This window comes from Sparus aurata, chromosome 17 (genome assembly GCF_900880675.1).
Source record: "Sparus aurata chromosome 17, fSpaAur1.1, whole genome shotgun sequence".
NCBI classification, from domain to species: Eukaryota; Metazoa; Chordata; class Actinopteri; order Spariformes; family Sparidae; genus Sparus; species Sparus aurata.
In genome coordinates, this window is record NC_044203.1 from 3,930,108 (window position 1) to 4,218,465 (window position 288,358).

General features: G+C 41.5%; 7 protein-coding genes across 12 annotated transcripts in view; 5 read left to right on the plus strand and 2 right to left on the minus strand.

The window, feature by feature from the left end:
* Positions 1 to 51,659: 51,659 nt before the first annotated feature.
* On the minus strand, positions 51,660 to 84,700 carry preb (prolactin regulatory element binding). Its single transcript, XM_030394096.1, has 10 exons — positions 84,516 to 84,700; positions 82,920 to 83,111; positions 80,760 to 80,958; positions 74,443 to 74,693; positions 57,579 to 57,659; positions 56,216 to 56,343; positions 55,906 to 56,079; positions 53,021 to 53,093; positions 52,753 to 52,912; positions 51,660 to 52,650 (listed from the first exon to the last, which is right to left on the minus strand). The coding sequence occupies exons 2-10, from the start codon at positions 83,052 to 83,054 to the stop codon at positions 52,556 to 52,558; spliced, it is 1,296 nt and encodes a 431-aa protein (XP_030249956.1). The 5' UTR covers positions 83,055 to 83,111; positions 84,516 to 84,700; the 3' UTR covers positions 51,660 to 52,555.
* Positions 84,701 to 90,639: 5,939 nt separating this feature from the next.
* On the plus strand, positions 90,640 to 149,157 carry adcy3a (adenylate cyclase 3a). 2 transcript variants are annotated; one of them, XM_030394069.1, is made up of 22 exons: positions 90,640 to 90,965; positions 93,756 to 94,986; positions 109,418 to 109,567; positions 113,122 to 113,252; positions 120,717 to 120,828; positions 124,266 to 124,393; positions 124,728 to 124,886; positions 125,231 to 125,396; positions 125,656 to 125,775; positions 132,425 to 132,567; positions 133,101 to 133,262; positions 133,601 to 133,688; positions 137,390 to 137,506; positions 137,792 to 138,060; positions 138,243 to 138,324; positions 139,751 to 139,909; positions 140,313 to 140,459; positions 140,716 to 140,829; positions 141,102 to 141,228; positions 142,595 to 142,719; positions 144,888 to 145,083; positions 145,114 to 149,157. In XM_030394069.1, the coding sequence occupies exons 2-21, from the start codon at positions 94,312 to 94,314 to the stop codon at positions 145,065 to 145,067; spliced, it is 3,354 nt and encodes a 1,117-aa protein (XP_030249929.1). In that variant the 5' UTR covers positions 90,640 to 90,965; positions 93,756 to 94,311; the 3' UTR covers positions 145,068 to 145,083; positions 145,114 to 149,157. The 2 variants fall into 2 exon arrangements, with proteins under 2 accessions (XP_030249929.1, XP_030249927.1); XM_030394067.1 differs by having other exon boundaries at positions 144,888 to 149,157.
* Positions 149,158 to 152,661: 3,504 nt separating this feature from the next.
* Positions 152,662 to 197,231, plus strand: wdr26a (WD repeat domain 26a). The gene is made up of 14 exons (XM_030394083.1): positions 152,662 to 153,337; positions 153,957 to 154,056; positions 154,208 to 154,264; positions 169,400 to 169,536; positions 171,028 to 171,125; positions 176,923 to 177,079; positions 177,439 to 177,577; positions 177,686 to 177,826; positions 181,296 to 181,415; positions 181,769 to 181,914; positions 187,318 to 187,396; positions 187,507 to 187,636; positions 188,774 to 188,968; positions 194,763 to 197,231. The coding sequence occupies exons 1-14, from the start codon at positions 153,036 to 153,038 to the stop codon at positions 194,783 to 194,785; spliced, it is 1,824 nt and encodes a 607-aa protein (XP_030249943.1). The 5' UTR covers positions 152,662 to 153,035; the 3' UTR covers positions 194,786 to 197,231.
* A 1,913-nt stretch (positions 197,232 to 199,144) lies between these two features.
* Positions 199,145 to 204,631, minus strand: cnih4 (cornichon family member 4). Of its 2 annotated transcripts, XM_030394132.1 has the most exons (6): positions 204,473 to 204,631; positions 203,439 to 203,507; positions 203,116 to 203,228; positions 201,263 to 201,403; positions 201,048 to 201,124; positions 199,145 to 200,480 (listed from the first exon to the last, which is right to left on the minus strand). In XM_030394132.1, exons 1-5 carry the CDS (start codon positions 204,539 to 204,541, stop codon positions 201,097 to 201,099), a joined length of 420 nt encoding a protein of 139 aa, XP_030249992.1. In that variant the 5' UTR covers positions 204,542 to 204,631; the 3' UTR covers positions 199,145 to 200,480; positions 201,048 to 201,096. The 2 variants fall into 2 exon arrangements, with proteins under 2 accessions (XP_030249992.1, XP_030249991.1); XM_030394131.1 differs by having other exon boundaries at positions 199,145 to 201,124.
* Positions 204,632 to 206,976: 2,345 nt separating this feature from the next.
* gprc6a (G protein-coupled receptor, class C, group 6, member A) lies at positions 206,977 to 221,446 on the plus strand. Of its 3 annotated transcripts, XM_030394073.1 has the most exons (6): positions 206,977 to 207,421; positions 210,473 to 210,767; positions 212,538 to 213,341; positions 217,586 to 217,801; positions 218,041 to 218,164; positions 219,164 to 221,446. In XM_030394073.1, exons 1-6 carry the CDS (start codon positions 207,219 to 207,221, stop codon positions 220,279 to 220,281), a joined length of 2,760 nt encoding a protein of 919 aa, XP_030249933.1. In that variant the 5' UTR covers positions 206,977 to 207,218; the 3' UTR covers positions 220,282 to 221,446. The 3 variants fall into 3 exon arrangements, with proteins under 3 accessions (XP_030249933.1, XP_030249935.1, XP_030249934.1); XM_030394075.1 differs by lacking the exon at positions 210,473 to 210,767 and having other exon boundaries at positions 207,331 to 207,421; XM_030394074.1 differs by lacking the exons at positions 206,977 to 207,421; positions 210,473 to 210,767 and adding an exon at positions 211,007 to 211,552.
* A 27,564-nt stretch (positions 221,447 to 249,010) lies between these two features.
* Positions 249,011 to 265,463, plus strand: fbl (fibrillarin). Its single transcript, XM_030394109.1, has 9 exons — positions 249,011 to 249,167; positions 250,448 to 250,552; positions 250,806 to 250,961; positions 251,962 to 252,056; positions 252,797 to 252,967; positions 256,369 to 256,501; positions 260,308 to 260,420; positions 260,639 to 260,784; positions 265,316 to 265,463. Exons 1-9 carry the CDS (start codon positions 249,158 to 249,160, stop codon positions 265,338 to 265,340), a joined length of 954 nt encoding a protein of 317 aa, XP_030249969.1. The 5' UTR covers positions 249,011 to 249,157; the 3' UTR covers positions 265,341 to 265,463.
* A 666-nt stretch (positions 265,464 to 266,129) lies between these two features.
* Positions 266,130 to 288,358, plus strand: part of dyrk1b (dual-specificity tyrosine-(Y)-phosphorylation regulated kinase 1B) — a 74,270-nt gene continuing 52,041 nt past the window's right edge. Inside the window, exons 1-2 of one of the 2 annotated variants that reach the window (XM_030394076.1) lie at positions 267,443 to 267,510; positions 268,783 to 268,901. In XM_030394076.1, the coding sequence (XP_030249936.1) occupies positions 267,458 to 267,510; positions 268,783 to 268,901 (172 nt within the window). In that variant the 5' untranslated portion in view covers positions 267,443 to 267,457. Of the gene's footprint in view, positions 266,858 to 267,442; positions 267,511 to 268,782; positions 268,902 to 288,358 lie in introns of those variants that run through there. The other variant, XM_030394079.1, reaches the window with a different exon arrangement.

Sequence of the window (288,358 nt, forward strand, 5' to 3'; positions counted from 1 at the left end):
AGCTGCTGTGTGTGCTGACGAGTTCGTTTTAATTCACCGTGCTGTTTTTCCCTCCGTGCGCCGCAAATACTTTCCGGTTGCCGGCGCAGGTAAAAATCCAAGAGTTCAGGCCAACACGCCCCTGCGCTCCAGTCAAAGTCCTTCCGATCGCGAGTGTTTTTACTGCCATGAGTCAGGGCATCTCATTGCTAACTGTCCTACTCTCTGGCGCAAAGATGGTCAGAACTCAAAACGACCCAAAACTGTTGGTTTAGTCCAGTCTGCTCCCCCTCCGCCAATCAGTCCGCCAGAACCTGGCGATGACAAAGTTGATGAGTGTTACAAGCCGTTCATCCACAAAGGTTTAGTCTCGCTTACGGGCAAGGATAAAGATCAGGTGCCCATTGTAATCCTGCTTGACACTGGAGCTACTCAGTCGCTCATGCTCCAAGGTGTTCTGTCTTTTTCAGAGCGGTCTTTTCATGGTTCTGACACCCTCGTGTTGGGGGTTGAAATGAGTGTTTTAAGGGCCCCACTGCACACTGTTTTCCTTTGCTCCTCCGTCGTCTCCGGACCTGTGAAAATCGGTGTTCGCGCACGCTTGCCGGTACGGGGCGCTCATCCTTGGCAATGATTTGGCCGGGGAGAAAGTTTTTCCGACACCTGAATTTGTTGATAATCCTGTGCCCGATCCCAGTCCATCTGTGTCTGCTGTGTTTCCTGCCTGTGCCATGACCCGTGCCCAGTCACAAAAATTTGATGAAGTGTTGAATCTGTCTGACTCCTTTCTGTGTCCTGTTGATGAGCCAGTGAAGACAGAAACTTTAATTGATAACTTGTTGTCTGCCGAGGCAGAGCTTGCACTTAAAGTGGATCGTAGTGTGTTCATTCAAGCCCAGAAAATCGACCCATCCCTGGCTGCCTGTGTGACAGCAGCCGTCACTGACTCTGAGACTCCTGTGTACTAAGTTGTTGATGGCCTTCTGATGTGTAATTGGTACCCGCCTGCTGTTGGAAATCTGGGGTGGAACTCAGTGCAGCAGGTGGTGGTTTCCCAAAGGTTCCAAGCCCAAGTTCTCAGTCTTGCTCATGATACATTCGCTGGTCATTTAGGAATTAAGAAAACTTACCATCGAATCCTGCGTTATTTCTTCTGGCCAGGTTTGAAGTCCAATGTGTCCCGGTTCTGCCGCTCCTGTCATGTGTGTCAGGTTGTAGGTAAACCAAACCAAACCATTCCTCCCGCTCCGTTACAGCCCATTCCAGCTCTAGGTGAACCCTTTGAGCACATCATCCTTGACTGTGTAGGCCCACTTCCTAAAGCTAAGTCCGGGCATCAGTATCTGCTTACGTTAATGTGCGCTGCTACTCTGTATCCCGAGGCTTTTCCGCTGCACACGTTAAAAGCCAAAGCTGTTGTTAAGGTACTTGTGAATTTCTTCTCCACTTTCGGTCTGCCAAAGTATGTCCAAACTGACCAAGGCACAAATTTTACATCCAAACTGTTCACTCAAGTCCTTTCATCACTTTCCTTCCGCCACAGAACATCCAGCGCCTATCATCCCCAATCCCAGGACACGCTCGAGCGTTTTCATCAGACGCTAAAATCCATGATGAAAAAGTACTGTTTAGAAACGGGGAAAGATTGGGACGAGGGTCTGCCTTTTCTCCTCTTAGCTGCAAGGGAAACCGTGCAGGAATCCACTGGTTTCAGCCCTGCCGAGTTAGTGTTTGGTCACCCAGTGCATGGTCCCCTCCGTCTGCTCCGTGAAAAGTTCCTGTCTGACACAGCTAGCCCCAGCTCCAACGTGCTTGACTACGTGAGTCAATTCAGGAAGAGGTTGCACATGGCACGTGAAGCTGCACGCCGCTCTCTGGGGGTTTCTCAGGAAAAAATGAAAGGAAAATTTGATAAAAAGTCTGTGAAGTGAGTTTTTCAGGTTGGCGACAAAGTGCTCGTTCTTCTCCCACTCCCCAGTTCTGCTTTTCAAGCAAAGTTTTGAGGCCCTTATGTGATTGTTGTCGCCACTCCTGACCGCAAGCGAAAAACTCGAGTTTGTCATGTGAATATGTTGAAACCATATGTCACCCACGGTGACGTCGGTGACGTACGTAGCGTAGCCACCGTCATCTCTGTCACTCCTCCCCTGTACTCGCCAGAAAGTGATGGTCTCTGTGTAAGTAGTTCCCCGTGTTCAAGACTGCAAAACTCTGAAATGTTGAAAAATCTCTCTGTTCACTTGCAGCATCTAGATGGTCCCACCCAAGCTGACATTGTTAAACTGATTGACAGTCACCTCACTCTGTTTTCTGACACTCCCACCTGCACTACTGTTCTGTCTCATGATATTGATGTCGGTCACCACCTGCTAATTAAACAACATGCCTACCGTGTCAACCCCACCAAGCGTTCCCTCTTTAAAAAGGAGGTTGATTATTTATTGGAGAATGGTTTAGCTGTGCCCAGCTCCAGCGCATGGAGTTCCCCCTGTCCGCTTGTTCCAAAACCTGATCTGACGTCACGGTTTTGTACAGATTTTAGAAAAGTGAACAATGTCACAAAGCCCGACTCCTATCCCCTTCCCCGCATGGAAGACTGTGTTGACAGAGTCGGTTCAGCAAAATTTGTTACAAAACTTGACCTCCTGAAGGGATACTGGCAAGTCCCGTTAACGCCACGTGCTTCCGAGATCTCAGCTTTTGTCACGCCTGACAGTTTCCTGCAGTACATTGTCATGCTGTTTGGTCTCCGAAACGTACCTGCCACATTCCAGCATCTGATGCACCTTGTCTTATCAGATGTGAATAATTGTGAAGTGTATTTGGATGATGTTGTTGCATATTCTGAGTCGTGGTCAGAGCACATAAAAACTCTGGAAGTGATTTTTGATAGGTTGAGAGATGCCAACCTTACCCTTAACCTGACAAAATGTGAGTTTGGTAAAGCCACAGTCACTTACCTTGGCAAACAGGTGGGCCAAGGCCAAGTGCGCCCTGTCCAGGCCAAAGTCCAGGCCATCCTGGATTATACTGTCCCCAAAACCAGGCGTGAGCTCCGCCGCTTTCTGGGTATGGCGGGGTATTACCGGAGTTTCTGCCGAAACTTTGCTGATGTCACCGCCCCTCTCACAAGTCTGACCAGTGTTAAAAAAACATTTGTTTGGACCAATGCTTGTGATGTCGCTTTTCGTTCCTGTAAAGCTCTCCTCTGCAGCACACCTGTCCTGGCAGCCCTAAACTTCACTTGCCAGTTTAAGTTGGAGGTGGATGCCAGCGCCAGTGAGGCCGGGGCTGTGTTGCTGCAGGAGGATGAGAAAGGTATCGTTCATCCCATTTGTTATTTCTCCAAAAAATTCAGTGTTCCCCAACTTAACTACAGCACCATATAGAAGGAGGCTCTCTCCCTACTGCTGGTGTTACAGTATTTTAAGGTATATCTTGGTTCCAGTTCTTTACCTATTTCAGTGTTCACCGACCACAACCTGCTCGTTTTCCTGAACCAGATGCGGAGCGCGAACCAGCATTTGATGAGGTGGTCTCTGTTAGTGCAGGATTTCAACCTAGAAATCCACCACAAAAAGGGGATCGATAATGTTATGGCCAACGCTCTTTCTCGTGTCTCCCAGTCCTGAGCACATCTTTTAGGATAGATGTTCTTTTTAGGAAGGGGGGTGTTATGCCCCCCCCCCCCCCCCCCCCCGAGTGAGCTCTCCTGCTTTCCACTGCACCATTTCTGTCTGATCTACAGGTTCCGTCTCCTGCCTGAGCCATTGGTCCTCCGCAGCTGCAGCCGATGAGCCTGACGAGCTGTCAAGGAGCGGTCCAGTGTGAAATAGATAGATATAGATAGATAGATAGATAGATAGATAGATAGAATTACTTTAATGATCCCAGACTGGGAAATTATTTTGTTACAGCAGCAGTAAGGCAAGGCAAGGCAAGGCAAGTTTATTTGTATAGCACAATTCAGACACAAGGCAACTCAAAGTGCTTTACAGGCACACACAAATTACATTAAAAGACAAACATTTCATTTAAAAGACATTAAAAATTGCATTATAAAAAAAAAAAAAAAAAAAAAAAAAAACTCAGAGTAATAATGCAGTTCAAAGACTTCAGTTAAAAGCAGTGGCAAAAAGAAATGTTTTAAGTCTTGATTTAAAAGAGGTGAGTGTTGGAGCAGACCTGCAATTTTCAGGGAGTTTGTTCCAAATATGTGGCGCATAGTAACTGAAAGCTGCTTCTCCATGTTTACTTCTGACTCTGGGGACTGAAAGCAGACCGGTACCTGACGATCTCAGAGGTCTGGATGGTTCATAACGCGGCAGCAGATCAGAAATGTATTTTGGCCCGAAACCATTCAATGCTTTATAAACCAACAACAGGACTTTGAAATCTATTCTTTGATAGACAGGAAGCCAGTGTAAAGATCTGAGAACTGGAGTGATGTGATCTACTTTTTTGGTTCTTGTTAGGACTCGAGCAGCAGCGTTCTGAATCAGCTGCAACTGTCTGATGGAGTTTTTAGGGAGTCCTGTAAGGACACCATTACAGTAGTCGAGTCTGCTGAAGATAAATGCGTGAACAAGTTTCTCCAAATCCTGCCGAGACATAAGCCCTCTTATCCTGGATATATTCTTAAGGTGATAGTAGGCTGACTTTGTAACTGTCTTAATATGGCTGCTGAAATTCATGTCTGAGTCCACAGTCACACCAAGGTTTCTGACTTGGTCTGTAGTTTTCAACATTACAGACTGAAGCTGAGCAGAGACTTTAAGTCGTTCTTCCTTGGATCCAAAAACAATTATTTCAGTCTTATCTTTGTTTAACTGAAGAAAACTCTGACACATCCAATCATTGATTTGTTCAATGCATCTACTCAGGGTATGTATGGGGTTATAGTCCCCTGGTGATATGGTTATGTAAATTTGTGTGTCATCTGCATAACTATGGTAGCAAATTTCATTGTTTTCCATTATTTGAGCTAGAGGGAGCATGTAAATGTTGAATAGTAGAGGCCCCAAAATGGAGCCCTGGGGTACTCCGCTTGTCATTTTCATCCGTTCAGATGTGTAATCACCAATAGACACAAAGTAATCTCTCTCATTTAGATAAGATTTAAACCACTTTAGTGTTGTACCAGAGAGTCCAACCCAGTTTTCCAGTCGGTCCAGTAGTATATTATGGTCGACTGTGTCAAACGCAGCACTGAGATCCAGTAATACTAAGACTGAGATTTTTCCGCTGTCTGTGTTTGAATGAATGTCGTTGAAGACCTTAACGAGGGCCGTCTCAGTGCTGTGATGTGGTCGAAATCCTGATTGGAAAGCATCAAAACAGCCATTTATTATTAAGTAATTGTTCAGCTGTTGAAAGACAGCTTTTTCAATTATTTTACTTAACATTGGGAGGTTTGAAATGGGCCTATAGTTATTCATTACTGATGTGTCTAGAGTTCTCTTCTTCAGGAGTGGTTTAATGACTGCTGTCTTAATGGCTTGGGGGAAGACACCTGAGAGAAGAGATGTGTTAACAATCTGTAGCAGGTCTGGAATCATGCAGTCTGAAACTTTTTTGAAGAACCCTGCTGGTAAAATATCCAGGCTGCAGGAGGAAGACTTCAAATGCTGTATAATGTCTTGAAGGTTTTTGTCATTAATTGGATCAAATTGTGTCAGGGTATTAGAGTTGGGTTTAGGTGGACAAAACGACAACACACCTCCAGTACCTGGTAGAGTGGCACTGACCGCTTGTCTAATGTTCTGAATTTTGGCAGTGAAGAATGATGCAAATTCATTACAGGCCCTGGTAGACAGATGTTCAGCTGCTACTGGCACAGGAGGGTTTGTTAACCTGTCGACAGTAGCAAACAAGGCACGAGCATTATTTTTGTTCTTGGTGATAATGTCTGAGAAGAAGGACTGCCTTGACTTTTTTAATTCTAAATTAAAAATGTAAAGTCTCTCTTTATAAATGTCAAAATGAACCTGGAGATTTGTTTTTCGCCACCTGCGCTCAGCTTTTCGACATTCCCTTTTTTCCATCTTGACAAGCGTGGCGTTTCTCCAAGGAGATTTTTTCTTACCAGAGACCACCTTCACTTTAGTGGGTGCAATGGCATTCATGACATTTGTAATTTTGGAATTGAAATGAAGTACAAGGTCATTGACAGAGAACCTAGAGAGGGGTGGTGTGGAAGAGAAAGCATCAATGAATATGTCACCAGTGTTTTCAGTGATGTATCGCTTTGAGACAGCCTGAGTTTGAACATTTGTGTGCACTGATATATCACTCTCAAAGAAAACACAGTAATGGTCGGAGAGAGCGACATCAGATACCAGAACCTTAGAAATGTTCAGACCCTTTGAGATAACTAAGTCCAGGATGTGGCCCCTGTTGTGTGTGGGTTGTGTCACATGCTGAGTGAGTCCAAAGTTATCAAGGACACAGCACAGTTCTTTAGTCCATCTGTCCTCAGGCTTGTCGACATGGATGTTAAAGTCACCAACAATTAACACACAATCAAAGTCAGTGCAGATAAGAGACAGTAACTCAACAAGGTCATCAAAGAAATATGTGCAGTATTTAGGTGGCCTGTAGATGTTTAGAAATATAGCTCGAGAAGATGAGTTTACCTGAAGAGCAACATATTCAAAAGAAGTAAAACTTCCATAAAACATCTGCTTGCATTTGAGTAACTCATTAAACAAAATACTAACACCTCCTCCTTTTTTATACATTCTAGTTTCACTTATGAAAGAGAAATTTGGAGGACTTGATTCAATGTGAACAGCTGCACTGTTATCCTGGTCTAACCAAGTTTCAGTTAAAAACATAAAAGTAAGATTGTGTTTGATGATAAAGTCATGTATTAAAAAAGATTTTCCTGCTAGAGATCTGATGTTTAATAGAGCTACAGTTACAGTATCAAAACCAACTGTGCAGTTTTTTGCGACAGTTAGTGGCTGACGAGGAATGGGAGCTAAATTGAATGGATTGGCAGATTTAGTCCCGCATTTCCTGTTTCTCAACAAATTCACAATTTTTCTATTACCTGTAAGCACAGGAATTGAGGAGGCAGCCTGAACTCCAGGGGGCCCTGGCTTTTCTCGGGGGAAAACAGTAGTAATATCAACTTCGTAGCCCGGACCCGGCACATATCAGTAAGCGTTAATTGTACTGTCAGCATGGACAGGATGTACTTCGCTGTTTTCAGACTGTAGAGGCCAAAGATTATTCAGAGGGGGCGGAGGGGCACGATGACGTTTTGGCGATGGTGGTTTCAAGCGTGGCAGATTTGGGCGGGGTGTGAGTCTGAGTCCAACATTGACCAGCTTTTTCATCTCATCCGTGAAATCGAGGAGGGGGGAAGAGGGGGAGAGGCTGAGGCTGAGGCTGGCTGGAGAGGGCGGAGAGTTGGTTAGGGGTTGGTGGAGAGTGGATGTTCCCTCTTGTTGCCACTGGGGGGGACTCCTCCTTGCGGAGCGAAGATGGCAGCAAGGACTCCTCCTCCTGGCACAGCTGACTTGTCTGTTCGAAGCTTATCTCAGGCACAAGTATTTCTCCTTCCAAGGGCTGTCTTATCAGTTGTTTTGGTTTGTCTTGCCTGGTGTCCTTGAAGGGAGGAACTGGTGTGTGGTGCAAAGAGTAGAATATGTTGGAGGTTAACAACCTTACTCCTGACTTGTTAAGGCAGAATCCATCTGCCTTAAAGAGGTGTCTGCGTTCCCAGAAAATGTTAAAATTGTCAATAAAGTTCACCGATTGAGCGGCACATGTAGCTTTGAGCCATCTGTTCAACATCAACAACCTGCTGAATCTCTCATCACCTCTACGGACAGTTGGTAGAGGGCCACTGACAAACACCACAGTATCGAGAGATCTGACTTTGTTCAACAGATCAGTGAAGTCTTGTTTCAATACCTCAGATTGTTGTTTCACAACATCACAGGCCGCTGTGTGTAAGATGAGAGATTTCACTGTTGGATGTTCAGCAACAATGTCCAGAATTTTTTCTGAGACGTCAGAGACCATATCGTTGGTAAAACAGAGTACTTTGGTGTTCTTCTTGCTGCAAAAGCTGTTTACCTCCTTCACAGCAACATCACCCACAATCAGTGTTTGTGGTCCAGTCATTAGCTCTTTCTGTGGTCTTTTACTTTTGAATTTGGTCTCATAACTCTCCTTGTTCATTGACGGAGAGCTTGCACGGTCTTGATAAAGTGGAGCAAATCTGTTCTCCAGTTGTATTTTTGTTATTTGCGTAGGTACGCTCTTACTTTTTGTTTTCACCGTTGTCCACGGTTGTTTCCGCTTTGGTACGGGCGTTGAGGAGGCACTCTTTTCAGAGGAAAGTGCAGGCCAACCAGTTGCATCACAGATCTCAGGACGCTGGGCTCTGCCTGTTACTCGTTCTCCCAAAAATGATTTAACTTTAGGCTTTGCTCCAAGAGTATTCCAGCAGGGATGATTGTTCCGGGGCTTTTTATCCAGTCCCCTGAACTCCTGTTTTGTCGAGTCATTGTCGGGGCTAATTAGCCGTGTGTTAGCAGGCTCTTGTCTGCTGTTTTGATTCCATGGGAGAGTAGTTTCGTTCCCAGATAGTCCATTCACTTCCACATTTACTTCTATCCGGTGGATCTTGGTTTCCAGCTCAGCAATTTTCTGTAGGATGCTCTGAAGGTTCAGGTTAACAAGAGGCATTTTGGTGCTAGTTAGCTTTAGCTGCTAATAGGCTTTAGCTGCTAATAGGCTTGTGCTACTTCGAAGGCCTCGTTCTGAAAGTGCGGAGTTCGGAAGAAAAATTTTTAAAAAAGTGAAATAAGGCAGCAGCAGTCAGTTAATTGTTGTCCCAGTGGTTTGTAAATATCCAGGAGTTGCTGCCTGTAATCTTTCAGTGAAGAAAAATAATAACAGTGGAAAAAATAGCAAGCAGAAGCGAGAGCAAGCAGAAAAGCGTCTGCACCCAAGCAGATACAGGAAGCGACCTCAGTAGTGGGTCCGCAAATAAAACATTTCATACATAACATAAATAGAATCCAATATATACATAGTGTATATATACAGTGCACAGTGTGCTATAAACAGTAAACAATAATAATATATACAACAAAACAAAATATGCAAAATATACTATAACAATAATAATATATACAACAAAACAGTAGAGAGACCAGAGTTCTCTGTCAGGCAGAGGTAAGAGAGTTGTTGTATAAAGTGATGGATTGTGGCAGGAAAGATTTCCTGTATCTATTGCTACGACAGCGAAGCTGAAGCAGCCTTCCGGAGAAGGTGCTCCGCTGTCTGACCAGTGTGAGTTGGAGAGGGTGGAGAGGATTATCCATGATGGATAACAGTTTTTTCAGTGTCCTCCTCTCCATCACAGCCTCCAGAGTGTCCTGTTTGCAGTCAATCACAGAGCCAGCCTTCCTGATCAGGGGCCCGTTTCAGAAAGCGGGTTTTGTGAAAACTCTGAGTTTGTTAACCCTGAGATTAGAGAAACTCTGAGTTTTCAGTTCCAGATAGAGAGGTAACTTAAACTCTGGGTCTGTTACTGCGGTAACTTACTCTGTGAACATAACCTGCTCACTGGCAGGTTTACCTGAAGAAACCCTGAGTCTGACGGAGCTGTCTGACAGCGGCTGTCCTTCCCTTCTCTGTCCAATCATGTTGAAACAGGAATAATTCACATAATTTTACACCAGGATGAGAATTTAGATTCATTTAGATGAGCTCTCACTCCCTGACGAGGACTGAACCGAAGAGCAGACCGCTTCTCATCAGTCCGTCATTTATATTCTCCGGCTGCACAGCGAACATCAGGCTACACGTCATCGCTGACGTGCTCTCAGATTTGAACAATCCTCTTCGTTTTTTTCGTTTTTTTAAATCACTTCGCAGGTTAATCAATCACCTTCCAGCAGCCACAAAAACAGAAATAACTCACATTTAATTTATCTTTCTTTATTTCCCACAGATAACTACAAAAGTAACCATCAGTAGAGCCTATTGTATTTTTTCCAACAACGTAATTTCAAAGTCTGTGTTTCTAGTTTGCTGCCGTATTGAGAGATATAAGATTAAATGACTTCTAGTTCAATCTGTAGACAGTAAGTGTGTGTCTGCCTCTAATGTTGGGTCCTGGGGGTGAGTGACGCCCTCAGCCTCTGGTCACCCAGCGACCTGACTCAGGACCAGCTCCTCTGCCTCTGTCGGACGTGGTGGAGGTGGAGGCAGGTGAGCACCACTTCATGTTCATCTACTCAGCGGGATGTTAGGACACAGATGTGTGTTAAAAATTATCTGTTGGTGGTAAAAGCTACTACAAGTTAAAATATCCACTGAATAAACTTTTCATTTCTTTGATATGTGAAATAAAACTAAAGTGAGGAGCCATCGTGAGACTGTTTCTATATGCCATTTTCAGCTGATTTAAATAAAATAAAACAGCCTAAAATAAAATAAAACAAAACATTTAAAGGAGTCATCACCTGGAAATCGCAATTTCTCTCGTTAAATCATGCATATTGGTGTTGGACCTCTGTTGAAACTTGCCTGAAAAGCTGGAGTTTGAAAGTGGCTTATTTTTTTCTCTTTGGCTCTTTTTCCGAACAGGAATAGCGCACAGTAGTGCGCGTTCCTAAAGCACGAGATTTTGACTCTGCTCCTGTGGTGACGTTACCACAGGAGGCTACTTGCATATGCATCGGCTCACAGCCGTCCTCAGCCAGACTTTCTGAGTGAGCACGCCGAATCTGCTTATTTCTCTGTCATTTTCACGCCATACATCGTCACCGCCAGCATTAAAACTCAGGTCTTACATGTAAAACACGAGTGTGAAAAGTAAGACGGAAAAAAAAGAATTTACCATTCAGAGACATCCTGCTGTAAACGTGTCTCTTCCACCGTCCCTGGCTCTTCACTCTCCCGTTCGGGTTCCGACTCCGGCTCGTACATAAATGCCTGAATTCCGTAAGGTTCATCATGTTCATGATTATGTTTTGGAGTCTGTGTGTGCATGCAGGCTCGCCCCCCATTCCGGCTCTGTCCTTCCTGTGGCCAATCAACGCGCGCCTCATTACATATTAATACAATGCACATCCGGAGCGGTCAAAACCTTGCGCATAATTTCGCGTGAGAAAGTGGCAGTATGAAAAAGTGTCAGAACAAGCTCTATGTTTGATTTTTATTTTTTTTTTAATTCTAATAAGTTTTAAGAATTGATCCAAAGCGATCCAAGAGGGACTGGATATGTAAAAAACCAGGTGATGACTCCTTTAACAACATTCAACCACTTCCTCAAAGGCTTATATAAAAGAAAGTGATGTTAAATCCAAAATGAAAAGACGACCGCATCTAAAACTCTGTCAGTGATTTTTATTACGGCCGCAGCTGTGTTACTTTTTTTTTCCCAGAAAATGTCTGCTTCCTGTGAATCACTGTATCGGAGCTCAATTGATGATGGCTTTTTACTAGCTGTCAGGTACAAGCTCAACTCAGAGTGAACATACTCAGAGTCGACTTACCTAACTCAGATCAGCTGTTCTGGAACTGAAAACTCAGAGTTTCACTTCACAGGGTAAGACAACTCAGAGTTCAGGGTTAGGCTCAGAGTTTGTTAAACTTCCTTCCTGAAACAGGCCCCAGTTTGTTGAGTCTGTTGGTGTCGCTGGCTCCGATGCTGCTTCCCCAACAAACCACAGCAAAGAAAAGTACACTGGCCACCACAGACTGATAAAAGATCTCCAACATCTTGCTGCACACGTTGAAGGATCTCAGCTTCCTCAGGAAGTAAATAGCAGTGCTCTTCAGACAGCATTCGAGGGCTGTCACTGTGCAGTGTGACTTTCCTCCTTGTTTGCGTGAACTGTTGGTCTGAGCTTTGTTAGAGTTGTGTCTAGTTCAATATCTGGTCGTTGTTTTTGTTATCCTGTGTGTGTCAGTTACTGAACTGTGCAAACCCTTTTTGCTGTGCTTCGGCACTAGTCTTAGTCACGCACTTTGTACATAGCACTTTTTTCATTTAAAATGTATTTTGTTAGGAAGTAGTAAGGGTGTAACTGCCATTTATTTTGATCCCCCTTTTTCACCTGTTTTTGTTAGTTTAGAGAGTTAGGTTTAGCCATTGTAATTGTATTTGTTCTTTTGTTTTTCCCTCCCAGGGCAAGTTAGTAGTTGAGAAGACCGTTTCTTTTGTTTCTTATTTTGGCCTTGGTTCACCCCGAAGAAACGCTTCACTTTGTTTTCTGGTTTATTTTGTTTTGACTGTGTCCACCATTTTTGTACAGTGTTCTTTGTTTACTATGAGCTGTGAACAATAAATTACAGCTTTCCTGGTTGCAAAACATCGTTCTCTGCCTCATTTATGTTGTGCCCCTGTTCCCCTAGCCTGGGGTGTAACACCAACTGCGGGAGATAAAAAATGTCCTTTCCGAGCTGAACGCCACCATGAAGGAATTCATAAATAAATGATTGATTTGAATTTGTTTCCATACCTGTATTTTTACAAGTGACGCATCACATCCAAACACTGGCGTACGGCAACAGCGTTTGGCTCAAATGCCTGGGGATAGGGGTCCGGGTCGGGGCCAAGACGATCAGCGTCGGGGGGCAAGGCCACATCTTTTAGCTGTGCCACGTTATGTAGCACAGCAGACGCTCTCACTATAGTGCAGACCTTCTCGGCTTGTAAGATAGCTACCTCCTGTGCTGTCGAGACACCCCCACCTGCCCTACAGGAGCCCGATGGTGCGCTCCACAACAGTGCGTGCCTGGTTGTGGCGCAGGTTATAGGTCCTCTCCTCTGCATTCTGTGGGTTGGGAAAAGGGGTGAGCAGCAAGGTCGGTGAACGGGTTAAACACCAGTAAAAAAAGAAAAAATTGCAAGTCTTAGGATGTCCACGTTAATTAGCCATACCTAGAAGCCACCCATCACGTACAGCGCTGGCCTCCAGTCTGCGCCCAACACTACTGTGTCTCAGTATGAATGAACCATGGGTTGACCCAGGCCACCGAGCCACTACATTTGTAAGCAACATGTCTGCATCACATATAAGTTGGACATTGAGGGAATGAAAATGCTTACGATTAATGAAAGAAAATTCATTCTCACTCGGTGCTCTTATAGTAACATGAGTGCAGTCAATGGGACCGATTACATCTGGGAAACCGGACTTTGCTGCAAATTGCGCTTTTTTATTTGCCTGTTCACCCACCGTATAAGGAAACTTTATGTACTGCTGCAACAAACCAATTATACCTCCTAACACGTCTGGCATGACACGGCTAAAGGTTGGCTGGGATATCCCTGCCCTGTCAGTCAATTCCCTCTGGAATGTGCCAGTTGCCAGAAACCCGAGTGTTGTGAGAACTTAAAGCGGCGCGGCGTGGTTTCTGCGGGTGCTCCTCTCCAACGCTGGTCCCAATACCGCACATAGATCCAAGAGGACAGCTCGTAGGAATCAGAAATGGCTCATCAGCCACTCATCACTGTTGGCCAGTGGATCTTGCTGGTCTCTGAAGTTCCGCTCCCTCCGAATCCTTCTGTTTGCCAGATCCTCCAACAGTGCCAAAGCAACCATTGTACGCCATGACGCATTGTGAATACATGCCTTTATATACCCATCTATTAGGTAATATCTGCTACACGTGTGAGAATTACCCTGATTGGCTAACAGTCCTTTAGACTAACACTATAAGATAATTATAGTCTTTATTTATATGGCAACAAAACACAGTTACAAAGTGTTTTAATGCGTTATGCATTGAAAACGGAGATGAAACGAAATTGGCTATATGATATAGGATATTAATATATTAAACTGCATTCATATCAGTATAAACATAATTTGTCCTACTGTTGTCTTACTATTGTCCGAAATCATATGTTTCCCGTGTGCAGTCAAGGGAGTAGGTTTACTTATTCATTGTAAAAATAGTTGTGTTTTTTATCCATTTCTTGCAAATAAACTGTTCATATATGAGAGGTAATATTACTATTTATTTTACACGATCAGTATCAGTTTCACACAGTTTCTACCGTTTCTTTCTTCTGCCATCAGTGGCGCAGTTTCTCCTTACCCCAGTTATGTGCGTACGCATGGGTCAGAGTTTGCGTGGAGGACCGCACATTTTCCCGTCAAGTTCTCTTTTTATAAATCCCACGGTGTGCGTAGAGAATGGCGTATGCATTCTTTTGTGTGTACGCAACGTTTATAAATGAGGCCCCTGGTCTTAGGGGGCGCTATGGAGTCCCCTGGCCACACCCACACCCACACCCAGTCATGTTGAAACCTAAACAATTTCACCAGATGTGACGTGTGTGCCGAGTTTTGGGAGTTTTGGGGTATGTTTAGTCCTACAAACATGCACTTCTTTTCGGAGAGGAACATTTTGAAATTACAGAAACAATAGGACCCGAGCACTATCAGTGCAAGGACTGTAATCACCTATAACTATGATGGTTTCAGAACAATGACCAAAGAAAAAAAGCTGTTCTGTGGCACATCTTATCCCAAGGTGGGGATCAAATGTGCCCTCTAAGCATAAATTGCCACTGTTAAAGCAAAACTCCTGCCAAAATACAACCTAGGCTTTTTTTGTAAATGTATATGAGTCAAACCTTTGTGTAAAAGCATAATTACGACGAAAGAGCCACTTCTAAGATTTACTGTATTTTCGTTTTTGGGTCAAAATCATTTTCAATAGAGTGCTACGGGCCCTACTATGATCTGATATGAGAATCAAGATCTCTATTTTTAAAACACTAACAAGGCTGGATACAACATGAAACTTTGCTCGTGGTGTCACCAGGGTCTCTACACTTGTACACGAGCATTGAGAACATTGTTTGTGTACACACAGTTTACTAAAAAGAAAGTTTTTGAACAACTCACATTAGCAGATGTTTCCTCCGCTCGCCTCTGTCCTGCCAGTGGAGAAGTGTCGATCTCCAAATGGGATGTGACATGGAGGACAGTTAAGGTTAAGTTAACGCTCCCAAAACTTAGTTCCCTATAAATGCACAGACAGTTTGTTGTTTTGTCATTAGCAAGGAAAAATATTGACCTTAAAGTTGAAAAAGGGGCCTCATATAAGAAACAATACTAAAATCAAAAGCCGGAAAAGTCACGTGAGATATAGCGTGGCGTTGTTGCCGGAAGACAGTTGCGTTCCACCTTAACTGTCCTCCATGTTACATTGCATTCGGAGATCTATATTTCTCGGCTGCCATGATGCCGGCTAGCAGAAGAAGCAACTGCTAACAATGTTCTCAATGCTCGTGTTAATTTGTAGAGACCCTGGTGAAACTAAGAGCAAAGTTTTATGTTGTGTCGAGCCTTCTTAGTGTTTTAAAAATAGTGATTTTGATGCTATTGTCAAAGTGCCCGTAGCACTCCCATTGAAAATGAGTTTGACCCGAAACGAGAATACGGTGACTCTTTCAACGTGATTATGCTTTTACACAAAGGTTTTACTCAAGTACATTCACAAAAAATGCCTAGGTTGCATTTTGGCGAGAGTTTTGCTTTAGATACACACCTGTAGTGAGTATTGCAGTCTTCATGCTTTGCACCTTACGTGACTGATCAGTGAGGGGGTCACCATCACATGATCACACACCAAGATGTGACAGGAATGACACAGTTCACACAGACAAATGTTTGTGCACTGAATTCCAGCAAAAAAACATGAGTGAAAAGTAAAAGAATATGGCTGAGGGGTTTGGTGTTTGATAATACAACAGAATATTAATGAAGCACAGCGCAAATTCATGTAGGACACAGAAGTCATAAGCCCCAGCTGTAGTCAGCTGACAGCCAGCTGATCAGATCAGCATCAGTCTCCGACCAACCACATCCACTCTTCCAAATAAGGCGGTCCAATTTCAACCCAAGCCGTCATTAACTGATCTCTCCTTAAGCAGTGCTTGCACGCACATCACTGCTGTCGGCAAGCCTGCCACTACCACCCCAGCCTTCACCTGCTTAGTCTGAGTCAAATGGCTGATTTATCTAGTTGCTTCGACTCCACTCCTGCAGGGGGTATGCATCGCGCTCCCCAGGTTGACTTAGCATGCTGCCTGTCAAATCCGGGGAGCTTCTGGAGCGGAGCCTTCAGCGCCAAGCCTAACTGTATATCATTTGTCGCAATAAATGATTTAATTAATGATGAGAGTGTTCCTGAATGAATGTATTCTGATAGAAACTGTAGGCTTTTATTACATCTGCTCTATACAAGTAGATCCATGATGAGACTGTGTTGCGTTGATGACAACAGAGGAGAGATGGAGAAAAGAGAGGAGATTCTGCTCTCATTGGCTATAGCTTGTTCTTTTGTCAGCCAGATGTTTGGTCTGCTAGATATCCAGCAGACGTCGGCGACATACTGGTACGCTGTCCCCAACTTCCTGGGTCTCTTTTACAAACAGTTCACACACATACCAGTCATCGTTCATGGGAGTGCGCTCTGATCTGCCTCTGATGTGGGGCTTTTTGTCTGCGATCTCTCAAAACTGTTGCTGCACCGTCCAATAATACCCAAAGAGTGGAAAGACTTGGAAAAAGAGTTAGGAGAATTATTTCGGAACATTATTGGAGATAAAGAAACTTAAAATTAAAAGTCATGTAGATTCAACTAATTGTTTACACTGGAAATATTGTTCAGAAAAAAAAAACTACCGGATAAAGAAAGAAAGAAATTTGTGAAAATGGGCAAAGTGATTTCAAACCGGCTGTGTATGATGAAGTATCATGAGTAATTGAATACCAGCATGGGGCACTTTAGAGAATGATGGGGAGCTGGCACTGCATGAAAAGTGGGATTTTCGGCCCCGTAAACGCCCGAAAATCTCCCTAATTTTCGGGAGTTAACGACAATTTACAGGCTGTGAACGTGGCGTTTGTCTGTGCCGAAAATTGTCGGAAACGAACCATGACGTCAGCGGAGCTCCCGGAGGTGCGAACGCCTCTAAATTGCATATGAATAGCAGCGAAACCACGCCTGGCCAGAGAATGTGTGGGCTGGCTTGAATATCCTCACTCAGTATTGGATGAAACCACTACTCATAAACAAGCAAAATCACTCGTGATTGGTCACCCTGGGTCATTATAAATGTAAACCCCGATGGGAATATATATATATATATATATACATATATATATATATATATATATACATATATATATACATATATATATATTTATATATACATATATATATACATATATATATATTTATATATACATATATATATACATATATATATATTTATATATACATATATATATACATATATATATATTTATATATACATATATATATACATATATATATATATATACATATATATATATATATATATACATATATATATACATATATATATATATATATATATATATATATATATATATACATATATATATATATATATATGTATATATAAATATATATATATGTTGTGTGGGCAAATTATGCTCTGTACATGCTGTGTGTTTGTGTTTGTGCTAATAAAACTCTTTCTTTGAATAAACAACTCCTTCCTGGCAAATGTTCCTTTCCTCAGTACATTCATTCATGTCATTGATGATATCATAAATATAAATGAATGAATAAAATCATATAATATATATATATATATATATATATATATATATGTATATGTGTAATATATATATATGTATATGTGTAGATATATATATAATCTATACATATATACATCTATATATATATATATTATACATATATATATATATCTACTATATATATATATATCTATCATATTAATATATATATATACTATACATAATATATCATATATACATACATCTATATATTAGCATATATCTCTATATATATATATACTATATATATATATATATCTATACATATACATACTATATCTATATATATATATATTATATATATATATCTATCTATAAATATACATACATATATATCTATCTATATATATATACTATATATATACACATATACATATATATATACATACAGATATATAATCTAATAGATATATAATACACATAACATATATATAATTATATATACATATTACATATATATATATATACACATATATATATATATATACACATATATATATACACATATACATATATATATATATACACATATACATATATATATATATACACATATACATATATATATATATACACATATACATATATATATATATACACATATACATATATATATATATATATATATATATATATTTATATGATTTATTCATTCATTTATATTTATGATATCATCAATGACATGAATGAATGTACTGAGGAAAGGAACATTTGCCAGGAAGGAGTTGTTTATTCAAAGAAAGAGTTTTATTAGCACAAACACAAACACACAGCATGTACAGAGCATAATTTGCCCACACAACAAACGGGAAGCTCACAAGAGGCCCAAATCCTACAGCACCGCGAAGTGTCTGTTTTTGCAGACGTCTGTGGTGCGCTGCTACTTCGGAATCGCCCCTCATGTGACAGCAGTGTGGCGCAGAGCTCGGTGAGCTCCCGGCTGCGAAAGGACGGAGGTCGCACAATTCATCCAGACACCCGCCATCTTGTGCCGTCTTCCTCCTCAGACATCAGGTCCATGGCGGCGCACTTCGAAAGGTCCACCTCATCCTCACCTGGCACTCTGGCTCGCTTCCAGCAGCTGTAAAAACAATCAATAAAGACGATCAGTACTGCGCGATGCACTGCGTATGGATACAACACATTTATTATGTAATAGAATAATAGTCACATTGACCAAAGACGGATCTAATCTAATAAATCTTACCCTCCTTGTCCTCGATCGACTCTGAGCTGAACTCCTCACAGCCTCCGCCTGCGATGCAATATCTGGTTGTTGGTTGTCCTGCGTACTGTCTCGTAATGTCTTACAGGCAGCTGGAAAACAATTAAAAAGACTGGTATGAATAAAGAAACGTAAGTCACAGTAAAATTAAACGAGGGAGAAAACAGTAACAGTTACTTACATACAATGGCGTCATTATCGGCATCTAGTAAATCTGGACTTGCAGACGTGGCTCCGAGCTAACAGGAGGTCGCGGCCTTGTTATGAGGCGAGTTTAGTCTGTGAAAACAAAATGCCCGCAGCGATAAACCTCCGTGTCCCTCTGCGGCAGCGAAGCTCCGTCCGTCGGCAACATTCTTCGTGGCGACCCGGCAAAGCTTCTTCCGTCCGCGCAGACGTCCTCTCGACAATGGCCGGGCCGCTAGCCTAGCTCCTACTAGCTAGCTTAGCTCCTGCTAGCTAGCTTAGCCGAACTTGCTTCGTGTCCAATAAAACACAAACACTTCGACTGCGATGGAGAGTCCAACTCACACACTCACAGCACGTCGTCCGACAACAGTTCACAGTCTGTTAGTGATAAAACACGACACTGACGACACACACAGTCCTCTGTCAGCTGCTCGACGCCATTAACTCTCCGCTCCTTCTTCTTCGTCACTCACGCTCCGGTCGACCCGGAAGTGTAAAAACTCTTACCGGTCATGAACTCTCACACGCAATAAGAATTACTTTTCAACTGCTTTTAAAACATTCAGAACCCATGAAATTATAGAAATGCTTTTTTTATATATATATATATATATTTTAATATCTTGGTTATCTCAAAATATTTCATGCAAATTTTAACTTCTTAACAACTGATGTTTTATCTTTAACTTGTTCCCAGGAGAAAGAGAGAGAGAGAAAAGAATAAATAACCTTTTTTACATAACATTGGCCATTGCTAATGACATACACAGTAATTAATCTAGCATACTTTCATTAAATAAATCCATTCAAGCTAAAATATAAGGGTCTATAATTAGGCAATACTGAGCCTCATCTATTTATACCAGAGATTTTCTTAAAATGAAGTTAACACCTCTTAGAAAAAGGTCACCTGGGGTAGAACTCCCCCTGCTACCCTGATTTGCATTTGTATAGCTCACAGCATTTTCATTTACATGTTAAAGCCTCCCCTAGAATCAGGGGGAGGGGGGTCATGGGGGGACAACTGCCAAGCAAGGCCCACGTCAATTTCCGACAATTCACTGCAGTTTTCAGTGTTGCCTGCAAATTGCCGCAAACCTGAAATTCCACGTCAATCTACAGTGCCGCATACTGACGAAAATCCCACTTTTCATGCAGTGTGGAGAGTTTGTGGAATACAATATTATAAATATGATTTGGACAAGCACAGGTACCTACAGCTAAATAACTATAGTAAGAAAGAAATCAAGGGTGATCCCTCCCTGGAAGTGAATGGTGTGATCAAAGTTATAATCAGTTTGTACAAAGAATAGAGGTCTGAATTATATCTGCTCAATATCAAAAGGTCACAGCTCAAGGGTAGAAGATGTTTCTTAGTCTGCTGGTGTTGGATTTAATTGTGCCCTGAAGGCAGTTGGTCAGGACGCTCTTGATGGTACTCCAGTAAAAGCTGACCAACAGTTTCTGTGGGAGCTGGGCCTGTTTCAACTTCCTGAGGAAAAACTGTTTTTGTTGGGCTTTTTTGACAAGCTGTGAGGTGTTAGAGCTCCATGTCAGCTGCCTCGACATGATAGCCCCTTTCAGACAGGAGAAGCCACATTAATGCCGCAGCAGTGGTTCACCAATTCTCCGCTGTTGGTGATTCACACAGAGCGAAGCATCTCCCCATTAAAGACGAACCGCTGTGTTAGTCACAGAGAGTCGGTGCTTCGGCTCCTAATGAGGCGTGATGGTACACGTCGTGATGATGACGTCTGTGTGTTTTCAAGGTGTTTCCCCGGTGTCCTCCTGTCAATCTAAACCCGCGGACAGTTTATAATTATGTGGATGAGGTTATAATGTGTTGTGATTGAGATCCTGACCCACCAAACATCCTGGAAAGTTACAAAGTTAAATTTTTCGCTCTGTGGTTTCTGGGCTTCTCTTCTTTAAGGTGTCAGCGTGTAGTTTGATCATAAAAGGAGTCTGCAGAGTCAAGGCGGGTGGAATGAAGAAGCAATCTTTATTGAAACATAATCTAGCGCCTTGAGTCCTGATCAGAAGCGGCCGTGTTCTGATATTATCAAATCTGTGGACAAAACAATGCCAAAAAATGCTCTGCCCTCTGCTCCCTCAAAACCTCAGCCTTTAGCTCTTAGGAGGTTTTTTCCAAGTGCCACCCCTGTTTCTTTCCCTGCACCGGCCTTTAGAGCCCCTTTCCCAGTAAACACCCACTTCTTCTAATTGGTTATTTTGGCATATTATCCAATAGCCTAAAAGAGGAGTTGACCTGTTTCTCTACTCTTCTCCCCTAACTCATCTGACCTGGCTGCTGTCAACTGTAGGTCTTGTCCCCAAAATGACCCAAATGGGTTCCCCATCCCTCTTTGGGAACATAAACGTTTGGGCATCTCCCACCATTTGGTGGGGGCCAACTTCAGGTTTTAGTACTTTATGATGGCCTGCCGTCTACTAACCTTTAGCCTTCACCAGTTGAAAAACTACTTTAGGACCCCTGGAGCTGTGAGCTTCCCTCTGTCTGCACTCTTTAACTCATATGAGGAGAAACAATTAGTCATCATTTAATCTACACTAAGTAAATTCAAAAATCAGAATGTGTTGCCATCCAGACACCTCATATTCCCCCCTTCGAGACCTGCAGGGTCTCGAAAAAATCGTACAAACACATTCACAATGATTTTTATCTTTATCCAACTTTCTGGCGCCGAGCTTATCTGTTTTCAACAAAGGGTTCTTCATCCAATCTTGTTACTAAGTTCAGAGTCCTATTTTGAACTGAAATTTATGGAAAGCTAGTTAATCAATTTCTTATTAGGTCCTATAGCACCTTATTTTAAGTTACTTTATGACTAGATTACTAATTATTTTTCCTAATTAGGTCGAATTCAGCTACCCTTAGGCTCTTGCAGGACTCCTCTCAGGTACACTCCTTTTCAAAAAATTCTGAAACTTTTTATTCTCGAAATCTTAGCTTATGGCTTCTCAGGTGTAGTTGTAGAGGAATCCCACAAATTAGCTGTTGCATCCTATTCCAAAACTCTACCCCTCCTAAGGAATATTAAAAAGAAATAGGAAACCTTACTAATCAATTATAGAGAATCCATACCTTCAAGCCAATCCAGGCGGGGAAACTCCTTTAATAATTACCAATTACCATTTATCTTCTAATTGAATGACCATGTGCCAATCAGCCATTGAACTCCAAACCTTTCACAGGTCCTATTTTCAACTATTAATAAAAAGTGTACATCGCTGTGCGACGGTATAAAGATTAAAACCTAATTAAAATATTATAATATTACGATTATTGCTCATTCCTTAATTCATTTGCAATTATCACATGGTTACAATAAAACACAACAATTCCCACATCATGACATATGGATATACATATTTATGAAAACATAGAATTTGTCCAATTCTATATAACATAACAATTCAACTGAATTCTTGCTCTTCAGCAGCATTTCTGTCTAGTGCAGCATGTTGTCTGTAACACTCAGAATTGATGAATTCTCTCTCAGTCCTGTCCTGTCCCTGGGCAGGTTAATCTCTCCCTTGTTGTCCTGAGAAGAGAAAACCAACCACTATCTTTGCAAACAAAAATCAGATACTATATATTACGAACACAACATCCATCACTATTGTTGTGTGTCCTAGATCAGGCATGTCCAAAATCCAACTCCTGGATCCGAAATGGCTCTCTATTAATCTCCCCTTTACTTCTATTTTGCTTTGTATGGCATGTTATGTATGTCTGCTCATATACATCTGTCATGTCATACTAATCACCTGATGTGGCCTCGAATAACTACTGTGCAACCCCGATTTGCTTTAATTATCATACATTTTTCAAATTTCAAATTTTCTATCTAATATCTTACTTTCAATCTACAGTTTTGCATTAATATTTTCTATATTTTTTCTTCCATTCCCTTCTTCATCTATTCTGATCCCCATTCAAAGTTTGGACACCTTTGCTCCAGGCAACACTGCTGCCTTCCTCCGTTCTTGTCATCAACACCTCATGTTATTTCGTTTTATCCCCAAACTAATTATCATACATCAAACAGCATTTTTATTCAATTGTATTTTGCTTAAACTCCCTGGAACAGCCTATTCTGCTGCCTCTGAACCATGGTTCAGAGGCAGCAGAATAGGCTGTCACCGAATCTTCTTTCACCGACGTCACCGAATCTTCTTTCTTATTCATTGCCTGTGATGACATTTCCGACATCTTTCCTTGGTGTTCCAGTACATCCAACTTCTTGTCCCTGGAGAGATAGATGTAAGAGCAAGTGCCTTTGGAGCTGCACTGGGTCAGCAAACCTGTATAAACGTTATATACCGATACACAGACAGGTAGACGTTAATGTTATTTGAAATTTGGTGTTGACTGCGACGTCCTTTCCTGTTCCTACAAAGAAAAACCTCAAGTTATTGCCACATTTTTAGCTGCCTAAGCAGACATGTCATTACATATTGCTTACGAGACATATGTAGATCCATCGGTTGGATGTTTAGCAGAATCATCTGAAAAGAAATCGAGTTTGGGTTAATGAGGGGTGGGTGTCAAACAATGCTGAGTTGGTTTGACGCAGTGTCGACCACTTCCAAACATGGATCCGGACCTGGAGGAAGCCAAACTAATGTGTTAAGGACTGTACATCATTTCAGAGTGACATGCAACATTGTTAGTAACACATTTGTTAGTTCCACACTCATGCTTTGATTAAGTGAGTAATTGATCTAAGTCAGTAAATTTGAGTCAGTAGAGGTTATCTCTGCCTCACAAGTCAGTCGACGTCAGTCTTGTCAAATGTTTCCCCATGTGTTATACATGGGTTGGGAGATCTCCACAAAATTATAAATCCATGGACAACAATAGCCTGTTAAATCCAATAAGGCAATTGTTTGTTTTCCTTAACAATTTTCGAACATCCAAGATTGTCTGGATGCAATCGGAACCCAATTCATGACCCTCCGGAGTATAATAGCACCTTAAATTTTTTGTGAAATAAGTTGCAACCTGTCCTTCCAAACTTTAGGACTGTTTTCTGCCAGAAAACAAAGTAGAGACATTGTCTCAGTTTAACTATGCCTTTGTATAGTAATACCTATACACAACCATAGGCTATTTTAATTAGCTCCACCCCCCTTGGATTTATTTTCAGACAAGATGATACATGGCAAGATTAGCGATTCAACAATGGCACCTTGATTTATAATAGACTGAACAACAAAAGCCTTGACCTCAACAGTTTTCTTTACATAGTCTACAAGTCTACAACATTAACACAATTTGCTTATATAAATCTCTTATATTTCCAAACTAAACTTTTGCTTAAGGCCATCAAACTACCAAATGTTGTTAGAAGCAATGCTTTGTCTTTAGCAACCAATCACAGTTTCTGTGTACGTGCGTGTCTCATCAATATTTGTATCTTATAGTATACTTATCTATGTACTGCTCAATGCTCTGACCTTCTTTAAACATTCTATACTTACTTTTACCTTTCAATGGCAACACCCCACTCGTCTGCCCCTATTTCAGCGGTTACTCTAAAAGGTCAGATTTCCTAATTTCCCCTTTTATTCCTCATGTTTCGGTGACTCACTGGGACAGATTTGCCTAAACGTTCAATGGGCTTATCATTCTGATAAACTTCACCTTCACTCTGATCCTCTTATATGCTGGATCTCATCAAACAAACACTTTAAGTAGTCTATTTAGCCAAGTGGGTTGTTTAACACCTTCGTTCTGAGCAACGCCAATTTATAGCCTGCAGGCTGTAAACTAGTCACTGAATGTGACCAGACTCACACTGTTGGTCTTGTAGATTGGCCCAGACCAAGTGCCTTGTTCTCTTTCACTCTCAAGTTGTAAATCCTTATAAGAACACTTATATTCTCCTTGGTCTGTAGACTGTAGTCTCCTTCAATCTTCACCCTCCTGTGGTCATTGAACCATTTTCTTCTCAACACCTTCACGAACCCCTTTTCTCCAGGTCTCCCTCTGTCTCTTTTTTGCCTCTCAAGCCTCTCTAGCACCTCCTCCTGCTTTTGCCTGTCGGAGACATACGTGAATATACTCCCATGTAAAATATTCAACATACACCTTCATTTTGTCCTCCAAAGGGGATAGATTCTCTCGTAATTTGCTTGCGCGATACCCAATTTAGACCTGTGTGTTGGCAGATTTTAACAATGCGTTTTTTCAGGACTATTGATTTTCGCAGATGTCATGGTTTTCAGGAGATGATAAACCGCTCCTACACGTTGTCGAATTCCCGATTTCTGTAGAACCAAATTTAAAATTTTATCCACAAACTCTCTCCCATTTACATTGTAAATATGTGCTCTGGAAGTCCCAATCGACTTATGACCTCCCAAAATAAGAATTTGGCAACCAACTGAGCATCCTTCTGCTTGGTAGAACAAACCTCAGGCCTTTGCAAAAATGTGTCTACACTTACTACCATGCATCTCTCTTACCTCCAATTGGTTTTATCCTATCAACAAAGTCCCTAACTAGCTCACACATATAATCTTTTGGAGTCCGAATATAACCAGGAGGGACCATCACCCCTCTCCTAACATCGCTTTTGAGACAGATTGTACATTTACCTATAACATGATCAATTTGTTTGAGCAAAAATGGTGCCCAAACCCTGGTCCTTTGGATTTTTTCCTCTCTTAACCTCCCCCCTTGCAACATGGGCTTGCCCATTTGCTTCTTGACACCATCATGTGGTACCGCATTTTCTGGGGTTGGCAAATGTTCAACAAAATTCACTGCTGTGTTCCTTGTTAAAATGACACTCTCCTATTCCTATAGCCCATGATATTCTACACATGTATCCTGAACCTCCTTTACCATGTTTCTATTGAATATTTTATTATTTTACCCTTGCATTCTGAATTGGGAACTTCTGTTTGAAACATAAAAGCTCACTCACCCTAATAGTAAACCGGTTTAGCCAGCTGCTTAGTGAGCTACAGTTCACCTTGGAGACCTTGTATCAAAAACCTGCAGCATCTATGTGGTCTAATTTAAATGACAGTTCCTGTCTATCACACCCCGATCTTCAGTTTATCCCTCCTGAGTGCAGCTCAGCTTGCTGCGTTTATTTATTTACCCCTTGCTGTATTTATTCATTTATCCAATTTGTTATATTTTACTCCTTCTGTATATTTTACAACCTTACATTTTTACTGTTTTATTTTGTTATATTTTCCTTTTTACTATGAGTATTTTAGTTCTCTTCAGTATCTTAGTATGATCGGGGCCTGTAAGAACTTTTTCTTTTTAATTAATATTTCTTCTTTTAACTTCCACTCTACTCAATTAGGTATATGATGTGTGAGGTGTCTTTATGTTTTTTGCTGTATGTAAACCTGAACAATTCCTAGGATTCAACACTAAGGGAGCGCTGCAGAAGGTTGCACACAAATCTAACACTGTGAAGTACATAGCTTTTGGAGGAACCTGAGCCACCAAGGCATACGGATCAGGAAAATCTGTTGGAAAGTCAGCCACCACTTTATTCACCGCTCGTGAACTGTGCACAAAGTGATAAGAGTCGTCTGGTTTCTTTACAGGCGGCAGTGTGTTGCCCTGGGAAGTTTGAGTTGTCTTCAGGACATTTGCTTGTAGCAGCCCTTTACTTTGTGATGAAATCCCCTTACATCGCTTCCTCCTTCAGTGAATACTGGTTCTTCCATGGAGGCCAGGCTCCGGTCTTGGTTGATTTCATGAGTCCAATGTCAGTGGTGTGTTGTAACCACAAACATTCTGGAACACGTCGCAACATTTTCTTCTTTCGGGCGACCCAACTCTGACTTGACACTGAACATTGATTTGTGTGTCAGTTGTGCTGTCTGTGATTGTCTCAGTCCTTGGGTGGAGATCATAAGTATTACGAACCCCTGGTCTTTACTTTCCCAAATGGCAGTGTTTTCTTTTTGTTGGAACACAAGTGGCATCTCCCAATTCTGCCGTCATTTCTCCCACATGTTCTTGTTCATAATCCTTGACTATCATCAGAGTCATGTCTGGGATATCCCCTTCTCTTTGCCAAGATACTCATCCTTGTTTGTTTTCATAGGTGCTTCCTTTGGTCCCACAATTATGCAACTGGAGCTGAGCAGAGTTTGTTTTGGTTTGTGACTTACCCCTTCATCTGACCCTGATTGAGCCGCACACCTAAAGTACCCGATTCCTCCGCAAGCTTCTCCTTCTTTTCTTTAGATGTCATTAGCTTTTCTATCCCTAGTTTTCAAACAACTCTACAATACCTAGCTCTATGTACCTCTTCGCTTATGAACAGTAGTATCTCTAGATTGAATGGGACTCCTGTTGACAGGGTTCATAGTTATAGATATCCAGCATCTAAGTAGATGATGAGCCATCTTTTAGATTCCTATTTCTGAACCAACTTAGAACTAAGGAGTAAATGATCAATTATTTATCATAACTGAGCTTGCTTTACTTTGAAATGTAGAAAATAACTTGCTCAAGTCATTTTTCTATTTGTTCTAGATTATACTGATGTCATCTACATTCATGCTGCTCTCCCCCCTTTGAAACCCCTTGAGGCAGGGTATCACCCTTTGTTTATTACAGGCGATGGGTTTAGAACTCATCACTGTGTCCTTCACAACAAAGTTGGATCACCATCTTTATCTGTAAGGAGGGAACAATACTGCATGGTTTTTATCTAGAGGCCCTGCTTCATGTTTTATCTGCCTATCACACCAATTTTATCTCATTTAGAAATTGTAATTTTCATTCTTGTTTACTAGAGTCCTTAATTTTAGACATTCCCACTATACGAATTGTATTGGGGAAGAGTGCTTCTCAAGCCAGTGCTCCTCAGAAGCGGAATGGTTTATAGTCAGCTCTTGAGCTAAACCATCTTATCTCTTTGGATATTTCCAAATTGCCTGTTGTTCAGTGTTCTACAGTCTGAAGGTAATCGTGATTTATGATCATATTGTGGACATATATTCATGCCGTTTGTGGTCAGGGCGTCTCTGGAAAAGAGAGCTTGTTCTCAAGTGACCTTCCCTGAAAAGAATAGAGGATTAATTCATTCATTAAGGGTTTCATTCACTGGCTAGGGTTGATCAATTTATAGCCGCGCTTATGCCATTTCTTTGATATTTCTGCAATCTCTTTAGCGAGGAAGTTGCTTTTCTGTACCGCACCAACAGGGGTAGTTGCTGTTAAAATTCCAGAGTTCATCTTTGGCATTGTATGAGTATTTCTTTCTACTTTCTTTTTCATAAACTTCTAGATACTGTAAAAATATAATTTTCTCCATCCAAAGAACTCACGTTAAGCACATCAAATCAATTAGAAATGTGTTTTCAGAACCCCATGTCACCATAACTACTTCCCAAGAAATAATGGAGTAAATTTGCCAACCTCAGAAAAAAGCCCGTAATGTATCGCCCTAAAAAATTTTACTTTTCTGGACCCGACTGTCTGTGTGGATACAAGAAAAAGTTCAACAGCTCCCTCTGAGAACCGACAAACTATCTCTGACGTCTGCGCCAATCTCCTTACCGTTTATGTCCTTCTGCAATTATAAACCAATTCTGACATTAGGTACTAAATCCTCCAAGATTAAATCAAATCCTTGCTTGGATGCAATGCTTGGATAATAAAATCACTATCAACAACCGATGATCTATTATAGCTGTCAGTTAATTGCCAAGCTGTACTTGTAATTTTTCCCTAATTCGTACTCCCCATATATGTGCAATAACGCTCTGGCATGTACATGTTGTATCCTTAACGTATGTGAGTGTATGCGCGTGTGTGTTTGCGTGGGATTGTGTTTGTCTGTGAATTCCTGTCTTCTTGGGGTTATCTCAAGGGGGTGTATCCGTGTGTGTGTCCTCAAAGGGTTTGTGAATAAAATCGCGCTGGCCTGACAGGTTTAGTGTGGGTCACACAGGCGGATGACACCAACAGATGTAACGGGTGTCCTGTGACTCTTGTCCATCCCCCAACCTTAGATGTTATTCCTTTCTCTCTGGGACTCTCGCGTCCCTGATGTATAGAAAGACGAGGAAGAAAAATGAAGACTATTATTTCTTCCATTCTAAGCACAAGCCAAAAATGTCACTTCTTTCTCATCACCCAAAAAATATAGACATTACACAGGTTTAGCTTGACATCATTATCATGTCCTTAATGCAGCTCCAGTTTATTTCAACTCATTAAAGTTTTTAACAGTTATATTGGTTATCTGTATCTTAAGTGTGGGAGGGGGAGCACCTACACTCTTGCAGCGGTGCTGTCTCTGTGTCCGCACGTTCACACACCAGCTGCTCAGCCCCCCTTCTCTGCTTCTCTCTCTCTGCTCTGCGGACACGTGCACTCTGACCTCCTCACTCACAACTCCTCAACTCATTGTCAATCATGAATCAACTCTTCATCTGCCAACCGTTAAACAGGCATCTCTAGATCAAAGACCACGCCTTAAATAAAAATATTGCTAGACTCATGAAAACTATCATCATTCATTAATTTCAATTTAATCATTTGCTCTCAGGTGGTGTCTATAGAGCAAACTCAATGTGTATGATTTGGTTATACTCCCGGTACGAAAATATCTACTACAGCTCTACTATATATATGTCTAACTGCACAGCTTTTGGATAACCCCAAATTCCCCAATATATTTAAATACTCAATCTTGTCAGCACTGTGGTTTGGTGTTTGTTACACCACCCAATCATGCATTTTTAGCTGTCTCCTGTCTTCAGATCTCTAACGGTTTATGTTTTAAATTTTACGTCAAATTTCTTGTACCGGTACTTTTGGGTTTAAAATATTGCTTGCTCCATTCAATTAACTTAACTTTACTTTACTTCATGACTTCCCCCGACTTCCCACTCTAATATGCGGGGGCTACAGTGCATAAAGGCCAATTTCAAACTTTGCCAGCTACACCGGTCAACCAAATAAACACTTGTCCGTACGTCCACAACTGCTTACTTAGCGTACTCATTGAACTTCTCCACCATGAAACAAATCAAGCATCATCCCCAGGTATTCGCATCTCCCTCGCTTGATAACGACAAGGAACACCTCCTTGAATTCCTCCGATCCACATTCAACAAGGATGCATTTCCTTTAGTCACACAAATCATGTATGTGTGTTTCAATCTTATATTCGACTTGCTATCATTTTCCGCCTACTTTTTTCATCTTTTCGCCGCGTAATATCCCCTTAGCTTTTCCTTATTCCTTCTACTCTTTCTTTTTTATGTGATCAGTAGTGCTATTTATGCATATAAATAATAACTTTACTAATAGGTACCGTTTCATACCACCAAATCTTCATTTCCTTTATTAAACAGCCAATTTATACCAATTAATATTTCCTCTATGTGAAATCCTTTATCTTTCAAAGCTGTTCATCTCTGTTCTCATGTGACAGTGACGAGACTCAAACTGTCGTTTCTCAGTTGCAGGGCAAAAGTGCATCCCTCTTAATCGCATCCCATCACTGAGAAGTTAGATGGCACATCCCTCCTTAGTACATTCCCATAATTTATTTATCCATTATTATATCTGTTATATATCATGTTATCAATTACAATCCTTATGCATCGTATACGATATATTCTAATAATGCGCATTTATATAGATTACTTATAATTAATTCCATGGACAAACAATCAGCTTTCACATCAACTGTTAGCTAAATCTCAACCCCCACACACAGCTTCAGAGGACACAATAAGCACGATCAACACTGAACACTTAACACAACCGGGCCGGCCCCCCTTTTTCCTTCTACTCACAATCACAGACACTTATTCAGCTGAATTTCATCAGAGCTCGTGCGCATGACATCTACTGCAACTTGGTTTGTTGGACTCAGAGTACGGTAAACCGTCTCTAACAGCCCACCAAGTGCCACACCACATTATTATTTTAAAGTCCACGAGCGTCCCGTGGACTTGTCGAATTGTCTATTGTCACAACCCTAAGTTTGGTTTGACATAACATTTCTCTCTCATTCTAACTTTTCTTTGTGGTCTTCATCACTGTTCCTCTCTACCTGGCCAGGCTTTTCACATTATTTTCCACTCTTTTCTACTTTTTGAGACTGAACCACGCAGAACAACGACTAATGCCTCGCAAGTCCGATAGTATAAGCTAAACGCCCTGCCTGTTACATATCTTCAGCGGCTGGTCACCAGTTCTATCACTTCCGCCACAGCAGTTTCTCTTCTTATCTTCTTTTATTCCTTATTTATTTTCTTCGATTCTCTATTTGAGACAACTTTAGCGCATAGAAAATAATGACCAATCTCATGCATGTCTTACGACAATATAAGCTTAGCGTCATACTTCCTACTGCCGGCACCGTATTTCTAATTGAGTCATAAATCTCTACTGCATAAGTTTCTCTTTCCCTTAATTTAGAAAATTTAGACAGACCCGTATCATCAAACTACACACCTGTTGCCCGTTTTCCCTCCAATTGGGTACTTTTCAGCTTGACAGACATTGGAAAACACACACAGTCCCGTTCAGGGCCTGAGTTTGACCCCAAGAGCGAAAATGCTCACCTTGTTTGCCGGCTGGGGTAAAAGTCAGTCTCTGGACCCCTGTCGTGTGTCCAAGTAGTCAAAAGCGATCCTGCCGACAACGCCATCTGTGGTTTCTGGGCTTCTCTTCTTTAAGGTGTCGGCGTGTAGTTTGATCATAAAAGGAGTCTGCGGAGTCAAGGCGGGTGGAATGAAGAAACAATCTTTATTGAAACAAAATCTAGCGCCTTGAGTCCTGATCAGAAGCGGCCGTGTTCTGATATTATCAAATCTGTGGACAAAACAATGCCAAAAAATGCTCTGCCCTCTGCTCCCTCAAAACCTCAGCCTTTTGCTCTTAGGAGGTTTTTTCCAAGTGCCACCCCTGTTTCTTTCCCTGCACCGGCCTTTAGAGCCCCTTTCCCAGTAAACACCCACTTCTTCTAATTGGTTATTTTGGCATATTATCCAATAGCCTAAAAGAGGAGTTGACCTGTTTCTCTACTCTTCTCCTCTAACTCATCTGACCTGGCTGCAGTCAACTGTAGGTCTTGTCCCCAAAATGACCCAAATGGGTTCCCCATCCCTCTTTGGGAACATAAACGTTTGGGCATCTCCCACCATTTGGTGGGGGCCAACTTCAGGTTTTAGTACTTTATGATGGCCTGCCGTCTACTAACCTTTAGCCTTCACCAGTTGAAAAACTACTTTAGGACCCCTGGAGCTGTGAGCTTCCCTCTGTCTGCACACTTTAACTCATATGAGGAGAAACAATTAGTCATCATTTAATCCACACTAAGTAAATTCAAAAATCAGAATGTGTTGCCATCCAGACACCTCAGCTCTAAATAACATAATTACATAATTGCCATTAGTAAACAGGTCACTTGCGGGGACGGAGGCTGTTTCCTGGGGGAAAGTTCACTGAAGTCTCGGTCTGAAGGGCTGACCGTCGCCGAGATTTATTTTTATCACAAACACTTTGTGAGATAATGTTTTTTGCCTGAGACGGGCGCTGTTTTTGGGCAGAATGTGACAGGACAGGCGGGAGGACAGACGGGAGGACAGACAGGAGGACAGATGCTTCTCCACGTATATCTGCAGTATTTTTTTCCTCAAAATAAGTTGCCAAAGACACTTACAGTTACTACGTTACTTTTGTTTGGTCATGTAACGTTGCTTTGTGGGAAATTTCTCTTTATTAAGTTGAGTGAAGGACCTGTGTAGTTAACTGACCGCCCTATCAACACGCCCTCGATACACGCAGTCAGCTTATCCATTCACACTGGTTCAGTTTGCCAATACTGTGCCTTTGATACTACCTTCGGAGGCGCCGGAGCAAAATTTCACCCCTCACCGCCTCCAAGAGATTCACACTGAGACGAAGGCAGAGAATTGGCGCAGGATTCCCGCATCCAAAAGGCAGTGTGGATGGGGCTCGTGACTCCAATGAACTTGAGGTCATCGACACATTTCACCTCACTACCATGTATGTGGAGGGGGAGGGTGCCTCTTCTTTTTAGTACACCTCAAGCCTGTATGCTGTCTCCTCATTGCTCACCACAGTTGTGTTGTCAGCAAATTTTACAATGGAGTTGGAGGTGCAGTCATGTGTGAAAACAAGTGCCCTGTGTGAAATTGATGACAAACAAACATTCAACTAAATGCATAAAAGAAAAACGGGAATCAGATGATGATTGGCAATTCATGGGGAAAACACATCAGACATCCACCAATTCACGAGTAAACAGAGGGAATTCTCTTCCAAACTTTTTATCCGCATATTTATCACACCCAAGGTCAAGAGTAAATATTTAAACATGAATTCTTCATGCTCGAGAGAGTGTGGAGTACAAGATGCAGACCACTCACTTAGATTTTGGAAAAGCTACAAAATATCAATGTTTTGGAAAACTGTATACAAGATCATGAAAAGATGGGTATGACATCCTTTAACCGTACACCAGAGAAGGTTCAAATAAAGATTTGGTGTTTGGTTACAAGACGGTTGATAACTTGTTAGAAAGTAATCCCAAGGAAATGGGGGTGAAGTGGACCCTCCTTTCCAGGAAAAATAGATGGAGACTGTAGCAGACATCTACATTATAGAAATAAGTTTCACCTCTGCTCCAAGAGACTTCTTCAGTTCTAGCTAATTGGAGGTAGTGTAGCAGATTAGAAAGAAAATCATTCACTTTGGTATACAAGCATAACATTTGATACAAATACTCTCTAAAGGACATGTTAATGGAAAAAGATGCTTGTCCCTCAAAAATTCAAGATGGCCACCATTTTTAAAGATGGCCACCATTCCTGGCGAATATTAATTATTTCAATTGTTCAAATGGTGATGCAAGCATAAAATTAGGCAGAAATGCTCTTCAAGGAACACTGTTTTGGAAAAAGGTCCATGCCACTCAAAAATTCAGGATGGCGACCATTTTCAATGATTGCCACCATTTCTGTCAAATAGTCATAATGTCTGCTTTGTCTGCCTCCTCTCCTTTGACCTGGCCAGCTTAGTTAAACTTGCCAGGGATATAAAATCCCCGCCGGCATAGCTCTCAGGTTCATTGGAGTACACAAGCCTCTCCACCACGGCAAGGTGCAGTCCACAGAGAGGAAGGGCCACTGTTAGAAAAAGGAAGTGACCAGTAAAAATTCAGGATAGAAACCATTTTCCAAGACGGCTGCCATTCCTGTCCTATGTTCATTGCCACTGTTTCCAAATAGTGATACAGAAAATATGCCACAAATACTCTGTTAAGGCCACTTTTTGGAAAAATTGGATGGCCAATAAAAAAATTCAAGATGGAGACCTTTTCCAAGATGGCCATCATTTCAGCAGTATGTACACTGACGCACACATGCATGTTAGCAAAAATACTCTAACAACCACACTTTTAGAAAAAGGCAATCACAAAAATTCAGGATTCATTATTCAAGGTGGGTGTTGCTTTAATAGTGTACTCCATTGGGACTGAGTTAAAAGGAAGGATTGAAAAAAAAACAGAAGTTCTATTCACATTTTTACCAGCTCAAAGGCCTTGTGGTTAGAGTGTCCACCTGAAATTGAGAGGCTGTGCCCTGCCGAGTCATAATAAAGACTGTTAAAAATGGTAGCCAATGCCTCCCTGCTTGGCAGTCAGCAAGTGTGGTACTGGGGGCAACATACCTAGGAAGGTGTACATATATATCATGGTCAAGAATCAGGAAATTGGCTCTCGGCCCACCGCAAGGCTACATAATTTTTTATTCACATTTGCAATTGCACAGTTCTGTGCAAGTGAAACCCAATCTAAAACATTTGCATCTTCCATGGCATTTTGATTTGCAGCCACACTTGGCTAGTTGTTCACAACTTTGTGCAAATGGTGCATTTGCTGTCCAGAAGACCCCCCACCCATTGTTCACCAAGCTATTTCCATCCCCAGTCAGCAGGACTCTCTGCTTCCGGCTGACACTGGGTTGCTTGACCCCATATGCAGCCTGCCTGATATACAGCACGTTTAGTGTGTTGAAGCAGAGCTGCTCTTGTTGGAGGAATGACTTCATATGGCCTCTGCTTTCGGGCAAACATGTCAAGTCTAGCCTCATCTACACTAACAGCTGTGCTTGATCGATCATACAGCAGGACCACAAACTTCTCAAGGATCTCCAGGTCACTATGAGTCAGAACAGGAGGGTATTGACTTAGTTTGCTGAAGATGAGAGAGGCCACACAATCAGCCATTTTGGGGGTTTGTTGTCTGAGTAAGGCAGAGGGGTTATCGTTTTACCACCTCAATCATAGACATATTAGACATTCAGGTATGGGATACAACTAGGTTCGGGTCACCTACACCTAGCCCGATCATTCATCCAATGCCATTTAAGTCCCGTGTGATCTGTACACCTTCCAGGTAAGCATACATGAACAAGTCATGTATTGCCCCGCTTACCCTTGGCTCGGCTCTCCCGCGCTGGCACAACCTGTCAATTCAGGTTCGGCTATCTAACTACATCTATTACTAGCTAATTGATGAGGGGCTGTTAGACAGCATTTGGGACACTAAACTTAGCTATACTATTACTACTAGTCAGGAACTACAGTGAAAGTAAAACTAGATCAGCTGACTCTGAACCCCATTGCTGAGTTCCACAGCAGTGAAGTCACCAGTGTGCCCTGGTTGTGTATTGACTTCATCTCTATTAAACAAAACCTTCCTTTACACATTAAACACACCTTTTTCCATGAGAATGTTCCTTGAAGTATATTTGTACCAAATTTGATGATAGCATCACAATTTGAAAAATTGATGTAAGGATTCAAGAGAAATGGCGGCCATCTTGAAAAATGGTTGCCATCTTGAATTTTTGAGTGACAAGCACCGTTTTCCAAAAAAACATTCTTAAGAGATTATTTTCACAAAATATTATGCCTACATCACTGTTGGAACGATTGACATAATGAGCATTTGACAGAAATAGCGGCCATCTTGAAAAAATGGCTGCCATGTTGAATTTTTGGGTGGCCAACGCCCTTTTCTCAAAAAGTGACCCTTAGAGAGTATCTGTACCAAATTTCATGCTTGTATACCAAAGTGAACGATTCTCTTGAAATATGCCATTAATCTGCTCCACTAAGGGGAGTTGCAGGCTTTATAAACCTTGTGTGGTAGTGTCCATGCAGAGTCGTTGCCCAACTGGCCTTCATGTGGGTTGCTGGGTCTAGGTGGGTCTAGGTGTGAGAAGACAGATGGTTTGAAAGAGGAGTAGAAGAATCCATCGATGTCAATCTGGAGCTACACTCACCTACAGTGCAGTACTGAGTTCCCTCCCTATGGCAGCTTAACCGCAGCTGATCATTCCTCTTTCAAACCATCTGTCTCCTCTGGACAAGGGCCCTCATTTATAAATCTTGCGTGAAAACGGGTGCAGATCTGAGCGCAGAGGTCTTACGACAGGACACACGTGTGATTTATGAAACATTCGTATCTGACCAATCCCAGCGTACGAATGATCGGGTCTTGATAAATGCGGTGGCTGAATAAGATCGTCATTAACATGTTAGGCCCTTAAATATTCCTGGTTCAACAGCCTCGCCCACTGAGGTCGAACATGGAGAGAAGAAACACTGGCAAGAAGATAAACTTTACCAAGATGGAGATTGGCATCTTGGCAGTGTTGTGCAAAATTGAACAGGCCAAAATAATATTGCACACTTTCTCTGGTGTATACAGCAGCGTTCCCTGCTGGTCAAGACGGAGCCACCTGCTCATCAGCCACCTGAAGCAGCGCTCCACTGTGACACGTGTGTGCGCACTATTGAATCTGCGCTCCTGCTCTGTAGCAGGGTTTGCCAGCGGGGTTATTAGGTGTTCCGTTAATTAGTTATCATGTTAGGCCATTTAGCCTATCAGATTTTATTTATTTCAAAAACGTGGGTTTTTTTTTTTTTTATTCATTTTTTTAATTTTGTTTTATTCGTTTTAAGAATCCGTTTTGATCTGTTCTAAATATGTGACTGCTTATGCTTAATGACAGCTGAGGTTTGTTTAATAATTATCTTCAGACTCAGTCTCAGCTGTGCTGCACCGCAAATCCACAGACTCAAATTTGCGTACACGAGCTCAGACCTGACGTGAGATCTGATCGTAGCTTCCGCTCACTTCCAAACTGATAAATGCCAACGCTTGCGCGGAAATGGTCGCATGCACCGTATTTTGCCGTACGTTCATTTGATAAATGAGGGCCAGGATGTACTGCTATAATGGACTGCTATAACTGTAACTCTCAAACCAGTGTTTTTCTTTTCTGCATTATTCTGTTTTGGGTTTGTCTGTGTGTTCGTAATTGATATGCTTACAAATGTTGGAATCATCAATCATAACTAAATTGGAAAAAAATAAGGATTTTGAACTGCAGACCCATTACTAATAATGGAGTAGTGCTTTCACGTAGTGGTATTGATGCTTTTTCTTAAGTAAAGGATCTGAGTACCTTTCCACTACCACTGATATTGTCCAGTTAGGTCAGATTGCTGCATTTTGTAATTGTGTGTGTCAGAGAAGGAGTGTTAAGATAGCAGTGTGTTGCACTGTGTCCACAACTGGCTGCTGATTGGTATTCCTGTGATTGGAAAAGCAGCTGCTGGCATCCAACAGAGGAAGGGGGCCTGTTGACTCAGGGCCCTGCAAGGGCTGCCATGTTTTCCTATGCTGTTTTGGGGGCTTGGCTGCTCAAGTTCTCAGGGTGACAGAAACTCATCCATTTCTTGAACCGTGTGGTCCTTTATTTGAGCTGGTTTGGATCATAGTTGCCAGAGAAAACCTCTCTGAAGCAGAGAGCGGAGTCCCAGCACAGGATAAACACTAACCCCTCCAATCACAATATGCCCCTCCCCGGCCCTGCTTATTTTGAAGAGGGATCATATTCAAATTTTGTCCTATTAACATTTCAAAGCATGATCAAATCATCAAGTACCGCAAGCACTTTTTCCCCCTCCTTCTCTTTTCCAAGCAACAAATGGCTTCTATATTTGAACGTGAGCTGGTGGAACCTGAGCACTGGAGGAAATTTAATTTCATGTAGATTATTGTTCCCAATCTCCCCTCTCGTCTATTACAGTGATTCAATTTGAAACTTTTTAGAGGGCCTTTGACATCACAGAGAGACACTGAAAGTTCTATGAAGTTTTACAACCGCCCTGAGTAGACTCCATTTTAGAGAGTGGGCCCCTGTCCAATATATATATTATTCAAACTTTCTTACTGCCACGAGACAGTGGCTCCTCTGTGCTTTGAGAGTCCATAGATGGCCCTCCCCATTTAGTAAGACCATTCCCAAACCAGAAGGCCTGGATGAATGGAGAGGTGAGGGCTCTTTTCGGAGCCTTAAATGTTACAGTCAGGTGACAAGGAAGCATACAACACCACCAGAGCAAGATTGACAGCTGCAGTGACGGACTGGGAACAAAAAACAGCCCTGGCACTTCAACCCACTAGTGAGGGGTGGGGGCACAACTCACAGATAGAAATTTTGAAGCACAGAAAGAACACGCACTTTTGATAGCCCAAGTGATGGTGAACATAAACTCCCATGCTATAAACAACTGCACCAAACATGGACATATCAATGCACAACCTCAATGCATAAAAAAAATAAAAAAATCATCAGAGCCAGCCGCTCCATAATAAAAACATGTCTTACCGTCATGCAATTAACAAGGTACAAATGAGTTTGCTTTTCTCCACAACCCTGTCTATTACGTCATCTGAATCCAAGTTCATTAGGACGTCTTCCTCTGTCGCCTTCAGCATTAGAGCCTCCAAATTGTCCTGTGATAATCGGGTGCTTAGGCAATTCTTGATGAATTTCAGGCTTGGAAAAACTTGCATGCCACTTGAGTACATCACAGTGTCAGAAGGTATTTGTATGCCAACCATATATTGTTGTAGGCACGGGTGAAGAGGTTTAACTGCTGGAGGATGAAATAGCAACACAGTACACAATTCTTGCAGGCAGCACATTTCTTGCTCACCAGGTTTTTTTCTTTATCTTCCTCTTCCTCAATCTGAGGCATCATCATGATAGTTGCATCTAGCAATGGCGAGATGAAGTTGCATGAAGCATTGACGCTTTCCATCCAATTGGTCCACACAGCTTCATGGTGCTTCATTTGCTCTACTGTGCCATCAAGTGGACAATGATGGTAAAACAGGCAGAGTGATTATAATTACACCATGGCTTTGGTGCATGAAGCTTTGAATTGAATTGTGCTTAAATGATAATGCAAATAAACAAATAATATACTCATTATTATAGTGTCTGGTTTTCTGATAGAATGATGACAGAGGAGATAGTTCAAACAAATTGGGGAGAGGGTTGTGATGTGAATGTGTTACTCGGGACAAAATGTAACACATACAATGAGGAAATTTTATTCATTTTTATTTAAAAACAACAACTTCTCCACTGTGCTGGGCTTCGGGCGGTTTCTTTTTTTGAAATGTTTTTTTTTCCAGTCATAGACACCTTTATTTATGACAGCGGATAGATTGGAAAAATGGGAGAGAGAGGGGGTGTGACATGCAGATAATGTACTCGGGATTCCATCCATGGTCCGCTGCGTTTATGACATGCGCTCTAACCACTCAACTACCTGTGCGCACAGACCATTTTTTTTTTGACAGGATTTGGGGTGACGGTGGACTTCCATTGCATTTCGTTGCCCATCATATTTCGAATCACACACCAAAGCCGCAAACCTGAATCAGACACGTGGTACAGCCACGGCGTTACTAACGGCCTCACTTTTTTCAGTAACGGGTAATCTAACTAATTACTATTTCCACCGTTACAACGCCGTTACCGTTACCGTTACCAAATATTAAATGTGGCGCAAGGCTTCGAACATCACTTCATACGTCATCGACACAAGCCTCAATACGCGCTTCAGAAAAATCTTCCTGGACTACTCGACACTCACTTTGAAGCCTCGACACAGAAGACACATCACTAGTTGCATCATCAGCCAATTGATTTGGATGAAACTTGAAAAACAAGTTCAATGTAGTGGAGTTTGGCCGACTGAAATAGTTGATCTGATCCTTCGGAGTCGCTACACTTACTGTACCTGCTGCTACACTACACACCTCCTGCAGCATTGGTCTCCATCTCAGTTGCTTCTGCTAATCCACATTCAGACTCACAGCAGGCTTGCTGTTCTGTGTTGGTTAGCTCCATAGATTACATATCCATGGTTACCTCTTCATCCTCCTCTTGCTCATTGTGTTCTTCCTCTTGCTCATATTCCTCACTGTCCTGTCTTTCTTCCTGCTGTGCTGGCTCAGCTGTGTCACTAACATTAGTGCTAGCAGTATTAGCGCTAGCGCTAGCTGAAGCTGCACTTTATTTTAAAAACAAATCAGTCAGTTAGCAGCATTTTTCACCATCAGCCAACAGGATCTCTTAGATTTCTCTCTCTCTTTCCCCGCTCCCCCCTTGTGTCGATTGATGCCTCGGTTCATTTTTTTTGCTAGCTTAATCTCAGTTAACTTCCAACAACCATGCAGACGCAGGCTACTAGATTCAGTCTTGAAATTCCCAGAACACATTGCTACATTTTAACTTTTGCAAACAAATAATCAAATAAAACAAATGCAGGTAAATGTGTTTTATTTCAAACCATGCACATTTTTGAACAGCTGAATAAGAAATTTCACTACAAAATAATGCAGACTGATGTAAAAGTTTGTGACTGTAGACTGTAGAGGGCACCATTACTGTGATATAGAGACTCGCATGTGGTATAAAAACTGATCAGGTTGCTGTTCTGGTAGGTGTGAAGGAATTGGAGAAATTTGGCTATCACTTAGTTTAAGAACATTATTGATGCTTGAAAGGGGGCCGAGAGAAATGATCTTGGGGCTGCCGTTTACAATTAAGGGCCGCATGGCTGCGACAATCATGTCACTCTCTGATATTGGTCGGCCGGCCCAAATGGCCTACAAGGGCCCGCAGCCCCTCTGGCATCTGTCTAAATTCCAGATTACCAGTCCGTCACTAGACAGCTGGCATCATGAGGTGAAGAGGGGACATCAGCAGAGACTGGAGAGAGACCTCAACACCAAAAGCAGTAAAAATATGTGGCAGGTGATACAAAATGTCACAGGCTACAAAAGCAGGAGCGCCCCCATCATGTGTGAGGTCACACTGCTGGATGAGCTGAACAGTGAAAATATTACATCTCCTCAACAAAGACTCAGCTGTGAAGTCTGCTCCACCTCCAGAGGACCAGCCACTGTCAGTTACCACAGTCAGTGTTGGGCACGTTACTTTAAAAAAGTAATTAGTTATAGTTACTAGTTACTTCTTCCAAAAAGTAGCTGAGTTAGTAACGGAATTACTCCACTATAAAAGTAACTAGTTACCAGGAAAATTAACTATTGCGTTACTTTTAATTATTCCCCCTTTTGAGCTCGGCATTAATTTTAGCATACTCGGCATCCATGTATTTAGAAAATATCTTCCTGCATGGCGGACCGGCTCCTGTTCTCCCCAATATTTTTGCCAGTGAGTGCTCTGAAGGAGTTTGAGTCAGCAGTTGATAACAGGAGCATGTTCTCAACAACATACCTGCCTATCATTGCATTCAGTTCAGTCTGTGTCAAGTTTTTGTGAAGCTGGAGCAGAAACATCCAGCTGTAGCTGCTCGAACAGCTCCGTGTCCTTATTTGTTAGCGGAGCTCACGTTAGCCACACCTGGCCTGCTGTCATCATCAACGGCTACATCCCACCTTTCCGAAACCCTGCTGTTCCGAACATAGACTTCAATTCTATGGAAGCAAATTTGTACCATAATTCAAATTAAAATGCATTAACAGAAATACTTTTTCATTTTCAGAATGTAGCTGCATTTTTTGACTCATAAATAAAATTTGTAATAAATCATCCAAATTGCATTTTCATTTTCTTTTTCAAGACTGCTCATTATGTTACTTAATTCAAATGATAAGGAAAAGGACATTTAAGATTTAATTTTCCAAAAGATGGCCCAGCAAATAGGTACCAAAATTCAATTTGAAATGTCAAATTTGAAAATTAAAATGCATGGTTGAAACTGCCCTCTCCCATTGGCTGAAAGTGCACCTGAACAACGCTTTTTATCCACGCTGAGGAAGCAAGCTGGATTAAGGAGGTGGACAGACACATTTAGACAAACAGACACACTGTTTCAGGGGAAGATACTAGAGTATATCATGTATTGTATACTTTTAAGCTACTTTGTCCCGCCCCTCCCTCCTCCCTCGCCAAGCTAAAAAAAATGATAAAATAAAACAGCTTTGCAGCTCCGGCTGACTCTGGCTGAGATGACAACAGCTTCAATGAACAGCTTCAGTTTGTAACACGCCACATTTAATAGTCGGTAACGGTAACGGCGTTGTAACGGTGGAAATAGTAATTAGTTAGATTACCCGTTACTGAAAAAAGTAACACCGTTAGTAACGCCGTTTATTGTAACGGCGTTATTCCCAACATTGACCACAGTGGATGTGAGAAAACTTGCTAGCTGAACTTATTACTGACATTTTTAACTTTCAGTCACTCTCAAAGGAGACTGTTCCCTCCTTCCTCAGACAGCCATCATCGTCCCCTTACCTAAAAGTCTGCTGTGTCTAGTCTTTATGACTCTGGCCCTGTGGCTCTCTTTTAGAAACTGGTTCTTCAGCACATCAAAGACAACATCCCTGCCAGCCTGGACCCTCACCAGTATGCTTCCATAACCAACAGAGCCACAGAGGATGACATATCTACTGATCTTCACTCAGACTTCACACACCTGGACAATAAGAACAGCTATGTCAGGATGCTCAGTATTCAACAACATCTCACTCATGAAGCTGATCGAAAATCAGCCCCCTCCTGTTCACACTGTACACCCATGACTTCACTTCCAGAGAGTGGTGCACAGAAAACAATCTACTGCTCAACGTCAGCAGAACCAAGGAGTTGATTGTTGAGTTTAAAAAGAAGGAGGCAAAGACACACACCCCTGTCTATATCAGTGGAGCTGAGGAGGAGCAGGTGAAGAGTTACTGGTGTTGGAACCTAACCACATGGTTCTAACAAATAAGTGACCCTCCGTGCACTTACAAAGCCTGGTAAACAAAGGAAAGAGTATAAACCCAAATATCCAGGAGGTGGTATCGGGTTGCTACAGTCCCCCAGGTTGAAACTGCCCTCTCCCATTGGCTGAAAGTGCACCTGAACAATGCTTTTTATCCACGCTGAGGAAGCAAGCTGGATTAAGGAGGTGGACAGACACATTCAGACAGACAGACACACTGTTTCAGGGGAAGATACTAGAGTATATCAGGTATTGTATACTTTTAAGCTACATTGTTTGTGAGTTTGTGGAGTCCTTTTTGCTGCTGGTTTTGATCACAAAATCCCTATCAAGGACCAACCGAAGGGTGATTCAAGCTTGAGTTCATTCAACGGCCACTGAGTGATAGAAAGGTAGGTATTGTTTATCAATGGCTTTTTCTCCCTCCTTGCTGTGCTGTAAGCGTTAGGTCCTTTTCTCTTCCTCTTCCTCTACTAACACACAGGTACCCACACACAGATGTTTGGGTAAATGCACACCAGAGGAGGCTCGTCCATAGAGGCAGAGGAGGTTGGTCCTCCTCTATTTTTGAGAGGCAAGAGGAAGATCAATTTCAATTTTTTTAAGAAAGAGTAACTGGTTGAAATAAATCATTACCAAATCTCAGTATCATTTATAAAATATTATATATATATATATATATATACATATCATAAAAAGTTTCTTCTTTGGAAGAATATCCACCTTAAAACGGTTGAACAGCGACAGCTGCAGACGGAGGAGACAGAGCAGTCTGTGAGAGGAGCAGGGAGCAGGAAGGTGGGGGCTAGAGGAGGACGGAGGGCTTCTGTCCTCCGTGGGAGGGATCTCCTTCCATTCACTCAGATCAGCATGAAAAAATCCTTAATGCACTTTGATTGGCTATGACACGTAAAATGACGCGCTAAGGGAGGACGTCCTCCTTTACCAATCAGCAACCAGAATGCAAGATTGACAGCAGGTTGGTCCAATAACAGTTCCTAAATTTAATTCTCACATTTATACACAAATCCTGGGCGAAATCTATGGGTGCCGCCATCTTGCCTGCCGCCATTACTGCGTGGCTGCGGACTGTGACTTGCCGGTGCCCTCTAATGGATTTTGAATGGAAGCATCCTGCTTGTGAAAACGTCAGGTGACTTTAAACGCCGGATTCAGGTGTATATTTTGATAAATAACCGCCGGTTCCAAATAAATGTCGGGTCTAATTATTATTATTATTTTTTATTAAAGAAGGAGACGTGACCACTGACACTGCACGTTATTTCTTCTTCGCCTTTTTCACGTGTTGTGCTGCTTTCTGTCAGTCAGTATCACACTGATGATCACCATGGCTCCGGTGCAGCAAAAAAAAAAAGTACAACTTCAAATTCAAACTTTCTGTCGTAAAATATGCAGAGGAAAACTCGGGAGAAGCAGCCGCTAGATGTTTCTCTGTCGACCCAGAAGAGAGTGAGAGAAACGGAGCTTGAGCGTCTGTCTGAGGAGGACAGCAACAGGGCCAGGCTGCCTGCTGGAGGAAGGAAGAAGGCTAGCGAGGAGCCTGAGATAAACATGCGGGGATGAGTTATCAGCAAACGCGCACGCCATGAGAGAGTGTCCCACAAAATGATCAGGGCGATGGAGAAACAAATGTCCGCCACCGTGAGTGACAGCAGAGATGAGGAGTTTGCAGCGAGTGCTGGTCGGCTGAATCGTTTCTTCCGCCGCAACAACTTCACTTGCAGAAGACAACTATTGCCCAGCAGGATGCCAGAGAATTCACCGAGAAGCTGGAGAAGTTTGTGATATTTTCATCCCGGATTTCTGAGAGGGAGGAATTAATCGACTGTCCCAAATTGCCACCTGGTCTCACAACATGTTCTTCCCGGCATTATTGAACAGCATACGTTTTAAAAAAAAAAAAGAGAAATAGAAGAACATTTTCGCATAGCTAACGTCTTCAACAACAGCTACGGGACCAACACGCTACTTCCTTAGCTGCTTTACTTCCGTGTTGCGCCGGATTTATGTATACAACCGTAAACAAAAATACTTCTATTTATTTTACAGCTTTCACTGGCAGCCAGGCTCGGACAAGAAATATGGAGTTTTCAGCGATATTGGAATCGGTTTCAAAGGAAATACAAGCACATTTCTGAAAGAAAAAAAACTGTTCGGAGAAATCAGAGAGAAGCAGTCAGAAACATAATTCATAGTTTTCGTTTCTTTCGTTCGTCCTGCTGGAGGACATAACGTTAGCGGCACGACCGGGACAGCAACACAGTTACAGAGCACACAATACAGAGTAGCAACAAAGTCACTGTCGTGAAAGTTGAAGGTTGAGTGCTAATGTAGTACACGGGGTAGCGCAGTTGCTTATCATACAGGCGACTGGGGTTCGAATCCTGGAAAGGATTCAAATTTGATTATTTTTTTGTCTTGTATATTAGCCATTTAATGAAGTCTTGTAAGTCATTGTTTTATTGCTTAATTTTCATTGAATATAAGAAAGTAGGGTTAAGTAGTTGACTTGTATAAAATAACATGACACCGTGGACTGGTTTTCCTCCTGTCCTCCCCAATTTTTTCAGTCACCAGCCGCCACTGATGCACACACATAGTCTCATGAGCTGCTTGTTGAAAATGAATAGTTAATATCAGGCACATGTGTTTCAGGAGCACCTACACCAAAGTCAAAATCTCGGAGTCTAGCCCTGTCCAAACCACTCCGTGATTAAAGGCACATGTTTGGTCGACAGAGGCTGTTCTGCCATGGTCTGTTCAAGCCTCACACGGTCACCTCCACTGACCAGCCCTTGGCATGACATGGCCACGTCCACCATCCTTAACACTCTGTGCCGTCTTCCAAGAGATGGCTGGCTCTCTCTCTCCTTCTTTGTCTCTCTACACACACATACACACGTTGTTGCTTGAGTTTGTCTGAGTGTTTTAGTTTCATAGTTGAGTTGCTGTAGTTGAATGATCATGATTGATTCAGCTGTTCAAATAATTACTATTAGTAATTATTAACTGCTAATAACCACACCTGCCCTACATTTTGGAATTACCACCACTGAGAACCTGTCTTGGTCATCACACATACAGGTTGACATGAGGAGAAAACCTCTGTTCCCAGGTACAGTGTTGTAACAACTCTGAGACCACAAGTTGGCATGTGGTCTCCTCCTGTAAAGAAAATCCTCTTGGTGGAAGAACAGTCTAGTGTGTGGATTGCCAGGACAATAGTTGGTGGTTTCAACAGAAGGATTCTCAGCTCAATTGGCGTGAAATCTTATGACAAAAGCTGCAGTGAAAGGCCACAAGAGGAAAATAGATGTGTTACGGTTGGGAGAAGTGGCAGAAAGAGCCTTCTCCGGCATAAGAGGGAGGACTCGCTGGAATCCACCAGGAGAGGGGCAGTGACCTGGCCACCACTGCTGACCCACCAATTGGAGGTTTGAGGTAAATAACTGAAACATTCTGAGAAGGTTGGGCACCACCTGACAACATTGCCTGGCCAAGCTACACCCATTAGCAATGAGTATATTGAGATATCTCAAGATAAGCCAAACCTGCATATGAAGGTAGAAATGTAAAAAAAAAAGTCTGATATTTTATCGAGACAACCCTATGCCAGTGAGATTCATATTCCTGGAGGGCACAAAAACAACACAAAAAAATCTGTTTTTGTAAATGAACCCCTAATATCCAGACAACTGAGTGTCTCAGCTTCCAACTTTCTTATCATTGTCCTTATTTATGAATGTTAGTCCTGAGGCTCTCCCACATGGAGACCTTGACCCTGCACCTGCTGCTGTAACTTAAAGACAAACGTGTTTCAACTCAACTGGACATATTTATTATTTGACATCTTTGACATTGGACACAATCATTTTCGCTGTATTCAAACTGACAGCTGCTGGATTTTCATGATCATTATTTGTGATGACATAGGCCTGTCATAGATGCTGATGAAAAAATAAATAAATAAATAGTGCTGCTTGTGACTGCTTGTGCTGTAGACTGTCATGTCTGCTGGGTTACTTAGTAACTTCTCGACTACGTTGCCACTCACCAGTAAGTTTGTGCCCTCATGCTTTAAGACCTGTCCCCTCCATGGATATTTGTTCTAGAGCTGACAACTGTGTAGCTAAGCATTGTAACTGTCCAGAGATAATCAAAATTATATTAAATGTGGATTGATAAGTTTTATCTCATACTGTTAACTGAATCATATGTGACATATGACAGTGGAATTTATCCTGTATCATTTACATTGAAGCTTGTGAGGAAGGGCTCTTTCAGGACAGGAGGAATGATTACTTGGAGCAAAAACTATTTCAGTGTTTCGAAGGGGAAATTTAAATTTAAATTGTGAATATTAAAGTTGGGGCATAAATCTCTGCAGATCATCACATGTGTGCTAACAGTTTATCTGTGTGTGTCATACAGTTGTAAAGCTACATCTCTGTCATCAGTGGGAGACTGCTGTGCCTTTCAGCGTCTGTAGGAACTACCAGAGATAACCATTCACACAACCCTCTCTAAATGCTAACAAATGAAGACTTTAAAAGTGCCTCAGACATGTTTGTCAGTGGTACATGTGATGCATGATGATCCTGTTACTTTTTCAAAGCATCATTGTCCCAACTGTCTGCCCTCAGAGGGGCTCAGTCACCACTCTGTGGCTAAGGAGAGTTCAAGTCACCATAGAGAGGGAGTCAACCCCAGACAGACAGACAGAGCAATATGGTGGTTCAATCACCCTGTCATTTTCTTTGTCTCATTCACCCTTTTGTCAGAAACCAAAAGCCTCTGCTTAATAGGACCTTGTTTTCTTTTCCATGTTGGTCTTGAGACATGGTTGTGTTACCCTACAATGGAGGCAGGGTGTGTGCAAAGTAACGTCCCATCATATGTGTAATTTTGTCCCATGGTGCTAAATACACAGAGCCAGCCGCAGTGACACGTAGAGCAGAGAGGAGGCAGAGGGCGTCATCAGTCTTCAGTCACACTGGTTTGCCAAACAGAAACTCAAATTTAACTCAAATTAAAGGGTTTTGGTTGAAACAAACACTCCTTACCTTGCCAACCACCATGGCCACAGAGAGGACATTGGAGGACAGGACATCATAACCAGACACAGAGATGTGGATTAAAAGCCAAAGTTCAGACCAAACAGACCTTCCCAATCATCTCATATGACCCACTTATAGTGTTTGGCACTGTCTGTATATGTAGACACCCTGCCCTCTGTCTGCATTTTCTTATTTTGCTGCTGCTGCTTTGTGCGTCAACCTTTGAGCAGTGGTGTAAAGCCTCCAGCCAATAATAAACAACCAGTTTACCCCGCCGTCTACATCTCTCTCCTCTTCTCTTTCTCTGTAATGGATTTTTAAAGAATTTAAGGTGTTTTTGACTGAGGGTGGAATTGAGCTACTCACACACACACAAAGAGCAGAGAGGCAAACAGTCAAGAGTTGTGCAAGGGTATAATTTTTTAACATAACTGCTGTGAAACAATCAGGAACCAGGAAATAATGTTTTATTTGTCCCATTCACTGCTTTGCTCTCAATAACGCCACTCTTTCTTCATTCACTCTCTAGCTCACTCGACCACCACTGCTTTCTCTCTCTAGCTACCATCCACACAAGTACATTTTCATACAAAAAAAGTTTTTTCAACTTTTGCTACATTTGCACCTAGCATTTACACTACTATGAAGACTTTGGAAATGCTGCAGGCCTGTTCAGAGTCACATTTTAGTAGCAGGCAGAAAAAGAGACTTTAAACTAATGACGCAGACACATCTTCAATTCCTATTCAGGTCTTACCAGTCACAATTTAAAGTAAAAATTCAAGTATCCAGAGGAGTCATTAGCTCTACATGGTGCCTGTTCGGGGTAAAGCCTGCAAGAGCCAGTTCCCTCCTTCTCCCTTCTTCTCTGCTGCAGCTCGTATTCCCTTTCTCGTGGTCTTTTATCTGTTTAAATAAGTTTGTGGTGTTGCCACAGTAGTGAACAGCTTTTCCAACACACATCACAGTTGGCATTGTTTTCATTTACAGTTGTGAAGTTGCTCCAAATGACGCGACTCTTTCGTTCAGCCATCACTGCAAGTCTGATCAAACTAGTGGTCAGGGTGAGCACCGGGGCGCGCTGTGCCTGCACACGACAGGAGAAGGCTTACATGTGTTCACAAAGACAGAACGTTTTTAGACAGCTCTACTTGTTGATTAAATATAAATAAATGAGCACAGTGTAGAACAGTGAAACTGATCCCTTTGTATCCATCCAACTGACACTTGAATCGATCTACAAAAGGAGTTCGTAGTGTAGTGTGTATCGACATTTTTGGATTGATCCGCCCACCTATAATGGACATAGACCATTTTTGTGCCGATGTGTGAAACTCAGCTGTTGAACCGGTGAGGAGGTGCTACCTTTAAACGGTGTGTTTATCAACAGCAGCTATGAATCCTGCCAAGTATGCTTTTAAAGCCAAGTAATGGCGAAAGTTAAAAGTGTAGACTCCAATCTCAGACTCTCAGAATCCATTGAACTGTACATCTAGTCTCAAAGTAACAATGATTTTTCTCTAACCCCTCTCATGTTTTAGTTGCCTTAACTGTGAGGTTTTCTTTTTAGAATAATCGTTTATACGCACTTGTGAGATCAGCTGTACAATCATGTCTACACTAGTGAAACTGTGTTGTTTTATACTGAGAGGTCTTCCTTATATTTGTACATCTATTTTAGTAAAACAATAGTAAAAGTGTATATTGCTCTAAGCATCATTGTCTTCAGAGACCCCATTTAAAATGCACATTTTCCACATTGTGTTTATCGTGTAAAACTTTTATTTATTATACATACAAAGTTCTTCTCTGCTTCTATGACCTTGTGCACCTATGCTGCCTTTTGAACAGCACTCTTAATAAATCATGGCCACTCTTTTCCCCATGTTTGTGTGGTCTCAGTATCTGGCATTTAGTGGTCATCCATTCATAGCAGTGTGACATCTTTCCCACCCACTCAAACCATGAGCCAGCAGGCTCCATGACTGACGTCTGTGTGCAGAGACCCTACAGAGGCTTGTGGTGTATGAGTGTGTGGGATGAGAAACTACAGGGTTTTCTCTGGAGCTCCTGTCTTACTCACAGCCTGGCTCTGTGTTGCTTGATCACTGCTGAGTTAGTGCAGAGGGTAAAGCAGTGAGGCCCACGAACCACCAGGACATCAGAGCGGTCACACACAGAGCTAACTAGACCTTTATGTGTCATACGCTGCCAACCCACCAAACCATGAACCACATAGCCAGGTTATAATTGTATGCCACTTCTGGGGCTGCAGCCTTTAAACAGTGTGTGTTAATACGTCACAGCGGCTGACCTGGGCTGTCCCATTCCAAAGTTCTTTCAAATTTAGCACATAGAGGAATGTTGCTTTCTCAGCCTGAATTTTGATAGCCAATTCACCTAATCAGCCTCATAAAAAGTGAAGTGTTTATTGTTGATTTTTAAGAACCCATCAACACCAATATGACCTTATCAATATAGACTCTGTGTGTGTTTAATATAGCCGAGCCTACAAGTTCTGTGTTCAGTCTCTGTGTGACTGAAATGAGTCATTTTTCGTAGCCTAATGATGAAGCCTGATCCTCCGAGCACTTTCATTTACATTCTTGAATCACGTATGTCCATGCATTCCTTGTTCTGTGGACAAGAGTAATAGAAGAGAAGAAGAGTTTTTAGTCTTTTCATGTCATTATAGGCCACATTATAGAAGGTATAGGTCTGTTGTGTTTCATATGACTGAGTCTACAATTAAAATTATTTATTCCCATCTCATAATATATCAGACTGTGATCCTTTGTCTGCCGGCTCATCACTTTGTCCAAGACCATTTCTTTTTTTCAAAAGATCTAGGCTGTTTGATTGTTCTTTAGAGGTTATTCAAAAGTAACTAAAAAGTAGTGTAATAATATATTACTCTACACAGACAGTAATATTGTAATGTAAAAAGACTTTAAAATGAAGGTAACTAGCAATATGTAATACATTGCATTTTAGAAGTAAGTTGCCAAACACTGCGCTGGGAGAGACAGCATACCTTCTAGCATCCACGAGTATGGATGTGCCAGCTGGACGACCTGTAAGCCTGACTGAACTGCAGATACCGCCTTATTCTACAAGTAGTGACAAGGACACTAGCAGAACACAAAACTAGAGAAGACTCAGTCAGGAAGGATCAGGATTAAGGAGAGACCAACTGTCTGTGGACCCCACATGTAAAACTGTTCCATTTTGGGGGTTGTCTTGCTTTTGCCTCTCCAGTGCACCTGTTGTCACTTTCATTTGCACCAAAGCAGGTGAAAATGATTCACACTCACTTCACATCCCTGGAGTTGAATTGATTCTGTGTTACACTGTGATGATTGTGTGACACTCTGATTATAAAGATAAAAAAGCAAATGTGTTTTTTAGGTATCTTTTTTATTAATATTTTATTTCTTCTGTCATTTTGCCATGTTACAATAATATGTGCAGGGTCTTTTAGAAAATTCATTCACATTTCTTGTACATCTATTGGGGAACATATTTGTAGTCAGAATGTTTAAATAAAATTGAAGGTGACAATGTATTCCATAAAACAAAGGAATATCAATAAAAATAATCAATATGCTTCCACACACTTTCTGCTTCTTGTACACTTAGATAAACTTGTCAAACATGTCTTACATGTGCTGAGACTAATAGATGTTTTAAACATGCTTAGCATTTTATCTTCACTGGCAGCCCTGAGCCAGAGGACAGTCAAGTGTCTGGTCTCTGCTGCCCACAAGTGGATAAAGTAGAAAACACATCGAAAACCCTAAAAGCAGTTATTCAAAGACAATGGCTGATTCAAAGTATCTATGTGTAAACAAGGAACCAAAATTAGGCACATTATGTGCCATTTATAAATTTTTGTATTGTTCCTTAAATATGTCAATAAAAACATCCCACCTTTTGAACATTCATGAACCTGAGCCCTTCAACCTGGATCCAAAAAAAGATTAAGAATAATTGATAGAGATCAAAGCACATAAAATCCCACAGTCTGTCCTGGTTTGATTCTGGGTTTACAGGTCTGAGAAGAACAACCCTGAGTAAGAGCCAGTGGGATGATGTCAGGGTGTCATAAAAGCTGTTCAGGGACAGCGCTGCAGCTGGAAGAGCCTTTGCAGGTTCAGCTGGGAGCTGTGCTGCAGCAGAAGGTTGAGGTTTGGATGTTACACTAACGACTGCTGATTTTGACATTGGCAAAGTAAGTCATGTAAAGATGTGTCCAAGCTCCATCAACCCTGAACCGTGACAAGACTTGCATGATTTAAATAAATCCTGGAAAGAGGTACTGAAGGAGAAGGACGATTCCCACCACCATGAGGCCACAGAAGAACAGCACGAGCCAGATAGGAAAGGATCCTGGAGTAAATGCAAAACAAAGGAACATAAGATCAGGTTAAAAGGTCTGAGCTCATCATATAGAGCCTTACAATGCTTACTGGACGATGATCTAGGACTTACTTCGGTTGGGGACAGCATGTACTTGACAGCGGCTGTCCACAGCTACACTCAACATGGCTGTTTCATTATTCCCTTTGATATTTTTGCCCTTTAGCACATTAGGCAGGAAGGCCAGGTCCGTCACAACAATGCCATGGGACTCCTGTACATAATACAGCTTCTACACACAAAAAGTAGGACCAAGTTGTAATCATACAAAAGGATGTTTGGTTGATTTCTGCATCTGCATCTGCTTCCGTTTGTATCTGTGTGTCAATGCTGTCTTTACCTGTAGGGAGAAAGTGATGTAGATGGCCACGGATCCTGTCACAGTCCCAAGGCCAAGAAATGTTCCAGAGTCACTGTGAAAGACAGGGTTCAGATTGTCATCTCATCTACTCTGCAAGAATTTAATTGGCTTTATCCTAAAAAGTCTGATAATCAGATAGATTGATATCCCTTAAAGGAGAACTTCGGTCGATTTAAACATGCAGCTTCATTGCTCAAGCTACCCTTGACTTGCCAGTACCGAAGACGCGAACACATTTTGTCAGCAAACCGATATGTAGCTCCTTGCACAAACACACTGTTTTAACTACTTTTTTATTAAGTTTGAGTCATACACGCTACAGTGCTGTGTTGTAAGGTGTCTGCTGATGTTGCATAACTTTCGGTGTGAGATGTGGAGCATGTTAAGATGCTTAAAACACAGTGTAAAGTTCTGACCCCATGCTGTTAGCTGTAAACGCTAAATCTGCGTTCACGGAGCTCTGTAATGGTTGGACCAAATGTGTTCGCGTCTTCGGTACTGGCAAGTCAATGGTAGCTTGAGCAATGAAGCTGCATGTTTAAATCGACCAGTTCTCCTTTAAGTTTAGCTGACGATTAAGTGTTCACTTTTTTTTTTTTGAGCAGTGTAGAATTATCCAGTGGTTCCCAACCTAGGGGTCGGGGCCTCCAGAGGTTCACAAGATAAATCTGAGGTGTGCTGAGATCATTTATGGAGTAGAAAATAAGGAAAAAACTCAAATTCTACCCAAATTTGTACAGTTTTTCCAGAACTTTAGTCTAATCTTGCCTTTTTTTGAAGTATTTCCTCCAAGTGTTTAACCTCCAAGAGCCTCAGATATCTATTTAAACAACAACCATATGAGGAGTGGAGAGGGAAACTACTAGTAACAACTCATGGTCACACAATGATTCAATTCAGGCAAACTTTACCTGTTTGGATAAATATGCATATTGAAAACAAGCTATAAAATTGAATACCTAGGAAAAATGGCATTTAAGACTTTTAAATAATTTTTAAGGGCTTTAATTTTCACTAAATTAATTCATCAACTTCTAATACATTTCAAGACCCCGCATACACCCTGAACTCATAGCGCCACCATCACTGACCATTATCTTAAATACTTCAATCAACAATACCCATTTCGCTATAGCACATATTTATTAAACCCGACACAGACAACATAGACTTGGCAAGAGTTAGCAGCTTAATGATTCAACACCACACATTGTCCATATACCCAATATATACCCTAACCCAAAAAAAACATGACAGATACATCAATTCATCCTGTTGCAACATGTGATTATGCTCTAATCTCTGCTCCTATCTCTTCTCCACATCTCAATAGTAACTCCAAACAACCCACCAGCAAAGACCCAGGCATCTTACTGTCCGAATAATACATCCTTTAAATGGCAGGACACAGACTGTGCCTTTGACTTTAGACCAGCTCTTTGTTAGTCTATGGTGCAATACTTGCCCACGATAGCAAAAGACCAATACCAAGCCAATACATTAGATAGAGCATTTATAGCAGGATAATTTCACAAAGCACAAATACCTCCAAATAAAGCACCAAAACGTTTTAGTCATTTCTGGTGAACATCTCATCTCTATTCTTAAAAATGACAAAATAATTGACAGAAAACTGTTAAAACCCACCACACATGAGCACTGCTAATATTACAGCAATGCTAATTCCAAATAAAGACCCAACACTCCTTTCCAGCTACTACCTCTATCTCACATAAAAATTACATAAAAATCCTCAACAAAGCATTATCCACTGGAAACTCAAACAGGGTTAACCAAAGGAAGACACAGATACAATGGCACAAGCTGACTCATCAATATAATTCATCAGACAACCCAGAACAAGGAAGAAAAAATGTCTACACTAGATGCAGAGAAGGCTTTAGATCAAGTCAACTGGATATTCCTATTTACCACAATAAATATATTTGAATTTGGAAAGTCATTTATCAACTGGATCAAAACACTGTACAACTCACCAAAAGCTACAGCCACGATTAATGGCTTAGCATCATCAAGTATTACACAACACAGGTGTCTCTCCCAGATTCTTCAGCTTTCAAACGATTCAATCAACTGGTCAAAATCAACACTTTTACAACTTTCCAAAAAGAGCTGGAATCCAGCAGCCTCATCACCAATGACCGCCTCCTCCACTGACACAGTAAGATACCTAGGTATTTATGTTTCTACCAAGCTGTCAGAGCTTGTGCCTCTCAATTTTAACCTACTTATCAAAACTAGAAACTGGAAGATGACACAAAATGATGGATGAAGTGATCAGTCTCAATAGTAATATTAAGTAAGTAATGTAATAGATCTTTATTATCATTGTACAACGAAATTGAGATGCAACCCATTATTAGTGCAAATTATGAAAGTGCAACAATAAAAACATAAAAACATTAATACTAGGATAAAAATAGATAAATAAAAAACATAAATACCAAGTACACACCTCACATACGTCATTATGTCATTCAATAACCAAAATGACAAAGCTACCCAAAACTAATTATAGTTTTTCACTGGTTCCACGTGGTTTCATTCTCTAGATTCCATTATAACAAGTGTTTTACATCAGTATCAGAAATGTTTTAATTGGCCCACAGAACTAATTTTAAGTTGTAAAATTGTAAATTGTAAGTGTGTGGCATCCTATTTGACAAAAAAGGGAGTAAAGTGAACAAGCTGTTTACACAATAGGCAAGGCAAACTCAGATAAAAAGTACCCCGTCTGAGGCAGGGCTATCAGATGGTCCAGACCAAACCCTCCCTTCCTTGTGTCTAAGGGAAGTCTCTTAGCATCAATGGTTAACATGTAATAATATGACCCTATTAGTTACCTGACAGCTAGACTGGAGATGACCTCAGTTCCACAAGGAGCTGTCAGCATGGGCAAGAAACTCTTGCCATCCCACTTGGTGAGGTAGCAAGGAGGAGGTTTTCTGTCTCGTTTATGGGGAATCTGGACCGTGTAAAGCCTCAGTACGTCTTTTTGGTCTTCCACCTTTCCAAACCTGAAATACATGTAAACACAACCATGTATAATCACTGTCATATCATCTATATGGCGGGGAGAACAGCAGGGATACACATAGGAAGAAGATTACATTTAGAAAGATATTTTGTGTTGGATTTCTTTTCTTTTTTTACCTGCAAGCCATATATCGGTAAGTCTTCTCAGCTATTTGAGGCATGGTTTCAAGCCATTTAAGACCCATAGCCAATTGGCTGCCACTCCATACACTGCAGGCAAAGTCCCGGCCAACAGTCACCAGGTGCTGCAGGAGAGCACAACATATTACTCATTACTGATAAATCAAGAATAATGTTATGATCTAACTATAAAGCAAGGAATCCCTGTATATCTGTCTTTCTTTATGTTTCTCGTGTGTCTTGAGAGCCAAGGGATCAACTCAAGTCGGCAACAGTCGGTGTTAGAAGTGAGTCAGAGTAAAGTCATTTTACACATGCTCTGATAACAGAGTAGCAGAGAAGACAGTGCTTACAGTTGGCCCAGATTGCAGTCAGCATGCCCTCACTTTGGAGAAGCAGCAGGAATACCAGTGCAAGTAACTTTAAAAAGAAGGCAGAGTCATTACATCACTGAATCTCACTTTGGTGCCAGACTGTGGTGACAGCTGTATTGAAATCAATGGAAAATGATGGAAAAACACACTAAAACTCATCATATCTACAACTTCTGATGAAGTAATGCCTACACAAAAATGAAAGAACACACTTCAGAGAGCGTTAACGGCTGATTGTTTTATTTCCCAAATTTGTGTAGGGATGGCCTCTGATTTACGGTAGTACAGTGTCAGACCAATGACTTTCCTGGATTTAAATACAGCTGTATCAACCTTACAGTTTGCTTTAAACTGACCTTAATGAGTCCAACAGGGTAATAAGTGCAATTAGTTGGACCTGCCTCCTTTGATCACAATCTGTCAGTCATTTAAATTTGAGGTCCAGTAATTTTCTGATGACACATCTGACACCGAGGGTCTATTGTTTTAATTAATATCATAACACAGTAGTGTTGTAGAAACAAAAAAATTATGACTAGATTAAATAAAATATTGAAAAATTAATAAGAATAACTTTTAATATTTATTTGGATAAAATAAATTTTCATATGAATTCCGTAATTCAAAAATATTCTTTAGCTTCTAAAGACTATTTGAGTTGATTAAACTCTTGACTAATTTAGACATAATTATAAAGTTTAGAATCATTTATAAATAAGTCAGGTTAACCAAATAATAAATAACAGAATCAATAATTTATTTAAAAAAAATAATCGTTATGAATACTTCTTACCCACATCCATGTTGCTGCTGTGTATGATAACCCTGTACAATCTGTATGGAGTGTGATGTACTTGGATGAGCTGTTCTTGAGAGTTGGCATCAGCAATACTAGATGCCAAGCAATTTAAAAGGCATGCTGTTGTAAAGTAGGCACTGTACTAGTTTACATTAAGAATCCACACCAAGAGGTGTCAAAACTTTACCTTGTTCTCTGGACTCATGTCCAAGTCTTCAATCTCCCCTTCATGTGCTTTGAAGTCATACTTCTTCTTCAGGGATGGAAACTATAGAAGAGTCAAAACATACATCAAAGTCCAGACATCTGTGCCAGAGGTTGTTTTAGACCTTCTTGTTGTCCATCACATCGTAAAAATTCCATCATAATCTATCATTAACATTACCTATTATTCTTTTCAATGGTCAAGACAAAGTTTAATATCATTAAGTTCAAACTTCTTAAATACTGATTTTCGATATCATGTTCTATACAAGGAAACTATAAAAGACACAGTACCATTATAGAACGTCTGACAATCAGAAAACCAGAAAACCACAACTCGAAGCAGATGGATTCATTTTTTCCTTGCAGAGAGCATTAAAACACCACAGCTATTGTGTCTAATCAGGCAAATATGAACAGTGCAATTTTATGGAATTAGACAGTTGTTGGCACACAATGAAAATATGAACTCAATTGACCCACTGTAGCCAAGCCTGAACTCAAACCTTCTGCAAAGACCTAAAGTGGATGCTCCTTGGTTGAGTGTTATTAAAACACATCAAGGGACTGCAGAGGTCAATACAGTACAGTGTTTCCTCTACATTCATTTAGGAGTGGCGGCCTGCCACTCCTAAATCCTAGCCGCCGCTCCTTCAAATGTCTTCTTTTTTTTTTTTATTGTTGCAAATACACCACCGCCGCATCATATAAGAATTCACAGCAGAGTCCTGCACTGGGTCGGGTGTCGCGGGTGCTGAGGTAAACTAATAACTATCTTGCTCAGTATCTACTCTTTGGAGTAGATCCCCCAAACCCCCCCCCCCCCCCCCCCCAAGAACTAACTGGTGCCATCAACGTTAATTACTCGCACCCAGGCACCCAGGCACCAGGTTGGAGAGTCAGAGGAGTGTCATCTTGAAAATAGGGCAATGACTCACTGGAGAAAAGGTAGACTTATTAGCTTAAAAAAACTTATAATAGATTTTATAAGTTCAATAGACCATTTGCAAAATATTGATGGCCAGCTAATAGTCGGCTGCATATATGAAAAAAAACCACCTAACCCTGAAAAAATTCTAACAAAAGGTTTCTCAGTTGTTTTTTGTAGCATTGGGTGTCCTTAATAACATACTTAAAGTTTACTAAAGTTTGACCACTAGAAAGGTGTAATTTTCAAGATGGCGTCCAAGATGGGCAGGAACCCCTAAAATATCCTAACTCCTTCATTATTTGACCTAGCCATGTAATCTTGGTGTCTAACCCCATGTTTTCTGGGTGTATGAATCCATTGGACTTGTCTAAATTGCACTGACATGATTACATACTTGGAATACATGATTTTGTGAGATTACTGTAAGGTTTTATCTTTGTTTGGGGTGAACCAGAGATGTAAATGATTTAGCCTATGTTATGTAACGCCTACTCAGTAGTTTTTGGAAACATACGCGCTTTGCTAAAACACAAACTTGACATTCAATGTGAGAGTTATTGCACCCAAAAGTAACTTAAATTGGAGTTGTATAACTTTGATCATAAACAAGTCTAAATTAACCCGAACAGAGGCCTGTTTGTGAAACCTCTAAAATGGTCACTCATTTCAATTTGAATAAGGTAATACATATGTAATGCATCCTCTATAGATGTTTTTGAGTCTAAAGGTGGCATTATACTAAACCCAACAAAACTAAATTCACAATGTTCAGCAATTCAGAAGATAGTGGAGGAGAATACTGACATGTGATATTGCTTGCCTCATTGAAATTACAGCACAAATGCTTAGTGTCATTTTATGGGGGTGTCAAAAGAACATTAGACAGATTTCTTTTTTTTCGTTATAGATTTTATATACAACAATCAAAGAACCAAAATAATATCCAAACATAACCCACTCACAATAAAAAAAAACTACCACAATAAAACAACAACATAAATTATTACATTCGGATCATACCATTTTTTGCTATGACTTATATTGACCCAGAACACTCATAAAGGCAAATTATATATGAGATTGCCAGATTTTTAAAAAGTCTGAGGATCTGCCTTTACTGCTGTAATATATACTGTCCAGTGTGAGGTAGCTTGAAAGTTCATTCCACCAGTGCACTATTACTGGGGGTTCAGATTCTTTCCATTTTAAAGTTATACATTTCCCGGCTGCGAACATAGCAGAAGGATATACCTACTTTGATGTTTATTCCACTTGTCAAACATACTAGTTATTCCCAAAAGGCATAAACGAGGTGACAATGGAATGGATACATGTAAACATTGAGATATTAACTGGATAACAGAATTCCAAAAAAAAAGGAGAGTGAGTCACATGATCAAAACATGTGAAAAAATGTTTCTTTTTGTTTCTTACAACGCCAGCAGAGAAATGACATCTCACTGTTCACTTCACGTAACTTCTCTGGAGTGTAATAAATCCTGTGTATCATCTTAAATAAAGCTAGTTTATGCCTTAAATTGTAAGAGCATTTATGAACTTGCCTACTAACGTAATACCAATCCTCTTTCTGAATTTCCATTTTGTTCCCACTTTTGTCTTACATTATCATTATTTACTACAGAACAATCTATAAAGACATGATATCAATTAGAAATAACTTTCTGTTTGTCCTGCTTCTTAATGTTTAATATAGAATCAATTTCTGATGGTGTGGTTTCTTGAAGCGAACCATTTTCAATATCTAATGCATGTCTTATTTGAAAAAATCTAAATAAATGGGAAGGAGGGAATCCATATCTCTGTTGCAGCTGAGCAAATGAAAGAAATGTCCCATTATCAAACAGATGACACAATTCTTGGATACCTTCATCACACCATCATTTAAAAGTGTCATCCATACAGGATGTAATACTTGGGTTCTTCCAAATTAGAGAAAAGGGAGAAAGAAAAATCTTATAGCTTAACAGTTTATGAGACAACTTCCAAATGCTGAGGCTGTTTAAAATAACAGGATTCTTGGTAATTTTATCCACTACTTTGAACTCAATATATAGTAAATGTTCCAAACTGTATGGATACATATCAAAGGATTTTATTCTTTTCCATGAACATGAAATATTCTGAAAATTCTGAAATAAATATAAAAACTTAGGAAACACAGACATTTTAACTATGTTAACTCTACCAATCAGAGAAATTGGAAAAGGAAATTAAAGGTGTCTTCCCGTTTTCTCGGAATAAACATACCCAATTACTTGAAGTCCGTGTAAAGCAAATTCAGCCATTTCTTCTAAACACATTAAAAAGGTCATAATTGTATTTTCTTAAAACATGTAAAAAGCCATTCAACCATTTAGAATTTAATTTTGGAGCTAGGCTCACAAACTGTGTTTCAAAATTTCTGTGTTCAGGATTTAATGGGTGGGTCAGAAATCATGGATAAACCCGGCCCTGCTGCGGAAGCAGTATACATTCAGCGCATTTGCTTCGGTGGTTTTTCCGCTTGCTCTCGAGTCTTGGATAGCATCTCTTAGAATAGTTTGCAGCTAGCTAACCAGTCAGCTAAACAGTCATGTCTCCTCCACATCACTTGTGCATCTTTCCTGGATGCCACAGTGTGCAGGGTAACGGCGCTTTTAGCTTATTTAAGTTTCCTAAGGACAACAACGTAAGGAAACGGTGGATCGATTTTGTCAAGAGGAGCTACTGTGGAGAGTTCAAAATCACCACCATCACCCGTCTCTGCAGTGTCCACTTTACCCCCGATAGTTACAGCAACTGTCATCAGGTAAAGTCTGGATACCTGAAGAGTCCATTGATGCTGGTCAGTGGGGCTGAACCGACCCTCTCCGTCCCCGGCTTGGACGGCGCATGCTCTCATCTCCGCCGCCGGCATTACGATTTTGTGCCCACCTGCGACCGTCCATGCCCATGTAATGTTAGCAAATTTTACTGCATTTAATCATGACATGGTTTGGCCTCATTCCCTGAGCGGAGTCCATCTGACAGCACAATGATAATCTACAGGTAATATTTTATGTGCACCAAGCTATGGCACGGAATTATATGTAGACTGGGGTTTTACATTTGTGTGTAATGTAAAACATAGACTGTGAGGAACGAGGCTGAGCACTATCAGTGTCTGACTCAGAGTCAGTTTCTGGCTCTGATGGTTCAAACAGGTCGGGCTGGGTCCGTCCGATGATGCTGCTAGCTTACATTGTTACTGTAGGTTACGTCCTTGTACAGTACACGGAGGCTCCCCTCCCGCGCGTGGGCATGGCTCCAGTGCCTCTAACTGACACGCCCCCAGCGTTTGACAGCAGAGAGAAGTGCTTGTTTTTCCATGATTTTGAGACCAAATTTTATATACTTATCTCTTTCAAATTTGGCTCAGTGGTCAATGACACATGTTTCTGTGGTGTGACAAACTCATAACACAACTTTATTTCGGCTTTACACGGACTTTAATACTTTTAGTAGACCATTTCCAATCAAGATGGTTCCTCAATAAAGTATGGTCGAAATTCAAAATTGGCATTATCTCTGTTTTATCCCAATTAACCTTGTAGCCTGATAACTTCCCAATTTTTTCAAATAGATATAACATAAATGGCATAGAATTTAAGGGGTCATGGAGATGTAACAAAATATCATCAGCATACAGAGATATGAGATGTTCCTCCTTCCCAATCATAATTCCTTTGATATGATCATGAGACCTGATCATTGCAGCTAACAGCTCAAGAGCAATGGCAAACAATGCAGGGGACATCGGACAACCGAGAGAGCAGAAATGTTTTAAGAATAGTTGGTGTTTATCTTTACAATGGCCATAGGAGAACGATAAAGACTTGATGTCCAGTGCCGAAACTTAGGACCAAAATTAAACCTTCTAAGGACAGACGTAAGATATTTCCTTTCAACTCTGTCAAATGCTTTTTCAGCATCGACAGAGAGAATAACATTTTGAGAATTTAATTAATTTGTATGGTAAAGAATGTCAAAATACCTGCGTAAATTGTCAGTAGAGGTTCAACCACGAACAAACCCAGTTTGATCTAGATGAATAATACTAGGTAAAACCCTTTCAAGCCGGAGTGCTAGAACCTTGGCAATGATTTTGTAATCTACATTAATAACTGAAATTGGCCTATAAGAGGCACAATGGAGAGGATGTTTATCTTTGTTTAAGAGAAGGGTTATAGATGCCAAACATAAAGACTGAGGGAGACAGCCTCTCCTAAAACAAGCATTGATCATAGCAAGAAAAAGAAGCAATAAATCATTTGCAAATTGGCTATAAAACTCAATTGGCAGGCCATCTAAACCTGGTTATTTGCCTTTTTGAAGTTTTGCCATAGCAGACAGGAGTTCTTCTGAAGATATATCTTTTTCTAAACTTTGTCTATCAACTTGTGTTAAAACAGGCGGCAAAATGTTATCCCAAAAGGATTTACACTCATCCGGCTCAGATTGTGATGTAGAGTTATACAATTCAGTATAATATGATTTGAAGACACCATTAATTTGAATCTTGTTTTCTAATTTTAACAATTGTTCTATCTTCTGATTCCTTTTGTATCTATCTAGCTAGTAATTTGCCTGCCATTTCCCCTTGTTCTAAATAAGATAACTTTGATTTCTTCAATGCCAATTTGCTAGCGTAGGTATTAATGGAGTTATATTTCAATTTAAGATAATCTGTCAGCATTAGTAAATTAGGGTCCTTGGTTAAATAGTGTTGCCTCTCCAAATTAACTATATCTTGTTCAATGCATTTCAACTCATTTGTTGTTTTCTTTTTTAAAGATGAGGAAAAGGCAATTACACATCCTCTAACATAAGCCTTCAGTGTGTCCCATATTATTAATGGGAATGGGAATGAATCTATTCTCGAAATTGTACTTATTTTTCACATAAATATGCTAGTAACCAATTGCTTTAATATATAATTGTACTTATAATCACTTATCTATCATGCAAATATGCTAATTAGAATATTACATGGCCAAAACATGTATCAGACACCAGTGTTCCTGGTCTAGGAGAATACAAAGGAGTAATGGTCATTTAGGGACCTGACGGCCGCCATTTTGAAAATGGGGCCTTTCTTGGAGTCAAACTTTGGTAAACTTTTAGAATGTTTTTAAGTACATCTGATACTACTGTAAACCACTGAAAAACCTTTTGTTAGAATTTTTTCAGGGTCAAACCATATTTGCAGCTGACTATAAGGTTATGTAACATATCAGTAGCTTAATTAATTGGGCCCGGTGCCAACTCAACTCAGTGTCGCTAACATGAGTAAACTAATTGATAGCATTAAGCCGATATATACACGCCATAATGTAGCTGCTGACTGCATTTTCAGATGAGCTTCTTCAAATATTTCTCAAAGAAGAGAAAGACACCTGATGAAGATGACACTAGTCAGGTATCATTAGCCTTTTACTGACTCAAATGATGATGGTTAGGTAAAAAATTGTGTTCACACTTGTAATCAGATGTGATGTGAGTGTAAATTATCTAACGTTAATGTTTTATGTAATAGTATAAGACAAGTAACATTAGACAGGGAGGAGCAGTGGAACAAAGTGAAGGAGAGCAGAGTGAAGGAGCAGGAGAGCAAAGTGATGGTGCAGGAGAGAGAGATGAGAGTAAACCTAAAGGGAAGCACAGGCTATCAGGCTGGGACCCTAAATTAAATTAAATTAAAATTTCATTTTATTGTTGTATTTTTTGTTATTATTTTTAATTTTTACATTCAGCCTTTAAAAAGCCATTTTCCATGCCAGCCATTCAATAAAAGGGGGATTATGCTGGGCTTAAAAGTAAAATCTGCAGGGACTTCCGGTGGTGACGATGTAGGAGACAGTCGCTTGGAAGAGGTCTCCTGATTGAACTGCTAATATATCCCTGTAAACATCACAATTGAGTCGGGAAAGTAACAGATAACAGTTACAGCTCCAACCGGGTCGTGAAATGAGTGGTTCTAAATTGAGAGCCAGTAACACAGCAAACTTTCCAGTTACTCGCGGAGTGGCGACTACTGTAGTTAGCAAACTTGCTAAAATGGCGGCCGCGAGCTCGGGCGACAGCGGCACACCTGGCTCAGTCAAAGACTCGCTGGACATTTTATCAACGAGCCAGTTGGTTTCCGAACCTAAGAAGCAACGAGCATCCCTTCTGAAAGACATGTCAGCGTTAATTCAGGAGTCTGTTAAGCCACTACAGACCTCTGTGGATGCACTCCACGAGACGGTGAATGACTTCAATGGCCGCCTCACCGCTGCAGAATCTCTGGCTGGGGATAACTTTGAGCGTATAACTATCACCGAAAAAACTGTGAAGACGCTGCAAGCTCAGAACAAGTCTCTTCAAGACCGCCTTGACGATCTTGAAAACAGGTCCCTCCCCAAACCCCCGGAGCTCGAGAGGGCACATCGCTCCCTAGCCCCTAATCCTGGACCGGGAGGTGGACCCAGGCCTTTTGTGATATGCTTTCATCGTTTTCAGGAGAGGGAGAAGGTGCTTCGCTGGGCCAGACAACATGAGCTTAAGCACCGCGAATCAACCCTGCAGGTATACCCAGACGTCGGCTCCATCACTGCAAAGAAGCGAGCCGGCTTCAACAAAATCAAGCAAGCCCTCTACCAGAAAGGAGTGAAGTTCAGGCTTCTCTTCCCTGCTCGCCTCCAAGTTTCGTATGAGGGTGAAACTTACACTTATGAGACGCGCACGCATTTTATAACAAAGGGGTATGGATAAAGAACAGGGCACTGTATAGTGTTCCCCACTGTCACCCACACTTGGATCTCCCTGCCTCGCCTGTTTGGATGAGGCAGTTTGCTCCTGCCACTGTGTGCTGCCTTAAAGACTTACTGTTTTGCAGACATCTTCAGCGGGCGTCATGGTGACCATGGAAACGGGTAGGCACGTGGCCGTGTTTACTCTTATCATGCCCCAGGAGCGATGTGCATAGACCTGTTATATTTTGCTCGTCACAGTGGGGACTTTGTTTACTTCCAGTTGTACAATGTAGGTACCATATATGATTTTATTATTATTACTATTTATTTATTTATTTATTTTTCTTTGTCCTGAGTATGTTGGTAAACTTGTTAAGTTGGTTTCAGTGAGACCTCGGTTCGACTGATGTGCCTCGGATGCACTCATATCTATCTCATATAAGGCGTTGACTATTAGGCACTTTTCTTTTCAACCTCACTACCTTTTGTTGTTTGCTTTTATTTATCTGTACCATGTGCTGTCCCGCAGTTGGGTTTATAAAGTGGGATGTTTCTTTACTTGAGGCACATATTGAGGCAAAACTTACTGATGGCCTGTTTTTCCTAGTTAAATGTTAAGACTAATGTTGCTTTTCTGTAATCATATGTTGTTCCTTAAGAAACATGGTGTATATTTTCCAAATTGTTCACTGGGATGACCTCTTGAACAAGAGAAGTTTATGAAAGCAGAAAGTGTTATTCTGTTGGGATTGAAGATGTGGTTGTATTTGGTTTGTGTAAGGTTATGGGGGGTGGGAGGGCTGTGGAGGGATGCCTTAAGGTCTCTTTTTATGTGCGTTTGTTGTTTTTGCTATATGTTTTGTTTTCTCCCCCTTTTTCTTTGGCTCGGGAGTCACGTCAGGTCTGGGAGAGTTATTGCTCCATGTTTCCTTATGACATGACGAATCAGGGTAAGAATCTTCACTTTATCTCCTGGAACCTTAAGGGCGCCAACCACCCCACTAAACGTGACAAGGTAATGACTCATTTAAAGCAACTCAGGGGTGATATTTTCTTTCTACAGGAAACTCACCTCTGCTCATCAGAGGTTAACCGTATCAAGCGACCCTGGATAGGGGATGCAAGTTCCCAGTAAGGGCAAGGGGTGCGGCTATTCTCATACATAAGAGTGTTCCATTTGAGTTATCGAACTCCATTGAAGACCCTAATGGTCGATTTGTAATTATTTCTGGTAGACTATGTGGCATGCCTGTGGTTATGGCCTGTGTTTATGCACCAACATGGGATGATGATAAATTCATTTCAAGCTTTTTCTCTTCCCTCCCTAAAGTTGATGATCACTACTTAATTATTGGTGGCGACTTTAATTTAGTTCAAGACCCCTCCCTAGACAGGTCTTCCTCTAATCCTCAGGTGTTATCCAAGTCATCCAAAGTCCTTGACACATATAAGACCAGTTTAGGTTTATTTGACCCATGGAGAGCTAAATCCCATTCAGACAAAGCTTTTTCCTTTTTTCACACGCCCATCATTCATTCTCTCGGATTGATTTTTTTTCTCTTGGATAATTATTTTTTATCAGAAGTTCACTCATGTGAGTGCCATAGCATTGTTATTTCAGACCACGCCCCCGTATCTATTGAGATTGGCTTTCCTAGCCGTGTCCCCCCTCCAGACAGTGGAGACTTAACTCCTCCTTGCTGGCCCAGGCTTCCTTTAAAGAATTCCTTCATTCGCAGATCTCCCTGTTCTTTGACACTAATGACTCTCCAGAGATCGCACCCTATGGGAAACTTTTAAGGCGTTTATGCGTGGGCAAATTATATCATATGTCTCAACCTTAAAGAAGGCAGAAAGGGAGGAATCAGAGGCACTCAACAGGGAGATATTTAGAATCGACAGTGTATATGCCTTGGCTCCCACCCCTGCTCTTTATAAAGAATGCCTTCAGTTGCAATCCAAATTTGACTTGTACTCCACTAGTAAAACACAGGAGCAGTTATTTCTTGCTAAACAACGTTTCTTTGAGTCTGGCGATAAAGCGGGGAAGTTATTAGCTCATCAGGCCATGTAGCCAAACTATCCAGATTGATCCCTAAGATCAAATCTGCGGCAGGTGTAGTTACCTCGGATCCTGTTGAGATTAATAAGATATTTAGTTCTTTCTACTCAAACCTCTACTCTTCATAATGTCCTCCAGATGTTTGGAATGGCGATAACCCTCTAGATAAGATTATCTTCCCTAAAATAAATGTGGATTTGTTTAGGGAGCTGGGAGGCCCAATCACTATCAAGGAAGTGCAGGAGGCGGTTATGTCACTTCAGAACGGTAAAAGTCCAGGCCCTGATGGGTTCACTATTGAGTTTTTTAAGCTATTCTCTGACATTATTGCTGCAGCCCTCCAGAGAATGTATAATGAATCCTTTGCTGAGGGCCATCTCCCTCCCACCCTGTCGGAGGCCTCCATTTCTCTCCTGCTTAAGAGTGACAAAGACCCTCTCATGTGCGGTAGCTTTAGGCCCATCTCCCTCTTAAATGTTGACCTAAAGATCCTGTCAAAGATCTTAGCCCAACGCCTACAACAGGTCCTACCAAGTATAGTATCAACTGATCAGACGGGTTTCATGCTTGGAAGACACTCATTTCATAACACAAGGAGGCTCTTAAATATCATTAGCTCTCCTGGTTCGAAAAAGTGATTATCTCACTAGACGCAGAGAAGGCCTTCAACAGGGTGGAGTGGAGCTTCCTTTTCTTTGTTCTGCTGAAATTTGGTTTCAATCCAGAATTTATATCATGGATTAAATTGCTTTATTCCAGCCCAGTCCCCTCAGTCCACACAAACAGACTTCAGTCTGCCTCATTTCCCCTTCATCGTGGAACCAGACAGGGCTGCCCCCTCTCCCCCCTCCTATTTGCTATAGCTATTGAATCTCTAGCTATCTGGCTGCGTCAGGAGAGTGGGTTTGAGGGAATTACCAGAGCTGGGAAGGTTCATAAATTATCGACCTCCTCCTTTTATACATGTCTAATCCAGCTGCGTCTCTCCCCGTGGTTCTAAGGATCTTTGACAAATTCGGATTTTATTCAGGCTATAAACTTAACCTTAACCCTCTGGGGTCGATTGACGCTGGCGCGTCAAAATCACGTGACCAATTTAAGCTGACGTAGCAGCGAAACGGCGCATCTGTGAGACTCCGTTCTGACTTCATGAGTTCGAGCAGCCTTCAAACTATATACCAGTTTTTAAATCGTGTTGATAGGCCAAGTAAAACCGGACATATGATAAATACTGTACGCCACACTTTTTCGTGAATATTGCTGTCACGTTTGATGCGCGTTTGGCGCAGGAAGAAGCGATAAAGACGGGCGATTCACAACGAAAGTGCTTGCAAGAAGGAAATGTTTGAAAAAACAATCATGTGACACCTCTTCCTATTTCCTATTGGTGGAAAAGTGCACCGTCTAAACCAATCAAAACACGGCATTTGGTTGCTAAGGAAGTGGGGAAAGTTGTGGGAGTTGCGGCGGCAAAAGAGAGACAGTAATATTGACGGAGATAGCGATAGTGATAGCGAGATTTGTGATATTTAGCGTGTTTTGAGTGTATGGTTAGCGTGTTTTGAGTGTATAATAGTGTGTAGTGTAGTGTGTTTTGTGTGATCAGTGTGTAGTGTAGTCGTCTTTGAGTTTTGTGCGCCAAAACGATGAGGCGACTCCTGAATGTGGAGCGGGCAGTGCAGCTCTTCTTTGAGCTGGATGGAGCTGAAGAAGACGCTGAGCCCGAGTCTGAGCCAGAGAGTGAGGACTCTGACGGAGAAGTGGATGATCCAGCTTGCGTTTTGGATGAGGAGAGAGAGGAAGAGGAGCCTCCGATGTCCACACAGAGCGCTCCTCGCAGGTCTGCGCAGCGGAACGGACGGCGCGGCGCGCCCACGAGGTCCCGATCTCCGCTGGCTCAGGCAGCAGAGACACGCCCTCGCTCTGAGCCCTGGAAGACAGCGGAGGATGCTGACGCTGCCCCAGCAGTGAGCCGTTTTCAGCCAAGGAGAACACCAGGAGTCCAACTAGAGACACTTTCCTCCTACAGCCCAAAAGACCTGTTCATGTTGTTTTTTGCCACTGACACAGTCAGGACAATCTGCAGCAATACAAACAAAAAGGCTGCAGAAAAAAAAGAATTGGGCTGTAAATATCAGTGGACTGACGTGGAGATGGAAGACTTATATAAGTGTTTTGGTCTCCTTGTATACATGTCGTTGGTGTCTCTGCCAAGTCTCCAAGACTACTGGAGACAAAATCACATTTTGTCGGTGCCCCTGCCAGCCAAGGTGATGTCCAGAGACAGGTTCAGATCCATATTATGGAACATTCACCTCAGTGATCCTGAAGAGGATGTAGAGAACGAGAGGAAGAAGGGGACCCCAGGCTATGACAAACTGTTCCGAGTCAGTATGATGAGATCCTCAGTGCCTGCCAGGCCTATTACCACCTGAGGAGAGAGCTGGCGGTGGACGAAAGGATGGTGGCGACAAAGGCGAAGACTGGCATGACACAATATATGAAGGACAAGCCGACTAAATGGGGGATGAAGCTTTTTGTGTTGGCTGAGTCGTGCAGTGGCTACACCCTCAGATTCAAAATATACACTGGCAAGACAAATACTGCGAGTGAGCATGGCCTGTCTTATGATGTGGTCATGAATCTTATCCAGCCATCCTGTCTCGGTACTGGGTACCATATTTATATGGATAATTTCTATAGCAGTCCGAAACTGTTCATGGACCTGGCCAAGATGAAATTTGGAGCGTGTGGAACCTACAGGGAGAGCCGACGGGGATGCCCAAGAGGGAGGGCAAATGCGCTCACGAAAAAATCTGAACGAGGATCAGTGAGGTGGATCAGAGAGGGCCCACTCGTCTTCGTGAAGTGGATGGACACGCGAGAGGTGTCTGTGTGCTCCACCATCCATCCTGCGTTTTCTGGGGAGACAGCACAGAGAAGGGTGAAGGACAGAGCTGGACGCTGGGCTGCTAGAGAGATTCCCTGTCCCACACCCATCACGGCCTATAATAAGAACATGGGAGGGGTTGACCTGTCAGATCAGCTCATCCAGTATTACTCCACACACCGAAAAACTGCGCGCTGGTACAAAACTGTGATGCTTCATTTCCTGGACATTGCGACCACGAATGCATTCATTTTGCACCGGGAGATGAGCAGTGCCAGGCAGGTGCAGGCCATGACACACAAGGACTTCATGGTGGAGCTGGTGTGTCAGCTGTGTGGCATGGACAAGACAGGCATTCCCCAGAGCAGGACAGCTGATCATGTCCCTGTGCCCATTGACACAGCCCCAGGTCCTGGCCAAAAATCCACAAAGGGCAGGCTGAGGTGCCAACGCTGCCACCAGCTGGAGAACAAGAGGAGGGACACACCCTGGAGATGTCAGGCCTGTGATGTGCCTCTCTGTCTTGTGCTGGACAGGAACTGCTTTCAAGAGTGGCACAAATAATTTGGTGGCATCCTATTGTGGCACCTGATTGTTTTGTAAATAGATTTTTGTACATTTGTAAAAAACGCCTGAGGAATTGCCTGCATTTTAGTGTAAATAGTTGTATATAACTTAGTTTTTTGCAAATCTTGTACATAAGTTTTGAAGATTACAATTCATATTTGCATTTCAAGTGATGAAAAGGGTTCGTTAAACATGTTTGTGGTTTTCACATTAAAAAATGTAACTTTTTCCTACTCGGATTTTATGATTTTTGGGTGAATTTAGGTCCAGTGTGTTAATATAGTATATCAAAATGAAAAAATAACTGCAAATTCATAAATGTGAGGTTGTGCTGAAAGAAATGACACCACACAAGGCAAGATAAACAGTTTTTAAGGTGAAATATAAAGGTAAAATCAAAAGTAGTCAAAAACGGCCAATTATACCCCAGACCCCAGAGGGTTAACAAGAGTGAACTTCTTCCCATCAATTCTCTGGCCAAAAATATACCCCCATCGTTTTTCCCTTTTAAATATGCTACAGATGGATTTAAATATCTGGGAGTGTATGTCACATCCAATTAATCGACTTTTCCCCAAAAATTGTTCTCCCCTCCTTGAGAGGTGTAAATTAGACTTCGACAGATGGTCTTGTCTTCCGCCGTCCCTAGTAGGTTGTGTTAATTTAGTTAAAATGGTTGTTTTACCCAAATTTCTATACCTTTTTTCACATATCCCCGTCCTTATCAAAAAGTCCTTTTTTAGATCGCTCGATCAATTAATAAGTTCCTTCATCTGGGGCAATAAAAATCCACACATCAGAAAATCAGTGCTACAGCTCCCAAGAGTTCTAGGTGGCTTAGCATTGCCCAATTTCTTACACTATTACTGGTCCTGTAATATTCATAAACTTCTATACTGGATTAACAACTCAGCAGATGAAGAGCGACCTGCATGGGTGGATATGGAATTGGGATCCTCTAAAATCTCTCTTCACTCCCTGGTTTGCTCCCAACTCCCTTTGTCTGCCTCCAAATTTACCTCGAACCCAGTGGTAGCTCACTCTGTTAAAATTTGGATTCAAATTAGGAAAAGCCTAGGCCTCTATAGAACCTCAGACCTCTCCCCCATTGTAAACAATCACCTATTTCTGCCTTCTTGCACGGATTTGACTTTTCGGATTTGGTTTGACAAAGGGATATCTAAATTTAAGGACCTTTATAACAAAGGGACTTTATGTCCTTTTCTGAGCTCTCAAATACATTTGACTTGCCTAAATCCCACCTGTTTCGTTTTTTTCAGATAAGGCATTTTGTTCGGAATCAGAACCCCAAATTTCCGAGTCGACCCCCGGAAACTCTGGTCGACTCATTATTGTCCCTTGTCCCGGAACAAAAGCGGCTAATTTCTAGCATTTACAGCCTTATCAATTCAACTATTGACATCCCAGCGTCCGGTCCCAAGGACTCTTGGGAGCGAGAACTTGGAACCACTCTTCCTGATGATTATTGGAAACAAGTCTTACGGTTAGTTCATTCCTCTTCAATCTGTGCGAGACAAAGCCTCTTACAGTGTAAAGTGGTACACAAAGTTCATTACACTAATCTGAGGCTGTCTCGGATTTACCCCAATGTAACCGACTCCTGTAATAGGTGCAAACAATCCCCAGCCGACCATTCCCATATGTTCTGGTTCTGTCCCAGGCTTGCCACATTCTGGTCGGAATTATTTATTTATTTATTTATTTATTTATTTTTCAACACTTTTACTTCATTTACGTGTTTATTTCAGTGTTTTCCTTATTTATGTACCTGTTTTGTTTTATGCACATCATACTCTTCATTTGTCAATACTGGATTACTTTGAGAACTGCTCTCTTTAGGGTATGGTGGGATTGTGGGAGGGATAAAAAGAATGGAAGCCCTCTCTGTTACATTGTACTGTCATGCTATTGTCTGTGAAATGGCTCTCAATAAAGAAAGTCAATCAAAAAAAAAAAAAGGTAAAATCTGCAGTCAAGTGTAATTTGTTTACGCAGCCACGGCTCCCCGGAGAGCCTGCCCCCACTGCTGAAAAAAATCCTAGAGGAAACACTGCAGTAGCAACATTTTTAAAGCACAGTCCAACCAACTTAACTGATCCCACTTTACCTCAATTAACTCAATCACTCTAACCTGCTGAATCAGTTTGGTGTGTTCACTTCAATATTGAACCAGGTGGTTAGTCAGTCTGTAAAAGCTTATGAAGGACGAAGATTAGTTTATGGTCTTATGTGGTCACAGCTACGCACTTCACTTCACCTCTGCCATCTTGTGCAATTATCCTGTGCAATAACACTTTTTTTTTTCTTACATATTCATATTCTTCACTGAGTCTGTTTATTCAACGAGTTTGTTTATTTCAAACACTGTATTTATTTATTTATGCATTCAGCCTTCAACAAGGCAATAAACTACAGTTTATTTAAATGTATATAATGCACATTTACCTCTGTATACAATGCACACTTACCTCCTGTATATAATGCACATTGCCTCCTGTATATAATGCACATAGCATATAGTCCTTTCTCTATTGTATCTTTCTCTTCTATCGAAACCTTTTTTAGTATTTTTCAAGTCTTGTACTTACTGTATGTCTGTCCAACTCCTACTGTAACAAGTGACATTCCCCGTTGTGGGATGAATAAAAGTCTAAAGTCTAAGTCTTCATTGTAAAACTGTGTGACTGTATTCCACTCACTTGACTCACTCAGCCACTCAGTTGTTTTAATATACAACCATACAATGTATTGTGGTGGTGGCATATTGCGTTTTGAGAAGTTACATGCTCTTCTTTTACATTAAGTGGAATTCTGGCTATGTCAGATCAGGGGCATCTGGCATGACATGCTGCCTCTGCAAGCCCCTGAAGAACTATAACTAACCATTGTTGAGTTAAAATTAAGACAGATCCTGCAACTGCATGGCAGTCGCCATGTCGATCCAGTGTTTGCATGGTTGTTGGACGGTGTCAGACGTGAATAGCTGGAAAGCGTTGCATGCCCTCGTGTCAAACTATGCCTGTAAAACTACCTGCTGTGTGCAACTCTGTTTTTTGTTCTGTCCTCCACACGACTTCATATCCCACTGGCCGTGTGTCAGAAGCCGAGGCTCATGCCTGCCTGATGTTTCTGACTTGCCCAGATTGAGTTTATTTCTCCTTGATTGTTGTGCTTTTACTGTAGTAGGCTACGCAGTTAAGGGTTTTGTATTTTCTGAGTGCGTTTACTGTTAATATTTCCAACTTTGTTGTGCTGTAGATCCCAAGTCTGCACAGGGTGTTTAGCTTTGAAAATTGACCGGATGGACTATGCTGTTACGCTGTCTGGCTTGATCTGCTCTGTGTTATCAGACAAGACTGCGGTCTGCTTCTGTCAATAATATTCAGGGCGTATTCCCCACAAAGCGGACAGTCACTTCTTGAACACTGCTGAATAGTACCGTAGAGCAGCTGGTGGAAACACAAACATTTTCTAGAATGTTCCTGTGACTATATCTTGGCCACAACATTATGCAAACGGTAGCCATGAATGTACTAACGTAGTACATGCAGGCTGGTCTAGGTAAACTCTTAAAGTGAAATGAACGACGGCACATTGTTTTACCTCCCAGATTCGGATGTGTCCATCTGTGCCTCCTGTCAGCAGAAGGGTAAGGTCAGGACTGAACCTGACCACCTTCTGGAGTGGGTCTTGAGGGTTCAGGTCTGATTGCACTTCAGCCAAAACAGCCACAGAAATGTGAGCTGTCTCATCCTTCAAATTGGGCATTTCTCCAGACGCTGCAGCTCCATCTTGTCCACCTTTGTCTCCTTTCCCAGCTCGCCTCCTGGTATCTCCCTGCTGTGCACTGTTCCCTACCGCACAGATGACACACAGTTTTACTTACTAACAAATATCTCAATGGGAAACATAAGAGCTGTTTTAACTAAGACACATATTAAGAAACACAGTATATGAAGAGAAGTGGTGTGGACATTTTTCAATTATAAGATACTTCGCAATGGCAATGTGGAAGATTCTGCATCGATGCAGAGACAGAGCATAATCAAGAGTCTGCAGCTTATGTTGACTGTTGATTATCCAGCCTCTGCTGGACAATAAAGCTGCATTGCGACATTGCTCTAATGCTTTGAAATATGTGCAATATTTATTTCTTTTAGATGCTTTATCTTAAAGCATTCCCCTCCCCCGACTGATGAGAAAACAATATTACTGTAGATCACAACAAGGTGTAAGGCACTGCTGATGGATACATGTTTTGTTTTGTAAAAACAGCTTGCAGCTTTTATTTTTTAGACTGCTGTAGTCAGAGAAAGGGAATTTAAATGATGAAAAAGTAGCACAATTCCATATTTTTTGGGACTGCCAGGCAATAAGACCTTACTGGGAAGAGATCCACAAACATATCAAAGATGTATTTAATGTAAACATTCCATTTAAATGTGAAACTATGTATTTGGGCAATATAATCTTGATCCCTCCAAACATCTCAGCTTGGAGGGATCAAGATGGCGGATGGACGTGGGCGGCGAGGACAAGACAAAGACGAAGATAAGGAAACAAACGTGTTGCTGAAGGAGATGATATTGTTAAGTACGAAGATGGATAATATTGAAAAACAGTTCAGTAGCAAGGTTGACAGCGTGTATGGTTCCCTTGGAAAAAATTATGAAAGCTGAACTGAAGAAGTCCGTTAAGGAGATACAAGAAAATATTGACCTGGAAATAGGTATCCTAAAGTCGCGACTGGATTCACTTGAAGAAAAAATACAGACAACTAGCTCCAAGCCCTCTGATAAATTTGACCCTGATGTGTCGATTGTGATACTGGGTCTGGCCTACGATGAAGGGGAGGATTTGAATGGAAAAGTAAGAGAGCTACTGGAGAGTGGTTTGGAGTGTGAACCTGTGCCAGAAATTGCTGCGGTGCTGAGAATGCGAGCGAGAGGACCCGGTCCAGGTGTGGTGAAAGTTGCCTTCGCTAATGTGGAGGACAAGGTGGCGGTGCTCAGGTGTAAACAGAGGCTGAAGAGCAATACCCAGTTCAAAAGAGTTTATTTGAGATCCGCTAAGTCTCACACGGATCGGATTCTCGAGTTCAACTTTACAACGCTTCTCCAGGAGATATGCTGGAAAAGGTTTTTACATCACGGGGAACGACCGCCTGATGAAACGGACCTATGCCGAGGCTGCAGCGGCTGCTGCCGTCCGAGCAGGTTCCCCGGCAGCAGGTGGGAGAGGCTGAAGAGGAGCTGCCCAGTCTGTAAACACAGGTGACCCCCCTTGTTTGTCCCTGGTTCACTGGAATATTAATGGCTGGACTAATTTGAACTGTGCACTCAGGATTTCATTACTACAGTCTCTAAACCCTGATATTATTTCATTAAATGAATCACATTCACGATGGGATGACAAGATTGACTTTGAAGGTTACTCCTGGTTTGGTCACAACAGGATGCTGCATAAAACAGCTAAAAAAGCATCAGGAGGAGTTGGCATTTTAGTTAAGAACTATTTGCTGGATTATTTTAGAATACAAGTAGTGGACAAGTCTATGGACGATATAATTGGAGTACGTTTGGAGCATCGGGAGCTGCAGTATAGTCTAGTTATCTTTTCCTACTATCTACCACCAGAGGGATCTACAAGAGGACGGGACTCAGTTACTTTTTTGACTCATCTGCTGGCCCAGGTTTACTCCTTGGAAGCTGATGTCATTTATCTATGTGGAGACTTTAACAGTCGTATTTCAAATAGTTAAAGATGACTGTATTGGGGATATTGATAATGTCCCACCTCGAGTGGCCATAGACCTAAGCATGAACAGTCACGGGGAATCACTCCTTGAATTTCTCAGGGATTGTAAATGCTGTGTCCTAAATGGCAGAATAAATCCTGATACTGACAATTTTACATCTATATCATCAAGAGGTAGAGCAGTGGTGGACTATATAATAACCCCTCACGATTGTTTGGAGACTTGTATTGATTTGAAAGTGATAACTTCATCTGAGATTTTGAGCATCAGCCCTGTTTGTATTGACCTTATCGGAGAAAAAAGTAGGCTACCGGACCATTCTCTGTTAATGTTAAGTTTAAAATTAATGCTGCTATTGAGTTTTGTTCTTCTGAAAATGATTCTGGGATTAATTTATTTCAAAGACGACCTAGAATATTTCCAGACAACTTTCTTTCATCTAATATGTGTCGTATGGCTCTGCTGGAACTTATGGCTAACCTAGAAGGTCGGGTGATAACGCAAAGTAATATTGATAACTGGTATGGATTATTTTGTGATATAATGGATAGGGAAATGAATACGAATTTATCAAGAAAATCTTTATCTGGCCAGGGAGGAATACATTTCAAAGTGGATAGGAATAAACCATATTGGAATGCAGAACTCAAAAAACTTCTGAATGACAAGAGACAGGCTGAGAGGGAATTTTTGAAATGTAAAGATCCAGCTGTTAGAAAGCAACTTAAAGATCACTACAAACAGACTCAGTCTAACTTTGATAAGAGAGTTAGATTTTATAAAAGACAGTTTAGAAGAGGACAAGCATTACATCTAGACCGATTGCAAAGTAACAATCCACAACAATTTTGGAAAGAAATTAATGAATTAGGTCCTAAGAAACTAAAGAAAATCCCAATGGAGATCTTATTAGATGATGGTGACACTGAAAATAAAAAAGAGCTTGTGCTTGAGAAATGGAAAACAGATTTTGCAAATACATTTTCTGGACATCTTATTCCACCTGGTTTTGATGACCTGTTCTTAAGTAATGTTTGTGATTCAAATTGTATGATGGAGTTGGCTATGGATATGCCAGGCTATAGTGTAAATACATTTTTGAATCGGGATATTACTATAGAAGAAGTTAAAAAAGCTTTGGACAAAGTAAAATTGAAGAAAACACCTGGCATAGAAGGCATCCCAAATGAAGCCCTGAAATCTCCATATCTTCTTGAAGTCCTCTTTTGCCTGTTTCAGACATGTTTTGACTATGGTATAATTCCATCACCATGGTATAAATCTATCATTAAAACCTATTCCAAAGTCAGTAAAGAATGATCCCAGAATACCTCTTAATTACAGAGGCATTAGTCTCCTAAGTACAGTTTATAAGGTATATTCTAATATACTGAATTATAGGCTTACTCGATATTTGGAAATGAAACAGTGTCTTGTTGATGAGCAGAATGGGTTTAGAAAGTATCGTGCTTGTATTGACCATATTCATTCAGTGTCAACTATCACTAGAGCTAGAATCGCCACAGGTAAACCCACTTTCTCATGTTTTGTTGATTTCCAAAAGGCATTTGATTGGATTAATAGAGATTTACTTGCCTTTAAACTGATGGAAACAGGGGTGGATGGTAGGTTCTACAAAGCTATTCAGAGTCTGTATGGTAGCCCAGTTGCTTGTGTTGAGATCAATGATATGTATACTGATTGGTTTGAAACCCCTTTTGGCGTGAAACAAGGTGATATTCTTTCTCCAACACTTTTTGCATTGTTTGTGAATGATTTAGCTCTACAGATTAAGAAAAATAATCTGGGTGTATGTTTGGATGACACTTATTTAGGTATTCTATTATACACGGATGATATTATTTTACTGGCAGAATCTGAGTCTGATTTACAAAATATGTTAAATTTGGTTAGCTCCTGGTGTCATAAATGGAGATTAATGATAAATAAGAGCAAAACACAGATTATGCATTTTAGAAACACAGGCATGGAAAGAAGTAAACAAACATTTTATTTTGATTCAGTTCCCTTGGAATATGTTAGCTCATATAAATATTTAGGTTTCCTTCTGGATGATTTTATGACGTTTGAAACTGGTTTTAGGTGCCTTGCTGATTCAGCTGGGAGAGCTTTGGGATCAGTTATTAATAAAATTAAAGTTTGTAATGATTTGGGTTACTTTACAAATACTCAACTGTATAATGCATGCGTCTCTCCCATACTGAATTATGCTGCAGGAGTATGGGGATTTAAAGAGCCCAAAGTTATAGATACTATACAGAATAGAGCTGTAAGATATTTTTTGGGTGTCCATAAATTTGCCCCAATTCCAGCAATAGAAGGAGATATGGGCTGGATTCCAGGATGTGTACAGCGAAAATGTGAAATGATTCGATTGTGGAATCGACTAAACAAAATGACAGAGGATAGAATAAATAAAAAAGTATTTATATGGAGTAAATTACATAGCTCCCCCTGGTCAAAAGAAATGTACTCTATTTTTGAGGAGGTGGATATGGTGTGTATTTATAGGAATAACTTGTGCTGTAGTGTTAACTTAATTAAGGATAAGCTTCTATTGAAATTTGAAGAGAAATGGTTTGAAAATGTTCTATTAAAACCAAAATTAAGGACATATATGCAGATTAAATCTAATTTTGGACCTGAATTATATGTTACATCACGTTCACAGAGAAGTCAAAGATCTTTAGTTGCACAGTTGAGATCTGGTATTCTTCCTCTGGCCATTGAGGTTGGTCAATTTAAAAATACTCCCGAGGAGAACAGAATATGTGAAATGTGTGAGCTAGATGAAGTAGAGAGTGAGTCTCATTTCCTTTTATACTGTACAAAGTATGATGATTTAAGAGAGGTATTATTTCATGAAATCTATGGACAAAACCCTGAAATATTTTGGTGCTCTGATGAGCAGAAGCTGGAGTGGTTGTTTAATTTCAATGTGTTTAAAACTGCTAGCTTTATTTCTCAAGCCTGGAAAAGACGACAAGTACATTTGTTTAATTAATTTTTGATGTGCTGATGTTATTGTGCTGATCCAGTTGTGCTCTGGATCTGGTTTGGTTCTTTCTTTTCTTTTTTGGTGTCCTATAAGCCCATGCGGGCTGGGCATACACTGTATGCATGACACAATAATAAAAGTAATTCATTCATTCATTCATTCATTCATTTATATAATGTGTGAAACATGGAACATCAAAGACAAAAAACTGCTGGCTATACTATTGGCGGCCAGTGAAAAATCTGTAACGAGGAAATGGTTAAAAGCAGAACCTCCCACCACTGATGAATGGATCGAAGTTGTCTAAGAGATTTATGTTATGGAGAAAATATCTTTTTCCCTCAAAGTTGAAAAAGAAAAAATTATAAGATCTGGACCAAATGGACTGAGTATGTAAAACCAATTAGATCTGATTTCATTTGAATGCACTTGTGCTTTGGGTGAACCTGACCCTTTTTTTTATGTGATGTTTTGAGTGTCAGAAGTGGTGCGCTCCCCGGTTCTGTTTTGTTTTGTTTGTTTATTGTTCGCAACTGGGAAATTAGTGGTCCGTAAAAGAAAACCCCATAAGGGCAATATGGATAAATCACTTAAATTTCTACATCCATCCTTTCCTTTGTCCTTGAATAACTACGGCTGTAATTGATATATGTGATGGAAGTTTGCCTTTCTAAATAAGGAGAGAATTAAAAAAAAAAAAAAAGAAAGAAAAAGTAGCAATGTACAGTAATTCAGATCACTGAGATGCATCGAGAAATAATTAAGAAATTGTCATGTTATTGAGAATTTCTCTACTTTTTTAGAAAGGCGTTGGTGTCATCACCATCACACTTTTTCTTTTTTCTGGCCGTTAAATATTCACCATATTTTTGTCTCCTATGGATTATGTCATCACCCACAGCCTCCTCGCTCTGATGTCCCGATGTCAAATAAAAAACAAACGGATAGTAGACAGCAAAGGGACAGTGTGGATCACACAGCGGTGGTGGTTAAGATGTTGTTGTCATAGAAACAAGAGGCACATGCAGCGCTTTTTCTATCAGTGCACAAACGCCTTATCACGGCTACGTAAAGATTAACACATGTACTTGTAATCATTTAATCATATTTTTGTTGTCCTGTAAGTAAGCAGGTAAATCTCACCATCTTTAGCAGCAGCTTTGCTTCCTTCTTCCTGTGTGCAGTGTTTAAAGCTCATCACAGAGCAGGTCCCGTCCTGTCCTGCAGCAATCACACCATTACCTACAGCCATGTTCATGGTGGCGCGTGTGTCCGTATCATGAGAGTGAAGGAGAGTGGCACTGTACTGGTGCTCTCCAACCAGCTGTAGATCCAGGAATTGCTGAAACACACAGACATGAATCTGCTACTGCTGCTGATTAACACACTCTCATCATGCCTATCATCCAGGGAAGTGGACTACAAAGCCAGATTAATGCATTAGAAAAGTAAATTGAGTCTAAAACCAGGATTTTCAATGTCATGAAGTTAAGGTTGTTCCGAAATCAATACCAGTTTCAGAAATGCACCAAATTCTGCTTAAACCTTTTGGGTCCTGATTTGCTGCCAGGTCTGTTTTACATTGCTGGTTTTGCATCTAATATAACACTGGTTAGAACATGTTTAGTCTATAGGTATTTATCACAGATAATAATCAATTAATAAATTTTGTTTAACTATGAAGCCAAAAATTCAAGTGATTTCCACATATCCTTAAATATGTGACATTGTCAGATCTAAAGGCAATTCTTGAGTAAGATGTTTAAATATACTGTATCAGGTTTCAATGTGCAGTTTTCATGTTAGAAATAAACAGGAGGCACTGAGAGGTAAAATAATTCTATTAATTTACAGGTTTACATGATCAGCATTCCTCCCTTGTCTTACTGCAGCAAAAGTGTTGCTCTATGCTGTAAAACCTTTTTCTATATTTTTCATTGCTCCTCATTACAACAACCTGTGCCTATGGAATAAGAAACCCTGAGTTAACAAAGCCAGTTGATAACCACTGTCTTGACACTGATCACGACTCAGGTTTTAGGTTTTGTAGACCTTATGCAAATAAAGCCTGGCTCTCTCAAACTCGGTTGCTAGCATAAACTTTAGATTGCCATTCATACACTAAACATGTTCTAGTGTTGGTGGTGCAAGTCGAGTACCATTAAATATTACTTTGCAGTCTATACGTAGAGTCCAAAAGTTTGAGACACCTTGAAAATGCCATTCTCCTCATAACACATCCATAGCACCACCTACTTAGCAAGATGTTTGGTCAAATGTATGGATTACAAAAATATCTTTGTGAATGTTCAGTTAACACTTAAAAGAATAAAGTGATAAAAGTATATGACCCACACACAGACGTGTATTAATAAAACATTACAGTGAATGTCAAACTGCACTTATTGAACCAAGAGTAAATGGAACCTTCACTGATGCGCAATTACTGTACTTTCTGGCACACTGGGGCAGCAGCAGTGACGCCCTGTGGTAGACAGGCAACATTACAAAAGGAAACCCACAATCAAAATGCTGGAACTAAAGTTCATTTCAGTTCACAAAACCTAGCCACTCTGTGGCACTCCTCAGTTTTGCCACTCCCTTTTAATGCCAAAGTAACTACTACCGCGGGTACTTGTGATGTGCCAACACAGTCGGGTTCGGGGACGGCTAGAGATCAGAATCAGTACACTAATTCACATCGATGCCTTGCTGCCTTACAAGTTTCTTCTGATTTGACACACTACACGACTTATTGTCTTTATCTTGTACAAAGTGAATCCACACTTTTGACAGTTTTCTGCAGTTCACCTTTGCACTGTGACTGCTGTGACCCGCTAGTCATGCACTCCAGCCTGGTGTTGCATCAATTTAACAGGACTTGACTCCTAGCAGATGAAGAAAGGAAGGTAGCCAGACAAGCCACGGCCTTGCAGATATATGTAGCCTTTGTTTGCACTAATTATTTTTTTGCGTCACGTTAAGGATGATGCAGCATCTTCTCACACAATGTCCCGCACCCTAGCAAGCACAGGACTTGAGTAAAAAACAACGGTACTCAGACCTTGCACGCTTCAGAATCTCAATATATGGAGTTGCCACTGAAGCTTGCCCATAGACAGATGCGTTCGAAATGTTTTTGTTTGTTATTTCAAAAGGAAGGAAAATTTAATGTTCCAACTAGGAATGCCAACTTTGTTAACAGGCACATGACAATAGGCTTCTCAACCTCTGGTAAACAGCGTACACATAATACAACTGAATGCACAAATACAGTATGTTCTCTTGATCCTGAGTACTTACCACAGCATTCTTTATGCCTGTTTTGGAAGCCCCTCCTCCTCCTGCTGTGATCACCAGCCCTGTTTTAGGGTCCACTTTAATGGAGTATAAGGGGAAGGGGGCTCTGTACAGGTCTGGCACCCTCCTCTTCCCCATTGTTGCTGTTGTATTGTCACTCACACGTCTTCTTAAAACCACTGCATCCAACCACACCTGTAGAAAATAGAGAGCGTCAGTTTCTCAGTGGTATTCACTGTCCACCCCCAAAACAGCCATCTTTAGGGGTGTTTCTTGAGGGCCCGTTCACAGTTATTATTCTTCCACTGAATGTTAGCTAAAAGAAACATAGTGGAATGAAGGAATCAATGAAGCTGCATACTTGTATATCAGCGACATAATATGATGCACATCTGTAGGAGCAGTTTTTATGTATGTTGGAATATCAACAACATATTATTGCCTCAAAAGAGCTGTGTAGTGAAGAAATGAGAAAACAGACAAAATCAAGCAGTTACTCAATTAATCAGCTATTTGGGGCATTTTCTTTTTCAAGCAAAAATAGTAAACATTATGTGGTTCCAGCTTCCCAAATGATTTGCTGATTTATTTAATTGTGACTTGAACATGTTTTGTTCTAGATATGTGAAGAGGTCACCTTGTGCTCTGGGAAACAGTGATGGGGAGTCTACACTCACAATAAAGGGTAAATGGACTTGCATTTCTATAGTGCTTTTCTAATCTGCTGACCACTCGAAGCGCTTTACAGCACTTTCACGTTCACCCATTCACACCAGCTCATCGGATGCAGTCTGAGGATCCGTATCTGGACTGGCTGTCTTCAAATATTGGCGTCACAATATCTGGTGTAGAAACTGAACGTAACAAGTCAGTTGTCCACCAGTCCAGTATATTTGGTTACCTAATAAATAGGCGACTGATATTTCCAGCACAACCCCTTTCATATTCTAACAACCTAAATGTAAATTAAATCAAGTGTATTAATAGTTAATCACTGCAAAATATTGTCATGAGACAGCAGTGTATAAGAGGTAAGAAGTGACAGAGCCACTGAGCCTGTTACGTGGCCTCATTTTAAGCACATTAAACTGTCTGAATGATGACAGAGTTAGTGCAGACACTGCAGCACACTGTCCACTTTTCTTCTCCTCCCTCCTCTTCGGCGCTTTCACTAACTGTAATGTTGATGTCAGTCATCGAAGACCTGTTCTGTGGATCTGTGCTACCTATCGACATGTTCTACTCGGCTCGGTTAGGGTTAACGCAAGGTAACGTCAGCGTAGCATTTCTCTAGTGCAGCATAAAGTGTACCTGGGCCAACACTGTAACGTTAGGGCCAACGCTAACAGTTAGCAGCTGACATAATAAGCACCAACCTGTCACCACCAGCATGAGGTAAAACGATTGTGACAACTATACATTACAAAACATTTCTGTTTTGAACAGTAACTTAAGAAAACACCAATGTTATATTGCAAACACAAAGTGCAGAGTTCAGAGTCAACAACGATGTCAACACAGTTTAGCTGCAGCAGTCAGGACTGCTAATGTTAGCACTGCAGCCCACTAGCCTACCAGTGATTAAATTAGTCCCCATACCTGTCCAAATGCCCCGTTCTGTCTCCCGTTATTATTTTATCAGACAGCCCAGTTTTAATTTAAATGATTCCATTGTGGGCAATTAATGGCAGCGGCTTATGATGAAGATGCTGAGCTAAGAGCTAGCGGCTAAAGACAGCTCGACAGCCACTTCCCTACCTACACGTCAGCAGCCAACGCTGCGTCATGACGTCACCATATGAAAGCAAGCTTTTGTTGTGTTTATTTTTTTGCCGAAGTTTCTCTGTGTGGAAGACACAGTAGACAGATCACAGTAAATACATGATCTGAACTGTTATTTTCTTGAAGAGATCTTCAACAGATTACAAATAAAACCTAAGTTGATTTTTAGATTTGCTTGACTCCTCAGAGAAGCTTATGTGGGATCATTGGCTGTCATTGTATTTCTTGACTTTTCTGAAGTGCTTGATATGTGTAATACTATGGATTGGAAAGGGAAAGTAATTGTACTTTTTGCTTCAGAATATCTTGATTAATCTTGAGTCTAAAAGTCTAAAACTTAAATTGGTGTTCCATTTTTACTGGGTATATTTAGTGCAAATCACAAAGGAAACTGTAGTGGAACAAACACAGGAATACAAGAAGAAAAAAGTTCTATCATGAACATTGTTATGCTTTAATCTATAGGCTCCTTTTCTTCTTTCTTTATCTTAAGGAGGAGGGTTGTCAAGCAAGACGGAGAACAGAACTGAGAAGACATGCCTTTTTCCACTAACCAAAGACCTTGCATCCTCATTTTCATGCCATACACCTTTCAGTAGTCAGAAAGATACCGCCTTCCTCATTAAGTTGGTCCTCTCTCCTTTCATCCACTCTAAATGCCTGAAATGGTCAGAACTGTCCATTCAAATGTATATCTTGTGTTTCAGGACATGCAATCTTTGTGATATTATGACTGCTTCATAGTCTGCTAATTCAAAGGATATCATGCTGCCATCTAATGGGTTTTGGTTATAACTTCTAAACAATGATATATATTATAAGCTACAAATGAGAAATTCTTATCTTAAGGCTCCATTGGTTCTCATGACATGTCACATATATTGATGACAGATATTTTTTCCTTTTTTTTTCCTTTTTGCAAGTCCTATAATTGGAACATTCAATCGAAATCATATAACCTCCCTTAAAGTGAGAGGTCACTTCTCTATCCACACAAAGAAATGAATTAGTCATCAGTAAAAGATTAAAAAATACGCTGCGTCGACTATAAAACGTGCTGACTTTGGCTTTGCCTCTGTGTTCCTTGTTTTCTCGTAGTTGTCTCTCATCGTCATGGCTTTTGCTCATCACCTTTTGGGCTCTCTGTTTGTGAATCCCTCCCTGCTTGGCCATGTTCAAGCATTTTTGAGTAATGGCTGTTTTTCAATTTCACTGAGAGGTAAACACTGCTCCAGAATGAACTCTGAACCGAGAAGAAAGACTGAAGATTTGCAAATGTTGGACTTAGTTTGTGGCTTTTAGAAATCTTTTTTTTGTTTTGAATACAATTTTGAAATCTTAATTTCTTTAATGTAATTAAGCATCTGGAACTAATTAATTAATCAATTGATGAATTAGTCATGGAGGTGGTGCCCCTTCTAACAAGTGCTGAATAATATTTCACAAATGTATTGAAAATGCTATAAAACATGGACGTGGTGGAGGTGCTAAAGGCCGTATCCATTTTTGACATGAAAGTGCTCTTCCGTCAGCGTCCTGGCCAACCAGCCCCAGTGTCTCTCTGCTGATGTGTCGGCTGACATCCACCGCCCACTGCCCCTCACCCTGAGCTCCTGGTCTCCCCCCAACAAGTCTTTCTTTCACCATGTCATTTACACATCTTCACCTCTCTTTGCACACCTCTCATCATTATCAGATGATAGTCTTTACAGAGGCTCGGTGAGACTACTGTGCTGTGCTGAAAGCAGGTCATTATATTAGCAGACCCCATTTCTAAACTAACATAGCAGCTGTTGAACTCCCTCTTTGCGGAGCAACGAGGCACCCAAGACTCTGACCTGAGTCCACAAAGACATCCACAGTCCAGCAGCATTAACAACATCAACAAATCTTCCACATTCTTGTATACTATAGGCAACAAAGACAGACGAAGAATGTCTAATTCTTCACTTCATGTCACAATCTGCTCCCCTATGGCCAATAAAAATGTGGTGAATACATACAAATTGTTACATAGAGCCCCTTTAAGTGAAATGTAACCGAATCTTATTTTCTCACTAGGTTTTGTGAAAATGAAAACTATTTATTAATGTGACCTTGACAACAAATATTCAATCTGAATATTAACTTTAAAGCACATTTACTGTATTACAACCTGTATGAAAGTCACCAAGAATGCATGTAAGTAAAAATGTTTACCATTCATCAAGTGACTGAATGGAGCTGTTGTGGTCTGACAGAAGGTTACTGTTGTTGTTTGTAATTATAAATCAAATATTTTCTTCATCAAAATAGAACAATGGCCTTACTGTCTTAACAGGAGACACAATTCCATTTACATTTACTTAGAATAAGTACATTTGTCACAAGAAAAAACACAACATATCACCGACGATAAAGTAAGTATAGCTGCTATTTATTAAAGATACAAAAACTACATAAGTGCTATGATTTTGGGGGAGTCGGAGGGAGTCATGCTATGTGGGGTCCAGGTTAAGTCTGAACAAGTGAGTCTGCTATCCTGACATTGGTTGGGAGTTTCTTCCACACACTGCCTGCAAACATCTGTATTAGTGCAAAGCCTCAGATTTCAAATGATGCAGCAAATGATTACCCAACACATAATCTTTCTTCACTGTCAGTAGTTCTGGCTTCTCATATTGAAGCACATAGTTTATTAATTATATTTCTGTAATCCATCTCCCACTTAAACGCCATTAGGGAGATCCCAAAGTAAATTAATTACTTATGATGCACCCACAAGCCTGGCAATCCTCTGTGGGCTACAGCCTGCCTGAGACAAAGGTTAATCTTAGCTTCCCAGACTGAAGACATGTTCCTATTACAGTATGTTGTTAAATCTGGAAATCCACAAGCACATGATGGGGAATATGTGTGCTGTGGGGTTTTTTATTGCAATGTGACCTTGATAGTTGATTTGGGACATTGAAGCTGGGAGATGATGCTGACAAAATAATTCAGGTCGATGGACAATTGCGTATTCATCAGTGGAACAATCAATACAGACATACCAGCAGTGTGGTGTCACTGAAATGAGATGGTGTCAGACAGGTTTGATGTAGTCACATGAATGTAATGGAAGTGTTGTACAGCATTGTGCAACCACATCTACTTCAGGCTCAGGTTTCACTACAAGGTTTAAGTCTGCATATATCCATTGAGGAACTGACTCAGCCAGGTCAGAGACATACCGGATATATAAAGGTAACGAGTCACATATATAAAGTTGTGTCTCCAGTGAGTGATAACTCATTTATTAACCCACCTAGCAGGGCCAGGACGTGTAACCTCGATATTTGTAAAATCCTGGCTACAGCCCTGGATACAGTACTATGTTTCCATGTCGTCTGGATAAATGTCAAAAACATTAGTAACCATAATTTTGCATTAAGATGGCAAGGGGCAACAAGATGCAAGTGAAAGGTCTAAAGCTCACCTGAATGCTTTGATGAGTATGAAAGTAATGTGAATCATATCCTGTGGCCTTCACAGTATCCAAATCTCCACCCAACTCAACCCCTACGGGAGATTTTGAAGTGACATGTTCCACTGTTAACCCCAACTCGCTCTTCTTTCAAAACTTTTAGGTTAGTACAGCACAGTAACATGAACGTTTTGAGTACAGACACAACAAAGGGTCACATGTTTTCCTTTGAGCATTTAATTCTGTCATAACAGGGAATATGTGTTATTATCAGGTAACTGAATGTTTATTGTTATGTATATCAAACCCAATGATAGCGATGAGTCATAACTTTGTCATTTTATGTACAAACAATTATTTACCTTAATTCAGTAAAATCAAAATCATTAAAATCAAATCATTATTCAGCTAAATTATTATACATTTTTTTTTACTCCACTCTGTTTCTCCAGTCACATTAAAGTTATGTGTACGCCTGACACAAAACAAATGTGTCACATAACCCTTGTCTGACTGGAAATTTCAGCAGTTCAAGATTTCAGTTTGTTTGTTTTTTTAATCAACAAAATAATTTGTGTTTTTTGGCCATTTAGTTTTATGCCGTAATATCAGGGACTTAATATCTGACATAAAATTATCAGGGCCAGTGTTTGGTGTGTATATTTATATTTATAAAAGCCAATCATAAACTACATGACCCTTATCTGGCAGGGCAGACTGGGATATTTATTCAGGCCGGGAATGTAACAGCAGTCCAGGTCATCTCCACACAGGCTGGGAATTCCTATTGCTGTCCTGTGATCTGTGGAAAAGAATTAATAACTGCTGACTTCACACTGTTAACTCAATCTGCTGCTCCATCACTGTCTGCATCCTCAACACTCCACAACACTGAACAGCTACAGCAACCTCAAAGGGTCAAGACTCAAACTCAAAATTCCCAATGGCTTTAAACAATAAAGCTACCATAGGTGAAAACATTGCAAGCCAGCAGAGGACAGCTCTTCTACAAAATATATATTTTATGTATTCTTTCTCATGATTGATGAGCAGGAACAGTTAAAACTAGCAGATTACCTTAAAAGTATTTTATTTACCACTTCTTTGTGCAAAATGATGCTGCCGAAACAACACGTATTAATGAGATAATGATAAAAACAGCATTATTTATAACAGCAGTATTCATCTTTTCTATAATAAACAAGTTGTTCCTTGAGGAAAATAGCTGTGTGTAGCTAGAAAGGTGGCAGGGTCCGCCACATATAAACAAAGTAAAACAGTATAAATTCAGTCAGTTTATCTATTCAGTTTATTCAGTCATGAAAACAAGGAGAGTTTGATTATTTAGTTTGTTAAGGCAAAAAAAAAAAAAACAAATCAGCCAATGAACATCTTTCTCTGCTCATTAACTTTTCTAACACAAAACTACTACTAAACATACCACTATATGTTGAACAACAAAGTTCAAGTTAGAAATGACACATAACTCAACGTATATTTTCCTCTGATATATTTGTAGAAAGTGCTCTAAAGAACCACATTTTGTGTGTTAAAAGTTATATTGGTGATATTAGCAGGTCTCAGTTTGCACCGTCGGCAGGTGTGTTTCCATCCGCCATTCACATGGTCAGCTGTTACTGTGCGTGTTTTACGTGAACTGATGACACCACGGCTGGATCACGAAACGCATCTGTTGCTTTTGACCTCCAGGCGGACGGAGGGGAGGAGGCGGTGATGGGTTCAGGGGGCGGGGACATTGAGGCAGAAAATGTGGACATGGAGAGCTGTCCGCGTCAAGTTACACACACAACTCTACACGGCAGGCGGAAGCGTTACCAGGTGTACCTTCAAAATTAAAGCACGATAGTCGGCATCAATGTGTATGAACATACCAATTGAGACATCTTTACATAGCTAGATTGTTGTGTCTGATAGCATTGTTGAAAGGATTCCACAGAGAGTTGATAAAAGCCTTAAGAAAGCCTATGAAGCTCCTACTGACTGATCCAGACTTTAAAAAACAAAACCTGTGTTAACTCAAGGTCCACTTGGTAGCTTTCAACCACACCTCATGCCATCACCAGACAGTTTGCTCAGCTTTTTATGGACACTGATAATGTGTCATCACATCATCCCCATGATGATGGAGCAAACATCCAGCTTCCACAACCAAAGATGTGACTGAATGCTCTGGAAAGCAAAGTAAGCAGACCTTGAGTTGAGACAAGCTTACTCTTGTTCACTTACCAGGGGAAGGGAAGGGAAGGGGAGCCTAAACCAGAACGTAGGCTAGGCCTCAAGCTCCTCAACGTGATAATATAAGATACAAGTTCTGCTCAATGGAAAGCATTAGTTAAGCTTTTCATTCTTTTTAAAGTTTTTGCTTAGTTCATTAGTGATGAAAAACAGACTGGGTGTCTGTATGCTCAAAGAAAAGAGCCTTTCACAACAGCAGTCATTCAAATGTACTGACGCCCTTCAGAACAGTCTACATAGATGCGGTTATTAATGGACAGGCACATTGCGCTGAAGGGCCCTCTTGAGACAGGGACCAGAAGTCCGGGCTCTGCTGTGTGGGAGCTTGACGGTGAAGCGGATCTCTGTTATCTGCGGAAAACACCCAAGACCAAAAAAGACCGGAGCGGGGGACCGTGTACCCGTCGCGGCGACTTCTCATGAGCCATTTTAAAAAATCTCGTCCAGACGGAGGCTAAACGTGCTGTGTGAAGGCTGCCGGGCTTCAGGTTGGGTGAGGACACCCCCATCTGTCCAGAGGAGAAAAAACGTCTGCACCCAAAGGAGAAATCCGGCATTTACACACGGTAAGCAATCGGGAGGCATCTGTACAGATCATATCCCTGGTTTTCACAGCATCTGGTAGAATGTAGACAAAACAGGCGAAGGTAGCAGCTTCCATTATCGCAGGTGATCAAACATTAGACAGCAGACGCTGTCAGTGGACGGTGAAACACACTGAGGTGAGTGTTATCAGTGAAACACACACAGTGGAGCTCAGAGACGCTAAGAAGCCATTTAAACAGGTTTGTTGAATGACAAAGTGGGGGTCATCGGACTCAGCCTCAGCGCTCAGACACACTGAGCTGTATGTGGACTGTTTGACTGGTTTCACACCGTGGATCCGACGAGGCGCAACATGTAGCAGGGAGGCCTGCACACAGCCTGGAAACTGCCTGGCCACAACCTGCACACAGCCTGCAAACAGCCTGCCCACAGCTTGCCAACAGCCTGCCACAGCTTGGCCACAGCCTGCACACAGCCTGCAAACAGCCTGCACACAGCTTGGCCACAGCCTGCACACAGCCTGCAAACAGCCTGCACACAGCTTGGCCACAGCCTGCACACAGCCTGCAAACAGCCTGCCCACAGCTTGGCCACAGCCTGCACACAGCCTGCACACAGCCTGCACAGTCTGCACACAGGCTGCACACAGCCTACAAACAGCCTGCACACAGCCTGCACACAGCCTGCACAGTCTGCACACAGCCTGCTCTCAGCCTGCACACAAGCCTGCACAGTCTGCACACAGCCTGGCCACAGCCTGGCCACAGCCTGCACAGTCTGCACACAGCCTGCTCTCAGCCTGCACACAGCCTGCACAGTCTGCACACAGCCTCCACACAGCCTTCACACAGCCTGCACAGCCTTCACACAGCCTGCACAGTCTGCACAGTCTGCACACAGCCTGCACACAGCCTGCACACAGCCCTCACACAGTCTGCACACAGCCCTCACACAGTCTGCACACAGCCCTCACACAGTCTGCACACAGCCTCACACAGTCTGCACACAGCCCTCACACAGTCTGCACACAGCCCTCACACAGTCTGCACACAGCCCTCACACAGTCTGCACACAGCCCTCACACAGTCTGCACACAGCCTGCACACAGTCTGCACACAGCACCATACGGTCTGCACACAGCCTGCACACAGCCTGCACACAGCCTCACACAGCCTGCACACAGCCTGCCACAGCCTCACACAGCCTTCACACAGCCTTCACACAGCCTGCACACAGCCCTGCACACAGCCTTCACACAGCCTGCACACAGCCCTCACACAGCCTTCACACAGCCTGCACACAGCCTCACACAGCCTGCACACAGTCTGCCCAGCCTTCACACAGCCCTCACACAGCCTTCACACAGCCCTGCACAACAGCCTTCACACAGCCTGCACACAGCCCTCACACAGCCCTCACACAGTCTGCACACAGTCTGCACACAGCCTTCACACAGCCTTCACACAGCCCTCACACAGCCTGCACACAGTCTGCACACAGTCTGCACACAGCCCTCACACAGCCTGCACACAGTCTGCACACAGCCTTCACACAGCCTGCACACAGCCTGCACACAGTCTGCACACAGCCTTCACACAGCCTGCACACAGCCTGCACACAGCCTTCACACAGCCTTCACACAGCCTTCACACAGCCTGCACACAGCCTGCACACAGCCTTCACACAGCCTTCACACAGCCTGCACACAGTCTGCACACAGCCCTCACACAGTCTGCACACAGCCCTCACACAGTCTGCACACAGCCCTCACACAGTCTGCACACAGCCCTCACACAGTCTGCACACAGCCTGCACACAGCCTGCACACAGCCCTCACACAGTCTGCACACAGCCTGCACACAGCCTGCACACAGCCCTCACACAGTCTGCACACAGTCTGCACAGCCTTCACACAGCCTTCACACAGCCTGCACACAGCCTGCACACAGTCTGCACACAGCCTTCACACAGCCTGCACACAGCCCTCACACAGCCTTCACACAGCCTGCACACAGCCCTCACACAGTCTGCACACAGTCTGCACAGCCTTCACACAGCCTTCACACAGCCTGCACACAGCCTGCACACAGTCTGCACACAGCCTTCACACAGCCTGCACACAGCCCTCACACAGCCCTCACACAGTCTGCACACAGTCTGCACACAGCCTTCACACAGCCTTCACACAGCCCTCACACAGCCTGCACACAGTCTGCACACAGTCTGCACACAGCCCTCACACAGCCTGCACACAGTCTGCACACAGCCTTCACACAGCCTGCACACAGCCTGCACACAGTCTGCACACAGCCTTCACACAGCCTGCACACAGCCTGCACACAGCCTTCACACAGCCTTCACACAGCCTGGCCCCAGAGGCGGACAGCTTAACGCCTGGCTTTATCAGACCTTAGAAGGCTGGATTTTTCAATTGTTTTTTCACACAATTTAAATTTCCATCTTAAATGTATTTCACTCAACCCGCTGCCTGTCACCTGAGTGTATGGATATTCTGTAAAGACAATAAAAAGGAAAAAGATGGTGTGGTGCAAGGGAAACCCCTTCACATTTAATTGAGAAAGGAAACCTAAGTCTAGTTTATGGTCAAGAATCTCTTGAAATATGTGAAATACCTTTATTGAAAAATAAAGAGTTTTTGACATGGATGTTGGTGAGAGGGGCCAGTGGCAGCAGGGGCAGCCAGAGCCTCCCCTGGTCATTAGGTCTTGTTGAATGGGAAACATATGCTTCTGTGTGTTGTGACATGAAGCCATGGTGAATTTCTTCCTTATGTGCCCCTCTTTATTCAGGTCATGTGAGGTCCAACTACGGAAAGCCATAGTGCACAAAGCTGTGCAACCCAAAGGAAAGATGGAGACAGTGGAAGTCATACAAACATAAACTCCTGTGTTTGAGAATTCAACGACTCCTACATGGTACACAACTGTGGAGTACAGAGATGGAAGAGAGCCAGTGAGGCAGTCATGTTTGTAAAGCTGAATGAGTAAGCAAGAGGTGCACATTCTTTGGATCACGTTGCTACAGAAGAGTAGGCGTGCTCGATCCGTGCACATGACACAGGCCGAACTGTGTCAAATGACAGCACTGGATGGACTGACCACAGACGCAGCTATGTAAGAAGACATCACTCCGATGTGCAGGTCCTGACAATCAACACACTGCTGTGATTCATGCCACATATGTTGGCTCTCAGGGGGGAAAGGCGGCTACTCAGCAAAAGAGAAAAGAGCAGATGATGTATACCGGAGAGTGATCAGCACCGGTCTACTCCTGTCGGAACGACTAACAGCTTTCCATTTTTTTTGACAGAAGGGAGAGGGCAGGAAGAAGTTCTGAGTGTTCGCCATGCCTCGGAATCGAGCCTTTTCAGAACCGGAGTACTCTGCGGAGTATTCTGCGGACTGCTCAGTGACGCTGCCCTCTGACCCAGGGCAGGTGGTGGGGCGAACACATGAAGTTACGGTCCGGAGCTCAGGATGCTGCCTCTGCCTGCCACGGTTCATGCGCCTCACCTTTGTGCCTGAGTCTCTTGAGAACCTCTACCAGACCTACTTCAGACGGCAGAGACATGAAACCCTGCTGGTGCTGGTTGTTTTTGCCGCCCTCTTCGACAGCTACATCATCGTCATGTGTGCGGTGGTCTACACCACTGACAAACTGGCTTCTGTCTTAGTAGCATCAGTGGGACTGGCAGCAGATATTATCCTCTACTTGCTGTGCCGCTTCGGGCTGCTGCCAGACCGCATCTCAAGAAGGGTGGTGCCCTATGCCCTGTGGGTGCTCATAGCAGCTCAGGTATTTTGCTACCTGGGGTTGAACTATGCTCGCTTCCACCAGGCCAGTGACACAGTGGGCTGGCAGGCTTTCTTCAGCTTTTCTTTTTTCCTGACTCTGCCTTTGAGGCTGACGCCCATTGTGCTCATCACTGCTGTATCCTGCGGGATCCACACCTTGGTTCTGGGCGTCACCATCGCACAGCAGCAGCAGGAGGACATCCAGGGGGCAGCACTTGGCCGACAGGTAAGTTAGAGGAGAGGAAGGGAGGTGGGGTGGAGGGATGGATTGTCCTGAAATGCACTTTTCTTATCTTTGTGTAATCTCTTGTCCACTTATGGAGTAGATTTTGACACAAAAGTATCTTCATAGATGCGGCAGGCTAAAAGCTAACCACAGCTGTTCCCAGAGGGCAAAATTTTAAAACTTATAACCGATCAGACTGCTGCCTCAGGATTTCTAAAGGTCACTTGTAGAGCTGCAGACGATGCTTGGGAAGTGTTCTTGCACATATGATACCTTAGTTTTAGAATTGATACTAAAATGACAACGCTAGCAAAACAAGCACAACTCACAGTCCACTTACTTGTGTGTTCTGGAGCTTTCAACTATCTCACATGGTCCTCAACAGCAGATGAAAGTTATTCATGATTCAGAGCACCAGCCACACTGAGATCAAATTTCAGTCAGACAGTTGATTCTTGAACTTGAGGCCTTGAAAAAATCATCTCAGAGTTCTCTTTTCACCTTGCTCTTGAGCTTTTGATCGCTATCACACATTCTTCATCAGGTAATCTAAAAACGTTTGTTATTAAAAGAAGCCAAAAATTTACACAAGCAGCAGTGCATTGTATATGTATACTAGGGGTGGGAATCACAGAGTATCTCACGATACAATACGGATTACAATATTTTGTCCACATATAGTATCACAACATGGCGATTCTGGGATAATGAATAACATTGCAAGACAATAATCTAATGATACAGCAGGATGTCTGTCTAGCTGAATAACACAAAACAACTCTAAAAAGGCAAAGAACATGAATTAAGTATTTATTCACAGCACTTTGGTGTCAGTTTCATAGAGTCTGACGCTCAATGAGAAGAAAACATGTATAAAGTGCAGTCTCAGCTTAGTGTCTCTTTATCACAGACACCGTCAACATCTTTTCCATGTTCACATGTGCCATCATTTCAGTGTGCCGCATTTTTTAATAAATATTGATATTTAGTGCAGGTGTATCAATAACTGTACCTGAAGAGGAAGTATCACAATATATTGCCATATCAATGTTTTGACCCACCCCTAATATGTACTAATACTATATGCATTCAATGTCACTCATTAGTTGTAATGATTATTATGATATTAATGATTAATGATTGATTGATCAATTATTGTTGAGTTTTTAACCAGTAGTCAGAGATGGGCACATACACATCACAAAGTGTCACGTTACAAATTACAAATCCTTGCTTATCAAACATATCAAAATAAAATACAAATTACTGGTATGAAAAAAATGTATTTGATTGAAATACAAGAAATGAGTTATTTAAAAAAACTGAAACACATTGTATATAAACAGATATTGTCACATTTTAGCCATTTAGTAACCTAAAAGTTGGTTTTGTTGGGCATGTTGTTGAATAGTGTCACGGGGCAGACGGGAGCGCTGCTAATGAAATAAAGACATGATTAAGTTTATCATTTAAATAACTTGGCATTTACTTTATCCCTTCTTTTAACTCCCCCCACTCTGATTTTGCATCAAACATAAAGAAGTCAGTGGTAAAAAAAGTTTTCTAAAGGAAAAACAACCAACATATTTCATATATTATAACTGATAATTGATTAAGGTGGTGAATATCAATTCAAGAAATTGCTTAAAATTTGCATCCCTAATTGTAAGTGATATTATTTTAATTATCACTACTATTAGTACTATTGGTATTAGTAGTATCATTCAAACGTATTACTATTGTATATAGTTGGCTGTATAATTATACTATTATTGATTATATTACTGTATATTTTTAATAATGATTTTTCTTTTTCTACATAGACACATTTTTTCTTTGTGTCCTTCACTCTATTTTTATTTTGTATTCATGCTTTTTCTCTTTTCTTATTAACTCATTTATTTTTCAAAATGTCCTTCTGCTAGTTTGAGGGGCACCTCAGTGGTCACCACAGTGTGCTACAGTAGTGTTGTTGGGAGGGCGAGGCAGGGATCAGGACCTCAAGCTAGGATGAAAAAATTATATGTTTAAAGGAGAACTTCGGTCGATTTAAACATGCAGCTTCATTGCTCAAGCTATCATTGACTTGCCAGTACCGAAGACGCGAACAAATTTGGTCCAGCCGTTACAGAGCTCCGTGAACGGAGATGTAGCATTGAACGCTAACAGAATGGGGTCAGAACTTTACACTGTGTTTTAAGCGTCTTAACATGCTCCACATCTCACACCAAAAGTTATGCAACATCAGCAGACCCTTACAACACAGCACTGTAGCGTGTATGACTCAAAATGAATAAAAAAGTAGTTAAAATAGTGTGTTTGTGCAAGGAGCTACTTACCTGTTTGTTGACATCCGCGTCTTCCGGTAGCTAGACCAAACTAGCATATCCATCGAGTGTGCACTTAACAGGCTTAACAGGCTATTGTAAGGCTCATGGCTCATGACAGGCTGTAACATGGATATGTACATTATGAACATAAACACGAAAATGCTGGATTACGTTTCCGTCTCCGCCAGTGAGGGAGTAAGTGCACGCTCGACGGATTGACTAGTTTGGTCTAGCTACCGGAACACACGGATGTCAACAAACATGTAAGTAGCTCCTTGCACAAACACACTGTTTTAACTACTTTTTTATTCAGTTTGAGTCATACACGCTACAGTGCTGTATGCTAAGGTGTCTGCTGATGTTGCATAACTTTTGGTGTGAGATGTGGAGCATGTTAAGACGCTTAAAACACAGTGTAAAGTTCTGACCCCATGCTGTTAGCGTTCAATGCTACATCTCCGTTCACAGAGCTCTGTAATGGCTGGACCAAATTTGTTCACGTCTTCGGTACTGGCAAGTCAAGGGTAGCTTGAGCAATGAAGCTGCATGTTTAAATCGACCGAAGTTCTCCTTTAAGACAAACAACCAAAAGTCCCTCTCACCCCTCCCACACAAGGGTCAGGGTGTGGTTCTTCTTATTATTATTATTATTAGGGCCCGAGCAGGTCATCGACCTGTGAGGTCCCTATTGAAATTGGAAAAAATATTCTTATTATTATTCTTCTGCCCTTTAACTGCAGTTTTGGAAGCCTGAACATACCCAAAAACTCACCAAATTTGGAATATACGTCACATCTGGCGAAAAATTTTATAATTTAATGTCGTTGGGCGAGGTCGTGACCTGCGGGCTCTGTAGCGCCCCCTAATTTTCAGCCCCGCCTCCCACAAGTGCGTAGAAGAACGAAAATCAATACGCAGATTCCTCATGACCAGACGCACAAAAAATCCTCTTTGAGCGATACCATCACTCCAACAGGAAATCAGCCATTTAGATGTGTGGCGGCATTTTTTCCAATTCATGCCTACTTTGAAAATTATCTTGTCCTAGAGCTTAAACACCACAGTCTTCAAATTAACTCAGTAATTTTCTTCATGCCTTGAAGAACAAAAGTTATGGAATTCATTCAGCTGCGCCAAACTTTAGTGGGCGGGGCGGTGGAAACCATTTTTTCCTCATGCCGTCAAGCATCGAGACTTTATAACTTCAACATACAATTTCCTATCCACACCAAACTGCTCGTAACTGTTGAGGCTGTCTCCCCGAACAAATCTCAGCATCAATACTTAGTCTGCCATTTTGCTTTTGGCCGCCGTTATGAAATATTGCCAATCTTCGTACTTAAATTATCTCCTCCTACAGATGTAACACCACCGACTGCAAAGTCACTCAGTAGCATCCTCTGACCTTGAAGATGAAAAGTTATGGAAATCTTTATCCTACGTCATACCTGCTGGCCGCAGTGGAGTGGTCAATTCAAATCCTTCGCCGTAAAGCATCGTGTCCTCATAACTTCTTCATACAATGTCCTATCTCGGCCAAATCTCTCATGAATGCAGAGGGAGTCGCCCTGATGAGATCTGTGTAGTCATGGGGCGTGGCCGTGACGCGTGGGCTCTGTAGCGCCACCTATTGTGATGCCCCGCCTCCTACTTGTAACATAGAAGGACGAAAATTGGTACGCATATTCCTCATGACCGGACGCACAAAAAACCCATTTGGACCCCTACTGTCAGTCCAACAGGAAGGCAGCCATTTAGATGTGTGGCGGCATTTTTGTCCAAATCATGCCTACTTTAAAAATGATCTTGTCCAAAGGGCTTAAACACCACAGTCTTCAAATTAACTCAGTAATTTTCTTCATGCCTCGAAGAACAAAAGTTATGGAAATCATTCAGATGCGCCAAGGTTATGTTGGCGATGCGGTGGAAACCATTTTGTCCTCATGCCGTCAAGCATCGAGGCTTTATAACTTCAACATACAATTTCCTATCTACACCAAACTGCTCGTAACTGTAGAGGCTGTCTCCCCGAACAAATCTCAGCATCAATACTTAGTCTGCCATTTTGCTTTTGGCCGCCATGTTGAATTATGCCAATCTTCGTACTTAAATTATCTCCTCCTACAGATGTAACACCACCGACTTCAAAGTCACTCAGTAGCATCCTCTGACCTTGAAGATTAAAAGTTATGGAAATCTTTATCCTACGTCATACCTGCTGGCAGTTGCGGAGCCCTCCATAACAATCCTTCGTCATGAAGCATCAAGTCCTGATAACTCCTTCATACTATTTCCTAGCTCGGCCAAATCTAGAAGGAATCTAGAGGGAGTCGCCCTGAATAGATCTGTGCATCAATGCTGTGTCATATCCATAGCGCCACCCACTGGAAACATGAAGCAAGTTTTATTTCAGGCAATTTGGGCGTCCTACATGCATGTGCATGAATGAAATGTGGCACGCATGTGTGTTATGACAAGACGCACAAATGACTCATTTACACCCACACTCTCAGTCCAACAGGAAGTGGTCAATTTTGCTTAGAAGCACATGAATTGATGGTGTAGGTGATGCAAGTCGCCACTAGATGGCACTGTTGTCTTTCAAGGCACATGTATCATATTCATCAGATTTTATTGAAACTTCAAAAGGTGGCAGCATGCACTTCTTGGGATAAAAACTAGTAAACAAAGCAGAACTTAGATCAAAAGCTTGACACTGATAGACAGCCATAAATAAATTTTTTGAAAGAAGGCAAATGAAGCATTATTCTACACATATTTATGTGCAGTGATGACAAACATAGTCAGATGTACATGGCATTTGCAGGTAGTTTTGTCTGAATTGCACGTTACAACAGGGCATATTTGAAGGGTAATGGGTTGAGCCACATAATGGATAAGTCAGTGGTAGTAAGCCACATCACACAATTTTCAAATAAGCCAGTTTGCTAAGAATGCCATTTGCGTGTTGTGTCTGCCTTGTCAAGGTGGCACACAACAAGATGTGTGTAGTTGTGATTCTGCCCAACTCTTCCGCGATGAACGAAGTGGATTCCACTGCGATATGAAACAACTGAGTGGGTTCTTTGGTTAAACACCGCTACTGCAGGACGCTCGTCAAACCTGGTCACTTGACAGCTGTCCCTTTTCAAAAGGAAGAATCACCTCTGGCACTCCACTACCTATCTTAATCTGTGGCATTCCACTTCCATCCTCCCCTATGATGCGCTGCCTTCCTGCCTTCATGGTGACAACAGAAGGCAGTGTCTTATCTGCGCCGGTAGTCGAGTGGTTGGCGTGCATGCCACATACGCAGTGGACCCGGGTTCGAATTTAGGGCGGAGGAAGTTTACTGCAAACCACAGCCCCCCCCTCTCTGTCCCACTTCCAATCTATTCCCTGCAAAAACACAGGTGTCCATGCCTGAATTCCAGACAAAGGCAAAGAGAAGGCCGTAACACTTCACACAACGTAACGGTGCAGAATCGATTGTCAAAACGTACCTGATTACTAACTGTTTTAGAAATCATTCACGTGCAGTCCCTTTGGATTTCTGTGGATTGCAGGAAGTTGTTCTGACTTCACCTGAAAGCGCTTGATACTGGCAGAGCCAACCCACCGCGTTACAAACAAACGTTGGGAGAAGAGGCTGATATTCACCCCCTGCGTGCACCGTCCCAAACGCAGGCGGTTGCCGCCTCCGTGAACAACGATCAAGCAACGGGGCTTAAGCCGCGGCGCGTTTGGACGGCGGCACGCCCCGACGCGCGCGCGGACTGCGAGGGCCCGTTCATCACTGCTTGCAGTTTTAATTCTTGGTTATTATTTGCAGTTTTGGAAGCCTGTACATACCCAAAAACTCACCAAATTTGGAACATTCGTCACATCTGGCGAAAAATTTGATAATTTAATGTCGTTGGGCGTGGTCGTGACCTGCGGGCTCTGTAGCGCCCCCTAATGTTTATCCCCGCCTCCCACAAGTGCGTAGAAGAACGAAATTCAATACGCAGATTCCTCATGACCAGACGCACAAAAAACCCAGTGGGACCCCTAGTGTCAGTCCAACAGGAAGTCAACCATTTAGATGTGTGGCGGCATTTTTGTCCAATTCATGCCTACTTTGAAAATTATCTTGTCCTAGAGCTTAAACACCACAGTCTTCAAATTTACTCAGTAATTTTCTTCATGCTTTGAAGAACAAAAGTTATGGAATTCATACAGCTGCGCCAAACTTTAGTGGGCGGGGCGGTGGAAACCATTTTTTCCTCACGCCGTCAAGCATTGAGGCTTTATAACTTCAACATACAATTTCCTATCCACACCAAACGGCTCGTAACTGTAGAGGTTGTCTCCCCGAACAAATCTCAGCATCAATACTAAGTCGGCCATTTTGCTTTTGGTTGCCATTTTGAAATATTGCCAATCTTCGTACTTAAATTATCTCCTCCTACAGATGTAACACCACTGACTTCAAAGTCACTCAGTAGCATCCTCTGACCTTGAAGATGAAAAGTTATGGAAATCTTTATTCTACATCATACCTGCTGGCCACAGTGGAGCGGTCAATTCAAATCCTTCGCCGTAAAGCATCGTGTCCTCATAACTTCTTCATACAATGTCTTATCTCGGCCAAATCTCTCAGGAATGCAGAGGGAGTCACTTGACCGCTGTCCCTTTCCAAAAGGAAGAATCACATCTGGCTGCACTCCACTACCTAAATCTACCACCTATTTAAATCTGTGGCATTCCACTTCCATCCTCCCCTAATATGCGCTGCCTTCCTGCCTTCACGGTGACAACAGAAGGCAGTGTCTTATCTGCGCCGGTGGTCGAGTGGTTGGAGTGCATGCCACATATGCAGTGGACCCGGGTTCGAATTTAGGGCGGAGGAAGTTTACTGCAAGCCACAACCCCCCCCTCTCTGTCCCACTTCCAATCTGTTCCCTGCAAAAACACAGGTGTCCATGCCTGAATTCCAGACAAAGGCAAAGAAAAGGCCGTAACACTTCACACAACGTAACGGTGCAGAATCGATTGTCAAAACGTACCCGATTATTAAATGTTTTAGAAATCATTTACCTGTAGTCCATTTGGATTTCTGTGGATTGCACGAAGTTGTTCTGACTTCACCTGAAAGCGCTTAATACTGGCAGGGGCAACCCACTGCGTTACAAACACACGTTGGGAGAAGAGGCTGATATTCACTCCCGGCGTGCACCGTCCCAAACTGCTTGCAGTTTTAATTATTATTGTTATTGTTATTATTACTAGTATTTTTTAGTATAATGTCCATTTTCGGTTTGTTTTTATTTTCATGTGTTTTATTTTTTTGTTAAGTCTAGCTCTTTCCATGTTTTCACACTGACGTCTACCTCTGCTTTGTGTTTTATGCACTACAGGGAAACAAGGCAATTGATTTTAAATTAAAAGTTATCTGACAATTGAAGCCAGAATTCAGCTGATTTCTATGGGCACATTTTCATCCGTACCAGAAGATTATGACTTGCACTCCATACTGGATGCTTGTATACTGCGTGGCAGCTGCTACTCACTCGCGTGTTTGTGTTTACATGGGAGGCGTTGCTGCTGCAGTGTGGCTCCTGCCTGCCTGCCTGATCTATTTACATGGAGTTTGCCTATGATAATTATCAATAAATATGATGACATTTTACTTTGCCCCGCTGAAAGAGCGAGAAGGCCAGTTGGAGAAAAAGAGGGATGAGGTAGAGAATGAAGACGAGTGCACAGGAAAATAAACTTCCATTCACCTGTTGTGTATATTTTCTTCATGTCTTTGACATATTCTACACATTCAGACATTAAAACTGTGGTGTGTTTAAAACTGTGTCACGATAAAAATGGTGACTCCAAATCTATAGATGAAGTGATGCTGCAGCCTCGCCTAACAAGCACATGAGCCTCGCTACTCACACGTGTCTGCCCCTTACTTTTTAACATGGACGAAATTAATGAGTGAATGATTGAATGAATGAATGAATTAATGAAAAGCAAGAAGTTATGCCACACACACATACACTGCTCTCACAGCCAGTGTGGCCAGCCTGCTAAGGTTGAAATCCCAATCTTGTCAAATTAGCATGGTACATTTGTGTTACAACTAGTTTTTATTAGTATATTGCATTTACTTGAAACTTTTACAGACAGATTGGAAAGCAGGTGGGAAAACTAGAGAAATTACATGTAACAGAGTTCCCCAGCCGGAATTTAACTCTGTACATCATATATGTTTTTCCTAGACTGGGAGTCCAAAGTTGGGCTTTGGGTTAGGGCTGGGTGATTGGACGAATGTCTCTTCAATCAGCAACAGACTCAACCTATCGGCAGCTGGTTTGTAGGAGCTGATATTTTGGTCTAATTTTGACATTTTAATATGAATAGTGCACCTCACTTAATATTGCACTCACCCTGTCTGCACCAAAAATAGAAATGGGCAAAATCTGTGGTTTTCTGACTGTGATTAGAAAGGAGTCGTGGAGGAGCAGAATTGACCAGTGCAAAGAAATACCCTGCAGACCACCAGGGGAGTGAGGCTTTGTATGCAATTTAGCGGAGCAAGTTGACGAGCAGTGCAGCTCCGCCGCTTGCACTGCAGGTTTGGAATAAATTTAACCTATATGCGAGTTCAAAGACTGCACCGTGCAGCACCTCATATCCATATTTTTCTGGCACATGCCCACTCCTAAGCGTGCAGGGGTGAAGCATGCAAACACTCAGTGGATCTCACAGTGTATGAACAACAGTGACTAAACCAAACTTTTGAATAAATCTACAAGTTTATATTTAAGCTGTCTAAGCAAAAAAGCCTACAGCTCAAAAGATCTCAAGAGATTTATTTTTGATTTATTACAAAGTGTAGCCTTAAATTTTGGGCTATAATGTTTGAGTGAAGTTATCTTTTACATTTAGGACCTGCAGATGTCAAAAGGTAAGATAAAGGCAAATTTGGTCCACAAAAATCACGCAGCAATCATGTAGGTTTGTGATAATGATATTAGCAGCAAAATCGACCGAGCATCTCCTGGTGTAAGCGTAGCATACTCAGCAGGATGTTGTATTCCCCACCCACTGCACGTGCTGGCGCACACCTGCGCAAATTTTTCACCAATTGCCGATTGATGGCCTGACGGTCACCAGTTGGAAAAGTCTGTCCTGGGTCATGATGAACCATGCCAGTTTGTGATGTTTCGGTTTAGAATGTTTTCTACTGGTCCTGCTGGAGTTGGCAAGAGCCTGGCATGGGAGTTTGGCTTGTTAAAGTTTCCAAATCCAGCGTTCCAGAAAAAACACAGGTGCTCATTAATTTTTAATGACAGATGTGTGTTTTGGCTTGTGCAAGGGGTTCCGAAAAGGAACTCATTTTGCCGCGGTGAAAAAGTTTAAACAGACGTCACATTACATCTGCGAATCACATCAGCTGGTGAGCAAAAATGTATTCACAGACGAAGTGGAGATGCAAGCCCTGTCTTTCCTCAGTGGTCATGGGGAATATATGCCCACTAATGAAGGAGGAAGATGAATTCTTGGCCCTGGTCAGATGACAGTGCAAGTGTCTGGAGAGCAGTGTGTTATGCCTGACAGAGACATGGCTGAAAGGGAAAATACCAGACCGTTCAGTGGAATAAGCCAGCTTTGCACTAGTTCAGGTGGACAGAACTAGCATTCTGTAAAGTGGTTGGAGTGCTTGCTGTCTTTGTTATTCCAAATGGTTTAACCCAGGAGATGTTATTAGGCAAAGGCGGAAATCCGCACGCCTTATGTTGAACTATTGGACTCAGGCCATACTATCTGCTTTGGCATGTCAGCCACTGCCCGTCTCTTCCCCGCGGCAGATATTACTCCACAGCCCTGAAGAGCAACACTTCCTTCTCCCTCTATCCTAAGAACACCATCACTACCTCCAGTCCCCACCTTTGATTTCTACAAAGTAACGTCAATTCATTTAAAATATATAATGTTAAATAAGTGACTGTATAAGTATTCACCCCCTTTTAAAATGACTGTCCTAATTGAACAGAGGTCCAGCCAGTTGGTGCTAGTTGTCTCACAATTGGTGAAATGGAGATCAGCTGACTGCAGTGAATGTGTCTCCAGTGATTGTAGTATAAAGGCACCTGTGTCTGAATGTCCAGTCACCGTTAATCATTATTCCTGGCTACAGTTACACCATGAAGACAAAGGAACACTCCAAAATGTTGTTAAAAAGTATAAGTCAGGGGATGGATACAAAAACACTTCTAAGTCACTGATAATCCCCCGTAGTTCAGTTAAATCCATCATCAAGAAATGGAAGGAATATGGCACATGTGTAAATCTGCATAGAGCAGACTGTCCTCACAAACTGACGGACTGTGCAATAAGGAGACTAGTGAAGGAGGCCACCAAGACACCTATGACTACTCTGAAGAACTTTAAAAGCTTCAGCAGCTGAGATGTGAGAGACTCTGCTGTTGCTCGGGTTCTTCACCAGTCAAATCCTTATGGGAGAGTGACAAAGAGAAAGCCACTGTTGAAGAAGCTCATTAAATATCTACTAGAGTTCACACAAAGACATGTGGGAGACTCCAAGGTCGACTGGAAGAAGGTTCTTTGGTCTGATGAGACCAAAATTAAGCTTTTTGGCCATCAGACTAGACGCCATGTTTAGTGGACACCAAACACTGCACATCACCACAAACACATCATCTGCATCATGAAGCATGGTGGTGGTAGCACCATGCTATGGGGATGCTTCTCAGCAGCAGGCTCTGGAAGGCTTGTAAAGGTAGAGGGTAAAATGAATGCAGCAAAATATAGCGAAATCCTGGACAACTACAACTTTGGAAAATATTTATTTTCCAAGCTGAATGTTTGTAGAAATATATGTTCACTTTGACATAACGTTGTTTTTTTGAGGTAAATAATTGAGGGGATGAATACTTTTTATAGGCACTGTATGTGCACGCTTATCCATCTACAGTACAACTCCTACCTCACAATGGTACTTTTGTACTGTTTGGTATCATTTTCACACTTGTGCTTCTGTGCCAAGTTTTCTCCAAGGGAGGATCCATAACGGTTTTAGCTTAGCTTAGCTTAGCTTAAACCACCATTGACTGTAATGTAATGTGTCATGTGTATTCACTCAGTTGGGCCCTGTGCACAAGTTCATTTTTTTTTTCATCTGTGAATGCTGGCAATCACTGTAGGACCAGCATGTTTATATTACTGTGGCAGAGACATGACAGCAGATCATATCAAGAATGGGCCAGTTGCAGGACATGTTATTTAGCAATAACATAGGGAACACAACAAACATCTCTTTGTGTAGTCAGTCAATCAGTTAATCAACCAATCAATCTTTGTATAGCACCAAATCACAACGGTATTCATCTCTTTCCAAATTGAGCAGGTCTCGAAAATGCTTCTTCATTTGTAGCATTGTGTTTCACTTGTGATCACTCAGTTTGGTTTTGTTCCCCAGTTTAAAACACTGTAATTTTGTTTACTGTCATTTTAAATCCGTCAATGTGGACAAACGATCACTAGTAGGTCCAACATGCTAGTCTAAACGCCAGAATGCTGGATTGGTGTGAATCCAACCTAAGGCCTCAGTAGTGTTAATGCTGAGCAGAAAGAGAAGCAATAGTTTTGAAACCAGAATTCATTGAGGCCTTGCATGCCGTTATACAACACATCTGGATTCATCACTGTGTTCAAGGCCATGTACTCAATCGACAATTACATTTTAGGATTATTTACAGCTATCACTTACAGTTTTTGATTAATTAAGCTTTAGTCTGTCTCATTACTGAGCAACACTTAACCTTAACCCTAACCCATCAAAATGCTTATACATACACACAAGGAGCCTGATTACTTTTATAAATCTGAGTAAGATGTTAGTTGGGTAATCAGATCGCATGTTTGCATCCATTGCAGCAACAGTAATTTAGTTATAGCATCTTGGATTACGTTTTGCTCAGCTCTGACTGTTCAATTAAGTGGTATGCAAACATTTTCATTTCACGTGAACAGGAGCTAGTTGAGGTGGTCCAGGGTGTTCGATCAGGACGTGTCCTGAGCTGGGCATGAATAACTGTTGGACGCAGGGGTAAACCCAGAATAAAATGGAGAGATTGTGTATCTCGTCTGGATTAAGAACTTCCAGGAGGGTATATGGGCTATGTTGCTAACACTGCTGCCACCTGGCTCAAGACAACAGCCCAAAATGGATTGATGGATGCTGTTGCCATGCAGGGTTGAACTTAATCTGCAGCAGTGTTAAGGTGGTTGGTACATGTCAGAGAACATCCACCTGAATACTATGACCCAAGGTTTCCCAGCAGACATTGCATTATAAGTGACTGGATATTATAAAGTAAAAACCACAAAGTCAGTATTGTTGTCACCTGTTCTCTCAACAACATGCTCATACTTAGTCCAATCAACCTATATAGCAGTCCAAAGAACTCCCAAGGAGCAATGCAACAAGTACCCAAAGTATCTAAAAGGAAAACTGAAAAACATAATGTAATTAGCCCATTATTTACGTTAAATACTAGGGGTGGTGAAAAAAGTTGATTATTGATTAATCGCGATTATGATATTGACGATTATGATTCGATTATTAAATTTCCAAAAATCGATTTAATTATTTTTTTTTTTTTTTTTTTTTGTTTTGAATAGTAATACAAACTGGAGTACTCCTCTTACTGGCTTCCGCTACATGGTCCACAGTCTGGAGCCAAGATATGTTATTCCATCCCAGAGCTTTTTCACACTTAAATCGATTCCAAATCTTTACAAGGAGACAAAGCTTTCCGTGCAAGAGTCCCTCAACTCTGCTCACAGGGTAGCAATAACGTGCGATGCCTGGACATCCAGAGCTACAGTCTCATATGTGACCGTTACAGCTCATTATGTCAGCAGTTAATGGAAGCTAATGTCCTACGTACTTCAGACGAAAGCTATGGATGATAGCCACACAAGCGCAAATATGTGTGACTTTCTCAAAGCAATGGCAGACGAGTGGGGAATAGATAAACACGCCCTGGTTCTCGTCACCAACAGTGCTTCTAACATGAGTCCGGCTGCTGAGCTTGGCAGCTTTCTTTTAACAGTGAAACACTACATTTAACACAAATTAAAAAATTATAATTTTGATATTACAGTTACACTATACAATATTGAAGGTGCTGTGAGGTGTTACTCAAAAGATAAGTTAAATAATTCAGCAGCTGACTGATGTTAAATGGAAGATCAATAATCGTTAATAATTGAAAATCGAATCGATAATCGTTAATAATCGAAAATCGATTTGTAATTGAATCGAGACTTCAATAATCGGAATCGAATCGAATCGGGAAATTGGGCCGATTAACCACCCCTATTAAATACAGCATATAAAACAGCTAGCGACGACACAGTCCATGGATCGTTTGGGGTCGTGCATTTTGCAAAGCATTAATAACAACTGCATATCTTTATTATCCAATCAATCAGGTGACCCCTATTCCTTAACCGTGTCATTAGTTCTCTTCAGTGGCCAACAAGATGGGCTTGGGTGCAATGGAAATGGACTGAGCAAATAAATCATCGAGTACATGAAGGATGTGACTTCAAAGTCACTCAAAGTTCTGCTCCATTGAAGACACAAAAAATGACGTCCAAACAGATTAGATGTGTTTGGACTGATTAGGAGATTGTAACATTCCTCTCATTCAGACATGAAACAAACTCATATCCATTTTTCCTGCATGTTCTCCACATAGTTTTCCACAGTTAAAGCTTGACTTAAGTGATTTTAAATGTTATCAACTAGTTGTTTCATCTTCTTCTGCTGTGGTTTAAAGGCAACGACAGCACATTTAGCTCCAGTAACTGTTATTTCAGTGAACCAGTTAACTTCTTATATTCACATTACACTTCATTTGCGTGTTCCTTCAATGCTTTTGATGAAAATTTAGATGGAAACTTGACAGCTATTCCTTTTGTGAACGTTGCAAATATTTCCATTAAAGAACCTCCTCCTCCTGCCTTAATTGTCAATGTGTTCATTAAATATTGTGCCCTGACTGTTTTATTCTTCTTTTGTTTTCAAGCTGCTGGCCAACATTGTGATCTATGTCTGTGCCATCACCGTGGGCGTCATGTCATACTACATGGCTGACAGGAAGCATCGGAAGGCCTTTTTGGAGGCAAGGCAGTCTCTGGAGGTCAAACTCAACCTGGAGGAGCAGAGCCAGCAACAGGTCAGAGGTCAAATATTACAGCATTCTGCATTTTCACCTCTGGGGTATTATCCTTGTGCTCGGAGTCAGAACAGAAGGTTGAATTCAGCATCATCTCACGGGTTGCAGTAAAGATTTAGTCTAAGCCCAATACTTTGAATTATGACTACATGATGTGGAGCCGTTGTGTTTTCTAGCTGATGGGGTGAAAACATTTGGGCAAGAAAAAAGTCAGTGTGTTTAAATCCCATCACGGTTTGAACATAATAGCAGTTGAGTTCTGGCGTTGAAGTCCTTTACCACGTAACGCACTGATGGATCATTGAGGGATATTGAAACAAATGAAGCATAAGAATAACATATATTCAAATTAGGGCTGTCAAAGTTAACGCGTTAATAGCGCATTAACGCAACATCCTCTTAATCCCGTTAATTTTTTTAACGCGCGATTAAAGCTAAGTACGAAAAAAAAGAAAAGAAACGCGCATTTATTTACACCCGTCGATGGCACCTGTCGTCTTGATCCAGAGGGTGGCAGAAGAATAAAAAAGGGAATCAGAAGCAGGGTTGGCGGTTCGGGAAAAACACGGTGGACTGAAAAGCAAGGAAATGGAGAAAGGACTTATGAACGGCAAATTCACTTTCAAAACACTGCCAGATGGTTCGGTCGATAGGACAGAAGTTGAAATGAGTTACCATTGGAAGAAATGTGCCAAAAAATTGCGATTAATTTGCGATTTATCGCGAGTTAACTATGGACACAATGCGATTAATAGCAATTAAAAAAATTAATTGTTTGACAGCCCTAATTCAAATACAACAAAATGATTATTTACACACAATAGAAGTGAAGTATGACCATACAATTATAATGCTCATCATCTGTGTATGCTTCAGTGTTGATTTACATGCGCTCCTGGCAGGTGGCTTTGGTTTCTTCAACACTAAGTCCTGGGGAGGCTCTGAAATTAACAAGCAGCCATGATTTTATAAGGTGTTGCTTTAATAAATCATCAGTTTTTGTCATAGGGTTTAAAACAATGATGCACAAAGTTACCTGTGTCTGTTATGTTTGCATTGATTGTGCAGCTCAGAGATGGTGGTTGTGTCTTCACCTGCATCATGCACTCTGACACAGCTCATCCGAGAGATGGTTGCATAGAGCTTGGCATGCTACACAGATGCATGTTGATCCATTCAACTGAAAAAGCTCTGTTCCAGCAGGGGAGCAATGTACAGTGACAACATAAACATATTTTAGACAAAATGTGTGTGCATGTGCGTGTCTCAGAAAACTGAAGAACAAAAAAAACCATATCTGGTTAATAAGATTATTAGAAAAGACAAACCTTGTTGTAACTGCCAAATACTTGCTTAGCAATAAAGCCAGGTTCAGGTTTATAGTGAGCCTGAGAAAATCTGTGGTAAAACAGTATGAATATCTTAACATTTTGTCCTATCTCATCACATGACTTGTAATGACTGTGACGCTTCTTCTTCCTCATCGTCTGAAAACAGGTAGGTACCTCCTGATGAACCCTGTCTTTGTTTGTAACGCTACACTCCACACCCATGCAACAGGCCAGATGTTGCATGTGCTGTATACTGTATATCTATTACATATTGTCCTCCTTGGATTGTGCAGACCCTGGCCAGCAAAATGTATTATATGATATTTCTTGCAATTGTGTTTGCGTATGTGTGTGCATGTGGCTTGCACTGTCAGCACGTTAGCTCCCCCCCTCTCCTCACATCTGTGGCCACTGGGCATTCTCTATCACCACTGTTTATGGAACAGATGGTTTGTGCCACAGAGAGTGAGGGAATAAGGAAAACAAGTGAGAAGGAAGGGAGGGAGAGCAGATAGGGGCGATCACGGAGGAGAATATAAAAGAGAGTGAAGGTGTTGTGAGAAGCGATAGAGAGGAAAAAGATAGCGAGAGGGCTGATAAACCCACGAATGGAAGAAACTCTCAGAATACTAATGGAGAAGCACAGGCTTCTGGGATACAAGGGCCCGCCAACCAATCAAGAGGTATCCGGTTGTTGCTGGGTACCATGACAACCAGCTTCCTGAGATGGTGTCAGCTGTAATCACAGAGCCAATGCGCTCAGCCGTTTGTTGCTTCTCTGCCTTGCTGTCAGGTTTTGATAAGAATATTGAAAGCTGGCACGCTGCCCCCCTCCCCCATCTACACTGTGTGTATATGTGTGAAGGCCTGTTTTGAATATGTATTCACAGGTCAAGTGTGTGTGTGTGTGTGTGTGTGTGTGTGTAATAGATGCTTTGTGTTTAGTTTGACACATCAGTGTTTATCTCTGTGGGTCTGGGTCACTGTGCAGGATCTCTGCAGACACACTGACTGACAGTTTGAGGCCATTCAGCTCCCTGTAAACAATACTCTCTGCAAAGACAGCTGTGTACACCATATGTACCTTCATCAGGTTGAAGAAAGCTTAATTCATCTCTTTATATATTTGACTCCACATATAACTAGTCTGTGCCTAATGTGTACTCAGGGTTTTGACATTTTAGACCGACTGTCTAGAATATGAATAGAAGAAAAACATGGCGAAACATGACCAGTTAGCAGCATCATTTCCATATGTCATCCCATTTTACACCATGTGTAACAGGGTCAAATATGAATTGCTGACTGTACACCAGAAGAAATCAATTTTGTGCCAATAGGGTTCCTGGATCTTCTCTTTAAGTCTGGGACAGCAAAGTCCTTTTAGGCAAGTCACGCCACACAGCAGCCATCTGGGCAGCAATCCCGGGGAGTTACTTCTGGCTAACATGACCAGTACATACCATGTATGGGGAGAAGCCATCATTTTATTCTTTACACAGGTTATACTACTTCTCTGTGTTATACAACACATGCACACAGTTTCTTGCCACCAACGTACTTCATGACTCAAGCCAGAGAGCAGAGCCATGATGCCATGAGCATTTGAACAAACGTGAGAATTTAATATCTTAAATAACCTTCAACTCTTGGTAATCCTGTGCATTGGCATGATATCCCCCTTCCATTCTTTTTCAAACCCTGACCGCACCAATAGGTTGAAACTGTCGTGAATATTTCAGTTGTGCACCTCATCAATGCAACGGCACGATAGGTTGATACGTTGCCTGGTTTGGCTCTAGTAACCTAAAAAGAAGAAATAGCCATTACATCTCTGAATTTCGCTTTAGTGTCAATCTTTGGGGACAGCTATATTGAAGTCAGTGGGAGATATATCAACATATCTACACTGTATGACTTCTGATGAAGAGATGGCTCCAGAAAATTAAAAAACACACTTCAGAGAGGAGGTTAAGCATAGTTTTTCATCAATATGTTTTTCAACCAGCAACTCTGCTTGGAAAAGGCCACTGTCCACAGTGTCATTGTAGTCAGATCATCAGAAATCAGTCAAACATCAGTCCTCGTTTGTTGACAATCAGCCCTGTAAATCTGGGGATATCAGTGATGCTGACAGGGCAGGTCAGATTTGTAATAGAACTGTGGTATGTGTATTTTTGGGAGCTGTGATGTCCTCTATGTGTCTGTCTTCATCCCCCACAGGAACGCCTGCTGCTCTCCATCCTTCCAAAGCACATAGCTGACGAGATGCTTCAGGACATGAAGAAGGAGCCCAGTCAGAAGGAGATGCAGCAGTTCAACACCATGTACATGTACAGACATGAAAACGTCAGGTAACGTGGTACATCTGCTGGCTTATGACATTCTGTATGTCATTCTGACCTGTTTCAACACCAGGGGTCTCACTCAACAGTGTAGGACCTAAACGCCAATGGCAAAACGAAATGACGTGCAGCAAAGAATAATTTGATTCACAAAGTATAACCTTTATTAATAACAGTCCACCTGGAAATGTGCACATGTTGTTCAGCCTTATATTGCACCTTCTCCACACTCACATTAGACCATATATGGTCAGTGGTGGACAGTAACGGAGTAAATTTACTTGAGTACTGTACTTAAGTACATATCCAGAGGATTTGTACTTTACTTGAGTATTAGATTTCTTTGCTACTTATTACTCTTACTTGAATACATTTCCAAGACAAATATTTTTACTTTTACTTGAGTTAATTTCTAGGAAGGCTGAAAAGTACTCGTTACTTTCAGGTCTGCTCTTTTTTTTTTTTTTAAATACTATTGGACACAAGCTGTGTTTGTCAAAGAAGGAAACCTATCACAGTGCACGCTCTCCACGGGGATCTACGTAAAAGCGGATATACGTCATCCCTCCCCATAAGGATACCACCAAAGTAGCCACGCTCTCGACTGCGTTTGTCAACAGAAAACCGCGACAATGGCTGCATCAGATGTAGTTTTTTGTAAAGCCGTGATTCTCAACCAGTGGTCTGGGGACAACATTGGTCTTTGAGGGGGTTCCAGTTCCCAACTTAGCTAAATGATAGAGAGTTAGTTGGACGGTGCAGGTTCATTTGGTTACAGTTTTAATGATTGTTAATAAACATCTGCATCTGCAACATCTGCTGCAGTGATGTTGCTATGTACGCGTCCTGCGTCCCTGACGCATTAAAATCTGAAAGGACGCACTAAACTCACTATCCATGCGTCCCGGGGACGCACCTCATTTTTCCCATGAAAAACGATACATTGTGAACATTAAACAACTCGTGTTTAATCACAGTAACTGGCAAAAGAAACCTTGTTGTTAGCAGACTGGACAAGCGCTGTTTCAACCCTCTGCGCATCTACTCGGCGCAAACGTGATCCCCTGGACAAAGTATCGCGACATCCTAATTTAGCCGCTACCAAAACAACTAGCCCGTCACCGCTGATCTCATTTCAACCAGGGGCGTCGCACCCGTGGGGGATGTGTGTGTTTTAGCACCCACACTTTTCCCGATGAGAGGGTTCAACACCCACACTTTTTCTGCAGTTTTTCTGCAGTTTTGCACAAACGCCTTACTGCGGCGACTTAGTCTGCTCTCGCTGCAACTGCCTCCTCTCCTCCTCCCTCTCCTGTTACTGCTTCAAACATGACTGACCGGCTGATGATTGGCTGTTCTGCCCTAAGTCCCGCCTCTCTTGCTATGTTAGATTTATTGTTCAGCTCGTGCTGATGAGGCGGGATCTACCGTAAAATACCAAATAATATCCGGGCGTTTATTTGTCTCAACCACTTAACAGACCAGGCGTTTATTTGGGACAGGCAGTTAATTCCTTCCTCACAAAAATCCGGGTTGAAAATGTCACAAACTTCCCAGCTTCTCTATGAATTCTCTGGAAACGGAGAGCACCAAAAACAATGTCTGTAACGTTCTCTGATGATTATAAACATTGATTATTCCTGATACGTTCAGTATACAGGTCGACACCAAACCACATGATGTGTTTTATAATGTTTTTATGTGTTTACAGCTGCTAATGTATGTAACGCTGTTATTGTGATGACATATGACAGTTAAATATTTAATCTGTCTATAATAACCACATCCTGACATGTAACTGTGATTTTTGATAATCTAAGTACTAATAATAACAATCATGACAAAAAATTAACAGAGACTGCAGATCAAGATAAGAAGCTGCAACTGGCAGTGAGCTGCTTTCTTTTCTGTCAGCAGTGAAGTGACATAGTCCATGACAGAACATTATAAAATATGATAATGTATAAAATAACATTTAATGGTAAAAAAGAAAAAGTACAGTTTCAGTAGGCTTCTATTATAAATATTATAATTAGGGCCGGGACTCGATTAAAACAATTAATCGAATTAATCAGAGGCTTTGTAATTAATTAATCGAAATTAATCGCATTTTAATCGCATACAAATATTTGACCTGAGAACAGTGAGAAGCAATTTTTTTCACATGGATTTTAGTATACCATTGAATAATGACTGAATACAGAAGCTTAAGCAACAAAACATTGTTTGGGTTTTTTTTTTCAAGACCAACAGACCAGTGCAATTTTTGCCATAAAGTGTAGCAATAGCTTATTTAGGAATACATTTCAGAGATTCAGGTAGCCTATAGGTAGGTAGACCTTCTGTAAACTATAACACTTTGTTTTTTAAGTAAAACACAATACTTTCAAGTACATTCAGAACATTGGAAACCCTGACTATTAGAAAACATCTATCTTCAGAGGCCATAACAGACTTTACCAACAGTTGATCTAAACAAATCAATTTCAGTCCAACTCTCTGTAAATAACCTTGGCCAAAACAATAAACAGTTCAACATAAAGTGCCAGTTGCAACAACAACATAATAAATAGTTGCTTAGCATTTAGGTGATATCTGAGGCTTGATATGCTGCGGTGATACACGAACTCCTTCTTGCATAATTTGCACACAACCGTGCTCTTATCTACGCTGCCATCCGTCCGCTTTTTAAAACAAAATTTCCCATCCACGGGGCCAACCAGAGCAGTCTCATCTGCTTCTTCGTTCATTGTTGTTGTCTGAAGTCATGAACGCAGTGTTGGGCAAGCTACACGAAAAAAGTAGTGAGCTAAGCTACAAGTTACTCTACATTAAATGAAGCTTCACTACACCAAAGCTACTCCCCAGAGAAATGTAGCAAGCTAAGCTACAGCAAAATGGCAAAAGTAGCTTAACTACATGAAAGCTATTTTTTTTTATATTGCAACAACTTCATTCCAAGTCAAAGCTATCTCAGTGATCAATAAAACTATCAATCAGACAGATAAGCAGGCAAAAATGTTACGTTCAATTGTTTATTAAACAATAATTTGTGCTTTCACTATTTTGTATATTTTATTATTCAACTATCAATGCACACTTAATTCTAACATCCATGGACAGTCATTCACCTTGCTACCACAGCAATATCCACCTGACTTACACTAATGGACAGTGTCCTACACTGTAGCATATTAACATAATTAAACAGCAAATAGTATATTATAGTTGTAGTTTTCGTTAAGGTTCTCTATTCTTCTAGTTTCAGCTTTATAATTTATATTTGATATTTGAGTTAGTCTATTTAGTTACTGTATATAATTCAGCTTTTAATTGTAATTGTTTCTTTTACCTACCTCATTGTTTTTGGATTTTGATTTATGTCAAGCGGCTGTAACACTTTAATTTCCCTTTGAGATTAATAAAGTACTCTATCCATCAACCAGTGTCTCATATAACTGGCAGTTTCAAAAGTGGTATTTTTATAAAGCCCACTCTGTAGTAGTAGCTATATCTACATACATGTTAAGCTAATCATTTTGACTAATCACCATACTTTGGTTTTGTAGAAATTGCATTTTTGCTGTATCCTGTGCTGGTTAAAAATTACAAAAGTAACAATTCAGAGTAATGTTTCTCTGTTACTGTATTTGTTTATTATTCAAGTTTGTCTTTTGCATCCCTCGGGATCAACTCGTCTCCGTCCTCCTCACCCTCTGCCATCTTTCCATCAAGTAACATAACTCACTGAAGCTAACCTGTCTGTATTCCCGTGCAGCAGAGACGTTGTATGCAAGGATTGGTCCGTGGTGTCACCGTCATACGGAGTTGCTTCTGTCGGCTCCACATACACGGCCATGTGTGGCGGTGGCATCACCGACTTATCCTTTCATTTCAGACCGCAACAGAAAGCTCCGCTGCGCTGAACTTCAGAGGTGTTCATAAAAATGTAGCTTGTGTAGACTCTACCGCGCTACTTGGTCAATAAAAGAGCTAAGCTACTGAAAAGCTATTTCATTCAGAAAGTAGCGACGCTACCACCACGCTACTGAGAAATGTAGTTAAACTAGTAACGCCGCCACTGTGCTGTCCTCCTGTAATCCCATTCATTGTATTTGTTTTTATAGGTGTTTCTGCAGGCTTAATATAACATTGTGGTTCTAAAAGCAAGCACATCAGTGCAGGTGGTTTCAAAGAGTTAATTCTCAGAAACAAGAGTTAAAAGGTCCTTAAATTCATTTAGAAAAAATTATAGTAATTCATCGATGTGAAAAATAAGAAATTTACTCTTACTCTTACTCTTACTTTTACTTAAAGTAAATTTAAAAGCATGTACTTTTGGATACTTAAGTACCTTTAAAAGCAAGTACTTTTTTACTCTTGCTCGAGTAACATGTTGACTGAGCTACTTTTACTTGTAACGGAGTAAATTTTGACCAGTAGTATTTGTACACTTACTCAAGTACTGGGGTCGAGTACTCTGTCCATCTCTGTATATGGTCAATATAAAGCAGCTCATGAATGCATAGACATGAACCCTGCTGATTAGTGGTGCTTTACAGTGAATCATGACTACAACCAAGAAGAAAACGAAGAAAATGTGTTTTTGTGAGGCTGAGGTGGATGTGTTGAAAAGGAACATCAGTCACATTGTCCTCCAGCAGAGTGAGGACAGTGACAGTCCATGCATCAATCATGCAGACTTGTAGCGACGTTACTGCCCAACACTGCATGAACGCTATGCATGAACGTTTGTTGGTGCTCCAGTATAATCGGTACCCCTGAAACTCATCCAGTGAGAAACGTTCCGCATGAAGGCATAACATCACATGTAAATATTGATGACTTTAGCTTTAGCAACGCAGTGTGCTAGCTGTAGGATTACATGACACCAAGGTGTATGAATGGTAACGTTCCAAAAACAAAGTTTACTTTGTTTCACTATCATCATGTGACAGTTATCAATCGTTCATAGCAACACATAGATGCATGACCTCATCACCTTGAAGCATGCTAACAGCTATTTCACAAAGATGAACAGTATTAAAAATATGTTGTGTCTTTCTTTCACGTGCTTCCAAAACAAATGCAGTCTAGCAAATTCAAGACCAATTTTGTCCACAAGGGGCCGCAGAAGCATTACAAAATGATAATAGATGCATTATAGCAGCTTTAAAGGTGCACTCAGTAGTTTAGATGAGAATATGTTAATGAGCCGAGAAAGATGTTCATTGGCTGATTTTTTTTCTGCCAAAACAAACTAGATAAACAAACTCTTGTTTTCATGACTGAATAAACAAACTGATCTTAAAGGATGACACAGTTTATACAGTTTTACTTTGTTTATATGTGGCGGACCCTGCCACCTTTCTAGCTTCAAACTGTTCTGGGACCTTATTTTCCTCTGAGAATAGCTGATTTGTTCACTTATGGACAAAGCTTGTAGTACTACCTTATTGATATTGTAAATATTAAAATTCAGAGCTTGAATGTCTTCTCCAGAACTACACAGCGCTCCTTTAAGCGAATAGAAATGTGTTTGTAGATGATGAAAACACCAGACACTGATCATAATCAACATATTTCCTCAAATGCTCATATGCTTGTAACCGGGTATATGACTGATCTGTGACAGAATCTTCTTTTGTCAACGTGGTTGAGTTGAGTTATATTAACAAGTTACATTCACAGTTTCACATTCCATGTTCTCCTTGCCTTATTTCCATTAACATTTACAGTTTCATCTTTATGAATGCTTTCAGTTTGAGTATTTAAAGTATAGCCAGAGATTAAATTGGGCCGGAGCCCTCTGGAGCTCAGCTCCGCCTCCTCACCTCGTCAGTACAGCCAGCAGGAGCTGAGCTCCCTCTGCTTCAGTGTTTCATTGTAATCATGGGTGTTACTACCATTATATGACTTTTTAAAATCATTAATTTGGATCCCCATCAATACATCAACCTGTTCACTCAGCGCTGTTTTCAGAGCGCTGTGTCAGAGCTTCATTACTGAATCCGTTCCGCTCGTTTATTGAGATAAAACCTGAACCGATGAGACTCCAGTCCATGTTTTCACTGCAAGTAGCAGATACACTGGCTTCCACTATAAATTTCATCTGTTCGGAATCAGCTTAAAATTCACAATCTGTCCTGCTTGATGTTTATAAACCTAGTGGGTCCACCATTAGAAAAGTGGAACCCAGAAAAACATGTAAAGAAGTGGGTTATGACCCGGAGGTCGGCAGACCATATAGGATGTAGGAAGAGGCAGGAGGGGCAGAAACTTGAACTGAATCCAATTTGGAAAGTTATAAATTAAATTGTCTGCTGATATGTGGTTTGATGTTTTGACATGCAGATGTATGTGTGAGATGTAAATAACTATATGAATTGATGGTGAGGTGTAAACAATGCAAATAATTGATGTGTATTGATGAGATGGAAATAAATGTTGCTAATATGTGAATTGATTGTGAATACGTTTTACAAATTACAGTGTAGATTGATGGTGAAATGTAGGCTTAATAAGTTACCAATATGTGAATGTGAGATATAATCAAGAAGGCCATAAGTTGATAAAATATGTATTACGCTGATGGTGCAAGGTAAAAAACTAAACATTTAGAGAGATCATGGCCGCTGAGTGAAGAAGGGCTCCCCCGCCTTACAAAAGCTAATTTAACCATTGAGTATAGCGTTATTTCATTAACTCACCTCAGCCTACATTTACAGATCACCGTAACATTTGACATTTGAAAAGTTACATTGAAATTTTCTTTATCAATTTACCTTTTCTTTTCAGAGTTTATTTTTGACCTATGTATTCCCAGGTGTGTGGTAAAAAAATAATCTGACCACACTGACACACAATGACAAAAAATATCCTCCATGCAGAGGACGATCTGAAACTGGAACGGTGAATGCATGAACACACCATATCTATAGCTGAACAAACAGCTATAGAAACTTCAACTCTGCAAAAAGGCAAATCCTAAGTCATCCAGGCTTCACGTAAATTCAGCAAGAAAAAGACAGCAACATGCACAGTTAACAGAGTTAAAGTTAGATTCGATTCCTAGCATTTTTCTTTTTCAAATTTTATAGATAACACGTTGATATCATCATCATGAATTTGTTTGCCTATGATGATCTTGTAGTGAAATCTGATATCATGACAGCCACAGTTCATACAGTTCATACAGAGTCAGAAATGTTCGTACATCTACGTAGAGGGTTTAACAACAGCTTCATAAACAATATAGACTTAGTATTCACAGTATTCCAGAAAGTTATGACTGCTTTGAAGTTATAGGCTCATAGGACCATAAATTCTACTGTAATTGACCCAACCCCAGATTTGTCTCAGTATAACATGTTGAAAAAAGGAAATGGCTCATGGAGGATACTCTTTATGACTGTAGCACTGTGATGTCAGCACTAATGCGCTGTCTTCTGTCTTCTGTGTCTTGTTGTGCAGTATTTTATTTGCAGACATCGTGGGCTTCACCCAGCTGTCGTCCTCCTGCAGCGCTCAGGAGCTGGTGAAACTGCTCAACGAGCTCTTTGCTCGCTTTGACAAACTGGCCGCAGTGAGTTTCACAGTTACCAAACAACATTGGCTTCACGACAGTTAGATGTTGCTGTAATATACATTCAAAAGGTTACACCTACTCATAAAGAACATGTATATCATGGCAGTCTTCAGTTACAATGATTTCCACAGCTCTCATGTTTCTGTGAGGAATGAGTGGAACACAAACTACTTTATCACCAAAACATTCATAAAGTTTGGTTCAATAATGAATTCATTATTGGTCTTTTGAAACTGTGACCAACATTATGAGTGGATGGAAACTTGACCGCGACTGTACACGTATGAATTTTCATGATGTTGATCAGGATTACAGAAAATGATGAAATATTCTGTTATGTATAATGGCTATTTATTTAGAATGTATATGAGAACATAGAAAGTATGTATATCCATCTTAATTGATTTAAAGTGAAATCATGTAGTCAGCTACATAAAAAGTGATAAAGCTATGTGTAATAGCCCATTGTTGACGGTTTTGATCATAAAATCCTGTAGGGTGTAACGGTACACCGATGTCACAGTTCAGTATGAGTTCAGTACAACAAGAAAGAGTATCAAAAACATCCCAAATGGATATACAATAGTGTTTGTTCACACAGTAAAGCAATGACTGTGCGCTCAGGAGCTCTGAGATGAAGCGTTTGAGCGCTGACAGAAAAAGCGCTGTTTCTATGACAACAACATCTTAACAACCACCACTGTGTGATCCACACTGCCCCTTTGCTGTTTACTATCCATTTGATTTGTATTTGACATCGGGAAATCAGAGTGAGGAGGCTGTGGGTGATGGCATGATCTATAGGAGGCAAAATACGGTGAATATTATCACATAACCAGAGCCTTTCTGAAAAGTTGAGAGATTGTTATGAAGCCAGAACGGTGACTTTAAAATTTGGCGTCCAAAAAAAAATTGGCATTGAAAGCAAAACCAGTACTGAAAAAGAAACATTGTCATTGAAACATTTGTATTGAAAACAGTTGTATTGGCATTGAAACAAGTATTGGCACTGAAAAAAGAAACTAATTCAAATAATTCAAATCCGAAAATCTTATCATTTTATTTTATTAGGATTTTTTTGTATTTTTCAATGACAATCTTCAGATTTTTTCTTCATGTCACTTTTTTTCAGTGACAGATTTTTTCTTCATGTCACTTTTTTTCAGTGTCACTGATTTTCCGTTTCAACTTTCCGTCACTGTTTTGGCGTCGAGAGGGAGGGGCCTGAGGGGAGGGGCAAGTAGAGCGTGGTTTGCATATCATTTGAGAAGGTAATGGCAGCAGCCTGCGGGAAGGCGGGGCTGGACGGTCCAGCCATAATACACCATTTTAGGGCCCATGTGCCGGCCGTCTCTGGGCAGCACAGAGTCCAACTACCTCGCGGACTTTTCTTCAAGCTCTCTCCTGATGTGTCCAAGTCTCTGTGTATCTGGTTCTGACCGGAGCTCGCTAGCTTTGGTCTTTATATGCATATGGAGTGTGGTAGTATTACCGGGGCGCCGAGCACGGAGCAATAGCTCCAGTTAGCACAACAGTACAACAGTCTTATGTTCCGAGCCGGGGCTGCAGCGCCGACAGCAGCGCTCTGGTCACCATACCGCTCCTGGAGACCGGAGTCTCTATATGTGTATGGAGTGTGGTAGTAGTACGGAGCTAACGAGCATTAGCCCCAGCTGTGTCGCTCCGAGCCAGGGCTGTCATGTCGACAGCAGCGCTCCGCTCTGCTCCCCGAGCTCTGTGCCACCGTACCACTGTACACGCATACAGAGACCGGAAAATAAAAGAGAGTGCTTGGAGAAAAGTCAGTCAGTTATGAAAATATTATATGTGTCTGTTACTTGATTACAGCCGTCTGTTGTACTTTACTATGAACCACAGTAGCACAATCACAGCTGACTTTTCCCCGCATAGTGACTTGCTGAGTTGTGAGCTGTCATTGTAGGAATAGTGATATTATTCACATGAACGGAGTTTATAGGGGAGCTCCGGTCTCCGGTAGCAGTATGGTGGCACAGAGCTCGGGGCGCAGACCAGAGCGCTGCAGTCGGTGCTGCAGCCCCGGCTCGGAACAACACAACTGGGGCTAATGCTCGTTAGCACCGTACTACTACCACACTCCATACGCATATAAGGACCGAAGCTAGGGAGCTCCGGGACAGAACCAGATACACAGAGACTTGGACACATCAGGAGAGAGCTTGAAGAAAAGTCCGCGAGGTAGCTGGACTCTGTGCTACCCAGAGACGTCCGGCAAATGGGCCCTAAAATGGCGTATTGTGGCTGGACTGTCCAGCCCCGCCTTCCCGCAGGCTGCTGCCATTACCTTCTCAAATGATATGCAAACCACGCTCTACTTGCCCCTCCCCTCAGGCCCCTCCCTCTCGACGCCAAAACAGTAACGGAAAGTTGAAACTGAAAATCAGTGACACTGAAAAAATCTAAAGATTGTCATTGAAATATACAAAAAAATCCCAATAAAATAAAATGATAAGATTTTCGGATTTGAATTATTTGAATTAGTTTCTTTTTTCAGTGCCAATACTTGTTTCAATGCCAATACAACTGTTTTCAATACAAATGTTTCAATGACAATGTTTCCTTTTTCAGTACTGGTTTTGCTTTCATTGCCAATTTTTTTTTTGGATGCCAAATTTTAAAGTCACCATTCTGGCTACATAGATTGTCAACTTGAAGTGTTGGAGTGGTCACATAAAAAAGACGAAGCACTCAGGGAAAAACACATTTTCTCCGGGTGGCTGCCTGCTGCTACAGACACTCGCTTCTCATTGGGAACAACTGAAAGAAGAGACTGGTGCTCAGAAGAAACGCTATGTGGATACTAACTGACTGTTGGGCAGTTACAGTTCGTTCCATCTAACCTACAGAACTTTTGACTGTTGATCTCAGACATTTTGACCCCTACATAAATGCAAGTGAAGATTCGTGGTAAATCACTATGGGTTTCTATTGGTTACCTTGTGATCATTGTAAAGACAGATAAAATAACTGCTCCCATAGTTGTAGAATCCTGCCTGTGAGTATTATAAACCACTGTGTGCTGTTTTGGCATCTGAGAAGTCTTAAACTTAAAAGATCTTTTACTCAATCTTGACATCCTGGTACGTATTTCATGTCATGAAGCAACCTCCCATGTTAACCCTTTCTGTCTGAATGCTGTCTAGGAGCCCCAAATGGAGGAAGTAATGAGTAGCAGCAGTATCTTAACTCATGAGCGTTAGATTAAAACAGCAGCTGAATAGTAACTGAAATCACAATCTAGCAGACTGGATCTGAGCATTACTAAAAACAATTACAAATCTTTTTACAAGTCACCCATCCCTTTGTTAACAGAAGGATAAGAACATAGATATCTCAGTCTGCTCTTTGAATGTTCTTGGGTCCTTGTTTCTGACTGAATCTTATCCACCTGTCAGAAATATCACCAGCTGAGGATCAAGATCCTGGGAGACTGCTACTACTGTATCTGCGGGCTGCCGGACTACAGGGGGGACCACGCTGCCTGCTCCATCATGATGGGCCTGGCCATGGTGGAGGCCATCTCGTGAGTACAGGGATAAGGGCATCTGAAGTTGGACAGAGCAGCCTGAGATAAAGATCAGTTAGTGTCCGCTTCATTTGATGTGATGCAGTTGATCAGTCACTCGGTCCACATTGTGGAATTGATCATTCTGATGGACTGTTACTGACTTCCAGCTGTGAAATAAAGTGTATTGAACAATAGTTGGCAAAGAGAGGTCATTAAGCTCAAATCGATTCCAATGCAACATTTTTGTTCAGACTCCAGACAAGGGTGCATGAATGAATTTACTTCAGCTTTGAGATGTATTAGAGACAGTGTATTGTATTATTGTGGTTGCTTTATAAACTCACTACAGGTATGTCAGAGAGAAAACGCAGACAGATGTGGACATGCGGGTTGGAGTGCACAGTGGCACAGTTCTGGGGGGAGTTCTGGGTCAGAAACGCTGGCAGTACGACGTCTGGTCCACAGACGTCACGGTGGCCAACAAAATGGAGGCTGGAGGAATACCAGGGTAAGAACGGGCAGTTATTTCCATGCATTACCTCTTTTTAGACATCAAACAACAAATAACGTCATAATATCAAAAATAGTCTCAAAATATAACAACTCCAAGTAGGTCATGGCACACATAAACACACACGTTAATTCACGTCACTTTTGAGGACTTACCCTAACCACTTCTTCCCTAACCCTTACCCTGACTTGTAACACTAACTTTGCCCAAACCTTAACCACTGACCTACAAATCAGCTTTTTCCCAGTTGGAGACGGTTTTTGTCTATTTTTAGTCTGAATATGTCCCCAGAAGTGACCGTGACCTGTCTGATCTCTGACCTCTCTGTATGTGTGGACCAGTCGCGTCCACATCTCACAGAGCACCTTGGAGTGTCTTCATGGCGAGTTTGATGTGGAGCCAGGGAACGGAGGTGACCGCTGTGACTACCTGAGGGAGAGGGGCATTGAGACCTACCTGGTGGTTGTTCCTAAAGGACCTCTGGGAAAGAATGGCATCAGTGGTGTAGTGAGTCTAACCTGCTACACACACACAGAGCAAATATTTGGATATTCAAATGCTGGTCTCAAGTTTAGCCAGCTGATATGCAGTAAAGTGATGACCTGTAAAATGTAAAGTCACATTTGAATTCCTCTTATTATTCAAAACTAAATTTGAATCCCTTTTAAACTAAGAAAATGCATGTTGAGCATTTAAAATACATGTATTTGTTCAGTCTGTCAAGTGTTCTTGGTAACCACTCAGTGCTTTGCTTGTTTCACATTAGAAGCTGTCTGTAACCTCTTCCAATGGAAACTCCCCGCTGTTGATCAACACCACAGAATGTAACGGCAGTGTGAATACCGCCTGCACCACACCGGAGGAACCAGAAGAACTGGACACAAGGGTAACATAGAAATCATTACCTCAGAGTAGAATGTTATGTAACAAGAGTGACACTGGTGACCCGCAAAAGACAGCAGAGTCTGTTTTACAGCTCATAATTGTCAATTCACAAAAGTGTTGGACCATCAAAATATACGATAAATGAAGATAATTGGGCTCATCCCAGGGCTAGACCAAAACCAGTTATTAGGGCCCGAGCAGGGAACCTGCGAGGACCCTATTGTAATCGTAATGATTATTATTAGGGCCCGAGCAGGGAACCTGCGAGGACCCTATTGTAATCGTAATGATTATTATTCTTATTCTTTTTTTTTTCCTTTGTCCAAAATGATCGCATTTTTCACTGCCTGAACATACCCAAAAACTCACCAAACTTTTTTTTTATAATCTGTTGTCGTCCTGAATTTCCACCACTAGGTGGCGCTGTTATTAAGGAAAGTGCGTTTTGGCTAATAACTCCCATATACTTTGTCACACATTCAAAATCTCTGAATCTCGTGGTATAGGCCACGCCCATTTCCGCCTACCGTTTTTTTCCGCTACGTAGCAAAATGTCGAAAACCTACTTTTTCGAACTCCTCCCAGGCGAGTTCAGCGATTTGCATGAAACTTGGCACACAGCATCTGTGAACCCTCCTGACAAAAAGTTATTAAAAGAATTTTGATAGGCCACACAATACTCAAGTTATTAAATAACAACTTCCTGCAGATTTGGTAACAAACAGGAAGTGTTTCATATCCCCACATTGGTGTGGTCTAATGACATGAAACTCAGGATACTACTTGGCCATGAGCCCCTGAGGCCCTGTGCAAAATTTAGGCGATGACCACAAGGTGGCGCTCTTTAAATTGATGTATTTTATATCTCCACAACGGTTCGTCGGATTAAGACGAAACTTGGAGCATTTATTGTCAGTGCCCTCCTGAGGACATCCGACGAAGGGTTTACCGATCCGCCACTAGGTGGCGCTCTGGTGTCAGTTTAATTGTATATTTGGCCCTGTGCCCCCACCATAACACTTATGGAAATGAAATTCATAGAGGTGCTATAGAATGGCCCCTGTGACTCACACACTAAAAATGACCAGCAGGTGGCGCTATTTTCAAGGCAAAAGCCTTTTTTGCTCATAACTCCCACTTAATATGTTGCACATTATTAATCCTCATATCTATGTATTCCCTGAATTCAGCTGAATTGTTTAGTGTAGGCCACGCCCACTTTTGTAGTAGCTTTCCATTCGTAAAATCGCGACAAATGAAAAACGTACTTTTTCAAACTCCTCCTAGAGAATTGGACCAATTTGCACCAGTCTTTGCATGTAGCGTTTGTGGAACCTCCTGACAAAAAGTTATCAAAAGAATTTTGATAGTCCATAAACGGCCCGAAATATAAAATGACAAATTCCTGCATAATGTGTTGAAAACAGACAATCTTGCATATCTTTAAAAAATGCTGTCTGATTATGACATAAATGTTCATCATTGTGCGGTATGGCCTGATGAGGATTTGTGTAAAATTTGGTGCAATTCAGCCAATAGATGGCGCTCTGGTCGCAGTCTAATTAGTTTCAATGGGATTAAATGGGGAAATCTTCAAGTCCTCTTCAAAACTCATCGAACTTTAACCTCTCCTTGTCCCTCATACTTTGAGCTAGACACACCATTCTAACTTTTAAAGAGTCAGAAGACCTCAAACTATTGGGCATGTATTCAGTTTTTGAAAATCTTGTACGGTTTTAAAATCCTCACAGTTTTAGTTTTAAGGATTTTTAGGCCGTCTTCTGATTTTATAATGGGTGTGTATTGCGCGGTGTTGGGCACGTTACTTTTAAAAAGTAATTAGTAATAGTTACTAGTTACTTCTCCCAAAAGTAACTGAGTTAGTAACTTTATTAGTCCACTATAAAAGTAATCAGTTACCAGGAAATTAACTATTACGTACTTTTATTTCTTCCCCCCTTTGAGCTCGGCAGTCATTTTAGCTACTTGGCATCTACATATGTATTTAGAAAATGTATTTCTTCATGGCGGATCGGCACCTGCTCTCCCCAACATTTTGCGAATGAGTGCTCTGAAGGAGTCTGAGTCAACTGTTGATAACGGGAGCAAGTTCATAACAACATATCTGTCTATCATTGCATTCAGTTCAGTCTGTGCCACAAGTTTTTGTGAAGCTGTTAGCGGAGCACATGTTAGCCACACCTGGCCTGCTATCATCATCAACAACGTCAGCAACAGAGTTTTGGCCAGTGATAGTTTTGTAAAAGGTGTGCTCTGAGTTGCTTACAACGGATAAAGGTGATTAAAGTAGTGTCTGTACTTCCACTTTGAAAGCATTAACTTTACCTCCAGACTCGCCATTGCTGCAGTTCCCCTCTGCTAGTTTGAGTGTGTGAGTCTGCTGTGTGCGTGTGTGGCTTGTGTGTAAACCGAACATTGCCACTGATTGGCTTAAGAACTCTCACTCAACCTTAGGGAGCCAATCATCATCACTTATGCAGTTGTCTCGCTCCTCCCTCCTCCCTCACCGGAGGAAAAAAAATACAGCTCTGCAGCTCCGGTGGCTGAGAGCTGAGATGGATGACAACAGCTTCAGTGATCAGCTTCAGTTTGTCACGCGCCACATTTAATAGTCGGTAATGGCATTGTAACGATGGAAATAGTAATATTGGTTGGATTACCTGTTACTGAAAAAAAGTAACGCTGTGAGTAACGCCGTTTGGGCATCTTTAAAAAAGTAATTAGTAATTGTTACTAGTTACTTCTCCTAAAAAGTAACTGAGTTAGTATCCAAATTAGTCCACTATAAAAGTAATTAGTTACCAGGAAATTAACCATTGCCTTTTGAGCTCGGCAGTCATTTTAGCTAATTGGCATCTACATATGTATTTAGAAAATGTATTTGTGCATGGCAGACCAGCACCTGTTCTCCCCGATATTTTGCCAATGACTGCTCTGAAGGAGTGTGAGTCAACTGTTGATAATGGGAGCAAGGTCTCAACAACATACCTGTCTATCATTGCATTCAGTTCAGTCTGTGTCACAAGTTTTTGTGAAGCTGTTAGCGAAGCACACGTTAGCCACACCTGGCCTGCTACCATCATCAGCAGCGTCAGCAACAGAATTTTTTCCAGTGTTAGTTTTGTAGAAGCGTGTGCCGTTTAGAGATGCTTCATTAGATCAGAGTTGCTTACAACGGACGTGGACAAATGAGATTAAAGTAGTGTCTGTACTTCCACTTTGAAAACATTAACTTTCCCTCCGGACTCGCCATTGCTGCAGTTCCCCTCTGCTAGTTTGAGTGTGTGAGGCTGCTGTGTGCGTGTGTGACTTGTGTGAACACCGAACATTGCCACTGATTGGCTTAAGAACTCTCACTCAACGTTAGAGAGCCAATCACCATCACTTATGCAATTGTCTCGCCCCTCCCGCCTCCCTCACTAGAGGAAAAAAAATACAGCTCTGCAGCTCCAGTGGCTGAGAGCCGAGTCGGATGACAACTTCTTCAATGATCAGCTTCAGTTTGTCACGCGCCACATTTAATAATCGGTAACGGTAACAGCGTTGTAACGATGGAAATAGTAATTGGCTAGATTACCCGTTAGTGAAAGAAAGTAACGCTGTTAGTAACGCCATTTATTCGAATGCCGTTATTCCCAACACTGGTATTGCGTGAACTAGAATGCGTGACATCATAGCTACAGTGGAGAGCAGCTGGAAGAACTGGAGAAAAAATTCTCTTCAGCTTAATTTGGATCCCACATCTTTCACTTCACATAGACAGTGTATACATAGACATGTAGGAAATCGTGATGGCTTTCAGCTGATGGTCTTATTTCAGATGTAGGACTTACACTTTTGGCTGTTAAACCCCCAGAGGGACAAGCACAACAGCAACTCCCCCATGAGCTGCAATTTCCTCCTCTTCAGATTTCATCATGCAGCAGGTGACATCTCACATCCCATCAGTTAATCACTTCTTCTCTGTCCGGGCTGGATTCTCTGGACTTTTTCCTCTCCCTAGAGAACCACTGTGCTTGACAGAGTGGTGGCACACAGACTCCCAAGAGCAAACAGAGTATAAGATGGAACTTCCATATCTGTGCAGTGAACACTGTTTTAGCACAAACGTGACATCATCCAGTGTTTTGAAACCATTAAGGGAGTCTGAGCCTACCACTGTGCGAGAAGCTGGAAGATTTGCTACTGGAGGATGACTCTTTCAGCTTCTTCCTGAACCTATTTCATTGCATCATGCCTCGTGTGCACATTCTCTTCAGCCAGCTCAAGAGGCGGACCATCGACTCAGTCTTTGTCCGGGAATCATGCAGCAGTTCACACAATTTTTCTGACTTCAGCGTACATTATTTCACACCGGCAATAGCAGGCCACCGAATTATAAAGCAACGACTTCCTCAGCGTAAGGTGTTGCTTGAGCATGCCCCGACTGCGGCATGCATCGACGGCGGCATGCCCCGATGCGCGTGGACTGCGAGGGCCCATTCAACGCTGCTTGCAGCTTTAATTTTCATTGTAATTCTTCAGATTACATTCCAAGGAAAAAAACAACTTCCCACACACACTCATCACTTATGCATCTGCATCATGAATCACATCGCATCACGAAACCTCGACCTCCATCCATCCACCAATCTTTGTCTCCATTCACTTGCAAGGTTGAAGTAAATCTTCAAAAGGCTTTAGCATAGAGTTCTTCTTTACCAGTTGCAAACTGCGTTGGTCAGTGCAAACATGTTCTTATATAGCTACAATAGCTCACCAACTAACGCCACCCATCAGTAGTTGCTAGATCATTAAGGTTCCACCCCCATGTAGGACACACAATATCTGCATGCCACTATCTGCTCTCTCAAGGTACGTAAAGTCATACTAGTTGAAGAGCTTAAAATTTGAACCGCCAATAAATTTGTCACCGCCGTCACTAAAGGCCCCCACACACCGCCCAGACGTCCAACTGCCTTCTCCGACCACTCTGTTGCCTCTTGTCTGACCCGTTCGGCAGAAAATTTGCATTGAACACACCGCTTCGACGTGCTGCCAGCTCCACAGTAGTGTGTAAATTCTGCGCTTGCACGAGATGCAATAAGCGGGTGGCTCTAGTGTTAAAGACGCTAGACTAGAGGTTTATGCACCCAACTCTCTTTACTTTCAATCAAAATGAAACTTAACTATTTCCGACAAAAACAGCTGCACACTGAACATGCATGCCAGTACTCCAAAACAAGAAAACAAGAAATGACCGAACGGAGTCGTAGAAAACCAATGCACACACAGTATTCCGCCCCTCCCACACACCGCGCTGATTCGCTAGCACACCGGCAATCAGAGTATCCAATGGCTCAGACGGCCGACAGCCAACCTCCTCAGACTTCGTATGTTGAATTGGATCAGACAACGTCCGAGCGGCTTCGAAAGCTTCCGACGCAGCTGAACACACCGAACGGATTAGTTGCCGACCTCGTCCGAGTCTCTCCAAACGCTTCAGACGTCCAACGGTTGGGCCGGTGTGTTCCTGCCTTAAGTCAGCATCAACTAACAGCCTGGCTGTGATAAGAATTGGGGCAGGAATCCCAATTTGAACATGATACCCTGATATTGGTGCTATCATAAAGCAGAGGTGTATTTTATTAGGTTTATTGGGGCGGCTGTAGCTCAGGAGGTAAAGCGGGTCGTCTAGTAATCCGAAGGTTGATGGTTTGAATCCCGGCACCTCCTAGCTACATGTCGAGGTGTCTTTGATCAAGATACTGAGCCCCAAACTGTAGTCAGTAGACTGGAAAAGTGCTATAGAAATATGAGTCTATTAACCATATTAATAAGTAGGCAGGTTTTGTTTCTTACTGATTTCTCAAGTTCCGGTGCTAAGAGGAAGCACATATCAACAGAGGATCAGGCTTTGACACAACAACAGAGCTCTCTCCATCCAGTGAATGTACGTCCGTTCACACCTGCTTTACATCGGTCTTTATCATTCTCCCTCTTCACCTTCTTTGCCTCTTCCATCAGTTGTTTATTTTTCTTTTTGCCGTGTAGAGTTTCCACAGTTATTCCAGTTACCTGAGGATTGTGATCAGGGAAAACAATGACTCTTCCCGCTCTGACTGTGGAGTGGCCGACATGTTTCCTTTGTGATGTAATTCAACCAAGAATCTGTCCTAATGGCAAACCAAATAGTAAAGTGAAAGCAAGGTTTATAAAGAACCAACCTATGGCCAGATGGTATCATTTGTCTGAAGCCATTACACTGTGACATCAGTATTTACTGCAGAAGCAAATAAAAGTAGTCTATTTCCAGCTAGATTATATTAGACTATGAGATCATTTTGTGTTCATTGGTGGCATTTTTCCCTCAATGCCCAAAATGAGTTCATCCTCTGTGGAGCATGATCAATGTCATGGCAGTCACTTAAGTTCATTTCTAGATTTGAATTTGAACTGCAGCTACAAGAAAAATTTGGGCTTGACACTGGGATCATGATCCTCCACAACTTCATTGTAAAGCAGGGTGTGAAGCAAGTGTTACATGGACAGGCCAGCTGACATAATTGCTAACCTGCCATTGGTATAGTGAATATCACATATAGAAATGGAAGATGTGGGTGTCCCATTTTTTAATTTCTTTTTTTCAGGTGGTGAATCCATCGTTTCCAAACCCTCGCAGAAGGCTGCGGCTGCGGGACCTGGCTGAAAGGGTGATCGATGCTCAGGAGAATGAGCAGGAGCTCAACAAACTGCTCAATGAGGCTCTGCTGGAGAGAGAGACAGTCCAAGCGTGAGTGAACACCCAAACTCTGTGAGCTATGAAGCACCACTGCTTCTGGATGCAGAATACCTTAAGGATAATGCTCTCTCGTTGTTAGCACATGTCATGGGGTATCAAAAGACCTGTCTCTGTCACACCGAGCTGAGATCAGTCACTCTCCTTGTTGTCGGTTACGACACATTGGCACACACAAAGAAATGAGACTACTGTGGAAACCGTTGTTAACTTGAATCTCACAAACCATATTGCTTCCTGAGCAAGTCTTTCTCCTCTGTCTTTAATTTAAGTTAAGAGAGGAATACTTTGGATTAGATTTTCCTTACATGAATCACCTACTGCTATAAATTCTGCAAGCTTTATTTTTGCGTCTGCTGGTCAAGCAGCCTCCTGTATTGAACCAAAAATTAAGAGACCTGAATTTATGGAAATGTGTCAGTGCTTGTGTAGAAAACAGTACCAAACCAAAATGATATTTATTATGGCAAATCACTGTCTGCTCTTGTGTCTTGTTGCTATGCACTGACGTTCTCTTGTGCCATCAGTCTGAAGGGGAAACACACCAACAGGCTCTCCCTAAGGTTTGTGGATCCAGACCTGGAGACTCGTTACTCGGTGGAGAAGGAGAAACAGAGCGGAGCAGCCTTCTGCTGCTCCTGTGTGGTCCTGCTCTTCACTGCAGCGATGGAGGCCCTCATAGACCCCTGGTCAGCATGTACAGTCGCCCCCCCCCCTTCTTATTCACAATTTAGCAAAAATGTGGTTTGAATTGTTTTCTGGCTGAGAACCCAAAATAAGTAGAGATGATCCTATTCATTTCAGTATTTACTCTGAACTGTGAGGAATCCTCCACACTCACTTCTTTAATTAGCACAGTTGTTGTATGTCTTTCTCCATATTACAGTGGCTTGTAGCACAGGCCAACCCACTGCAATATTATTCTGTACAGTATCATTTTCTCGATGCAGCTGTTGACTTGTTGACTGCTCCCAGTGCTGTATTTTTCTCTCAATATTTTCCTGTGTGCTCACGTGTTGTGGAGCAGGCTGATTGCAAACTACATCACATTTGCAGTGGGAGAAGTCCTGCTGCTCATCCTGACAATCTGCTCTCTGGCTGCCATCTTTCCCAGAGTGAGTAACAACACTCTTTATACCTTTTACATTTCATGCCATATTATCTTTTCACTACCTGGCAAGACTAGGTAACATGTATCAGCACCTTCAGATCAGTTTTATTTATGTAGCCCAAAAACACAATCACATTACATTATTGTTGTTCTGTTCTCATTCATAGATACCAGCCCCCTAAATACCACTGATTATTTCATCAAATCCATGCAGTATTCCCCGATAAATGAAAATGTGGAAAATTGTGGAAAGATGTCAAATGCCCTATTTCTCAATGTAAATGAAAGGGAGAAAACATTCCTTGAACTGTCCATTATCTGGATTCTCACTGAAAGCCAATAGGGTCCATTTTAACCTGTTTTCTGTACGACTGAGTTTGGCAGCGATAAACACTCTTATAGCCGTGTTTATTGCTTTGGCACCGTCTGAATCTGCAGTGAGGCTGCCGGAGGGGACGGGGTTGCACTTCCAGTCTGTTTTTGACTCGTTCTGCTAGTCGGTACATTCTGGTGACATGATGGTAAAGTGTTTCAAGTGTTTCCACAGACATACCTCACTTTAAGTCATCTGGGTTTGCCAGCAACACTACATGAGCTGAGTTCACTGCTCTAAGCACACTAGCATGCTATAGCTGATAGACAACAACTGGCGCACTGCTAAATCGTTTAGGGTAAAACTTCGCCAAAGGATTTATTTTCTGCACATGCAAGTAAAGACATTGATAGGATATTTGACAGTCTGGTCCAGTGCAGACATTGTACAAAGAAGAATGAGAGAGCATTTTGTGACATTTCACTTTACCTTGTAGGTCTGAGACTTTTTACTTTACTGTACTGTACTACACAGTAGAACAAACGCACACAAATAGAAAATTATTTGTTTTTTTGTTTAATAATGTGATTTAAGTAGAGTGATTTATTTGGTGAACATGAATAAAACACATTGCATATAGATAATTAAATGAATCTGATATTCTATGTATTATCATTGTGTTTTAAAACATTTTGGGGTTCACTGGTAACCAATGGTAACCCAGCGTTTAATGTGCACTGTTATGGACTGTGTGTAATTGCCTCTAGCAAAGTCTGCACAAATGCAGTCTTACTGAAAGGGTTCAGAGCGTATGCGAGAGAGCCCTCATGCATTTGTGATTTGACCGTGAGATAGCCCAAAACCACCATAGACTTACCGAGAACCAGCCTCAAAACCTTTGAAAAAGTGAGTGTGGTCACTGGGAGTGGGTCTATGGGGTTTGGGTCACATAGGCAGAGGAAGATACATACTGAAGCAAACTTCCTGTACCGGTTCACGACAAAGACACGTAGAGTAACACTCCTTGTGTATATGCTGTTAATAATTAATTGCATCAAGAATAGCATAGATTTGATAAGATTTGATTTTAATATTATGCACTGTGTGTGTGTGTGTGTGTGTGTGTGTGTGTGTGTGTGTGTGTGCGCATGGCATGGTTAGGCATGGCAGTATTTTTGATTCCACCTCATCATGGAAATGTAGATGTATTGATAAGCAGCAGGCAGGCCAGTATTGAGTGCTACTGTCACAGGATGCACTCAGATGAGGTCAGTCAGCGGCACACACACAGTGAGCCAGTCAATCACATGGACTGAAAAATGCACAGTCGCAGTAAAAAAATGCTCAGGGCTGTTCAGTACTTATCAATATCACATCAACTATCACAGTGCAATAAGCCTGCAGGACTATTTCACTGAACACAGTCCATTTAGAGAGGCACGTGTGTATAAATGTGATCATCCTCACTGTACAAGGTCATCAGCAAAAGTGACATTTTATCATGACAGTGTTACTTACAACATTAATGACTGCATTCCATGGAGGTGTCACTCTGGTATAGTGTAAAGCTGCTGAGACACTTAAATGAAATTGAGCCATCATTCCTGGTGCTAGTGCCCCCTTTGCTTAGCCTGTGAAGTCAAGTCACAGCTAGACGTTAGATGGAGTGTAGTGTTTCCCACAGAATCAGACTTTAAAGGTGTGGTCTGTAACTATTTTTTTGTTATATTTGCTAAAATTTTCATTATGATCTGAAAGTAGAATAAGATACAGGTCAGCTGTGTAAAAATCCACTGTCTGTGGCTCCACTCAGTGGCTGTAATTTGATTTGCAAGAATCCACTGCTCCCGGGTCAACACAACCAATCAGGGCCAAGAAGAGTGCCCGAGAATTGTCATCACTCTCGTACACTCTCTCACGCAGCGCATACTAGCCACTGCCCCTCCCCCGCACAGTGTCTGTTAATTACCTGGTCAGATACGTTCAAGCCCAAACTGTAAACAATGGCAGAGAACAGACAACAACAGAGCAGAAAAATGCCCCACCATTGCCCATGTCAAAAAGAAGAAATAAGAAGACTGATGAAGAAAACGGTGTAAGAAGAAAGAATTGGACCGAGCCAGAGAGGAAACGAGGGTAAATCTTAGAGCGTCATTTCAGAGGTGGGGGAGCTGCAGGATTTGTCAGCACTCAAGAGTGACGCAGAGTTAGCTGCTTTTCTGCTGGACAAGTAAGGACTCCTGCTTGACATGTTTTATTCTATGTTTTAACCACTAGGCTATGGTTGCAGAGGTTACAGTAATACTCGCAATAGTGCATATCACCATACGATGTTGCAGAGGAGCTACGTAGCTTGCTGCTAAATCCAGCTTGTTAGATTGTATGCTAACTCCGGTGTTTAGTTCTGTCTTTATGGTTACTGGTTAGCAAAAGTGTCTTTCAAGTTACCGGGCAGTTACAACGTTAGTTTCAGTTCAAGTTCAACTGAAGTGGTTGAATTGGTTTAGAGAAATAACGTTACTCATGCTTCAGAAAGGCAGCATGGTGATGATGATCATCTGAATGATTAACTGGTAACTTCACCTACCGCGATGTGTGGAATATTGTTTGTTACTCAGGATATCCACATTGATCTGCATGAGGCACCCGTCATTGTAATTTAGTTGTATTGGTCAGAAATGGAACAATCAGCGCTTATGTTGAATGGGCCATCTTGGTTATCTGGCGTCCTCTACAAGCCTGCCATGACAAACACTGGCTTCAAGGCCTGGCACACTTTGTGGGGGCTTGATCTCGATGATGAGGCCACTCATAGATACCAGCCACCTAAATGTACTTGATTTTCATCAAGATCCATGCATTATTATAATAAAATCTTACAATGTTGAAGAAAGTGAAAATAAATCTTGGTATTATCACTCTGTCTGGTCTGTTCTAGGCTGAGACCCATCCTCCATCCAAATTTCATGGAAACCTGTTCATTAGTTTTTGTTACGCCCCCAAAAATGTATCCACTGTTTTACAGACGCATCTTTCACAGTGTAAGTTTATGGCTGAAGCTTTTTTGATGACGTAATTACACAGTTTGGCCACTACCGAAACCTGGTGCTCCTCCTGGGGGCTGGGGTCATCTTTTGGCAGCAGAATGTGACTGTGGCACTGATCTGAAGTCAAAAGCTTCAGTTTTTTTCCTGCTATTTCAAGAGCGCATTATTAAGAGTATGATGGGCCGACATAGGTTGGAACACGATACACGTTCACACTAGAGAGACTGCTTTCAGTCATTTTAAATGTTTCTATGCACGCAGTCATGTCACTGCAGCAAATATCACACTTCAGGATACCCCAGGAGGAGCTGGAAAGTGAAAGCCTTGAAATTGTGTTTGTATCAGGTCTTTCCCAAGAAGCTGGTGTCTTTTTCCACTTGGATTGACCACACCCGCTGGGCTCGTAACACCTGGGCCATGGCAGCCATCTTCATCCTCACCATGGCCAACATCATGGATATGGTGAGATTTTCTCTAATTGTTCTTACAACCGCAGAAGGCCAAACCAGTGTGAGGATTTATATTTATGTTGTAAGTTAATTTTGCGTGAAATTTACACCAAGTGTGGCCAGTTGTCAGTATGCTGTGGATGACTTGTATACCACAGACAAAACACAACCAGAAAACTGGACTAAAATGAAATGAACTCTAGATGTTGCTGCTGAAGCAGCATGGAGCTGAGCATGGAAGAATTATTAAAAATTATATTCATAATGATTTATGACTTTGTATGTCTTTGTTGTCTAGCTGAGTTGTCTGCCTCGAGTCGCAGACTTAAGCAGCCCCACAGTGGCTCCCTCCTTCTCCTTTGGCCCTGATGGTTGCCTGGACAACCCCAAATATTATAGCTACATCGCAGTGCTGGCACTGATGGCCACCACCATGCTGGTTCAGGTCAGTCACATGGTGAAGCTGACACTGATGCTACTCATCACAGTCGCCACCGGCATTGTTAACATCTACAGCTGGAGGGACATCTTCGACAGCTATGACACTGCTCGCTTCCAGGACTACAGGTGACGTTGTGTCATTAATCTGTGTAAAGTAGAGCATTCTACATGTCACACATGTAACATGCTAGTTTAGGTCTTGATGCATGGTTCGTAGCATGTTGTCATCTGTGCTATAAATTATCATACAGTTATCTCAGCATTGATCACTTATCATGACAGACACATGTCAATGTTCTTCTTGGCAGGTCATACCTGGTGCCCTCCAAGTTCACAATGACACTTATGATCTTCATTATGATGGTCAGCTTCTATTATTTCTCCCGACATGTAAGTTTATGTCTGCTATGTCTTTTCATATGCTATTAGAGTACCCATATCAATTTGAAAATAGCAACAATGTGTTAACAGAGCAGCTGGAAAAGGTTGATATGAAGTTAGAAGCTAAAAAAACCATGTTTCTAATGTTACCGGAATTGTGTTTTTTCCATATCTAGATGAGAGGAGTAGGGGTGTGATGATAATCCAAATCCATGTTTCAATTTGATTTCTGATTTTGCCAACTATGCCTTTAAATTCAGTGGTAATTATTGAAAACCCATTTTAATTGATTTGAAATTTAGAATTGATGCTGTGACACCCAGAGTGGGAATCTTATGTATGTCATGTACTGTGCAAAGCATTTCAGGTGTCAGCCACACCTACAGAGTATAATTTAACCTGAATATCAATACACAGATCCACTCTACAAGCCCCAAAATTAAAAGCCTCCAGCCAGCCTGCTCTGTTTGGATCTGTTTTTGTCATGACCGAGCAGGCTTAAAACAAGCGTCTGTGGTGCTTTGATAGATGGGCCATGACCACAATGTTGCTCGACTCCATCTTTGTTAGATCCAGTAAAGGTGAAAAAAAAAGCTATTGAAAATCTTTGAGGAGAGAGAAAAAGCACAAAAATGTACATCAATGGGTGACATCACTCAGAGCTGATGGCAAAAAAAATCATACTTATTTGTCTACAGATTCCTGATATTGAGTGGCCTGTTCCTTACAGCAGCGCTAGCGCGGTCTATCCCTGCATCCCAATACCCATACTAACATACTAGTAAGTACGCCAGAAAAAGATTTAGTCTGCCAAAAATACCAGGATGTCCAACTACATCCAGGATTCTGACCAACAATCCACTGCAGAGTGGTGGATCGTCACATACGTCACGGTGTGTCACACAAATATAAACAAAGTTGAGAGAGCATAAACATCCGACAGCTCAATGACAGATAAAAGCACATTCCTTTCCAAGTACTACGTATTTATACTCCAAAACTGATATACCACCAAGAGGGTCAAAGTTCAGGGCACACTGTCATGACAATGTAGTATATCCAAATAGTGTACATACTGCATGCAATAATTCTGTACTTGTAAAATAAAAAGTATTGGAAAGCACCCTATGACTTCCGTAAGAGGCAGTGGTGTTAGGACAGAGACATGAAGAAAGACCCAGACGCAGCCGTGAGAGCCACAGACTGTCACTGTGCCAATTGTGTCAATAAAATGATAAAATCCAAAAGAGAGAGAAAAAAAGTCCCTCACATGATGAATATACATATTAGTTCAAGAGGTAGAAGCTCTTTCGAAAGCATTTAGGTCACAATTTGGGATCAACAAAAAGGATTACCAACAAATAGATTTCAGTCTTCTGCTTTCAAACTCATATACTGGTCAGATGCTACCATCAGTATCTGTTGTTTCCTGCAGGTGGAGAAGCTCGCCCGCACCCTGTTCCTGTGGAAGATTGAAGTCCATGAACAGAAGGAGAAAGTGTATGAGATGAGACGCTGGAATGAAGCACTGGTGACCAACATGCTGCCTGAACATGTAGCTCGACACTTCCTGGGCTCCAAGAAAAGGGATGAGGTATGATCCCGAATATCGCTCATCACTAATTCCAAAACTCACGATATATATTTCATCTCACTGGTTAGTTACCAGTTTCAAAAATATGTCTTTCAGTTGTATACCTTCCAGCAGTGAAATACTTCTTTTAGCCACTTTGGATGAAAGTATCAACTAAATGAATGTAATGTAGAAAAACAAAACAAAATTGAGGTACATGAGAAATGTTTAAGTAATGCTATTCTGACCAACCAATGGGGGCAACAGCCCCTTACCTTCTTCCTCCCTCCTTTCTTACCGAATGTTAGCATTTCACAACTTTCAGACTTTTGCCCCTGTTCCAACTTGTTTGAACTGTGTTTCTGCCATCAAATTCATAATAAGCAGAAGAATGACACCACCTTGTTAATGTGACCTGTTCCAGGAGTTGTACAGCCAGTCCTACGATGAGATTGGAGTCATGTTTGCTTCGATCCCAAACTTCTCTGACTTCTACACAGAGGAGAGCATCAATAATGGAGGGATTGAATGCCTACGGTTTCTCAATGAGATCATCTCAGACTTTGATAGTGTAAGCTGCCTTCCTAAATACCTTCCTATCTTTGTTTAAATAAGTATAGCTGCTGGGACAGCATGAGGCTGTGATAAGACCCAGCAAGACACATTTGACATTTGACGAGATTTCAAAGTCACTCAGATGTGAAAGTCATGTAACATGTTGCCAGATATGTGTTGATGCTGAGGATTTGATCTTGACCAGAAGTAGAGAACTTGTAATGAGCCCATCAGTCTGTGTGAATGTAACCTTTGGCTTGTATTCATGTCAGCTGCTGGATGAGCCTCAGTTCCGCTGCATCACAAAAATCAAGACCATTGGCAGCACCTACATGGCTGCATCAGGTGTCACCCCAGACATCAGCAATGGCTACAACTGCATGAAGGTCAGCATTGTCACATGACAGCTATGGGATTCATTCTGTGACTTTAACAGACTGAACATGAACATATTCTGAACCTATAGGAAAATAGGTCTGCATCACTTTTATTGATTTTAAATGTGATAATCTTTCCTAATAATGCGGACCTCATGATACAGTATATATTCTTGGTGTTTCTTGCACCTCTCAGATGATCATGTCATTTATCCTAGAATGCTGATTGTTTTGCCAGGCAAGATAATGATGGTGTGTGTGTTTGTTTTTTGGTGTGGCAGAAGGAGGATCAGTCTGACAGAGAGCGCTGGCAGCACCTGGCAGACCTGGCAGACTTTGCTCTGGCCATGAAGGTCACACTCATGAATATCAACTACCAGTCATTCAACAACTTCATGCTCCGCATTGGTATGTACGGATACTTGACCCATTTGTGTGTGTGTGACGTGTTGTGCCATGGTGCTTGAATGAAAAGAAAAACTGGGGGATGAGCATTGGCTGTAAAAACAGTGAACAGAGCCGCTGTGATGTCATAAATACAGTTCTAAAGAGCCAGAATGAAGTTCAAAGCGGAACTTACAGACCGCCACCATCATGGCAGCATCTCACTCCCTCTGCCTATTCAAAATGAATCCTGGTCACTGAAACATGTCCACCTAGCTGGAAGCTACTAACCTAGCTTGATCTAACAAGCTAGCTGTGTTCACACATAAAGAAAAGATCACCTCATGTTTTCATTGAAGGTACACCCACGAGTTTGGGGTTTATTGGCCCCAACAGCAAGAAAACCTTCTTGTACATTATCAAGAAGACAACGAACAACAGCAGGCACCAAGGATGTGTGTTCACTTTAACGCTAAGCTTCTGACAAAACACAGCACTTACCAGTGACTCCAGCTCTTTCAGTTATCAGGGCTCAAGAAAGCGACCATTTAGTCACACTTATACGTCACACATGCATACATACATACATACATACATACATGTATGTATGTATGTATGTGTGTGTGTATATATATATATATATATATATATATATATATATATATATATATATATACATATATATATTAGGGCTGTCAAAGTTAACGCGTTAACGCACCATCCTCTTAACGCCGTTCATTTTTTTAACGCTCGGTATCAAAAGAAGAAGAAACGTGTATTGTTTGATTTTACGGCCGTGACACCTGTAGTCTTGATCCAGAGGGTGGCAGAAGAATAAGAAAGGGAATCAGAAGAAGAAGAAGCAGGGTTGACGGTGGACTGAAAAGCGAAAGTGAAAGGAAATGGAGAAAGGACTTATGAACGGCAAATTCACTTTCAAAACACTGCCAGATAGTTCGGTCGATAGGACAAAAGTTATCTGCACGTACTGTCGCCATGAAATGAGTTACCATCGAAGTACGTCGAGTCTCAAATATCATTTGCAAGCCAAACACATGGCAGATGCAGAGAGCCCACCCCCCATCGCCAAAAGCAGACATCACCATGTTTTGATCCCATTTAGGGTGAGGGGATATTTTTTGAGTCTTTTATTTTCCTGCATGATTTGTAGTGTTGAATAAACATTTTCATAAAGCAAGCATATTTGCCCTTTCTCATGTTGTTAAAAGTATTAAGAACATGAAAAAAATACATTACGGCACATTTAGAACAGAAAAAAATGTGCCAATTTGCGATTAATCGCGAGTTAACTATGGACAAGCATTGTCATCACAGTCACTGAATATAACAGCCTTTACCATGCATGTCATGTGTCAACACTCTCCTCTAGGTCTGAATAAGGGCGGAGTGTTAGCAGGAGTGATCGGTGCCCGGAAACCCCACTACGACATCTGGGGCAACACTGTGAATGTGGCCAGTCGCATGGAGTCCACAGGGGTTATGGGAAACATCCAGGTACAGCACTGGGCTTTACCCTACACTGTTTATCTACACAACTCAAAAAACAGATACTGTTGAAAGCACATTGTAGCAGTGCCTGATCGCCCATGTGAAAAAAGAAGGTGCTCCCCTAAACTTAACTAGTGCAACAAACTAGAGATCAGTCTTTCCCATTGCTGTGGAGGAAATGTGGTCCTCTCTTCTTTACAGAATTGCTTTAATTCAGCCAAGCTGGTTTTTGAGCAGGAGCTGCCCGTACAGGGTCCTGCCACAATATCTCCTCGGATTCAAGACAAGACTTTGACTTAGTTACTCCAAAACCTTTAGTTCCTTTTGAGACAGTCAGAGGTGGACTAGTTCTCCTGCTTCAATTGCAATTGAGATTCAGACTACGGACTGAAGAGCCAACAATCTTCATTAGGACGTTTTGGTAGAAAGCAGAATTCATAATTACATCAGTTATTGCAAGTTGCCCAGATCCCGAAGCAGCTAGGGGTGGGCGATACTGTAAATTTTGTTATCGATCGATACCAAGTAATTACAGTGCCAGTATTGCCGATATCGATACTGATACTTTTTTCTTTGTACTTTTGCCTTTATTGACTTGATCATGATTATGATAACAATAAAACACAGGACAAAGATTTTAGCCAAGAAAATAATATTTAACATAATTAAATCTATAACCTATCTGCATGAAGCCTAAATAGGAATACTAATGTTCCTTCAACAGCTACAAAAGGGTAATTATACTCTGCCCTATTCATACTTCAGGTATGAGGTAGGCTATATATCTAAATATAAGCATATATTTTTGAGTTCCAGTAAAACAATTAAGATTTATTTCAACTGTCCAAATATATAATAATAGTTTAAGCACTCTGCTAACATTACATCGTTGACTACCAGTTACACTAACAACATTAATTAATGCTGGAAATAACTTTCACTTCTAGAAATTGCTACCTGGATATTGTTGAGGTTTTTGAACCTGTGTGAACCTGAGTGAGCAGAGTGAGAGAGGAGGAGAGGAGCACTGCACATTAGAGAGACGCTGCGCTCACACAAACTCTGTGAAGAAAAACAAGTGATTTGCTGAACTTATAGAAGAGAAACTACAACAAGGATATCGATCTCATCACGCTAGTATCGATCTGATACCAATACTCACCTTGGTATCGATACTATCGATATTTGGATCGATCTGCCCACCCCTACAGCTAAGCATCCCCATGCCATCTCACTACCACAACTACATATTACTGTTGGTATGCTGTTCTTATTGTGGAATTCTGTGTTAGCTTTATGTCACCTGCTACATCCTTTAAAAATTCCACTTTGGACTCATAAAACCACAGAGCATTATCCCAAAAGGTTTTTGAGCCCTCAATGTGTTTTTTGGCAAATGTGGGACGAGCCTTTATGTTCTCCTCAGCTTGCAGTGGCGTTCACCTTGCAACTTGCCAAAGGGTACCATTTTTCCAGTCTTGGTCTCATAATGGAATCCTGAACGCTGACATTAACTGGGGCAAATGAGGCCTGTAGTTCCTGAGATGTTTGTCTGAGTTCTCTTGTGACTTCCTGAACGAGTCATCCATGTGCTCTTAAAGGAATGTTGGAAGATTCAACACTGGTCCAAGTTTGCAAAAGTAACCACATTTTCAAAAATCAATATCAGTAAGAGTTTTGTTTTAAAAAGCACAAATATTATAGATCTTGTTGAGCCAAAATACAACAGAAGTATACTGTACTACAGAAAGGTGTTGGCACAAAGGATGACACTAACTTAAGTTTGGGTAGTTTAAAATCAAACAAAGTTCTGTCCTTCCATCAGCACAGAGAGTAAAGCATGGGAGGTATCAATAATGGCTTATACAGCTTCTTTTACAGCGGTCAGTTCCTTTGTAAGAAGTGAAAAGCCATCAGCCTGCAGATTTCAGAGTGAGCTCAGAGTTTAAGATCAGAGTGAAAGAATCGACCACAACATTGTTTTAAAGACTTTTTGATTGTGTTAAATTGTCACATTGATCCTACATTTTTTATCTTTTATTTTCTTCAAATGTATTTTTTTATGGTCTGTTCTAAACTAATGTGTCACATTTATTTTGAGCAGCAGTGTGAAAACCCTCTGATATATTGTGTGTATGTGTGCGTGGGTGCCTGTGTGTGTGCGTTGCCCCCAGGTGGTGGAGGACTGCTACAACATCCTGAAGGAGTATGGCTTCCGCTTTGTGAGGAGGGGGCCCATCTTTGTGAAGGGCAAAGGAGAACTGCTCACATATTTTCTGAAGGGAAGAGACAAACAAGGCTCATTTATCAACGGTTCATCCGTCACGCTGCCACACCAGGTGGTGGACAGCTAAGGACCACACACATGCTCACACACACACACACACACACACACACACACACACACACACACACACACACACACACACAGGCTACAGAGTAATCACATCTAGTATGTAATGAATGCAGGAAAGGCAGAAAGAGAGTTTTTGGAATGAGAGGTAATTTGCCTAAAAACGCTCTGGTACCTGGAACAGAAAAATACTACTGACACACACCTGTGACAACACCCATCACACAACTGAACACACATACACAGGGTCACTGTCTATGGAAAGATATATGTACCATTAGAGATTTTATTGAAGTTTGAGTGACATGTTGGAATTGAACCACAGAACTCAAAACATGAAGATTAATTATCTGAATGAAGAATAAAGTGAAAGATGGCAGCTTCAGATGTATAGACTACATTAAACACAATTAAAACAATACAAATAAACTGAATTAGTATATAAATATCTGCAGTGCATTCAGAAATCATTCTGACCCTTATACTTTTTTCACAATATGTTTTGTTGCAGCCCTACGCGTAAATAGTTTAATGATTCCTACACTCAATACATCGTAACGACAGAGCGGAGACAGAACTTTAGAAACGTCAGCAAATGTATCAAAAAGGAAAAACTGAAAAATCACATTGACATCAGTGATATTGCCCCATAACTGTTCAGCTATCAAAACACCCTGTGCAAATGAGGATTGTTCTGAAATCATCATCAGGATGAGGACTAGTTCAAACTGATTTAAATACATAAATGGGCTTTATGTCTTTCCAGAAACATCTTTCAGATAAAAACAATATTGTACACACACATATACACACACACACACACCAATTCTGATGCCATCTCTTCAGCTTAAATTCTTAACATTGTCATTTACACTTCCATGTACGGGAGCCTGAATGACTGTGATGAGGAAGACAATTTGAAAGTTGACCAGATTGAGTTGATATAAACTGATCTGCCACCTGCCACTGCCCATGTGTGGTCATATGGGTGTGTGCGTTACTCATAGTGTATTTTTCCATAGTCGAAGTATTCTTTCTCCTTGATTCAGATCTGGAAGTCCTGTGTTCTCCTCTAAACTCGTGGAGCTCCTGCAGCCCACTATGCTGCTGGCCTCTGGATGTTTCTGTGCCTCGGAGCTGTGCTGAACATGAAGGATAACAGACAATCTGTTCAGGATAGAGACAGGTGATGGTGTCAGGAGGCACCCATGGCAAAATCATTTTTCACATTATGGATTGATGGAAGTGCCTATCACAGTTGTGATTGCAGTGTTTTAATTAAGTTACTCTACAGACAGGAAATTCTGTGTTTTCACAACGATGCAAAAGGATAATTCCAGTTTATGACATTTTGGGTTTTATTTTTGTATCTCGAACCAAGATGTTATTCTGAATGGCCACCTCATAAAATGCTTTAAATAATGTGTCCAGAGTGTGTAAATGTCTGACTGTTTGATTGTGTACCTCTTTTAGTTATGTCACTGTGACATACAATCTCAGCTTTTACTTGGTGAGAACATATTAGGAAAAATAAACTGGAATTATCTTTTAGCTGTGTGGTGGTTGTGGAAAAATGCTGAAACAAAAGTTTTTAAGCAGATTGTGAAAGTAATATAGTACACACTACACAAGGTAAAATGAGCTTGATGTGGTATCACCATTGGTGTTGTTCCTGGAACATCTGAATTAATTTTAATCCCGGACCATGAAAGCAACTGACCAATCCCGTTCTTGTATTGTCAAAGCTTTGCAACCCAGCAAAAAGACTGAAATCTGTTGTAGTTTGGAACATGTGTTTAACACTGCGACATGCCATTTGTTTCAGAGATCCATCTAGAAAGGAGCCACTAGAAACAGTTTGGCAAGGCAAGCGAAAAATTACTTGTCAGGTGATTGATGGATGATCTGTCTGTCACCGCCTATCACAGGGTAACTTCAACCAATCAGATCAACAGTAGGAGAGTGCTGCCACTAGCAGAGACACTTGGTGAAAAAAATCTTTAACAAAGCCAGTGTCTAGAAAAGGGCAGTTCTTTGCCCTTCTGTCAATAAAATCTTCTTTCTAGTTCTGAAAGAACAACTATCGCAGCTACGCTGACTTCTTGAGGAGCCACCACTGATGTTTTGAAAAAAGCAGAGTTTTGTCTCTGGTCAGTACACCTAAATCATGTCCACAGCTGCCAGTTGTTCCTTATGTGCTGATCGGTTCAACACCTGTGCATTCAGCCACAAGTGTGTAGAGAGCTGAAGTCCCGCCCCTTCAGTTTCCCTCATGGGACCTTATTTTAGAAAAACCTTGTCTGGTAGTGAACGCAGAGAGAGACAAATAATTAATTGATCCTTTGTGAATTGTGTCGTGAATCACACACATGATGTTTGTCAAACTAGTGAAATATCAGACTGTGAAAATACGTCGTTATAAAGACTTCTCAGCCAACAGTCTCACAAAACCTGTAACTTAAACATTGTAGAGCTGCTCCTGTATATTAGCAGCTCACAGAACTGAACAGAGCCAGCTCTCCTTCACAGAACTGCAGTTGACAATATGAGCAGAGTCTTTGTGATGTTCATCTTTTTATGGCCCAGTTGGCTCCATGTTGGTGTTGGTGACATGTGTTGATGTGACGATGTAGTTCACTGAGCGCTTTAACACAAAACTACATGAGGTCTACAAACTGACACTTTATTGACTTGGACATTTTTTTCTCAAATACCATACATCTAATTCATAACACAATTCAAATGAGATGAAAAATAATTTATCTCTCTTCATTCACTACCATCCAAAGTTTTTCCAAAATAAGGTCTCATGAGGCAAACCAGAGGAGGCAGGACTTGCTCTCTCTATAGCTCAAAAATGCAGCTGGAAGAAGTATGCAGGAGAAAAACTTGACACAACTGAACCCTGTGTGGCTTTATGGACACAAACAGCCCAATTTATTCTCAAGAGGATGTGTCCTCTCACAGCCTCTGCAGGTCTGACCTCCAACTGAGTCACCTTGGTCCATCTACCAAAGGTGGAGGCAGGGTGCAAAAATGTGACACCCAAATCAACATGTACACTGGAAAAAAAGGATGTGAAGAAGAATATATTTACACTTCTGTCGAGCCAACCTGCTCACCTGCAGGAAAGCCCGGAACTGTGCTTCTTTTTAGTCACAAGCTTGTCTTTTTGCTTGTGACAACCCTCCAAATTTGATTGCGTTGTAGGGGAACTCGTAACATCAGTCCCCTGATTGTTATTCCGGGTTTACAAGGCTTTGACATGACAGCAGTGATATGAAGGAGAAAGTGTGCACCCACCTGGCAGAAAGCAGCTGTACTATATGTGTGTTTCATGGTAAAGTATTAAGGGAGCTGCATCTCTGTCCTGTTGATTCTAAAGCGTCTCTGTAGAATGGGATCAAAGTGCAATAGTTTCTTCTTCTTACAGACCTGACACTGCTCTTAAGAAAAGGTTCAGTCATAACTTCCCCTTTAATTATTTTTTTATAATCTAATGTAAAGTTTCGTTCTATTTAAAGAGAGGGAGAGAGGTGTGTCCCTGTTGTACATAGAGTTTAGGCAGTGTCTATTTGTCAGATTTATTCACTGGAAATGACAGGAACATTGTTTTTTCTTACACAGATGTGAAAGTGCCAAATGATAAAGAAATGTTAAAGCCAAAACATGGACCACAGCTGTTTCCTGATTTGTACTATAAAAGAATCTCAGGCTTGGGAACAAAAAAGCACTTTGAATAATCTGTCATGATTCCAGGTTTTGGTCGCAACAGAATTTTTGAGCTAAGTACCAATACAAGAACAGTGAGATGCCATCTGGAGAGCCCACACCAGCAGGGCCAGCTGACGGCATCAAAAACAATGATGGTTCTGGTTGTTGTTACCGCTCAACTATTGCCTGAATTTGAGTCAGAACCTTGATTCATCTTCTCAGTTTTTGTGGTTTCAATTAGAAATACTTTAGGTCTACTCAACCTGTTCTGAACAGTTTATCCCAACCTTGGTGTTTAAGTTGAAGTCAGTCTACCCTCTTTCATTTCTCTTGTCTGTCATCATAATGTAAGTTGATTATAAAAGTCTAATAAAGAAGAGCCTCAGTGTTGTGATTGCTGCACAGTCAGCGGAAATTTTAGAGCTGGAAAAAGAGAGAGGCAGTACTGATGTAAGTGGGGAATTCTTTCATCACAGCAACCACGTCACCAACATTGTAACAGGACACACATAAAGAGGGAGATGATCAAAAGGAACATAACAAATTTAACTTACAAACCCTTACTAGAAACTGAACTAAAGAGTACGACTGTACTTGAACTGAAAATATACTGTACTGTACAGTACTGTAGTATACAATGACAGTAACTAATAATCAGTCAGACAATTTCCATAACTACATACTGCACTGAGTAATGAATCTACACAGATGTAGTGATGGGGGAAATTCAGTTGGTTGCAATGGGGAGCAAGAGACCACTAAATCCTACACCCCAGTCCTTTGATCACAGTAATATAGAGATATAAGATAGCATCATTATTAAATAACACAACCTCCAGTTGTTGGTACAAATCTGACAGTGCATTTCCGTAAACATCAGAATCAGAAACAGATTTATTGCCATGAAGGATTTTACACCACCGAGGAATTTGTCTTGGTGAATAAGGTGCATGCATTGAAGACAATCAACAATAAACAAACTGTGACTATTATATATACACAATATAAACAACAGAGACATAAGTGTGGGATGATTGATAAATGAAGACAGAAGAGCTGTACAGGAATGACAAAATAGATAAAAATAAAAAATGTAAAACATAAAAATTGTCCAAATTCTGCATTATTGTAATGCAAAGATTCAATGGGCGGTGGTGGGTTTAAGTGCCAGAGTGCAAGAGTCAGTGAGGGTGGGGGTACCGGGACTTGTTAAGGATCCAAACTGAATAAGGAAAGAAACTGTTCATGAGGCGGGAGGTTTTAGTCCTGATGGACAACAGCCTGCCAGAGGTGAGAGTGTCAAAAAGTCTTTGACTGGGATGGGAGGGGTCGGCCACAGTCCTAACTGCACGCCTCAGAGCCCTGGAGCTGTGCAGGTCCTGAAGGAATGGAAGGTTGCAGCCAATTACCTTCTCAGCGGAGCGTATGATATGCTGCAGTCTGCTCTTGTCCTTAGCAGTAATAATGGTGATGGAGGAGGTGAGGATGGACTTGATGATGGCAGTGTAGAAGTGCACCATCCCCGGACTCATCCCCGCCAGAGATGAGCGTGGTGTCATCCATGAACTTGACAAACTGGTGACTGGAGGTGCAACCGTTGGTGTACAGGGACAAGAGCAGGGGAGAAAGAACACAGTTTCGGGGGGGGATCCGGTGCTGATGGTCTGGGATTCAGAGACATGTTTCCCCAACTTCACACACTGCTTCCTGTCAGACAGGAAGTCTGTGATCCACCTGCAGGTGGAGTCAGGCATGTGGAGCTGGGAGAGTTTGCCCTGAGGCAGAGCTGGGAGGATAGTGTTGAATGTTGAAAGCAGAGCTGAAGTCCACATTATAAAGTAAGGAACTTACATGAAGGGCAATATATTTTTAAACAACATGTTTAAAACTCCTTTAGATACATCTCTTATCAACATTTTAATGACTTTATGAAATTAAATGATTATGCAATTATGACAGAAACATAATCGAATAAAAACATCAGTGAAACAGTCAGAGACAGTTACAGTAGACAGACATACAGCATTCTCATTATTGCAGCTATAGAACAGATAACAAAGAACTGGTCAAAATCTACTCCACCTTCATCCAATAAGTAGAATTTAACAGTAAATAGTATTTTATATATGGTAAGAATAATTCATACAATCTGAAATAAAGAGTTTAAGCATTTGAAATGGTGAAATTTGTGGATGGGATGTGGAAAACAATGAATAAAGGGTTTGAAGAGTTACTCTATTTGATCCCTTCCCTTCAGTGAATGGTGTCCATGTTAGGTCATTTGAGCTTGTGTGCCAAGTCCCGGCCACTAGGTGGCGGATTTCCAACATTCTGGTTGATGTCTGACACGTGTTGGTATGACAGTACCAACACAAGTGTCAGTTGTTTTTGGTCTGTTTGCTTTCAGTCTTTGTTGTGTTGTTTTTTCTTCTTTTTTTTCACTATAAAACTGAAACAATATATAGTGTAAGTATTCTATTCTAAAATCCCTAGTTTATTACTTCTCATCACTGAGCTAGGTGGGCAAGTGACACTGTGCAGGAAGTCAGTCCGTTTAATGCAACTCGCGATCCTTGGAAGCCCTGAAAGCAAGTGGAGAAAAAATATATATATATTGTGATTATTATAATTGTTATCCTATCCAAATAAAAAGACTTAACCTCTTCTTGAGTCATGAGAGAAAAATGATAGAGATCAGAGTTAGTAAATAGGTCACCGCAATCTTTTCACTCACAGGGCTTCCATATAGTAACTGTGCCTCTTGACAATAAAACAAAAACCTGAACCTCGCTTCAAAAAAGTGGCAGTTTGTTGCAGTCTTACATATGATTGATGTCAGCAAACATCATACAATGTAGTCTAATAGGTGCTTTTTGGCCCGTGGTCCATCAATAAGTTTAAATTTTGGCCGTTCAAGGGAAAAAGCTTGGGCACCCCTGGTCTCAATATTATGTCACTGACCTTCTTGTAGTCTTTCTATGGGGTGTTCCAGCCATAACACATTTGAGAAATTATGTGATTTTGATCACATGACATCACTTGAGCTCAGTTGTCCTACATTTGACTATTTCACCCTGTAAGAATTCAGATGACATAAGGGTTGGATCTTTGCGATTACCATACAGGACAACAACCAAAACCCTCTGAACAGTAGGCTAATTGACATGAATATTTTATAAGTTAATAATAATATTGCCAAAAGTGAGATTGAAGTCATGTTCAATTCTTATCTGAAAAGGTTTCACCTTCACATTAAATCAGTAATTTTGATTCAAATTTGGATGAATCGTTTTAGAACTATTACTGCAGCAATAATCAGAATAGTGATATCAGTTAAGGCCAGAGCCAGTTGCCCATTTAAGAACCACAATAACAGTATGATTTTAATCGATACATTTTTTTTAAGTCCCTCAGATAAATACTGGGTTGGTAAATTAGGTTTTAGTTTGTACTGGATGAATTGGTTGTACACTATAACTGCTTCGGGTAATTCACATGTTTTTTCTTTATATTCTGTTTTTTAGTTTTTTTATATTATACATTCTGTATGGCTTTGTTTTTATTGCTTTGGTTTACTCCTCTTTTTTCCGTCATTTTATTGTTTTTATTGGTCTATGTGCTCTTAGTTTGGCTTAATACTACCATATTTGTCTCCTATGCATGTATGTATGTGAATTCAGTCAATTTTCCCTGAATAAGCAATGGAATCGAAAGAATGAGAATGAGACTCACACCGAATTATAATTTAATTGAATTATTTACGTAAACTACAGAACTTGTTGCTAAGGATCTTTATAATTATTGAATTATGACTGAAAGGTGAGAGACGGACGGCGCCCCCTGTCGGAGACGCACCACGCGCAAATGGACGTGAAGGAATTTCCGCTGACGTCACTCCGTATTCCCATAGCAGGGCTGCAGCTGTCTGAGAGCAACAACAACAAGCTCTACCCACAACTACTTCACGCAGCGATAACGGGACCTGACAGCGCCAGATACCATCGAATTTTCACAAAATGCGGTCGTCGAAATAAGTCCGGCCTCCGTTTGTTCGACGTCCAGTTCGAAAACCGGGTTATCGTCGCGGAACAAACACGGAGACTCAGCCGCAGGGGGAACAGGGCAGTTCGGGGCTGCATCTGGGTCAGTGGGCCTGTCGGCGGCTGCTACGCTGATTTTGCTTTCCCCGCAGTGTCCCGTTGCGCCTGTCATTGTTTTATTTCGACACTGTGTCACCTCCATAAACCGTGTTAACATGCAGGCTAACGGGGCAGGACAGGACCGAGATTCAGAACTGTCCTGTCGTAACGGTGCGCAGAACGGCGAGTCGTCCTCCACCGGGGCAGCTCACTCCAACGGACTTCTGTCAGTCACCAACAATGGAAACACTGTCATCAACAACAACAACAACAATGGTGTGTCTGCCCAGCCAGCGTCCAACAACACCAACAGCACGTCGGATGCCAACTCGGGCGTCAAAAAGAAGAAGCGGCTGTCTCAGTCTGAAGAGGACGTCATCCGGCTGATAGGACAACATTTACACGATTTAGGTCTCAAGTAAGTGAGCCAGTTTAGTTTCGGTGTCATCGGCCCTGGGAGCCCGGACAGCCAGCTGTCGGTTGAATTATCTTACTGAAATCCACGATGCACTCGGGACTGTCATGTGGACATGTTGTCCTCTCTAGTCAAGCGGCGAAAACACCCCGACGCTCGCTTGAAAAATTACCCAGTTTGTTGCGGTCTTACATATCAGCGATGTCAGTAAATGTTATTGTAACACATCAGAAGGACGTTACATCTCTAACATTAGGCCTCACAAGTACATTCGGCTTGTCTGTGCCCCACCTAAGGAACAGGTATACCTCTGTTTGGGACGGTGGCTTGATTTTCTGCCAGTTGAATAATTGATTATTTAAAGCATTATGAAGATTTTTATTGGTTATAGATAGTGTAGATTGTATTAACAGTGACTTCAACAACAAATGTGTGTCTCAGCCCATTCTGTGCAGTGTCACATAATTGTTATGATGTGTTATTGATCAGTTGTTGTCATGACCAGACTTGATGTTGTAGTTCTAGTCATTGTATTAGAAAAATTTCATGAGTGCTGAGGCATTCCCAGGTCATTGATCATGATGTTAACAGATCTTTATCTTGCTGTGTAAACTGTGTACAGTCAGACGGTGGACCTCCTGATGCAAGAGTCTGGCTGCAGACTGGAGCACCCCTCTGCCACCAAGTTCCGCAGTCATGTCATGGAAGGAGAGTGGGACAAGGTGGAACCAAATTATCTTTAACAACAGTAATCTGTACACCGTATTTAGACACAGTAGATGAAATCATAAGGGTTTAGTTTGCTCAAAATGATTGTAGTAGTACGTTATCAATAGTGCCTCTTTTATTTATGCTTTTTCTCTCTATCTTCAGGCTGAGAGTGATCTGAATGAGCTGAAGGCACTGATGCATTCTCCAAGTGCTATAGTGGTAAGTGGCATGCTGGGCAATCCTCAGACCACTGAAAGACAGTTTTGTGTCTAATGTTGTGTTGTGTCATCAACAAATGCACAAACACAGCTGCCATGAGCACAAATCTCTGAATACAGGGACAAAATAAAAGACATATCCAGTATTTAGCACTTGAGTTCAAACATTTGTGCGAGTACAAGAGAATAAAACGGAAAGCGTCAAACAGTTTCACAGAACAACTGAAACAACCACGACTAAAACATAACAAAATGTCATGACTATAACTTATGTTCCCTGAAGAAACAGAACAAAGTACAATGTAATTGTATGGAATATCCTGCCCTCACGTAGCCTTACTGAAGACACCTCCATTCAGGCTTTAAAGAATGACTTCTGCATTTTTCAGCCTTAATCCTATCTATTTGAATTGAAACACACCAGTGAGACCCCTCAATGTTCGCTGTGTCTCGTGGTAGCACCTTAATATCTGTTGTCCTTCTGAGTGACGTCATCTGTACTTGGAAGAACTACTTATACATTCATTGGGGGCGTGTAAGATCGCACACAAAAAAAAACTTCTTTCGTGTCTTGCTTGTATGCAAATTAGCCACATGTTCAAGTGTCTTGTTAACATGAGAGCAGAGGAGGTTGTTGAGGGGGAGACTTTTTAAAGTGTTTTGGCTGACTCGATACTCAGGCAGGATATTTTATCAAGTCAGAGTAGACAGCTGAAGAAATCAAGCGGAGCCGAGCTGCAGCTGAATTAGCGTTAGAGGACATGATTGACAGCGACTATCCAGAACTGCCAATAGCAAACAGTGACTAGTGAAGCCTATTCATATCACCCTCCGATGCCAACAGAAACAGAATATTTCTGCTCTAGTGCATGGGCAGTTTGTTGGATACTGTCGTCGACAACTACCCTGAAGCAGCGCATGTGCATTGCATGAAAGTTTTACTTTTGCCTTGCGTACAGGTGTGCTAGAGAACTTCTTCAGGATCCCAAAGAAATACTGGAAAAAAGCATGACCAGCAGGGCCAAGGGGAAAGATGACCACTGAGTTAGTATTTTGTCTCCAGGCCAGCAAACTAGGAGCTACAGGCTTGGGCAATGACACACAGCAGCAACAAGCTGTTTTCTCTCAACAAGTGTGAGATGATTTGTAGATTTGATTTATGATTTAAAATTGGTTAAAGCAGTTAGAAGAAAACAACCCATTAAGAATTCTTTGAAATATAGATGTATAGTAAAAAGAATCATAAAGACCCAAAAAGGAGGAGATATTAAGGCATATGAGGCTTTAATTCTTGGAAAAGGTAGACTAATCATGGAAATAATGAGTGATTTCCTGTTTCCTGAGAAACAAAAATGGGGGTAAAAACTCATTTGAAATTTATAACACTAGTGCATTGCCCGTAGGAAGCATGTATTTCTATAGAAAAGTGGGAGGTTAAGTAGCTTTTTCATGGATGGCCAAATGAGGCTGTATTTGAAGGTGGGACGTCAGGTATATAATTGGCTGTTTTTGATTATACCATTATATGTCACCTTAAAAACTATTTACCTTACCTTACTTGGTGTAATTATTTTTAGCACAACCTCACATGTGTGACTGTACAGTTATTTTTTTCATTTTAAGGTACTATATTAACGCTATGGACCTAAAATCACAAAATAACAGTAGAAAAAGTTAGTTTTTTTACTGTGAAAACCACAAATATGTTTAATGGACCAATTGCAGTAGTTATAATGCAAATATAAATTGTTGTTTGCTAAATTGGTGCATAAGTTTTTGAAATTTACAAAGCTATGTGTAACTATTTACATTTAAATGCAGGCAATGCCTCAGGCTCAGGGCTCAGCTCATTCCTGCCTGTTCCACATCAGCCGTCTCCTCCTTGGTTTGCCTCACAACACGACTCCACTACTCACTAAACACACTACACCAAACACTACATAACACACTAACTATACACTCCAAACACGCTATATGTCACAAATCTCTCAACTCTCAAAACTTGCTATCTCTGTCGCTGTCTCCAACACATCACTGCTGCTGTCAATCATCCGCCGATGTCCCTCCCACATCTTCCTGTTCCTCAACAACCAAACTTGCTGCTTGGACACTTTCGTGACAAAAGCACATTTTTACTGTTTCTTCCTGCACCAGACATAAAGCAAACGTAACGGCAATGTTCGCGAAAAAGCGTGTTGGACATTATTTACCCTAAATCCGGTTTTGGACGTGCTGGTGCGCCCGCTCCGTCAACTCGGTAGGTAACGTTAGGCCGCGTGGGTCGGCTAGCAGCAAACAGCTAGCTACACACAAACATCCACAGATTCCGATCCCACTTTGTTGACCGCGCATCTCCGGATCTCCTCAGACCCGAACAGACTCAGTCTGGACTTGTTTAATCTCATTATAATCCACAACAGTCAGTTTAGATGAACAGAACAGAACAGAATGGGACCGAACCGCCGGCAAAATCCCGGTCCAGCTCGCGCCGCTGCAGGTATAAATCCGCTTGTGACAAAAACACATTTTTACTGTTTCTTCCTGCACCAGACACAAAGAAAACGTAACGGCAATGTTCGCGAAAAGGCGTGTTGGACATTATTTACCCTAAATCCGGTTTTGGACGTGCTGGTGCGCCCGCTCCGTCAACTCGGTAGGTAACGTTAGGCCGCGTGGGTCGGCTAGCAGCAAACAGCTAGCTACACACAAACATCCACAGATTCCGATCTCACTTTGTTGACCGCGCGTCTCCGGATCTCCTCAAACCCGAACAGACTCAGTCTGGACTTGTTTAATCTCATTATAATCCACAACAGTCAGTTTAGATGAACAGAACAGAACAGAATGGGACCGAACCGCCGGCAAAATCCCGGTCCAGCTCGCGCCGCTGCAGGTATAAATCCGCTTGTGACAAAAACAAATTTTTACTGTTTCTTCCTGCACCAGACACAAAGAAAACGTAACGGCAATGTTCGCGAAAAGGCTTGTTGGACATTATTTACCCTAAATCCAGTTTTGGACGTGCCAGTGCGTCCGCTCCGTCGACTCGGGCGGTGGGCCGTGTAGCGCTAGCTACACACAAACATCCACAGATTCCGATCCCACTTTGTTGACCGCGCGTCTCCGGATCTCCTCAGACCCGAACAGACTTGGACTTGTTTAATCTCATTAATCCACAACAGTCCCGGTCCAGCTTGCGCCGCTGCAGGTATAAATCCGCTTGTTTTTTTAAGGTATGTCGTGGGCTTGAGCTCTGCAGTGATTGGCTCTGGTGCGCACGTGGCCACGGTGTGCAGTGGTTGGCTCTGGTGCCCACATGACTGTGGTGGCTCCGGTGGACAATGCTTGCAGAATTTGTAAAGCATTGATGAAATAATTTATTGACGCTATCATTGCAGTCCAAGCAAATGCTTATTGCACACCACTGAACCACGCAGCAGCCATGTTGAAAGTCTCAGGTCAGTCTGATCCTGATCCGCGGAGATATTTGAGGAACACACACACACACACACAGACACAGACAGACACAGACAGACAGACAGAGATTCCTTGTATTATAGAGAGATTTATATTTAGAAAATATGTAAGTGTACAATTTACCTTTCTTAAAACATATGCACCAGCTGTTTGTGGGCACACATATTACAGAATAATACCTCTCAGCTTTGAGTGACCTGCTTTGACAAATTTCATTTGTTTATAAAATGGATAACTTTAAAAATCAATTCCATGAAGCTCTTCTTCTCTGCAGACAGATCACAGGCAATAAACTTGCCACAGGAGGTCACATGCAATGCATGTGACCTCCGTACTCAGTACTGAAAACTCTAATAACCCAACTTTCTCGATACACCACACACTGGGGATTTTATTGCCTCTATTAACTACATTTACTATCAACATTGATTTTGATATGCACATAAAACATGGCGAATTTCTCCTTTAAGACAGATGATCTGTGGTGATGTATGTGAAGCCACCAAACCGGAGACCAACCTCCAGCTCTTTAGTCCATCAAAGACCCAGCAGAAAGGACAGAATGAACCACTGAAGGGTTTTTTCACATCCAAAAGATAAAATCGAACACAATGCATTTAATGCATACAGGGGGGTGTTTGGCCATGAATGTGCATTGTGGTCTGACATGGAAAAGAACAAGAGGCAGTAGGTATTTGCACTGGATGCAAAGGGGGTCACTTCTGCCCTGCCAAAAGAATCCCATATTTGGGCCACCACTAATGGGTGCACTCCCTTTGCTTCAGAAGAGGGTTTTCCCCTGGAGAGAAGGTCAACTCAGGTTCAAGACACCCACTGCCACACTGTCACACAGATGTCCTCACTTCCTCAGGGAGGCATCCGTGGGTGCCACTTTGAAAAAAGTACGGGATCACTCCAATGGAGGAGTCATCGGCCAACTCCAAGACAAAGTCCGGGAACATGGGCAGGCTGTTCTTGACTGTTGTTGGTTCAGGGGGCGGAGGACTTCTGCAAACCGTGATGATTAGTGAGCCGGGCTAAAAATCCTGCTGATTTTCATCCAGGTGAGAGCCAATTAGGGCTGCACGATTCTGGAAAAAATGTGAATCACAATTTTTTTGCTTAGAATTGAGATCACGATTCTCTGGCACGATTTTTTTTCACAAAATGTTTATTGCACTGATAAACTTGAACAAAACAAAAAAAATACATTGCTTTGGCAGAGGCATATGCCTCTGCCAAAGCTCATCATTGGATGAGAAATGATTTTTACAAAAGTAAAAAAAAAAATTAGTCTCCAAGATGAGAGGGCATCCTTCAATACCTCGTGTTGTACAGTGTTTATTGGGGCCGTATCTCTGGCTAGGTGATATGTGATAGCTGCTGTGATCAGCTTTCTAAAACGGAGGCATAATATATCCTCCTTTTCCAAAAGCCACCTCAGAGGTAGGCGTAAACATGTGATGTGACGTGAAGCCTGAAGTTGGGCTGTGAACAGTTAACGAATTTGTCTTCAAAATAAGAGCTTTACATTGCACCCCATTGGAGTTTAGAAATGGGTTCTTAGCGGGGGGCTTTTAATTTGAAAGTAGCGACCGTTCCTAGCTTGTGGCTACAACAACAAGCTAACACAACCATACAGCTAGATATCTGGCGGCTGTCCAGTTGCTCATCTAGCAGGCGAGGCGGAAATAAGTGTACCCTCCGAGGCGGCAAATCAGGGGTCTGTTCTGGTCCGCCGATTTGCCGCCTCGGAGGGTAAAACCGCGGACCTAGCCGCCCAAAGGATGGGCAGATTGGCGGCTTGTTGCCCTGTCTCACTCACTCCTTCCAAACACTCAACTGCAGGCGGGCTTCCTCCACTGAATCACATGTTGTGAAGACGCTTTACCACAGGTTAAGAGAGGAGGCAACAGCAGTGCTGCGTTTGGGGGCGCTTCAAAAATTCCGGGAAGAAAATAGGAGCATTTGTTTGTGATTCAGCTCGAGATATAAAATGCTTCAGAATCGCTGTGTAGAAATGAGATCACGTGTATGTGTGAATCGAGATCGCGATTTTTTAACGATTTTTTGTGCAGCCCTAGAGCCAATGTTGTGATTGGCCCATCACTACAACAGCCATGTCCAAGGACTTCAGATATATAAGATAGACAATACTGGATGAACAGAGTAATGGCTTGAACGCAAAGCCGTCAGATCGCTGTCCTTTTCACACTACACAACTATCTGCCTTGTAGTTGGGAGTCTTAGCTTGTTGTGATTTCCACACTACACTACTGACTGGTCAGCTACGAGTCACACACTAGACGATCACACACCCTACATTTGACATTCGAATGATGCGGTCCAAACTGTCCAAATTGATTGTACGCTGATTCACAGCAGAAAAAAAGAGAGGATAAAAGATGATAAGTGAGAGAGTGGATTAGGATGCATGGATAGCAAAAGATTTATTTACACCGAAAACATATGACTGCCAGCTCGCATCATGGTTATACAGTCCATTCAGAAAGTATTCAGAACCCTTGTCTTATTTCACATTTTATTATGTTGCAGGCTTATGCTAAAATAATTTTTTTTCAAATTCCTGTGTGGAGTCTGGAGAAACCCTCAGAAGGACGACCATCACCGTAACACCTCATCAATCTGGGCTTTATGGCAGAGTTGCTAGACGGAAGCCTCTCCTCAGTGAAAGACACTTGAAAGCCTGCTTGGAGTTTGCAAAAAAACACTTTAAGGACAGTCAGACTGTGAGAGACAAGGTTGTTGTCAATTACAATTGACATGTCCAAAGGAAACCAGGCACTGCTCATCACCTGCCCGATACAATCCCAGCGGGGAAGCATGTTGGTGTGGCAGCATCATGCTTTAGGGGTGCTTTTCAGCGGCAGGGACTGGGCAACTGGTTAGAGTTGAGGGAAAGCAGAACAGGGCAAATAACAGAGATATCCTTAATGAAAACCTGGCCTGGAGTGCTCAGGACCTCAGACTCGGCTGAAGGTTGACCTTCCAACAGGACTGTGACCCTTAGCACACAGCCAAGACAATGCAGTAGTGGCTTAGGGACACCCCTGTGAATGTCCGTGAGTGGCCCAGCTAGAGCCCTGACTTGAACCACATCGAAGATCTCTGGAGTGAAATGAAAATGGCTGCCTACCGACGGTCTTCATCAAACCTGACAGAATTTGAGAGGAACTGCAGCGAAGAATGGCAGAAAATCCCAAAATCCATGTGTGCAAAGCTTGTCATGTCATACCCGAGAAGACTCGATGCTTTAATGGCTGCAAAAGGTGCTTCAACTAAATACTGAGTAAAGGGTCTGAATACTGATGTCAATGTGATATTCAGTTTTTACAAGGGCTGTCAAACGATTATTTTTTTTAATCGCGATTAATCGCATTTTGTCCATAGTTAACTCATGATTAATCGCAAATTAATCAAAAATTTTTTGGCACATTTTTTTCTGTTCTAAATTAACCTGAGTGTATTTTTTCATGTTCTTAATACTTTTAACAACATAAGAAAGGGTTAGGGTTAGGCAAATATGCTTGCTTTATGAAAATGTTTATTCAACACTGTAAATCATGCAGGAAAGAAAAGGCTCAAAAAATATCCCCTTACCCTAAATGGGATCAAAACATGGTGATGTCTGCTTTTGGTGAGGGGGCGGGGGGCTCTCTGCATCTGCCATGTGTTTGGCTTGCAAATGATATTTGAGACTCGACGTACTTCAGTGGTAACTCATTTCATGTCGACAGTACAGGCAGATAAATTTTGTCCTATTGACCGAACCATCTGGCAGTGTTTTGAAAGTGAATTTGCCGTTCATAAGTCCTTTCTCCATTTCCTTTTGCTTTCGCTTTTCAGTCCACCGTGTTTTTCCCGAACCGCCAGCCCTGCTTCTTCTTCTTCTGAGTCCCTTTCTTATTATTCTGCCACCCTCTGGATCAAGACTACAGGTGTCACCGACGACCGTAAATCATACAATGCGCGTTTCTTTTTGTTTTAATACGGAGCATTAAAAAAATTAACGGCGTTAAGAGGATGTGGCGTTAACGCGTTATTAACGTGTTAACTTTGACAGCCCTAGTTTGTACTTTCTGATAAATTTGCAATGATTTCGGGGGGCGTGGCTTGGCCGCAATGGAGTAGGCTGTGTTCGACTTGAGCTCCCGTTGAGCCTCCATTTTATCCGGAAAACGTGGGGTGTAATCTTTTTCATACAACAGTAAATTATCACTAAACTCCATCGGATAGTAGAACAAGTCCACGGCGGTGCCCTGATGGACACGAGGTTGAAGAAATTTAAGTATACTGGATCCTCCAAAACAAGGCCCAATACCTCCTCGGACCAGAGTACTGCACAGAGTCCAGCTAAAGTGGCTCCACCCTTACCTGCTTCGGGAATGATGAAAGTTGGATAAAGAGCCGCTGATCAACCGCTCGCACCGGAGCCTAGGACCGAAGAAGCCGGGTGGCAAACCTCGCGCCATCGTTGCTAAGCTACATTATTACCAAGACTGTGTCCAGATACTGCAACGTGCTCGCACTCGGGGTCCGCTCCGTTTCAACGGGGAACCAATTACCATCTTCCCGGACTACACGGCAGCTGTGGCTAAAGCTCGGGCTGCATTTACAGAGGTGAGGAAGCTGCTTCGCGACCGACAGGGAGTCCGGTACGGGATTCTGTTTCCAGCACGGTTTCGGGTCGAAGAGGGGGAGGACAGAGAGTTCACTGACCCGGACAAAGCTACGACCTATATCATGAAGAATATTGTCTCATCCAGGGAGGCCGCAGAATGTATGTGAGACTGACCATCTCAACTGAACATAATACCTCTGTCGACCTACGGGTATGTTGAACATGAGTATATCACTGTGCCAATTGTCATCAGGTACAAATTCACAACACAGTGTTTAGCCAACATTTTTTATATACTGTACAACTTTCTTTTTGGAAACGTTGACCAGCCTGAACTGTGTGCTCATAGGCTGGCATACTATTTCATGGTCAGCTTAGTGTTCCTACCAAAGTACTGACTTGTTGTTTTTGCTTAAAGTATATCCTGAGTTAAAATGAAAGAAACACTGTTGCAGTTCCTGATTGTTCTAATGGGTTAATTGGGTCAGCCTTAGTTGGCTATTTGTTAGAGACATTACACTTGATGCAATGTAATTTAAGGAAGTTAATGCTGTATAGTCTTGATATTCAGCATGATATATATATTCTTTCCCAAGAATTATAACTTAAGTTTACTGAGCATTATACCTGGAATTGTATTACCTTGCGCATTACCATTCCTTATTTTCTATATGTTGGAGGCTCGACGGAGCCCGAGTGCTTGGCTTTACAGTTCCCAACCACAAGCACTTAATGTGTGGATTTTTCTCTGAGGGTTGTTGTAATCACCTTGTTCATGTGGGTGATGGGGGGTGGGTAGCTGCTGGACCTATCTACAAATTGATGCTACTCTGCCAGACTTTTATTTTGTTCTTGTTTGTTTTTGTGTCTTTGGGTTTCATATATAATACTCACTTCTCTGTATACACAATATGGCCAATATAAATAATACAGGAGGTTATGATGGTTGCCCTATTAACTTCACAAGTTGGAATGTTAAATCACTTAATCATCCAGTGAAATTTAAAAAAATATTCTCACACCTAAAACAGCTCAGTGCAGATATTGCATTCTTACAAGAGACCCATATACGTTCTTGTGATAGCGCTCGCCTGGGTAGGGGGTGGGCTGGTCAGGTGTATCAATCCAATTTCTGCTCAAAGGCCAGGGGTGTTGCTATTATGATAAGTAAAAGTGTACAGTTCACTGCATCTCACGTGCAAACTGACTCTGCAGAGCATATGTCATTGTGGTAGGGAAATTATACTCGCTCCCAGTTATTTTAGCCTGTATTTATGCCCCAAACTGGGATGACCCTTCATTCTTTACCAATTTTTTCTCTCACCTACCAGACATGACATCACATCATCTTATACTTGGCGGTGACATTAACTGTGCACTTTCTCCTCTTTTAGATAGGAGTATTACGAAGAGGGCATCCCTGTCGAAATCAGCACACTCTATTCAGCTCTTCCTGAAGACTTATGGTGTAGCAGATGTATGGCGGTTTCGCAATCCCTACGTTAGGGCGTACTCTTACTTTTCCCCGGTTCACAAGACGTATTCACGTATTGATTACTTTTTCCTGGATAAGAGAATTCTGCATCTCACCAAAGAATGTAATTACGGGGCTATGGTCATTTCGGATCATGGTCCCTTAATCATGAAAATGTACATTCCTAATACACAATCTATATACCGTTCATGGCGGTTTAACCCATTGCTTCTGTCAGAAGATGAGTTCACTGAGTTCATATCGTCTGAAATTAAAATGTTTCTTGACATCAATCAAACCCCAGGGATGTCGCCATCTATAGTTTGGGAGTCGCTAAAGGCATATCTAAGGGGTCAAATTATTTCTTACTGTGCAAATAAAAAAAGGGCTAGTAATGAGCGTATTAAAAAATTAGCAGATGAGATATTGGAGTTAGACAGGCTGCATGGCCACTCCTTATCAGCAGATGTAATTAAAAAACACCTGTCATTACAGACAGAGTTTGATCTCCTGTCCACCCGACATGCGGAATACCTTATTTCCAAATCAAGACATGGTCACTATGAACATGGGGAAAAGTCTGGCCGAGCACTTGCTCACCAGTTGCGTCAAAGAACTGCTATCAAACCATTCCTGAAATTAAAGATGATTGTGGTTTAAAATGCAATGACAATGGGGAAATCAATTCCTGTTTCAGGAAATTCTACCAAGTATTTTATTCTTCAGATGTGCCCACTAATCCTGCTGACCTAGAAGACTTTTTTAAATCCCTGAAAATGCCTTCTGTAGGGGTAGAACTTTCGGCTGATCTGGAAAGGGATTTCTCTGTCAGGGAGATAGTGTCAGCAATCGGAGCCATGCAAAGTGGCAAATCTCCAGGGCCAGATGGTTTCTCAACTGAATTTTTCAAAAAGTTTTCTGACCAGTTATCTCCTTTGCTATTGTTAGTATTTGAAGAGTCTTTAGTCACCAATTGTTTGCCCCCAACCATGCGTCAAGCAGTCATCTCTTTATTACTTAAAAAGGATAAGAATCCCCTGAATTGCAGTTCATACCGCCCTGTTTCGTTGCTGAACACAGATGCAAAGATTCTTGCCAAGACTCTGGCACGTCGCCTTGAAAACATTATCCCCTCTATTATTTCGTCTGACCAGACAGGATTTATAACAAATCGTTATTCATTTTTCAATATCAGGCGTCTATTTGATATTCTTTATGGTCCCACTCCACCCGATCCTGGGAATATTGAGGTGATGCTGTCACTCGACGCTGAAAAAGCGTTTGATCGGGTGGAGTGGGACTATCTTTTCAAAACTTTAGAAGCGTTTCATTTCGGTCCTAAATTCATTTCCTGGATCAGACTCCTTTACACGCTCCCAGTGGCTGCGGTACGCACCAATAGTAATTTATCCACCTACTTTGAGCTGAAGCGGGGCACGAGGCAGGGGTGTCCTCTTTCACCACTTTTATTTGCCGTTGCACTTGAGCCACTTTCATTAGCCCTGAAGCAGTGCACCACCATCAAGGGGATACGCCGGGCGGGTTCGGAGCATAAAGTTTCACTCTATGCGGATGACATGTTATTATTTATATCGGACCCCCTCTCAAGCCTTCCTGAATTATCGATTCTACTCACAAAGTTCGGAAAATTATCTGGTTATAAAGTTAATCTTCAGAAAAGTTAACTTATGCCGATTTCTTCTGTAGACAGATCATATTTTGGTTCAATCCCTTTTAAATTTAGTCCTAAAAAGATAAAATATTTAGGTATATGGGTCACACGTAACCACAAAGATCTTTTTAGGGCTAATTATCATCCCCTCTTAAGTAGCCTTAAGCAAGACCTGGACCCTTGGGACCCTTTGCCTCTCTCCTTAGGAGGGAGGATCAATACGATTAAAATGAACGTTCTACCTAAGTTTTTATATTTATTTCAGTGTCTTCCTATTTTTCTAACAAAATCTTTTTTTTCAAACTTAAACAGTCAAATTTCATCTTTTATATGGCATAAAAGGCAGCCCAGGATTAATAAAAATATATTACAGAGACCTCGCGCATTGGGTGGTATGGCACTTCCAAATTTTATGTATTACCATTGGGCTGCTAATATAAGAGCACTGCTGTATTGGTTGAGAAATGATTGCACAGATGTCAATAGTACTGAATGGACGTTGTTAGAGAAGGGCGTCCATTGGATCTACTTCCCCAGTAGCTTTATTATGTTCCAAGTTACCTTTCAAACAGCCCATTTCAGCCTTCTCTACTAATCCAGTTGTTATCCATTCAATTAAAATCTGGAACCAGTTCAGAAGGACCTTTAATCTCACTGATCTTTCACTTGTTGCACCATTGTTTAAGAATCATATGTTTGTCCCATCAATGATGGACGATGCTTTTAATGTCTGGGCAAGAAATGGAATAGATACATTATCTAACCTCTATATCGAAAATAGGTTTGCCACTTTTATACAATTGCAACAGAAATATGGTCTTCATAAATCACATTTCTACAGGTATTTACAGCTTAGAGATTTTGTGGCTTCTAACTCTGACTGTTTCCCACTGAGTCCTTCTGAATCTCTGCTTGAAACAATTTTAAAATGTAAAGTTAACATAAAACATGTAATAGGCAGAATTTATACAATGCTTAATACACATAACATGAACAGTCTCGATAGCCTTAGACTCAAATGGGAAACAGACCTGGATGAAACGATTACAGAAGAAATATGGCAAAAAATTATACAGCGAATCTACTCTTCCTCTATATGCCTCAGACACACTGTGGTTCAGTTTAAAATAGTGCACCGTCTTCATTGGACCAAGGACAGACTGTCCAAGATCAAAACAGATATTGACCCTACGTGTGATCGGTGCAGGCAAGCTCCTGCCACACTACTACACATGTTCTGGTCGTGCCCTAAGCTACACAGTTTTTGGCAGTCCATCTTTGAGGCATTCTCTGGAATATGTGGAAAAACAGTACACCCATCTCCTCTGATTTCATTGTTTGGTGTGGCTCCGGTGGATGCCACTTTTTCTGGGGGCCACCTGAGCATGATGGCCTTCTGCTCTTTGTTGGCCAGGAGGCTTATCCTGTTTAAATGGAAAGATGCTCTCCCCCCAACATATGGCCAATGGATTAGGGAGGTCATGAGTTATATTCATTTAGAAAAAATTAGATACACTGTAAGAGGGTCTACTAGAAAATTTTATGTCATTTGGCAGCCATTTATTTCCTTTGTGGAAGGCACAACAGCTACTAACATATCTATGTAACCCAGTTATGTGTGTGTACCCCCTTTTTTTTTTTTTTCCTTTTTTCCTTTCGTTTTATTATTATTATTTATTTATGTTGTCTTTTTTCTTTATTTGCCTAGATATTTTATATTATAAGTATGAAACGGCAGACTCATATTTGAATATGTCGGGATGTATGGCAATTTGCTGGGGGTCCAGTACCTGTGGGTGGGGGGCACTGGGAAGTTGGTTGGTTGGTTTGTTTGGTTCTATGGACAGGAATGAGACTTGACTATTTTACATGTAAATTGTATACCGTTTGTTTGTTTGTTATATTTGGAAAACAAATAAAAAAGACCTTGATCAAAAATTTGCAAAGATTTCTAAAATTCAGTCACCCCTTTGTCATTATGGTGTTTTGAGTGTTGATTGATGAGGGAAAAAAAACATTCTATGATTTTAGCTTCAACATGACAATGTGAAAAAGTGGAGGGCTCTGAATACTTTCTGAATAACCTGAAATACTTGTGTGTATGTATTCTAATAAAACATATGCTATTATTATAGCAGAGGAGGGAGGGAGAAAGGAGAGAGGGCTTTGCTCTCATTGGCTGTGGCTCATTCCTGGCTGTCTGTTCCATCTTTGACATCTCTCAGTTCACGCATACCAGGCGTGGTTAAAAGGAACGCATACCAATCTGCCTCTGATGTGGGGCTTTTTGTCGGCAACCTTCAAAAGAACGTCTGTGAAGGCAAGATCAGGGTTGCAGCGGAAGTTTCATGTGTATTAGGACATAATCTTTGGTGAAAATATAACCCCTCTGTCTTAATCTGCTTTAGGTCATTGTAAGTGATAATAATAATAGTAATAATAAATGTGCCAGTGTCGGTTGTAGAAACTTGAAAATATATCCCAACCCTAATCATGTGGACAGTTTTACCACATTTAAAAACCACATTTTTATAGGGATGCACATTATGGATATTTTTTTAGTTGATACTGATAACCGATAATTACCTGCTTCTCATGTTCGGTACTGATGAGATATTTTAAATAGAAGTTTGTAACCTGTAGTTGATGCACACCTGAGGGTAAGAAAGGCTCAGATGTAGTGAGCAGATATGGATGATATAATATTTGATGGCTCTAACAAGATTTGTTGTGTTAAAAAGTTTTCCCTCCTTTCAGAACCCTAGCATGACATAAATTGAGTGCTGCCCTTGTTCTTCCTGTCCTTCTTCTCTGTGTTTATTGGTGAATCTGAAATCAACTATAAAGGTGCATACCGCTAATTTCTGTAATGGAGTGTGTAGAGGCCGTGCTTGTGAAGTTCATGAAATCAATTTGGCTTCATATTATGATATATATTCATTTGCTACCAATAAGTAGCCAATAATAAACATTAAAATACACATAAAATATCTGCCCAATTTATATTGTGCATCTCTATTTCACCTTTGCATTAGAAACACTTGTTAAGTTAGTTATTACTTAAAGTTATTACTCTCTGAGGTCTGCTCTGAAGTCTGTTCAGCAAGCCATGGGACAATATGAACTTTCCCTGGTTAGAATAATTGTGATTCATGACATTATGATTTTCATCAGAAATGCTTTCAACATTTGACACGGCACTCAAACATGCTGTATTCACTTGCCACACATTTTTTTAAAAGAAACAAATATTATTTATGAATTGATTGAAAAAGTTTCCTCGAACAGGGCTATGGAGGCAAATGGGGGTACTGGTCTGCAAACAAACATCATAAACACCTTGTCGTTCTTCAGTTTAGAAGACATAACATTTCCACACATCAGATTTAACTTATTTGTCATGAATAGAATGGGCAAGTGGAATTTCAAGAAAGGTGACAGGTTTAGAGAATTTGAAATTACTGGAAAGGTGCAAGGTCATCATTGTGGCAATTCAAAGTGAATCAGAAAATCAATATGTGTATATTATAGAGCTATACAATTTTTTCAATAGGATAGTTAAGATTATCCTGATAATGGAAAAAAAATCAATTTATCCTGTTTATATCGCTATAAAATCCTTTACTGTCCCATCACTATTTTCAGCAATATGATGCTCAGAACTAACAGGTTTCACAGTTTTATCGACTGGTGGACACTTTCACAAACATTCACCAAAATCACAGAACACAATAAGTGAATCTTTCAAATTAATTTAGATGCTAGGAAACAATTTTGTCTTAATGTCACATGGGTGAATGTTGCAGTACTCACAGCCTGTGATGGTTAATGTTCTTTGTCATATTTGGCCTCTCCTTGTCTTCCTGTCCAGCGAATGAAGTTCCTGCTGCTGCAGCAGAAATATCTGGAGTATCTGGAGGATGGGAAGGTCTTGGAGGCCCTGCAAGTCCTCAGAGCTGAGCTCACTCCTCTCAAGTACAACACAGAACGTATCCACATCTTGAGCGGGTCAGTTCACCAGCAGAGAATGAGAATGATTGCTTGTAGCTTTGATATTTAGGTTTTTCTTCCTTTATGTTGCAGTAGCATGTGTGGCATTCCTCGGAGGTATGGTAGAAATTATTATTTTGGCAGCCTTTGCTGTGTCTGAGATTTACAGCATTGATTAAATGTTCCAGTGTGCAATACCCTCTTTGAAGAATTTTCATGACTTAAACAAAGTCCCTTGGAATTCCATACTTAGGCAGTATGAAAACCCCCTGAAAGAACAACATGATCACAGAACACTGAAACACTGGACAGCCTGATGTCTATCAAGGTTCCATCTCATGGTTCTTTCATTCTTTCAAATATACAAATATTAAATATTCAAATATTATAACAGTCAACACAGACTCCAAGACACATGTGTGTGATGCACATGGGGGACTCCTGGTGTTTTTTTTAACACTGCTAGCTGTTGTTTTAACTGTGGAGTGTTTGTGGAAGCATCATCTCCACAGGTGACCTTTCACATCACTCAAAGCTCCTGCTGTCTATAGGTTTATTCATATAAACATTCCAGGTTTTGCTATGAGCTTTCGGGCTTTTCGGGTTCAATCTATGAATCATTCAATGAGAACCATGCATACTCCTCATGGAGCTAATGGTAAAACTATTTCTGTCTAGTAAATGTCTGATGTTACACAGCAGGCTGAAGATCCTCAGGGGCTTCAGTAGCGCTTACACACTGTTGATGTCTTTCTTTTGATGAGCAATTCCCAGTAAGGCTGTTAACAGACCAACAACTCTGTTTAATAAACTAGAGGTTCCTCATGCATTTCAGTGACACTGTAACACTGTTTTGGTCCAGTACATCCACAGAAGGCTCCAGTAAGAGATAGCAGTTGTCTGTCAAGAAATTGATCCCTACTCAACCTGCAGCACAAGGGAACATTGTTGACTACAATGTTTATCACATCCCACACTATGAAAGTGCTGCAGTGTTCGAGAACAAAAACATCTTGATCAAGGTTCAGGGTCCAGCGGTCAGTGTTGAGCCAGATGTACTGATTCAGTCACCGTAAACAATGAAAACATGACACCCTCTTCTAGGGACCATGAACATCCACAGCAAATTTAGCATGTGGTGGCTATTCTTGTCGTGAACAAACATCTCCAGATGGCAGTCAGGCCTGATGTGTAATATTATGTAGGTACCGTTGGCATATTTTCCTCACCTTGCTGTGAAGATGATACAGCTGAAAACAATCAAACATAATTTTTCAAAGGTGGCCTATTCGGCCTAATATTATGCTTGGTAGATTCACTTGTGGCTTATGCTTTTCATAGGCAAGTGCTTCTGGTGCTCGTTTCCTCCTTGTTTTTTATGTAGAAATAGTGAAGGAGAAGGCCAAGATCAATATACTGACAAAGGGATATATTAGCATGAGCTCAGTGTAATAGTAGGTGAATTTTGCCCAACAGTAGCTGATAAAATGTCATCACTTGTTTTTGAAGGTACCTGATGTGCAGTCATGCAGAGGACCTGCGAACCAAAGCAGAGTGGGAAGGCAAAGGCACGGCATCCCGTACAAAGCTGCTGGACAAGCTCCAGAGTGAGTGCAGTCTGACTCATACCCTACAGTGTATATTCTACTGTACACGCAGTCCTAAATCCAAAATAGTTGGGATGGTGTGTAAAAAGAAAATAAGAAGACACCATAATGATTTGTAATATTCTTTTCTACCATTATTTATTTGGGGCACCAAAAGACTGTGAATGTTGTGGAATGCTCCAAAAACACCTGTTTGGATTATTCCACACGTCATTGGGTTCACTGGGAACAGGTGACAATTAGGGCTGTAAAGATACACCAAACTCACGATTCTGTTTGTATCACGATTTTTGACCCATGGTTCAATACAAACCTCGAATTAAAAAAAAATAATAATTAAACATTGTATTTATGTAACATTTCTATAACTTCTGTATATGATACTCGTCTGATAGTGTGGTTTCTGGGCTCTCTTCATCAAAGGTGTCGGCATGTAGTATGTTGATAAAAGAATTCTGCGGAGGCCAAGCTTGGTGGAATGATAGAGCAATCTTTATTGAAACAGATCTCAAGCCAGCATCCGAACAGAGTGCAGCTGCATGTCTGGTGTTCTCCAATCTATGGCAAAAGCAATGCCAAAATGCTTCGCCCTCTGCTCTATCCGAAATCCCCACCCACCTTTCTCTGGTGTGGGGGCCTTCTATTTTCCATACCTGCCTACTTCTCCTAACTGGTCACTTTGGTGGATTAAAGGTTCATCTATCCAATGGGAGAAAAGAAGGATGGGTCTGCCTCACAACCCCTATGAAACAACTCTTGTGTGTGTTACTTAACTTTGCTGATGTCAAGTGGACAGGATGGTCTCTCTATACTTAGATGACAATGTATAGTTGAGTCAGCTCCAAACCTTTGGTGTGGGCCCCTTCCTGTAGCTTATCTCTGATGCCCACCTCAGGGCTGATCAAGGCTCCTGGTCATGGGGATCTCTGCCCTGTTGTATTCCCACACTTGTCCACAGGGGAGCATCTGGTCCTGTCCCATCCTGTCTTCCCACTATTCACTATTGTCTTAGAGCCCAGGATGTGAAAGAAACACACAGACACTACAATAGTTTTAGAGGCGAAGTATTGGGAAACTGAACCAGTGTGAATGGATGAGCCGGCTGCGTGTATGAAGGGCGTGTCTATCGGATGGTCTGTAAACTGCACAGGTCCCTCACTCAACTAAATAAAGAGAAATGTCACACAAAGCAACGTTACAGAACCAAACTAAGGTAACGTAGTAACTGTAACTGTCCTGGCAACGAGGAAAAAAATACCTCAGCTGTACTTGGAGAAGCGTCTGTCCTCCCGCTTGTCCTATCAACTCTTCGTCACATTTCTGCTTGAAAAACAGTGTCTGTCACCTGCAAAAAACTCTAACTCACCGAGTGTTTATGATGAAAAATATCACCGCGACCGTCAGCCCTCCTGACCAAGACTTAGTGAACTTTCCCCTGGAAAACAGCCTCAGTCCTCGCGAGTGAGAGTCTGACAGCTTACTGTTCACTGATGGTGATTATTTAATTATGTGATTTAGAGTGAAAAACGCCATTACGTCACTTTCCAGGATGTTTGGTGGGTCAGGATCTCAATCACGACACATTAAAACAGCATCTATATGATTATAAATTATCTGTGGGTTTAGATTGACAGGAGGACACCGGGGAAACACCTTGAAAACACACACGTCATCATCATGACGTGTACCGTCGCGTCTCTTTAGGAGCCACAGTGCCAGCTTTCTGCGTGAATTACACAATGGTTTGTCTTTACTCCAGCGGTGCTTCGTTCTGTGTGAAAGACCAACGGCGGAGAATTGGCGAACCACCGCTGTGGTGTTAATGCGATGTCTCTGTGTGAAAGGGGCTACTAATAGCTCATAGGGCTGGATCTGGACTGGAAGTTGTGTCACACCACGAGACAGGTTCGTGGATCTGAGTGTCGCAATTTCAATTTCGATACGTGTGTCGTTACAGTCCTAGTGACAGTATCATGATTAGATACTGTATGAAAGAGGCATCCTTAAAAGGCTTAGTTTAAACTTTAAATATCCTGTCTTGTCTTTTTCTTAACATTTTACTCAGCATTCTTTCTTTTTTTTTAATCATGGTAAGCACTAACTTTGGACGGTCACTGCCATTAACTTTTCTGCCTGTAAATTGCTGTTGCAGCAGCAGCATTTGTGGTCAGTGGTGGGTAAATCTCTTCTTTATGATGTTTTAGGAGATGGCACTTATCTAATCCAAAGTTGTCAAAAAGTTGGAGCAGTGTTGAAGCTGTGAGTTTGACCGCAGGTTTATATGCCCTAACTAGCCAGAATACCTAACTTTATATAGCTGCAGCAAAACCTGCCACCAAGGGTGTGTGTGTCCGTGTTTGTGTTCAGTTTTGTCTTTGAAAAAAGTCAGCACTCACTAGATTGTTTCCTCTCTTGTTTCTTTCTGTTTTCCTGCAGTGTTTTACCTTCACTTCACTGTGCATTCATGAAACACACATTTCCCTCCATTCAGTAGTCAAATGCGAGTGAATAACAGTACATTACAGTGGATTCATGCACTTCCATGGTTCGTTGCTGCACACAGGTTGAGAAGTGAGAGTGAAGATAAATTCAGTTTTCAATCTCAAATGAATTTGCATTGAAAATTAGGGGTGTAACAGTATTCTGAGTTGTTTATGCTAGTTTATGTTGGACTGCTAGACTGCATCATACAGATGTGTCAATCACCAGAGTGAAAAAACACTCCAGTAGCAGGCTGTAAACTTGTTTATTTCAGCTGTAAAGTCAGGCATTTTAACATGGGCTCTTTTGGGGATTGACTTTCTTTTGGAGCCGGCCTTCATCGGCTATTGTGGAACTGCAGTTTTTGGTACTTCGGCATTGGCTTCATTTCCCAGCTCCAGAGGTTGTCACTTGTTGCACACTAACAACCACATGAACCATCACATAAAATCTTTGCAACATTTGTGACAGGAGTGTGATATCTGTGTTCAATCCAAACATTGCAATTCGAAACTAGGAATGCACACATCATTGTTATTTATTATAATTATTGAATTGTTTTATTATGATTTCATGTCATCTATACATGTCATGTACACCTTCCCTTGGTAGGTTAGGTTGAATAGTTGAATGATATATTTTTACCTCATCCAAAAAGGATACAGGATAAGGATAAATACATAGGATAAATTAGGGAAAAAAACATTTTATTTAAAGTTTGTTGTTGTAACTAACTTGTGTGGACATAAGCTCACCATAAGACACCATTGTCTGGCACTTTGGAGAAGTGCTCTCTTCAGGGGCAGATGTCAGGCAGCATTGTAATTCACCACAAAATTTGTGCTCAAAACTAGAAAGAAAAGCTTTTTGTGTGTACATCAAAAGTCTTCGATGTTCAACTGAGAAATGGGAGCTACATTGAAAGTTTTTATATTTTCGCTGAGTGTAATATAGGCCACTTTAAAAAAAAAATGGATACACACGCCCTCCTTGGAGTTTATTAGTAGTGTATTTTGATGTGCAGTTGCAAAGACATTGTTTCCAAACACTTGCCTTTTAGTGTTCTGGTTATCTGAAAATGACAGTTCAGGTCTCTTGATGTATGAGGTACTTATCTGTAGTCAGTGTGTTACCTGCAGTAGATGACCATCAGCTCCCCCCCTGTGTGGAGAAGCCGTGCGCTTCAGGGAAACACAGCATTGTACTTCTAAATGGCACCTACAGTAAGATATATTTAAGCTAAAAAAATATACATACACTAATCACAATAAGTTAGGGATATTGTGAGAGACTCAGTGGATTTCATACATACCTTGTTTATTTCACTTCAGAGAGTTTTGGGATAGGGAGGCAATTGTATTGGGGTGATAGACACACCTCATTTTGTGTTTTCCACGTAATGGTCTCACTGTGTACAGTGTGCCTTACATATTGGGGCCAATACCAAAAAACTAAAAGACAACCCTTTTCAATGTGGCATCAATTTCAACATTCTGTGGGTATAAAAAGCTGGTATTGTCAGTAAGTCATTCCAAGTTCCATCATTCAAACAGCCATGAACACACGACGTCACTTAACGGATGAGCAGCGCCACCTGGCCATAGCGCGCCTTCGGGTCGGTGGCAGGCAGTCAGATGTTGCTCGTGAACTTGGTGTGTCTCAAAGTGTCATCAGCAGACTTGCATCAAGACACAGAACTACTGGCAGAGTTCGTGACAGACCCAGGAGTGGAGCCCCACGAGTGACAGACCGCAACGATCACCAGTACCTAAGGACCTATGCACTCAGACATCGTTATGCAACTGCCACACATCTGCAGGCCCAGTTACGAGATGTGAGGGGTACTAGGGTTTCCAGACAAACCATTCGAAACCAACTCCACCGCTTTGGCTTGAATGCCAGACGACCGTTGCAGGTGACTCCACTGACACCAAGACACCGCCGTAAACGTTTACAGTGGGCACAAGACCATGTGACCTGAACGATGCAGCAGTGGTCTACCGTCCTGTTCACTGATGAGTGTCGGGTCACCTTGCACAGAAATGATGGTCGTCAGCGTTGCTGGAGAAGGCGAGGTGAGCGATACGCCGAGGTCAACATGGTCCCCAGGGTTCCCTTTGGTGGAGGAGGTGCAACAGTCCGGGCAGGCATCACCAGTCAGCGCAAAACAGATTTGGTTATTGTAGATGGCTCAGTCACTGCATGTTCTTACCTCAGAGACATCATAGAACCCATCATCATCCCCCAATTCCGCCAGCATACCCCCAACTTTCTGTTCATGGATGATAATGCTCCACCACATCGTGGCAGAAGTGTCACAGCTCGACTTCAGGAAGTCGGAGTGCCTCATATGGTATGGCCAGCAATGTCCCCTGACCTGAACCCCAAAGCGCACGTCTGGGACCAGCTGAAGCAGAGACTGGATGATCGTACCCCACCCCCACGTGACCTGGCAGAACTACGTGTAGCACTTGTGGAGGAGTGGAACGCATTGCCTCAGAACAACATCATGAGGCTAGTGAGGAGCATGAGACGTCACTGTCAAGCTGTCATTGCGGCAAATGGTGGAAACACCTGCTACTGACATTGTACATGTTTGTTATTTGGGGCTATCCTTGTTATTGTCTAAATTTTTGGGGTAATAAATATTAAACTAATGAAAATGGTGTTTCTTCTCATTCATTATTAGTAATATCAAAGGGAACTTTTACTTATTTCATTAAAATTCAGACCAAATAGGAAAAGCACTCATGTAAATAACAATATCCCTAACTTATTGTGAGTAGTGTATATATCCCTTATAGTGTATGCGATATTTTGAACATTTTTGGTGCTTTAAGTCCGAACCAAATAGCTGATCTGCGGTGTAATACAGTGCACGATAGGCAGTGCACTGTTGTCCGGTTGAGAGAATGTAGTGCCAAAGGAGAAGGCTGTCTGACAGTAATGTAAAGCACCAAAAACAGTGTAGGTCCCAGAGGGGCAGACACACACCCCTCCCAAATCTCAAAAAGGCATTGTGGGGATCTGCACATCAAAGAATTTGATTGGTTGATTCCTTGTGGGAGGTTGAGTCAAAATGTTGACCAAAGCAAATGAAGACGTACTAAATGGAGGTATAAAAGAAATGACCTCTGAGTGACTCCAATGCACGTTTGCCTGTGTTCAACCTGGGGAAACAACTATGGCTGCAGTAACTATCAAAGCTGCTTAACTTTTGTCAAATTTCACCTTCTGGTTAATTCTATCCTCAAATATCCGTAGACGGTCAGTATATGTTCTGAGCTAATCTGAATCTTTCTGTGTGTGTGTACAGCGTACTTGCCTCCATCAGTGATGCTGCCTCCTCGCCGCCTGCAGACTCTGCTGAAGCAGGCAGTGGAGCTGCAGAGGGAGCGCTGCCTCTACCACAATACTAAGCTGGATAATGGACTGGACTCTGTGTCCCTGCTGCTGGACCATGCCTGCAGCCGGTAAGGATCCACCATATATACCGTACCACAGCAGGGCAGCTTTGGTTTTTGTTTGAATCTCTGATATTCGTCACTACTACGGGACGGTGCTTCTATTTTTGGCCTAAAGAATGGTACTTCTGTGTGAGTGGAAACAATATTTAGTCCATTGAACACTAGACTCATTTCATATCTGCGTTTTTGCCATTGAAATAAGTATTGATCAAGTCTGCAATAAATATGTACTCACTGAAAGAATATCATAATTGGTCATTTAAGAATTTTTTTAAACAGATGTATTTGATCGTAAACGTTGTCTTGTTTTATTTGCAGTATGAAGCTTTATGTCTGCCTCATGTATCTCTTTACCTAATCTTTAGGAAACAGTTCCCTTGCTACACTCAGCAGATTCTCACTGAACACTGCAATGAAGTCTGGTTCTGCAAGTTCTCCAATGATGGCACAAAACTGGCAACCGGGTCAAAAGACACCACAGTCATTGTGTGGCACGTCGATATGGTAATCAGTTATTATTATCATTATTTATCATTCGACTTAGGATAAGGAAAATTAGTTGTCATTTGAGAGTTGAAATACCTGGTAAGTAGTTTGTCTGTTTCTTGGCAGGAAACTCAGCAGATGAAGTTGATGAAGACTCTGGAGGGTCATGCCTATGGTGTTTCATACCTGGCATGGAGCCCTGATGATGCCTATCTGATAGCCTGTGGTCCTGATGACTGCTCTGAGCTTTGGCTTTGGAATGTACAGGTACAACATCTCTCACACAGGTCCAGAGTGGACCAGTTGTCCCTTTCCCCTTTCACACAGCCTTTTCAATGCAGGGAATATTGCTCCATAACTTCACCTCACCATCTGTATTAAAGTTACAGGGGTAGAATGTTTTGCCTCTGATTCACTAGGGGAGGTAGTAACAGTGCCACAACAGAGGGGAGGTGACGTCTGTGTGTGAGGGTTGGCCAGCAGCACAGGACAGAAGTGTGTCAGTCACAGTGCTGTTCACAGTCTGACAACTAAACAGATCCTCATCAAACAGGAGAGAAATGTCCGACACTTCAAACCACAAAGCAACATTACAAGACCAAAATTAATGTGGTAGCAGGTCGTGTCTTTAGCATCTTATATGAGGAAAAGAAATGCAGTTACACATGGAGAAGTGTCTGTCATCCTGTCTGTCCTACCGACTCTTCGTCACACCTCCAGGGAAATGACACCTGTCCCCTGTATAGAGAGGGCCAGACGGCTCTTGCGTTACTGAAGGTGATTATGTGACACGATTTGGAGGAAACAGCTATAACTCACCATGTTTTGGTCACCTTCTTCTGCTGTGTTGTTGTAGTTAATGTCTCTGGCAACTTAAACAGAAAAAAATCACCGAATTTAATGAGGAAAAGTCACTGTGAAGGTCAGCCCTCCTGACTGGGTCTTCAGTGAACTTCCCCCAAAAAAACAGCATCCTTCTCCAGGAGTGAGAACCAGACAGGGTCAGCTGTTTACTGATTGTGGTTAATTAGATTTATAATTTTGAGCAAAAAACGTAGCTTTGTCACTTTCCATGATGCATGGTGGATCAGGACCTCAATCACAACACATTACAACAGCATCCATATGATTATAAACAGTCAGTAGATACATGTTTAGTTTAACAGGTGGAAACGTGTTAACAAACCCCCACAGATCTCAACATTATGATGTGTACCACCATGTCACTTTTGGTTCCTCAATCCAGCATGCTGTTTGAAATGACACACTTGAGCGACTTTATGTTGGTGCTGCCTGGTTCAGTGTAGGGCTGAACGATATATCGTTATCGTATCTATATCTTGATATGAACATTCAAGATATTCATATCGAAAAAGCAACGATACAAACGATATAGATTACCCCCTGCTAGCCCTGCATGTACAGCTCTGGCAGTTACAACAAACATCATTTTTACGATTGCCCTTGAATGCAACGCTAAGGCCAGCCAATCACAAACCTAATTTCATGCTTGCTTTGGATCGACAGCTGAAGCCAACCAATGACAAACATACGAGGGCGGGAGTGAGGGAGACGGAGACTGAGACGCACACACACAACTTGGCGACTTTCTAGCTAGTTTAGCGACTTTTCAGACCCTCTTAGCAACTTTATTTCTTAAAAGCGACTAGCGACAAATTTAGCGACTTATTCAGATCATCAGGGGAAAGGCGAGAAATATATTATATTGTAATTCTCCTGCTGCTCAGAGTCATCGCAGTACACGGCTCCTCTGCAGCAGCGCCGGCTCTCTGCCCTCCCAAGCGGCTGCACAGGCGGCAGGCCGGTGTGTATGTAGGGGGGCTGGCTGGGGCAGCAGGAGCGGACGCTGCGGCCGCTCGCTCTGAGGATTTGAGACTGTATAGCTGCCGTTTACTCTGTTTTGATCCGTTAATTCTCTGACTTCATAGTCTTTCTAGATTCCACTTGTACTTTACCGGCGATAACCTGAAGCTGCTGAGTCTCGATCTTCACTCTCACTCTTTCTCTCCAGATTAGGATGTCATCGTTCATCTTGTGGAAATGCGCATAGTTCGTTTGATCTTCTCCCTCCCTTTACTGTTGTTACTTCATATATATTTGTCTCTGTAGTGAGTTTGTGATAATTTGGTAAAGACTTCTCTATCAACCATTTGTATATGGCTTGACATAATCTCTTAATTTTTCTGAAAAATGCGTGGTTTTCACCGAATTCGTAGTCATATCGTATTGTATCGATATCGAGATATCTGGTGAGAATATCGAGATATGAAATTTTGTCCATATCGTTCAGCCCTAATTCAGTGTGAACAAATATAGGAGGTGTAGAGGTGAGCCTTTGCTGCAGTGCTGTAGTGGAATCTCTGTGTGAAAAGTAGGGATCGACCGATATGGATTTTCATCAGCCTTAGCCGATGACCGATACGGACTGCCGATTTTCTTGAGCCGATACTACTTTTGTTCCCTCAATTTACATCAAAAAAATTACACAATGATGATAACAAATGTTACGAGTCTCAATTTTAAAAAAGGAACATTTATTGAAATTAAAACAGGTGATGTAGAACAAGAACAAGTAAACAATATTTAACAAATATTAAAAACAGGTGAGGTAGAACAGTGCTCTGTGAAATGCTGCCACACTGGATTGGTTTTCTGCTCTGCCATTTCTTGCAGCGTCTCCAGCAACACGGAGCTGCCTGTGGACGCCTGTCTGTAAATAATGCCGGATCGGAGAACGCAGCAGCCCGCATCGGCCGATGCCGATACACGTGAAAAACGCAGAAATCGGCCGATAAATCGGTCTATCGCTAGTGAAAAGGGCTGCTGGCTTCCTTCCTGTTTGACTAAATTTTGATCCACAGATAGGAAAACCATTCAAGATAAGCAACAAGAACAGTTATTGAAAGTCAGCTACTGTCAGCTGTGTGGTAAACATAAATCAGCAGCAGGTCACTGGGGACTGTTGCCAAAAATGTAACAGCTCTGGTATACTGTGACGTAATTAAATGGATGCCTCTGAGTATGAAGGGATGTATACGCCATAGTGAGACATCTCACTCATATTACTCTGAGAACTGAGGTCACACAAGTAACCTTAAGTTTTTCACCATTTAGTTGTTGAACTTTAATGTGTGATGGTTTTACAAGCGTTGACTGATAGGTAAGGTTAAATAGAGGATCCTTTCAGCCATCAGTGTGTAGCACTGTGCTTCATGTTCACTTTGTGTCCATGGCAAATTTCCCCTAGGGGACAATAAAGTACATTCTATTCTATTCTATTCTATGTCATTCACCCCTGCAGCTTAAAGAATTGAGAAAATATTGTCTCCTAATTCTCTGAATTTAAGGTGTTACAAATACTTGAATAATGCCTGTTGCCAATGCATTGATTATCTGCAACTAACTATGCAGCCCTAGCGCAAGTATATTTTATGATCATAATTAGAAACTGCCAACCATCTTCTCCATGACAACCAGCTGTCACATCTTGTCACTTTCACACACTTAGCACAAACTGTATCCAAAGCTGCTTCTTCATGTTCATGGGAACGCATCCTATCAATCTTTGTACATGTAGCACTGTTTACTGTTGTCTGGACCCTGTGAATGTTGACAGACTCTAGAGGTGACAAAAAACTTAAAATATTCAAGTGTGTGGTAGTGTGTAGTGTTTGATCTTCTGTCACATTTCTCTCTCCATGGCTTTGTTGCGTAGACAGGGGAGTTGCGAACAAAGATGAGTCAGTCTCATGAGGATAGCTTGACCAGCGTGGCCTGGAATCCAGATGGCAAACGCTTTGTCACCGGAGGCCAGAGAGGCCAGTTCTACCAGTGTGTGAGTATCACTCACAGCACACACTCTGTGCTGTGAGTGCCCTGAGGGTCTGAACATTACATACAGGGCTTTTACATCACAACCTTTGCCTAATAGGTCTGTCCTGATATTGATACTTTGATGACATGCATGTAGAAAACATACTATGAATAACTTTTCTGGATTTTGGCCTGCTGCTGCTTTTTTATTCACAAGAGGATCCTTGGAAGGACAAATGGAATTGAAATGACGTCCTGATTAGGCTGATCCAGGCTGATTGTTTTAAAGTCAATATGGAATGATCTAGAATTCCCCTGCAGTAGTCTGATGTTGATGGAGTTGTTGAATGCATTTTGTTGCCTCCTGAATTCCAGGACTTGGATGGAAATCTGCTGGACTCATGGGAAGGAGTTCGGGTCCAGTGCCTGTGGTGTCTGAGTGACGGCAGGACCGTCCTCGCATCAGACACCCACCAACGCATCCGTGGATACAACTTTGAAGACCTGACAGATAGAAACATGTAGGTCGCCAACCGAGCATTACCAGCAGCATATGTGACAGTAGTTTAAAGGATTGGACTGAAGATTGCAGACATAATCTTTGATATAGTGGTCAGATTATTTGGATTATAGTAATCATATCAAAATGCATAATATTATTAACTTGATTGTCTTGCAATTGAATCACACCCACCTTATTCACATTAACATTAACACTAATGTTGACATAATGGAAACTGGAACTCAATACTGAGGTCGGATCACACACATCTTTGGACTTGGCGCATCCGTAAAGGTTCCATCATGTCAGCAGAATTAACTCCCTCAGAACTTCCTGAACCCCTTACCTCTAGCTTCTTGCTCAGACCACACCAGTCTTTGAACCTCCGCTTCATTTCCATCTCAATTACACACCTGTGAGGTTTCCCCTGTCTGCTGCTTACATATTCATGTACAAAGCCCCATGTACGACCACCTCTGGTGCCAGGGACCTCATGTTATTGTTGAGATTAAAAGTTAGTGTTCAGGTCCTGAAGGGGCAGAATCCCATCGTGGTTGTCTTGGTTTATTATCAGGACCCAAACACTAAAGATTTTTATTTTGTGCATTTTTAAGGGGCTAGAGATTCTCACGACAGCCAGCACAAAAATCTTTCATAAAAAAATTGAAAAAAACTTTAATTGGAATTTTAAGTTTTCAAAGATCTGTGAACTTAATACCTAAATATTTAGGGCCCGAGCAGGGACCCTGCAAGGACCCTATTGTTTTTCAAAGGATTATTAGGGCCCGAGGAGGGAACCTGCGAGGTCCCTATTGTAATCGTAATGATTTTTTTTTTTTTTTCCTTTGTCCAAAATGATCGCATTTTTCACTGCCTGAACATACCCCAAAACTCACCAAACTTGGAATATAAGTCACACCGGGCGAAAAATTTTATAATCCATTGTCGTCCTGAATTTCCACCACTAGGTGGCGCTGTTATTAAGGAAAGTGCGTTTTGGCTAATAACTCCCATATACTTTGTCGCACATTCAAAAACCTTATATCCACGCGTTCTGTGAATTGTGCTGAATCTCGTGGTATAGGCCACGCCCATTTCCATTTTCCTTTTTTTTTTCGCTACGTCGCAAATTGTCGAAAACCTACTTTTTAGAACTCCTCCCAGGCGATTTCACCGATTTGCACGAAACTTGGCACACAGCATCTGTGGACCCTCCTGACAAAAACTTGTTAAGGGATTCTAATTAAAACAAATAATTTTAAAGTTATTAAATAACAACTTCCTGCAGATTTGGTTCAAAACAGGAAGTGTTGGATATTTCCACAGTGGTCAGGTCTAACAACATGAAACTCAAGATACTACTTCCCCATGAGCCCCTGAGGCCCTGTGCAAAATTTCAGGCGATGACCACAAGGTGGCGCTCTTTAAATTGAAGTATTTTATATCTCCACAACGGTTCTTTGGATTAATTCGTAACTTTCTACATTTATTGTCAGTGCCGTCCTGAGGACAGCTGATAAAGGGTTTACCCATCCGCCACTTGGTGGCACTCTGGTGCCAGTTTAATTTTATATTTGGCCCTGTGCCCACACCATAATACTTATGGAAATGAAATTCATAGGGGTGGTCGAGAATGGCCCCTGTAACTCCCACACCAAAAATGACCTGCAGGTGATGCTATTTTCCACTATTTTAGACGTGAAAGCGTTTTTGGCCCATAACTCCCACATAATGTGTTGCACATTGTTAAACCTCATATCTACATGGTCCCTCAATTCATCTGGATTGTGTTGTATAGGCCAAGCCCACTTTTGCGGTAACTTTCCATTCGCAAAATCACGACAAATGAAAAACCTACTTTTTCGAACTCCTCCCAGGTGATTTCACCGATTTGCACGAAACTTGGCACACAGCATCTGTGGACCCTCCTGACAAAAAGTTATTAAAGGATTCTAATTAGGACAAACAATTTCAAAGTTATTAAATAACAACATCCTGCAAATTTTGTTCAAAACAGGAAGTGTGGGATATTTCCACAGTGGTCAGGTCTAATGACATGAAACTCAGGATACTACTTCCACATGAGCCCCTGAGGCCCTGTGCAACATTTTAGGCGATGACCACAAGGTGGCGCTCTTTAAATTGAAGTATTTTATATCTCCACAACGGTTCTTCAGATTAATTCGAAACTTTCTACATTTATTGTTAGTGCCGTCCTGAGGACAGCTGATAAAGGGTTTACCCATCCGCCACTTGGTGGCGCTCTGGTGCCAGTTTAATTTTATATTTGGCCCTGTGCCCGCACCCTAACACATATGGAAATGAAATTCATAGAGGTGCTATAGAATGACCCCAGTGACTCACACACCAAAAATGACCAGCAGGTGGCGCTATTTTCAATGCAAAAGCTCCCACTTAATATGTTGCACATTATTAAACCTCATCCCTATGTGTGGCAGCCACTGCCATCAGTAAGGGTCCTGCAATGAGCTGGCGACTCGTTCAGGGTGTGCCCTGGCCTTCGCCCACAGTCACTGGATTTGGCCCCAGTAACCTCCCCTGAAAAAAGGGGAGATAAAAACATCTCCGCAACCCTCACGGAAAAAGCGGAAAAGAAAACGGAACGGAACGGGATTAAATGGGGAAATCTTCAAGTCCTCTTCAAAACTCATCGACCTTCAACCTCTCCTTGTCCTCATACTTTGAGCTAGACACACCATTCTAACTTTTAAAGAGTCAGAAGACCTCAAACTATTGGGCATGTATTCAGTTTTTGAAAATCTTGTACGATTTTCAAATCATCACAGTTTTAGTTTTAAGTATTTTTAGGCCGTCTTCTGATTTTATAATGGGTGTGTATTGCGTGATCTAGAGTGCGTGACATCATCGCTACAGTGGAGAGCAGATGGAAGACATAGACAATATATACATAGAAATGTAGGAAATCTTGTTGGCTTTCAGCTGATGGTCTTATTTCAGAGGTAGGACTTACACTTTTGGCTGCTAAAGCCCTAGAGGGAAAAGCACAACAGCAACTCCTCCATGAGCTGCAATTTCTTCCTCTTTAGCTTTTATCATGCAGCAGCTCTCCCATCCCATCAGTTAATCAGTTCTTCTCTGACCTGGCTGGATTCTCTGGATTTTTTTCAAGATCATCCAAGAGAACCAGTGTGTGTGAGAGAGTGGTGGCACACAGACTCCCAAGAGCAAACAGAGTAAAGGCGAGTACACACTACAGGATTTTTCAAACCTTCACAGATTAGGAGACCACACACTTGATGATAACAAAAGACAGATCGCACAAGATCTCTCTCTGCTGATCTTATAGTGTGTGGTGTTCTCCGTAGTGCACACCACACACTAACCGATTCTTCAGCAGAGTATCAGGTTCTTCACGCTCAATATTACTAATCTCGCGTGGTCAAACGTGACCTCAGTGTAAACAAACATGGCGGACGAACTGGAAGATGCAGTGGTGGTTGTTTTAGGCCTATTACTGGCTGAAAAAGTCATGGCGACGGCGAGAGTGTGGGCTGTATGCATTACAGCGTGAGTTTGAGGTGAGTAAAAATTGTCACAAGTATTACAGATAGCTTCGAGAGCAGCGCTGTGCGCTCTGGCTCCATGTACTGCGGGTAACCATGGCAACAGGTAAATAAAAGGCTGACAGAGAAACACAGCTGACTCAGCTGGCATCTTGATTGGCTGTTTGTCCGGTCCACGTGACATCACACACTGTGCGTACTGGGCTCCACTCGGAACACCCCACACATTAGAGGATTTCTAGTCGCAAATATTAAACAAATAAACATTATTTACGATCTCTCCTTCCGACGCCTTCCAGGCGGATCTGACCGGACAAAATCACTCTTAACACACCCCACGCCACAGGAAAATCAGACACGATGTCCTTTGCAAACATCAGATAATCGTTCCTTTGCTGGCTTTGATCGTAAGCGGGAAATCGGGACAAAAATCACCCCGATTATCCTGTAGTGTGTATCCTCCTTAAGATGGAACTTCCATATCAGTGCAGTGAACACTGTTTTAGCACAAATGTGACATCATCCAGTGTTTTGAAACCATTAGGGGAGTTTGAGCCTACCACTGTGCGAGAAGCTGGAAGGTTTGTGATGCTACTGGAGGATAATGCTTTCAGCTTCTTCCTGAAACTAATTCATTGCATCATGCCTCGTGTGCACATTCTCTTCAGCCAGCTCAAGAGGCGGACCATCGACTCAGTCTTTGTCCGGGGAATCATGCAGCAATTCACACAATTTTTCTAACTTCAGCGTACATTATTTCACACCGGCAATAGCAGGCCACCGAATTGTGAAGCAACGACTTCATCAGCGGAAGGTATTGCTTGAGCATGCCCCGACGGCAGCATGCATCAACGGCAGCACGCCCCAACGCGCGTGGACTGTGAGGGCCCATTCAACGCTGCTAGCAGCTTTAATTCGATTTGATCTCTCATGTTGGACGAGAAATGCTGGTTCTATGGGACCTTCTGAGTACTTATTGACACTTGAAATGTGATGAATACTGGTGCACGTGGTGTAATATGAAATGTGTGTGAATGAGGCATGACATATTTTTTAATTGGGCCATCCTACAAAATTTAAACAAGGTAGCCACAATCAACACCATAGTGTCACAACGTTGCAAGATACAGTAGCTATACTTTAAAGGCATTTAGTTTAAGTCAAAATGAAGGCCAAGTTCAAAGATGAAAAATCAACTATTAAGTAGTCCACAGAAGTCACGGTTCATTACAAGTTCAGTACAAGGTGGAAAAAGAAAAACAGAAAATCCCAATTGCATAAGACTAAGTTTGATTTATTTTTAATTGACAGTAGCCCAGTTAAAGTTTGTTCTACCTTGGCCCATCCGAGATTCCGAGTTTTAATAGATATACATACAAATAAGATATTTTTTTAATTACAATGTTATTTTTGCCTTGCTCCAGTGATGGAAACATCCAAGTGATCTATTGTGTCTTCTATATATTAGAATGTTAAGCAAGTTTCCACTCACCTAACGCTATCAAACAAAGCCAACACACTATCCTCTGCCGATCCACCACTCACTCTCTCAAACTTTCCCACACTGCTGATTTGAAAGAAGAGGGCGGGTCCTACTATGCCACCGTCTAATCTGGGCAACCCATAGTGTTTAGTTCTTTCTTCTTTGTCCTCAGTTACGGTGTCTCCATCTGCGTCTGTGCTTAATGGTGGCTGGAAAACAGCTTTTAGGTGTATTACCACCATTTAATGGATTGGAGAGTGGATCAGATCAGTTAAACTGTTTTGACATAATTGTTCTCACAATGGTCACAGTGGTCTCTAGTTTGCTCCATCTTTAAGCAGTGTAGCAGTATTTCCTGAGCCTGTGGTTGATGGTCTGTGTTGTGTCACTCCAGAGTGCAGGAGGACCACCCCATCATGTCATTCACTGTTTCCAGAAACGGAAGATTAGCTCTGCTCAATGTTGCTACTCAGGTGAGCAGCCTGTTACTGTCTCACATTATGAACTACAGTATACTGTCCTTTCATTTGAACCTGAGCTAGTGGCACTTTAAAAATGTGTGTCTTTTTAAATGTGTTTGTAGGGAGTGCATCTATGGGACTTGCAGGACCGGGTGCTGGTGAGGAAATACCAAGGGGTGACCCAGGGCTTCTACACCATCCATTCCTGCTTTGGAGGGCACAATGAGGACTTCATCGCTAGTGGTAGTGAAGGCAAGTCCACAGTTTAGTAGTTTATCTCAGCTAAGTTCTGTTGTGGATTGAGACGACTAACATTTTAATAAAAGGAAATTGAGCATCAATAAGCAGAAATATCAGGGCATTTGTTCAGACTTGACAAAGAGCCATTGAATGAAGGTGGAATTCCCACATAAGCAAGCATCTCTGCAAACCCACGGCCAACACGAGGCTGTTATGAATAGCCTGAGGTCAACATCTTTTGAATGGCAAAAGAACATCATGTACACATGTGTGTAAAAAGCAGATGTAATGGTTGTAAAGTAGGCTTCATACAAGTGGTATGTACAACACGAGTATAAAGCCCCACCACACAATCGTCTCAAAAACACGCCTGGACACTGATTCTGCCACAGTGCCGGAATTTTATACTATGATACAATGCTAATATAAAAAGTAGTAAAGATACTCAAAACCTCTTTCTGTGCCATTGTTAAAAGGAACAGAGGTTCTAGGCGCACAGAATAGGATAATAACAATGTCATAATAATAAAAATGAAGTTGTTGTTGTTGTTATTGTTATTGATATTGTTGTTATTATTATACTTTTTTACAACATGATTGACTCTATTAATGTCAGTAACATTAACCAAGCAATGCTCAAGCTAGCCAGCTAACATAAGCTGATCCAAGGTAAAAAAAAAAACTTGCTAGTTTAACATTGATATTAATTGCAGCCTTTAATGTTATAGTAGCTCATCAGTATCATATCACAATGTCATAAACCATTTGGATCTTGTAGCTCTGCCTCCAGCCATGCGGTGGGTTTGTGGTGGTGAAGAACGCCATAACAGCCACAGGTTGATTTTCTTTCCTGATGTTTCATCCGTACAGCTTTGAGTTGAATATCTAATTGTAGATCTGTTTTTTTAGTACAGTCTCAATTGTATAATTAACGTATAATTAACGGAGATCTAATTAACAAGTGATAATGGAAAGTGTAGAATTATTGATACTTTTGACAACCCCACTGAGTACACTGGCCATGTGCAGCCTGGAGAAGCAGAATACCAGACTGAGATGAGCTCCAAAGCGAACACATTTACATTTGTTAAGTTGTTGTGGTTATCGTTTAATTGTGGTTGCATCTGATGAAGTGTCCTGTCTCCTCAGACCACAAAGTTTACATCTGGCACCGGCGTAGTGAGCTGCCCATTGCAGAGTTGACTGGTCACACCCGCACAGTCAACTGTGTGAGCTGGAACCCCGTCCTACCTGGACTGCTGGCCAGTGCCTCTGACGACGGGACCGTCCGAATTTGGGGACCCGCCCCCTTTCTGGATGTGCAGGATGCAGAAGGGCTGAATGGTATGAACATGAACTCTACAGCAGTTTGTCTAGTTGTTAGGTTGTATGAATTCAAAGTTTTCAGGAGTACACATTCTCTCACAGTGTATTGATTATCTTCCAGCAACTGCTTCCATCAGTCTCCTCAACAGTTTTCGTATAAGTTGGCTGAGAATCCCTAAATGAACAGCACAGTCAACACTGTGACATTTCATGTTTAAATGTACATTAAATGGACTGAATTTACCTTAGTGGACAAAAAGCTTAAATAATAATACTGATAATAGTACTACCGATAATAATGTTGATGATAAGAGTAATGATAATGATGAGGATGATGATACTGATGATAGGGATGATGATGATGATAGTGATGATGATGATGTTATGAAGATGATAGTGAAGATGGCGATGATGATAGTGAGGATGATGATGATAATGATGATGATGATAGTGATGATGATGATGGTGATGATGATGATTATGGTGATGATGATAATGATGATGATGATAGTGATGGTGATGATGATGATGGTGATGATGATGATGATTATGATGATGATAGTGATGATGGTGATAATGTTATTGATGAAAGTAATGATGACTAGTGCAGTGCCCGTAAGAAAAGTGTATTCCTATAAAAAAAAATGGGAGGTTAAGCAGCTTTTTCATGGATGGCCAAATGAGACTGTGTTTGAAGGTGGGACGTCAGGGATATTTAAGTTTGTTGTGAAATCCGATATTCCAGGGTAGGGTTGTCACGATACCAGAATTTCAGTAGTTGATACCAATACCTGTGAATTTCCACGATTCTCGATACTAATTTGATACCACGAATTGAATTCTCTAAACAAGTCGGGGTGCCTGTCTTTGAGGTGTTTGGCCAGGTTTGACCTGGAAAATGCAAATATTTGCAAAATATTTCCACACGCAACTCTGTCTTGTCGACGAGCCGACGTGTTGTGCTTTCACTCTCACTTGCTGAAGCCATTTTTTTCTAAGACGGCAGGTTTTCTTCTTCAGCGCCACTAACTGCTCTGTGCTGCTCATACGCGTATACTGCCCCTGTCAGTTACGCCAAGAATCGACACGGCTCGCCGAGTGAAAAGTTGTATATTCGGTTCTGATGGTACCAGAAAAAAGCAAGTATCGAATTATTTTTTTTGTGTCGGCCTCGAATTGGTATCGAATTATCGGTTCTTGTGACAACCCTATTCCAGGGTATAATTGGCTGTTTTTGACTATTTTTGATTTTGCCATTATATTTCACCTTAAAAGCTATTTACTTGTTGTCATTATTTTCAGCACAACCTCACGTGTGACTGTACAGTTATTTTTTCATTTTGACATACTGTATTAACACAATGGACCTAAAATCACAAAAAAAACATAAAATCCTAGTAGAAAAAGTTAGATTTTTTTACTGTGAAAACCACAAATATGTTTAACAAACCATTTTTTTTTTTTTTTACTTATAATGCAAATATAAATTGTTGTTTGCTAAATTTGTGCAGACATTTAAAAAATGTACAAAGTTATATGTAACTATTTACATTTAAATGCAGGCAATGCTCAGGTCTGCCTGAGCTCCTTCCAGCTGAATGAATAGCTGGACTGCCTGCTCCACATTCAGCTTCTCCTCATTATTCTGACTCATTAAACAAAAAACCGACTCCACTACACACTAAACACACTACACCAAACACTACATAACACACTAACTACACACAACAAACACGCTAAATGTCACAAATCTCTCAACTCTCAATATCGCTGTCTACACACCGACCGTCGTTGCCTGTCAATCATCCGCCTAGGTCCCTCCCACAACTTCCTGTTCCTCAACAACCAAACTTGCTGCTTGGACACTTTCGTGAAAAAAGCCAGTTTTTACCGTTTCTTCCTGCACCAGACACAAAGCAAACGTGACGGCAATGTTCGCGAAAAAGCGTGGCGGACATTATTTATCCTAGGTCTGGTTTTGGACATGCCGATGCGTCCGGTCCGTCGCCTCGGGAGGTGGGCCGTGTAGCTAGTGGCTAGCAGCTAGCTAACAGCTAGCTACACATGAACATCCACAGATTCCGATTCCACTTTGTTGTTCGCGCGTCTCCGGATCTCCTCAGACCCGAACAGACTCGGTCCGGACTCGTTTAATCTCATTAATCCACAACAGTCAGTTTAGATGCACAGAACGGACCGAACCGCCGGCAAAATCCCGGTCCAGCTCGCGCCGCTGCAGGTATAAATCCGCTTGTTTCTTCAGGTATGTCGTGGGCTTGAGCTCTGCAGTAATTGGCTCTGGTGTGCACGTGACTGTGGTTGCTCTGGTGGACAATGCTCGGCGGAATTTGTAAAGCATTTATGAAATAATTTATTCACGGTATCATTGAAGTCCAAACAAATGCTTAGATGCACACCACTGAACCACGCAGCAGCCATGTTGAAAGTCTCGGGTCAGTGTGATCCTTATCCGCAGAGATATTTGACCAACAGACACATACACACACACACACACACACACACACACACACACACAGACAGAGATTCCTTGTATTTATAGATAGATGATGATGATAGTGAGGATGGTGATAATGATGATGATGGTGATAATGTTGGTGATGAATAATAATGATGATGATGAAAATAGTGATGATGATGATGATGATGATGATGATGGTAATGATGATGATGACGATGATAGCAATGATGCTGGTGATGAAAGTAATGATGATGATAGTGATGATGATAATGATGATATTAATGATGATGGTGATGATAGTAATGATGATGATTACGGGTGGGAATCTCTTGGCACCTCACGATTCAATTCCGATTCAGAGGTCAACGAATCGATTATAAACTGATTATCAATGCATCTTGATGCAACAGTTTTTTATGTAAATTTCCATGTATGATTTCAAATAATAATAATAATATCAAATCAAATTGGAGTTTGCTAATCACTTCCTACTTTTGTGATGATCATTAAAGAAAATCAAAGAAAAGGCTTTTCTTTGTCACAAATAGATATTACTTTCTCTGAACACAGAATTCTCCTGTTACAAGCAATGAGCATATCCCTGAGATAAAAACAGTATACTGTAGCCCAGCAGTCCTCAATAGGCGGCCCCTGGGCCGCATCCGGCCTGCCGGCCTCCTGTTTGTGGCCCCCGAACTGTTAGTCCTTCACCATGTGTTTTGGTTGGGTCAGCATGTATACACCGGGACTTGTCTCCATGCCAACGATACACACACAGCTGGGTCACTCACTGCTGCGAGCGCAACTTTTAACTTTCACTTTTGTTTTCGGAGCAGTTCACGTATTCACATTTTGCTGGTGGTAAGAGATTGAAAATGGCGTGTTTCCAAGTGAACTGCTATAACAAAGTGGACAGTGAAAATCGGCGACTCAGGGAAATTGGAACTTAAAATTTGCATTCATTCTCCCTCCAACCATGACAAGCCCCACGTATCTGACAGTGCAGCAGTAACAAATACGTGACCTTACGTAATTGAACAAGTTGTAGCTAGTCTCATTATGTATCTTCAAATACTCAAAGTGTATAACGGACAGGGAGTTTCTCCCTGCAAACACCCTTTCACTCACGGTGCCAAAATTTGATCATACTTGTTAAAACTCAACACCATTTAATCACAGAACAAATGACGTGAATTAACCCACAACCATCTTACATATCATCTTATTCACAAACACATTCACGAACCATAATTACACCAACACTAACAGAATACCCAAGAGTCATTGCGCCACAGTCCACAAGGGGTGTTACAATATGCCAGGAGAAGCTGTGATGAATATTTCCAATTTGAAATGGCTTTATGAGACGAAGCATAGGAATTTTGAAGAGACATTTCCTCAAAATTCAGAGATAAGCACAACACAAATAAATGCACTGAAATAGTCATATCAAGCTGCAAGCAGGATTCTTGTCACATCTATGTCACAATGAAATACAATAATGCATGACTGAAGTGATGGACACAATGTTTGACGGCAAACAAAAAGAGGAAATATTCAGCTATGTATTTTAATTTATGTTAAAATGGAAATTACATTTGATTTTAGTTCGTATTTTGTTGTTTAGAATGAAAAGGACATTTTGTTTTGAATATTACAGTATTATTGGATGTGGCCTGACCGACCTCAATACATGGACCTTTGAGTCATTGAAAAAAATCTTTGTGGCCCTTTAAGATTTGTATTTGAGTACCCCTGCTGTAGCCTATATAAATATTAAAAATGCTTTCAATGCAATAATCAATGCAGCTTGCATTTCAACGCATTATGGACCTGTGTGTCAGCTCTCATACAAAAACATGGCTACTTTTGGTCATTGTTAATGAAAAAATGAACACATTTTTTTTCTTCTCCATGTGTCATTAAAGAAAAAGCTGCTCTCTGTCAAAGATAAGAATAAGACTTCTCATATCACAAAATCCTCCTGTTATGGAAAATAGGGAGCATATCCAAATGCTATGCTACTTTATACCGCTTGCATTTCAAAACATTGTGCAATAACTTTTTGCAGAACATTTTGAAATGCAAGCGGTGTGCAACAAGGCGCAACTGAATACAGACAAGTCCTAGGCAATCAAAATCGCGCTAGAGTTTGTAATTGGTTTGTTAATTTGATATTGCTTACTCGATGGTCCTCTGGTTGGAAGCAAATACAACCAACTGTTTTTCTACCTCTGGGTGGAAACGTAATGTGGTTTCTCATGTTTGTTGTGTTTCCAAAATATTTTAGTTTAGTTCGCGACGACTTACATATGGTGTGGCTTTTGTCCAGGTCCTTTTTCCCTGTTACTTAATAGAAGCCAAAATGCTTCCACACGCTTGCTTTTAAAGCAGAGGCTGCTGGTTGAATGTTGCGCTCGGCCATCTCATGTTTTTTTGTTATGTGCGCGCCATTGACTGTCCAGGCACTGCGCTTCCGCAATTACGAGTTCCGCCTCTTGCGTTCCGTCAACATAACGTTGTCAATTAACATTTAGAAAATCAATTTTTGACTTTGTAAATCGACACCCCACGTCAGCATCACAATGCATCTAAGAATCGATTATTTCTCCCACCCCTAATGATGATGATGGTGATGATGATAGTAATGATGATGGTGATGATAGTAATGATGATAGTAATGATGATGATGATGGTGATGATAGCAATGATGATAGTAATGATGATGATGATAACAGTAATGATAAGGTAATGATGATGATGATGGTGATGATAGCAATGATGATAGTGATGATGATGATGATGATGGTGATAATAGTAATGATGATAGTAATGATGATGGTGATGATGGTAATGATGATGGTGATGATAGTAATGATGATAGTAATGATGATGATGGTGATAATAGTAATGATGATAGTAATGATGATAGTAATGATGATGGTAATGATGATGGTGATGATAGTAATGATGATGATGGTGATGATAGTAATGATGATAGTAATGATGATGATGGTGATAATAGTAATGATGATAGTAATGATGATGATGGTGATAATAGTAATGATGATAGTAATGATGATAGTAATGATGATGGTAATGATGATGGTGATGATAGTATGATGATGATGGTGATGATAGTAATGATGATAGTAATGATGATGATGGTGATAATAGTAATGATGATAGTAATGATGATGATGGTGATAATAGTAATGATGATAGTAATGATGATGATGGTGATAATAGTAATGATGATAGTAATGATGATGATGTTGGTGATGATGGTAATAATGATGATGATGATGATGATGATTGTCTCTTTCCTGTCAGAATGTTGCAGCATGGACAGCTGATGATCTGTTGCTGAGAACCTGAGGATCATTAAGACCCTGTAGACACTTGAATGGATAAAGCTGAGAAAGCTTTGATTGAACATGTGATTGGACAGCTACGTCCTGGAGGCGGGGCCAGCAGTGCTGTGGTGTCAGGATGTCAGAACATAGAGATGTCAGACTCGGCCACATTATTGAGAGCAGAGTCGGCAGGTAATGTTGGGATCCACGACCTCCAGTGTCTGAACCACCTCCTCCTCCTGCCTGGACCCGTTCCTTCAGCACCATCCAGGACCACCCACTTCCTCTTATTTATTAATAACTACATTATTTATTCATGAGTAGTTCACTGACTTGTGCTAGGCTGTGACGTAGCAACGTCTGTGGAGGGTGTTTTGTCCTTAGTTCTTCAGTCCAGTTTCTGAACTGCTCACATGAAGGCTTAAACTTTTGCCCTTTTTCACCTCCTGAACCTTTGAAGAGATTTTACCTACAGAACATTTGATGGATGTAACACCCACTTGAGCAGTATCTTTTAAATGCAAAATTCTATGTTATGTTTTTTTTTATACAGAATATTTTTTCCTCCAGCTTTCCTGCTTATAACCAGAGAAAGAATAGTGCTTGATAAGCATGTCACCTTGGATTGCACAGGACAATGTATATGATGGATTAAGTGGCGTGTTTTACACTTGCTGTATGTCCTGCTGTTTGTATTTGAGTACACTGAGTTGTTGGCTGTCTTCAGTAGCTGATGTGTGAAAAACCTATTGAGATCAAAACATGATCTGTCATCTTTACCTCTGCATATGGATTATCTGATGTAGATTTGTAGGTGTAATTTCCTTCATGCTGTCAGTGTGGAGTTCCTCTTTCTTTGCTCTGCTTTCACTCTGTTTCCACTGCAGCCTGTTGCCACCTCTGTCTGCACACAAACAGCAGTCTTCATATGTTTGGTTTTTTTTGGTTTAGTTGTTACAAGTTTTAACTTTGATTTATCTCCATGTTCATTGTTTTACTCACTACAAGTGGAGCTGTAATTTTTAAAGAGAGACTCCCAGCTCAACTGTGAACTGTTTGAAAAGATAAGGCTGGTGTTACATTGTCTTTGTTTCATATTGCCGAACAGTGACCTCCCTACCCTGGCTCCCAGATACACTGTATAGTTTGTTTAAAGAGGTTCATTAATTTCCAGCCCCTCACTGTAGTTCTTGACAAACATCCCTCCAGCAGGAGGAAAGAGTGCATTTGTTGCAACTTGTTTTAGCAGCGGATTAATTCACAGTGAGTATACGGGCCAGCAGGGTGGTGGTACACTGATCTGAGTCCAAATAAACTACAGTGTGCGTGGTCATGTTCATGCAGGAACAACAATGTGGCTCACTGATGTGTTAATGGATATCAATGGAGCTGGATGGCACAGAGGAAGAAGATATATCAGGCTTTGATACACTCAGTACTTGTTAATGAGATACCTTCATTGTTTTTAGTTGGTCTGTGAGAATTGTTCATGATAAAAAAAAAAGGAAATCGCCAGCCTTATCACACAGGACACACAATGATGGAGTGTATCTTTAACAATCAGTGAGTAACACATTTGTACACAAGTGTAACATAAAGTTATTATGAGCTTCTACAAAGTGTTTCCTTTCAGAGAGTCAAAACAACAATCTTGCCTGATATGATGTTCTATGTAACGTGCTGTATATTTGTATGTTTTGGCATGTATTATGAGGCTGTGTAAGTAATGGCAGGCAGGATGATGTGTGTTTCATGGGGTTCCCACTTCTATTTTTTATCTGACGATTTCAAAAAGCTTTCAGCTTCGTTTTACAAATTCATACCAGATGGTCCTGGCTGCACTACTGTTCTGCAGCAGCAAGTTTACACTTACAACTGCTAACACAAAAAGGAGTCTTGAGATTCACAAACTACAGTGCAGCCAAAGTTACACCTCAGCCTGCTTCTTTTTGTGACATTCTTTTACACTGCTTCTACACGTTTATCAGAGTGAACATGATTTTTCCAACCTCTCTGGTCCTGGAGGCTTCCTGCAGGACTGCCAGGACAGTGGGAACCCTGTGTACCTGCTCAGATACCATCACAGCCATCACCAGCTTCAACTCTGCCATCACAGAACACACGTAGTGGTACATTACATTAGATGTCACACACACACACACACACACACACTCAGTTCAATCACAGATGTGGTGTGTTAGTTTCTGCTTCTGTGATTTTCTTTAGTTGGGTCATTCAGAGTATTTTAGGCTTCTCTTTTTTTTCGATTCTCGCTGTAAGAAGCCAAAGTAGGAACTTTGTTTGCTTGTAGGCAGTTTCTGCCACAAACCATTCTACATTTTAAATGTGTTATTACAAAAAGTGATTGTACTGTTCCGTATTGTTCTGTAGGAGAAGTATTATGTATGCATATTTTAAATAAAGCATTCAGGGTTTTAAAATGTGATTTACTCTGAAATGTCCTTTATATGATCCATACTTACGAGAGATTAAGCGCCTGCTGTCTTGATCCACTGACCAACACCTGAGCAAAAGACCTTCACACCATGTGTCCATGGACATTGCATGTTCTATGTTTGTTTGTGTGTTAGATTCATTTGTAAACATTGTCTTGTTATTTTAAACGGCTATAATGAATATTTGATACCAGAAATGTGAAAACATGTTTAAAATGAGTATCTTGTAGTGATGAACCTACAGAGAACGATCAGCTGAGTCAGCAGCTCCTGTCTACTTCCCAGAGCTGTATGTTCCAGTACACTGGCCTGGTCAGCAGCAAACAGCAGAAAGAGACAGACTGGGTCGCACCAACAAAGATTCATTTAATCCAAGATAAGATGTAGTCATAATTTAAAACAAAACATTAATCAGAGCTGTGGTGCATAATATAAAACGAAAGTATACCGATGCTCAGAGTAAACCGTTAAATCAGTGTGTGCAGTCATAGGGTCTCTGCTGCTGATCATGGCTCAGACTTTCCGCACTTGTTGCTTCATTGTTAACCTGCAGTTACTTTTTTGCCACTTTGGGGCAGTGAAAAAAAGTTGATATGTAAAACTTGTTCACAAACAGGTGCTCCACCAAGCAGGTCATGTTTTGTCTGTTAGTTGGTTTGGCAGCAGCATTACACAAAAACTACTGCACAGATTTCTACTAAACTTGGATGGAGGATGGGCCTCAGCAGAGAATAGACTCCATCAGTTTTTGTTGCTGATCCAGATAAAGAGACAGATCCAGGAAATGTTTCTCCCACTCTTTAAGAATGCTTCATTTTAAAGTCTTTGTTTATTTCTCTGGGAATAATGCATGGATCTTGGAGACACACTTTAGGGAAATTCAGATGGCACCGTGTGCTTACATTATTGCTGAGCAGCTATGGTCTGTGCAGGGCTATCCAGTTTGATATTACATTAGGTCTGATGGAATTAAAAGGGACTGAAAGCTCCACTATGTTCACCAGCTGGTCTTCAAGGCCAGGTTGCACCAACAAAGATTAATTTTTACACCCAATCAAATCATGGTTTAACTCGATTATAAATTATTTGCAGATCCCAGCTGACACTGGGCAAGCAGCAGGGTACACCATGGACAAGTCACCAGTTCATCAGAGGGCTGACATATAGGGACAAACTACCATTCACTTTGACTCCATACCTATGGGAAATTTGGAGTGACCAATTAACCTCACATGCATGTATTTGGGGAGAACATGCAAACTCTGCACAGAGAGGCCCTGCCTCAGCTGGGTACCAAACTCAGTACCATCTTGCTGTGAGGCAACAGTGCTAACCTCTGCGCATCTGTGCTGCCCCGACAGCCTGGGCATGTATTTGTAATCATATATTAATTGTAATCTAAGTAAGCAAGAGTCTCCATATTGAGTAAAGTGTTTCACTTCAGCATCAATATGAAGCTGGCAGGAATGCCCCAATTACATCCAATATTCTCTTTTGTTTCAGTTACAAACTACATTTGGAATGGACCTGTAATTGGCATGAATGTAATTTAATGTATGGTGTTATTGTGTATACTTTATTTTATTGTCTGAATTCTACATAATATAATTAATAATACCAACAGATTTCAATGACTTCTGCTTTACATGTCATGTCAAATCAAATTAATTAAAAACATGACTCACAGGGTTCACCTCTAAAAATACAAATATAAAGCTGCGTTGAAGAAGTGAATGGCTCCACCAACACAAGATTTCAGCTCAGTGCTTATAAAGGGAATAAATTGGCCAGCATTACAGAAACATGAAACCCTTTTAGAAAAGAACACAGAAAAGTGCAACTTCAATTCCTCTTCTATAAAACACAATTTACTTCTTAGCAATCACACACTTTGAGGCAAATAAAGAAAAACAGCTGATCTTTCATTTTTATTTATGAAACACCCCATTACCCTCCAAAAAAAGAAACTTAACACTGCAGAAGACAGCTTGGATGTACTAATTGGCCACGAGTAGTGCACACACACACTGAGACACCTGCTGACACAGGAAACTTTCAAACAGGGAATTTCAGACGTCAAACAACAGTGTGTTCTTTGATAAAGTCATTCAGTAAACAACATCAGTGCATGATTAAGGTCAAATCCAATTCTTCAAACTGCCACTAATACACCAACACTACAGCAGCCATAACTTACAACATACAGTACCAAGATGATCATTTCTTCACAGACTGAACAGAACAACCCTTTATGGAAAAACACACAATGTCTGTCTGTGTGTGTGTGTGTGTGTGTGTGTGTGTGAGTACAATGTTTCTGTTGTTTTAACTGTGGCTGGGGGGTGGTGGGATTGTGGAAGTCTGGCAGATTTGTATTCATCAATTGATGGCAGGAGCCAAACGGGGAGCTACAGACTGACCTCTGAAGCCTTGAGCAGGGAGCCATAAACAGCTGCTTAAAGGTTATATTATGTGAGATTGTTTTTCAACTTCAATATGGCAGCAAACAACTATTTGTAATGTAATGATAGAATGGAGTTATGGCATCCTGTGCAGAGCGTGACTTTCCAAACTGAGCATGTCTTGACCATGCTCCTTGATTAATTCTTTTAGAGTGCCAAGATTGAGACAATAACGGCATTTTTCAAAATGTGGCTTTGATAGTCAAGAAAAACACTCACGTGTTCCACCTCGTATTCAGACAGGCCTGATATTATTGATGTCTTTACTGAGTGTTTTTTGTTTCCATGTGTTCTGGGAAGCCTCCCGACTTACTCTCTGTGAAAATGTTAAAGTTTCTAACGGGACGTTCAGACCAAACATGAAGGGAATTTTTGGCACTTCTAAATAACATACAAGACAATGCAACGTCTTTATATGATTTGTGACTTTACAAGTGGAAAAATAATAGCACTTCAGCAAAAAACTTGCTGTCTCTGGGCTTTTGCCAATTAGGGCTGGCAGATTGGGGAGGAACAGCCCAGTTTGAACTGCCCAGAGCTGGTCAGCTTTGGAGGAGAGGGTTGGTTGCAGAACCGTCTGTCCACAGGATTTTACTCTGATCCAGAGACATTCACCAACGAGAGGGAAGCCAAGATATAACTTTTTAATAACTTTTGAGATTAAAAAAAGTTGATTTATCTTCAATCTTGTTTATCAACCTGACCACAGCAGTGATCCACCGAGGTAACCTTCATTGTCAGGTGTTCATGTTCCGTGTTGGCTGCAGCTAACTGGAGCTGGGGGGAAAATGTCAAACAGAAAAGGACAGGGCGAATAAGAAGATAGAGAACCGAAGGTTATGGAAATACTGCATTTAAAAACACAGACACATGTATGCTGTGTTGAACGCTAAGCTTCTGGCTTAAGTACAGAACAGTGTTCTGGCTGTTTGGGCGAATAAAAATAAATGATCCTGCGATCAAACCCACACAAGTAACTTGAGGTGAATATTTACTTCGTGTTTGGTCTGAAAGCACCATCGCTGCTACCAGAAGCTGTGGATCTGCTGTTGTAATGATGATGTTGTAATAACACACTGTTGCAGACAGATTGAGACGGAATAACTGATTGCTTTAGTGGCCTTCACAATTAAACACAGCAGTTGGTGTAGGAGTTTGTCATGATGGTACTGATGTGTTAAATGGATAAATACACATACTGTATCAAAGTAAACGTTCTGACAACACAAATAACAGTGAACAGCAGTAAGAATTCTGCGAAAGAGCAAACTTCTTCTCTTTGCTGTTCTATAATATTTGATGCATGTCATATAGGACCAAGATGTGAGGGGAAAAAAATCAAACCCTGGAGTTTCGAATTTGGCAGCTGGGGTCAGAGAGTGTTCTTGGTGCTTCAGTCGTTGATCAGAGCCAGAATCATGCTGGAAAAAACAGGGGAGGGAAAGAGCTATGCGTTAGTACAGAACTGACCGTGTTCAAACAGCCACCACTGCTATACAGACAGGAGGTGGAGGTGCTGAAGGCCTTGAACATTTGTTGGGAAATGCTGTGGTTCTCACCTGTACAAATAAATGAAGAAGCAGAGCAGGTGGTAACCCAGTTTAATCATGGCCTCCTTCATGTGGGACTTGAGCTGACCTCGGTTGTGGATCTCAGTGGGGTCAAACACACCCATGTTTCCCATTGGAACCTTCATGTGCCTGTAGGGTCATGTACCAACAGGGACAAGAAAGAGTAAACTTTGGAGGCTCAAAGCAACAGTGCGCCCTCACACACCACTCCAGGGTCGGCTACTGGCCAATGTTGGGAAGTTGAGTGTTGATCAAAATAATCTTCATAGAAGTACACCGCTGTATTTCTTTAAGTGTAAAATAAATCTCTAACAGTAAAAAGCTAATGTTGAGATTCAAACAGACTACATCATGGTCAAATGACTTAAATGTCACCAAGTTTTTTACTACACTAATATTATACAAACTAACTATACAGTGACATTATCTACTACTCGTAAAGTTAGAGTGAGAAAAGTTTGTAACACAAGGCTTGTGTTAACCTCTTCATGAACTGCAGCTCGCTCAGAACTCTGTTGCCTTTATCATTACCTGAGTAAATCATCTCAAGCTAGTTCAACAGCTTCACCAGCTCCTAGTTACCACAGTGGTTTGAAGATTCTGCTTCTTGCCATCAAGGCCCTTAATTTGGCTCCTCTGTATCTTTCTGAACTCCTTCATATGCACACCCCACCGCACTCTCAGAACCTGTTCTGCCATCCAGATCCAACAGCATCTGCCCTTTTGACAACCACAGGGTTTCAAGCCTTCAGCCACTCAGCCCAACGACTTTGGAACTCTCTCTCACACAATATATTCTGACTAAACTAGTTACACTCACCTCGATTTTTGAAAAATCATTTAGAACTTATTGTTATCAGCTCTCACCATATACCACTGCCATCTGTTTTTAACTTGGTCTTATAATGTGTCCTTGAGTACTATGAATGGCGCCTATAAATAAAATGTATGCTTATCATCCTAATTATTGTTGTTATTCTTTTTTTAATTGCAATAACACATTTCACTTTGAGAGTCAAACCTTCTGGCTGGTGCCTTGCCACTCTAACAGACGCGTCACCACAGCCTCAAATACCTCAGTGTAATGCATCATACTCATTTCTTTTGCTTGTGCACTTTCCACAAGTCTTAGTTCTGGCTTTAAATGTTTGCCAATTCACTTCACAGCAGAAGGTGCAATGTCATATTTAACATTAATGTCCAAAAATGTTCCCTTTACGATGTCCTGAAGCTTCTTGTTTGCAGGTCACAGCCTGTATAGTTCCATATTTATGACATTTCATATCAAACATTAAATGCAGTACAATTACTTCTTTATGTAGCCCACATTTAATCCAACTCGAGAAATATTTATAACTTATCAATAACATCTCTTTTTCAACCAACAAATGAACAAATTACAAATCTGTCTTTGATAGATACTGATACTAGTCTAAATCAGTGCTGTAGCCGACACAATGTATGAGCAGGTTGCATGTAACCTGTCCAAATCAGAGCAACATCATGGCCACACACAGACAATGCCAAATAAATCATACAACACCTTGTATTTACGACTGACATTCCAAACAAGATGAGATCATATCCATCCCACAAGCTGTATTGGCAAAAACTACAATCAAACTGTTTTGGCTTGCCTATTCAATTGGGAACTAGCATAGAGTATGTTAAAGACATAACAATAGGTGATTAAATATCATACATGCTGCAAGCTGCAGAAGCAAAAACTAAATTTAAACCATTTCAAGATCTTTTGGCTAGAAGTGGACTGCACATAGCTCACTAAAGTGGGGCTCTATCAAGATGAGACGTCTAAATGACATCTATTGCTTGCCGGGTACCTGTAAATGTTCCAGGCTGCTACAGGTAGGTTGAGGAGGAAGATGAACCAGTGCATGGAGACCAACATCAGCATAGTGGAGAGACACTGGCCAACCATCTCTGGAATTACCCACTGGAAACACAAAATATCAAACATCACATTCAGAAATCATACATCACAATAGTTATAAAGTTCCCAAGTCTCAGTCATCTATAAAACAAAGACATGAAAATATGCTTTAGCAAACAGATCACAATCAAAACAAACAAATACAAGGCTCAAAACCGAAAATAGTTCAGGAATATGTATGTACATATATATGCATGTATGTAAAAGACCTACTTTGTTGAGCTTGGAGCAGCAGGCTCTGGCATTGATGTAGTCACATTCTAGATCAGACAAGGTGATAATCTGAGCCAAAAGTCAAGGTGCCATATATTGGTGAGAATCTTACAAGTGTTACAGTTGTCAGCATTGTCCCTTCTGAAAAAAACTCTAAATCTTATTTCCAGCCACTTGTACTTCACACATGGATTCCAAACAGACACAGACAGCGTTATGTTTTCTTAAAGGAAGTGGTAGCTGTATATCCTTCTGTTTTACACAGGACAAGCACATCTCCTTTACTAATTTTGTACATCCATTTCAGCTTATCTGATGATTTACTGCACACGGAGAGTTCAATTCTTCATTATGTCAAGAACACAATAGGGAAACCTGTTCAAAAAATCTGAGACAAGAATTCTACTAATAAATAATCAATCCATGCCAAGTCACCCAGAAATCAACTACTAGAATACACATGTAAAGAACCACCATGCTATTTAGCTCCAAGGGCTAAAATGTTTAACGACAGTGTTAAGAATTCAGCGACAGAAGTTTTCCGCAGACACACGCACTTGGCTCGAGACAGTAGCTGAAATAACTTCACTCACTGCGATTGAATTATAAAGGTCATCTGTTATGTTGTAAAGCGTAGATACATTTGCTGACTCAGGGAGTCATAATTTTATAATAACGTTAGTCACGTAAGGCAGCACTATCAGAAATAGCATCAGAGGCAGCAAGCTAACGAAAAGCACAGTGAGAGATAATGTTGATTTAAAACTGTAACTTTTTAATTTGTTCTTACGTTCTCGTGACCACACCTTGTCACACCGTTTCTCTGCGGGTGGAACAAGATTCCTGTCAACTTAACTGGTCTGACGTTAGCATGGCACCGACAGTTGTAACTAGGCGGCTAACCGGTTAGCTACTTAGCATTAATGTAACATAGCCTCGTGTAAACAAAGGAATTTATAAGAGCTTCCGGCCAACTGACCGGCTTGGTGAATGAGCTCTACACTCGCCAGAGAACACACAGGAAAAAAGGATACGAAGTAGACTGAGAGGAAAATCAGTGCACAGCAGTCTACAAGTGACAGAATGAACACTGCCGCTTCCATTTTTCTTCTTCCGTCACTGCTTGGTTTCCATTTCCGGACAGAGCAATCCTGTTCGGCCGCACAGAGTGACAGCTGTCTTATCACAGTGCTGCCACCTGGCGGACTGGGGGGGGGACTGGTGGAAGCACAGCGCCGCAGTTGGGCGAAATAAATCGCACACCTTATAGAAGGACATTCAGAGGAACTACATGTACTGAGTACACAATCTTAAAAATGATTGTATATCATTTTACATCTAGTAGATACATATATCGTGTGTATAGAAAAGTGTAGTAAGAAAAATTGGGGGTGATGTTTAAGTCATGCAAGTGTGATGTAGTTCAATTGTAGCCTAACATTAGCTTTTTACTGCTAGAGTTTAATTTATGCTTATTTATGAACAGAAGCTATCAGTGTAAACTTGTGTTTGAGTCAGAGATTATTTTTTGTTATAATCAAAAATACAATTCAGTAATCCCACCGAGGGAACCAGAGCCATGCTGACCTTAGGGTTAGCTACAAAATACATCACAGCTGCATCACTCTGTGAGGCCTGCACTAACAACTAATAACCTAACAAATTTCCTCCAGTGAGAACCAGAACCTGCTGTGTGGGGCAAACCTCCTATTGAGTTCATGGAGGTTGTTGTAAATGATTGTGAGGTGGTTCCTGGTGTAGCTGCACCTGTAATTTATGGGTTCAAGACACAGTCTGTAGGGGAGAGGGATGTGTTGTGTTGTAATAGTATCGCACATCATATCCACCTGCATGAAACAAGCCAAATACAATACAATAAGAATCTGGTTAGACAACATGACAAAAGTGAATTAGCACTTACCTCCACTGAGGCCAAAGAGTCCCCTTTAATTCAGTCAAACCTAATCAAGTATGAAACTCTATAGTCCTGTAGCACTCTATACCTAAAGCCACCTATAACTGCTGAACCATTATTTATGATCACCAGATCTTCCAAATGACTAAAAATGCACAGAGGGTGAGACTGTGTGTGCTGGTACACATCTTTAACACCATGTGCTCTGTGCACAAAGTCTTTTCAGTGTGATTAGTTTGATGGTGCGAGTTGGAAAAAAGGAAAAGAATAGTTTGAATTAGGACGATATTTTATTTAGAGCTGTTTTTTCACTAGATTGTGTTACAGGATTGCATCTATAGTTAAAACCTGTCTCTATGATCACACAGTGAGGCACAAGTTGTTACCTCTGTTTCTACTGCCTTCTGTAAATATGTTTGTCATTGTGCATTATGATAATTCTAATGATAATGATCTTTATGTCAACGAACAAATAGATACATGATCTTTATATATGTAAATAAAGATTATTTTCCTGAATTATTCGGGAGTAAGAATCCTTCAGGTGTAACCAGTACTATATAGGACCGTACTGATGTTCTGAACGTGATGATGACCTCATCCAGCGGAGTGAGTGCAGGGATCCCCTCTCCTCCTCCAGGTGCTCACACACTCTCACTGTGCACAGAGATCAGCTTCTTCTTTCGTCTGTCAGTTTGATCAATCAATACTTCAAGTTCGCTGTCTGTAAAATGACACTTTGTGTTCTTCATTGTTCTTTATTTCTGACATTTTCCTCAACACTTACTAAATTCTGTCCCTTTACATGCAAATCAGGTAATTTGGGGTATGTTTAGAGCCATATATAGTGAATAGTGAGGACGGTCAGACAGCTGATGCTCGTGCAAAAAATTTCAGAATGAGTGAGTATGAGGAAAACATGTGGGAATGGACATACATGGCGTTTTATAAATCTGACAAAAAGACTGTGTATGCATGTTTCCTGTTTTGTGTGTATACAGATTTCTACACCTGAATATACACAGAGGCTCAAACATTTTGCCCCTGGGGTTTTTCATCAAGACCCATGCATTTTACCCTGATAAATTAACAAAAATGTTGAAAACACTCTCATCTCATAATGAAAAAGAAAGTGAGAAATCCTCCAAGGGTTTCCTGGGTTTGAATTCCAGCTGAGGCAGGACCTTTCTGTACAGAGTTTGGATGTTTTCCTCCAGCCTCTGCGGGTGAAATTCTCCTGTCAATGCTTGACCAAGACAGTGGCTTGGATCTGGAGTTAGTCTCGGGTGCCACCTCGGCTGCTTACCGTACCTCAGGGAAAGATCAAATGCAGAGAAAGAGTTGTACATTGTATGATTTTATGTAAGAAATAAATCTTCTTCTTTTATTTGCATAGTTAGTAACAGTTCAGTCACACCAATGGCCTCATAATTTGGTAGAAATGCAATACAAGCGTTTTCCATTAAACAAAGACAGTGTTAATTCACAAGAGAGACTGACAGAATATGTGTGTTTGTTTTCTCTTGCATACCAAAAGGTGAGGTGTCCAACAATCATATTCAAAAATAGCTCAGTGACAGTCATAAAATGCTTATGCACAGCAACAAATGTGATGAAAGTTGCAGGTGCAGAGCGGTGACTCATCCTGCTGTCACTCATGAAGAAGTGGGCAGGGCTGCAGGGGAGAATATGAGAGAAGTAAACCGTGAAGGAGGAAGCAAGAGGGAATTTTCTTTTAGTCTAGTCAAGATGCTTAAAAGGGAGAGTATCACTCTGCTGGAGGGGATGAACTGCAGTGAGAGAGGGGACAGAGGGAAAAAGAGAGCCTAAAGCCAACACTGAGGAACGGTGGAGAAGACAATAGTATGGCCTGGATTGCTCGTCTTATCTATTTGTACATCACACTTTTCTTCACTATTCTGCAGGGTGGACATGCCACTGAAAAGGGTAGCAGGGCACCCAGCGCCACAGCCCCAGGAGACATCATCATTGGAGGAATCTTTCCCATTCATGAAGATGTAGACAAGGAGAACAAGTCCTTTGCACCCCACCTACAGCCATGTGTCAGGTGAGACTAATCAACCTGTCGCAATGAACCATATAATGATGAATGTGTTTACTTTTTCAATTCAACTCTGTATTTATACTTTTTTAACCTGACTCTGGATGCAATTGCCAAAACTCCCAAGCTCTTTTCATTTAAGCAGCAAGAATCTAGAGGAAATACTAGTAACCATGAGAGCAAATCACTTGTTAGTTAGTTACTTGTTAGTTTTGCTCAGAGCAAACATGGAAACCATGAGATGAGGTTTAAAGCTCTGGATGAACCAACTGAGTCAAATTTTGTGTTAAGATAATTTTGTCAAACTACAATTTTAAAATGTCAAGAATGAACCCTCAGGCTCTTTTTGGATGGCTGGATAGTTTAATCTATGATGCTTATAACTTATAGAAAACCTTTTATAAAGTGTTGACAAATGTATTTGTTAAATTATTATCTGCACAGCTAGTCTATCAGCTCAGTATAGTAGGGCAAACGGTATCATACATAATATGTTATTTAAATATTGTCACAACTACGATATCCATATACCATATACCTCCTGCAGTCACCAGCTCTACTGCATGATGCCAGTATGAACCTTGTCCTGTGGCCTACATTTTGTAGGAGCTACAACTAAACTCTTCTGCTGGTCGGGTTAGTACAAGCAAAAGTAGCAAAAGTACAATGACAGTACATTGGGTGCACTGTATAAATAGGGTGTTGTCTGTATTGTCAGAGTCAATATTGGTGTAAAAATAAAGCAAATATTGACTAAAAATCCAAAAGACATGTTAATGAGTTTGGGGTTTTACACCATTTTGTTAAAATAGATGATGACATTTATCATGATCAATACAATCAATAAGATGACAAAGATGACTCACCAGCAGGTTGTCCAGGAGAATCAGAATCAGAATAAGATGCTGCTGCTTTAAGTAGACGTACTGTGTCCACCATAAAGAAAATCAAGCATGGCTCAGTTCAAGGTTTGACACAGCCTTTTTCAAGCATGAGTGTCCCTGATGTAAGCACTGCTCCAGACTATGTGAGAAGGGAGAGACGGTCAGGGCTGGCCATCCTGCGTCATGAAAATAAAAGCGTTTGTAGTTTGGACTTAAAGAGGGTAGTATGGAAATGTGCTGACAGGGAGGACAAAATATTTATGGCTGTACAATCCGGCAAGCCTGTAAGAAATCAGACAGTCCCACTGCTGAGATGACATTTATTGTCTTTGTTGTTTTGTTGAGAAACCGATTTAATATGAACATAATTCGACTTAAAAGAAAAACCGTCTCTATCTTTACAATGCAGTTATGTAAGAAGTTGTGGGAAGGTGGGCTTCTTATTGTAACTGTGGTAACGAAATCCAGAACTCTACTACAATGGGCAATGAGGAGTCACATGTGGATTAATCTGGACAGCTCCAGCAATCATGACAAGGTCAGCACCTCGATAATGGTTGTGACATTATAGTGTATTACAGTTTGTAATGTTAAAAAGCTCTCACAGTTTTATGTACTCAGTACAATAACTGTGTGTCCAGTGTTCAATGTGATATAAAAAATGTAAATAACTTGCAATTCTACTACAGGCAACCATATACCACTGTCCAAAATATTCATTATACAAATGAAAGAAAAATGAAACGAGAAAATAAGTTAACTTTCTGTTATTATTACTACCAGTTCTGGTATTGCAGTGTGTGGTATTGCTGTGGTCCAGCCATCTAGCAGAACTCATTGCTCGACTGCTGTGTGTAGGCAAGGTCAAGCACTGTGTCTCTATGTCATTACTTTCACACATATTGAAACTTGGAAAACAAGAATGTAATATGAGTAGTACCTAGACTATATTATAACAGTTGATTGTGATTTTGTAAATTGTTATGAAAATTAGCTAGCTAGTTTACATTCCGCACAACCCATAAACATCCCACATCAAGTGGGAACATCACTGGAAAGTTTATTTGCTAGCCATACATTCACCCAGCAACCAACAGTGCTAACAGGCATATTTAACTAAAGTTAATGTCTTTATTACATTACATTTGTCAGAAAGTTTGAGTAAAGTGTCAATCATTTATGCATGCTGCATGTGTCATTTCACAGTGAGTCAGCATGAGCGAGAGGAAGCGTGGCACTGCCAGTGACATTCGACAGGTTTTCTGGCAGAAGAAAAGTAATAAATGTAATTTAAGAAATATGTTATGTCTTGTTCTGCTGCTGTTCAGCAATACAAATGTATCCATTGTCATACCACCAGACTACAGAGCAGCTCCTTTCCTTTAGTCTGTGAGACTCCTTCATCCATCCTCAGCAAAATAGTTTTCATTCTCAGAATCAGACACAGCGGCAGGAATAGCAAATAACTACATAGAAATAGGCTGTTTTCTCACTAATGGTCTTGTTTGCTGGTAAACATTATAAAGGGGCATCAGAATTAAGCTCAGTGGGTAGAGCTGGTGGACCAGTGATCGGAAGGTTGCTGGTTCGAATCCCTGGCTCCCCTGGGGTGGGACTGAGCTACATGTCGAAGTATCCTTGAGCAAGATACTGAACCCCAGAATTGCTCCTGATGTGCAGTTGGCACCTTGTGTGGCAGCCACTGCCATCAGTAAGGGTCCTGCAATAAGCCGGCAACTCATTCAGGGTGTACCGTGGCCTTCGCCCATGAATAAAAACTGGATTTGGCCTCAGTAAGACCCGCAACCCCTCAGTGGGATAAAAAGCAGCATCATCCTGTGACCCTCGCGGAAAAGAAATCGAAACGAAACTAGTTAAGTACAGTAAATACTGATGCTGTCATTTTTCGTAAGAGTTAGCCACCTCAATTCATACTCTAACCAAATAGGGGCTGCCATTAGCTTATTAGCTCAGTTAGCAGTACAGCCAGTGATCTGGACTGGGAACTCAGAGTAGTGTTACTCTTACATCCTCATATTCTTTTGATAATTTCAGTAAATGTTTCCCTTTTTTCAAAACTAAAATGATTACATATTGCACCTTTTAAACTTACTTTTTCAATACATCCATAATGTATTAATTATGAAATGATCAAATTGTACTATTCATGCAGGTTTCAGGAAAGAGGCCTTGTGAGGGCGCTTGCTATGATAAATGCCATAGAAGTCATGAACAAATCTCCTCTGCTGACTGAGGTCAACATTACTCTGGGCTACTGGATCCTGGACTCCTGCTCTGATGTCAGCACTGCTCTGAGAGCCACAGCAGACTTCACGCAGCAGACTGACTGCCACAAAGGAAGCGACAGTTCCACCTGTGGCCAGCCTGTCATGGCTGTTATCGGGGCCTCTAACTCTGAAACGTCCATCGCCATCGCCAGGCAACTGACTCTTAAGATGATTCCTCAAGTAAGTCAGGGAGCACTGAGAGGGAGCAGGTAGCAACTCTGGCAGGACTAGTTCATTGTTACAGGGAACTGAAGCGTAACAGGTTTGCACTGGTAACTGACAAAACATCAGCTGGACCTTTTATGATCATTAATCATCTGCTGATGCATGACTGACTCTAGAATCAAATCAAACAGGCCTGAACAATTTTAGGAGAGGCACCACGGATGAACAGGAACATAAACAGATGCATCCTATCTGAGTGGACTTTATCTGGAAGTGTAAACACAGAGGGGAAAAAAAAACTTAGTTATTAGTTATCTGACCCTATTATTAATGTACAGTTAGGAACTGTGCAGTGACTTTGGTTTTAATTCACAGTTATTCAAACAGATACAGGCATCAATTATTTATTTAAAAAAATAATGACAGTGTTTTACACCCCCTATTGTCACACTGGAGCAGAGAAGGTGCACGACATATTGATGAAGTTTTAATCTTGATCACGGCAACACAAGGAACAGGCGAACTCTAAGAAAAATCGGGGAACACAAAGGCAGGCTCGGGAATACTCAACAGATGACTCGAAAATGACTGAACGAAAGACTGGACTAAAATACAAACTGAATAAACCATGGGGTGAGGTGCAGGTGGAGAGAGGCGAAGAAACACAGGTGAGGGTAATAAATTGAAGAACACTTGAAACAGGGACTAGGCTAATTGGCAGCATGAACACTGAAGAGGGAAGGCTGATGAGGTAGATGCAGTGCAGGTGTGGAGGGGAAGCAGAGTGGGGAAGAACTCAGGTAAGAGGGCTGAGCTGAATAAACAGACAGGTGGAGGGAAATCGTGCTGGCTATGAGAACAAGAAAACAGGAGGGAAAACAGAACACTGGACTCCACCAAAACCAAGAAAACCCCAGACAATGACACTGGTGGTCAAAGAATGAGGATGTTAGTTGTTGGATTAGTCTGTCCATTTAACACTTTGGTCTAGACCAAGCAAGAACACACCTGATCCAAATCAGGTGTGTTCTTGCTTGGTTGGAATGAAAACCTGCAGCTACATGGCCCTTTACTTGATCAGTTTGACACCACTGGTCTAGAGCATCAACATCAACTGGTCAGATTAACATTACATTTAGTAGAAACCTTTATGGTCTTTAGAGAAGGGGTCATCAATATCCTTTAAGGTATGTTGTTGTGCAGCCAGCAGTGAGCATATGACAATTGCCAACAAAAAAAAAACTTGAATCCAAAATCATATTATATTCTACTAGTGATAGCCAGTGGTAGCAGGGATGAATGAATACTTGGGTCTTTTGGTCTGGCATCTTGGCAGATTTGTATCTGTGGACAGATAGTAGCGACTTGTACTCCTTAGACGGTGTGACAAGGATCGGCCAGGATTGAAAGGATGAAAAATGAATTGAAAAATGTAAAAACTGAAAACAAATTATTTTCTGTCCACATTAAAACTGTGAAGCTTACAATAAAAATACACACAGATGCGTCCTCCTGCACAAGGCACCGACATGAACCTCAGAGAACAGCTTGTCATCAATTACAGCCTAGCTGTAAATCATTTCAAGAGAGATTCTTTCATAAATCTATTTTCACCTCTTTAGATTTGAACCTTCTGAGGACAAAGACGGACGTTTGTCACTTGTCTGTGAATTTCATTGGCGTCGATCAGAGTCATCACTGCTGAGTAGAGATACAGTAACAGAATCATCAGAAAACATACTGAAATATATCCAAAAATGACATTGTTGCTTTTCTTCTCTCCAGATCAGTTATTCATCGACTGCTGACATTCTGAGTGATAAGAATCGCTTCCCTGCCTTCATGAGAACCATTCCTAATGACGAGCATCAGACAGCTGCTATGGTCAGTCTGCTCAGCACATACGGATGGAACTGGGTGGGAATAGTTACCACGGACGGAAGTTATGGCCGATCAGCTCTGGACCACTTTGTGTCCAAAGCGTCTGAAAAAGGGATCTGTGTGGCTTTCAAATCAATCTTACCTGAATCTGTAACCAGTCAGGATGTCCACTCTGTTATCACACAGACTGCTAAAACCATCCAGGACAATCCCAAAGTGCAAGTGATTGTGTCGTTTGCGAAGCCAACTCACATGATGTACCTCTACCAGGAGATTAAGAATCAGATGCTGACAGTGGGACAGAACATTGGGTCCATGAGAAGAGTGTGGGTGGCCAGTGACAGCTGGTCTTCATCTGGCTCTGTGAAAGGGAACTTAACTCTGGAGGACATAGGACATGTTGTTGGCTTCACCTTCAGGAGGGGATCCGTGTCATCATTCCTTAAGTACCTGAGCATGCTGGAGGCAGCTGGACACGAGTACACAGTGAATAACTCCTTCATGCAGGACTTCTACATGCAGCTAAATAAAAATACAGGTTCTGGAGAGACTGAGCTGATGTCTGAAGCTGTGAACACCCTCAGAGAAAACATTCAAGCTGGTACTGTCTTCAGTGTTGAGATGGCTGTGAGCGCCATCGCTCAGGCTGTAGCATCTGTCTGCAGGAGAAGAGACTGCAAAAAAGCAGGCACCATGCAGCCCTGGGAGGTACTGACATGCAATACATGAGTGTGTGCTTACAAGTGTGTATGCTCTTGTGTCACATTTATAAGGATTAGAGGTAAGGTTAGATTCAGATAACATCTGGGGATTAGGTCTTGGCTGATGGGAAAGATTATGGTCACATTAAATATGATACCTTGGTATACTTACCATAAACACAGGGTTGAGAGAATTGGCAGCCACGATTTCTCTTACACCTGTGGGCCTTTTGGAACAAGTTCTCCTAAAGCCATAATCCCCCTAAAGGTTGGGACGCTGTTTGAAACATAAAAAAACAGGGAGCAATCATTTGCAAGAACAAATCGTTGACCAACAACGATTTTACAAAGTGATCCTGAGTCCATGTAGGAAATCCTTTATACATTCATGTATTACACAAAGTGGTGATCCATGTTCTCTTCTGAACAACTTCTGTTTTTCAGTTGGTTTGATTAATGAACCAAAAAACTTTATTTTTCATCACATTTTCACAGGTGGAAAAAAATAAAGAACCTAGAAAGGTTATTCTGGCCAAACTTTTTTTCCACATCAGTTTGCATGTCATAAACACAGGAGAGAATTTCTTTTTAGATCAGACTTAAAAAAAAAAAAGATTTCTCACCTGCCCCTCTGGGCTTCCGTACCCCTATCCTCACTTGTTACTGGTGACAAAAGGAGCATGTCTTTACATAAATCAGTGAAGCCAATCAGGTAAAACGTTATGCTTACAGTTTCTGATGAGTTTGTTTTATATACCTATAAAGATAGAAAACAAATAACTTGAATTTTACAAGATTAACCTGTGGAAATGTACATAAAGTTGTTTTTTTTTTTTTTTTAAAGACACAATATCAAATGATACACACTGAAATAAGAAGGAATTAAACAAGAATTAAATATGCATCATACTTTTGGACATCAATTTAAAAAACAAAACAGCGGACAGTATCAGCTTCCAGCCTTCAAGTTCTATCTGCCTGAAAGAAACACATTGCTTTGGAGATGGTAGTCCTTTTCTCCCAGCAGACATTTTCATTTATTTAGAGCAGGAAAAGTACACGTGTTACTGCCGTTCAGGTCAATTAAGTTGTCCTAGTTAGCCATGAGTGTTACAGTAAGCGACCATGAACAATACCAGGAGCCTGAAACTGAGGCAGATAGCTGTGTGGAGCTTAAGAGACTACAGAAATGTTATCATACAATTTAATGTATCATAATGACAAACTAACCTTGAATCTTAAAATGGAATTGAGCTACATCACCATCTTCTAGTTAATTTCACCTGTTTGTCACATAAAAATCTCTGCTGTGGAAAAAAGCCTAGTGACAGCATGCATGATCAGCGCTGACAGAGGGTACACTTACATCTAGTCTGGTATCAAACATATAAGCACAGATACCTGAGATCTGTGACAATACAATAGGACCCAATTAGACTGAATATGCTGTATATTTATTAATGATGATAGAAATCTATGCATCATCTTAAAGTTAAGTTCACATGCAAGGAGCACATCAATGACATGTACATATTACAGAGGTGGAATATGAGTGTGATGTTGAGGAAGTGTTGAGCAGCTGCAATATAGTGAAGGCTTCATTAGGGATTAACCCAGGTGTGAATGATTGTTAAACTGTCTTTGGAGAGAACTCAGTACAGCATTGTAGGTGGGTGATAAATGATGTCTTAGTCCACCTCCTCTGTTCAAAGACGGTTGTTCCAGTTTGACACAGATGGATTCTAACCCCTCATTTCAAACCATCTGTCTTCTCTGGACAAGATGTTCACATTGTTGTCCTCAAAGGAATGATTTTCTCCTTCAGATGTAAGTGGACAGCAGAGTCTTGACCTGAGGAGTTAGCCCTCCTGGGTTGGTACATTCGTTTATGGAGAGGTTGTTTTTGCAAATCGGTGCAGTCCTGGCTGCATTGGACAGCATAAACTACATTACTCTGTCTATGTCTGGGTGTTTTGACCTTAATATGGACAAGTTTCTGCCTCACTGTGTTGTAGGGTTGAAGTGAACTGGGATATCGTGTTTATTAAAGATCCTCCTGAGTTTCTCAGATGTTCCTGCGACATAGAATGATGATGTAGTTACATTTTCTCATCTGCTCTGGATCTTTTAGAGGTTCTGACAAAGGACCAGTTTGGGTAGCCACAGGTTTTAGGTGCTCCCCTGATGTGCTTCTGTTCCTTCTCCTTCCCCTCTGACCTCCGAGTGGGCACGTTCTCAGCATGATGGTTTAGGGTTTGATGCTTGTGCTCCAGAGGGTGATGAGAGTCCAGTACTGATCTGCGTGTGTAGAAAGACACACGAGAAGAGCAGACTGTCTCCTGACATCTTCCCGCATGAACTGTCATTGTCCACAGCATTTCTATGTTCTGTGAAGGCTTCAACTTCCCTTGTTCTAACCGAGGTGTCATCTTCAAGAAATTTAAACAAGTCCTATAACCATGACCTGGATGGCATGGCATTGAGACTAGAGGCACTAGACAGGGAGAGGAGTGATTGAGGTGTGTTCCCGCTCTTAAGCTTCATCTAACTATAACTCCATCTAGCTAGAGGCAGATGGCAATATGACTCAACAGCCTAAGTTCTGCTTTGTTTCTTTGTTTAAAGGGATAGTTCAACATTTTTGAAAATTGGCCCATTGCCATGATCCCTCTAGTCATAGCAGTAGGTTTGTTACCTTTAATTGTCGGTCCAAGCTGCTTTTAGATTGGCGGAGCCGAGTACCGAGCGGCACAACTACACTATGGAGGCTAATGGAATTTCTTGGTTTCCCTCATCAAACTCAGCAAATACACAACCAAAAAACTCCAAAACACGTTGTTGACGGAAGTATCTGCAGTAAACGTGCGCTTTTGAAATCACTCCGCCGAGCAGCCGTGTCTAGAGTGTCTAAAGTCCGACTTTACCTCTAAAACAACTCCGTCTCATAACGTTACGTTATTATCTCATAGCGTGGTGAATGTGCAGGTCACAACTTGTCCACCACAGCGTTTTGGAGTTTTTTGGTTGTGTATTTGCTGAGTTTGATGAGGGAAACCAAGAAATTCCATTAGCCTCCGTAGCGTAGCTGTGCCGCTAAGTATTCGGCTCCACCGATCTAAAAGCAGCTTGGACCGACAATTAAAGGTAATGGCAATGGGCCAATTTTCATAAATGTTGAACTATCCCTTTAACCACTTAATGAACGCCCCCATTTTAAGGTTCTTTTTCCAAAACGACACACCGAAATTAAAAGCATGACAGCTCCCACATAGTTTGAGACTCAGGGATGTGCTTGGTACCATTGGAAAGGTAACACCCTCAAGTTTTTTCTATAAGTGTAAGTGTGATTCTATGACCTGGAACACAGGTTCTGGTTTCCGTCCAATTCAAATGTCAATAAACTGACTAAGATATAAGGGTTCAGGTATGTCTATGGACACAGCAGACACAATTAGGCCATAGCCACAGGTCTCAGCTTGCTGCACTCAAAATTTGAAGTCAAACGACTAAAAAAATGATTTTTCACAATTTTTTTTCTAAAGGCATGTCTGTGCATTTTGCTTGGGTCTACTGAGATTCAAAGGCTTATAACTTGAGAACCCCTTTACCTAGAAACATAATCTTGGTCTCAAATGAAAGCTAAGACCCTGGGGTTTCTTGCTTGTTCGACACTTGTAGCTAGTTTTGGGTAAAATGACATGGATATTCCCATTCTATGGACTCTTGGCGAACTATGAAAAACAAATTGTGGCATGACGTTGTAGCTGTGGAAAAAGGGATAACTCCGAATGTATGTAGGCATTCTTGCGGTAGAGGGCTCTTTGTTATGTTGTGTCATGGTGAGTTTAGAAGGCTATTACATGGTCTGGAAATACTTTTTGGGCTTAAAATAATCATGACAGTCTCAGCTTTCCAACAGTGAGTATATACTGTTAAGATCTGATGCTTAAAACTATTAGCAAAAAAACTATTCGTTTTTACGAAGGGTGTTCGTTTAGTGAAGGGTGTTCCTATGTTGGAACGGTGTTCCTTAAGTGGTTAAGTGGAGTTATGTATAGTCACACTGAGGGTTACTTAAAACCAGAGTCAAACCCCTTGTATGTGCACACAAACTTGTCCAGTAAAGCTAATTACAGTTCAGAAAAATGTATGGACTTCTCAAGTATAGTTATACATAGAGTAAATACAAAACAGAATGTCCCTGCAGGTAAGAAGGCTCAACAGATGTATCCATGGTTTCATGTCCTGTAGGTGCTGAGAACTCTGTGGATGCAGGAGTTCAAACTTCGAGAAGAGATCTATAAGTTTGACAGTAGAGGAGACCTGAACCTGGGCTATGATGTGACGATGTGGAGGTCAGTCAGAGGGAACATTCATGTACATGATGTTGTAGCTGAATATCATCCACAAGACAACAACTTTGTCCACAACAACTACAGCACCAACCGACATCTGCAGGACCTCAGGGTAAGCCCGCATTCTGCTGCCTTCATGTCATCTGTTCAAACAGGAAACCACTCACACGTATGGCAGTGTCTGTTTACTGGAAACATTCAGAGCGTTAAAGCTGACCTGAGCAATTCTAAAATATTGTATTTCAGTTTAAATATCCAGATATACTGCATGAGTTTTCTAAAATCAAATAGGCTGTGTAGAATACAGTAAATATATGAGAAAATGATTATGGATTCTCCTGCTTTCCTCAGCACATCATCTCAAAATGCTCCAACAGCTGTGTGGCTGGAGAGTTCAAGAAAACAGCAGAGGGTCAACACACTTGTTGTTATGAATGCATCAACTGTACTGAGAACTACTACTCTAACAGCACAGGCAAGACCCTCCATACATTTACATGCACAATATAACTTTATACTATATAATACGTGTCTGAGCCTGAGCGTGTCTAATTTGTTGATGAATCTGATTTTCACCTGACGTTAAGATGTATTTTAGGTGATCATATTACTAACTATTTGTGCTAACATGCAGATTGACCCTGTGCTTACTCTCAATGTGCAATGAGGAAGAACTTTGGCCTGACCATAATCTGAAATAAAAGCAAATGTTTAGTCCATTGAGCCAAAGGTTCCTTATATGCAGTCCTGTTTAAGTTTCCACCCCAACTGAAGACTGGGGCAAATTTGACCACTTACTGATTAAAAAAACAGACAGCATTGATCGAGTTTATGTTAAGTTTATGTTTATGTAGTCTACTATTCTCCTACATTCCATACAACTCACCTACTGCCTTCCAGTTCATGACAACATGTTGAAACTGCTATCAAATTCATGAGACCTGGAAAAATCCTATAGCTGTACTCCAAATACTAATACAAATAATAGATGCAAATTAATATTTGAAGTTGGGAGAGACACTGAAGAAATTTGTCCACATCTATTCATTTAATTGGTTGTTGATGAATGTTTACAGTTATCAAAAATAAAAACAGGAAGTAATTTTTACCACAATGGTCAATGGTTTTTTGCAACCAAATGTTGGTTCTGTTGGTTATCAATATAGTTCTATCACATCATAACTAACATATGTACAGCTATAGGATTTTTCAAGGTCTCATGGATTTAACGTTAGTTTCAGCATGATTTTATAAAAGAAAATCCATGACATGAACTTGGAACTTGAAAAGTTCTGGAATTAGCCTATTGTGTGACTGAATGGGAACGGAGCAAAGTAGACAACATAGAGGGTGTTTATTTGTTGTTGAAATCCTGGGTATGTCCAGCCCCCTAGTAGTATACAGGCCTCTGGTCACAGAGTTATACCTCTGTGAGCCTGTGTGTGATGGTTTGATTGTGTATCTGTCCCTGCAGATATGGACCAGTGTCTAAGCTGTGACACGAACACAGAGTGGTCTCCAAAGGGCAGCTCCAGCTGCATCCCCAAAGTGCTGCTCTTCTTCTCCTGGCAGGACGGCTTCGCTGTGGTGCTCCTGACATTTTCTGCTGTGGGTATCCTCCTGGCTCTGCTGGTGTCAGCTCTGTTTCTACATCAGCGTGACACCCCTGTGGTGAAGGCTGCTGGAGGGCCGCTGAGCCAGGCCATGCTGTTCTCTCTGGTCATCAGTTTCATCAGTGCCATACTGTTTGTTGGACGGCCCAACAGCTTCCAGTGCAAGGCTCGTCAGGTGCTCTTTGGCATCAGCTTCACTCTGTGTGTCTCCTGCATCCTGGTCAAGACCCTGCAGATCCAGCTGGCCTTTCAGTTCGACCCCAGGCTGCAGGAGATTCTGCGGAGGCTCTACCAGCCTTACGCCATCGTCGCTGTCTGTGTGGCCTTACAAGCAGCTACTTGCATCTGCTGGCTGGTGCTTGAAAGCCCATTTAAGCACATCATTAGGAATCCGACCACTCTGCTGGAGGACTGTCATGAGGGCTCCTATTTAGCCTTTGGGGTGATGCTAGGTTACATAGCTGTCCTGGCTTTTGTGTGTTTTGTCTGTGCCTTCAAAGGACGCAAGCTGCCACAGCAGTACAATGAGGCCAAGTTCATCACCTTCAGCATGCTGCTCTACCTCATCTCCTGGCTGCTCTTTGTTCCTGTCTACGTCACTACTTCAGGAGTGTACCTGCCAGCTGTGGAGATGGTCGTCATTCTAATCTCCAACTATGGCATCCTCAGCTGTCATTTCTTCCCAAAATGCTATATAATCCTTTTTAAGAAAGACCAAAACACCAAGAGTGCTTTCAGGAAGAATCTTTATGAATACTCGAGCAAAACCACTGACTCTCCCTCTGTGTCTGAGAGTTCAGCATCAGGACAACAGTCCAGCAGTCAACACTACATCAACAGTTTTTCAGTCTTCTCTGTACCTGCAGCAAATCTTCTCACGGCTGCTGTGGTGAGACACTGCACAGACCAAACTGACTGTTTAAGTTTGCACAAAAGTTCAGTCAGACATCACTGCCTCAGAAGACGCGCCAGCATTTAAACTTTTGATATACACTTGTCAAACCTCATTATTTTAAATGGGTTGTCAGAAATAATTTATATTGAACTGTACAGTTCACAAGATACATTTAAGAGTTAGCTACAAAAATATGTCATTGTTGCACCATTATTACATCCTGCATAACATTAATTTCTGAGGACATGCACAACCAACACTCCAAAGAGACTCAGGATAAATGAGCCAGCCTTATCTCCAGCCTTAGACTTTACAATTTTTTCTGTTTTATGTCCCCTTCTTTTGAACATGTATTACAGCAACCCTAAGTCCAAACATTGAGGAGGGTGCACTTTGAGGGCACTCCGTGCATCCCGAACTTGATGGCTTTTCCATAGCTCAGTCAGCCTCCTCTGAGCTCTGAGAGTCCTCAGCTGTTTGCTCATAATGTCAGTGGGCCTCACATTTAGTCCTCGATCGACATGCTAATCCTAGTCTCCACCAGTGTCTCTATCAGCGTTTGTTCACCTTCTTTGTTATATGCAAAATCGGATTTCTATGTCTTTTCTTACACGTTACAGGACCTAAAACAGCAGAAATCAATCCAACGACTTCCGTCCTCCCTTGTAGTTTTTGACAAGCACGGCCTGACCCACTGAGAAAGAGTAACCTCTTCCTCCCTCTAGTTTCACTAGAGACAGTCTAGTGCTGACCTGTCTTCTCAAAAGCAGCTCTGCTGGTGTTGTCTTGGTAGCTGTGTGTGGCATGTTCCGGAAGCTACACAAGAAATTAGCAATGCAATACTGCAACAACATGCCTAGGGACTTCCTTAAGCAGCAGGGCAGTATTGGCGAACCAAACCAGTGTGAATGGATAAGGTGGCGGCCTGTATCAAGGGCATGTTGGTCTGACAGTCTGATTACTACACAGGTCCTTCACTCAACGAAATAAAGAGAAATGTTCCACATGTCCCTGTGCTTTGCTCTCCAAGAATAACCCTCTTTCACGTGCGTGCGTGTGTGAGTGATTGGTTGTAGGTGTGTCTGAGTGATTGCAGGTTGCCCCAGGGAGCTGGTTCCTGCCTGGAAGCCAAGAGTTTAAGAGTCAGCACCTCTCCAGTTCCTGTAGGCTCTCCTTCGCTGTCCCAGACTACCAGCATTGTTGATTGTGTACTAGATGTGTTTGTGAATAAAACCATTTAATAATGCTTCGCTGCTGGTGGTGCTTGGAGGATGGGAAGAGGGGAGTCTCATTTTCATGTTACGCCAGGGTTTCCCCTAGGCCCTGGTCTTAACTGTCACAGTGATGGTCGGCCCTCCGGAACTTCCCCCTGAATTTATAGGGGGTCATTTATAGAAAACAAAACTCTTTGTCACCTTTCAGGATGTATGGTGGGTCAGGATCTCTATCACAACACATTACAGCATCCATGTGATTATAAACAGTCTGCTGAGAAGCAGATGCACAGTCATTGCATAACTATGTCTAATACCATTTTTCCACTGGTCAAAACTCCCACCTAAACCCACTAAGATTGGGCTCTTGCTGCTGTTTTAAGATGTGTTGTTGCTGCAGCACACGTCATTATCTGTGGCTGCATGCTGTGAAACAGGAGGGAGGGAATGATGGTCAGCTCGCCAGACTTAAACAAAGATTGCTCACAAGTCCCAGATTGCGAGTGCAAGTCAAGTCTCAAGACTTCAGTCACCACATAGTAGCTATCCATTTTCAAACATTACAATGAAAACTGAATTCTGTGTCTAACTTTAAATGCTGTGGTCCATCATGCATACATGAAGTGGAAATAAAACTTTTAATATTAGCAGTCCTGGACTCTCTCTCTCTCTCTCTCTCTCTCTATATATATATATATATATATACACACACACACACACACACATATATTGGACATCTCAGCGTACAACACCTTTTTCATCTGGATAAATCAGAATCAGAATCAGAATACTTTATTGATCCCCGGGGGGAAATTTTTTTTGTTACAGGCACTCCGTGCAAAAGAGGAAATAGAAATACAGCATGAATGGATATAAGAGATAAAGATAAAGATATAAATAAAATATTAAGTAGACAATAATAAAATAACATAAAATAACATAATAAAGTAAACAATAAAATATTAGATAATAGACAGTCTGGAAATATATACAATAAAATATACAGTGAGATAATATATACACTATACAGAGAAGTAATTGTATTTTAAATTACAGTTTTTTAAATTACAGTTTTGCTTTATCTTTGTTTTGTTTGTTCTTTTTGTTTTTTTGTTTGTTTTTTATGTAAAAGTCCGATCCTCAGAGGGAGGAGTTGTACAGTTTGATGGCCACAGGCAGGAATGACTTCCTGTGGCGCTCAGTGCATCTAGGAGCAATCAGTCTCTGGCTGAAGGTGCACCTCTGTTCGACCAGAGCATTGTGGAGAGGGTTAGAGCCATACAGCAGTATCGCCCACACCTTCGCCAGCATCCTCCTGTCTGACACTGCAGTCAAAGAGTCCAGCTCCACCCCCACAACGTCATTGGCCTTCCGGATCAGCTTGTTGATGTCACACGCGGTGAGGGATGTCCTGTTTTGGGGTCTTGTCTGGCGAACTTCCTGTTTTATGTTGAAAAACTCATCCTCCTCTCGTTTCAGGTCACTTGCCCTTCCTCCTGTGTCACCGGTCTGATGTCTCCCCTGATTCCCTGATTGTGTCCACCTGTGTCACCCTCCCTCATGTGTATATAGTCCTCGTCTTCCCCTGTCTTGTTGCCAGAGTATATCGTCTCGATGTGTACCTCCAGCCGTCTTCCACAGTCTGTCATAGCCATTGTTAAGTATTGCCCTGCTTGGATTTCTGTTTTCTTTGTACCCCTCTGAAGAAGAGTGATTTTGTTTTGCTAAAGTTTTTGGTCAGCTTGTTCCTTTTGAGAAGCTAGTTTAATTTCATAGTGCCTTGCTTTTTCCTCCTCTTGGAGCGTTTTGATTTGTAGATTTCGTAGTTCTGTGTCGTGTAGTTTCTGTTTATAGCCTTTTGTCCTCTCCTCCTCGTGAGCGATTTTCTTTTGTGTAACTTTTCATAGATTATTATTTAGATCAGTGTAGATTCAGCCTTTTTTCCTTTTCCTCCCTCGGGAGCGATTCTCCGTTCATTGTTTTGTGCCTTGTGCCTCGTTTGTTTTGTTTGTCTGTTTTCTCGTCTGTTCAGACGAGTCTAGAGTTTATAGCCATTGTGTTATCACTCTGTCTGAAGAGAGCACCAAGAATTTCAGAATAAAAGCCTGCATTAATCGTTCTCTATCTGCAACTGAGTCCTCATCTTTACCAAGTCATATCAGTTGAGTCTGTTGGCATCGGCTACTCTCAGTCTGCTGCCCCAGCACACAACAGCAAACAGAATAGCACTGGCCACCACAGACTCGTAAAACATCCTCAGCATCGTCCGGCAGATGTTAAAGGAGCGGAGCCTCCTCAGAAAATAGAGGCAACTCTGTCCCTCTGTGGCACTGAATCGAGAGTGGAACAGAGGGAAGCTCCAGAGGAGACGCCTCTTCTCGAAGAACTGGGAAAGGAACTGGTGAGATCTCAAATCCAGAGCAGACAACATGTTCCAAGAACCCCAGCCTCTGCAGCCATCATGAGGAGGATTCAGGAGGAGAATGCTGGTGCCCCATCCGCCCAACCTATAGAACCACCATCACCATCAGCTTGTGTTATGCAAACTGACCTGAATGGGTTGCATTTCTATTGAAGTTCAAAAAATGTAAATCAATAGTTATGTAAAACTTTGCTTCATTTGTAAATTTGTTAAATGTCTTCCATTCATACCTTGATTATAACTGATTTTATTTTTCTATTACATTTTACTAAAAAACAACCAAAAAACGAGTAGCACTTTTATTCATAAAAGTGATCTAACAAAGGTAAAGGGGAAATATTAACCATATATGCTATTTATATTGCTTGTAATTGGGATGAAGTAAACATTGAGTATTTTAACATAAAATTGTTTGTGTTAAATAAAAGGCCCAACAATGCTGCAGGTCCACCAGATGCACGAACGTAACCAAAATATGAACACAAGGGTTAATCCAATAGAAAACTTGTGGGGTGACATCAGAAATGCAGAGGAAGTGTGGAATGTATTCCAATAGTCCTGGGCTGGAATACCTGTTCACAGGTGCCAGAGGTTGGTCGACTGTATGCAACACAGCTGTGAAGCAGTTCTCAGAAACAGTGGTTATACAGCTAAATAGTAGTTCAGTGATTCACAGGAAAACTAAATCTTCGAGCATTTTTCAGTTTATAAGGACACTGCTATTTTTTTGGAACAGCGTAATATTCCTTTTTCTTCACTGTCTATATTGTAATAATACATTTGATAAACTAGTGCAGTGCCCGTAGGAAATATGTATTCCTATAGAAAACTGGGAGGTTAAGTAGCTTTTTCATGGATGGCCAAATGAGGCTGCGTTTGAAGGTCAGGGATATTTAGGTTTGTGGTGAAATCCGATATTCCAGGGTATTATTGGCCGTTTTTGACTATTTTTGATTTTGCCATTATATTTCACCTTAAAAACTATTTACTTGGTGTCATTATTTTCAGCACAACCTCACATGTGTGACTGTACAGTTATTTCTTTATTTTGACATACTGTATTAACACAATGGACCTAAAATCACAAAAAAAACATACAATCCGAGTAGAAAAAGTTTGATTTTTTTTTTACTTATAATGCAAATATAAATTGTTGTTCGCTAAATATGTGCATACATTTTAAAAATTTACGAAGTCATATGTAACTATTTACATTTAAATGAAGGCAATGCTCAGGTCTGCCTGAGCTCCTTCCAGCTGAATGAAGAGCTGCACTGCCTGCTCCACATTCAGCAGTCTCCTCATTGTTTTGACTCATTAAACAAAAAAACGACTCCACTACACACTGAACACACTACACCAAACACTACATAACACACTAACTATACACTCCAAACACGCTAAATGTCACAAATCTCTCAACTCTCAATATCGCTGTCTCTATCGCTGTCTCTACACCGACCGTCGTTGCCTGTCATTCATCTGCCTCCGTCCCTCCCACAACTTCCTGTTCCTCAACAATCAAACTTGCTGCTTTGACACTTTCGTGACAAAAGCCCGTTTTTACCGTTTCTTCCTGCACCAGACACAAAGCAAACGTGATGGCAATGTTCGTGAAAAAGCGTGGCGGATATTATTTACCCTAAGTCCGATTTTGGACGTGCCGGTGTGTACGGTCCGTCACCTCGGGAGGTGGGCCGTGTAGGTGGGCTAGCGGCTAGCAGCTAGCTACACACGAACATCCACAGATTCCGATTCCACTTTGTTGTCCACGCATCTCCGGATCTCCTCAGACCCGAACAGACTCGGTCCGGACTCTTTTAGTCTCATTAATACACAACAGTCAGTTTAGATGCAATGAACAGAACGGGACCGAACCGCCGGCAAAATCCCGGTCCAGCTCGTGCTGCTGCAGGTATAAATCTGCTTGTTTCTTAAGGTGGGGGGGTCGCGGTGGGCAGTGCAGTGATTGGCTCTGGTGCGCACGTGACTGTGGTGGCTCTGGTGGACAATGCTTGCGAATTTGTAAAGCATTTATGAAATAATTTATTAACGGTATCATTGCAGTCCAAACAAATTCGAAGTCGCACACCCTTGAACCACGCAGCAGCCATGTTGTAAGTCTCAGGTCAGTCTGATCCTGATCCGCAGAGATATTTGAGGAACACACACACACACAGACAGACAGACAGACAGAGATTCTTGCTTTTATAGAGAAAAAGTGAACAATCCTTTGTGCATGTCATCTGGACTAGGGGATTTGATATCAACTATGTCTGCATGACGGGGAGTCAAGATGGTGGAAAAACTCTGCTCTCACCCAAATGCTTACCTGTCTGAGGACATGTAAGAATGAGGAAGAACAAAACCTGTGCAACAGTCTGGACTAGGGGTGAAAAGGTATACCGTATTTTGGAACACCACGGTGGTGTAAAGCCACGGTGGTGACACCGTGAGATTTCCAAGCTCACGGTGACGGTAAGTAATTAATTAATTATTTTAATATTATGCGGCGCTGCTGGCGCACCTCCACTAACACGAGTAGGGAACTCACAAATAAAACATTTCACTTCACGTTCACATTAAGATCAGTGGTGGTCAGTCGTCACTCAGTCACATTATAATCTAATTTTACAGCTGCAGCAGTAGATTGAAAAAGCGTTTCCTACCTGTGTGCTGCTCAAATGTAGGCCTATATTCCATTTAGTTCAGGGCAGGCTGCATGGTCAGCGTCTTTTAGTTGGTTCAGTGACAGTCCAATCAAAAAAGGTAGTTTTGGTAAACACCTAGAGACCCACATTAACCAGGAAGCTAGAAAAAAGCATGGCATGATGATGGCAGACTCCAAACCAGAGGCAGATTTACCCGCGGGCCCAGTTGACCCGATGTCCCCTACTTCACCACCTCTTTATCCTCCAGCCAAGCGACTCCGTTCATTTGTATGGGAGTTTTTTGGCTACCCAAAACAACTGGAATGATCCATAAAGGACGACGGAGAGCCGACTTGCAAACTATGCAACAGGAAAATAGTTGCAAGATCGGCGAATACATCTAACATGATGTCCCATCTCCGCGAGTGGCATAAAAAAGAGTATGCACAGCTTAAATCCAAGCAGGTAAGATGAATCATTATAAATCCCACTGTAGCCGGTCTACGATGTTTCATTCAAAGAGCATGGTTATTGTTGTTGTACGTCACTTTCATTCTCCATGGAACGGCATGGTCTTGTTGTCTACAGAATATGCAGATCTACAAGGTATCACTACGTCGCTTTGCAACGCTTTGTTCACTTGTAGATTAGTTGTTTGTTTGGCGCATGGCAGTGACGTCATGCCAAAGAAAAAAAAAGACGAAAGAAAGAAAGAGAGAGATTGAAGGAAAGAAGGAAAAAAATAAAATACCATCACCGTGAAATACTGCGGTATACTGTACTAACACCGTCACAGTACCGTACTGTAAAATCCCATACCGTTACACCCCTAGTCTGGACACTCAATGGTGAATACCCAGTACGGCTGAAGTCAGTGGTCCAGATTGGTTAAATCACGTTTTAAAGTATAATTTCTGTCAAATTACACAAAAGATTTTCTGTCAGTTTTTATTGTATCCCACCTTGCAGTCATTTTCAATTATACATGATTCAAAAGATAGATAAGGCTCTGAAATATCTTCCTTCTCCTTAATAAAGTGGAGTCAAGGGAACTTGTTTGTGCGACTCAAAACTTTGCTACTTTTTGTCTGAAACAACCCATTCCAGCAATAAAACTTCAAGAGATATAAACAACATGGAGTACTTGTAACATGTTTGTGGGTGAAACAGAGAGCTGAAGTCCCGCCCCTTCAGTTTCCCTCATGGGACCTTATTTGAGAAAACCTTGTCTGGTAGTGAACGCAGAGAGATAAATAATTAATTGATCCTTTGGGAATTGTGTCGTGAATCACACATATGATGTTTGTCAAACTACTGAAATATCTGACTGTGAAAATACGTCGTTATAAAGACTTCTCAGCCAACAGTTTTGTTAGTGACATCGTCTCGACGTCGTCTCACCAAAACCCGTAACTTAAACATTGTAGAGCTGCTCCTGTATATAAGCAGCTCACAGAACTGAACCAGAACCAGCTCTCCTTCCCAGAACTGCACTTGACAATATGAGATGTGATGTTCACCTGTTTACGACCTTTTCTGAGCCCAGTTGGCTCCATGTTGGTGTTGGTGATGTGTTGATGTGACGATGTAGTTCACTGAGCGCTTTAACACAAAACTACATGAGGTCTTACTGTAATTACAACAAACTGACACTTTATTGACTTGGACATTTTTTTTTAATTCACAAGCATCATGTATGACTCATGGCACTGTTCAAACGGGATCAACATGTATTTGTCTCTCCTTGTCTCTCCTTGTCCTTGATCAACATGTATTTGTCTCTCCTTGTTGACTTCTGTACAATTTATTTCCAAAATGTAGTCCTATGAGGTCTACAGGAAGGGGCGTGACTCTGGCTCTCTATAAGCAGTAAAATTTACGTTTGACAATTTTTTTGGGAAACAACAAAATGTATCCTCCCGTTTATTTCAGCCGCTCTCTGATGGTGAACCAAGAGCTAGCAAATAATAAAAAAGTTTTCATGATATAACACTTTTATTTGGTCTAAGGATCATAATATTAACATGATTTTGAAATGAAACAATGCTTATATTATATAACAATCTCACTCCTGGAAGACAAAATACATAGTCTTCACTTTCTAAAAAGAAAGGTTGATATCTCACCAATAAAGAATATAACATCACAATCGAAGTTAATCATATTAAACTTGGTTTGATGTGACTTTAGCTCGTGGTGGCTTATGCTAGCTAATTTTAGCTAACCTTAGATATGGCTGTAAATTAGACCTTACTAAGTCACTTTAATGGCTTAATGAATCCTCTCTTCTTGTGCTTCTGTTACATCTAGTTTAAGCAGGAAACATTAACATGTAATTGTTGCTACGGTAGCTGTTGTACAGTCAAAGTTACAGAGACTGGCTTTAAAATATTGACTTTTCTTTGTGGAGTTGAAAGTTTACATCCATATTGGGTAAACACCTAAACCCAACCTCCATACAAGCGATCGTTTGTTCCAGCAACCTAAAGGCAGAAACCCTGCTAAACAAGCCAGACGTGAAGGTGACAAGAGCCCAGCGTGTCTGCAGACACACCCCTCCTCCAGGGTGTGAATGTGAGCTGATGGGGGGGTGAAGATGTGAGCAAGCTGTGCTTTTGGCATTTCACATCATACTCTGTCCTGTGGAGAGCCATTACTGTACAAAGACTTTCATTACTGATGATCCAGAGTTTGTACACATTTTTCAAGGTCAAATTCAAGCACTTTTCAAGCACTTTTAAGGGTCATTTTCAAATTTTTCCAGCACCATATCGCTGGGGTAAAATACATGATCTACAGGAATATATACACTCATTTTTATTTTTTTTCACTTTTTATCACAATTATGTACATTGTGTTATGCTGTAAACTTCTAAAATTATGTTTCATAATAGCAAAAAATTAAAGGAGAACACAAAGTTTTATCCAAAAAAATGGAAGCCACTTGGCGTTCTTCAGACACACTCGCACCGAGACAGAGAGACCTGAGAGCACCTTGTAATTTTCTTTTTTGACATAAATTTGTATGTTTCAAAATGCAGTGTTGGGAGTAACGCATTACAAAAGTAGCGCAATTACTGTAATGCATTACTTTTGGCTGTAACGCAGTAATGTAAGGCATTACAAAAAAAATATTTTACTTGGTACAAATCCCAGTAACGCATGTTACAATGCATTTTAAACCCGAAATTAAGTGGTGTGTTGTTTTTATACAAATTCGCCAACAACTTCCTGTTAGTGCTGGAGAACTATTGATTGAGGAGAAGACGACTGCAGCAGCAGACAAGTTGGACTCTACACTCGCAAGATGGACATACGCTCATTATTTTCAGTTCCTCAGAGACAAGGATGTGAAGAACATTATAGCTACGTGCACTTTGTGTGCAAAACCAAAAGATCTCTCTACCTCGCGAAACAACACAAGTAATTTAACGAAACATCTAGAGCGGTGCCACACTAACATTAAGCTAGTAACCAAAAGAAAGCAAACTGAGGATGAGAGCGGAGAAAAAACTAAGCAGCAAAAACACTCTCCCGTTCTGCGATGCTTGAGCCTCAAGAAGTGAGGAGACTGTGGCAGAGTATGTTGTCGAAGATATGCTGCCACTTTCAACAGTGGATTCTCCGTCTTTTAGAAAAATTGTGAGCAAGATCCCCGTCCAGGCTAGCAATAACAAGGTAAGCTATCATTGCCTCAACAGGTTAGTGCTGCTGGGCTACTGACTATAATATATCAGCCAATAGAACAGCGACATAACGTCAATCTGTTTCACATCAGTCTGTATCCAGATAAAACATACAAAAACTTCATAAACATTAGCTAAAGGGCCTTACAATGTAGGCTAATCTTACTTTATTAGAAGTAAGTCATGAAAATGGGAGAAAAGTGAACATTTCCTTTTCACACTTAAAGGTCTTACGTATGTTAGTGCCTGGTGTCACGTTACAGAGACAAACTGAACAGTCAGTTTCTGACTCTGGCACTTTCAGCTCTGGTGCATCAAATTCGACCTTCTCTTCAGCCATCCTTCTCTATTGCTACCAGTCTGCATGTGTAACGACACACGGACAATCAGGCGCTAACTTAACGAGGTCACTTAACGTGATTAATGGTGCGTTAATTATTATCTAGCGCGTTATGGTTTAGCTAACGTTAGGGTTAACATAAAGTGTTAACGTGCAGTGTTGGCCTAAGTTACTCAAAAAGTCTTAACTTACATTTCTTGTGACAGGAGAGCGCAGACTCTCCCATTGCACAAATCTGCAAATCTTTTTTGCAGACCTTGCATGACGCCACTCTTTGATTCGGTCCTTATCTTAACCATAGTTTGTAGTTACCATTTTCAAGCCAACGCTTGTTAAAACAACAGCCTCCCGGCATTTTGTCATCTCCTGCTAACTCTCTTCGAAAGGGGCGGGGTCACACACAGACCGGCAGGTCGCGGAGAGGAGCAGAGAGGCTCAGCGGAGCCCAGGAGGAAACATCTCCACATACGGTTCTCTTACTGATTTTATTTCTCCTTGTTATAAGCAAGCTATCCAGTCTGATCCCAATTTTGTGAAAGACGTAGAGTACATGACAGTAGCATAGACATAATGTCGAGCACTTTCAAGCACTTAAACTAAAATCCAAGCACTTTTCAGACCTTGAAAACACAACATTGAAACTCAAGCACTTTCACGGATTTCAAGCACCCGTACGAACCCTGTGATCATAAAAAGGAACCATGATCATGTAAATCCTCATCAAATATAACACAAGAGATTAGGATCATAGGCCCATGGTGTTTTAACAGTTCAGCATTTTGGATTTATCAAACTACTGCTCAACAGTAAAGTTTCCTAACACAGCAGGAAGCAGGAGGGAATGACCTCATATCTATTGGGTGCTGCTGTGTGACTGATTCCAGAGTTCCTACTTTAGGTAACTACACAGAACAGGAATTAGTGTCCTGTTCTCATTACTGAGTTTGGTATGCCTGTTTTGACAGCTCTGCAGACCGCAGGGTGAGTCTTCTTCTTTCCTCTCTACTAAATTTGTTTGCTCTGCTTCATCAGTTTGTGTTTAATCTGCTACCACATTTATGTATGTACAGTCATCTTGTGTCTTGACATGCTAACAGAGACAAAACAAAGCCAGTATTTAATGAAGTGGCTCATACACAACACAAACTAAAATGGCATATAAAACATTGAACCCATTGCATAAAAATGACTCTGGTCAGCCTGTTAGAGCGTAAACAGCCTCAGGTTCTGCTCGTCATCAGTTTCATCCACGTTGAAAAATCCCCGGGTCTAAACCTGTCAGTCTGGTTGTGCAACAAGAAAAAGTAAGATATGAAGGAAGAGGAGAAACATGACAACTTTAAATATTAAATGGCAACGCAGTTACGGTTTGAATCCATTTCAGTGCACCAATATCCTGCTTATTTCAGTGAGAGTGAGTTTATTAAAAAGAGAGATTAGGATTGTGAGAAGTGGACAGCCAAAATGACACTAAAACCCATGATTTAATGACGTCATGCAGAAATGGAGCCTGAGAGCTCAGCAGAAACCTGAATCTTTCTCACAGCCGTGAGGAACGTAAAACTCCAGCCTGCTCTGAGGAAAGAACGCAATGCTGTAATGGGATATAAGTGAGCTGAAATTCCTGTCTGGTAATCTATTTTCACCGATACTGAAGGATATAATCACATTTAACAATAAACAGCCTGACATGGTTTCCTCTTGTTTTGTCTGACGTGTGTAGAGATGGCTGGAGCTGGACTTCTTTTGAATGTACAATATTTAACTGTTTGTAATATGTACTGTTAAGTGTAATGCACTCATTTCACATGGGATCACAGCAGCTGCAACATAATGTATTCACAGTCTGACCCATGAGTTATCACTACTGATAACTACATTGTTACATGAGACCAAGAGTTCAGACTATGAGTTCACCAATATTACAAATATTTTCAATTTCTCAAATGTATCAAATTTGCTCCATACCATAACTGTTTATAGTATAACTGCAATTGGTGCTGCAATTGGTGTATGTTAAAATAAAAGACAAGACCGGAGGACCAGCTGCAGTTTAGAAGGTATCCCTTTTCTACAGAGCATGCCGTTACATATTTTTATTCCTGTAAACTGGGAAGAGGGAGGCAGGGAGACAGAAATAACAATTCAACTCTCCCACGTTTGGAGTTGTCATCTAATATCATGCATGCAGTATACATGTTTCAGTCTTTTAAAACTACTCCGCTAGTTAATTGTAAAGTTTGTGGTCCTCACTTTGGTAGTCCACTTCTTAACAAATAACTTGCAGCAATCTCAAATTAAAGGATTACTCACAAACACACAGAGTCAGAGGAACAGCTAACGTGGCTGGATTATATGGAAGAGAGAACTCCACATTGGTAAGTACAGTATTAAGTAAGGTAATCAGGGGCGAAAATCCGAAGTCATAGTTGGGGGGGGACAATAAACAGTAAAACTTTAGAGAATAATTCCAGGGGGGGACAAGGAATAAAAGTTGTAGCCTGTCTTTTATACAGCATCTTTTACCGCAATTTGAGGCTTTAGTCTCTCTATCTCTCCAATAGGCAGGCAGAAGATCTTTTATGTCTTTTCCACCTGCACATGTCTAGACTTAAAACAAAATGATTGAAATCAAATTAACATGTACACATGCAATGAATAAACTAATTATCAGGCAAACATCTAAGTTTGTTTATCAGATTTCTCATAATCAGATAACTGCCTTTTTCAGATGAAAGATATCAGATTATGATATTTTCTCTCTTTCTCTCTCTGTCTCTCTCTCTCTCTCTCTCTCTCTCTCACTGTCAGCATGTTCAAATAAAATGTTTTAAAAAATGTTATCAAAAGTAATGATAATTACAATAATTGCATTATACTGTATTAGTCCTTACCCTACCTGTATACAAGTTATTGTTTATTCACCCAGCAATACAAAACATATAGGTATTAGGTGGAAGGTGGCAATAGATAGATAGATTTACTTTAATGATCCCAGACTGGGAAATTATTTAATAATACACTTTATGTGAACACATCTGACATAATACCTTTGTTCACTGTTCTAACTTCCACCACAGTCCATTAAATATCTTTACAAGAGGTAAAAGCTCCAAACAATCCCACAACTAAAGGAAATACCTTAAAGAATAATCCAACATAAAACAATTTCTCAAAAATATATATGTATTGTGTTGTCAACAAACATCTGACAACTATGCCACAAAACTGTATGTATTCAGTTTTACAGTTAGAGAGTTAGTGCTCTTGTCCTGTCCTGTCCTCTCCCTCTCCTCCTCTCTGTCTGTGTCTATCACTATCTGTAGCTTTTAACTTAGCTTAACAGCACTCGTAATTGAGTAGGCTTTTGAACAATGCAGGATAAATGTTGCAGACAGCCTGGACCTGGCGCTTTTTGTTAATGGGATGTGTGTTGTTGTAACTTATGTAACTATGTCTGTGTGGTATAGACTTCTTACCCTGCGAAGCACGGTGTGAGTGGCAGGCTCCGTCCACACTACTGATGGCTTGTTCGCGAACGAATCAGTTCGAACGAACGACTCTTTAACGCGAACGAACTGACCTCATTCGCCGTTTCACTTCTCTCTCGTTCGTTCGTTCTTTCTCACAGACCAGTCGCTGTGTTGTTCACTGGTTAGTTATCAGAGTGGTGAGGAGGACTGAGAGCCAGCCAATCGTATGCAGGGTCTAGGACACTGTCGTCGAATGAGAAACAGGAATGCATAGCAACCGTTTCCATTAAAAAAAACAACAAAAACATTTAATTTCGTTCGTAGCTCTCGTTCTCGTTCGGTTACTGATTTCTCTCCTGTAATTCTCACTCAGTCACTCATTCTTGGCTAGCCGGCTTTAGCTGTTACCTGCTAACTGTTGTGTTGTCTAAAAGTACACATAATCATGAAGTTGCAGCTATGTATTTGCCATGCACTGCAGTGTTTTGTTGATCGTTAGCGTGATCGTTTGAGAACGAGGAGCTCTTGTTCTCTTTCGTTCACTGATTTCTCTCCTATCGTTCTCGTTCAGTCAGTCACTCGTTCTTGGCTAGCCAGCTTTAGCTGTTAGCTGCTAACTGTCGTTTTATCTAAAAGTACACATAATCATGAAGTTGCAGCTATGTATTGGCCATGAGCTACAGTGATATGTTGACCGCGCGATCATTTGAAAACGAGGAGCTGAGAACTGTTTGTTACGTGAATCACAGCTGAACGACATTGTACCCGGAAGTGCGACTGAACAAACTAACGAACAAACTACATGAACGAGTCATCCTGCAAAACTGACCGACGGGAACTGAATCTCGACAACGAACGATGAAATCGTAAGGTGGCACAGAGCTCGGGGAGCAGACCAGAGCGCTGCAGTCGGCGAGGCAGCCCCGGCTCGGAGCAACAGGCTGTTCTACTGTTGTGCTAACTGTGGCTAATGCTCCGTGCTCGGCGCCCCGGTACTATCACCACACTCCATACGCAGTGTTGGGAAGATTACTTTGGAAATGTAGTTGGTTACAATTACAAGTTACCCTGTTGAAAATGTAATAGTAGTGTAACTATTTCAATTACTTTCTCAAAGTAATGTAACTAATTACATTTGATTACATTATGATTACTTTTCTTAATTTTGAATGAAATCTCTCAACTGCTAACCATTTTCACATTTTAAGACCTATAGTGTGATAAACCTTTCAGTTCAAAGGTTTAACCATATATTATGAGTCTGACCTTAGGCCTGTACGGCGAAGGAGGCTCACTTCCTCACTAAATGGAGCGACAACGGGCTGATTTCAGCCAAGAGGAGCAGGTTGTTTTAATGGAGAGAGTATGAGCGATACAAAAAAGCCTGATCACAGCCTGAAGCAACAGTGTTGCTGCAAATATGCCAAGAGGAGGCTGATTTTAATTTCTGACAGCTCTACATTGAGCTGCTTTTAAATATGAAGCTTTAGAGCAACAACAACTGTTGTTTTAAACTGTGTTTTATATTGTTTTCATATATTTCACTGATCGCAATTATAAAATGCCAGTGTGTGTTTTACTGAAAGTGAGGCTGGGTGTGCTTATGAAAATAGGTTACAGTCGGTTTTTTAGGTGCTGTAACTACAAGCAAATCTCATGTTGTCTCTGTACAAAGACCTTTTTAAATGTGAGAAAACACAAGATTTGCGTTTGGGCAACACATAACAGGCGAAACAATTAATTTATTCATGGCCACATTAAGTTAAATTATCTGTTCTGCTGCGAGCGCACAACTTCTTTCAGTGGTGACTGACTGTATATAAAAGTAAATAGGCTATAGCCTAACAAATGACCTCCTGACGCGAGTCGGATCAACAGCTGAGCAGCGTTTCCCCTCAGCTGAACATCTGTAGGCCGAGACGCTCAGAGAGAAAGTAAACAGCAGCGGATTAGCACGATCTCTCCCTCCGTACAAATGTTCTGATCCAGCTCCACTGGACTTTCAAAGTAAAGGTGACGCCAGCTGTAAATGAGTTAAATAGTGAAACAGCGGCGCTTTTATAGCCGATTTTATTATTAAACTCTGAACAGAACAGAACCTGGTCGGGACCAGGTTATGAGCTAAGCATAAGTTACCATGGTGATCTAGCCGGGTTAAAAGCGAGCCACCTTTGTAATACAGGGAAGCCTGGCTTCTGTCTGTATTAAGTATTTTCTGTGTTTCCAGCCCAGGAACATCTTTGTGTGCCGCCGACACTGTTGCTGCTAAGTCTGACTGCCGCCGTGCGGTTTGTCGGTTGAGTCGAATGGCACATGACCAGACAGAGCCAATCACAAGCGTCAGTTTTGGAAGGAGGATGTTGATATGAAAATAACTAAAAACAAACATGAATCCAGGGGGGGGGGGGAAACTATTTGATAAATCCGAGCTTTTGCGGCGATTTTTCAAATGTAACTTAAGTTGTAATCATTGAAATTTCCAAAAGCAACTGTAATTTAATTACATATTTTCTCCCAGTAATGTAACGGATTACAATTACGTACATTTTGTAATTAAATTACGTAACGTCGTTACATGTAATTCGTTACTCCCCAACACTGTCCATACGCATATAGAGACCGGAGCTCAGGAACTCCGGGACAGAACCAGATACACAGAGACTTGGGCACATCCGGAGAGAGCTTGAAGAAAAGTCCGCGAGGTAGTTGGACTCTGTGTTGCCCAGAGACGGCCGGCACACGGGCCCTAAAATGGTGTATTATGGCTGGACCGTCCAGCCCCGCCTTCCCGCAGGCTGCTGCCATTACCTTCTCAAATGATATGCAAACCACGCTCTACTTGCCCCTCCCCTCAGGCCCCTCCCTCTCGACGCCAAAACAGTGACAGAAAGTTGAAACTGAAAATCAGTGACACTGAAAAAAAAGTGACATTGTAAAAAAAATCTGTCACTGAAAAAAAAGTGACATGAAGAAAAAATCTGAAGATTGTCATTGAAAAATACAAAAAAATCCCAATAAAATAAAATGATAAGATTTTCGCATTTGAATTATTTGAATTACTTTCTTTTTTCAGTGCCAATACTTGTTTCAATGCCAATACAACTGTTTTCAATACAAATGTTTCAATGACAATGTTTCTTTTTTCAGTAATGGTTTTGTTTTCAATGCCAAATTTTTTTGGGATGCCAAATTTTAAAGTCACTGTTCTGGCTCCATAGAAATCCACCTCTAGTCCACACGCTGCTGCAGCTGCTAGCTCCGCCCGTTGGAAAGAGTGTGGGATGGACTCAACCATTTGTAAGAATGGGGGGGGGGGGGACTAAATCTTTACAGATGTAAATAGCACATTATTGCGCGATTATAATGACCACCGCTTACATTGTGCTTTCAATAAATGCTACTGCATTGTTCAAAAATTATTAATTGTGTCTCAAATTATTCAAGGGGAGGACAGCTTTACTGGAAGGGGGGACATGTCCCCCCTGTCCCCCCCAGGATTTCCGCTAATGAACGTAATGTTAACAGAATGGTTTTTGTTCCTGCCTGGCTGCCTTCAGTTCCCTGTCCCTATCGTGGAAATGGTGATGGTGGTGTGTTATATATTTAATATTGGATCAACTGAAAACAGATGAGCGAGCTCTGGCTATGACAGCCTGCATATGACTTGGATGCCTGTGGCTGCACATATTCTTGACAACAACCTTTGACCAGAATGTCAAATAATTCCGCTGTTGAACAGAAAAAATTTGGAAACAAGTTGGCATAGTCTGTGAACAAAGCAAGACAAAACAGCGCATCACCAAGACACCGAGGCAGCCGTCCATGGCGCCGTCTTGGTTAATGACCTCGTGGTGCATGGTGCAAACCATTCTAGTTTTTTGTGTTAATTGATTGGCCAGGATAACATGTATTCATCGTTATAAACAATAATTTACAACAATCTGAGAGGTTTTTCATTACAGCAGAAGGCAAGACTACCTGTTATAGGTCAAAACAGCCACATGACCCACAGTCAGTAACTGCATAAGATGAAGAGGAGTGAAGTTCCGCAGACTCCTTATTAAATCGCTCAATTTGTGAGCTGTTGAGTGACGTGAAACTTTGTAAACTTTTATGAAGCGCAATTTCTGAAAAGTTCTGCATTATTTGTGCCTTCTTGTAAATTCGGCATGTGTGAAGGCCTCCTGTAGGGGGTGCTGCAGGCCCCCCAACACCCATAGTTATCGCATCCATGTGACCATATCCCAACTCCCATATGTAATACAGATCGCTGTGTTTAAATAGACAACGATGGAACACTGACTTTCTATATAGTTATACACAGGTACTGCCCTGTAAAACATAATATCTGACATGTCTTCACACCTGTAAATGCCACACGTAGTGTTGTGACTGTGAGGGGAAACTATTGAGCATGAGTCTGCAGGCTGTTCCCATGCTACTGGCTTTTGGTTTGATTTACAGATGAGCCTTTAGAAATATGTCATACTATCAAACATTGATATATTACTCATTTTTAACAATTACATTTTTTTATCAGCAGATAAAATGTACATAATTAATTAAATCATGATTTTAGAAAATGTTACATCAACAAAATGAAGTTGTTTGAAAGATTACCCTCCTTTACAGGCCCCTCTAAAAAAAAAACAACAAAAACTGCTCCATACTCATTTTATATTTGTAAAGATAAAACTATTGAGGCAGATGGCTGCAGGGCTGACCCATGGACCAATTACTACTCGGGGGGTGACCGCCTTCAAGATGGGGAAGGGGCCGATGAAGCGGGTGGCCAACTTCTGGAATTGGTTTGGAGAGGTGGGTCTCAAGCAGAGAGCCATAGCCTTTTGCCCAGCCAGTATGTGGGCACCAGGGTCCAATGTTAAGCCACGGCCTTCTTACTGCGAATGGTGGTGAGTGGTGGCTTGTGATGACGAGCCCTACTCCATGTGTGCTGGCACTGATACAGACATACATCAGACTCAGACTTAAAACATATGTGACTTCTCATGAAAACTTAAAAATCAAAAATCAAAAGTTGGCAAAGACTACTAGATGTTTATCCTTCTTTTCCTGACATGTTCTGTTCCAGCATTATTTTCCTCTCCATTTTGATGAGCAGGGGCCCATTTCAGAAAGCGGGTTTTGTGAAAACTCAGTTCGGTAAAGTTGGAAAGATATTCACAGATTTGAACTTCAATAAATCTTAAGTGAAACGTTTTTCAAACACAAATGATGCCTCTGTCCCACCGTAATAGCATAGACTACGAGCCACAAGGACCAAAACCCAGATTTTTTCAAAAATAAGCCGTCCTCCGAGCTCGACGAACAACATTGATCTCTATGCGCAGCAGGCAGCCGGGCGAGTGCGCAGGGACCGTCTGCAAATTGCAAGACAAGAGCAATACGCTGCAAACAAAAATCAATAACTTCACTGTTATACAGTACAGAGGCTCCAAAGTATTGAAAATTTCTTTCCTCATCATAGTGGTTCTGTAGTAAAAACTGAAAAATGAGCACTGCAGGTAGAGCTTAATTAGAAGTTGCTCCTGATTGGCTGGTGACTTAGTCACCCAATGCATCCTTCATTTGATTGGTTCAAAGGCAGTGGCCATGAGGCAGCCATGACATTACAGTTGTAGTATAACCAACAGGGAGACCCTTGGTGATTGAACTAATTTTGGGGTCACCACACTGTTAACAGTGAAGTTATTGGACATTTTTCCCGATAGAAATTCCTCAAAATTATGGCAAAGCACATCAGTCCTAACTAACAGGTGTAGTATAATCAGCAGGAGACCGTGGATGGGTGGAGTGATTTTGAAAACACTACACTGAATAACAGTGAAGTTATTGAATATTTCTTCCAATAGTAATTCCTCAAAATGATAGAAAGCCCTTCTTTCTCAAACTATAAGTTGTAGTATAACCAACAAGAGACCATTGGTGTGTGGAGTGATTCTGGTGACACTACACTGAATAACAGTGAAGTTATTGGACATTTCCCCTGATAGAAATTCCTCAAAATTATGGCAAAGTACATTAGTCCAAACTAACAGGTGTTGTATAACCAGCAGGAGACCATGGACGTGTGGAGTGATTTTGGAGTCTCCATACTGTATAACAGTGAAGCTATTGATTGATATTGGTAGATATTAATGATTAATACCAATAAAAAAATCACCAAAATTATAAAAAGGCACATTTTGACAAAACAGCTGTTGTAGTATGACCATGAGGAGACCCTTGGTGTATGTAGTGACTTTGGAGTCTCCATAATGTATAACAGTGGAGTTATTGATTGATATTGGTAGATATTAATGATTAATACCAATAAAAAAATCACCCAAATTATAAAAAGGCACATTTTGACAAAACAGCTGTTGTAGTATGACCATGAGGAGACCCTTGGTGTGTGTAGTGACTTTGGAGTCTCCATACTGTATAACAGTGGAGTTATTGATTGATATTGGTAGATATTAATGATTAATACCAATAAAAAATCACCAAAATTATAAAAAGGCACACTTTGACAAAACAGCTGTTGTAGTATGACCATGAGGAGACCCGTGGTGTGTGTAGTGACTTTGGAGCCTCTGTACTGTATAACAGTGGAGTTATTGATTTTTGTTTGCAGCGTATTGCTCTAGTCTTGCAATTTGCAGACGGTCCCTGCGCACTTGCCCGGCTGCCGGCTGCGCATAGAGATCAATGTTGTTCGTCGAGCTCGGAGGACGGCTTATTTTTGAAAAAATCTGGGTTTTGGTCTTCGTGTCGCCGGGGGAGCGCTGCGGGACCGCCTCATGGTGCGAGGTAGTCCAACTACCTCGCTGACTTTTCTTCAAGCTCTCTCCTGATGTGTCCAAGTCTCTGTGTATCTGGTTCTGTCCCGCAGCTCCCGAGCTCCGGTCTCTATGCGTATGGAGTGTGGTGGTAGTACCGGGGCGCAGAGCACGGAGCATTAGCCACAGTTAGCACAACAGTAGAACAGCCTGTTGCTCCGAGCCGGGGCTGCAGCGCCGACGGCAGCGCTCTGGTCTGCTCCCCGAGCTCTGTGCCACCGCACCGCTACCGGAGACCAGAGACCAGAGCTCCCCTATAAACTCAGTTCATGTGAATAATATCACTATTCCTACAATGACTCCTTTGAGCTGAAGCGAATAAACTCAACAAGTCAGTGTGCGGGGAAAGTCAGCTGTGATTGTGCTACTGTGGTTCATAGTAAAGTACAACAGACGGCTGTAATCAAGTAAAAGACACATATTTTCATAACTGACTGACTTTTCTCCAAGGACTCTCTTTTATTGTCCGGTCTCTGTATGCGTGTGCAGCAGTGCGGTGGCACAGAGCTCGGGGAGCAGACGGAGCGCTGCAGTCGGCGCTGCAGCCCCGGCTCGGAGCGACACAGCTGGGGCTAATGCTCATGAGCTCCATACTACTACCACACTCCATACGCATTTAGATACCGGAGCTCGGGAGCTCCGGTTTCCAGTAGCGGTGCGGTGGCACAGAGCTCAGGGAGCAGACCAGAGCGCTGCCGTCGGCGCTGCAGCCCCGGCTCGGAGCAACAGGCTGTTCTACTGTTGTGCTAACTGTGGCTAATGCTCCGTGCTCGGCGCCCCGGTACTATCACCACACTCCATACGCATATAGAGACCGGAGCTCAGGAACTCCGGGACAGAACCAGATACACAGAGACTTGGGCACATCAGGAGAGAGCTTGAAGAAAAGTCCGCGAGGTAGTTGGACTCTGTGTTGCCCAGAGACGGCCGGCACACGGGCCCTAAAATGGTGTATTATGGCTGGACCGTCCAGCCCCGTCTTCCCGCAGGCTGCTGCCATTACCTTCTCAAATGATATGCAAACCACGCTCTACTTGCCCCTCCCCTCAGGCCCCTCCCTCTCGACGCCAAAACAATGACAGAAAGTTGAAACTGAAAATCAGTGTCACTGAAAAAAAAGTGACATGAAGAAAAAATCTGAAGATTGTCATTGAAAAATACAAAAAAATCCAAATAAAATAAAATAATTGAATTGAATTAGTTTCTTTTTTCAGTGCCAATACTTGTTTCAATGCCAATACAACTGTTTTCAATACAAATGTTTCAATGACAATGTTTCTTTTTTCAGTACTGGTTTTGTTTTCAATGCCAATTTTTTATTTGGATGCCAAATTTTAAAGTCACCGTTTTGGCTCCATACTACTCCTAATTATGATGAAGACAGTTTGGCTAAACTGCTGCCCACACGCCTGGGTGGTGCTGCGTTTAGTTTCTGGGATAGCCTGTCTGATGCAACAAAAGCTGACTATACTACAGTGAAAGAAAAACTTAAAGCTGTTTTTGGACAGACTGCTTACCTGTCCATATTTCAAAGTTATGTCAATGCACGCACTCGCCTGCCCGGTGAGGCCCTGCCAGTATTTGCTGCTGAAATTAACCGTCTAGTGGAGGAAGCTTTTCCCACTTATGGACAAAACGCTAAAGATGGAGAGAAATTCAGACGCTTCATTGCTGGAATTGAGCCATATCTGCAGCTGCAGTGTCATGAACATGGTGTTACAACTCTCGAGTCTGCTCTTAAGTTTGCACTGCAGATTGAGACAGCACATTATGCTAGTAGAGTGTTTTCATCTCCAAACACTCTGCAGGGTGTTTCTCAGGCACCTGCTGCACCTACTGTGCTTCCTTTTGCATCAACTCACCTTCCTGTATCTTCCACCTCTCTCGAAGTCCATTCTGCCACCTCCGATGATCTTCAGAAAATGCAAAGAACACTAGAGACGCTTTCAGAAAGAGTGGAGCATTTACAGCTGGAGGTGCAACACCAGCGACGAGACACACGACACAGCTCATCTGACTACAGAGCTCGTCAGCGGAGCCCTGCGCCTGATAGTGGACAAGGTCACAGTCAGTACTATCCTTCAGACAGAAACGTCTATAGAGACTCTTCATATGATAGATACTCAGCTCGAGAAAGCAACAGATCTCCAAGACATGTAAGAGACTGGCGTGACAGTCGGGATTTCCATACACGTTCTGGATCATCTGAACGCCATGCACATGGCTACAGCCCAGCACCGAAGGATTACAGCAAGCGTGGTCGCTCTCCTGACCGCCATGAGGACAGACATTCCTCTCGTCGCTCTCCAAGTCCTGGACATGTACGTTTCCAGTCTCCTTCTCACTTCAACAAGGTAAACTACAAGTAGTTGACAATGAGGGCCAATTGCCAGCTACTGACTCTACTCAGGCCCATAAGGACATTAAAGCCCCACCTGCTGACTTTTCCAGAGACAGTTTATTTTCGATTAATGTGTCAAAAAGATATGTGTCCATTGTGATTGAGGACACTGTTGTGCATGCTTTTGTTGACACCGGAGCAGACAATTCAGTCATCAGTGAGGATTTTAGGATGTCTACAACTGCTCTCCACAAAAAGCCCATGGTAAAGCAGTTTGTTCCTCTCACTGGTGTCACCGGTGATCCTCTGGACTCACTTGGCTCAATCTCAGTTAATTTAAGTCTTGCCCACAAGCCAATGACACATGCCCTTCAAGTTGTCAGAAACTGTACGAAACCACTAATTCTGGGCTGGGACTTTCTGGTTGAAAATGGCATTATTGTAAACACACGCAATGCAACTCTCATAGTAGATGACAAAGTAGTGCCACTGGTTAGCCCACATCAGTATGTCCCTAAACTATCTGATGTCACAGTATCCTCTACAGTGACAGTCCCCGCCATGTCAGAGATGGTCATCACTGCTAAACTTGAAGTACCACTCAAAGGACTGATGCCTCATGACTATGCAGGTGTGTTTGAACCACACTACACTATTCACTCATCTGCTGGTTTTGCATGGACTATAGCGAAAGCCGACCAAGGTTTCATTTATGTGAAAGTGGCTAATCCCTCCAGTGAAGAAGTCACCTTACATTGTGGCACTCAGGGACGTTTCATGCCACAGCTGAAAGTAGCACAGATGAGTACACTGTGATGGACAGTTCTGTGTGTAACGTCAGCCGTCAGCTGCCTGTGTTGTCCAAGCCATCTCTACTGCCTGATATTGCAAACCCTGATCTCACACAGGCACAACAGGAGAAACTGAAAGACACATTAAGCTCATTCTCAGATGTGTTCAGTCAGCACTCATATGATTTTGGAAGGACACATCTGATCACACACAAAATTGCAACTACATGTGACACTCCCATCTCACAAAGAGCCTATCGTACCTCTCCTTCCATGAAAGCAGAGATCCACTGTCAGGTGGAGGAGCTTCAATCTCGGGATCTCATTGAGGACAGTACCAGCCCCCTGGGCCAGCCCAGTGGTCATGGTGAAAAAGAAAGATGGCACATACAGATTTTGTGTTGATTTCAGGAAACTAAACTCTGTTACTATCACTGATGCGCATCCTCTCCCGAGAGTTGATGATAGTTTGGATGCACTATCCGGCTCTCAGTTTTTCTCCAATATGGACATGTCAAGTGGATACTGGCAAGTTGAACTGGATCCTGCAGACAGACCCAAAACCGCATTTACAACAGGTGATGGTCTCTACCAATTTAAAGTAATGCCTATGGGTCTGAAGAACTCACCGCCAACTTTTCAGAGGCTGATGGAGCTTGTTCTGCGAGGTCTTCACTGGACAACATGTGTCATTTATCTTGATGACATCATTTGTATGGGACAGGACTTTGAGGATCATCTTCAAAATCTGACAGACATTCTCACACGATTCAGACAGCTCTTATTACAGACGCTTTGTACACAAGTATGCATTCATTGCTCACCCTCTGCACAGACTCACACAAAAACAGGTGCCATTCGAATGGACCTCAGAGTGCTCAACAGCATTTCAGACATTGAAAGATGCGCTCACTTCCCCTCCCATAATGGCATTTCCCAACTTTCATCAGTCATTCTTGCTCAGTACAGATGCATCTAATTATGCCACTGGCGCAATACTCTCTCAGGTTCAAAACGGAGAAGAACGGGTCATAGCATATGCAAGCCATGTGCTGACTCGCACAGAGAAGAAGTGGTCCACATATGACAAAGAGCTCTGGGCCATTGTAGGGTCTGTCAGATACTTCAGACACTACTTGAGTTGTAATCCATTTACAATCATCACGGATCATCGCCCTCTCCTCAGTCTACGGAAACTGGATGTCACACACGACCCCACAGGACGTCGAGGTCATTGGGCTTTGGAGTTGGATCCATATCAACGGACAATAACACACAAGGAGGGAAAGAAACACACCAATGCTGACGCTATGTCACGGATTCCCCTCTCACACGACCTTGTGGTTCTGGATGGCTCCTCCTCTCCTGTTGATCTGGAAACACCGCCTCCAGTTTCAGAGTCACACAATCCACCGGTGCAGCATTCTCCAGCCATCAACACCACAGCTCAGATTTGCTCCTCAGAAAAAGACACTGCTGTGGTTCAGACAACCAACACAGGTATGGAGCTGTTGCAACACACACTTTCTGATCAAAGTGATGACATTGTGACTGAACAACTTTCTGACCCCATTCTTTCAGAAGTGTATAGATGGGTACAGCACGACAGACGACCTTATCTCAGACATGTAAGAGGGAAAATCCAAAGAAAACTTTGGTGGCAATTCCCTAAACTTGAACTATGTAATCAACTGCTTTGTCGAAAAGCTCACACAGCACCAGGAAAGCCGCTTGTGTATCAGGTGCTGATCCCCAACACGCTGATAACAAAGACGCTGAACATTCTGCATGGCAATCCCTATTCAGGCCATTACAGTGCTGATCGCACATTCAAGAAAGCTATAACCATGTGCTATTGGCCAGGCATGAGATCTGATATTTATAACTTTTGTACTGAGTGTCATACATGTGAAGCTTACAAGAAACCTGTGCCACAACACAGGGCTCCCCTACAGTCCATACAGGCAGAGAGACCATTCCAGTTTGTGTGCACAGATATTACTGAGCTCCCACTCACCTCACAAGGTCATAAGTATGTTCTGGTAGTGCAAAATCATTTTACAAAGTATGTTAATGCTTTTCCAATGTCAGATCAGAAAGCTGTTACAGTAGCAAAACTACTTTGTGAGAGATATATTCCTGAACATGGAGTTCCAGAAGAACTGTTTTCAGATCAGGGACGACAGTATGAGTCAGAAATCATCCAAACAATATGTCACAGACTGAACATCAAAAAGAAAAGGACCTCACCATACCATCCTCGTGGAAATGGGATGGTTGAGAGATTTAACAGGACTTTGAAAGGACAGTTGGCTAAACTCATTCATCAGAATGAGGGTGAATGGGACCACTATTTGCCAGCAGTGGTTCTCTCCTTTAACTCTACTCCACATTCTAGCACTGGATACTCACCTTATTTTCTTGTGCATAGCAGAGAGCCTCGTGTTCCAGCTGGTGTGACTCTCTCTACGCCGGTGGTGTCATGGACGCCACAGAACTATGGGTCAGAACTGGTGAAACGGCTGGACACAGTTTTTCAGACTGTGCACTCTCAGCGTGAGGAGCAGCGACTCAAACGTGAGTACTACTTTAACAAACATGTGAAGTTTAAGCCTTATCAATGTGGTGATCTGGTGTGGATAGATGATCCCACAACGCAGAGACAGAAACTTGAACCTAACTGGACCGGACCTTACAGAGTTGCCTCATCTGATGAGAAGGGCCTCATATACAACCTCTTGGATTTGAGACATCCTCAGGCTGGATCAAAAGTTATTCACTATGATCGACTGAAACCTTATCGTTCCACTAGGGACACAGCTTCAGTACCAGTGAACTAACCTGTGCCCCAACAGCCGATGGACACTCTCCCCAGCTACACATCATTATCTGGTTCACTCCCCATCTTCCCTGGACAGGCTTTCTGCTCCTGCCTGCCCCTCTGTTCCCCTGCTGCGGAGACCTTCAGGACGGGTCTCAAAAGTCCAGCCACATGATAACCGACAGACTGCCACGGCTCTGGCACAGCCTGTTGGGACACATTCTGGTGGCCCACCAGCAACTCGGTCAGGGCGGGTTGTTCGGAGACCACAGCGGCTCCTGCTGTGAGCAGCCCTCTCCCACTTGAAGGATGGATATGGACAGTTATTTTCTGGTGTTTGTCGTTTACATGGAACATGTGCAAGTGAACAGTATTGGAGATCAAGGAGACACATGTATTAAAAAAATAATAATAAAATGCTGAGTTTTAGTTGAATGTGACTATACTGTGTACTGTATGTTCCATTCGCTTTATACGGTATTTTCAATATTCAGGTATTTAACAGGTTTGAAGTGGCAGTTTCCCTGAGGGTATAAGAGTTGTAAAATGGAAGTGCATATAGTACAGTTTTCAGGCACTTTTGCCAGACTGATTTTGCTGGTTATTGTAATTCATGTGCTTAACTGGGGTTTACTAGTTCCGTATGTGCCCAGCAGTTATGGAGTGCTTATTTGCTCTTCTGTATTTCTGTGTTGGGATGAGATTTTTTTTTTTTTTTTTTTTTTCATAACCTTTGAAATGAGGACATTTCATTTGAAGAGAGGGAAGAATGTAAGATGAGATTTATTTTTGTGTAGATCTACTTGTTTGTTATTATGTTCTGTTTCTTCATTCAGATTAGGAACTGTTTAATGTAGTAGTGATGTTGAGGATTGGCGGAATGATATAGTGTAAGAAAAGAGGTAATGTGGCACATCGTAAAGTTCTGGGTTGTCCTACACTGTTTACGGTCATTAAAGTGATCGAGTGAGCAGAGAAGAAGTCGCCCCGTGTTTTCTCTTCACCCATATACCTCGAAATGGATTATTAACGTCGGTCCATACCGAAGGCCGCGTTACACTATGATCTGTCTGAAAGCCATTGAATTGTAATCTATGACTGGAATATTCAAGCTGAATTGGATTTTAAAAAGAAATCAGTTTGGCACCGCCTGGCTCTATATGGATCTTTAAAACAAGGTGCTCTCCCAGAAAGTTGGAGGGTTGAAATTTTTGATGAGCTGTGACTCAGATCTCCAAACTACGCACCAAGCTATCAAACTTCCATAGACACATTTCGCATTGCTGGAAAATGATATTTACCCATAACCTCACACCACATGGCGCCATCGTGTGGAATAATGGGACCATTACAATCAATGGGAAGTCTTTGCTCAAACAATGTTTGTTTTATGTTTTGATGGATTAACACAGCCAGTTCATACACTTAAATTATTTTTTCCATTATCTGTTACCGCTGATCCTTTACAGAGCCACGGGGGTCTGGAGCCGATCCCAGCTGACATTGGTCGAGCGGTGGGGTACACCCTGGATAAGTGGCCAGTTCATCACCGGGCTAACATTCATTTATTGAAAAGTTTAATGTTAATGGCTATTACGGGGAATTCTGTTGCGTTTTGTAAAGCTATTCCGCCTCCCCTTAAAACGCATGATGCCAAAAACACTGACATATTGAAATGTTTCAGTCACACTACCAGAAGAAAATATAACATGATTATGGGAAAGGCTTTGAAACGCAAAGTATTCTCTCATTTTAACTCACCTGCCAAGTTAAGAATTGATAATAGAACAATGAGAATAAACACCAAGTACTGAAAATGGCCAGTAGCTCTTAAAATAAAATAAATGCAGTTTACCCAGCTGCAGAAATATCCCTTCAGTGGTTTAATTATGAAGTAGATCCATGTGGATTTTGCTTAGAAGAACTATCGATCACCTATTTTCTTGCTCAGTGACATTCCAGTTTTGGCAGGATCTGTATAGCTGGTTAAACATTGGAACTGATAACCCATCCAGAGCTTTTTAAGATTATGATTTATTGCACATGTCATTATTCTCATCTATAAATGTTGTATCTGAAGTTTATACATACACTTCTGTTTCGTATGCAAACTGTTGATTTCACTACGATCAATAAGTTGTTCAGAAAAACCCCCTGCTCTGTATCGATGAAGGGAAGTGGCTCTTGTCTGTCGGTAGAAGGCAGCACCGGGCGTCGCAGAGCCATGCAGTACAGTACAACGTGGCGGAAACGTGTGAAGAAGAAACAGAAGTTGTTCGTCGCGCAGCTGCACGTGTGGAAGTAGTGTTACCATCCGGTGTGTGAGGAAGAGAAGCAGAGGAGCACAGCAGACACATTTAAAACTTCACACAAGACAACATGAGGCCAGGTAACATTACACACTATTTTACATCGCTGTTATCACGTCACGGTAATTGGTATATTTTGTTCGTCGAGTGTTTAATGTTAGATGAGTTCCCGTGGGCTCGGCCTACGCCGCCATGTTGCCCAGCAAACTGTTAATATTACAAAGAAAACTGCTGCCAAGCCTGTGAACACTGTCTCCATTTACAGAAGAGGCTGGTCAGATGTAATGTTTGGTGTGGTTCGGATGGTGTAGACGGACTGTGACCCGTCGGGCTGTGGAAGCAGTGTGCACGCTGTGCCGCGGAGCACACACGTGTTGAGTTCCCCTTGCAGCAGAGCAACAGAGCAGTGGGACTGGGACTCTGTCGGAGCTGTTCACGGGCCACATCCAAGATGTTAGCTCAAGTTTTACCACCCGTGTGCTACAGCCTCCACCGTCTAATGGAGCCTTAAAATTAAAGCCCAGGTCGGAACGCTGTGTATTTGTATCGGTCGGAGTCGTTCCACGTCCCACACCGTCAATCAAAATACTTGTTTCAGATCCTAAAGCAATTTATCAGATCATTTGTCTTTACCAGAATTCTGTTCATGGTCTCACCGCAATGTAAAAACTGTTCAGAAACATTTAGTTGGATATTGTGAAAGGGCGAGTAGCGTCCACCACGGAGACACCGACATGATCCAGATCCAGCGTGCTCGTGGAGCTCAGTTACTTCCACGACCGAGGACAAGAAACCAGCATGTGTTGGACACGATGTCCTCATCAAACAAGCCAGAGACACTAGCCTAGGTACAATCTGATTTTAAAAGGCTGTTAAATCCACAGGAACGATGTATATATTTTGTTCGTTTGTACGAAGCTCTACAGCTAGCCGCCATTTTCGACTCCACTAACGAAGTGGGCTGTAGTTGGTCACATTGCTGGCTCACCATGCTCAATGTCTTAAAACTGCGCTGTGTACCGCAGAGCTTCTGCCTAAACAAACTAAATAATCCAACTCTTTGTTTTCATGACTGAATAAACAACGGGCCCTGCCACCGTTCCAGCGGCAAACAGTGTTCTGGGACCTTATTTTCCCCTGAGAACAGCGAGTTTATTCACTAATGGACAAAGTTTGTATTACCTCATTGATCTTGTGTGTGTACATATGAAAATGTTGAGCTTGAGTTTCTTCTCCAGAACTACACATTGCTATACTAAAAGCTCCCCTTTGTAACATGTACTTCTGTTAGACTTGTATGCATCTAAAGCAGATGTGTTACACTCAGCCCCTGTTACCAGTTTTATTTTTATTTTTTTAGGGTTCAGTCCCCGTGGTGGAGGACGAGGTAGTGGCAGAGGAGGATTTGGTGACCGCGGAGGACGGGGAGGATTCGGAGGACGGGGAGGATTCAGAGGAGGAAGAGGTGAGGCTGCAGGGCATGGAGAAGACTATAAAGTGCTGTCATTTCTGTTATCATTAATCAAATGTGGTTGAGAATCAACTTTTCCCACCAGTTACAGGACAGGTGGTGCTTTTCATTAAAGAACACATGTGTAATTTATCATTATGAACATGACACATTTTGAGTGAAACCTGGCATGAGTGCGTTATGTATGGCCAAGGCTCAGGTGCTGTTCTGACCTGAGTGGCTCTGTGAAAATGTGTCCGTTATTCAGGCGGAGGATTCAGGTCCCCAGAGGGTGGAGGATTTCGGGGCAGGGGTGGTGGCAGAGGAGCCCCGAGAGGAAGAGGAGGGCGGGGTGGCTTCGGAGGAGGTCGGGGCGGCTTTGGAGCAGGGAAGAAGGTCTTGGTTGAGCCACACAGACACGAAGGTATGTATTATTCCTATTTAACCCTCTTAGGTCCAGGGTATAATTGGCTATTTTTGACTACTTTTGATTTTACCATTAAATTTCACCCTGTTTTACCTTGCTTGTTGGATGTAATTTTTCTCAGCACGACCTCACTTGTCTGACTGTACAATATTTATTTTTTTTTCATTTCAACATACTGTATTACCACAATGGACCTAAAATCACACACAACATAAGATCCAGGCAGGGAAAGTCAGATTTTTTTACTGTGGAAACCACAAACATGTTTAGCAAACCATTTTTATTACTCAGTATACAAATATAAATTGTTTGCTAAATTTGTGCATACATTTTTGAAATTTTAGCTATAAATAATTATTTACATTTAAATGCAGTCAATGCCTCAGGCTCAATGAGGAGCTGCATTCAGGCCAGCCAACCACAAACCATATTTCATGCTTGCTGTGGATCAACAGCTGAAGCCAACCAATGACAAACATACAAGGGTGGGAGTGAGGGAGACGAAGACTGAGACGCACACACAACTTGGCGACTTTCTAGCTAGTGTAGCGACATTCACATTCAGCAGTCTCCTCATTGTTTTGACTCACAAAACAAAAAACGACTACACTAAATACTAACTATACACTCCAAACACACTAAATGTCACAAATCTCTCAACTCTCAAATTGTCATCTCTAACGCTGCATCACCGACAGTATTGCCGTCACTGTCGTTACTCTTTCACCACTTTTGTGAGAGAAGCCAGTTTTTACAGTTTCTTCCTGCACCAAACATGACGGCAATATTCGCAAAAAGTCGTGCCATACATAATTTATCGTAAGTCTGGTTTTACTTGGCCTATCAACACAGTTAAAATCATTATTTGGGATGCAGTCAGTAGGTGCAGAAACCCTGTTGCAACTTGGATTAAACTCGTGATGGATTTGATGCATTTTCTGAACATGTTTATCTGTGTGGAACTGGAGACACTCATTGTGTGTTTGTATACACTCAGGTGTGTTTATCTCCAGAGGGAAGGAGGATGCCCTGGTGACAAAGAACATGGTGGTAGGAGAGTCTGTGTATGGAGAGAAGAGGATCAGTGTGGAGGTGAGATTGCAGGGTTTTCCCTGCCATTATACGGCTTAGGCGCGGCGCCCAAGCATTTTTGCCTCCCGCCTAAGCAGGGTTCTCCCCAGACGGTGGAACAGCGCCGCTACCCCTAGGTCAGCGCCGCTATATATATATATATATATATATATATATATATATATATATATATATATATATATATATATATACATTTTATATTTTTTTACATTTTTAAATATTGATATTTGGCACCAGTGTATCGATAGCGTACCTCAAGACGAAATATCGCGATATATCGTAGTATCGATATTTTGGCACACCCCTAGTGTTAACAGAGTGGTGGGTACATAAACCTGGTATTAAACAGGCCCTGGGGCTAAATTATCACAGACAGTAATGGTAGTAACCATAAGTTCCAATCTTGGCTCCTTAATCAGTACTTTGGATGTTTTTTCTAAAAACATTGGGTAAATATGATTTGTGTACCTGCAGGCAGTGAATCCTTTAGCAGACAGAAGGAGGAATGACTGATTCTGACTGACGTCTGTCTTCATTGTATAATCAGTTTTACTGTATTAGTTTTAAATTGGTTTCCAGTGAGAGATTTATACAATGATTTTGATTCGATGATGGCACGTGTACAGTACTGAAACTTTTTTGACACTGTTTTTCAAATTCTGATTGTGTGAAATCAGCAGCTCTTATCACTGGTCTTGTGGCCACATTAGAATTAAACTTCTGCTTAATCCGTCTGTTAGGAGGGTGAGACAAAGATTGAATACAGAGCCTGGAACCCGTTCCGCTCCAAGCTAGCAGCAGCCATCTTGGGGGGAGTGGACCAGATCCACATCAAGCCCGGAGCAAAGGTCATGTACCTGGGGGCTGCCTCTGGCACCACAGTGTCCCACGTTTCTGATATAGTTGGACCGGTGAGTACTAAACTGTCTGAAAGATTTAAACCGTAATTAAATGCAGTCAAATACAACACATCCACCATGTGGCCCTTTCCACCCAATATTCACAAGAAGTTTTACAATATCAGTTCTTTTTTTCCATTGGAAAACAAACGCGTAAAGGCATTCTGTAGTCTATGTCTGCTGTCCTTTGGAAAATGGCGAACTACTTTTTAGTCATATTTTTGCATAAACATTCCTTGCTCATATGGTCATATAAAGTGTTTAAAGATCAACATTTAACGCAACGATTGAAATGTGATGATGAACACATACTATACACACTATAAATTGTTCACAATAGAAGTCCCTCTGTATGTAGTGGTTATTTAAAAGCTTTAATTATGTATGGGCAAAACCAGGAAATGTTTTTTTCACCAGCATCTTCATAAACAGCTCAGTGAGAACATGAGCCAGGCTGAAATACAGGCACTGGTTATACTTAATGAGGCCTCAGCCAATTTCAGTTTTAATGCGGATGTTTTAACCCTCTGAGTGTGAAGTACTTTGGATCAGTGATTCTCAAGGAAGCGCCTTTTTTTTTTTTTTTTTTTAAATGTTTTTATTGGAGACCAGCGTTTTATAAGCATCAATATAAAACATACTGTTATTCCACAGCTGTTTTCCAGCATCTTTTTTTATATGGTACATTAGAACAAAGAACCAGAAAAAGAACATCTCCCAAGAGCAAGGAGGGAGAAAAAATAAGTAGTAGTAGTAGTAATAATAATAATAATAATAATAATAATAATAATAATAATAATAATAATAATAATAATAATAATAATAATAATAATAATAATAAACAAATAAGTAAAAAATAAATAAATAGATAAATACAAAGATAATTAGTTAGTAAGTGAGGATAAAAAAAATATAAATAAAAAGAAAGTAAAACTAAATACAGTGTGATATAAAAGGGAGGCCAGAGAGAAAAATAAATAAATAATCATAATGATAAAAAACAGATAAATGAATAAAGGATGCCCAGCCTGCTCACTAAAATAGAAATAAAAAGATTGGATACATCAAATTAATTCAGTTGGAGTCCAGAGAGGTGAGGGTGTTTACGTATGTGATAAGAGGTTGCCATCTTTTATAAAAATTAGCTGTTGAACCTCTTAAGGCATATATTTAACTTTTTCCAGAGACAAGAAAGACATTAAATCACTTAACCAAGATGTAGTGGGAGGAGCGTTTGGGCTTTTCCAATGTAAGAGAATACGTCTGCGGGCTATGAGAGAGGCGAACGCAACAACATCAGAGTTTTTCTTAGTGAGACTAGTTGGATTACGAGGTACACCAAAGATGGATATCAGTGGGCATGGTTCTAACTTGATATTGAGGGCATTGTTTAATGATTTAAAAAAGGATGACCAGAAATTGACTAGTTTGGAACAAGAAAAGAACATATGGACATGGTCTGCAGGGGGTAAACCACATCTGTCACCGATATCATTTGTACCTGGAAATAGCCTACTAAGTCTGTTCCTGGTGAAATGAATTTTGTGGAGAACCTTAAATTGGACTAAACTAAGATGAGCACAAGAAGATGTAGAATTAACCCGGATCAGCGCCTCTCTCCACCACCCATCAGTCAAACCAAAGCCAAGTTCCCTTTCCCAACCACTCTTGACCATCTCAAGGGGGGACATATTCGAAGATGATGTCAGGTCATATAAAACTGAGATCTTGCTACGAGCCATTGGAAGGGAGAGTATCTTAGTGATAAGAGATCCCGCTGGGGACTGGGGGAAAGGAGTAAAATGTGTACGAGCATAATTCCGCGCTTGGAAGTATCGAAACATATGAGACTGAGGTAAGTTAAATTTAACACGGAGATCATTAAATGAGCCGAATGTGCCCTCCGAATATAAATCTGAAAATCGAACCAGACCTCTCTCCCTCCATAAAGTGAAAGCAGAGTCTGCATTGGAGGGGGGGAAGAGATGATTACTGCAAATAGGGCTTAATGGAAGGTTGGCAGCCCAATAGTAAAATAATAGGTTAGGCAGTGCAAGGCCCCCATCTGATTTGCCTCTTTGGAGTGTTGTTTGACGTGCCCTTGGGTTCTTACCAGCCCAAATAAATTTAGAGATCATTTTGTCTAACATTTGAATAAATGATTTAGATAAAAAAATTGGAAAACATTGGAAAAGAAACAAAAATCTCGCAAGGATATTCATTTTAACAGAATTGATTCTGCCCATTAGAGAGAGAGGGAGAGAGTCCCAGCGCGCCAAATCAGACCTAACCTCCACAACCAACTTCATGAAGTTATTTGTATGTAACGAGGAAAGGGAGTGAGAAATATTAATACCTAGATAGCGAAAGCTATTATGAGCTAAACGAAATGGTAGTGCCTCTGCTGAGATCCGCTTAGCTGCATTGTTTACTGGAAAACACTCGGTTTTACTGATGTTTAATTTATAACCTGAGAATGATCCGAAAGTTGTCAAGATTTGTAAAATATTATCTACACAGCCAATCGGGTCTGTTACATATAACAACAGGTCATCAGCATAAAGGGACACTCGATGTTCCAGTCCGGCTCTAAAAATACCAGTGAAACATGAGGAAGATTTCAAAGCAATGGAAAGAGGCTCTATTGCTATGGCAAAAAGCAGAGGAGACATTGGGCAACCTTGGCGGGTCCCTCTTGATAGAGGGAAATATTCAGACCTTTGAAAGTTAGTTGTCACACAAGCAGAAGGGGCCGAGTATAAAAGCTGTTTCCAAGAAATAAATTTAGACCCAAAGCCAAATTTCCCCAGAACAGAAAACAAGTAATCCCATTCGATTCGATCGAAGGCTTTCTCCGCATCTAAAGAGATAACCATTTCAGCAGCTTGGGACATGTTGGGAGATAGCACAATATTTAAAAGTCTTCTGATGTTAGATTATAGTTGACGACCTCTAACAAACCCTGTTTGATCTAAAGAAACTATGTCTGGTAAACAAGGGTCCAAACGGCATGCTAGTACCTAAGGAAGCGGCTTTTACCATTACCAAAGATCAAGCAATCCTACAGGCACGTCATGAATGATCACTGCATCAGTTTGCATGAAAATGTTTGTGTTGTGTGGAAACATCTCTGAAAGCAGTTTAATCTGTTCAAACATATGTCAAAGTTGTTCAATGAAAATTGTCCAGGGACATGTATTGACATGCCAACAGCATAACTTGTCCTTGAAATAACACTGAGATGTACAATCGATTTTTGCCATGCAGTAGGGGAATATAAAGCAAGATGGCAATGTTAAAATCCCTTATCTATTGGCCTGTGAACAAAGTAACTTAGGTACAGTTTAACATGAATGTTACTTTGTGATGAGGGTAAGTAAACATGAAAGTAACATGTGTCTTGTGTATGACAGGAAGGGCTGGTCTACGCTGTGGAGTTTTCCCATCGATCAGGTCGTGACCTTCTCAATGTGGCAAAGAAACGGACTAACATCATTCCAATCATCGAAGATGCTCGCCATCCACACAAATACCGCATGTTGGTTGGTAGGTAGTCCTGAGCCCCAGCAGTAACACTCAACAGATGCTGGCAGGCAGGCAGGCAGGCCACACGTTTAGACTGAAAGTCCATATCTTATCCAGATTGATTTTAGACTGTCTAAACAGCAAAAAAAAAAATGCAATTCAGAACAGATTATACAGGTGTGTCTTAGCCTGGACAGTGGCTGCTTGAATGCAGTTTCAGAGTGGCATTTGCTTAACTTGCAAGAGATCAGATGTCTAGCAGCGGATACATTCGCTAAGAATTGGCAATCCATTGTCACGCTGGCAGTCAATACTCCAGAACTATACCAGTTTTCAGTGTGAGTATTGTGTCAACCAAAGTGTCATAAGTGGTATTCAGCCACTGTTGTCTATAATCTGACAAAACTGACCTATTTTTATCTGAAATGACGGTCTCAGGGTATTCAAACTTTGCACAGGAAGAGATATTTAATTGTTGCGGTCACTGTGGGCCATTACTCAGTCCTCAGATGAACTTTCAGTCTTCCATCCTCACTTGTACAAATCCACTATCTGTCTATGTTCTATAGATTTACATTCATAGATTCACTGGCGCATCAAAATATATATGCATAATCATTTTACAACCTTCATACCTATGCATACTAGGGCTGAACGATATGGACAAAATTTCATATCTCAATATTCATGCTAGATATCTCGATATCGATAAGATACGATATGACTACGGGTTCGGTGAAAACCAAGCATTTTTCAGAAAAATAGATTATTTTAAGCCATATACAAATGGTTGATGGAGAAATCTTTACCAAATCACAAACTCACTTCAGAGACAAATATATTTGAAGTAACAGTAAAGGGAGGGAGAAGATCAAACAAACTATGTGCATTTTTACAAGATGAACAATGACATCCTAATCTGGAGAGAGAGTGAGAGTGAAGATCGAGACTCAGCAGCTTCAGGTTATCGCTGGTAAAGTACCAGTGGAATCTAGAAAGACTATGAATTCAGAGAATTAACGGATCAAAACAGACTGCAGCTATACGATCTCAAATCCACAGAGCGAGCGGTCGCAGCGTCCGCTCCTGCTGCCCCAGCCAGCCCCCCTACATACACACCTGCCACCTGCAGCCGGGTGAGAGGACAGAGAGCCGGCGCTGCTGCAGGGGAGCTGCAGACTGTGATGACTCTAAGCAGCAGGAGAATTACAATATATTTCTCGCCTTTCCCCTGATGATCTGAATAAGTCGCTAAATTTGATGCTAGTCGCTTTTTAGAAATAAAGTCGCTAAGAGGGTCTGAAAAGTCGCTAAACTAGCTAGAAAGTCACCAAGTTGTGTGTGCGTCTCAGTCTTCGTCTCCCTCACTCCCGCTCTCGTATGTTTGTCATTGGTTGGCTTCAGCTGTCGATCCACAGCAAGCATGAAATATGGTTTGTGGTTGGCTGGCCTTAGCGGTGCATTCAAGGGCAATCGTAAAAATGTTTGTTGCGACTGCCAGTGCTGTACGTGCAGGGCGAGCGGGGTAATCTATATCGTTTATATCGTTGCTTTTTCGATATGAATATCTTGAATGTTCATATATAGATACGATAACGATATATCGTTCAGCCCTAATGCATACCTTCATTTAAACTTTTACTTTCTTACCCACCTCATCAATTAAAAGTCTTACTATATACATCAGAGCCAGGGGAGTGTATATTTCTATTACTCGCATCAAGAAATGGAAATGAGCATGAAACAAGTGAAATTGCAGTATGCTTGCTCTGGTTATAAATTCATACCAGTTATTATAAGTGACTAGTGCATTGCCCGTAGGAAATATGTATTCCTATAGAAAAATGGGAGGTTAAGTAGCTTTTTCATGGATGGCCAAATGACGCTGTGTTTGAAGATGAGACGCCAGGGATATTTAGGCTTGTTGTGAAATCCGATATTCCAGGGTATAATTGGCCGTTTTTGACTATTTTTGATTTTGCCATAATATTTCACCTTAAAAACTATTTACCTTGCCTTGCTTGGTGTCATTATTTTCAGCACAACCCCACATGTGTGACTGTACAGTTATTTTTTCATTTTGACAAACTGTTATAACACAAATGAATATGTTTAACGAACTATTTTTATTATAATGCAAATATATAAATTGCTGTTGGCTAAAAAAATTGAAATTTACAAAGTTATACGTAGTGATATGTTTCCCCCAGCTCCTTCCTGCCTGCTGAACATTCAGCAGTCTCCTCATTGTTTTGCCTCATTAAACAAAAAAAGACTCCACTACACACTAAACTAAACACACACTACACTCCAAACACGCTTGATGTCACAAATCTCTCAACTCTCCAAACCTGCTGTCTCTGTCACCGTCACTGTTCCTCCGACAACTCCATCCCCGTTCCTAAGCAACCAAATCACATAGTTTGCTGTTTAATTTTGTGATTGGTTGGTGGGGTGCCTATTTCCACCAATAGGAAAAGGAGTAGCACAAAGCAAACACTTCTTGCTTCGTGAGGGAAGCCCATTTTGACCATTTCTTCCTGCACCAAACGCGCAGCAAACGTGACCGCACTGTTCGCGAAAAAGCGTGGCGGACATTATTTATCATACGTCCGGTTTTACTTGGCCTATCAACACGATTTAAAAACTGGTATATAGGGCGCACATGTACACATAAGTCGCAACCGAGACTAACAGAGGCTGTGTCTTGCTGCTACGTCATCTTAAATTGGTCACGTGACGCACTGGCACGTCCGTTGACTGAGGTGGGGGTGGGCTAGCAGCTAGCTACACAGGAACATCCAGTTTGTTGTCCTTGCGTGTCAAGATCTCCTCAGACCCGAACAGACTCGGCCCGGACTCGTTTAGTCTCATTAATCCACAACAGTCAGTTTATATGCACAGAACGGGACCGAACCACTGCCAAATTCCTGATCTAGCTCGCGCCGCTGCAGCTATAAATCTGCTTGTTTCTTAAGGTGGGGGGTCGCAGTGGGCTCTGGTGCGCACATGGCTATTTTGGCTATGGTTAGCAATGCTAGCGGAATTGGTCAATCATTTATGAAATAATTTATTAATGGTATCATTGTAGTCCAAACAAATGTGACGTTGCACACCCTTGAACCACGCATTAGCCATTTTGAATGTCTCAGGTCAGTCTGATCCTGATCCGCAGAGATATTTGAGGCACACAGACAGACAGACATTCCTTGCTATTACAGAGAGAAGGGTTAGTTAAAGGATCTTTTGAGAAGGATTAGATGATAACCACAAGTTTGACATTAACAATAACAGTTAGGCAAGCTAATTGCTAACAATCCCTGAATCTGCAGATGGTGTCTTCTGGTGTCTCTTCAAATTGGTTGTTTTTCTGCCCATCTTGAGTTCTAAAGACACTCTAGCCTCATTAGGTAAACAACACACTAATTGAGTTTAAGAGTTGTGTGTGGACAGGTTGTCTCTCCTCTTGCTTCCCACCTGACAGGCCTCTGATGAAGAGCAGCAGCTCATGGTTTTGTTGGGCTTTTTTAAGTTATGTGGATTTATTGATAGGCACAGTAGTCGTACAGAGAGGAGAACACTGCTTTGAGATGGCTACCGTGATCAGACTTGGTTTGTCTGTCCAAATAGCAGTCTTCTTTTCTCGCCAGGGCAAAATTAACAGATTTTCTCACATTCTTCCTGTCCAATTTTTTTTATTCATATTGTGGTTAAAATTCATTGATTAAATAAATGGACATCAATGAATTGTGACAATGTTTGTAGGCATGTGTGTCTGTGATTTAGATGCTCAGTGTGCACAGAGTAATGATGTGTACCTTTTCCAGGCATGGTGGATGTTATCTTTGCTGATGTTGCCCAGCCTGACCAGACAAGGATTGTTGCATTGAACGCTCACAACTTCTTGAAGAACGGAGGTCACTTTGTTATCTCAATCAAGGTACATTGCCAAATAAATTCACCTTTTAAATGTTTTTAGACATCAGATGGGTCTCATACTCCATGGAATGAATTTAAATGAAGCCCAGAAACTTGTTAGTTTTAATGCTGCATGCAGTGTAATTTCAATGTACAGTACTCACTGCTGCTTGTTACTAGTTTTGATCTGTTTGTTGATCTTGTCAGCAGTATAGACTCTGATGTGTCTCTTTGCTTCAGGCTAACTGTATAGACTCGACAGCGGCTCCAGAGGCAGTGTTTGCCTCAGAAGTGAAGAAAATGAGCTCTGAGAACATGAAACCACAGGAGCAGCTTACACTGGAGCCCTATGAGAGAGACCATGCTGTGGTGGTTGGCATCTACAGGTAAAGTAACATCAGTTTTTCCTGATTGGCTCAGATAAGATCAACCACCTTCACCACGACACAACTGAACCCTTTTATTTTTACAGACATTACATCTCCTGTACTCAACTTTTTCTATACAACACTGATTTGTTTACAAATTCCACCTAACATTCAGTACAAAAAGGGATCTGCCGGACGTGGTTCAGAATTTAAGGTGTTCGATGTAGTATCCAGTATCACATTTCTTTTAATCTATTACAAATTTTAAGATGGTGAAATGCCTGGATACAGCCATCTCAATAATCCTTTTCATTAATAGTTTGAAGATTGTTCTGTTTAATTCACCTCAGAAAGGTGAGAGGAAATATTAATTTGCTTTATTTGACTGGGACAGTGCACAGCCTCTTGGATGTTCCACCTTTCAGGCCAGACATGTGAAAATGATGGTTGCATACTATATATGGATTATTGACTCTAAACCACTTCAGTGCATTATTTCACAAATTACCTGTAAAACTCTATCAGTGGGTCTCATTTAGAATGTGCTTTTTAAAACTTATTAAAACAAGTTAAACAGCTTCTGGATTAGGGGTGGTTAATCGGCCCAATTTCCTGATTCGATTCCGATTTATTGAAGTCTCGATTCGATTACAAATCGCTTTTCGATTATTAACGATTATTGATCTTCCATTTAACATCAGTCAGCTGCTGAATTATTTTACTTATCTTTTGAGTAACACCTCACAGCACCTTCAATATTGTATAGTGTAACTGTAATATCAAAATTATTATTTTTTAATTTGTTTTAAATGTAGCAGCTGTGTGAATGACCAACGGCGGAGAATTGACGAACCGCCGCTGCGGCGGTAATGCAGCGTCTCTGTGTGAGAGGGGCTATTCTCAGCCTCCACAGGTACTACCGCTTCCTGTTTAGGGCGATGCGTCGACGCAAATTATTCATGTCGACGAATTTATGTTGATTACGTCATCCCAGCCCTAATTCAAATATCAAAATGTTCAGCTTTTTAAGGACATTACTGCTTGTATTTTTCTTTTTTCCACCTTTCATACTTTTGGAAATATTCAGCATACGTTCAGCTATAGAAACTGTTCAACTATTAAAATCTTCAGGTTTTTAAGCTCTTTCAGCCTTGTGCTTTTTAGCTTTATAACTTTTTCAAAAATTCAGCTTTTTCCCCAAAAAATTTAACATTGAAGTAAATGGGAAAATCTTCAAATCCTCTGCCAAACTCATAGCCTTTCAACCTCTTCTTGTCCCTCATGCTTTGAGCTAGAGACACCATTCCAACTTTAAACGAGTCACAAGACCTTTTAAAAAATTCTGTTCTGCAAAGTCTTGACCATTCTTATTTTTATTAGGGCTGTCAAAGTTAACGCGCGATTATGCTCGGTATTTTAAAAAAATGGCATTGTATGATTTACGGCCGTCGGTGGCACCTGTAGTCTTGATCCAGAGGGTGGCAGAAGAATAAGAAAGGGAATCAGAGGAAGAAGCAGGGTTGGCGGTTCGGGAAAAACAGTGGACTGAAAAGCGAAAGGAAACGGAGAAAGGACTTATGAACGGCAAATTCACTTTCAAAAACACCGCCAGATGGTTCGGTCGATAGGACAAAAGTTATCTGCACGTACTGTCATCATGAAATGAGTTGCAATTGAAGTACGTCGAGTCTCAAATATCATTTGCAAGCCAAACACATGGCAGATGCAGAGAGCCCCCCCAAAAGCAGACATCACCATGTTTTGATCCCATTTAGGGTAAGGGGATATTTTTTGAGCCTTATTTTCCTGCATGATTTGAAGCTTTGAATAAACATTTTCATAAAGCAAGCATATTTGCCCTTTCTCATGTTGTTAAAAGTATTAAGAACAAAATACATTGAGGTACATTTAGAACAGAAAATAATTCGCAAAAATAATGCTGGGACACGGAGAAACTGCAGTGCTTGGATGGGAGCGTGGTGGGGCCGCCGACACCATGGTTTTGGGCCGGGGCAAGATATGCTGCCAGGGACGCCTCCATAGCCGGAGGGTTGACCAAACCAGCTTTTTCAGCTCCATCCAGGTCCAAAAACTGTCCATAGCCGGGCACCGTAGACAGCGGTTTGTTCCACGTCGAGGTGAGCTCTGCGACAAAATCAGGGAACATGGGCAGGTTGTTCCTGACAGTAGTCAGTTCGGGAGGAAGGAAAAACCCAGAGAACTGCTATGGCTTCTGAGGCCGGTGGAGGAGAGGGCCAGTCCACTTCCAGTTTCTCAGCTGCACGGCGGTACAGTGAGAAGAAGGATGTGTCTACCTGGTCAACTGGCGCAGCAGCGGCTCCTGTTCATCCTCTGATAAGCCATGCACATCCAGGCCGATGTCCAGCATGTCATTGTCCTCATGGTAATAGGCTGGCCCGGGTAGGGGCTGGCTAGCGCCCTCTGAGGGGGCCTGATCAAACCCAGCTACCCAGCTCCGACCAAGAGCGCCACCGGACTCGGACGAAGCCGAGTCCCTCGACTCGGAGAGGAGGGGGTCGTGCCGTGCAGTGGCTGTCTTTCCCAGGACTCTCTCCATGAACTTGAACCGTCTTTCAAGGGTTGAGCCCTGGAGCTGGAGACAGGACTCGGGCTCGGTCAACGCTCTCCTGGCATGGACAATCCCCAGGCAGACGGGACACGCTTCGTGGAAGTCCTTTTCGTGCAGGGAGAAGCTGCACCCCTGAGGACGGGGCAAACGGAAGACTTTTCCTTTGCTTGCTTAGGCTACGCACTCATATCGAGACACAAAAACCAAAAGAAAGCAGATGAAATTAGTGCTCCGCGGGTAGCCAGCGGCTAGCACCAACGGGCAGTTGAGCTAATTTCGAGCTGGCAGTAGCCACAGCTGGCTAACTGGCAGCAGCTAGTTAGCCTGACTCGGTAGAGGTGTTCTTAGCGAGGTGAAGAGCGTAAGAACTGAAGGATGACTGTGGCGGTGCACGTATATGTGCAGGCAGGGCTGCACATACGTCACCTCAGGTCATTGTCCGTAAAGGCGTGAATAGAGGTGTCTTCAGTCAGGCCATGCGGGGGCAGGATGAAATGTGTGATGGTACTCTTTTTGTAATTTCACTGCGTTACATGGATCACAACAAAGATCATTCAAGACCTAAACTACTCAACATCTGGGTCCGTATTCACAAAGAATCTTAAGGCTAAAAGTAGCTCCTAACAGGTGAATTTGGGAGCAACTCCTAAAAATAATAGGCGTGTCAGAAGTAACTTTAGGACTCCTAATTTTTGAAAATAAGAGTTATTCACAAAACATTTTAAGCCCAAAAGTAGCACCTAAGTCTGGGAGATCTTAGAAGTAGTTCAGAGGGCTCCTAACTCGCCAAGACCTGGTCACAGCCGAATTTTAATTCTCCTCATAAATACATTTCTTTATCCAATATTTTTTCATAGGCTTTGTCATGGGCTTGTAGGCAACTTCCTTATTTTCACTTTATGCATTTCGTAGGCTAAATGACTTTTTAATGGGCTGCCCTGTCACTCAACAACCAATCACCGTTGTCACCGCTTCTAAGTGCGTCCTTATAAAATGACATCATCCATAGAAACAGAGAATTACTTCTAGTTTAGGAGTTCACTGTTTTCATAACTAAAAGTAGGGCTCAGCGGCTTTGTGAATTACTTTTAAGAAACAACTCCTACATAAAAACTTTTAGTCTGATTTAGGAGTACTCCTAACGTTAAGATAAAAGTCTGTGAATATGGGCCCTGATCTGTTGGCTTCATTGGTTGCGTTCTCTATACCTGACTCAAACTGTTTATGCACACAGTAGTTCTGGTAAAGTCTTTAAGTTGTAGTGTTGCAGGTAGACGGGATGTGTAACCTAGCGAGGAGCAGCAGAAGACGGGGAGAGTGACGGAAGAGGTCTGTGTGTTTACCTACAAAACTACAGATCAGAGGCAAAAAAAAGTAATCAGCTCTGGTGGGATCAATAACAACTCGTAACTACTAGCTGAGGGTGAAGTGTGCCTGCTGGTTGGAGATGTCCAATCAGTGTTGTAGAGGGCAAAAGAGATTCAAAGAGATGTTGGTAACGTTACCTTGAGCCAAAATATGCCATGACATCGACAGTCAAACTAGCCAAGCCAGACCTGCTGACGTTGGCTCTAGCTAGGATCTACTGGACAGCGCTCACAAATGAAAGTTTCACAACTGCCTATGACTTTATCAGCATTGACTGGGAGATGCAGTCCAGTGTGATTCTGTCTCCATCGCTGGTACAGTGACATAACCATGTGTGGAAATTGGTCAATTAATGTGAGACTACCTCACTCAGAACTCCTCCCTGAGAACATGTGACAGCCTTGCCCCAGGATGTGAACATTTTATTTAGTCTGAGTGCTTGATTAAATTGCAAACACCTCAAACATATCACTTCATATTTTAAAAAATGACTTGTCAGTTACCGGATAATGGGTGTCTCCTATTTCAAAACAAAAGGTGGTCTTCCTCTTTTTGATATGTGTTAACATGTGCCTCTGTTTCTCTCCACAGACCACCACCTAAACTGAAGAAATGAGTGGAAGAAACCTCTGGAGACCTGATTACCTTTTTCAAGCACCATCTACTTTGTCAGTGTTGTATATTGCCCTCCTCTCCTAATTTGATAGTAGTTGTATAACTTTTATGTTGCCAGAGTATGAAGCAGAATGATATTTTTTTTTGGTTTTTTTTGACATACCCACAAACTTTTAATAAAATGTTTGATTCTTATTTTTGATTTGCCTGTAATCTGTGAGCCTTGTTCTAGTTACAAACACGAAGTACTTAAACACTGTAAACAAACAGCTGACATTTTGACAAACCACTCAGGAGAACATTTGGTGGTTAATGAGCACTGACCCGCTCTCCTGTCCCCTTACCATGAAGGTCCAGTTAACTCAGGTCAGTGGAGGTCCAGTCGTCAGCCCAGGGCCATCACCTGGACCTGCATGTGAGATTATGGCCAGATTTGCTATACTGGTATCGGTTAAAACTACATTTAGAGCTCAGACGTAGGGCCCCTGTTTTACGGGATACTGACCTCTGGGACTGAACAAAGGTGTCGATCTAACGCTTCTAAGTCAGAAAAAATAATCAGATTTCTCAGCGTTAACGTTGTCAGCTCGTTACTAACTGCCTATTTTCTCTTACGACTGCTGACAAATGCCTCAAGGTGCGTTCGGGTACTGTGATTTTGCCTCATGAGAAATAACTCCAACACATTTCCATTTAAAGACTGTGTTTTGGAAGTAAAGTGTGAGTGCCCACTTTGAATTTGTTTTGGCAGCCATTTTGTGGGAAATTTCTCTGGAGCGCGCTGGGCCGTACTTGCCTGGTGTCGGGAGTGCGCTCTCAATGCAGCCCCTCTCCTTTGACCGATATTAACATCACGGAGGGGCTGGCCAGCATAGAGCTAGCTGTAGCTGTGCCTGCTAAAATATAATTTTTCATATCGTTCGCCTCTATTGTCCAGCGGCCCATCGACTGGCCTTTGCCCGCAAAGCAGCCTGCAGTGTGCGGACTGTCTTTCTCCAAATTCCAATGTCAGTGTTTTATTAGACAGCTAGCTGTTAGCATGCTAGCTAATAGCTAGCTAACTAATGTTAGCTTCTTGCCTCTACATTAATTGAGCAAGCTGACGGGCTTGCTAATCTAACTGGCCCACGCTTTAGTTGTAACATCTTCTCTTTTTTTGTATCTGACATAAACTCGACAAAGTAAATTGCGCTTGCCGAACAGAAGAGAGACTGAATTCGGGGAGTCCGTGGTTGAGGCGGTGGGCTGCCCACCTCCCCTTAGGCACGGCTAGCCTTGCTGCGCCGGCAATCAGTCCCTATCGACAAGCTGCTCTCTGTGCTCCGGAGAATAACGCATTTTTTGTTCTTACTGGAAAGTAAACGCACTGGGATTTTTATCGGCGCCACATTATTTGGATTTCTGCTGTGGAAGAGGGACGACTGACCCGGGGGAGGGGGCTCGGTTCGTGTGGACGGAGGGCGATAGCGGTTCCGAATATGGCTGATACGCGGAACTTGGTTCGACACACCGCCTGAGGTAAGGAATAGCCGGTCGTCGTTTGTCTTTTTAATTCGTGTCTATGTGGGCCTAGCGCTAATGGACGATTGTCTCCAGTATGTGCGTGTTAAAGGCTTGATAGTCAATCAGCGGTAACAGCACTTGATGGCATATTGTTACCCCTTCCTATGGTATTCGCCCCTGTCACCCGGCCTCGTGTCCCCATTCCTCTGCCACTGCTGTGAAGATGGCTAATAGGGCATTGGGAAGGCATTGATGAAATAGGTGGGCAAACGTCGGTGTTGGACAATGGACCAACAGTCTACGCTTGGCTGTCGCATCTACAGTAGCTGATAAATGCATTATGATGATGGACTTCACAACGTTACCCAGTTATAGTAGCATGCAATGTCCTCCAGGTCTGCTGTTATCAGCCTCTTGTCCTTCGAGTTTACCTTGTGACTGAGCCGTTTCTAACAACTATGTGGCGAGTGTAAAAAGGTGTTATGTTGGCCATTTAGAGAAAAATGATAGATTTGATCTGTGTGTGTGTGTGTGTGCGCGCGCGTTAGTGTGTATCTAGGCAAGTTTCGGTAGCTGTCGCGACCTGCCTTAAGTTACCGCACGACACCAAATAGAATGGGAGAGGATGCCGGCGGAGCGAACCGAAGGGAGACATGGGAGATGAATGGGTGTGTTGCTGCATGATCGAAACGTGTTGATATACTCTGCTAGACAGTAGGTCATTATCTGCTAATGTGTCGGTTGGATAGCAGTTGCTTTAGTTGCCAGAGCAGCCAGCCAGCAACCCCCGATTGTCCTCTGTAAATCTGCAGCATTTCATCTGCTATGGCAGCTAATGCTAGCCTCTAGTTTAGCTACTGCATCAGCCCCTACCCTGCCCTGGAAAAGAGGAACACAGGCACTCAGTTACTGGGAGATGGATGCCTTTAGTTAAGGAACGGGATTACAATGAGAGCAGTGCTGATGCACAGCTGGAAGAATCATGACTTGACATCTCCCTGTCCGACTATATGCGTCTCTGTAGTCCTTGCTCTGTTGCTTAACAGAAGAGGTAATCTGAAACAGTCTATTCTACAATAGGGTTACTGTCTTCTTGTGGCCAACATATTTGAGTCTCAAATTTGAACTTTACTCCCAACCACTTCTGCGTTACTTAATTCTTTGAGTTATTTTACTAAAATCATATCTTGTATCGTAATTTTGAACCACTTGTATGCATGATTGCATACAACCTCCTGTGTAAAGATGATATAAATGAGGTTCAGGGTTTACCTAAACCCCAGGACAGCCAGCCATATAAGAAATGTGAAATGTATTGAGCCCAAATCCATACCCTCACATTCTTATATAGTACTTTGTATCTCGAAGTTATCTTTGCATAATAAGTGATATAACGTTGCTAAGCACAAATCTTTTGATTTCAATTTACTGCACATGTCTAGCATATTCAAACTTTTCTCTATCTTTTTATAATAGAACTCCTAATCTTCGGATGGTACGCTCAGATTCTTATTATTATGCAACCTAGAGTTGCCTTTGTGTATTAAATGTCAAGAATGATTGTATATATTTCAACCTAATGTGGATGTCTTGCATCTATGAAAGATCAGGCTTAACACAGACTCTCCTCTCCCCCCATAAATGTTAAGTTTTTTCATTTAAAAACATGCAATTCTGCATCATCAGACACCATTATTACCATGTAAACTAACAGTTGGGAAAACTAGGGCTGGTAATGCAATAAACTTGCCAACTAATTGCTCAGTGAACATGTTTCTGTTGAAATTCAAATTGGTCCCAGGGTGACAGTTATTCACTTATTATTTGAAGACGTTGATTAAACGATCACATTTAGGCAATATCTCACCAAGTTTTCCTGTACTGGTTTTAGGTTGGATATGGGAACAATAATGATGATCTCTTATTTGCACATTGTACAGAATAAAGAGTCTTTCTGGCGACCACGATTGTCACTGCAGGGGTCAGGAACCAAACTGCCATACCCTGCCCGATGGACAGCCACTCTACCCGCTAAACTACTTCAGCCACAAACACTTAAGTAACTTAAAGCATCATGATAATTCCTTGTGCATGCTCATTTTGCTTCACAAGTCATGATTCTGATTTTTGAACATGCACTTAATGCAAAGCATTAAATACAATGTCTTATTTTACATCAATGTCTGAAAAACTGCTCCTATTACGATGTCCTGAAGCCTCTTGTTGACAGCACATGGCCTGTATAGTTCCATATTCATGACAATGCATATGAAACATTTAAAAACATTGAAATTATTTCTTCAAAGTTATATTCCACTCATAGGTTAAACGTAGTTTATATAAAGAAATGACTTCATGCTAATCAGTATCACCGACCTACACATGAAGCAATCATTATAATTAATAAACAAATGTATTCTGTGACCCGTTGATGATATAAACTCATTTTAGCTGGTTGAAAAGATGGTAAAAAGGCTTCTGAGATGTAAGTATCTCCTGGTTTTCAATTAAAACCGATATTTAAATCCCAGTTGGTGCTCACTGGGTACTGGATCCATTAGATCTGGAAAAGAGCATTTAGGTAGTTTGCTTGGGTCATACACCTTAGCATTACTATGGTAGGGAAAACCATTTGAATCAATATTAAACAGTTATTCTTTAACAGTAAGTGGGTGGGCTTTGTCCTGATTTCCCCATAAGCATTGGTGAAATTCTTGCAAGACCATTATTCACCAAAAATGTCTGAACGTTTCAAATCGAATATTCTTTGAAAGATGAAGACTTACCGTTGAGGCAGTGTCTATGTTGAAGACAGCTTGTTGAGATGACATTGATGTTGCAATGTGATGTCAGTTCAGTTTTCATATTGTCTTTATATTTCACCCCCCTGACAACATCTAGGTTTAAGTTGTTAACATCAGGCTGTTTCCATGGTGGTCAAAGTCACAAATTTCCCTTCTGACATTTGAGATGTGCAAGGTGCCAGTGGAATTGGATGTGTAATTCAGGCAGTTGCAATGTAATTGAGCTGCACAGCATCTTAACCATATTGATAATCTTTTTGTTTGGTTCATCAGACAAACTAGTATAGAGCAATGTCCTAATTAGTAGACAGAAATGTGTCAATGCAGCTACTGATGATATAGTGAAAACATTTGGTTTGTGCTGACAACCTGCTATGGTACTGAGCTCTGTTCATCATGAAAGATGTTCAGCAGGTTCATGTTGAACCTGTGGCTTAGTTCCAGGCACTTGTGGCCAGAAGGATGATTAGTTCCTTTCACATTGTCAGTGTACCACAACTGCTTACCCATCACCACCACCCTGCGTATGTAGAAATGCTAAGATTTCTGTGATTACACTTATAAGCTGAAACCATATTTCTTGAAAGGACAGGTGAAACGTGAAATAACAAAGCAAAAACCACACAATGACGCTTAGTTTATCAAATCTATTTTAAAATAAGATTGAGTGTTAATGTTAAACATCACTGATTGCTTGTAAATTGTGGTATAGCAATATATTGTGGCATAATAATTTGCAATATTGCCAAATGTCATTTCACAATATGTATGAGGATATGCGTCATCAACTCAAAAATAGATTGTAATATCTAGTCAAATCTTGTCAATTAGATCCCAGACTAGGTGCACAGTGGGGGTGGAGCATGTAGGAGTGACTTTTTCAGTGCCAGACGTTCTGTGTTCTCTCTCACTATAAGTTAACACTCCTTCCCACACATACAATGTTATGTAAATTTCTGGCTTGCTTTTACCACTGGAGTGGTTTTGCAGTTGCAGTCACAAAAGATACAGACAATGTGCATTCTGACTGAAAGCACAGCTGTGAAAAAAGTTCAGACGGGGTGTGACAGCTTTGACACATACACTTCAAAACTAATTCGGAACACTATCATGATGATTATGAATTATTTTTCTCTTCATTCTCTACTTTCTCAATGGTCTTGTTCCTCTATGCTCCTGTCTGCCTACATTCATAGACTTAACTTGGAATAATGGCATTGTAACTCAAGCTGAACATTTTTGATCACAAGTGGATGTGTTTTAGGTGGCGATCCTGGTGCAGCTGCAGGCATCTACTCCTTGCACCATCAGTGCCAGCAGCAGAGTCCCAGCATGGAGTAGCAGGAGACACATTTCACTTGATGACAATAGTCACAAGAAAATGGTGCGGTAATGCTGACAAAGCGATAACCAAAAGTGACTTATTAACAATATTTTGAGTAAAACCCCAAGCCAACGGGAATCTGGTAACACTAGCCCTTTTCACACAGAGACACCGCATTATCGACGCAGCAGCTGTTCGCCAAAATCCTCCGCCGTTGTTTGTTCACAGAGAACCAAGCAGCTTTGGCGTAAAGACGCTTTAATTCACACAGCAAGCTGGCGCTGTGGATCCTAAAGAGGCGTGACAGTACTCCTCATGATGATGACATCTGCGTGTTTCTTTCACCTTTCCCCCAGTATCCTGTTAATCTAAACATTAACCCGTGGACAGTTTATAACCATATGGATGCTTTTATGTGTTGTGATTGAGATCCTGACCCACCAAACATCCTGGAAAGTGAGTTACATTTTTCCCTATATATTGCATGATTACATAATCGCCATCAGTAAACTGGGCACTGTCTGACTCTCACTCGCGGAGAGGGAGGCTGTTTTCTGGGGGAAAGTTCACTGAAGTCCCAGTCGGGAGGGCTGACCATCACCCTGATACAGTAGCTACAACAACACAATAGTGGAAGGAGACATACACTTGGTGAGTTATGGTATTTGCGGGGGACAGACTGTTTTTCGGGCAGAAATATGATGAAGAGTCGGTAGGACAGAATGACACACTTCTCCACATATAACTGCAGTATTTTCTTCATCATATAAGTTGCCAAAGAGTTACTACTTTACTGATGTTTGGTCCTGTAACATTGCTTTGTGGGACATGTCTCTTTATTTTGTTGACGGAAGGATCTGTTTAGCGATCACACTGTGAACACTATCAGATTGACACACCCCTGTGCCGAGCCACTGGCTTATCCATTCATTCAGGTTTGGTTCGCCAATGCTGCGCCTCTGATACTAACTCCGGAAGCGCATCAGAGGCGCAGCGAAATTTCACCCCTAGCTGCATCCAAAACTTTCACACAGAGGAGGATGCGTGAATTGGCGCAGGATCCCTGCACTAGAAGGGCAATGTGAATGGGGCTAGTAACTGAAAGGATTTGGTCCCCTTATTGTGAAGTTGTAGGTGTGCAGCCTGTCAACTGCAGCACTTCATCTACCAGCTCTTCTTAACAGACTCCCACAGAGTCAGTAAAACTACTCCGACGTAGCAATAAACTCAATAAACTACCCTATCGTCTTGTTTTTCACTAGTGAAATGCATTTAATGTGAAGCTGCAGCAGGAGGAAAAGTTTGGTTTGCATGAACAATGAATGAACAACGCACTCTACAGATAGTCACTGTGTTTTCTTGTAAAAAGCCTCGACCACAAACTCTGATTACAGGCGAAGTCATTGCAGCAACAGCGCTCAGCAGCCTCCCAGTGAACATGGCTGGAAACCTGACCGGGACTGAACACAACCTCCCAGACCGAGATGCCAGTTTGAAGAGAGGGGATACAGGAAGGAGGTGATCTACACTGACTCTGATGGGGACTATGATTCCAGGGACAGGAAGATATGGCAGGCAGGGAAGGAAGATAGTTAAAGCAGCAGAGGAGAGAGAGAATCCGGCGTAAGCAATGGGTGAAAACCACATGTAGAGCCAGAATGTTTTCACTTTGTAATGTTTTAATACTCAGATTTATTTTCTATAAAACCATTGGTAATTGTGGAAAGACAAACAAGACTGTTGTTGAGACGTTAACTTTGTTTGTGTTGTGTTTGAAGTGTGTTTTACACAGAGTTAATAATTACATTTGTCAAAGTTCAGTAAAAGAGATAAACTTGAATTCACACGGTGCATGGTTGTATTTTCCTGTTTATGAAGGAAAACAAAGTGTAAAATATGTCCCCTGATATTTCCTGAGTTTATATTGTTAACCTTTTGTTTTTGGAATGTTTACTTTAAGTTTTTTATAGTGAGACAGAACTGACAGAGGGTCTGGTTGAGTTCCATTCAAGGAATTATTTGAAAGTCAATCACAAGATCTTTCTTGGCACACTAGCTCTGAAAACGGCAAACTGACCACACAGTCTGTTTCACAGTCCAAGCAGTTTTTTTTCTTCTACAGCTCCCCAATTTCTTTACTCAATATGGGCTTGTCTCCTCTGTATCTCCCTCCTTTATCTTATACTTCTCTTTGCACTCATCCTCATTTCGCCTTACCCAGTAAATCAAAAACAAACCTGATATTTTTGAAACAGTGTTAAAGAATATGTTACAATGGCTATGAATGCGGTTTGGCAAATCATAAAGATTGTACGTATCAAATTTATACCCTTTCTTTGATTAAATCTTACATGAATGCTGATAAAGTCAAAATATCTATTGGAAGTCAGCAAGATGGCTGTCGAAGCAGGGCGTAGTGCGGCAGGTGCTACTAATCCAAAGTCTTGTCATTTTGCAATCAGGCCAACCACATCAATGGAAATGTCTGTGGTGTGTGATGTGGCACGCCAATATGCTATGTGACCGGCGATTTCAAAAAAGTGTGACAATTAAACATACTGATAATATTTATATCAGTTATTTCTTCATGAGCTCTTTGTGACACCAAAGAACACAAAACATCAGAAGCATTGAAGGGCTACATACACTGCTGTGACTTTTGCTTTCACCGCATGGGTCATGAAAACTGTTCAATCACTAGTTACCTGCCAGTCTGTATGACGTCATGCTTACTCATGACTTTATTTTACTTTTTAATTTAGTTTATTTGTAAAGTGTCAGTGTGAACAGAAACCGAACCAGAGCTAAAATGTTAACGTATTCTGAAGTTGGTTAAAATGAAGGCAATGCTTACGTTATCGACTGAACTTGGCTCCGATAGTTACTGATGGTGGCGCAGCCTCCACCAACCAGTACGTACGTCACCATTTTGCATGGAGGATGTGCTAGTCTTCATTATCAGTTGATTATATTATAGCATTATATATTATAACATTCGCCTTTTAGTTTTTTCCTACTCCCTACTATTGTTATTATATTGGCCTTAAACAATCCACTATCAGTTAACAGCGGTGACTCCTGGCTGCTGATCATTCTTTCGAAAGTCTTGCAGACTGTTCTTTATTTGCAGGGCCGCATAAGCTGGTGAGCTGGTCGTTTCATTTGTTACAGCTTGCTTTCCAGTGCTTTGGTAGCAGTGGTGCTATGATTGAAGTACCACAGCAGCCTTGGAGCTGCAACAACAGCCCAATGCAAATAGCTGGCAAATCCATCATAATGGCCATATGTAAAGTGTATACAATGCACGGAAGAAAATGGCAGTTATCACGAGTGGGGTTGTTAGCTGCCATAGTGGTTTTCGCATTGTCACAAACACAGGCGGTGACTCGACCAGCTAACACCTTCATCTGCACAGCCTTGTTCAACCTGTAAGCTAAGTTGTCTGCTATATCTAGTAAGGCCTTGGTGAGCAAGATTGCTCATGATTTAACTCTCCGCAGTTAACGCAGTCCAACAGACATATAGCCACCTTGTCGGCTGAAAGTAACTGCACCTGAGCTCGTCTTTCTCTTTGTTATGCAGCTTCCCAATGTGGATTGTAATTGAACCTCCTGCGTTAGCCTGGTTCCGTGTTCACAAGCTCATGAAAGCCTGTCAATATCCACCACGTTTCAGCAGATAGGTATTGCCTGTGCACACGCATCGTTACCTTACTTCTAGTTTTTCTGAGCAGCAAAGGGGAAGAACATTTTTAATTGGTTAATATCCTTATGAAACTTAATTGATAATGAATAATTACTAACTTACCTAGCTTGAGCAGGGCAAGCACATCTGCAAGCCTAGAATGAAATACAGGCTGTTTCCAGTCTGATTTGCCAATGTTTATGTTGCATCTCATTTTTTTTTTCATCCGAGCCACATTTTAACTTATAACTTTAGCAGCAGATTTTCTCCCTTTAGTGTCACCCAGTGTCTGTGAGGAAACATCCCAGTGAATACCAACAAGGATTTCAGCTTTGATTTTGAGTTAAAAACTAAAACATTTTTTAATTTTATAGATGTATTTTCTCCCTTATACCAACAAGAGTGCTGTCACAACATCACGATGACAGAAACAGATTTGTTTGCTCGTTTCGACAATTGCTTCATTTGTAGGATTGGAGAGAGACAATATTGATGAGGGTAGGGGTGGGTGAAAGATTCACATAAGAATCTTGATTCCTATCCCCAACGATTCAGAATCGATTCACATGATGTTGATGATATGAAAAAGTGGAACTGAAACGTGAAGGTAGTGCAGCACCCAGACATTTTACAGCAAGCACAGGCTTATCTTATATTTAAGTTCATCTTTAAACAAGGCAGTGGTGGCAAGCATTTATTTTATTTAATGACAGAAGGCAAACATTGTGCAGGCCACATGTTTCAAATCACTTCTTATGCCATCACACAACACTACAACTATGGGTTTGATGATACACTCAGATCACAAGATGATGCTTTAACACTAGTTTAGGAAAACTTAAGTGATCACATATGACTGGAAAAATAGTCTTTAATTTGACTGATAGTCACAAAATGCAAAAGACTTCAGGTCCATTTTGAAATGTTGAACTAGTAGTCATTTTGTACTGAATGTCACTTCAGTTCTACTTTCTGTCTGAGTAGGAATTATCATATGCAGTAAAAGACATGTACCATATGTAAGCACTGTAAAAAGTTTTGACACAAGCTCAACTGACTGGCTTCTCTCCTGTATGATCAGAGCTTATAACTGCATCAACTATGTGTGAGCTTCTAACTTCTCATCGAATATGTGTGTGTCCTTCTAACTGAACTCTACTCCACAAATTGAAAGTTTAAAGTAAAAACTATAAAATAACAAAAATAAACACTAAATTTTTCTTTGTTGTATGTTTTAAGTGCAAACCATAATCAAAGTTAGGGATGTACCTGGGCTTTGGGTATCGGCTGATGCCAGTGGGTGTAACAGCTGTATATGTTACTTACCCTGTATGGATGTGATATGATTAGATACCAGGACCTGTATTTTCGGCAGTATCAGCGGCATTTCCAACACTGATATCAGGATCTGAACAACTCAAATCAAAGTGCAAACAGACTGACCAAATTTTCCTTCAAGCATGATACAGAGCTGAGAGCTGGCTACAACTACATTGCCCAGCCTAAGATATTCTAGGCTACTGGACACTTTGTCAGTAACAATAGAGATGCCGCAGTTTGGCCTTTTGAGCTCCCAGTCGATGACAGCTGCTTGTAAAACTTTGACTATGTTTGACCCTGTGTGGGACTTGAAAAGTGGGCAAGTCTGCAGCACAACATTTACCATTTCCCAGGCATCTGTCAGTGTTTCCCTTACAGGCATGGTTGATTATAGTTGAATAACACAGCAGAGCACTTTCACTTTCACTATTGAGCATTTTGTCAGCTGTGTCCATAGATGTTTTAGAAAGTCCTCCAAACTGTAAAATGCTCAAGGGAGCTCAAGAGTCAGAACAACACTATAATTCATCCTTGTTGGTTTGTATCAACCACCATCTTCCACAATTACCTTAACTAGTGCAGTGCCCGTAGCAAAAGTGTATTCCTATAAAAAAGTGGGAAGTTAAGGAGCTGTTTTTGACTATTTTTGATTTTGCCATTATATTTCACCTTAAAAACTATTTACTTGGTGTCATTATTTTCAGCACAACCTCACATGTGTGACTGTACAGTTATTTTTTTTTATTTTGACATACTGTATTAACACAGTGGACCTAAAATCACAAAAAAACATAAAATCCGAGTAGAAAAAGTTTGATTTTTTTACTGTGAAAACCACAAACATATTTACAACAACCATTTTTTTTTTTACTTATAATGCAAATATAAATTGTTGTTAACTAAATTTGTGCATACATTTAAAAAATTTACAAAGTTAAGTGTAACTATTTACATTTAAATGCAGGCAATGCTCAGGCCTGCCTGTGCTCCTTAAGAGCTGCACTGCCTGCTCCACATTCAGCATCTTCTCATTGTTCTGACTCATTAAACGAAAAACCGACTCCACTACACACTAAACACACCTCACCAAACACTACATAACACACTAACTACACACTCCAAACACACTAAATGTAACAAATCTCTCAACTCTCAATATCGCTGTCCGACCGTCGTTGCCTGTCAATCATCCGCCTAGGTTCCTCCCACAACTTCCTGTTCCTCAACAACCAAACTTGCTGCTTGGACACTTTCGTGACAATAGCCCGTTTTTACCGTTTCTTTCTGCACCAGACACAAAGCAAACGTGACGGCAATCATCGCGAAAAAGCGTGGCGGACATTATTTACCCAAGGTCCAGTTTCGGACGTGCCGATGCGTCCGGTCCGTTACCTCGGGAGGTAGCGGCTAGCTACACACGAACATCTACAGATTCCGATTCCAGTTTGTTGTCCTCGCGGATCCGGATCTCCTCAGACCGGAACAGACTCGGTCCGGACTCATTTGGTGTTAATCCACAACAGTCAGTTTAGATGCACAGAACGGGAGCGAACCGCCGGCTATATACCGCTCCAGCTCGCGCCGCTGCAGGTACAACCGGTGAGGGGTGGCGGTGGGCTCTCCATTGATTGGCTCTGGTGCGCACGTGGCCACGGTGTGCAGTGATTGGCTCTGGTGCGCACGTGACTGTGGTGGCTCTGGTGGACAATGCTCGGCAGAATTTGTAAAGCATTTATGAAATAATTTATTCACAGTATCATTGCAGTCCAAACAAATGCTTAGATGCGCACCACTGAACCACGCAGCAGCCATGTTGAAAGTCTCGGGTCAGTGTGATCCTTATCCGCAGAGATATTTGACCAACAGACACACACACACACACACACACACACACACACACACACAGACAGAGATTCCGTGCATTTATAGAAAGATTACATAATTAGACATTATGTTCAAAGAATGTAATTTTGACATAAATGACCACACTGCTGTTACCAGGTACACACAAAAAATACACAGTTGCTCCTGCTGCAGCTTCACATTAAAAAAAAACATCTAACAGGTGAAACACAAGTTGACTATAATTTTGAAATGGGTCCGTCATGTGAAATGCATTGTTTGGAGGGTTTAGCACAAATATTATCATTACACAGTGGGGTAACAACTCTGTTTTTCATTAACATTATCAGGTTCTCTATGAGTGTTGGGTTTAAATTAAAAATATTGCAATTTCAAAACTGGTTTGGGTCCTGACATTGGTCAGGAGTTCGTTCCACCACTGAGGCCCCAGAACAGAGAAGAGTCGTGACTTCACTGACCAACCTTTGTTTGTTCTCAGCGATGGCAGTACCAGAAATGCCCTAAATGTACATTAAAATGTAAATGTGCCTTGAAATCTATGTGACTGGCAGTATAACACAGTATGAAGTCCAGAAAGCAACTTTGAATGTATATGTTATGAGGTCTATATGGACACAGATACAGAGCCCCTCCAACAATCTAGTGTTATCTAGTGAAACAAAGGAAGGAAGAAAATGAACTGCCTAAAGAATTCCAAATTTAAAGACAAGTATGGAGCAGACACATCATTCCTTTAAAAATTAAATTGGTGTCTGTCTGGTAACAAATGCTATCAATCGATCCATTAATGACGAGGTCTATCCAAGAGCATGGAAGACAGTTATAAAAACACAGACCTACAAAACAGGCGTTCCCTCAGATGCAAATACAGGGTAATTAACATGGTACCGACTGTGTCAAAGGTAATTGAAAAATATGTAGCAGAACAACTGAACAGTCATCGTAACAACAGCCCGCTCTGACTGCATCCCATGCACTGTGGAGTTTAGATGGAACCATTCAACAGAAACTGCTAACTGCTCTCTCTTGGACAATATGGAATCTAAATTAGTTAAGGGGCCACATTCATAGATCTAATAAAAGCTTTTGACACTTGCTATATGCAATGCAGCTAAGAATGTGAGCAGACATTACTGTCATTTATGTACATGTGGTGGGTACACCGGTAGGGGAGGTTTAGTTATTATCAATTAATATATGGATGATATTATATATGTATATTAACAATTATGGCACACCATCCTGGAATCAGGCACCGATAACTTTAAAGTTCACTCTAAAGTGTAAGTATTTTCAAAATATTAGAATGAAAGGAACGGTGAGGGAAATTAATCTGAGTAAAAATTAAGACGAGGTGTGACTCGATGGATCCACTGGGTTTGACCAAACTGCAAGGTGCATGTCAAGTCACAGCAGTGATGGCCTGTGTCACACAATGGCTAAATAACTTTCTGTCTTCGTGAAGAAAGCAATGTGAATGTTTCTCACCAAGAGGTCAACAGATGATTTGAGTACATTTATGTTGCTGGGGAAATGCTGAGAGTGGGACTTTATTTCAACAATTGATTCTAATGTTACCGTTAAAAAACAAGTTAAGATGGTTACAAATGTAAAGTTGGCCTGGCTCCTATTCCTCTTCGTGCTTCTATAAAACAGAAAACAACTGATGACTACATGTGGCGAGAGGGGGTTGAAGAATAACAGCAAGGAGCACTGCTTTTGGATGTTCAGCTTTTCCAGTGAGAGCAGCTCATGTGGAACAGTCTGCCCTCACTTAGCAGAGAGTGTGAAACATATAGTTAACTTACAGTCATGGCCAAATGACAATCAAGTGTGTGATCAAACTTCATAATGTTTTCAAATAACCTGAAACATGCTTAGTTTGATGTTTTTAGGTGTTTAATGTGTGCTCTGCAACAGTATAAGTGCCCGTGTCCACATGGTTCTAAAAGAGTGGCGGTGCACTCAGAAGCACCGAGACACCAACACATCCAGAACAAAATTCTTCTCCATTTTCTGGGTTACCAGGGCAACGGATAACAAGTCACTGCATATTTTTGATATGTATAACATTCTAGTCATCATTCAAGTGCTACCAGTGTTGACACAGACATTCTCCGGATGGAAGATATCAAGTGTTTCCAATCGTGTTCAGATCAGCGAGTCTGTAGTGATATTCAATATCTTGCTGCAATTCAAATGCATGGACATTTTTTTAAATTCTCATTGCTAGGTGAACTGGACCATCAGAAGAAAACAGCAGAATGATGTTTGATTTATTTATGTACCTGTAGACTTTTCTCACCAACAAGTTAACTGGTTTAGTGGGTTTAAGTTAAAATTGACCAAAAAGCCCAGTCTGGCACCAGTGATGTCATTGCCTCACTTTGTAGAAGTTGTGTAGAAATCCGTGTCTCCACAGTAGTGTAGTCAGTATGTCATTTTCTCTGGGGATACAAATCCCCTTTTAGATCCAAAGGTTGTAAGTTTGAACCCTGCTCAGTGTAACACTCAGATGGGTTGAAGGTGACACACACACGGTGGCCCCTGAGCTGCTGATTGAGGCTGCAATAAACAGTCTCTTTCCTTCTCTGCTTCTCGCCTGTCTGTAATCATTGAATCTCCTCAAAATTTCAGGCTTTAATTCACAATTCAAAACAATGCAAAACCAGATAAATTGGGGGTGTGGGACAGAAGGGGGAAAAAGACTGTACCTAAATAATGTGAAAACTGTGTTTATTGGTTTCATTGTATGTATTGGACCATTATTAGACTCCTGGTAAGGACGTTTTTCAAGTGTCCCACTGAAGCCAAGTATCAGATGCGAGGGTCAGACAGACCCCTGGTGAGCGTCATCATGTAACTATTACTGCTGTGAAATAAATGTCATAGTTTCCACCAGTGGATTGCAGTGACAATAGGTCAATAAAATGAGGGGTTAATAATGTGAAGATAACGGAACGAAAAAGATAAAACTCAACTTTATGCGCAGTCACTCGAATAGTTAGTGGAGCAGCAAACTCCAGACCAGCTGACCAAGTCCTGCTGCAGAACTGAAGCAAACTATCCACTTGAGGAGGCAGCTTGCAATGTGAAAGAAAAACTTTGTATGTCCTGTGTCAGTCTCCAGTACTGCTTTTTATCTGTTACATAATGGAACTGCAGAATGGATACTGACAGCTGACTCCTTTGAACGGGTCCAGTGCAGGTTGAATGCACAGCGGCAGATCCATTTGATAAAGACTGTCTCTTGGGCATGATGTGTCCTCTGTATGCTGCATGAACTGTGATTATCTGGTCATGGGGCACCTCTCACCTTTGATAAGGGACTGAGTCACTCCCTGCTCCTCTCGTTGGGGGAAAAGGGGGTCTCTTGGGTAGAGTAACAAACACGTATATATTAAGGAAGGTGGAGCAGATGATTTATCATGGAATATGTGGTTTTCTTTTTTAGCGTTTAGATCCATTGCTTTAATAAAATGAAATTTGATCATCACAGACAACATAAATATTTGAGTTTATTTTATTTTGTGATATTCCGCAATTTTCAATGTTGTCTTGAAAGTTGGAGACCACTAACCAAATTTACTTCTAGTTTCCATTTTTTTCCAATGTAAAACTTTTTCTTTGTTACAAATGCTACTATCAGCATAACAATTTGAGTGAAATGTTGAATCTTGTCCATTTCAGATTCTCTTATGCTATGTTCAGAAACAGCAGGTGGAGGGGCCATTCGCAACGCCCCACTATTCTTATAAGAACATTAACCATTCTTATATAATTTTATCAATGTTGCAATGCTACCCTCCATCAGTACATTCCCATTATGTGTTCATGTGTTGTGCTCTTGTTGTGATTCAGGAATCAAATAATGTCCATTTTACTAGCTTTTTAGCAATCTAAACAACATGTTGGTAATGAATCAGTGGCTCTGTCTGTCCTTCTATAACATTACTGTAAAGATGCGCTCCCAGTCCAAAAGTTTGAGACAGAGTTATTTAATGCGAAATGTTACTCAGTAGTACCGGCGTAATTCGGTTGGGATTCTTAAAAGTACTGAGTTCGATACCCAACCCTGGTTGTAACTGAGAATGCTTAAATATTGCTATTTCATGATAAGAATGGATTTTTCTTCATAAACACAGCCACAGCAGTCACCAGATCTATTGAGCTGCTGTGGTAGCAACTCTACTATATGGTATGTTAGCAGTGGCCTTCAAGCCAATCCCACCTGTGGAAGGTGCTTCAGAACATGGAGTGGCATTTCTTAAGATAACCTCAAAAAACTGACAGCTAGGATGCTAAAGACCTGGAGAATTCTTTGATGAAAGCAAAGTTTGAAGGACAAAATGGACATTATGAAAGTGACCCCAATTTTGAGCAATTTGTGTATGAATATATTTCCAAACAAGATATAATTTGATATTGTGTTACGTAGGCCATTTCTGCTGTAGAGCTATGCCAGTGTCTGTATTTGAAGACCAGGGCCCGTATTCACAAAGACTTTTATCTTAACGTTAGGAGTACTCCTAAATCGGACTAAAAGGTTTTATGTAGGAGTCGTTTCTTAAAAGTAATTCACAAAACCGCTGCAACCTACTTTTAGTTATGAAAACAGTGAACTCCTGAACTAGAAATAACTCTCTGTTGCTACGGATGACGTCATTTTATAAGGACGCACTTAGAGCGGTGACAACGATGATTGGTTGTTGAGTGACAGGGCAGCCCATTGAAAAGTCATTTAGGCTACAAAATGCATGAAGTGAAAATAAGGAAGTTGCATACAAGCCTATGGCAAAGCCTATGAAAAAAATATTGGATAAAGAAATGTATTTATGAGGAGAATTAAGTGTCGTCTGTGATCTTAATCCCGTGCAAATCTGCTATGTCCGTAATTTGTAAAGTAAAAATTCCACCGCAAATTACCTACTATATTTCGACAAACACAGAGGTCATTTGATAATATTAGTCCGGTGCGAATCGGCTTTTCTGTGATTTGGGGTCGTTTTTTGTTTTTCTTAAGGTTTTTTGTGTTTTCCACTGCCTTTTTCCTGGTCGAGAATTATGGAGGCTGCGTTTGGAATTATAAATGAAAGTTTTGACAGCATTTTGGGTGCAAATTCAGGAGGCTCATCAGAAGAGCGAAATCTCGAACGATGATTAGATGGATTACATGCATGGCAGCATGCGGTAAGGAACATTTTTCCATCTTTCAACAGGCTCACCAGTTATTATATTAAAAATATCCATATCTAACCGTTGTGCTGCTCCAGTAAGGGCTCCGGTGCAATCGACCCGGGGGATAATGTCAGTAAATTCGAGTTAAAACACAGACTTCGCTTATCCTGTGTGAATGCGCCGCACGAAACACGGACATGGTGGGATAATTTCTAAATCACTTGAGGTCCCCAGGTAATACTAGTCCCGTGCGAATAGCTGTGTTTTCCATGTAGCCAAACACCGGAGTGTTGCTAAACATTTTAACTCTGGCGTTATTGGATTGTTTCGGTTGGTTGGGGACGTTATTGCGTCCCTCACCAACTCAACCACAACTTCAATCCCTTCGCAGTCCATCCAACATCGTTTTAATCATTCCCTGTTATTTAGCGTCTCCAAAACATTCGGCTGTAACCAGGTCTTGGCGAGTTAGGAGTCCTCTGGACTTCTTCTAAGGTCTCCCAGACTTAGGTGCTACTTTTAGGCTTAAAATGTTTTGTGAATAACTCTTATTTTCAAAAATTAGGAGTCCTAAAGTTACGACTGACACACCCATTATTTTTTGTTGCTCCTAAATTTGCCTGTTAGGAGCTACTTTTAACCTTAAGATTCTTTGTGAATACGGGCCCTGGATCACTTTAAAAGTGAGCCAATAGTGTTGCTTTACTTGTACACCTTGAAAAAAAAAAACTTTATTTGCCAGCTGCGCTGCTGTTCAGAGTTTCGTTGCAATGTCTCCAAAGATGGGGGCAAAATGTGACTGATAGGTGGCAGCCCTGACTGTCCAGTTGAGCCTCTTAGCTTGTTTGTTTTTATTTGTCTCATTCAGGTCTGTCAGTCTTTCTCTCGCAGTATGTGTGGTGGTAATTTGGATTCGGGGGGGGGGCTGTGAATGGCCCCTCCACCTGTCCTTATTGGGACTCTATTTCTGGGTCTTACACTGAACCTGACTATGTCTCGCCTGGCAACTGTGCCTGTATATGTATGCACTGTGTGTGTACATGTGTTATTCCAGTCTTGACTACAGCTGGACCAAAGCTGTGTAGGCTCATATGGACCAGCCGGAATAGCAGATCAGTGACCCAATTAAACCATTTTGCTATAACGGGGATAAAGCTAATGTTGGCACCAGGTCTCAGCTTTAATGAACGTGACTTGTTATTGGACTCAGACACAGTTTTTGTTCTTTTATAATGTGTTGGTACTGAATGGTATTGTGGGTGTCTGTTTTCAGATTCATTTGTGTTTTGTTCTGTTCTCTAATGCAGAAAGTAGTCGGACTAAATACATGTAAAACTTAGCAATGAATCGTTGTACAAATTCACTCTCAGTGAAAGGGTTAAATTCTCTTGTTAAGGTCACCTGTTTATGACCTCACAAACTCTACAAAATGTTGTTGAAATCCCATTAATTTAATTGAAGCAGACACTTGATTACTTAAATATTTTAGTGAATCAGCAAAACTTGCTACCAAGCTGGATACCACCAGTCTTGACTGCAGCTAAAGTAGGACGTGTTGGACGCGTTGTTGGATTGGGGTCAAGTGAGGAGTGGCTGTTTAGGATGAAGATTTTGGTTCTTGCATGTTTTTGTTTCAAATGATATATTTCTTTGAAAAGGACTTTGCTCCTCCAGGGACTAAACTATCCAATCAACAAATCCTACATAGGCAGTATGTAAAGATCAAGGATTTTTTGGAGGAACAGGGACTGTTTTCATGAACATTGAACACTCTCAGAGAGCTCCTACCTTCAGCTCCTAGCTAAAGAGAGATTTAGGAAACTTATTTGAGCAACTGACCCATTTGCTAGCTGTGATCCATTCTTTTAAGGGTAAAAAAATTTAAAAATGTACTCATGTTGGTTAAGATCATAGCATGGACAGTGGGAATAACAGGCCTAATCTAAGAATTGAATCTCTATACAGACATGATGTAATAATGAACTCTAAACCAGACATTAAAACTTTTCAGCAGACTCTTCTCATGCTCATAGCTGTTTTTTACATTACTCACATTTATTTACCATGCTGGTCATTTCAGAGGGCCTACTTCAACTATGTGTTATTAAAAATGTGTAAAAATGTGTTAGAGCACAGAACAAGAGGCAGGCATTGGAGAATATAATGCAGCAGATTGCCCATATGGTTTTGTGCACTATTGAGGAGTGTGATTGGTTGCAGCGTAAGGCTGATCGGTGTGCTCCGGTAGCTAGACCAAACTAGCATATCCATCGAGTGTGCACTTAACAGGCTTAACAGGCTATTGTAAGGCTCATGGCTCATGACAGGCTGTAACATGGATATGTACATTATGAACATAAACACGAAAATGCTGGATTACGTTTCCGTCTCCGCCAGTGAGGGAGTAAGTGCACGCTCGACGGATTGACTAGTTTGGTCTAGCTACCGGAACACACGGATGTCAACAAACATGTAAGTAGCTCCTTGCACAAACACACTGTTTTAACTACTTTTTTATTCAGTTTGAGTCATACACGCTACAGTGCTGTGTGCTAAGGTGTCTGCTGATGTTGCATAACTTTTGGTGTGAGATGTGGAGCATGTTAAGACGCTTAAAACACAGTGTAAAGTTCTGACCCCATGCTGTTAGCGTTCAATGCTACATCTCCGTTCACGGAGCTCTGTAATGGCTGGACCAAATTTGTTCGCGTCTTCGGTACTGGCAAGTCAAGGGTAGCTTGAGCAATGAAGCTGCATGTTTAAATCGACCGAAGTTCTCCTTTAAGAGTGGAAGAAACTGAAGTTTACATAGCACCCTAAAAGTTTATTTGTTTCTCATATGTAAGCCTCAGTCACTGCTGTGATATTTTTCCTTTTACAAAATGACTACTACTCTCTACAGGTGAGCAATCTGCAAAGATCATATGTATATCATCAACCTTGAGCCATCTCTTCTGTATGTTGAATCATTTAATAAGGTGTTGTCACACAAGCATTGTAGAAAAATTGAGGCAACTTTCGTATTGGTTTTGGACTATGTTGACATCCATACATGCATGCTTCAGTTGCACCTCTAAAGCCCTTCTAGACGGCATAACATTGGCTTTTATTTATTTATAAGGCCCTTTAGTCTTTTTTTACCCCCTTACATCACTTTATTGCTGTGTGTTAATGTGTGCTGGGCCTTTATGGAACAGGCTCAAATGGTTGGATTAGGTTGTAGGCGCTGGCTGCTTCTACAGGGTGGCTGGTGCAACCTGTGTGAAGCAAGCCCCCAGTTTCAATGTCACATGATGCACTGTGGCCCAAAAGTACTTTTTCCATAAGCTAACATTGTGACAGAAGTGTCTGTAAAATGGTGGATAAATGTTTTGAGCCTCATAACCCCAGAGGAAATTACATGTTTCACTGTGAGAATTTGATCTATTCAGTCCACTAAAATTTGTAAAGTCTAGAACAGCCGCAAGATTAAATTATTTTATCCCGATTCAAGTTAGCCAGCGACTAAACCAGAAATTAGCCGGCTTGGTCGGTGGAAATCTCTAGTGCACACGAAATAGAGACTTCAACACGGAAGCTCCAGGTACTTCCATTTCTGGGAAGATGATTGTTTTTGGCTTCAAATTGCCGCTGAACAGCTGAATGGGGCTCTGTCTCCAACCTTGTGTCCAGGTTTAAATGTGACATCCTGGGTGTGAAGTGGTGTGCAGGGCTCCTGCTGTACTCTTTAAGGATCTCTTAAATCAATTAAATGTACTTTGTCTTTTTTCATGCTAATCACTTATTGGCCAAAACACACAAAGTGATGCTCCAACACAGGATGTCCTCTCTACCCAATGAACTGAGTTATCAAGAATCTGTCGCCCCTCAGGAACAACTTCCTGTTTCATGGGAAAACACTGAAATTCACTGTGCTGCCATAGCAGTGCTAATCAGTGGGTCCGCTGTTGCTCAGGGATAGAGCCAGCGTTGTGCTATCGGTCGCTGGTTCAATTCCCCTAGCCTGCATGTAAAACCCAAAACTGCTCCTGATGTGCTGGTCGGCATGGCAGCCACCTCCATCAGTGTATGAATGTATGTATGATTTACTGAAAGTCACTTTGGACAAAAGCGCCTGATAAAGCAAAGTACGTTTTCCCCGCATTCAGAAGTCAATAAGTGAGAGTTAGTGGATTTTTGCTCCTCCGTGGCTCATAACATCTACTTTGAATCCAGAAAGTTCCCAAAACAAACTTTGTGTTCATTCCTCCAGAATCTCCCGGGTCTGCCCATAGCTGTCTCCTCCAGAGCTCCAGTACAGCCAGCTCAAGTAGCTGTCTGCCAGTCAATGGCTGGATACAACTTCCTGTTTCATGGCGACACTATTCAAAAACTTGCAAGCTTTGCTATTTAGCATCAAAAAGGTCTTTAGTTTGGATGGACCAAATTTGAAGTCAATCAAGTTAAATCTGTGAGAGGAATTTGTTGGGGTACAGCATGTGTGCAAAAAAGACAGCACTTATTTCAAAATAGCCAACTTCCTGTTAGGTTTGCGTCATGGCATCGAAAAGGCTCTTTTGTAGATATAGATATGTTGCACATGCCTAAGGAGGTTCATACATCTAAGTATAATCTTGCCAGGAAAGCTTCTTTTTAGGGGGTGCTATTGAGCCATTTTGCCAAATCCATGCACACGTCCCATTACTTAAAAACCTTTAACCCCTCAAAAATGCAATTCATGTGGAGGTAGAATTATGGGCAGTTCGACGAGTGTGCTGTTCCAGTTATGTTGGGTTAGACTTGTAGTCAAGACCGCCTAAACCGAGACCAAGACACTACCAAGACCAGAGAGTATCAAGACCAAGACAAGACCAAGACCAAGGCAGACCAAGTCAAGACCAAGACTAGTTCAGCTCAAGACCAAGACCAAGACTATTTTTTTTGCCGTTTTGCATGGGTTGTAGAACATAAGTGACCAATGCTACAGCCTTTCGTTAGCTGAAGTCAAAGCCATTCAATTGGCAAACAGTTCAAAAGGTTGCCAATTCAAAGAGCTAGCTACCTGTACTTAGCATGTGTTTACACTCGGTGTTCACCAGGTTAATAAAGTCCGCAGAGGCTTACAAAAATCCATCCCTATCATCTAACTTTATACTGCACATGTAAGAACGTGTAATAAGTAACAATAATAAATTACACACATAATCTGTTTGGTCACAGGAGGTTGGAGAGGTGGTTAACGTTACTGCTAACTAAGTATCAGAGCTAGTTGCTTACCTTTCCCGGTGTTTTCACTCCAGATGTCTGGTGAAAGTAGATGTGGTCCCTCCTGTCTCCGTTAAACACGCTTTGCAAAATGTACAT

Bases quoted from the DNA above. Each gene is read 5' to 3' on its own strand.
- gprc6a (XM_030394073.1), top strand. From the start codon at position 207,219: ATGGCCTGGATTGCTCGTCTTATCTATTTGTACATCACACTTTTCTTC. The intron at 217,802-218,040 runs GTAAGCCCGCAT...TGCTTTCCTCAG, and splicing joins GACATCTGCAGGACCTCAGG to CACATCATCTCAAAATGCTC. The intron at 218,165-219,163 runs GCAAGACCCTCC...CTGTCCCTGCAG, and splicing joins CTACTACTCTAACAGCACAG to ATATGGACCAGTGTCTAAGC.
- preb (XM_030394096.1), bottom strand. From the start codon at position 83,054: ATGGGGAAGAGGAGGGTGCCAGACCTGTACAGAGCCCCCTTCCCCTTA. The intron at 74,694-80,759 runs GTGAGATTTACC...TCTGTGCGGTAG, and splicing joins CAAAGCTGCTGCTAAAGATG to GGAACAGTGCACAGCAGGGA. The intron at 56,080-56,215 runs GTAAAAAAAGAA...CATGTATTTCAG, and splicing joins TACCGATATATGGCTTGCAG to GTTTGGAAAGGTGGAAGACC.
- adcy3a (XM_030394067.1), top strand. From the start codon at position 94,312: ATGCCTCGGAATCGAGCCTTTTCAGAACCGGAGTACTCTGCGGAGTAT. The intron at 94,987-109,417 runs GTAAGTTAGAGG...TTTGTTTTCAAG, and splicing joins GGGCAGCACTTGGCCGACAG to CTGCTGGCCAACATTGTGAT. The intron at 109,568-113,121 runs GTCAGAGGTCAA...CATCCCCCACAG, and splicing joins AGGAGCAGAGCCAGCAACAG to GAACGCCTGCTGCTCTCCAT.
- fbl (XM_030394109.1), top strand. The intron at 250,553-250,805 runs GTGAGGCTGCAG...TCCGTTATTCAG, and splicing joins AGGATTCAGAGGAGGAAGAG to GCGGAGGATTCAGGTCCCCA. The intron at 256,502-260,307 runs GTAGGTAGTCCT...TACCTTTTCCAG, and splicing joins CAAATACCGCATGTTGGTTG to GCATGGTGGATGTTATCTTT.
- cnih4 (XM_030394132.1), bottom strand. From the start codon at position 204,541: ATGGAAGCGGCAGTGTTCATTCTGTCACTTGTAGACTGCTGTGCACTG. The intron at 203,508-204,472 runs GTATCCTTTTTT...CTTTTGGCTCAG, and splicing joins TTTTCCTCTCAGTCTACTTC to ATTATCACCTTGTCTGATCT. The intron at 201,404-203,115 runs GTACCCGGCAAG...ATGACCCTACAG, and splicing joins GCAGCCTGGAACATTTACAG to GCACATGAAGGTTCCAATGG.
- wdr26a (XM_030394083.1), top strand. From the start codon at position 153,036: ATGCAGGCTAACGGGGCAGGACAGGACCGAGATTCAGAACTGTCCTGT. The intron at 154,057-154,207 runs GTGGAACCAAAT...CTCTATCTTCAG, and splicing joins TGGAAGGAGAGTGGGACAAG to GCTGAGAGTGATCTGAATGA. The intron at 181,416-181,768 runs GTGAGTATCACT...CCTGAATTCCAG, and splicing joins GAGGCCAGTTCTACCAGTGT to GACTTGGATGGAAATCTGCT.